We start from the raw sequence: 288,358 nt of genomic DNA, 5'->3' as shown, positions 1-288,358 counted from the left end.
AAGTGATAAAATTCAGAATATTGTACCAAATAATAAAATTAAACTATTGTGTAAAATTTTTCTTCTTTCTTTTAGCTATCAGCTGCATGCCAATCATTAAGGTGTATCAAACAGATGGATTTGTACTCAGGAAGATTTGATCCATCATCAGTGTCAAAGAAAGGTCTAATAATTTTTTGCCATCTGTACCAATAATTATGTGTTGGTATCAATGATATACAAGATAGACATTTCAAAATTACAACAGATATATTTCCAACAACAACTATGTCCAATACTTCACATTAATATTAAAAGAAAACATACAATTAAACAGGAGTTTGGTAGTAGAAAACCACCATAACCACTGAAGCACCATATTTATTACCTACTCTGAAGCCATTTTTTCAAATCCAATTAATCCTTTCAATTCTTATATCCATTTCCTTCTCTCATTTTCCTTTCCTTTTCCTTTGAGGATGCTATGTCAAAAAAGTTGTGCAATGCATTATATAGAAAAGTATTACCTTTCATGAATTTTAGATTCCTTAGACTTCAGTTTCTTTACATGTTTAACATTTTTAAGAGCTAGGAGAACAGAAGCTGCAAACATTTAGCTTATGATTAATTCTTTAGCTTCTTTTATCTAGTGCTGTAACAGGCTGTCCTCTATGATAAGCAAAAAAGCCTTTGAATTTCCCTCCATGTAAAATGTTTTTATAGCCATATGTTTGATATTTTCATCATGCAGTTCTGGTTCTCTTTTTGTTCTCCATTATTCTTTTTTGTTTTTAAGATAGGATGGCCAATTTCACATAAATTAACCCAGACAAAACTATAAATTAATTCCATAATGGCAATAATAAACATAGCAATGAATTGTGTAATGGCAATAACATTTTTTTATAAAATTTCCCAGTTCTTACAATCTCTAGTGACTTAGGTTATCCTTCATCTGATTCCTGTAAAACTGCCTTGAACAAAGGTCCTCACTATCATATCTGCAGTGACATGAGATTCTCTAAACATTCCTGATGTTGTTCATTTTAAACTCTTCTAAAGTACTTCAGTTTTTCCCTATGGTATTATTATATATTTATAAGCGTTGAAATCCATCTGCAACAGACTTCATTTACTCCAGTACTTTATCAGTCTCTGAATTTTTACCCTCCTCTGCCTGACTTACCATCTCATCTACAGTTGTATTTCTTTCTACCAAATATTTTCTACTTTATCTCCACGTCTCCTCACTCTCCCCATAAAACCAATGACAGTAATGAAGAAATTAGGGAACTTCTAAAAGACTTTAATACTTCTTTCTTCAGAAAGAAAAAGCCTCTTGAAATAAGATTTCCTGTGGGAATCAGTAGAAAAGAGAAAGCCATGGTAAGAAGCCTGGGAAAAAAAATATTTTGTGAGGTTACAAATATTGGAGGATGTGTCTGAAAAAGGAAAGCTGTTGACCAGACAGACTTGACACCCATTTCAAGTCTTCAGAGCCTTGCTTTGTCATTGTCTTCTTTGGTAAATAACTCTTGTTCCCAGCTTTAACTTGTTATTTTCTGTGTGGTTATAGAATTTGCCAACTCAAATCCTGTTCTGTTTGGTTATTGTCTTCAAGACTTTCAAGATCAGAAAGAAGACTTTCAACTCAAAAGGAAATCACTTACCATGATGGACTTCTGTACAGAGTTCTTTTTTTCTTCTGTGACTGTAACCAGAAGGAAGGTAGAAAGGGATTTCATGTCCACTGGAACGTGCTTATGGCAGTCACATTCAGTTTCTAACCACACGGTTAAAGTAGTCTTTTAGGGAATCAGGAAGAACTGCAGACTACCTCAGTAAAATTCTCATTAGGGAGGAGGGAATTAATTTTCCCAGCCAGCTGGGAAGGCAAAAAGGCATTTTTGGAAATTGATGTTACCTGCTCATCCAGTGTCAGCAAGGAGTCAAACAGAGCTCAGAGGCTTTGCACTGTTTTCATGGATGGCAGCTGTATTTCTTCAGTAAAAGATGGAAGCAATTTTTTGACCAGCTATTCAAAGATTTCTCCTTTTCTGGTCAGTATTATTTCACCATTTCCTAGGTTCAGCCTCACCAGTGGGAAAATACTTTTGGCATTCTAACAGTTCAAAAGCACGGAAGTCAGAGTCCATCAGCTGACATAACCTCAGACTTTTCTTCCATCTATTGATTGCTAGTACAGGCCAGTCATTACGTACTTCTCAGTAATGTTCATCAATACAAATTGCCAGCTAGTGCCCAATCTTCTTCACAAAGCTTTTGACACATCCCACTATCAGAAGCAATGGCTTAGGTGTTGCAAGCCGAGGACATGGAGATTTGGACCTACTAGCTGCTAAAACAGGAAGATGAGATGGGTAGAATTGAGATCCGCTCTGACCTAGTGCTGTCAGTTCAGGGCTGGCACCTTTCCTTTAGGGAAGAAGAAACGTCTTTTTTGTTACCGCTCTGGTTTCTTTTTCTCTGCCAAGGTCAGGATTCAGACATTGGAAGCATACATGTTGGGTTCAGACTTGGATATTTATTGTTTCTTATCTATGTACAGTCTCACGAGGTGTGAGCTCTGTGAGTTAGACAAGCCAGGTAAAATGGAGTTCTTCTAACTCTTTCTAAGGTTATGTAAGCAATAATCACCTAACGATGAGGTGACACTTACACTACCTATACCTCTGACCCAATAATAACCACCCAAAGCCCACAATGCAGATTCTCTCTTCATCTAATTACAAAAAAACACCTAAACTACCCCTCCCAAAAAGGTAAAAAAAACCCCAAACTAAATAATACCTAAAATCCTCCATCCTGTCTCACATGCATCACTATATACTAAAACCCTAAAATCTAAGTTTCTAAAGTTCCAGCACTTTCACATGAAACACAGGAAGAAAAAGAAAGGAAGAAATTTGCAATATTTTTACAGCTCCAACCTTCAAAGAAGGTAGCCATGGTAAAAAATTAAATTGATATAATGAAAACTCTATGTGATACTCCTATTGTCAGCTGCCCTTTTTTAGGAACATATGCCAAATATATAAAATAATTCAATTCCAGTCTTTGGAAGATGTCAACTTGATTAGGCATCTCTTGAATGGCTCATCTCTATGAATTTGTTTTCAGATTTAAGGCCAAGTAGCACAGACCTCCCATATTCACATCTCCCAGCAGTTAAACCTATGTCTGTTCTTAATCCTGTGCTGTTTCCAAGCAACAAATGTTTTATGTTTTATGTGTTGTGGTATTTTCATTCAAAATGCAGTGTTGAAGCCTACTACAGTGAGGTTTTTTTCATACCACAATATTAGAAGTCTGTGTTACATAGCAAAGTGTAAGCTGGGAAGGTATATGAGTGCATTTGAGATTGAAAAGCTTTTGGAATAAACAAGAAAATATGGGTAAAAGTTCAATATCTGCTGCAGTCTTGAAAATGCTGCCTGTTGGGGATGGTTCTGGGTTCATGCTTTATCCACAAATCATGCCAAGACTATGTCTCAAAGAAAATTAGTCACCATTAGTGACTAGACAGTATGTAGAAGCATGACAACAAGGAATACAGATAGCTGACAGTTTATTTGTCTGTCTCACTGTTTTCTATTTAGCAACATAAATACAGGTTTTGTGAGGAATGTAGGGCTTGGGAGGAATGCAGACACTCTGTCTGGGCATGTAGGAATGAGACGAGCCAAAGCCCAAATGGAATTGAATTTAGCTAGGATCATCAAAGGCAGCCAAAAGGGCTTCTAAAAGTATGTAGGTGACAAAAGGAAGACTAGGAAAAATGTGGGGATTTCTGAAGAAAAGGATAAAGTACCAAATGCTTTCTTCACTTCAGTCTTTGCTAGTAAGACCAGTCTTTAGGAATCCCAGGTTCAGGGAACACAGGGGAAAGCCTGGAGCAAGGAATATGTACCCATGTTAAGAGGATCAGGACAGGGAACACTTAAGCAAATGGATTCTGATGGAATACTCACAGATAATGAAGGAGCTAGCATATGTCATTGCAAGGCCACTCTCAATAATCTCCAGTCTTGTTTAGAAGTGCCTGAGTACTGGCAGAAAACAAGCATCACTCATATCATGAGAAAGGGCAAGAAAGAGGATCTGGGAAATTACAGGTTCATGAAGAAGAATGGACAGGATGGGGAGAGGGAGAGGTGGACTAAAAACCAGCCAGGCTCGGACGATGAGGATCACTGGCACAAAGTCTAGTTTACAGTAGTAATTGGTGTACCCCAGGGATGAATGCTGGGGCCAATCCTGTATAACACCTTCATCAATGATCAGCATTCAGAGGCAGAGGTTATCCTCAGCAAGTTTGCTGATGACACAAAATCAGCAAGAGTGGCTGATATGCCAGGGGGTCCTGCTACTGTCCAGAGTGACCTCAGCTGCAGGGAGACATGGGCTGACAAGAATCTCATGAAGTTCAAAAAGAGCCACAAAGGTGATTAAGAGACAGAAACATTTCTTGTGTGAGAGAAGGCTGAGAGAGCCATGACTGTTCAGCCTGGAGAAAACTCAGGGGGATCTCATCCATGTGTCTGCAGGGAGGGTACAGAGGACAGAACCAGGCTCTTTGCATTGGTGCCCATGATAGGACCAGAGGCAGTGGGCATACACTGAAGCACAAAAGGTTTCCCCTGAACATAGGAAACACATTTTACTGTGAGGGTGACTAAGCACAGGTGCAGGTCACTCAGAGGCCTGTGGAGTCTCCCTCCTCGGGGTATTTAAAAGCTGTCTGGATTTAATCCTGGACAACTGTGTCTAGGTGCTCCTGAGCAGGTGTGTTGGACCAGAGGACTTCCAGAGTTCTCTTACTCAACCTCAACCATTCTGTGAGTCTTTGACTCTAGACCAGATCCCCCGTTTGTAGTCCAAGACAGCTACCTCAATGTCAGCCTTGAAAACTAGATAAGTTTTAAAAGATCACATAATAATGGTTGAGTTCATTTATAGGGGAAAAAAACAAAAACAAAAACCCACACCAAAAAACTCCTCAACTTAATTAATCAAAAAACCCCTCAACTTAATTAATGAGTTTGGTTTGTTTAGGGTTTTTTTTAGCACACTGTTGAGTACTAAATGTAAGTTGAGCATAGGGTAGTAATTTAACATTGGCATGAGTATTGTGAATGATAGCAGTAAGTTTTGCATCTGAAATAAACCAGCAGTGCCTGATAGCTCTCTCTGACTGAAAAGAGGCAGATCTTCAAACACAGAAGGTTTAGAAAGCTATTTAGATAGGTCACAGAAAGTCACAATGTTTTGATCCACTGCCCAGTACAAGGTAGTCCCCAGAGAAGCTGAGGTCCACTTCACAGCACTAGTGTAACACATTATAAATAATACATACAGAGGTTTTGTCTATTCCTACATATGTCTATAATATTTTAAAGAGCATCTTTATTTATAGGGACCTAACCTGACTCATTCACTAGGTTTTAATGAAATCATATCACATCCTCTAGTCATAGCTGACTTCTGTTGCATTATGTACTACTGCCTGGAGAATTGGCTGACTGCAGGGAAGAAAGTATGTTATACATTGTCCTGAAGTGTCACAATAATAAAGACTAGATATTCTGTGGTTTCATTGCTCTTTCAACCTCTCATTAAACATAATTTAGGAGTAAAACTTCCTTTTGTAGGCAGCCATCCTCTCCAATTAAGTCACTCTATCCTCCTCCTCCTCCAGATTTTCAGAAGCTGCCTTTTATTTTCTCCTAAAAGTTTCATGTTTTGGGAGACTATCATCCTAGTCTCATCTTAAAGAACCTTCTTGCTTTGAAGAATCAGGGCACCAAGAAATCAGCAATGTGAGGCTTTTGGACAAATTATTTATTCGTTTTGTTTGCAATGCTGATAGTTGGTAATTTGTTATTTGCAAATATAGTGATAAAACCAGTAGTGCCTTCTGCCTATAACGACTAGACTTCTGGCTACATATAATACTGTCTTTTAATAAATACAAATTTTTATAAGAGCTAGACGCCACAATATCTACATTTAGGAATGGCTAATATTAAATCTTAAGACTAATTGAATTGAAACTGAAGATTCTGTAAATATTTATGTGACAATTGATTTGCCAGTTGACACCAAGAACTGAACGTGATCTCCAGATTTATAATAGTGCACTTCTGACCTAAGGAACTGAACACAAAAAGTCAGAGCTGTAATTGATCTGCATCTGGAAGGAAACTTTTGAATTCACTGGAGTTTAAGAGCAAGGTATTGAAGCTTGTCATTAAATTTCAGTTAAAATGTAGATATTTTACACTGCATATCAGATTTTTTTTACTTTGTGAACACCACAGAGCTATTACAATTTCTGCAAGCCAAAAGTTTAGAATAAACCCCACATTAAATAGTCTAATTTTTTACAGAATAATGACAGTATGGTTTTACTCTGGAGAAAATTCAGAAACTTGTTTAAACAAGGTTGTGGGGGGTTTTGGGGTTTTTTGTTTGTTTGTTTGTTTGTTTGTTGTTGTTGTTTGGGTTTTTTTTTTTTAATCAGTCCTTCTGTGATGTGGGATAGCCAATGGTGCAGACTTTAGTCTTAGCAATGGTCCACACTAATGAGCTGTAAACAGAGTGGCACATTAAATCATAGCATGAGCGCATAGAAGTTACAGGTGACCTTTACGCTACAGTGAATAGAGAAACAAGTTTTCTGTGTGTTATAGAGAGATTAGACAGCTATGTCCCTGTGAGACATGGTTAGGAACAAAATGTTTTCCCATGGAAAAATACTGAATTGTTAGAAGAATGGCATAGGCTGTAGGAATGCATCCATTTCATTATTTTCACCATGGAAAGGAGAGAAATCTTGTTTTGTGTCAGCTTATAGACCATCTCTGCAATTGCCCCAGCTCCTGAGGCAGCTGGGCTGCTTGACATTCAGGAATTATAAACCACCTCCTGGAAAGCCGGGTGCCACACAAATTCCAGCTCCTGAGCAGGGCTGGGCTTTCACGGTTTATAGCCCTCAATATCCTTCACACTGCTCCAGGAACGAGTTCCTCTGGGTTTTAATAGTTTCTAAATCACAACCCTCAAATATTTTATTTTTTACATTTTAAAATGTATCCTGAAAAGTCTGAATGGAAGCTCTGAACAACATTTTAAATGTTCCATTTTAATTTCTACTTTGAAGTATCTCCTCTGTTGTAATAAATTTTAACATCTTGAATCAATGTGCAAAACTGCTCCATTTTAGTATCAAATAAGAGAAGAAATGCTTAGAACAAGAAAATAAGGCGGTCTTTTGCTACAGGTTACAGTAACAGCTGTTTCATTACTGCAGAAACAATGCAACCAAGCTGCCATAATAAAAACAGATGTCTCTGTAAAGTGTGATGAGGATTCATCTAATTTTCTAGTTCAAAGTTTTAAAGTTTTCTACAAAACCTCTAAAAGAGGAAAAGGCACTCTGAAGAGAAAAAATAAACTTTATGTCAGAGCCATTTTCATACAATAGAATTCAAAAATGTCAAAAAAAGGGGAATAATTAGGTAAAAGAATTTAAAATAAAGTGGAATATAAAATCACAAATTGGTTATATAAGAATAAAAAAAAGAATAAAACTGGGTTTAGGTATTAAGTTATTTTTAATTATAAAAATTTGCCTTTTACTAGGATTCCAAATACAATTTGTATTTTTTGAAATAAATATTTTAGTTTGTCTTTAAATTTAATTCATAATGAAATCATTTTGCCACAGAGATCTTGGTAATTTTTAGATTTCCTTTCAAATTCAAATAGAAGCAAATGTCAAACCCCCTAGCAATGGATTTTTCTGCTTTAGCCCATTTCTGTTTGCAAGCACCAAAAGTTTTTTTTTTTTTAACTGCGCTGTGAGAATGTATTTTCTTTGGCAGCCTCAAAACCAAGGAGATGTTCTTTGCAGATATCAGTTGAGATGCCTTCTATTTCAGTCTACAGTGTATTTCAAACATATGTCTGCTACCAGGATGCCAGTTCAGTATGTATCATTCCTTTGGGATTTATTGTTACTCTTTGCAAAGTACTTTTAGAAAGAAGCACATAAGAAGCAGATTGAATAAGAGTGAAATGAAACAACTCTGAACCACTAGATAGGTGAGTGAATCATCAAGAACTAACTGTAAAATAACAGTAATGTTTTATAAACTGAAAGTCTTTGTAGGAACAGTGTGCATGTTCATTAAAAACATATCATGAATTTAATTATGAAGATTTTTTTTTTTTTCCCATATAAGCATTAAGCATCTGTCATGAAATTTCTGTACAGATGTACAGGTACAACTGTAGCCAGGAAGTGTAAACTGCAAAGGTTTGACATCCCATCTGTCCTCAGAAATGTTCCCTACCTACCCTGATTGGAAAGGCACAAGTCCCATTCTTCAGCATATGTGAAAATTTAATTTTATATCTTTAAAACCCAGATAGCTGGAGATGCAGTTACAGAAGCATATAATGGTGTTTTTGTCCAAGACTTTTTATGACCAGACTGATTTCTTGGGTTACTCAATTTGTTTAAAATATGGAAATAAAATAGGGAGAAAATTCTGATTAGTGAGTGTTTTACTTTAAAAATAAAAAGTATCACTATTTCGTTTAAAACTGTACATTTTTAAAAGAAAATCCTTGGATTATTATGAAGTTATAGGAAATTAGAGTTTTTCACATTTAGATAACTATTCCAATATTTTTATAAAATATATAATAATAGTGTGAAACCTTCAATGGAAATAATTATGAAAGTAATTTTTAAAAAAATAAATTATTCTTTTATTTGAAATACTTGACCAAGATTTGATTTTTACACATATTTGGAAAAATACTGTATCCCTTTTCCACCTGCTAAGACCTCAGGAGCTAAAGTTAAAATACAGTAAAGGTTCTGAGTAGCCTTTTTTTTTTTTTTTTTTTTTTTTTTTTTTTTTTTTTTTTTTTTTTTTTTTTTTTTTTTTTTTAACGGTAACTGAAATTCTGGGATGCATAATTTAACTTAGGCTGTGAGAATTTCTGGGAAAGATATTGTCAGAGGTGACTTCATGCTCAGCTGTAGCATAAACACTGAACTCTTCTAGTTTTAAGCCTGTGGTCACTAGAGTAATTATCATGGCTTTGAAAGTAAGGCTGTTGAGCTGCACCACCTCCCAACACCTTTTTTGCCTTTAGGTCAACAGAGTTGGAGCACTGTAAAGTGCCTCTTTTCTTTCTTGTGCTCATAAAGGTGTAGGTTTTTCATTTATTTACCACATCAAAGTCCTGAAAAGAGTGATTTAAACCTGGTGTCCTGGTTTGAATGAAGCCTTCCATGCCTCTCTGGTGCCATAAACCCTGCTGCAAATTGTGCCAATTCTGAGTGCAGCAGTCTAGATACAATATTCTGTTTTCCAGAGCCCCTTACAAAGTCTGGGAAAGAGTGATGACTCCTTTACAGGCTAGTGACACTCTTTCCCCTGAAGCATTTATTTCCTTCTCAGAAGATATTTTTTCATGCTCTAAAGCATGCCTTGCCATAATTTCCTGGAATTCAGCCCCATCCAACAGGTTAAAACCTTTCAAGATTGTCCCCTCTGCAGGATTTTTTTTAAAGAAGAGGAATAACTCAAGTATGATGTGGGTCCTAATGCAGAGTTTAAAACACTAAAGATATCTAAAAATAAAAGCAGTGGATAAATGTTTCTGTGCCTCATTAATCTCCAGATTCACCATGGTATAGAAGCTGATTCCATATCCTGGTGATTTGTACATGCAACAGTTGAACAGATATTTCAGGTCTTCATGGGAAGAAAGTACTTTGAATTGAGGAATACTTTGAAAAAGCCAGTAGAACTACAGCTATTGGACTGCAGCAAACCCTGATCCACAGAGAGAGAGATCAGTGTAACCCACCTCACAAATCAGGGAGTGCAGAATTATTAAAATATCCTTGTGGATTCTTTTAGTGTGTTTGTAGAAAGTTTTCATGGTATGTCTAGGTTATTATTTACAGCAACATGGAGGGTCCACTGCCACAACAGAACTGGGCTGTGTGGAGGTGGCGTCCTGTCCCAAGTCATCTTTTATGCCTGCACCTGTGGCGGTGCAAGAATTGTTTTATTAAGTTTTTATAAGAAGTTTTATGTTATGGTTCAGTTCGCTGTATCCCCAGTTTAGTAACAGTCCATCCCCTTTTGAGTTTTCTGTATAACAAGGTGTTGTATGTCAATCATCCCACCCCCCACCTGTCCTTGTCCATCCCCTCTCCCCCCCCGGCTCTGGGGCAGCCTGCCTATCACTTTGGGACCCCTCCCAAGATTGGGAAATCTCAGAGGGAGAGCGTCAAGTGATAGGTCACCCCGGGGCGAATTCCTTTGCCCTTTGTTTTAGTGGTCCGAGGCTTGGAGGTGGACACCCCTTGTTGCCCCCTGAATCCCCTGATTCGTTGTCTTGTTGTGACCTCCCCGATCCCTCCCCCACTTATAAGATGGGAGAGGGATTTTCAAACTCTCTCTGGCCTGCGGTTTGGACCAGCTGCGGACTTCCCGCAGTTGGGCCTGAATAGAACCATCTTTTAACCTGCTAAGCTGAGAGCCATCCTTTTCTTACTGCCGCTGCTGTCACGACACTGTTTGGTCCAGCTGCTGCTGAGGAGCCGGGTCCAGCAGGTAAAGTTAACCTGCTTGCATATCCGGACTGGAAACGTCCTGGTCGCTGTGCAGATCTGAGCCAGCCGGGGCCAGCATCCGCCTGGTGTGGAAGAAGCACAACCACATGCACCTTATTTTCTTACTAGGCAAAAAGAATCACTTGTTGTTAACCATTGTTGTCAAAGCTCCCCTGTTTTTACTCCTGCACTTACTGCCTTGCAGGCCTCGTCCCTTCATTTCAGTTCAGCACTGTTTCTATAAAGCAGTCTTCTTGGAAGGTTTTCACTCTGCCATAATTTCTAAATCACAAGAATATGGTCATACAAATCTCCCAGTCACCAGTGTGGGTTAAAGAGGTTCCACTGCTCCAGTAAAAGAGGAAGGGAAATAAGCAAGCTCCCAACTTTGGTGCATGCGTTATGCAGCCCCTGCTCATCCCCAGCAAAATATTTGGCCACTTCAGCATTAGTTTTATCTAAACATCAATCTAATTAAGAAATCATACTCTTGAGACCTCTCAAGACTTAGTTTTCATTAGATGTTGTTCATAACTTGATTTGATGGAAAGAAATGAGCCAAATTTTCACTAAACCATCTCTTAGATAATAATTGTGGGATGCCATGACACATAGCCATTTGATGAATATATTTCCAAAATTTAGAACTATGTAATGACAAAGAAACCCTTGACAAAAAAAAAAAAAAAAAAAAAAAAAAAAAAAAAAAAAAAAGGCTTCTTTTAAAGAGGTCCTGGGAAACACTCCGGGCACAGGGAGATTCCCAGGTGCAGTGTCATGGTCTATCATATATTTATTTCAGTAAGACAGTTAACTTTTAGAAATAAAATGCAACAACCATTTGAAATAACATTTGTTAAATTCCAGTAATCTCTATTACTCTCTATCTGAAAACAGATTAATCATTTCCATACATTTCACCCAACCATTACCTATCTCTGTTATAGGAGAAAAGCAGTAGATGGAAAAAATAAGCACTTCTAATTACAGGTTTAACCTTTCCCATAGATCTTCCTCACTTCATGTCGGGTTCCAAGTCCCATTCATTAGTACCTCCAAGTGTATGTGTACAAACACAAGCTGCAAGTAAGTAATATGCATCTCACAAAAGAGAAGGAACCCACATTTTTGTTCTTCTTCAAATATTACAAACACAGTAACATTAAAACACATAGATCATCACATTTTATTAGATAAGAAGCACCTCAGCATTTAGCACTTAAATCTTCATCTCCAGCTTTAAATATTTCAAAAGAAAAAAATTCATCTCATTCATCATTATGCATCTCATATGTTTGCCAACTAACTAAAAATCTGTGAAGAGAACCATTGAATCCTTCAAAAACTGTGCAATAATGTATAATTCATCTATGTTTGTAAAACAAAATAAAATCAATCAGCCTCATATTTCAGAGGATACTTCCACATATATTTTCATATGGTCTTTAATAGCAACTAAAATGTATTTCTTATCCTACTGAGTACTGCTGAGGCAGCTGCAGACAGACAGTGAAAGGCTGTTTGTAGAAATAGCAGATTATTTTTCTTTCTCTGGATAAACTAACATTTTAATTCTTTTACTCCTCCAAATTATTTTTGGCTAAGCCAACAGAACCAGCCATTGTGACAAAGTCTGACCCCACAGCCCTCTGTTGTTGTACATGATAGCCCCAGCTTTCATTTTCTGTGCAAGGTAGACTTAAACAAAACTTTCCCCTAGAAATCCTCATCCCCACACCGCTATGCCCATTATTATCCAGGTGTTGAATTTTCTACACACTTCAAAGCCATTCTTTGCATTTTTAATAACTAGGAAACTTTAATCACCATAAAATAAGTGATGGTGATCTCTCATCATCCACTGATTAATCACATGCATGTGTCTCACCAGCTCATAGCTGCAGTTCTGGGGTCTAGGGAGAAGCATTCCTCCAAACTCATTGAAAATGGGAAAAAAGCCATCAGAGGGGACGTATCACAATCACAGTAAATCAAAATAGATTATGTGCAGCTTGCTAACAGAACATTAGTCATCAGAAGTAAATTGCTGTATTTTGGGTGACAGACAGAGTCTGTAATTTTTTTGACTAATAATTGTGAAGTTCACAGCAACATTCCTTGTGTCTGACAAAACCTGCTCAGGCCAGCCCTCCGGAGGTGCTCAGGGGGAAGCACACAACCATGTCCAGCTCCTCCAGCTTCAGCACTAACGAGATTACAAAGTGTTCTCTGGGAGAATATTTGTGACTTCATGTATGGAGACTAATGCATGGTGATGAACCGAAAATGCTAAATCAGGGCTTCTGAAACAGGCAGATTGGTGTGCTGCTTCCAGACAAGCATAGTTAGTAGTGATGGATACCTTTAATGCTGCCAAGATCCAGCTGGGACAGGCTCTCAAAGGTACAGAGGGAAGATAGGTTATGTTTTCTTCTACTGAAATTGAGTCTCTTACCTACAATGCAACAAATCTCAGATCTCTGGCATTTCAAACAGTAAAAAGACCTGATTTTAGGGTGGAATATGTTTTGAAATATTTAAGAGAAATAAAGAGCACCCTACAGTCCCTCTTCTTAGCTTTGTACCCCTCTAGTGCTGAGGACCAGAGACAAACAAAATATTACAGAACTTACATAAAATCTCGAAGGCATAAATTTAGTTTTACTAAATCCCTGTGAAGGATATTTTATATCAAGAGGGTTTTATTTTAGTAATATAAATATATTGCTGTATTTATTTAATATACTGCTTGCTAGGTTTGTGTGAAAGAATAAATTTTCTCTGGGCAAGTGGAACTTGTAGTTGACAAGACTACGACTGCTATAAAAAATCACTGGATCATACATTTAAACACAGCAATCTAATCTCTGAGGTTTGTTTTTAATCTCTCCTGTTACTAATGTAAAAATGTTTATACATTTTACCTTAATAAATTATTGAGTCTCTTCTTTTGTTTTTGTGGGGATTTTTGTTTGTTTGTTTGTTTGTTTTCTTTTTTTTTTCTTTTTTTTTTTTTTTTCTTTTTTTCCCTTTTAGGAATAAGTCAGTTCTGTGTTGCATGCAACAGGAATGGATTGTATCACCAACCCTGATGCTACAAGAGTGTTAAGCCACAGCATGCTAATGCAATACCAACGTGAGTAAAAACAGGAGTGGAAAGCAGCAAATTAAGAAAAGCCACAGTAAGAAAGTATTTATTTCTAGATGCCTGTAATATTATGAGAACTCTCTTGGAACAGAGAGTTCGATATTCAGGTATTTATCACACGTGAAATGTAGGCAAAACATTGACTTTATTCTTTCTTCAGAACTCAGCTCAATGCCTTTTATCAAGCGATTTCCATAACCTCAGCTGTAACAGTATAAATATTTACCTATAAGAATAACAGGAGCAAAAATGATAATATAAAAAAGATATAATTTTCCTTTAACCAGTAGAATAGCATAAACTAGTTAATTATATAATTTTTGGAGGAAAGTAATTTGTGAAGTATTTCACTTCCATCAAAGAGGATCCCAAAGCACTAGCCAAAGTGCAGAGATCTAAGTGACGGAAACAAAGATGTTAACAGATGTTACTGTTAAACACTCAGTGTGTAATGACCCATACACAAATCTTACTCTCTCTAGAAAAATATTTGCACTTCCATTATTACTTGAAATAAGTAAAATAATTTCATAGTAGTGTCAATAGAAAGTGTAGACTTATTGGATGTACCTTCTGTGTTACACATCTGCAAAGTCTTCAAGCTAAAATACTCTGAATACTGTTGTGTGGCAAAACAGCTGCCAGCACAGCCAACAATTCCACTGGTCTTTGCTACTGTGTGAAAATCTTAGGTTTTGGAATACAGAAATCAGCCATTTGCATTGAACTGGCTCTATCTTTTCCATAATCTGCTTTTGACAAAGAGCAGGATAAAGTAATTTCAGTGAAGTAGATGTGAAACACAGTAACATGCAAGCTCTGCCTGTCACACTGTATCTACTACCTCACCTAAAAGAAATACATGGCTACCCTCTAAGGCTTTTATTGATTGAAATTAATTGGTATAGTTACTTAAATACCATAATGACCTTTTGACATTACACTTGTAATGCTCATTTTTCCTCTTAAGAGTTGCAAAGTACTTCATAAACACAATGAGAAAAAAATTAAACCTCAGTCTAACTTGATAATGAAAGGTGCAGGAAAAACATAGAGAGGTTTAGTGTCTGGCCAAACACTCCATATCAACACTGGCAGTGCCAAGAACAGAACACCAAGCTCCTAGTCTTAATTTCTCAGTTTTAACTTCTCAGTTTTAACTTCTAACTACTTTCTGAGAAATCTTACTTACACATACCTTTAACTATATCACAGCTCTGTTGGTAATAAGTCAATATGATTCATTCTGCTTTAAGCAATTGTGGTCTTGCTAATGTGATTATATTCAGGTCATTGAGCGATACCTTCACGGAAAGTGAAACTACCACAACATACTGAATAAATAGCTTGTTGAATTGCTGTCAGATATATGTTGGAGGATAAGTTTTCAACTCTTACTCATATGAGACCACATGTTTAGCTGGGTCATACTGGTGGTTTGGATCAAATGGCAGTCTGTTAGACACACAGACACACACACACATGGTTTCTCCCAATGCAAATAAGTTATCAAGTGTGCTTTGCTCCACAGAATTTAAAAAATTCATTGTTGAAGAAACATGTCTCATTAGGGATTCCCTTTGCAGGATCAAACATCAATGAGTTAGCAGCCTGACAGTGCACAGGGTTTTATAGTCATAGCAGCAAATAATTACACATATTTTATTTTGCTGAAGAGTTTAAAGATTATAGCAGTGACTTTCCTGAAATCATGTTTCCATAAAGACTCAAATTCTTTACTGCGCTCAGACCAAAATGCAAAATAAAAATTTGTCCAAATGTTGAAAAACCTGCAATTTTCATTTAAGCTTTTTAAATTAAATGCAGACATTTTTTAATCAAAACATGATTTTCTTGTAGATTTACAAAGACTGCCATTGGTTAGGGAGACAGCAAAGTCTTTATGGAACTTTTTATTCTCTCTACAGAAATATCTTGTAAATTTTCAAAATCTATCATATGTATGAGCAGGTGGTATGATTTTACATCTATATCAGCAGGTGGTTTCTTTAAAGTTTGTTTGGTTGGTTGTTTTTTTTGCATGCACAAACAGAAACACACACCCTTTGATACAGAGCGTAAAACATCAGATGAAACTATTACACATCAGTCTAGAACATTGAATACCATTATGCTGTCTCAGAAGTGCCTATTTTGCTATTGTTAAATAGAACAAGAAAAAAAATTAAAAACTTCTTACCTCTACTATTGTTTTCACAGTTTCTCTGGGTTAAGAGATCAGCCATTAGACTGACCAGTTATCACAAGCTGCAGAAAGCAATTTTTTTCTTTGGCTGGCCCTAATAATTGTTATCAAACTAATCTGTTTCTGCAGCTATTCAGCTGCCTCTGAGGCAAATGCTAAAGGACCAAAGGAAAGTCTTAATTTTTCTGCACATAGTTACCATACTACAATTATTTTGTTTTCGTGAGGAGCTTAGGTCTTAAATGGTTAGATCTATTTGACCACATTTTAACTGATTTTTAACATGCAATGTGAGAATTTGTACTCTAGTCAAACAAAATTATTGTTAGGTTGGGATGATTTTTTCCAAATTAAAAGCAAAACTTTTCCTTGTGTGCATTGAATGTGTATCTGCCTTAATGACTAAATTTAGTGCTTTGAAGTGAGGGGTATTTAGTTGTTAAGATTCTCTTCTTATGTTTCCAGATAATTTTTTATTTTGCTGCCAGTCAGGATGGAAGAAGAAGCAGCAATGTTTTCAATTCAGCCTGAGGTAGGCCTCTGAGAACAACTACTGGCTTTTATATCATTTAAATATGTTTTTAATTAAAAAAAAAAAAAAAAAAAAAAAAAAAGGTTTAAAAGCCCCACAACACCAATACCAGAGCAAACCTTAAGCCGGTATTATAAATCAAAACTTTTCCTGTGTATGTCAACCAAGTGTTTGCTCCTGACATTAATTATTCCAAGGATAAATTATTCCCATTTCTAAAATTCAAGGAAACTGCACATCACAGTCAGCAACCCCATTCTAATAGCTTTCAGTGACAAGGTTTTGAGGATTATGAGTTTGAGGAGCAGAAATGGCTTCTGGCCTGGGAAAACAAGGTGTTAGGGAAGCTGATCTGCAACTATTTACACAGTTTATTTCAACTGAAACAGGTAAAAATTATAAATATTTGTTGAAATTCACTGATTTTTCAGTTCCTCCTTCTTTCCATAAAAGCTATTCACAAATTCAGAGAAACAATTCCCATTTAAGCACGCGAAGAAACGTTGAAAAATATGCTTGGCAACAAAACTGTGTTTGGACTTGAAAGAACTCCAAACAAGCGTTCAGCAGCAGTGCACTGTTCATCCTAATACTATTTATCCTAACATTATTGGACCTGTCTTATACCTCTGTAAGGAAAAATTATACTTCTCAGATACAGCACGTTGTCAAGCACAAAATTCATGTTTGAATTTAAGTGCAAAAACCCCACAGAAACAGAATAAGTTGGAATTGAATGAATTCTGTTTCTGGGAAAGAATTTTTACCCAGAAGCATTAGTTTACATATAATTATTTGATAGGTAATGACAAATGACCTAGTGATTAGAAAGTTGTCATCGCCATCCATTTGCCAGTGACAGGAAACATCTGTATCCCTACATGGAAATAAGTTCCACAAAACCAGATTTCAAAATCAAATGTGCAAACCATGCTTACCTCATTGCATAAATTCTTGTTGCACTTCTGGAATAATCATACATTTATGTTTTAGAAGATAGGAAAGTAATACAACTCAAGAGCTACCATCCTAAAAAACGACCGTACAACAGAGTGTGAGAACTTTAACAAGCAAAGATAAGTCACTTATAGAAAGTTCTCTAAATAATATCACTCACAAGTGTATTGGAAAAAGTGGCATTAATACATGAAAGACAGGAATGTACTTTGTAATTTCAGAACAACTTTATATGTCAGACTGCCAGATAAATATTTACAACACACTCCAGCTTAGCTGAACTTATATGACTTCAATCAAGGGAAACTGCTTCCAGACATGAAGGTCGTGAAACATGTTATCAACTTTCCAGAGCCTGCCTTCAAAATCACATTGAAAGTGGAGAGCCACACGGCTGTCTAGTGTTATACAGACTTAGAAACACTGATAGGAAGTTTATTAAATTCTCCCCAGAGGAAAAAACAAAAAAATAAGTAGGATTGTGCTGCTATCATATTATTTAATAAAAACTAGTGAAGGTTGTTCTTTATGCCTGATTCTTACAACCATGCCTGAGAACACCGACCTGTGACATGGGAGGCCACATAGATTGAAGAGGCTTTGAACGTGGATGGTAAAAATCACCCTGACAAGTGAGAACAAATGCAGAGAGGGTCTGTACAGCAGGCCTCTAGCCAGATCTGCAGTGTCAAGTTGTCTTCTTTTAAAAGGAACATTACTACTGCTACACAAGAGTATAAAGGGAAAGCACATCGGTTAGAAAAGGCTGAATGAAAGTAAAGACCAGCAAAAAATGTCACTTACAGCCACAGTCAGAACCAACCACAAAGATTTATAATTAATTGAGGTTAAAATCTTTCAAATGTTAAAGAAGAAAAAGTGAAGAATGAACAGTTTTTGTAAGAAATGTCACATTTGTTTTGACATAATTATTATTCTCTTATTAATAGATTAAGTTAACACATTGGATGAAATTATCATGCAAAGGATCTTTTACCCTGTTAAACTGGAGACAGAAGAAGTAAGCTATCCCAGGTATCACAGAACCTTACAATTAAGGTCATGTACAATAAATTCTTCAAATTGTAGTTAAAAGTAGTGTTTTGGTGTTAATTACTATTTTGAAGAATCACTGGAAATGTTGAGAATTCAAAAAATTTCAAATTGGAAATCCTTCCTCTAATTAAAATGTCTGGTTTGTTTTTATTTGCTTTCTGTTCTCTGAACCTTAGGCATAACAAAAAATGGTAGTGATAAAAACTAGAAATTTCTTCTGCTTCATTTGTTTGGACTTGGGGTTTTGTTAAAGAAAAGCTAAAATAGAACATGCAATACTGGTTTTCTAACCATTCATGGGCTTATGTTCATCTGCAAAAAGCAGAAAGGAATCAAGTAGCCTCTTAATTATTTTTCTTGCAACACTGGTGGATTTATTGCTTCTTTCATACCCAGTGTTAATTATTTCTACTCCTACTCTGTGCTACAGGTTACTGTTGCTTACTTCTGTTACTACTGGATAACAATGTTTCTACTGTAATAAAGACTATAAAACACAGTAAAAAAGTAGCAATATGCACAGTAAATAAAAAATCTCATTGGCACCACTGTATGTATGAATGCATACACAAAGCAGTGAGTTTAGGAACATTACTGCCGAATGACCTGAAATCTGCTCATTGTGTGCTACAATGACCATGTGGTCTATTGCTGTATGTACAGCGAATATGTCAGTTCTCAGCACCTAAGCTGATGTACGCAGTACAAGTGATGGGAAAAGCCAGAAAAGGCAGACCCATAGAGTATTCCCTCTTAGTACTTAGTACTTTCTGACATTAAATGCTTTTAAGTAAACCTGAAGGGTAGTGTATGTCAGCCACAGCAGCCTTATGAAACCTTTGCCAATGTCCAGCCTATTGTTCTGGGAAGCACAAGTTAAGATGATTGTAATTTAAACCCCCAGCTGAGACTCATTTGGAGTTCTGGAACACAGGTTGTGATGTATAACAAGAGAAGTATACAGAATCACATCCTTGACCTAATGAAAAGATGGGCAACTTGTAGTAGTTGTCTCGCCCATCTAAGTTCTTTTTTGACATTCCTGCTTGACTCTTAAGTAAATTAAATTGATTGATTTAACTTACAAAATTGCAAAGAAAAGGACTGGGAGAGGTACTTCTAACCAACAGCAAAAGAGTAAAGGTGCTTTCCTTTTTCCAAAACCAGTCATGGGAATATAGAACAAACGCACATGTAGCTCAAATCTCCCCCAAAACAATTCAGTGGTTTTCCTTACTATTGAAGTAGAAGCCCATCAGCAAAGCTAAAAGCATCTGCCATGGCATTAACTAGTCATAAACACAGTTCCCTTTGAGTTTGCTATGGTCACATGTACAACTCTGGGTTTATGTATAACAGCCACACAGATTTGGCTATTTTTTACATTTGAACTTCTTTGTTCCTTGATCTGTTTTATTTTAACATGAACTGTCAGAAGAACAAGAAACTCTGAAACCCCATTGCTGTCTCTTGCGGGTGAGATAATCGATGTTACAGGCCTGTTGCTCTTATCTTTGGGGAGTGCTTAACAGCAGGATGGGAGTTCCATTTTGATTTGTGACTGCTTCATCTGGGTGGCCCAAGCAGCCCATGAAAGGTGTGAACAGACAGCTGCTGCATTTATAAAGCAAAGAGTTTGTTCTGAGTCTTAGGTTTTAATTTTTGAAGCAAGTATAATCTTGGGATTACAGCAAGTCAGACCTTGGAATCAAGTTTGTGTGTGTGCCTGCACATCACACATCTGATACTATTTGTTAAATGGGGGATTCAGTCATCTGAAACCAAGACTGCCTGGAATAAGTCATCCAAGGAATAGTACCAAAAAGGATGCACTAGAAGATGCACTTCCTCTTGTAGCATAAACAACAGAGTATTGGTAGAGTCATGGGGTTATTCTGATGGCAATTCACAATTAAAAACAAACAACAAAGACATTTTCAGTTGTTTGGTCTTTCTCAAAACTCTTTTTAAAAAGATTTTTCTTTCAAGCATGGCATCTACCACTGTTGCTTGTAATGTGTTGTAAACGATGAAATGAATAGTTTTACACAAGAGGCCTTAGATTTCTGAAGTATTTCAGGCACAATGTTATATTTAAATCTGTCCAGACAGATATTGAAGAAATGGGCGAGAAAACTACTGTTAAAAAGCTCGTCTGGACCTCGGAAACTTTTCTACTAAAAAGAGAAACACATTAATAGATTGTGCCTGGTTTTGGTTGTTAGGGCCATTGTTCAATTAAGTGGATTTCAGCTGAAGGTTTAAGTCGCAAGATAGTTAGGGAAGTTGATGACCTACAGGAATATGTAGAGTATGCATGGCGCTGAAAGGCAAGAGAGTGAAGTTTGACTCAATTAAGATGGATGTGGAGTGATTGATAACATGTGTGAGAATGTAGATAGGACTGTTGAACACGGAAGCAGAGGAGACAGGGAGTGTATTTTTACTCATTTCTAAATTCTAAAGGCAGGAGGGACTTTGTGTAGGTTATTTGTACTCTCCTCTAGTTTGCTGTAGCAAATATCAGTTTTCAAAAATCTATGTTACCACAACTAAACCTAGAACACCTGAAAGATTGCAACAGGAAGAAATGTTGACTGAATCCACCACAAGGTTTTTTTTAATTGAATCCTGTTTCTCTTGCATAGAACCACAAAAAAAAAAAAAAAAAAAAAAAAAAAAAAAAAAAAAAAAAAAAGTCATCATCCAGTACTGACACTTTGAAACATTAAAGCTCATGAATGATCTTTCGTCTTTTTACAGAGCTATCTTTTAATTTTCTCTGTAGAAAACCTACCTTGAGAACTGAGAAAATAATCTAAGAGGACTTTGACATAAGCACGCAAATAAAGAGACTCTGCCTTCTAAACCTCGTTCTTGGAAATAATTCTGTGCCTACTCCTTAATTGTGAGATAGGCCATTTTAAAATGTTGTGTCTTTGTCTTCCACCCATAAATGAGGCATGCTATGTATGTTTTTCCTAAAAGCAATGAATTTAAGTTATTGCAATCAATAGACTCTCAACTACTAAAAAATGACAATCCTTTAACTTTTTTTAGCCTCAAGTGAACATTAAAATTCTAATAGTAAAAATAATATTGTTACCCTGGTTTTTCTGAGTTTTTTATTAGCCTTTTGATTTTCATAAATGGAGTCAGATCTTTTAGTTACTGTAGAATATTAGAGCAGTTCTTCTACCTTTCCCACAGAAGTAATATAAACAAATCCTTTGTTTTTCATTCTTTGTCCTTTGTTTGCATATTTCTAACCTGAAAACAATTGTAACTGACAATTCGTCTGGCCACTGAGGCTGAGGGGTAGAAACCCCAAAAAGCCAATCTTCTGCTAGACCCACAAATGTATAAAAGTAAAAGAATAAACAAAGGGGTCTCTTCTCTCCGCTCTTTCAGCTGGGAGCTGGATCAGAGGAACCTCTGCGAAAATCTCTTGTCTGCGTGTGATTGCTTTGTGTGTCTCAGTGACATAATATAATCTACACAATTCAAATCAGTCAAGCATTCTCAAACTTCTGGTTATTACAAGAACACATTTTTGAGCCTAATCCTTCAATGCAGTCCTAAAAGCTTACATATAAGTTGCTTTCTCTGTTCTTAAGAATCACAGAATTGTTCGGGTTGGAAAGAACCTTAAAGATCACTTAGCTCCAAATCCCCTGCCATGGGCAGTGACATCTTGCCTTAGACCAGGTTGCTCCATCCAATCTGTCCTTGACCACTTCCATGCATTGGGCATTCACAATTTCTCTGGGCAACTTGTTCCTGTGCCTCACCACCCTCACAGTAAAGAATTTCTCCTAACATCCAGACAAAATCTACCCCCTTTCTGTATAAAGTCTGTGCCCCTTTGCCCAATCACTATTCTTCACTATCATCATTTTGTCAGTAAAATATCTTCCCCTTTGAGCTTTCCCAAAATTCTTCATTATTATCTTGAAGTAGCAGCCTGGTATCCAGGATGGCCTCGAGCAGTGGCGGCTCTACCATATTTCAGCTCACAGATACGTACCCCACATCAGCTACTTTACCTTTTCCCTCTGCACTGTGACAGCATGTCCACGAGCTGGCTGCACTTACTACAAGAGGTAAAAAAGGTGCAGAAAGAGTTGAAGAGTGTATCTTGATGTTCCAAAGGCAAGGGAAGGCACTGATCTAAAGACAGTCTTTCCTCCTTAAATACCATAATCTTCCACTCACTCTTGTTTCTAAACAAAATTTCTACTTTTCACTACTGTTAACATTTTCCTCCAAGACTTAAACTATTCAATAAAATACATGGATTAATAAATAGATTTCAGAAACTTTTTTGCATTTCACACCATGAGAGAGCACTTCTGGAAAACATTCTAGAACTACTTGCTCCTGTCTTTTTCAGATCATTTGTCATGATATTTTCAGCATTTCACACAGTATTTTCTGCTTCATATCTTCTGCTTCACTGAAAATGTACTTTAATCTGCTTTCTACTTATTGGAAGCTTTTCTCTGAAAGTTGGTGAAATTATCTGTTTAAAGCTGAACAAATGCGAAGAAGTAAAGCATAAGGTATGACCTTAGCTGTGAGCTATCTCTGCATGTCCAAAGTCAGACATAGTACGCAAGTAATCTGACATTGAATAACCTGAGTTTTGGAGTCACTTTGAATGCAAGCATCCAGATGTTTTCTGTATTATCTTTGAGGAGTGTAAATGTAAGTTTAGCAGCAAGCAGCTCCAGGTTCTGCTACTTGATTTATTGTCAGACTTGAGGAAATCAGTTCTTTAAACTTCTATTTTTATTTTTTTTTTTCCTTTTTTCATTGAAGGTTTAAAGTACTTATCTATCATGGCCCCTGCTTTGAGGTGAATGGTTTTGGTAATGCAGGAAAGGGTGGCTTGTTATGCTCACACTTGGCACCTCCCTGCTGTTGCTCTTCATCTGCTCTGTTCACTACAGAGCCTTCATGAACCCTTCCTTTTCCAGCTTCCTCCAGCCGACAGAAGCAAGCACTACACACTCCATGACAGAGTCCAGCAGACTGTGCATTATTCCATGGTTGTTTCTAGCCTACTGTGATTGCATTCACCATCTCTGGGACGTTTATTATTTGTACTGTTTACTTCTTCCCCTTAATATCATCATTTAACAATGAAGTTACACCATGTTTACGCATGCAAAATATTGCCTTCTTACACTTGAACGGACCTTTAATTTGTTGTCTTCATCTTAACACATGCAGCAGATTTATGAAAGCACTTCTTGTTTGATCCTTATGAATCCTCTCCTAGCTGAACATTCTTTTTGTGCTTTTTCATGTTTGGTTTAAGTCACATCATATAATGTTAAAAACTTTTGGCTCAATTTCATAACATTGAAGCAGAAAAGCTCATAATAAGTTGATTTATGATCTGTACAAAGATCTTACAGAATTTAGGAACCCTGGTTCTCATTGTCGAGTGCATATATATGAGAAAACATGCATGCATATGTGTGTGTGTGTGTACATGTAGGTTGTACATATGTGTATATTTTGTTACTGTAATGTGTCAAGTATTCAGGATCTGAATGTTTCCAGCTATGGCAGATCATTAGTCAAAATACACTGACAGCAAATATATCACTAGCACAATCAGTAGAAAAACACGTCACAGTAACTGCCTCTCTCTTTTGCTAATACAGAGATGTTTCTTAGTGAAGCTTGAGTGCAGGACTCTCTTTCTGAAAGAGAGCAGGAGAGAGAAAGTGGGGAGGGGAGAGGAAAAGAACTGTGCAACGTTTAATCCAAGCAAGTTTCTACATACCTCTACTGATTCTAATTTAAAGCTTTCACTAATCTTTTTAGAGGATAAAACAGTTGGCACATATTTGTCAGGGTGAAATAAACACCGTTATTTTAAGCAAAGAATATACACTGTTTTTAAAACCTCTTGCCATGTTGAAGAGTGAGACACCAGGGAAATAGAAGTGTCTGGTTTTTGTAAAATTCCTCTGGTTTCCACGAAGATCTTCCCTGACTAAAAAGGTTTACAAGTAAAAAGAAAGTATAATGAATACTCTCATGACTGCTTACGTCTCATAGACCTGAATTTTTTACCAATATGTCCTGATTATTAGTATAAGGTAAACTTCTTTCTTTGTGTGTCTAGCAACAGGACTTACTTCACACAAAAAACCCTAAAACTTGGCTAAAAATAAGTAAGACTCATTAGTTACTCAAATGTTCTACTTTTCCCCTTATGCAGTGATCAAGTTGATTAGTCAAGTACCTTAATTCTGCTTAATGTTTATCTGAAATTCATCCTGCACTGTGGTTATAAAATGTTGAAAAACCAGTTGAAACCTTTGGTTTTTCATTGCTTTTCTGATGTACGTTTCTTTGTACTTTTTACTTAAGCTATTTCAGTCTTTATCCTTGCCTTCCCCAACCTTTTTCATCTTCTATTTCACTACTCTCCAAAATCTTCTAGCAGGTGACTGACTCTATGCTCAGTTTTACATGCGAGAAAGCAAAAAGCTTAAGATGTCTTCATACCTTCTAATTTCTTAGAACAAGGGGAGAATGGTCAGCTGACTGTCCCAAGATACATTTTAAAATATATGAATGAGATAAACCTGATACCCTCCAACAGTAGAACAAATGATGGCCACATCACCTTAGTGATGGCTTTGGTGTCCAAATCTAAATATTTTTTATAATGTAATGTTCAGAACAAAATATAGAAAGATAAAACATTCTTGGGCTGGTCAAAAGACCTTGAGGCTCTAGGATTTTGAGCCCAAATTTCAGAATGAACTGTTCATTTAGAAGTGTCATTGTGATTTGGACTTAATCAGCATCTAATTTTTTACCAATTTTTTTTCTCTTTCTGAATTAGGGCTTTCCATATGCTTATTTTTAGCAGACACAGGTCTATAAGCCCTGGAGGTGTACGGGATTGTAGTGCCAAATCTGTTCGCAGATCTTCTGTATTTGATGCAATTCTAAGTGTTGGCAATCTGAAATGTAGAACCTGGTAATGTGGACTTGACAGAGATTACTTTCATTCCTAAAACCAGGGCTGAATTTACAAGCCTGTCAATCAGCTAACTAAGGGTTCACTGCTCCCCTAAGATAGTTGTATGTGGCCACTGAAATGGGAAACTGAGTGTGCAAATTTAATCTACCAGCTTTTACATGCACACAAAACCTGTATATGTGCCTGTCAGAGTGCAACAATCCATGACTGATGGAGGACTGCATGTCTACTAGGTAACTTAAAAACATATAAACCCAGAAAAAGTATTTTTAAATGTTGTTATATTTTAAATATTGTTTATTCCATTGCCCTGGCTCTTCACAATCCTTTCATAAATAATGAGTGGTTATTTTCTCAAATCTTAATGTACATTTGTGTCAAGGAACTATGACCTGGCCTGATGATGAGGACAACTGTACAAAATGGTCTAAAACACCAGTAAAATTGGGTCTGTCAGAGATAGGTCTGCTGGGTATTAACTTTGAATGAGATTACACTCTGGCAACATAGATGTTCTAATAACAGTCTTGACACAGCCACACATTCCCTTCTTAATTTAACTTGTCAGGCTCATCATGAAGTGAGCTGTGCTCATTTTATGCCAAGACAGTGCATAGCATACAGAAAACAAGACCAATTCCACACAAGAAGCTAACAAAAAATGGAGTAAAGCACCACCTCAGTCTCATCATCACTTGGATTGAGCTGCAGCCTACATATTTTGCCACCCACTGCTTGTAATCACAGGCAATAAAAAAAAAAAAAAAATCCAACATATGATGACAGAAAAAAGCAGGTGAGGTTCTTCTTAAACAATCACATTCACTTAGGGTTAACGCTCAAGCAACAAAAAGGGAGAATGAAACATTATTAAAATGTGGATGTTCTACAAAGTTCTTTGTGACTTCTGTGTGCTACGTCTATGGACTCTACAGAGATTGCTTCTGTGGGTATATGCCACTAGGTTTTATTCACTACTCTTTTTCTGGAAGTAAAGTCATAATACTAACCTCTAGGAGCTTTTCAACCACAGAAAGTGGTAGTTACGTGCTATAACATTGGCACGTGTTTAGTACAGATGGTAGTGTGACATCTACAATCTGTCATTATAGTCCACAGAGAAAAATAAGCACATCTAGTACATCACACCATCTTGAGACAGGTATGCCAAAAACATGTTTCCCTGTCAGCCTGTTTCTTAAGGTCTTCATTGCTCCAATGCTGCCCCTGAGAAGAATAGAAATGCATTCAGCAGTAGGGCACAAATGTGCTGGAGACAATGTTCACAAAGGTATTTAGACAACTGCTCTTAAATAGATACCTAATTTCTTGTGAAATTTGCAGACAGACTATATTTGCCTGAGGTTAAGCTGTAAACCATAATCTCCTTGTACTACCTGGCTTCAGCAGCTTGCATGTGGTCACACAGGAAATTTTTGGCAGAGCAGGAAAGTGACTTTTGCAAATTTATATCAACATGAAAGCTACCAGGTCATCTGTCCTCTACATTATCTCTCAGCTTTGTCTAGCTAGTGCTCCTTCCTTAATATTTGTTTGGCTTGTTCCTACATCTTCATGTCTCAGTGGACCCACTGCTTATGAGAAAATGTCTTATATATTATCTTTAACAAAATCACTCTTACCGCAAAAAAGTTATTTGAAAAGCAGCATGGATATCCCCAAAGAGGATTAGCAGAGTCTCCTTCCAGCAGGCTGACAGGTTCTCCTTTGTTTCCTAGTCTTTTCTTCCCTAGCACCATTATCCTCTTTGCTGAATTCAGACAGTCTGTAAGAACCAATACTCAGCAGCATGTTGGGATGTCAGCTCCACAGCTAAAAACCCCAAGCCATTCAGGTAAATTTCAAAGTGGGCAAAATTCACAAATTGGAAAAAAAAAAAAAAAAAAGCTTCTTCAGTTTTTTCAGAGATGCAAATGATAAATACATTGATTGTTCACAAACTTCACATTCACATACTATTACCAGCCTGTTATCTGTTCTGAGGGAAGTGCAGGGAACTGAGGATTAACACAGCCCCTGTTCCAGGATTGATACAAATGGTCTGTCAGATGAGACAGCTCTGGTTTAGAAGCTGAACAGATCTGATAGTTCAACAAACAAATATGTCCAACTTCTGATGAGAGTTTGTTAGCTCCAAGAAAATGGTATGATGTTTACACAGCTTCATGCATCCTGAAACAGCCTGTTTGTGTATGACTTGGCATGATAGATAAAACTTCCGTGCATTTACCCATACCCACCAAAAGCACCTTACATCTGTCCCTTTGTGGCATTCCAACCTCCTGATGTCCTGCAGGGATTTGAGGGCTCACATCCGACAGATCCCAAAAATTCAGGGGAAGAGAAGACATAGCCGTTCTTGGTGCTCACACTGGGATTCACAAAGCCAGTAGCCCATGAGAGAATCAAAGGATTTATTAAACTAACTCCTCTTTGTGGACAAGTGAAGCTTTAGTTTCTCAGGAAGGAATAATTACCAGGATCCAGAGACTCTGTGTCATCCACAGACTTCAGTCATGTTTACACAGCAAAGGTAAGAATGGTTTGTACCTATTTGAAGCAGAAGCACTTATTTAGAGTCCCAGTATTGGTTTGGTGGATGTTTGTTCACACATTTCCTGTCCTAGCCATTTAGAGACAGAGATTATATTTCTAAAATATGTCAAACAGTTGATTAACCTTCAAACCTGGATAGATGCCTTCCCCATTCTAAAAGAAGAACTCTTGAAATTAGTTTTAATGACATTATAAAAGCATGGAGTGGTTTATAATTAACTGCTAATAGGTAGCTACATGATTTGGAAAGGTTTAATAGATTTAATTAAATTACTTAAATGTTTGCATTGCTCTAAATGTGTTATGAAATTAGCATGATACTTGGTTTTATGATTAATTTTAAACCCCTTTTTATTAATACAAATAGCCTTTTGGTTGAAAGTTATGTATACATTAGCAAGTGTAAAAGGTGAATGCCTGCGCATCTTTTTTTCCTTTGGAAATGAATGTGGTTTCCTCAGCAGATGTTTATAATGAACAGAAAAGTTCCTGCTTGGAAAGAATTTTACAGAAACTGTTATTGACAGAGTTAAGCCCTCAGATTTTTATCTTCATTTGACATGCTGCTTGTGTGTTAAAGATGAAGGGATGAGGCATGGCTGTTTCTTTTCCTGCCTTCTGGCCGGTTGCTGCTTTACTATGTGCAAAGAATTAATTTTTAAACTAAAAGTGGCAAATAGACTGTTCCAAATACTACAGGTTAAAATTGATTTGATTAAAATTGATTATCATGAATAAAATTACTTACTTTCATTTGCATTTCATCTGGCCAAAGGAGGATCAGCTGTAGTGCCACCTGGAGCTAGAGATGAAAAAATTAGGTGCCCCACTAGGAAAAAACCTCATGGAATAAAGCCCAAGTAACATGAGGGATGGGTGAGTTTGGAAAAGTCATTGGATGCTCTTTTGTGAAGAACTATATGTGTACAAAAGTAAGGCAAGAAGCCCCCAGTGAGAATTGGAGAAAAAGGTATTAGACACTGATGTAGTGATATCATAGTCCTGAGAAAGCTTGCCAGGATCTGCATCCTGATCTTGTGAGGTTAGCAAAACACTGATTCCCCATTCCTAGGATCCTGCTGTGTCCATAACAGAAAAAAATATCTTCTAAATTAGAAAAAGAACTCAGTATTTTCTCCTCCAAAGTGTCTGGGTCAACACCATGATATTGTGAGCCAGGAATTCAGGCAGACTTCAAGAAGGGTCTTTTAGTAGCCACCAATGTGGCCAACATGGCCAGCGTGGCCAACATGGAAAGCATGGCCTCTAGCTCAAAAAGTCTCCAGCTGCTGACTGCCTGAACATATTCACCTTATCCTTTAGCCCCTATTCTTTAACCCATGTAAGCAATTATTATTAATAGGCATCTATTAAAAATAAGAAAATGGGGAAGATGACCTTCAAGGTTCTTTTCTGGAAGTCCCTCAGTCTTATCCAGTTTCTCAGTTTATTATATATGTGTGTGTGTGTGTGTATATATATATATATGTATATATATATATATATATATAATATCATGACAAGAAACTCAGCAGTATATTGGAGGAGGCACAGTTTGAAGTTATGGTTAATGACTTCATTTCATAACACATTGTGAAATATTCAACAATTTTTTTGAACAATAAAAAGGATTACAAAGTCAACAGGGACACACAGATTTTATTTCAGAAAGGGAAGTCATACAAAAATCAGAGTTAAGTTGCATTTAGGCCTGTTAAACAATAAATAATGTCTTAGTTATCGCTCCTTTAATTTTTTGTTAATTCCTTTGAATTGCAGCAAATAGCAAAATGAACAGTGACATAAGCACACACAAAACTCCTCCTTGTATTTAAATTTCTTCATTGCCAAGTAAGCTCTACAATGAGAGTCTCAAGGCATTGCTACATTTTAACTGTGCTATGTTGCACTTATATATTTAATTTGTTTTGGGGTTTTGTTTTTTGGGGGTTTGTTTGTTTGTTTGTTTGTTTTTTAAGTACCACCATAGCTCCTAAAAGCAGAGTCAAATTATACCAGGTGCTTTTGTACAGATGAGGAATAAAACAAGATTCCCTATTCCTAAATCTGGGGATTGCTTGGATACCTACTTGGATCTTCAGTGACCTGCTGCAGAATAACAAGGTTCAGAGACTGGACTGTGACTGAGTGGGACTTTTGAAGAATTGATTGAAAACAATGAGGTAAAAGCAAAGCTAAAATAATGACGGAATATTCAGAATTCCTCATGTTTCACTGCATTAGTCTTTAGGTAGAACTATGGAGTGTGTGTGGTCTTGGCAAGCCTCGAGGGGCTTACCAAAGGGTTACTGTTAGAGTGAGCATATGATGGAGAGATTTTAAAAACTTCAGTTGAAGGGAAAGGAGTCTTTTAAATAAGATAATATAATAAAATATTTTATATGGGTGAACTAAGCTGTCCATCTGCAAACTGTTTTGGAACTATAATATTCTATATTAATAACACAAATGTATTTTGTATTGCAGGGCTAAATATAAGCCAAACATCACACAAGCTCTTATGCAAGCGCCTCCATTCAGCTTTGCCAGCAAATGTCAGCATTGACCCCACAACACCTCATTTCTAGGGCCTCTCTTACACAGAGAACACCAATTGTACTGAACTGTGGGAGCACTTATACTGTAGAGAAGAGGCTAAAATGAGACTCACCAAACTTATTTTCACTTGAGATCAAAGACAGAATGTGAGTTCCACTCTCCAGACATCAAAGACCAGTGCAGAGCCCACTGTGCCACTTCAACCTGAAATTATGTCCTTATTATGTGCAGTGGGAAGTTTACAGCTTTTATCTCAGACCGCAATGCTAGAAATTCAGCTAGCTAAAAATAACTAATAATAGTAGTAGTAGTAGTAGTAGTAGTAGTAGTAGTAGTAGTAGTAGTAGTAAACATTATCACCATCATCTGGACTTGATCAGTAAGAAAAATGCTAATTAAAAGAAATTATTTTTTTCTTCAAAGATTTCATGTTACATAGAAAATGATTGAGTAGAAAGGCTTTATTCACAGACAATTAAATCAATATGTCTTTCTAATAGAATTTGATCACACTCTGACTTGTCACATAGTTTTACTAAGTTTCATAGAGACCTCAGAGCTGACATCTAGTTACACCTCTTTTACTAAATTGAAGATTATGAGCCAATGCAGTTCTGTTTCCACACCCTTTGAAATTATCAGAAAGTCTCCTCACAGTTTCAGGCTAGATCTTTCCATTGATGTGGTTAAGGTTATCTCTTATTCAACATCCACATTTTCCTGCAAGTGGTTTTCATTGATGCCAGTGTGAAGACTTCACCAGTGCAACCAAAGTAGGCAAGTTAGACCTGCAGTGTTTTGCTCTCCAGAGAAGAAATTATTTAGACAGGTGGTTTCATAAACTGGTGGAATGACAATAACATGCATGGAGCCAGATGATGCACATGCACAAGTCAGGTACTTGCCCAACTGACACAATTTTGACAATACACAGCAACATGTTGACACTACTTTCTTCTGTGGCAGTAAGAGAGGAGTGCAGAACAGATATTTTAACGAGTCTGATGGCATTTAGCCTTTTTTCCATGTTATTTGGACACCATGTGAAAAATTTTCACCTCATTTTCGAGGTGTAGACTTAACTAGAGGATCATTCTACTGTGAATTTGTTCAGAGCAAACCGCTTAGAAGTAATGAAGTTCATAGAAGTCATAGAATCTGGAAAAAAGAAAAGTTAAGCAATGCACTGACCTAATAAATTTTTCATTTCCAAACACACCCCATGAAATATAACCAAAGATTCTGGGGTTGTCATTAACAGTCAGTCATGCATACAGAATACATACACCGTATTAGACTATTTTCTGCTGAAGGACCCCTATACCATGAACATATGTTTTTGGTGAAGGACTGTCTGAAATTTTTGGTGAATACCACCAAGTAGTATATGTAGGCTGTTATGTGTATGTGGACTGTGACTAGTTAAAGTTACAAAAGATATGCCTAGACTAGACAACAGGCACACAAGGGTCATGGATTTCTACATATCTGTACCAAGGATCTGGACAGAGAAAAATGCATCTTCTTTCTAATAATCAGCCCATACACCCTTGTTTCTGCTGCAGAAACAAGGGTGTATGGGGCCGACAAGGTGTACAGCACACACCCTGGTACAACCAGCTTGGTAAATGAAAGTGTTCCAATACCCTGAGGCTTGGCTTAGGTTCAGTGATATATGATTGCCTCTCTCATCTGCAGGAGCTTTTCATTCGTTAACAGCTCAAGAAAGTGGTGTGAAAAGTCAGACAAAATAAAAGTATCAACCAATAGTCCAGAGCCGATACACAAACCTAAACCTTTAACTCTGGAAAAGCTACAAAACAGAAGGCATAGTAAGCACAAAAAATGTACTTAGAAACTTTCTTTTGATCACTGTAACGTGTGCTACAACATGACAACTTCTGACACTGTCAGCTGACTGTGCAAGGGATTACTTAATGTTCACTTCCACTCTTGTTGCCTTGTAACCACCTGGCTGGTTGGTGTGGATTCCTCTACAGTGACCACTCGCCCCTCTGTCTGCAGCCAGGCTTGACCCAAGGCCATAAATAAATGCTGTTAGCTCAGATTTTGTTGAAAAGGGGATGCACTGTGATAAACTGTTGTAGTTAATAAAAGATACAGGACAAAATAAGCACAAAAACTGAATTGAGTCGATAGTAGTCCAGCTTCCCAAGCTGTGAGCAAGGCACATTTTCAAGTTGCAAGCAGTAAGTTAGCGATCACATTACTCCCAGCCGCATTGTATCTGGACCTTGAACACATATAAAGACAAAGAGCATTTTAGTATATGAATGTATAAATATAGAAGGAAACAGTATTTTTAATATATTCTAAACTACTAGAATTTCAGAAAGAAATTATTCAACCTGTTTTTTGGCATTAGTCTGTTTATATAATTGTATTTTATTAAATTTTTATATTGTAATATCTGTAGAAAACTAAATATTTACAAAAAGGTGCTAGTGAATTAAGACTACACACAGATTTTCATTAAAATTTTTGTGGTTTTCCTGTCCTGTAAAAATAAATAAGCTTTTCTTCAACTGGTCAAAATGTGATCATTCCAAATAAGAGTACAACACATCTTCCGTCCAAGTCTGTCTTTAACAGTACCCTTTTTCTCTCTGACATAAAGCTACAGTCATTGTTTTTTGAAAATTTCCACTCTTAAATGCTTGTACTGAAAATGTACTGAAAATACTTTTCTTCTTTCAGAACACAAATAATAATGAAATTTAATTTCAAAATTGATTTTTAATAATGACAGGGTTACAAATACTACAGGGTTACAAAATGAAAGTTTTTACAGGTAAGGGCATAACTTGGGTACGACCAGAACTGTGCAGCATGAGAAGCCCCAGGCTCCAGCTTGGATCACAGACCAGCTCAGTGCTGTCACCACCAGTCATGCTTCTCAGCCAGAGTAGCCCCTTGGACATTCAAGGCAAGATAGATAGAGCAGCTGGGAAAAGGACAGTCTGTCAGTTCCCTGTTACCACTGGGGGCTGGGTTAGGAGTAAGGAGCAGAAACTGATTGTGCAAAAATTATTACATAGTGTGGTGCCTTTTTATGTCACAGTGGATTGCAATTCAAGGCAGTCACCACTAAGATATATGGCTTAGAAACTGAGCAAAAAAGGTTTATATGTGTAGGAACAAGACCTGCGCCCACAGCAAGGCAGGCTGAACTTAAGTTGCGCTAAAGTCAGCTGGACACAGCAGCTAGTAATTTCCTATCAGAAAATTTGTGACAGTAATACACAATACAGACAGGAGTGCCAGAGCCTCAGCTAGAATAAGCAAAATGGCACAACAACAGATTAGATGAACTCAGATCAGCTTTGTTGGTTGACAGCAATTCAAAATCCATGATGCTTTGTAGCTCTATGCCAAAAAGCTCTGGAATAGCTCATTTTAAATGCAGTTTTAAAGTGGGTGGAAAAGTTCTTGGTGGTCATAATGACTGCACCTTCAACAAATGAAAGCAAAAAGTTATTTTAATCTCTCATGTTAATCCCTTACTAAATTTTGCCTTCTTTCTCAGTAATATTGTTTTAACGCTTGTGCCAATGGAAGCCTTGCCAATATTTTCACAAAATGTTGATAGGTTTTGCCAATATTATATTAAGAAGGACATGTAAGAAATGCAAACATTTAGTAGACTTTTATGAAAAATTATGTCTGTCCAATATCTCATACCCCTGGATAAAAAAATAAAACAAACAAAGAACTAGATCTCTGGAGTACATTCAGATTTCATATGACAAAGAGGCTCACTTTTTGAGCTATGAAATAATGAATACAAAATATCTTTATTTGCTCTCAGTCACCCAAATACATAATCTCTTCATGATGTCCTTATCATGAAGCCCTAGCAGTCTGCAAGACAGCACTAAAGAGACATGAACATACAGAAAAGAAGTAAAGGAAGAAAAAAAAATTCTATGAGACTAGCCAGGTCAGTAAACATACCTAGTGAATTCATCACTTTTTTCTTCCCTTTATTTGTTTGTTGCATGACTGCGTACTAATTTAGAACTGGTATGTTCTTAAATGCTTTTCCAGAGAAACAGAGACTGTTATGCATAAATAGTTATGATGTTCTCAGAAATGTGCTGAGAGAGGCAATGCAAGTCAGCAAAAAATTAAAATGTAGTGCAATTCTGATGCAGAGTGAATCCCAGAATTTCAATTTCTCCAGGAAGAATACAAGGGGCTTGGTCTGCAAGCCAAGCTGAATGGCAGAATTCAAGAGATAAAGATCCCTTGAAACTGCAGAGGCTGAGCCTCAAAATCAAGGAAAGAGCTCAATAAAACTCTTGGAGTTCTTTTGGCTCCTCGCTCAGGACAGAGTACCTGGGTATAACGACTTGATTTTTATGATGAAGCCAATTACAATGAAAATTGATCATGCTTTGAAAAAAAAATGGGAAAAAACAGGGTTAAAATGTGAAGTTTAAGGTTTATTATTTCCTCAAAGACTTATATGAGCCTTAACAACCACAAATGATTCTACATGGAGAGTTAACTTCTAATATTTACAGCAAATGGCATTAAAAATACTTGGCTTAAAAATATGTAGCAATGAGTTGATGAGGGGAGACTGTCAGAAAAGACATGAATTCAGAAGCTCAGCACTACTGAAGAGATAGTAAGGGTTGCAAAATGCTCCCTGCAGTTTGGAAGACAGGCAATTTGTCTTCTGTTGCTGGGAAAAAAAGAAGCTCTACAATATGAAGGTGTGGAACGTATTAGGGAATTAGGAATGTACATCAACACCATCTTAAATGGATATAAATAAAATGTTTCAAATCTGTGAGAGTTAAAACTCAAGATTTGCTTTCAGATAGATGGAAACAGAAGATTCTTCACAGAAATGGAACCTGAAGCTCTAGAAAGAAGGCTGAGGTTAACACAATCTTCATCTTGCTGGCATTAGGCCCAGGAAGGACAGTGATAACATCATGCAAACATAACAAAGAAAACCAGAGGGGAATGGTTAAGAATTGTTTTGGGCATTCTGAGCTTGCTCTGGTATTGAGTAGCACAGAGAACACTGGAAAATCATCTGAATTTTACTTTGAGTGAAGGGCTAAACCTGTGAGTCATTGGCATCATCTCCTAGCTGCATTTTTTTGCAAAGAAGATCCACAGAAGGGGAAAAGAGAAGTAGGATTAAGGGATGAGTCCTGTGAGGTGGTTGGGAGGAAGGCATTCAGGGTCCCAAGAGAAACGATAGCAGCAAATGTTCTTTGCACATGTTGTTGTAACATGTTTGAAAATTCAAAGCTTTCCTTAAGGAAATGCAATGAAACACAGATGAAATAAGCTACAATATAGTGGTAAGAAGATGATTTCCAAGATCTAAAATTAATAAATTTGCTGCAGTATTTGGATCAGATGATGAGTAACCACTGTTGTCATGCACTCATGATATTTAATATTATATAGGTTCTTTTCTCCTTGTCTCTTTTTTCATGTCTTCTGGTGTCTCACTGTCTCTAAATTATGTTCTTACTTCTTCCACTTAATTTAATCTAGCCTAGTAACACTTTCAAGTAAGTTTAGACAACGGTTGTACAAGTCCCTTAAACTGAGTATGGTGTTTCAAGAACTTTAATGAGAAAGAAATACAGATTTTTTTTCTCAGGTCTGCAGAACTAAACATAGTATTTTAAGTCAGCAAAGGTTTACTTAAATCTATAATGGCTTTATAAATTACACTGGTTTATCCTTTTTTTGACTTAAGAATACTTCAGTAAGGTTTTTTGCTTCCCATGGAGGCATTTCCCCATCTATTTTATGCAGTTCTCCCAGCTACTTGAAAAAATTTTATTCTGCAAATGACAGATTATGCTGAGCATGGTCATGATTTATTGAGACCATATAGTCTGTTGATGTAGAATGAAATGTCAGTTTGCTTGGAAAAATATAATAGATTAGGCATATTCACAATCAATAATGAATACTGTAGTTATTTGACATGTATTTAGCATACTATTAAGTGGTAACAACCTTTAAGTCACCCTATTTCAGCACCTTAAGCTGTAGGAAGTTGGAATAGTCATTCTCAGGTTGCCCTCTGCTGTTTAAGGTTAAAAAGACAAGGCATGTTTTACAGAGCTGTAAAAAGCAGTCTGGTGGAGGGAGGTAGATCTGGAACTAGAACAGGAAAAAAACAAACTTGCACAGAGGATTTGTATTTTTATATGAAGTCCATCCATTTTAAAAAGAATAGGCACCCTCTGAAGGGTTCATGAAAGAGAAAATTTAGAAAGTTAAGAAAAGTAACTTTATTTCTGTGGTTGCAAAATTTTTACTCTTCCTGGAGAATCATCAGCTATAGGAACAAATCCTGCAGTTGTAAAACAGTCAAAGACAATTCCATAAATCCAATTTTTAGTAGTTTGAACACTTGGATTAAATTCCTGGTTTGAAGTATTTGACCTGAAAATGTGGCAAGAAACACTGCATTCTTTAATATCTACTTTATAGGTGTACTATAATTTGGCACAAAATGTAAATCAATTTGTAAAATCCAAGGGCTGTGCTACCTAAATAATTGAACTAAAGTGAGCCTAGGTGCTTCTTGAACCTCAGTAAAATTCAGTGATTTATTCAGAGAGGTTTTATATTTGCCCAAAGAATCAACTGATCTTTAACAGTGAAACCAAGGGGGAAATCAAATTTATTTGACCCAGAAAGAAGAAGAGAGGCTGGATGTGCTCTTTTTAACTAGAACAGAAGGATAGGGAGGTCTATTGGCTGGCAGTGGCTGCCAGATGTGGGATAGATCCATTTGCTGGCCCAGCACAGTGACTGTGGACATTCAGAACATGCCACAGCCTCTTCCTTCTGGACAGAAGAAGATCTCAAATGAAGGAGGTTTTGCATTCAGTAACACTCACAGGAGAATGCAGTGCTGGTTTTTTGAGTATCTGGACATGCTGATTTGCTGATTATATAGTTTGTTTTTTCATCAGTGAAAATATAAATCTGTCAAAGGTTGTTTTTATTCAGTGAGAAGTAACAAGACAAGCTTAGTGATCATTGGCAATGGAGCACTAGTGGGAAAAAACTTTGGATGATTTTGGGTGATTCAGGTCTGCTGGATGAAATAATGAAAGGAAACGTTTCTTTAAGAGAGTTTAATTATATTTGGGCTGTTATGAAAAAAATCAAATTATTGTCACATGGTATCACTACAAAAAGCAGGGGGAGAAGGAGGAGGCTTGGATGTCTCATGCATTTTCTTCATCAGACTAATTTAGGTTTCTTACACAGCTCTTTTTCTTGTATTTGTTCTGCATGCCCTTTGGATATCTTTATTACTTCAAATTATAGCTACATCTTGTGACCTTAACTTGAGCTTAGCATAGTTTTTGTCTAAGACCATGTATGTTTAAGCTCACTACCAATTAACTTCAATATAAGATTGAATGCACATCATAAATTCAAGAGAATGTAGTATGTAAAAAGCTCTCATTGCCTCTAAAAAAACATTGTGAACTGACCCAGATGTGCAAGAACAATACTTACTGACAACACAGAACAGGTTCTGGGGTCCTTTGATCTTAGCCTCCCCCTTTCTTTTCTAAACATCTTCAAAAGGCTGCCTTTCTAAAATGAGAAGTTCACCCATCCTTATTTGCTGACAGACTGAACAGGAAGGGCACATGGAAGCTCTTCTTATTTTATTGTGTGATTTATTTAAAAATCAAAGGCAAAAGGTCTGACACGTGTAGCACTGGGATCCGGGACTCTTCAACGCACAGCTCAGTTCTGTATCATGGCAAACTCAAAGGAGTAAATAGCTACAGCTATACACAACAATTATTTAAGCAAGTCCCAGTGCAAAAGTGAATGTCTTTTTCATTTACACACTAGTAGTGTAAAAATAAAATTCCAAGGTGGCTAAATCTTGTCTGAATTGTCCCTGTCACTTACAAAAACATGACATACAGACAGGCCTTGGAATACAGAGAAGTCCTTGCTTATTGGAAGTGGCAGTATCACCAGGTTTTATTCAGGCTATTAGAAAATCTGAAGGAAAAAGTGTAAGTACTAGTTTAGTATTATCCATAAAGTAGCTGATACAGACCTCTTGAGCAACACTGAAAATATTCCTTAAGTCTATCAAGAGAATTAGAAACAATTACTTTAGAAGAAAAAAGAGTAGAAATTGGTAGCAAGACTAAAATATGATGTAGGACCTGACCCTTTACAGCCACTATATGTTCTTCTTTATAACAGTTCGAAGTGGATATGGTCATAGTCTTACACTGTAAAGCAGTTCAGAGACTCCTTCATGAATACTTTAAAATACATTTATCTCTGCCACACCTGCATCCTTGAGATGTTAGAGTTTTTATTTCAACAGATGTTCTGTATTTTCAATCATTTTACAAATGAGAAGACAGGAACTTTTTCAGCTTCCAAGATGAGGACAGATGCAATAAAGAAGCTTTTAAGCATAGAGATATTAAAAAACAAATTTAAGCCATTTAACAATGTTGCTCTTCTGACTCTGAGAAAAAAAAACCCCACAAATATTGTGATAATGGTAACTCTCAGATATAAGTTTGTGGAAAATTATGCTTCATAGAAGAGAAAATCCATTGATATATGAAGCTTCAAAATATTGGGACTTCTGAAATGGAACCTTTACACCTAAACACAGTTCATGTCCTTACCAGCTCCAAGAGTTGTGAGGCCACATCTGGAGCGCTGTGTCTGGTGGGAGGCTTCTCAGTACGAGAAGGACACTGACACTCAGGAGCACATCCAGTAAGGGCACGGAGCCAATAGGCCAGACAATAAGGCCCATGAGCAGAGGCTGAGAAACTGGGTCTGCCCAGCATTTAAAAAGTTAAGGGAGACCTTATTGCTGTCTACAAGTTTCTGAGTAGAGGATAGGACCACTATGAAGACCAAATCTTGCAACTGCACAGTGAAAGTGAATCAAAAGACACAAGTTAGGAACATAGAAAATCTGCTTAGATATTAGAAAATTTGATTTTTTATTAAGTATTAGGAAAGGTCATGCAGAAAGACTGTAGAATCTCCCTCTTGGAGATGTTCTGAATACAGCCCTGAGAAGTCTGGCCTAAATAGAAATGCTTTGAGCAAAGGAACAGACTGGATGATGTCTGGAGGTCCCTAACACCATAAATTGTGTGATTCGATGGGTGATCTTCTTCACCCACTATTGTTGTCATAGTCTGAGAACTTGGGTATATTTATGTGGATTTGAATCCTATAAGGTTGGAAAAGTACATTGATTTTAAGAATCCCACATTCCAGCAAGAGCTCCAACTGCTTTAGTATTACAGTCAGGAAACACAACCTCTACTGTTCTGGATAATAAAGGACTAGTTTATTCTGATATACAGTCCCAGGAGACACATTTGCTTTATGGTAACTAAATGGGCAAAATACCTGACCACAGCCTTTATAAAAGTCTGTGCAGGTTCTAAAAATCAGTGGTTACTCAAAACTCAAAATTTCTTGACTATCCTTTAGATCTTTTAGATTCTCCATGAGGATGTAGGTTGGTTCTGGATTTCATTTACCATTCTTGGGATAGTCCTGTGCAGAGCCTGGAATTTGGACTCAATGACCCTTTTGTGTCCCTTCCAACTCAGGATATTCTAGAAAGGAATTTACTTTCTTTGTTTGAGAGCTTTTGTTATGGACCAAACATACAACTCTTCACATTGTTTTTTACTAGAAATTCTCCTGGCAGTTTCTTCATGCAAAAAAGCACTCTCTCAGACAACAACTGAGAACGGTTTGAGAATTGCATAAGGTATAGTAAGAGGAACATTTAGCTATTTGGATATAAATTGTGGCATGACATGTTCCCTAATGTCCTTTTGAATTGACTCTTAGATTCTCAGTTCTTTTCACGGATATAGTTTGTCATCATACAAACTATTTACCCATAGTTAAAGGAGGAAAACCTGATTAAGTACCTTTTAAGCTCTACTTATACTTTATCCATGCCTGTCCTTAGGACTTACAAGAAACTAGTCAAACACTCTGAGGATACTACACCAATGGAAAATGCCATGGCAGACTAGTTACACCATATGAGAGGTGCCAGTGCAGTGCCCACTGCAGGCGACAGAAAGGTTCATACTGACATTGCCAGACACACTGAATTATTTTAAAATAAGTTGAAGGTACAAACTAACTAAAGATATAAATGGAAGTCAAGAATAAAATGCAGGAACACAGAAAAGAGTGGTAATACTGAAACCATGCAGCTAACTAGGGAAGTTGTCAAAGGCACAGGAATTGAAGTTCCTCAACAAAACTTTAGTTAAGAGCCAAAGAATGTGTATTTATTTCACTCATGATGACAAGTTCAAGGCATCTACAGAAAAATAAGATGAGTGCCGAAAGATGAACTGACACAGGCTGTGCATTTCATCTGAGGACTGTGGATGCTGATCTTACAGAAGGAGAGAATCATTCAGAGCACAAAGTTATTACAGACAAGACAATCACTGCTGTAATGAAATGATGTACAACTGGTCAGAGGCATACAAAAGCTGTTTCTTTTAGGAGGATAATTAAAGGCTTTTTCTTTTTCAGAGCTGATAGTAAAACTGTCTATACTGAGAAACAGCTGAGAATCCCCAAGCACATTATTGCTGTGTATTTTATCAATTCCTTTCCTCTGAAAGAGGGGAATGCTACAAATAGATACAAGTAGTTCCCATTGCACAAGTTTATTTTCAGCATGACTTAACACTCAACATTGTCTTCCTCACTGTATATAGCTGGTGACAATCTTTCTGTATTTATAAACTATATTAGTTAAGTTCACTAGGGGACTGAAGTGTTTGAATTGGAAGCATAGGAAATTCCAGGAATTCAAGATAAAAGCAAGCACTATTATGCACTAAATGTTCATTTATAAACTGCTGGATGGCCTCAACGTTCCATCTGGCCCTGCAAACCAGGGCCTGCTATGGGACATTTGGTCACAGAGACTAGAAAATTTAATGTTTTGATGGGAATAGGAAAGAGTTCTACTTGTTGACAAGAACTTTGGCTTTCATTTTGTGGATACAAATGTAACTGTATTTGGAAAAGTTCTAAGGATTTAAAAGAAGTTATAAGCAATTATAATTATGAAAGAACCCTCAAAACTAAAATTACCAGGGAGTACATGGACATAATGAAGACCTAGTTCTTACAGGTGAATTGCACTGGTTTATTGAAATGGGATATTAAAAGACAACTCTAGCACTATCATTTTTGTTGTGAGAATAATTCATTTTGCTTTACATTCAGATTATTCTTAAACTCTAAATTAAACTCATTTATCATTGAGGTAAGCTTTAGTGCTACAAGAAATTTTTAAATTTGCTCTGGTTTCGTTTTTATGCAGTATTTCCACAAAGCATGACTTATTTTACAGTTTTCACTCAGCTCTGTCTCCCAGCAACATCTATTTACAAAACTCCATTAAAGATTTTGGTATCAAAACTGAATGAGGGTAAGAAGGCAATCTAAAAAGGAATAGTCAACCAGTATCTTTCTTCTGGAATATTTGAATACTGAACTACAAAAAAAGTATCTTGTCATTTTGAATATTCCAGTCCTTCACTGATGAGACTGGGGATGGATCAAGGGCAAAAGACTTCCAATATTCTTCTCACTAATTCTATGAAATCTTAAAGTATGTCAGATCTTTAATGTTACTTTTCATTTCATATTTTTCATCTCATTCATATACTATGGAGGAATATAAAAAATACTTCAGATACATACACAGAAAAAAAAAAAAAATCCGATGCAGTTTATCTATCTACCTATCTTATGAACCATCTGAGAACTTGTCTAGATATCGTCTCTAATCACTAAATTTAAACCCAGAGATGTACAGTCACAAACTCAGCCTATGTCGAGGACAATACACAGCAGCCTATGCATTAGAAGCCTTTTGTACACAGGATGCAAATACAAGCCAAAGTTTAGAGTTCTATTTCTGATTTTATTATTTTTTCCCTTCATAATAAAATAAAGCCCATTTAGCTGAAAGGGTCATAACAGCATCCCACTTCAGGGAAGTGTACTCCTATAATTAGTAGGAGGAAAATCTGTTATTTAAGGGTAATTGGCAAGATAAAGTTCAAGTGAAGGGAATCTCTCTTTGCTACTAACTGAACAGAACTGCCCATTCTGTTGAGTGGCAATAAAGTTCTTTTGGAATTTTATATTAATGTAATAAGAAATACATGGAAAACAAGCATCAGAAATGTTTTATTTCCTGATCAGGAACAATTTATGAGACTGAGAGAAGAACACACGTGTTAAATCAACCTAGAAAAATGCCACTCCAAAAGTATTCTGTAAGTGCACAGATATTGAGACAAAAAAAATTAAATCTGTAGAAATCATAAACTTAAATATCATGTACTCTACTACCTTAACAACGAAAACCTCAAACCACCTCATTTTTTAAAAAATGAAAGCTGGGGCTCTGAAATCATCCCATGCTGAGCAAAAGAAAGCTGATTTTTTTTTTTTTTTTAAATATCGTGGACTTTTAAAAAAATTACAAAGACTGAAAGAAAATATAGGCAATTAACTACTTAAGCAGCTATTTGAAAGGCATGTTTAAATCTTTGGAGGAACTACTGGAAAAATATGCAAAGTATTACTATTAGGAGATGTTAAAACAGATGTTCCCCAACAATTTGTCACAAAAATTTAAAATATTTTATTAAGTTAATTTATTTTTTCAACAGTCTTTGAAGTACAGAACAACATTTTTTAAGAGCTATGATTAATAGGCATACTGTTTTATTTGGATTGTTTTGTAAATCATGTGGGGCTTTTTTCTGTTCCTGTAATGTGACAGATTAACTCCTCTCTTATGTCAGAACCAACTGAAAAAAAAATCCATAAACAAAGAAAACTCTCTTTGGACTTGTAAATCACAAAGAATACGTTGGCATGATGCGCATCAGAAAAAAACTGTAGGTGATTTCACACGCGCTTTCTGTTCCAAAGCCTGGTGACTGGAATTATATTACTTCATTGGAAGTAAGGACCTTACACCTATTTTACAGAAAACTTATATTAAATATTGCAGTGTGATTATGCTGGACATATCTAAGTGAACATGATACAATGTACAATTGTGTACATGTGAATTCATCGTAATACATTGTGAATTCAACCCCACCTCGTCCTGTGCTGGCCACAGGCATTTCCCAAGCAATTAACCAACTTTCAGTGGTTTATTAAGTTTGGAGAGCCAGTCCTCCTGGCATGTCTGAGTCCAGAGGCAATAGGGGAAGTTTTCTGAACTCACTACTGATATCTTGCTGCACCATCCACACTGGACATGTTTATAACTCCTGAAACAAATTCCTTCCTCTTGATCATTTCCCCTGTTAGTGAACAGCAACATGGAATAGCCATTGGAGTAGAACTATATGAGGTTTTATTTCATAGATTTCCTGATGCCAACAAGAAAAGTTATTTCTCTCATACAGGAACTGAAGGGAAAGTGCTTAAAAAAAGTAATTTATCATTAATTTTTTTAAGAAATGCCTTGGATTTCCTTTTTTTTTTTTTTTTTTTTTAACCATCCAAAGTGGCTTTAACTGTTGAAAAACCCCACTCTTTTTTTTCCCAAAATACTGAGTCTTCAAATTAAACTTTTATATCAATATACATTTGAACTTAGCGTATCTCAAAATTGTCATATATTGTCCCCAAACATGAACTAATTACTAGTATTACTAAAACCTGTGGTAAATCTAGTGACTTTTCCATCCCCAGTTCCTTTAACTTTTAAAAGAGCAAAATTTTTTTATCAGTAACATAAAACATCTTAGTCATATCTTGTCAGAATTACTTGAGAGTTTTCTTATCCTTTTGTGAGTCCTGTTTACAAGAGTTTCTCTAAAGTGTTTGAGAAGACCGTATGGAGAAAACCATACTGACTCTTCTATTGAACAGGTCCCTGTGAGAGGGGAGCAGCAAGTTAGACTCAAAAATCGCCAGAGAATTTTGCATTTGAATTCTTTTTGTCAGCAGAAGTCCTGGGTCCTGAAGAGTGATGGTAAATCAAAATCTTTATCTGCTGTTCTGCAAACAGAAGAAAGAGAACAATGCTTTTAATGACCTACTAGTAAGCCAGTTGAGGTCACAATATTAATTAACACAATAGTTAACACCTGTGAGTGGCAAATTCAATGACCAGCAGTACAGAAAAGCCTGAAAATCTTTATCTGCAGAAATATTCACATAGCTGTACAAATTGAATTTACTTAGGCAGGCACCTATAAAAGTGTTCATTATTCAGAAGCTGGAAAGCTGTGAGAGGGAAAAAGCCTCCAAGTGCATTTCTTGCTCATGTACTGTTATGAATTCAGAAAACACTAATCTGGAAAACATGTCTAAAAACCCAAAGGGTTTACATTCATGTGTGTCTCCCTCTCTGTGAAAGTTCATTGACGTTATGGAGGAACATGAGAAGATCCAGAATATGCTTACACGCTATATTGTTCAGCATCCAGTGGAAGTTTTAAGGGCGCCCTAAAGGCCCTAAAGGATTGACTTTACTCTTTCAAGTACCTACTATTAAATACGTAGACTGGGGATCCCAAGCCAACTGCTGACAAATTATACCCTGGAAACTGAGATGACACCATTTCAATGATTTTATGAATATCTATACAATTGTTGCTTTGGCTTGCTTCTTTAATTCTACATTTATTTTTACTATTATTATATAGAGAATATTTAAGGGATCTACATGGATGAAAAGCACCACTAATCTTCCCCTGTGTCAATGTAAGATGTATTCTAAATTGTATTCTTTTTCTTTTGGGGACTAATTACATTCTAAAATACACTTTTCTAAAGATTCTGTAAGTGTTTTAAATGAATATTTGCATGCACCAGTTTATTCTGTACATCTGGGAACTCTTTAATCAGTCATTTTTTTATGAGACCATGTGGAGAAAGAATAGTCTTGTTCACACAACATGGCATTAAAAAGAATGCATATGTTTTTTTCATGAAAGGAATTAAAAGAGCCTAGGGATGCTGGAGTTGACTGCATGGTCTAGTTACTTGAGGTTTTACAATTCTTGCTATTCACAGCTGTCAGTGTTGCATGTAAGTGTTATATTTCCCCTTGTTTCCCAACTCTTTGTACTTTTTGTAAGATTAATACTGGTTAAAGGGTTTTGTAAAACATACAGCTGTAATCAACTATCTGTGATTAAAGAAGTTTTAAAAGGTACCAGATATTCTAATCCCTTTAATTCTTCATTTGCATAACAATTTGTTTTTATATTTTCCCTAGGAAGCTTAAAACTGTAATGTAAGAAAAGGAGAAAGTTTCATTTTCTAATTAAAAATTTCTGTTCACTTCAATAGCAGATCTGAGCCTGGACCAACAAGAATTAGCTGTTGCTTAGGGATTGAGGAAACTGCCCAAGAAACTCCAACAACCAAAATATGGTCCAATCTTGAAAACTTTTTGCTGTTTCCTAACCCTGAATATCAGCATCAACACCCTATTTCCAAAGACCCAACAAGACAGGGGAAGATAGAGGGAGCTGCATGAGAAGGAGAGACCAGAGCATAACAGCACCTTCCAATTTTTTTTCTCTCAATATAAGTTTGGGGGCAAAAGGGGAAAAACAGAAATTTCAGCCAGCAGTCACCAGCAGACTTCCTCCTCCAAACTGTTAAAGATCATCCTAGGATGGATGAAAGGATAGATGAATGAGTGTATGGATGAATAGATAGATTTTTTTTTTCAAAAGAAATCTCTAATAAAAACATAAAAAATGTAGTTAAGCTTTAACTCCCTGGCAAGTTGAGAAGTGACAACAGCTTTATTTAATTTCCTCTGTTGTCTGGCATGAAATTCTGACAATGAGTTTGAACTATAGGATAACAAGTTTTGGAGCTGTGGAGTCCTTTCAAGTGTTCCGTATTATGTTCAAGAAGAACAATGGGTTTGCTTTAAAAAAAAAAGTTTTTACTCATGTAATGGGAAGATCATTGCTTTTTCACATCAGATTGAGGTTTCAAAAACTGCCGATTTTGTAGAGCCTGAACCATGTGACTTTTCCCATTTGAGTATTAAGTCATTCACAGAACTCAGCAAATAAACCCTTTGTAGCAAAATAATAGCATATTTTTATATTTTCTCCTAAAACTAACAAGAAGTAGGAGGAAAAATTGTGTAACTGTTCCTTTAACCAATGTGCAGAAAGTCAAATGCTTTCCATTTAACATATTTCCAGCTTTTTCCACTCAAATTACCTAAGAAAAAAAAAAAATCCTATGAGTAATGTCTCATTAAAATGAGATGTCCTTGAAAAGTTCTCCTGGCTTTTACAAATGAGCAATTTTTTTTTTTTTTTTAAGTATAAGAAAATTACCAGAGCTGAATAAAATCCCAAATCAAAATATTCAGACCCCAGCAGACCAGCAAGAGATTTGAGTCCTGAAAGCCCTCACACCAACAAAGACTCACAAATATCCTCATGTGGAGCAGTCAGAGTACCCTGTTGGAAATGGCTCTTACATCACCCATGCAAGAGCTATATTAAATCAACAGAATTTGCACTGGAACACTAGAAGTGTAACTTCATGCTTTTGTTCATTTGGTGTCCACTCTAACATCACTAATTCTCCAGTTACATTGTCAGAACAGTATTGTTTATGTAAGGATTAGCTTCTCTACTGAGTATTCTGATGTAGATTCACAGAACAGTCTGAGTTGGAAGGGACTCACAAGAATCGTCAAATCCAACTCTTAAGTGAATGACTCATGCAGGGAACAAACCCACAGCCTTGGTGTTCTTAGCATCATGCTCTAAACAACTGAGCTAATCTCAGGATGTAAATAGAGTAGTGCAAAATATCATGAAGGGCTATTGAAGACCGTATTTTGTGGGGTTTTCATTTACTCCTTTAAACACAGAAATTAAAGCCAGCTGCCAGATTAGTCGAAATTAAAAGGATGCATATCACTTTTATGTTACAAATAAAACCTTATTTTTGAAGAAAGAAAGAAGCAGCAAGAGATTCCTTGAAGACTTTGTAGAAGATTTATTGCAAATGCACAAACAAAATTCAATTGATGTCACCACAGCTGAGATGCCACATATAGTTTCATTTCGCATGCAGCTAATTCTGGCAGATCCACCCCAAATCTGCATGTGTCTTTAATTATCTCTTCAACTCTAAAGCTGATATGATTGCCAGTAATAAAACTCAAACTAAAACATTTTAAATATATTTCAATATTATTATTAGGTACAACACATTTTTCCTTTAAATCTCACGTTTAAAATGCAATTCTACTAATCTTACAAGTTATTCTGGGATTTTTTTTTCTTATCTTGACTTTTCTCTTAAGAAAAGCCCAGCTTGGTAATCTTTTGTGAGACCAGATGCACTTTTAACATGAAAACAATAAAATGCATGGATGATTGAAATAGTTGAAGACAACATTAAACAAAACAAGTGCAGATTGATTCAGCTGCCTTTGGCTGGGATGCTGTCACCTCTGCATGCAGCTGCCTCATTGAGAAAATATTTGCCAGTATAATCTGGCAATAGCAGCAGCACTAGCTGTATTCTGGCAATGAGGTAATCTTTTCAAAGAACTTATCTCCAAGCTGTCAACGAGGCTATGCCTGCAGCAGTGCTTTCCTTGCCTGGCTTTGTGAAGCCATCTGTGCTCTGGACTTTTCTCATGTTCCTGTTGCAACGACCTTAAATAATCCTGCTCTCCACACTACTTGTCTTTCTCCTGGCGCCTTCCAGCAGGGTGTTCTGTCCCTGGCAGGGGTTTGTCCAGGCAGCAGTACGACAGCACACAGTGCCGGGGGGGGGGGGGGGGGGGGGGGGGCTCTGGCAGGGGAAGGCAGCAGGAAAAGCAGCTCTGGCAGGGGAAGGCGGCAGGAAAAGCAGCTCTGGCAGGGGAAGGCGGCAGGAAAAGCAGCTCTGGCAGGGGAAGGCGGCAGGAAAAGCAGCTCTGGCAGGGGAAGGCAGCAGGAAAAGCAGCTCTGGCAGGGGAAGGCAGCAGGAAAAGCAGCTCTGGCAGGGGAAGGCGGCAGGACTAGGCAGCTCTGGCAGAGGAAGGCGGCAGGAAAAGCAGCTCTGCGAGAGGAAGGCGGCAGGAAAAGCAGCTCTGGCAGGGGAAGGCAGCAGGAAAAGCAGCTCTGGCAGGGGAAGGCAGCAGGAAAAGCAGCTCTGGCAGGGGAAGGCAGCAGGAAAAGCAGCTCTGGCAGAGGAAGGCAGCAGGAAAAGCAGCTCTGGCAGGGGAAGGCAGCAGGAAAAGCAGCTCTGGCAGGGGAAGGCAGCAGGAAAAGCAGCTCTGGCAGGGGAAGGCAGCAGGAAAAGCAGCTCTGGCAGAGGAAGGCAGCAGGAAAAGCAGCTCTGGCAGGGGAAGGCGGCAGGAAAAGCAGCTCTGCCAGGGGAAGGCGGCAGGAAAAGCAGCTCTGGCAGGGGAAGGCGGCAGGAAAAGCAGCTCTGGCAGGGGAAGGCGGCAGGAAAAGCTGCTCTGGCAGGGGAAGGCGGCAGGGCTGCTCCCTGCGGCAGGACAAGGCTGCCCGGCCCCGCGGCACCTGCCCGGGCTGCGCGGCGCCGGCCCCGGGACGCCGGTCTGTAGTGCTCCCTGCAGGCGCCGCCGCGAAGTTTCAGGGAACCGTCTGCGCAAGGGAGGGTGAAACACAATCCCCAGCGGTCTACGAACCTGTCGATGATTTTACGACCAGTTTGCGAGAAAGAGTTGGCTCACTTCCCAAACTGTTAGGATCATACCGTAATTCTGGTGAGTAACAGGAGCTTCAGATTTTTGATTCCTTTCTCTGATGACCTGGGACAAAAGTTTAGCCTTTAGTACAAAGAGTCTGCAGGACATTTACTTTCCCTCCCTCTCCACCGGTTACAGTCACATTGTATTTCCCACAGCTATCCCATGGAGTTTGTCCCTTGTATTCCCAACAGTGTCATAGGAAAAAACCGACCCTGTCTGATTCCTGCTCTGAGGCTCTCACGTGTCACTAGGTAATGGAAAGCTATCATTTCAGAGTCCAACCTAGCCCTCATCTGCCCAGCCACGCTTCCTGCTGAGCTAGGAAGCATTTCTCTTATCAATCTAGGAAATAATAAAAAGGGTAAAGAAATGGTCATAGCTGTACTTTCTAATGGGGAAGTGGGTTAAGGGCTCTTTTCTGACTCAGCCCAGTTCCTTGAGGTGATGCTAGCCAGCTGTCTACAGATTTTTGCTTGACATGAGATGTGGAGCAAAATATGCAGAAAACAGACCTTCCATCTTTTAGAATGCTTTCTCTTGTGATGAAAAGAGGATTAATAAACATTCTTTGGTTTTACATCTTGGTGCTATCCATCCACCAATAGTTTCTCTCTGGAAATATTACTATCCATGAATCGTATAGCTGTAAGGATTTCCAAATTTGAACAGTATCGTGTCACTAGGTCATATCTAAGCTTATCCATGAAGCAGACAGAGTATTTTGAATATTTGATTTATCCTGGCTTGAGTCATTTAAGTTTGTTCTCCTTCTCTTGATGCATGCCAAGGCTTTACACTTGCTTAGAACCAGGTTTTCTGTTTCTTCTCTCATTGTTACTGGCCTGCTGCTTCCCATCTCTTTTGCTCTTTCACACCTCTGTAGGAAATTTCTATAGCTCTGGATAACATCTTGATTTTCTGTGACTCTTAATTTCCTTGGCAAGCTACCCTGAGACTCCTGATCTCCCTGGGTTCTGGCTTTTGATTATTTCTGGCATGGGATGGGAGAATAACACTCTCTCCTCAGTTTTACCTAGCATTTTTGAAAAGGAAAATGCAAAAGAAGCATCCTTAAACAAAGCTTTTTTCATTGTTTGATGCTAGACCTTTTCCCCCCTGTTGACTTTCATATGTTCTTGACATTGAAAAAGGGAGAGGAAAGAAAGGGATTTAACTTTCCTCTGGCTTTTTTCTGTTTCCTCAAGTACATTTCTACATGAAAATTTTGTTTTTCCTGTTGCCTACTGGTGTATCCTTAATGGAACAATTATTGTTAACTACTTAGAGCAGCCAATGCCCCTGCTCTGGTCTAAGCTCAGAGACAAATTTTTCTGACATGTATGGTATGTGTCAGCTGTGCACTCACCCTGTGTTACCAGAATGAACAAAATTGTGGCAAAATCTAAGAGGACAGAAAGCAAGGAAAAAGCATCAACTTCAACTTTTGTAGACAGTTCTCAATGTCAGGCTGCCAAAAATACACGCATCACTCTAAGGAGAAAGGCAATATTTTTTGATTTATGTCTGTGTTTAGGTTTTGAGTTTTGAAATGGAATTGAGATTTAAGAAGGATGAAAAATTACATAAAAGGCTTTTCCCTCATCCATCGTTTACCATGGATGTAATTTTTTTTCTTAATTAAAGGAGTATATCTGTCATTAGCTAGTACTAAGGTAGTTGATGAATCTAGATGAATCAAACATCTTAAAGTAGGCAAATCTGACCAAAAAAAAAAATTCATTATTTTAATACCATATATGTATGCAGTAACCAGCATGAGATACATCTACACTCTGTTCCAAATATTTTTGTTTTCATAGGAGAAAGATCGAGGTAGAGATCAAGATTACACAGTGTAATATAGTGTGGTCACAGCCCTTGAGCTCAGGAGAGCAGACTTTGGCCTCTTCAGGGATCTGCTTGGAGAAATATCATGTGATACTCTCCTGGAGAGAAGAGCAGTCCAGGAGAGCTGGTTGATTTTTGGGGATCGCCTCTTCCAAGCTCAAGGATAGATCAGCCTCATGTGCAGGAAATCAAGCAAAGGCAGTTTGCTGCATGGATGAACAAGAACATCCTGACAAAATGCAAGTATAAAGGGAAATAATAGAGGATGTGAAACAGGAGGAGCATAAAATCAGTCTGAGCATGCAGAGATGGGCAATACTTCTAGAGTTAAATCTGGTAAGCTATGCAAAGAGCAGGGAGAAGGGCTTCTACCAATATATCGGTAGCAAAATGAAGATATGATTAGGAGAAACATAGACCCACTTCTGAATGGAATAGGGGTCCTGGTAACAAAGGGTGTGGGATCAACATGCCTAATCCCTTAGATGCCTTGGACTACACTGGTAAGGCCAGCCTTCAAGAATCCAGGCCCCTGAGGCATATGGGAAAGTGTGGAGCAAGGAAAACTTACCCATGGAGGAGGACCAGATTAAGCAACATTTGATCAAATGGCATATCCATGGGATGTGAGGGGATGCACCAATAGATGGAACTGGGGAAGGTCCCTGAGAACCAGAGGAAGTACGTGTCACCCCTGGAAGAAAGTAAACATCACTCCTCTCTTAAAGAACAGTGAGAAGGTATATCTGGGGACTTAGAGCTTACTCAGACTTACCTCAATTACTGAGAAGGTGATGAAGGAAATAAACCCCGTAACTGCTGCCAAACATTTTAAGGACATAAAGAGAAGAAGTTAACATGGCTTTATGAAGTGAAAATCATGCATGACCAACCTGACACCTTTCCATGAGGAGTGGTTCTATGGACAAGAGAATAGCAATGGGTGTTTTTTGTCTTGACTTTAGTTAGCGTGATAAGCTTGTTGAACATGAGTCTGTAACGTGCTTTTGTACCAAAGGATGTCAACAGCACCATGTTCTGCCTCAGAAAAAGAATCAACAACAGATTGCCAGAGGTGATTGTGCCCCTCTACCCAGCACTCATGAGGCAGGTCCTGAGCACTGGTCTTCCCTGCAAAGGAGCAAAGGAACATACAGGTTTGGGTCCAGTGAAAGGACATTTATAGGAATATAAACATGTGGCTTTGGGGATTGTCCTGTGTAGGCCAGGGGTTGAACTCGATATCCTTTTGTATCCCTTCCAGCTGAGGATATTCTATGATCCTATGACTAAGGGACTGAAGCATCTGTCGTACAAGGAGAGGCTGGGAGCTTGTGCTGTTTAGCCTGTAAAAGAGAAAGTTCAGAAGGATCTTGTAAATATAAGTAAATATCCAATGAGAGGGAATAAAAATGCCATAGCCAAAATCTTGAGTGGTGTGTAGTGAAAGAACAAGAAGCAGGAACAAATAGAAATAAAGAAATTCCTTTAAGGTAGGTTGGGGGGGTGGGGTATGTTTGCTTGTTTGTTTGTTTTATTGTAAATATGCTTGAACACTTTTAGGAACCTGTTCCAATAGAGATATTGTAGATTCTTAATGTTTGGAAGTAATCAAAACCTGGCTGGACACAGTCCTGAGCACTCTGGTCTAGCTGACATGCTTTAAGCAAGTGGTTGTATCAGAGGACCTCCAGAGATCCTTTCCAACCTCAACTATTCCTTGGTTCTGTGATTCTGTGTATAAGTCTATGTCCCTGCTTTTGCAAACAACCATTTTAAACCTTTCAGTCCATTTTAATCTTGGAAATGTAAAAGATTTCTAATACTCTCACAAAACTAAAAATTCATGGCCAGCTGAGAGTAACTAGTGAGAAAATAGGTAGAACTGTGATGTAGGCATTCTCACAGCACTTCTAACTGGGATATTATGCTTCTCTTTTTAAAATACATATCTGGCAAATGTGAGATCCTGGATATCCTGGAATCCATATAAGCAATATTTCTTTAGGAACACATGATGGCAACTTATGTTAAACCCTCATAGATGAACTAAAAACAGTTAAAGAAAGGAAACTATGCTATATTTAATTTATATTTTATTTTTGCAAACATATTGCTTTTAGCTGCAGGGCTTTCTTTCCCACAATGTAGACCAGGCAGTAAAATATTAAGTGGCAAAATAAACTCAAGATAGAATTGATTCAGGATCTCCTTAAATCTAATCTTTAATGAAATTTAAAAATGGCATATTAAGTATCGTATTTCTTAACATTAAACCAGATTATCTTGCAAAAACTGTTCAGCTCAATTCAGTCAGAATAGAATAGAATAGAATAGAATAGAATAGAATAGAATAGAATAGACTATTTCAGCTGGAAGAGACCTACAACAATCTTCAAGTCTTAATGTCTGTATTTTTTTGGAAAAATAATTAAATCTATGTACTGATCTGACAACTTTTTCGATTAAAAGAATACACAGTCTCCACAAAATAAGTATTATAATGTAGGAGGATATATGCCCCCATTCACACATACAAAACAAAAAATGCTTCAATAGAGAAATATTGCTCAAGGAAGATTTCTTAGGTTTTTCTGCAGGGGTATAAAAATGTTAACCACACAGAGTATGAAAAATTTCCTCACGTGAAATATAAATCCTTTCAGGATTACATTCTGCCTTTGTAAAGGACCACATGTAGATACAACTTCTAGGGACTCAGAGTGTAGATCAGGCACTTAGGGACATGGTTTAATGGTGGACTTGGCAGTGTTAGGTCTATGGTTGGACTCAATGTTTTATGATTTAAACTCAATAGCTTTATGATTTATATTTTCTTATAGCTGTGTACTGTCAGCTATTTATCATCAGTTTTGTAGGAGTATTTGCTCATACATTTTACATTATTCAACTAAGAATGGAAATATAATTTAGAAACAAGGTTCAACATCTAACATATTACATTTTGATTAACTTAGGTGGGGTGCAGAGGTACACTTGTAAATGTGTACTGTGGGGAACCTGCAGCAGACGTCTTGTCATTTTCATGTTTCTGTTATGCTGCTACGTTTGGAAAGCAAGGGTTTGTAGAACAGGGAGCTAGAGTTTCCGGATGATAATTATTTTTCTTCTGATGTGAAGTATTTCACATTTCATGAAAAATTATGTACCTGCATATGCTGCCTTAAACTACTGTAAAGGCCCATTTCCCCCAGCCTGCAGAAGCACAAAATTGCAGGACTGCTTTCCTCTGTGACTGATAAGATGGAGAGATGTGAAAAGTTTAAAAAGCTTTTTGCATCACCCACATAAAGCAAATGCAAGGGTGTCCTAAGGGGTGGAAAATCTGTGCTACTCTTGGGAGATGTGCACAACAGGACAGCCCAGCATACTGCGGGAATGCTCCTGCGGTGGCGGGGAAGGGCCGGGAGCAGCAGCTGGTGTGCTGCAGAACCAAGAGCAGCAGCTGGAGTAACTGCAGAACCAGCAGCAGCAGCAGCACAGAACCACCAGCACCAGCAGCAGCCGCAGCACAGAACCAGCAGCAGCAGCACAGAACCAGGAGCAGCACCAGGAGCAGCAGCAGCACAGAACCACCATCAGCAGCACAGAACCATCAGCAGCACAGAACCACCAGCAGCAGCACAGGACCAGCAGCAGCAGCACAGAACCACCAGCAGCAGCACAGGACCAGCAGCAGCAGCACAGAACCAGCAGCAGCAGCACAGAACCACCAGCAGCAGCACAGAACCACCAGCAGCAGCACAGGACCAGCAGCAGCAGCACAGAACCAGCAGCAGCAGCACAGAACCACCAGCAGCAGCACAGAACCAGGAGCAGCACCAGGAGCAGCCGCAGCACAGAACCACCAGCACCAGCAGCAGCCGCAGCACAGAACCAGCAGCAGCACAGAAGCAGGAGCAGCACCAGGAGCAGCAGCAGCACAGAACCACCATCAGCAGCACAGAACCAGCAGCAGCAGCACAGGAGCAGCAGCAGCAGCAGGTCCCGGCTCTCCCGTGGCCTCGGGGCGGCACTCGCGCTCCGCCGCCGTGCGCTCCCGAGATTTGCATCTCTGTAATTCCCAGCCTGCAGGGCCATTTCCCATCAAAAACTAGTCCTGTTTTCGAATCCGCATGTTTCTTAGAACTATCCCCTGAAAGCTATTGGAAAACAAAAGAGCCGCGCAATATCTGTGAAGCAAGTAACTCTTATGCTTGGCTCTGGCCGAGATGGAAGTGCCAAGAGAACAGCTTCCCGTAGTAACCAAGAATTTCTAATTCTGCATAAGAATATTAAAATAAACATACATGCACACACACATATTACCCTTGAGACTTTGTTCAGAGATTAATCTGAAGGGTCAGTCTGTTTTTTATTAAAAATGCTCTTACTCTAATCCATAGGGGTGGGGATGGGGGGGAAATTAGCACATTATTATGCATTTTAGTTTCTTGGAAAAAAATCCTTAGATAAGGTTTCCTGGAGATATATATATATAGATATATATATATAGATATAATTTTTTTTTTTTTTGCATGTATGTATTGTATTCCTGCAAAACCCACAAATCGGGTAAGATTTCTTCGAGAATTTTTCTGGATTTAACAGATGTGACTTTCTTCTGTGTCAAAGTGGTTTTGTAAACAAGACACTGTTTTTTCACTAAAAGCTATGACAGAAAAATCACTCATCTCTATTTAAGATGCAGACATTTTTTCTTAAATCAAAGAATACTTGATTTGCCAGGTTATTTTAATATGAGGAAAGTAGAAATTGTGCTTTATTTTGGGCATAAACTGAATCTGAATTCACAAAAATTCTGAAGTCCAAACTGCCTTTGGCACATGCAACTGATCTTTACCGTATTTTTATAATGTGATGAACAAGGAAAAAAGTGGTCTTTCCTCATTATTACTTGCAGAGGAAGGCCTTCTTTTAATATGAATTTAGACAAAATGAAGTACTTAAAATTCTTTATTAATAGATAGATTTTCATATAAAATATCAAACAGTCTTGCTGCCTTCAGAGGATGCCTTTTATCCACATATTTTCATGTGATTACTCTCAAAGGAAGCAGTGGTCAATTTTGACCAACAGCCTTATTTTTAAAAAATGTTGATATTTATCTTGTTCCTTTGAGAAGACCTTTTGAAGTTTTGTGTGATGTGGGTTCTCAGTGAAAAATAATCTATTAAACTTCTAATGCAAAACTGTTAAACCGTTAGCAAGAAGTCACACCTGGACATGGTATCTGTTATATAAAAATGTTCTATTCTACCCTGCTGAACAGTGACAGGCTGTTTGATGATTACAGATGAGATGAAGACTCCTTTTGACTAGGCATGAAAGACTAGCACTAATCTTCCTCCAGAGTGCTGAGAGTCCTGATGTCTTCCTGTGGAAAATAACAGCAAATCAGTGTAGTGAAGCTGGATGGCAGCTGATCCAAGAAAGTGTATAATGATGCATTTAGAAAAGCAGGTCTGGTAACTGAAAATTAACTGGACAGGACTACATCTAATAGTAGGGCATCTCAAAAGCAACTCAGAGCTGGCATTAGAACTCAAGGCTTCACAAACCACGGACAGGAACCTTTAGGCAACCTTGATGATATCCCAGGATAAGAAAGGTTGGTAAGCTATGTCCCTCAGCTGTGGCCTTCCCCACAAGACTAGACGCTGCCAAAGGTAAAGGAAGAGTCTTGACTCTCTGGCTTGGTGGATAGTTCTGCTTTTATTCTTATGTCCTGCTCAGCCTTGAGACCCCATCCGATGGACAGCCGATGCCAGAGAGTGCTGGCCCCTCCCCTGCCGTGGTTTTTTTCCCCCAGGGGGCAGGGCCAGAGGCGAGACCCCAGAGGCACCACCCAATCAGGGATAAAACAGGATTAGGTTACATCTCAGTGAGGGGGATGGGCACTGCTGGGCGGGGACAGATAGAAAAGAACATTACAAATATAAACCCAATTAATGCACCACAACACTCAGCAAGCTCCCGTGAAGTGCAAGTCCATGAATCACAGTGTGCAGCAGAAAGTTAATCATTGTATCTTCATTAATGTGTAGATGATAATATTATTAAAATTTAATACTTTTCTAATTAAGAGATTTGTATGACAGATGAATGCAGCAGTATTTTTTCCTAAGACTTGAGACTAAGGAAGAAGAAATGCCTAACAACCAAAAATATGCTAAGGATTCTTATTCCTACCTGAACAAAAATTACTGCGAGGAACATACTGAATGGGAATCTGCTTGTTCAAACTGAAAAATAATAGTAAAATACTGAGCTTTTCAAACAGCTATTTCAGAAATAGAATTCTATTGCATTAATAATAACTGGCATATTACTCTTGAAACAAAAGAGTGACAATTAAAAACATGCTAAAAAATTAAAATCAGGAGAACAGAGGCACAGTCAGAAAAAGGGGTATTCAGGAAATCCCAGGAGGTGATGTGCCCAATAGTCCCTATCTCCATCTCTTGAAGGCAGTAAGAGAGAATGTCATGGAAAAGACTGTTATTAAAAAGGAATAATTTCCACCCTTCTTGAAGGCAATGTTTGACATCTGTAACAGAAGGGGCTCCAACACAGCTCTTTGCTGTTGCTCTATCTGCATCATGCCCCTCTCCAATAACATGCCCCGCAGAAGTCTCTAAACAGTCCACGGCCTTCTGCAGGGATAGAGATGAAGCTTTCTCAGTTTTCTTTGAGCACTTGCCAGACTTTCTTTGGGTAAGAACTCTCTTCTTCATATGGGCTGTAGTTCTGTAGTTTCTAAGGGAAATGATGATGGTAAGCTGAAGAACATGCTGGGCATAGTTTTCATGTTAACAAGGATGAAAATGTTTCTGCTCAGAGTTTTGGAATGTTGTTGCCCTCTTTCTCCTCTGGGGTGGCTTTTTTTTTCACAAGTGTCTTATTCAAATGTGTCTGGACAGACTAGAAAGAAATGAAGTGCTGCTATTCTCTTGGCAATACTTGTTACAGACGTGGAGGGCAAACAAGAGTCAGTCAAGCCCTCTGAGTGCTATGTTGTCTTCCAGTTTACATAACAAAGCAAAACATCTCTTTTTTTCATTATTTCTGTTCAGTTTTAAGATACAGAGAAATCTGCATAAAGTTTAATGCAGATTTTACCATTCACATTGCAGAACACTGTTCAACAAAACACTCCATACTTCCTCAAAGCTTTATACAATTTGAGCCATCTCTGGCTTGATTTAAATATTTACCTCTTGATTGTTCAGTTTTATTTAATATTACATTTATTAATGCATCTTTGAGCTAATACATCTTTCCTATTGTTTTAATTAAAGTCTTGGTATCTTCCACTATTAAAAACATTTTTGTTGTTCAATGTCTGAATATTTCCACTCATTTTGTGCAGAGAGCCTGTATTGAAGAACAGGGGTAGGAGAATTTTTTGACCAGATAGCAACTCAGGGAAAATGCAGGAGAGCAAGAGCCACAAACCATGACTGAAGATTTTGTGCAGAAACTGAAGATTTTGAAAATGTTAAATTCTTCACATTTGACAGCTGCTGAACATGTAGCATTAATCTTAAGTACAGATCACAGCTTTTCTAAGTATTGCAGCAGACAGCTGATATCCAGAAGAGATTTGTGTCTCGTGCAAAAATGAAGAGAACAGGGCACTTTCAGAGTGGCCAAACTCCTCCTTCACAGTGTGCACAGCAGTGATGCTCAAACTGCAGTCTCTTTACATGGGCCTGGTTGCTTTGGTAAGTCTTGACCTTCCCAGATCTCCAGATCTCATGGATGAGAGAGTTAGAGGTTCAGCTGTGTAAAGTATACTGTCTGTGACACTTCAATGACATCTTCCTCACAGACATGGATGGATGAACCCCCATTTATTGTTGTCTGGGCAGACAGCAACACGACCAGAGCTTTTGGCTTTTTCTTATGAAGGTATTTCTGCCATTGACCCTTTCATTTGTTTTGGCCTTGGGGACAAATTCCTTTCTCTTTTTAAGTTCATGACAAAAAGGTGTTATATAGATATGGCATTCTCTGACAATTCTCCAGCTGGAGCTGACAGTGTATCTCTCCCTCAGAGGCCCAGGATCTCCAGAGAGCACCCAAAAGAAGCAGCAGAAAACAGCAGATTGGCTGCACCACTAGTTGTGTGATGTTACTATTGTTACTATTTCCTATCACCAAGAAGAGAAATTCCTCTCTTATCTCTATTTTTTAATCAGAATAATCTCATCTAGTCAAAGTGTTCCATATACAGATGTCTAGCGAGCAAGAAGAGTGCTAGAGAACTGTGCATGGCACACAGGCACATCAGTCTTTAAATCTTTAGCCCTCCCCCACTTTTTTTTTTTTTTTTTTTTTTTTTTTTTTTTTTTCAAAATCTGACCCACAGAATTGAGGAAGAAAGTCAAACATTAAAATCTTCTTGGTGGGAAAACCACTTTCCCTCATACATTTCCCTCTACCAACACACTCTCTGACTGCTTTCCAGCACAGCCTGGTGGATAGAACTCCAGCTCTGTGCAAACACAGTTCCTCACAGAACACCGTGGACCCGAGTGATGGTTCTCGAGAAGATGATTAACACTGCACTACCACACAGCTGTGACAGGTTAAAGAAATTCCTACTTGTTGGGCCAGCAAACCTGCAGCATCGCTTCATGTCTTCAAGCACTGTCCTGTGGCCTGCAGGAGCCGTGGTTTGCACTGGCTTTGCTAAGGTATGTGCCTCAAGGACAGTGTGTTCAGCCAAGGCACCCTTAAAAACAGGCTTATGGCTAAATGGATTTGAATTGATTCTTACCAGAGACAGAAGGGTATCATCAGAGATCCTGTAACACGGGAGCATTTAAAAACTCCAATTTTTGTGAAATGAAGCATCTGTTTCTGTTCTAGGTTGCCCTTAAACTCTGCAAAAAACATTACTAGCTACCAGTTGACACAATTTTTGAGGTAGAGAAAAGGAAACAGTGAATAAGTTCCTTATTAAAAGTAGTTTAATTAGTATCTTTTTTGAATGCTTTTTTTGCATTTCTAATCAAAGATTGGAATTCACTGGTTTCTGCAACACTCTTGCCAAATGCATCCTTTTAGGCAATAAATGACCTGGAAATATTTGCACACAAATTCAGATAAAATTTCAAGGAAGCAAAGAATGAAAATAAATGTTAAGCTTCCAAAAAAAATCAACACAGACAATTTCCTTTACTGCCTCCTTATAAAGGTAGCTTTATGGTTTGGTTTTTTTCAGATTGGGAAAGAAAGGCGCGGGGGGGGGGAAGTTGCCTTGTCTAAAGTCCTAATCTGTTCAGGACTTTTTTTATTACTTCTCTAATCTGAGTGTTGTCAGCAGTTCCCTGAGCTTGCCACTATTTGTCATGTCAAGCATCTGAGGGTATGGAGATTTTCAAAATTAAAACTGCAGCTGTGCTCATTTGAAATATGACTAAAATAGTCTAAAACAGTCTGCCACTACTCTCTATAGCATCATATGTTAGCTCAACATGCCTTTTTTCTACTGCTACAAACTTTTTGAGATATATATATATATATATGCTTCTTTTATCCTAAGTAAGCGATCATGCACATCAGGACCAGTCCTGAAACTCTCCCAGGCTGGCACAACTCCACAAGCCAGCGGTTTATGAATCACTTTTCATCTGATGGGTGCTAATTTTTCTTTCTAGGCTGCCTTCAGCATTTCCCATGGGAACTCAACAAATTTGAAAAACAGCTTTCAGGAATATTGCAAAACAAACACATACAGAAAAAAGAATTTTGCCTGCAAAATTGGGACCTCAGGCCTAACAACTCTACCAGTCTGTTTTAACCTGTGTGATTGTGGGCAAAGTACAGATTTGGGGATTTTTGCTGGAGTGCCAATGAACACAAATCTCTGCTTACCAAGCCTGTGTTGAGAAAAAGAACGCACACACAAAAAGAAAACTTCATAAAAAACCTTACCCCACTCTGTTCCCAGTCTGTATTTTCCTTCCTTCTGCTCTGAATTATATTTAATCCATCAAGATCCATCGAGTGAGATGATGTGCCTCAGTCCTTTACAGGTACTTGCACCAATCTGAGCTGCTCACAAGATCCAGAGTTCCATACGCCTTTCAGCATGGAATATCTCCTGCTCCAGGAGTGCATATCTGGTCCCCAGGAGCTGCTGTTGTCCTTCTAAAATATTTTTGAATGGCAGCACCTGATCAAAACTTTAACCACCTTCTGGGTTAAACTAAAGTTTTGATCACGGATGGGTTTTCCCACTGTTGACAACACTTCTTTCAGAGTCAGCTGGAAGAAGCTGTGAACATCACAGTGTAGCTCATGGTCTCCTCACACGGGTCACTACATCCCTCTGAGACATAAAAACTTCAACTTATATCTACTAACATGTCAACAATAAATTCAGATTAAATTAGTATGTGCGGAAAAATAAACTGGTAACTTTTGACAAAATATTGTGAAAACAGCACTGAATTGTTACCAGCTCTGATATTTGTGTTATACTCTTATGCTTCACACTGCCAAATATTTCTCATCAAAAGAATTCTTTTAACTTGTTATTTACATAAACTAGACATTTACGTTTGGAGGGTTTATTTAAAAAGTACTTTTGCCAATTAACAGATTAAGTACTTCAATTCCGGTTAGTAATTTGCAATCACGTATCTTTGGATCATTAACTGAAACAAGAATTTTCTGAAACTGAACTGAAACAAGTATTTTTCTTCCTTTTTTATTTTCAAACAAAAAAAAAAGCACAAAAATTAAAAACCTGGCATTTTCCTTAAAAAGCTAAGTAGCAATTATGAAACTCTCAACCTTCTAAGCAGTAATTTGCATAATTGGCATTGAAATGGCTTTGAATATGTAAGGCATTGAGTCCAAGCCGATGGCTTCCAAATGCTGTTGAGATGTTCATGTTTGTACACATGCTTTCTATCTCTCCCATGATCCTGAGATCCAGGATTGGTTAAAATAATACTCTTGGAAAAAATGTGGGGATTTTCAGAAAGTCAAGGGCTTAGTAAGCTTATATCAGTTTTTGAGTTGTTGTTGTCAACCACTAATGAAAAACTGCTCTTAAAAATATTCTTTTTCATGAAGTCAGGAAAAAGGGCTTACTCCCCAAGAAAGCAACAGGTTTACCTACACACACTAAATGGGAAGAAGTAAAGGAGAGCTCACCTATAAGGCCATCTTTTAATGAATAAAATAGCATCTTTCTGTTGACAATTACAGAGAAAATACTGCCCAGATTCATCCAGTTGTCTAATCTTCCACTGATTTTTTAAATGTGTCATTTCCTTCCCTGTATGGCACATAACTTCAAACAACTCTACACACACAGCTGGGCACAGCCTTTGAGATCTCGTCCTTTCCTCTTAAGATCCGTGTCCTGTGCAACTGCCATTTTCTCGTTCAATACATACACCACATCATGTCTTACTGCTGCCGTTTAACAGTTGTCACAGACATAAAGTGAAACACACATTTTAGATGTGCTTCGGTCTGAGGGTCCAAAGTTATACAATGTCTACCCTTGGAGAGACTTCACTAACAGAGCTTGTGAGCCTATGCTTCTGATTATACCTGATAACTTCCAAGAGGGTTAAGGGTAGGATTCTTACTACCTTAAGATGATACTGTTCTTCAGCTTGGGATGAAAATTTTGGAATATGTCTGGTGTAAGCTTTATCTGCATCTGACTGAGTACCAGTACGAATTATCTCAAAAAAATGGGATAATATTTCAGGACCCCAGATGAGTTTGTATTTTTACAGATTTGTGCCTGCTCAAACTCATGGTAATTCACTAAAGTTTCTATGTGCCTTCTGGGATCTCACCAACAATATGAACATAGTGGCATCTGATAGCTTCACCTCAACAAGATCGACAAACTCGGCTGCAAGACCTAACAAAGCAGCTGCACTTAAATACCAGTCTCAGTTCCACTCTGAAGATTAGTGTAACATAGCAGTACACTGCATGGCGTGCAGGTGTTTCTGAAGTGCTGCCATTTATGAACTGCCAAACACAGCTGCATTTCCATCCATTTCAATTTCAGTGACTCCACAGAGCTCTCAGTGAGCGCAGCTGAGGACAGGGGCTGGTGACAATTGCCGAGGAGCAGGCGCAGTGCTGGTAGCTCGGTTCGCAGTCAGTGCCAGCTGCAGGCTGAGCTCTGTGTGGTGACAGCCCCAGGCAAGAGGCCATGAACTGCTGACCCTTTACACAGCAAATGTCACAGGGACTGCAGCCTGGCCAGGGGACCAGACACGCAGAGACTCAGCAGGAGCCAATGACTCCCAGGCTTTTGTGGACTTACACTGTGAGGGTATAAAAGGCCAGGGGTTCCTTCATTTAAGATCACTTCTGGGAGACACCAGTTTGTGTCTGGTTCCGTCCCGCACCGGGCGGGAGATGACCTCTGGCTAGCTCGAGTCAACACAGCCACAGAATGGTCCCGGTTCGTTTCGGCTTCTCGGCTTAGCAGCTGGACCCCAAAAGTGTTGTGACAGCAACAGCAGCAGAAGAGAAAAGGCTGGCTCTCAGCTTAGCAGGTTAAAAGATGTTTATTAGCTCCAGAGTTGAGGAGCAGAGAGGCTCCGAGCTGAGAGCTCCGAGGCTGAGACACTGAGAGAGATTTTTCCTCTCTCCTACCCCCTATAAACGGGGGAGAGGTTCCAGGGAGAATAAAACAAGACAACAAATCAGGGGATTCAGGGGGTAACAAGGTGTGCCCACCCCCAAGCCTTGGACCACTAAAATCCAGAGCTAAAGGAATTCCCCCCAGGGGACCTATCACCTGAAGCCCTCTCCCTGAGATTTTGCAACCTGGGAGGGCTCCTCAAAGTGATAGACAGGCTGCCCCAGAGAGGGGGGTGGGAGGACTGACACAAAACACCTTGTTATACAGACAACACAAAAAGGGTTACAACATTGGGGATACAGTGAAATGAACCATAACATAAACTTCTTATAAAAACCTAATAAAACAGTTCTGCACCACCACACCACTTCAAGCTCAAGCAAGTTATTTTGTTATTTAATTGTTCCACCATGATTAAATTATTTAAAGGATCCCCATGTCTTAGGCTCTGCTCTGGAGAACCCAGGGTCCAGCAGGTGAGCAAACCTGTTCTGACTGTGAGTGTGGGGTGGGTAGCCATGAAGGGGCGTGGGTCCCAGCTCAGGTGGTGTGGTGTGACAACAACTGCCAGAGTGGGTTCTGGATGATTGGAAAGGGAAGCCTCCTTAATAGTGATGATACCTGTGGAGTAGGTGGGTGGGAACTCCAAAGTATCTGGCTACCACAGTTAAGTCAAAAAAGGCATGTGACCCAGTCCTCAGCCATACTGTCCCAACTCTAAAGACACATTTATATAAGAATTAAAAATTACCAGCTGTGCATTGCCCTTCTTTCTGGCACACCTGGTCCTTCAGGATGTTACAGAACCAACAGTATTTCTTTAAAAAGGCATCTATGCAGCAGAGGGGGAAGACATTGGAAAATTATTTTAGCCCTAACACGATAGTGTTTCATCCCTTGCTGTGATTAATGCTTAGGTTTGTACCATACAGTGCACAGTAAATGATATAACTTTCCTAATAACTTTTATAATTAATTGTTTTGATTAATTTTCTAATTAATTGCTTTAAATAATCATAAGCAGTGCAATTATCCACTCTGTCACATCCCACTGTAGCCAGAATTTAGCAAGGTTTGGGATAAGCTGCTATTGTGGGAATAGAGTTTGGGAAAATTAATGAAACTCTAAGTTTTACTAAAGCACTTGTAATCAACCTTGATATGCTTCAATGATCTCAGACCTAGAAGCAGGTTAAAAAAGCCTTGGGAGAGAGCTATAATGATGAAAGTGGGCAGAAGACCCAGAATTTATGGACCACAAGGACATTTTTCAGAGACCTGAGATAAAAAGCTAACTAGGACAATTCTGCAATTGTCCTGAAATCCAGTCTGGGTGGACTAATTAGCATGAGAAGTGAGAAATCAATAATTAATAGAAGACAGAATACCAATTCATGAAGTAAATTATGTAATTAGTAGCTAATGAACATTAATGTGTTCGCTAAAATGTATAAATAACGAAAAGTTTTGAAAGCATGTGTGCATGTTAGGAGTGATCCCCATGCACCCACAATGCTGAATAAAATAATGCTGACTTTCTAACGTGTCAGACTGGTTGAAGAGCTTATTTCTAAAGGTCTAGATGATCTTTAAGCTTCATTCCAACCCAAACCATTTTATGATTCCATGATATTGCACTAAAGAAATGAAAATTGGCTTGTTCTATGTTTCAAGTCCTATTCCAGATCTTAAAAATTCGATCCTAGCATTCAAGACTGCTCTTGAATAATGCCTTGGTGGTACAGTAGTCCGAGCTGAAATGCACACATTTTCTTCATTGCTATCAGAGTCTATGAGCCTTAAATGATCTTTATTTGCTCAAGAAGCCTTCATCTATATTTTTATCAGTTATTTGCCATTTGAATAGGGCAAAGGTAATTTTATGATGTTATTTGTGGCATGAAGTTCTGTTGTGGAGCTGAGTTCTCCATCTCCTCTGTCTATTCAGCACAACAATAGTAGCAGCCTCAAAACCACACCAGTGTTTTTCAATTCTAGTATGGTAAAAAAGACTCAATTTTTCTAAGTGGATATGGAGGCTTCCCTGAAAATATATCTGCTCTTCCTTCTTGCATCACACGTAAAATAATGGAGCTGACCAGGGAAATAATAAAAATTAATATACTTCTCTAGGATGCATGTGCTATGTACTTTCTCTCTCAGAATAACATCTGGATTTTCTTCAGAGTGCCTGGCTGTGTAACTTGGAAATACATGCCGAAACGTATCCAAGTCAGCTGCATATTGCAAAGCATCTGCACCTTAGGGCTTGTGGGAATCCCTCAAATTATGGCAGACAGAGGGCAGGGAGTAGGTGGGGAGGGCAAGAAAGAGGAGGCAAACCCCCAAATACTTGTGCTGCACTGTTAGAATGAAAAAAACAAAACAAAACAAAACAAACAAAACAAACAAAAAAAAAACCCCGAACAAACCACCAAAAAAAAAAAAAAGAGTAAAAATGAAGATACATTGCCTCATTCAATTAATCAGCATTGCAGAACTGCAGACACTTACACACAGAAGAAACACAATTTTGTTCACCTCTTTAAAATGCTATCATTCAGCATTCACACAAATTCATCATTACACATATAAAATTAAGATAGAAAAATATTTCTTCCACATCTTTCTTTCTGTTTTGAGGTTTCTACAACCTTGTCATTAACTGTCATGGTTTCAGTTCAAAGTCAAATATACCTTTAGGGGATAAAGACCTTTTACCTGCCCTGCTAAGATCACTGACTGCCTTTATCAACAGTCCCAAGAGAACTGATCGAAGACTGATTTTAAACAAACCCATTGAACTGGGTTTAAACAGATTTGAATTTATAAATTCATTATTAAAAAAAAAAAAAAAGGCAAAAACCCCGTTATCTTATCTAAACTATCTTAGTTGAGCAAAAAACACAACATACTTTTCCACAAAAACTAAAAGAGAAGCTCTAACAAGTCAAACAAATAGTTCAGTATTCTGTCTCCAACAGCGGTAATGGGCAATACTGCCATTATCTGCTGTCCATTCATCTCATACTCCCTCAGCACCGGCAATCACTGGATCAGGGACGGTCATTCTATTTACCTATACACTTACCTATTCCTCTTTTAGACTATAGCTGGGAGAGATTACATGCTTGCCTATTCCTCTCATCATCTGTTTATATACCTTTAGTTCTTGAACTTCTCTTTAACTCTCTCTAGAGAGAAAATATCTGACCACAAAATAAATTACTAGGATCAGCCTTAGAGTTAGAAGTCACATGCCCTAGCCAAGAGAATATGCAGACTAGAAGACATTTATGGTAGAAAAACTGTTCACTGCTCCTGCTGAAGCCAGGCTACAACACAACAAGGAACATGAGGCTGAAAGGAGAGCACCAAGCCGTGACAGAGAAATCCTGTGGCTGCACTCCATGTCCCTGAGACATTTCATGCACCTACCATAAGACCATGAAATAAAAGACTGAAACAATTCTGGAGCAAACATCAGGAGCCCCCTTGCAGTTGTGGCCCTTAGCTTCTGCAGATGGCAATAAAGTCCACTCAGAAACAGAAAGTAAACATAAAGTCTCACTGCAAATTCTGACAAAAACAACAACAACAAAAGAGGATTTTAGGGGAAAACAAATAAACAAACAAACAACCCCAACTATACCCTCAAAACCCTTATCTTTCTCATAAAGCACCTTTAAAGTCTGAAGAGAAGCTAATAAACAGTGGCAAGCCAAGACAATTCTTCTAACTACTACTTTTTGCTTTCTTGAGCTTAATTTCCGTTTTGAAAAGTCACAGGGCTAGAACAAACCAGCCTCATTTTCAGTGTTTATTCATTTGTGGTCTATGAACTGTTAGTTAGCTTCAGCAGTATTGCCCAATTAAATCAAGTGTTACATGGGAGTCACTGAAGACACAATTTGAAAACAAGGAGGCTGGGAGCATTTCTGCAACTGGCATGATCACAGATATATTACTGGCCCTTTAAGTAAGTATACAGCTTCACTGGGGTTGAAGACATATGTTTATTAGACATAAACAGAACTAGTTTGCATTTAAAAAAAATCAGTTGAAGTCTGGAAGAGTTTGGCAATGGACTAAAGGCTGGGCTCACTTTGGACGCTTTCTCTAGTCACACTTCTCTTAAAGTTTTTCACTTCTGAGAGGAACTGCACTTCAAATACCGGGCCGCTCTTCTCCCAGATGTCCTGCAGATCAGGCTGCTCTAATACATCCTAAAGTTAATGTCCTTTTCTCAGTCCTGGACAGAGGCTTCTCATGAAAGGAACAATGCCAGGTTCAGCACAGAGCTTTCGGTAAAGGACTAAACAAAAAAGCTGACAGTGGTTTCTGGGTTACACTTTCAGAAGGGTACATTTTGTTCTTCTTGGTGTCAGTCCAAAGTAACTTCAGTCTAGAGCTTACTGGAATTCATGCTGTAACCATTGGACATGAAAGTGACCTGGTGTCAAAAGATGAATCCATTTTGTTGGTGTTGCCAGAAATATTGGTTATTTTTATTCTATATTCTATTTCATCGTCATAACAAAACTGAAGCACTGAATTTGATTTTAATCTGTCTGGAAAAGATCTGTCTTCTCAATTGATAAGGTTTCAATCAGGATTTTAGCAATGTTTTTGTTTAAAAAAGTTAACATGGCACTTAATTGATTTTCGGCTTGTTTTTAGCAAACATGGATGAAAATCTACTTTTTCTTCTGCTCTGCAGTTTTCTGTAACTCATACTGATACATGAAGACACATCATGTTAGCTCTGTAACTATTCATTATTCTTTCACTGACATCTTTATATTGAGCATATAGGTGTAAGAGAACAATTTTGTCATACTGACATTTATAATATGGAAGGTTTGCATTACCATAATGTGGAATGCAACATTGTTTGATTGTTGTTTTTTTTTTCCCCAGAAATCAACAAAGAGACATATAACAATAATTTCTCACTAACAAGAGCAGCTGAGATGCAATAAAGACCAGTCAACCACAAAATAAGTACTTTAAAAGTGCACCTAGGATTGTTTTTTATTTTTCTTTTTTCTTTTTCTATTTCTATTTCTTTTTCTTTTCCTTCTTTTTCTTCTTTTTCTGTTTTGTTTGGCTTTAATTTAGAGACAGATATTAGGAGGCCAGGATAAGCTAAGGCAAACTGAGAATAGAAAGATTCTAAATACAGTGCAGTATGCAGTTGTTTTTTCTGGGACATGTAAGTAAGATATAAAATAGTGTATACTTTTGAAAAAGCAATTTCTACTCATCATAGCAATGTTACAGCTTTTTAAAATCAGTGTCTAGAGCATATAAAGTTCTTTGTCCTCCTAATTTGAATGTTTTGCAGTTTAAAATAAATTTGCAATAGTAAATCATTAAATTAGGGCATCAAAGTCTTGTGAACACAAAAGTTCCACTGCTTTGAAACTTTCTGCTGTTTGAGAGAAACAGATTCAAAAAGCAGTAACAGCTATGAAATGTGGGGAAATGTGGCATTTGTACCTGGTCAGTTGCTTACTGAGATTTACTTCTTACTGAAAAGAACTAAGATCTTTATAAGTCCACTTCTCAACAAATTTAATGGAAATAAGAGGCACAGTGGGAACACTTTATCAAGAAACAGTACCTGAAGATAATTTCAAGGTAACCCTGTTTCAAGCAAATATTTGGACTAGCTGATTTCTCAAGGTCATAGATTCATCAGATCATAGAATATGTCAAGATGGAAAAGACCCATAAGGATCACTGAGTCCAATCCCTGTTTCTCACAGGAGTACCTAAAACTAAACCATATTACTAAGAGCATTGTCCAGACGCTCATTGAACTCTGCCAGGCTTGGTGCCATGACCATATCCCTGAGGAGCCTGTGACCAAATGCCCTCCCAGGGCAAAGCCTTTTCCTAATGTCCAAGGAACTGTCCTTTCCAACCTCCAAAGTATGCTCCTACAAACCCCCAGCGCTATGAGCACACTGACAGGGTCCACCAAGCAAAGGCAGGATGTCCAGGACAAAGGAGGAACTACAGAGGGCTACTTAGGGATAATTGTTTTCATTCTACTCTCCCAAGAAAACTCTAAATATGATGGTGACTGGGAGAGGAGAAATCAATGTACCTCTAATGCTCAGTGTCTTTTCAAACAAAACAGTTTGAGGGAAAACCCTCACATTTTCTACTCCAGTGGAAGAAAATTTGCATCTCCCCATCTTCTGCAATTTTTCTACATATATAAAATTCCAAAAGAATTTGCTATTTGAATTAAAAAGGACCAAAAATATTATACTCAGGAGCTTGTGACACCATTTTATTGTATTTTGTAGCATTCTTTCCATGACATGCCTAATACAATATTTGTAACCACTATTGAAAGGCTTGTATGAGGGCATTAACTGCACTTACAGCCAAATTTGATAACCAATAAGCAAATAGACAGTCACAGTTCTTATTGTCTTTTTTTTTTTTTTTTTTTTTTTTTTTTAATTGAGCATTTTATGTCCAAAACAGCATCCCAGGATTAGAACAATCTTACTGTCTGTAACATTATTATGTTCTAGGTAAATATGAACATACAGTGAAAACCTCATGGCTGAGTGAAAATCCTCAAGCAATTTAATAGAACATTCGTATGTGTCTAACTACTGCACATTTTGGTAGTAACACTTGTCATAGCTAAATACAGATACATTTGTGCTTACAAATGCTTTATTTCCCTGGTTTATTTGAAAAGCATATAACCCATAAAACTAAAACTGGTATTTATGGAATTTTTCTAAATTATATGTCAAAAAGAGGTTTCTGGAGGTCTGATGTCTGCTTTGCTGTTTCAGTTTTTTTGTGTGTGTGTGTAGGTCATATGCAAGTTTTAGGCCTAAAAGTGAAATAATTACTCTTAAGTGACAGCTTAAACAACAGGTATTTTAGTGTAGATGTTCCCTGTCAGGTATCCAAAAATCACCTTGAATAATGATGATCACCCAATAATGCAAGACCACCAAATTACCTATCCTGGGTGATTGTAATGTCCTACACAGAAAATTGTCTCCATCTCTCCCCTTCCAAAATATATCCCAAAGCAAACAACAGTTGCAGAATAGATTTGTTAAACTTCTACAAATAATCAGCAATAGTGGGACATTGGTGTTTTATATACTTTTGAATAGTTGGCCTCACATGACTTTTGTTTTGATTCTTCCTTATTCAGGTATTTGGTTTCTTATCTGACTGCATCAGGACTAACTGAAATAAAACACTGTGTATTACACTGGGAAAAAAAAATTAAAAAATAGAAAACTACACATACAGTCTTAGATACCAAGAACTTTACAAGTAATTTCTCTCCTGACACTCAACACTTCTATCATCATCGTGCCTCATCTTAAAAAACATTAAACTTCTTTTTCTGAGACAAAATACATGGGGACTGAGACAGAAGTACTGAATAGCAGAAAAGAATTTGTGGATTACTAGTCTGGCAAGTATACTTCAGAGCTGACACTCCATTGTGAAGGTCAGTGCAAGGTAGTTTTGCAAATGAGTGTGCTTTGCAAATGAGAAAAAAAAATCCAACTTGTAGCTATTGAGGAACATGAGAAGATACTTAAAACACAGCAAAAAGTAAACATTTACTGGATTATTTAAAAGCATATTACTAGAACCAACAGGACATACCTTTAAACATGTATAAAGTATTATACATATAAATGCATAGATGTACAGTAAATATGTTCATTTATATGTAGACAGAGTAGTATGTACACACGGAGTCTGTTGTGCTTCGGTGAGTCTAAGCAGTGAATCCTGCAGCACGTTGTCTTAAAGCAGTTTTATTAACAACTGTGTCGATGTAGCAGGTGTGAGAACAATGTACATTAACACTAAGTAGGTAAGTCATATCCATTCACTCTTCAAATGTACAAGTATAGGAAACAAAGGCCATAAATGCAATTGTACCTACACCTCCAAGACTTCCTTTTTTTCTTATTTATTTAAATATGCACAAGTCCACCTACTAGTGCTGCGTAGATTTCTTTCCTTGTCAACATGCTGACCAGGCACTCAGAACAACATCTCTGATGCACTTCAGGACCACTTCCACTGATCCAACTGAGTGCACTCCTGACCTTGAAGTCTTCAGGTCAAAAATGAGAGGAAAAAAAATAAAATAAAAAATATAAATAAAACAAACAAGCTTGTGGGCTTTATTTTCACAAGTTATTTGCCACCAATACTGTCAAAGCAGCTGAACTGTAGTGCATCCATGGGCAGGAGCATATAGCAGCTTTTGTGCACTTTGCAAAAAAATACATAAAAGAAAATCAAGTCTTTACTGGCTTGTTTTATCTGTTGCTAAAAAGATGCTGTGCTGCTTCTGAGCCCTTTCCATCAAATTCTTTTTCTTCTTTTTTTTGTCCTTTGTTTTTGCTGGCCTTCTCCCTAAAAAAAAAAAAAAAAAGCAATGAGTCAAATAGAGAATCCAGAAGTGATTAAAAACCCCAAACCCCAACACAAACAACTCAGTGGTACAGAAATTATCAATAGGGACTGCAAGGTTAATGCTGGCTAAAGAGCTTCAGTCATCAGTGAAAACAGAAGTTTTCAGTGTGTTACAAAAGGAAGCAGGATCCCCGACTGTCATCGCTTCTCCACAGGCACAATTTTTCTGGTATGAGTAACCATGTTGATGCAGGTTCCATTTTTGGCAGGGTAAGTTACACAAGCAACATTATGCAAGTGCCCAAGGCCCTGAGCCAAATGAGTATGCAGACTCCTTACTCACTGGAAGCTGGATATATGCCTTAGACCCTTGTGTAAATTTGCTTGAGTGAGTAATCCTATTTAAGTCATGTCCAATACATCTGTGATTTCAATGAGAAATTAGGCATTACAGCCCAAGAACTTGGTTGGTTGCCATCCTACATGCTTTGGCAGAGACAGTACCACCGCTGCAAAGAACTGTAGTTATTGCTTATGAGCACATTGGGCCTAATTCTCACAGTATATAACAGTGCAGAAACAAAAATTTAATTACATGCCTCTACTATTGGAAGTTCACTGAAAAATAAACAAAAGTAGGAAATCAGGGTCAATTCAGAAAAAAAAAAAAGTTTACAAGCTTTTTGTATGAGAAAGTTTTTCCTGTTTAGCTCTAATAATAAATCAGTGCCCTTCGGTTACCTCAGCAAAGATAGCATGGAGAGAAAAAATGTCAGATACAAAGGCCCTCATTGAGCAGTGTATTACCTTTTAAGTATATGCTTAAATCCTATCAAGTCTAGTAGGATTTAAGGAGACGACCAAATGTTGTCAGATGTGAGAATGGTCTGGATTTTCTTGGCAGTATCATATACTAAAATATGTGATCAATAGTAAAAGAACAAGGTTATTAAACTCTAAAAGTGCTAACTTTGTAAACTTTCAGGAGCACTTAATGAACTTAAGAAGACAGTAAAAAGAAATTCAATTAGCAGATTACATAAAAATGTGAAAATGCATTTTTCATCTACATTGTCAGTACATTATTAATTGGGAAAAATGTTTGCCAGTCTGGTTTTGTCTTACTTCCATATTGTTTCTTAATTAAAAAGAAACTAGTGCAAAGAGTTTTTCCTCTAATTGATAATACTGAATAAATTTGATGATAAAATTATCAAAATTTATGATTCATTAAAAATATATACATACTTCCAGTTACACATTTGTAATACACTTTATAGGCTACTATTCTCTAGGAATTATTGGAGTATTTGTATCTGAAGCAGGGCAGGACATGAAGGTTACAAGCACATGAGTTTAGTCTATACTAAAAATCATAAGGGTCCTTGGAGTTTACTTCTGCTTCTCATTAAAGTCTGGCATTAAAGTTACTGTGGCATTTTGCCATTTTTAAATCTAGTTAATCCTACACAATAAATCCTCAGTCCGAGCAAGCATTAATCAAAGCAGCTTTTAAGTTAAAACTCTTTAGTAACAGTGTATCTAATGACGAGGCACGCCTAATGAGGTCAGAGGGAAGGAACACTTGACACAAAGTGGCATTACAATGCAATTACAAAGTGAATTGTTTGAATTATGGATTTTTTTTTAATGGAATCGAACTAGTTGGTATATTTTAAGGCATCAGAACTTGCATGAATGTATTGCTCGACACTGTATTCTAACTTGCACTTTCAATATTCTAATTTTTTTTTTACCCAAATCTTTGAAATGCTTGTTGAGGAGTAGATGAGGGGAAATAATATAAGAAAAGTGACCAATTCTGCTGGTCAAATGATTCTCACAAGATCAGCAGAATCAACAGGAGCTTTACTGGAAATTTGCTACCCAGTTTGCTCAGTGATCTTACCTTCTGGGGTTTTTCACTAAATAGACTGATCAGTAAAAGAAATATAAACTTCAGTCAGTGTCTCATCTAGTTTCTCTATGTTTTGAAATTTGCTTTATAAATTATCAATGATTAAGTCTTTATTTTCTAAGTAACTTATCCCAAGTGGGTGGTATCTTTACAGTGTTTTTAATTAAAATTTTGTTCTGGTAGGTAGCTGGGCAACCAATATGCTATGCAATGAAATATTATCTTTAGCTAACCATGTACCACATCTTTTAATGGCAACTTTTAGCTAATCGTCCAATAGCATACAGATTATAGTGTGATTATAACAGGAATTCCTGAAAAAAAAAAAAAAAAAAAAAACACCACAACCAAAAAACGTCATTTATGTTAATATATCCAGCAATCGTCTGTACACCTAAGAGTAACAGCTACAAAAAAACCCAAACACACAAACAAACAAACAAAAATAACAAAAAAAACCCTTAAGTTGGATCTTGCTTATTTTTGTTCCATTTCATGTGGCCTTTGTACCATTTTATCCATGTTCCTCCCACAACTCATGCACTTGTGCTCAGTATTCTCGTTTGTCTCAGAGCCCAAGCTGAAAGATGCTTGGAAATACTGCACATTCCTTCTGGATGGACCCACCTGGTCAATTGGGAATACACATTACCTGTCAGAAGGAGCCTTTATCACCTTCTGACAGCTGCAAAGGCAGCTCTCTCCTGACAGAATTTGGGCAGCAGATTCCTAACACCCAGGTCAGTCCTGGCCCTCCACAGCTAAAAGGCAGAAAATGTATTCACAGGGACTCCCAGCCACATTTCTTGAGATTCTTGACTCAGGCAGACAGCATCAGTTCAGCGCCTGAACTGTCCTTCATCTGGTGTTTTAACACGGCTGCACGTACTGCTGTCTGAAGAAACCCTGTCCATTGGGAGTGTCAGCTGAGAAAGTGCAGCACACAGCCACATGAGGGCAGCAAATTTAAAACATTTAATAAAAGGCAAAACCAAAACTACCATCCGCAGGTTTATTTCACAGTGTAATTTCAGCAATCCTGGATACAAATTGTCATATCAGAGCTATCATAATGCTTAACACTCCCTTTCTTTTTTAAAGCAATTTTCTCTTCTATTGAAAATTACTGAATGATGGGATTTATATGTGTGTGCCTGTTTCCCTTCCATGGATTTTCATACACAGAACTTACACTTCTAGCAGCAAAGGCACAGGGGAGTCCTAAGATAACAGCAGACCCTGCTAAATACACCTTTTAGTCTTTTCTTCCCTTTCCCTTGTCCTTTTAGGAGCTAAATGCTGCTTATTTGTACATCATGCTCTTACAGCTGCAGTTTTACCACAGACCTCATGGCAGCATTTCATCCATGTGGAAAGCTAGAAAAGTTATTATCAAGTCATATCACTGAAGGATGGCAACATCAGGGAACTAATGACGGCAGTGGAAAGATGATAGACACTCAATGATTATCCAATCCATTGAGATCAACTCAAGAGAAAGATGGCAGGTCACAGAATCATAGAATCATTAAGGTGGAAAGGTCATGTAAGGTCATCAAGTCCAACCACCAATAGAGTGCCACCTCGTTTGCCACTAAAGCATGCCACAATCATAGAATCACAGAAGCATTTAAGTTGGAAAATACCTCTAAAGATTGAGTCCAGTCAATCACTAGCTCGTCAACTATATCATAACACTAAGTGCCATGTCTACTCTTTTCTTGAACACTTCCAGGAACTCCACCACCTCCCTGGTTTAACAACCCTTTCTGAGAATGAATTCTTTCTGATGTCCACCCTGAACCTGCCCTGGCACAGCTTGAGGCAATGTCTTCTAATCCAGTCACTTGCTGCCTGGGAGAAGAGCCTGACCCCTACCTGGCTACAGCTTCCTTTCAGGTAGCTGCAGAGAGCCATAAGGTCTCCCCTGATCCTCCCCTTCTCCAGGGAAATCCCCCTCCTGCTGCCTCAGCCATTCCTCAGGTCATCTTCTGAAGGAGCTCTCTCTGGCAGGACACTGGTTATGCACAGACACGCAAATGCCTCATCACTTACTTTGCAGTTGCACCACACATCAAGCTACACATAAACATTGACTGCAAAGATCCAAAAACCAAGCAAACAAAGAATTCAGTCCAGAAATTATTTCCCAGGGCTTTCAGTTAAAAATTCTGCATAGTGAAACTGCCAGAGAAATGCACAAATTGTTAAGAAATCTTATAAACACACACTCAATGGAAAAGAAATTTCTCACTGTTACAGAGTCATCCTCTTCCTAAAGCACGATTTGCAAACCAACACTGACAAGTGGCCCACAAGAAGGGGATATACAGAGCTTTCATAACTCTGCAAACCACAACCCATGGGCATCTCTACCAATGTCACCCACTACTGAATTTGTGACAGTTCTCCTAAACTAGCTTGCAGTTGTGGATTTTTTTAATGCTGTAATATTTAGGCTGAAATCAGCTGTGCTATATATGTGCTTTAGAAGAAATATGATTTGGAGGAAATTAGCCAAAGTAAAATATCTTTTTGGACAAGGAGTGAAAGATATGTGGTCTTGGATGGTGACACTGGTAAAGAAATTAGGTTGAGGAGATGCAACATAAAGGATAAAATGTCAGAAACCTCATTTTCCTGGGTGAATATCTGATGTCATTTGACAAAGTCTTGTGAACACATATTTGCCTCTGAAGACACCAGAAGGGATGGAATGATCACACAGAGTACATCAGCTGCCCATGATACCATTTCAAATCCCCAAAGACCAGAATGTGTAAAGGGTGGTTAATAAAGATTTGCAAAGCACTGGAACATGGTAACAATGGACATCACGAAAAGTAAGAAATTATTTAATCATTATTTCTTCATTTGGAAGGGTTAAATAACGTTCAGCGAATGAGGTCTTAGAACAATTACTGAATAAGAATAAAAAACCCCCATACCATAATTATAGCCATCATCACAAGAGATAAAAAAAAGAAGCAAATGAAGGCACTTCTTCAGCTTTGAAATGCCTGCAAACTTACTGGTCTTCTTTTATTCTTTTTGGTGCAATACTGGTAGCTAATGTTATAAATAATATTCCCAGCCTAATGAAGTTAATAATAGACTAATAAGTGGAATTCAGTTACGCAAACACAGAGTCTGATGTTTTGAGTGTATTCTTGTCTATTTGATGTCAGCTTTCCTGATGAAATCAAAGAATTTCTGTCTTGAGTAAACCTTGCAATTTCTACACAAACCATTACAAAAGCAGATCAGTGCAAAGCCGATCTGAGTGATAGCTTACTCAGCTCCTGACATCCTGATTGTTTATTTTCAACTTAATAATGTCACAACTTTAGGTAAATTATTATATCTATCCCGACCACCACTTAGTGTTGCATCTACTTGATGTTTGCATACACTAGACATCAGCTACTGAGATGAAAGCTGATTTAAAAGATTCAAAGACCGATTCTTCAACTAAAAGAAATATCAAAATATCTCAAGTTCTTGCATCTAAATCCTGCTAGGTTTTTGTTTTGACTATCCATTAAGAAATTAAAGGTATTACTACTTAGGACAAGAGTAAGCAAAGTGAGGTATTCTTTTTTTCCCAAACTACCCATTTATTTTTCGTCTGGCCTGAATACAAACTAACTAAGCAATACTATAATCTGATGCTCTTTCCTTCTGGACAATATAGTGTCATCAGACATTGTCGTCTGTTTAACAAATACTGATTCCTACAAAAAGAATGGAATTTACGTGTCATAACCTAATGAAACTTCAGTAGTTTTTTCCCCTCAAGTTTAGGGCAAATTAACTGGAAAAAGTCATCTTACACAGCTGAAATGCAATGCATTTCCCACAGTGCAGTTTTCCAGCATATACAGTAGATGGCAGTGAGACATGAACTGAAAACTGTCTTGCACTTCCAACATTTCCAGGAATTTTATTTTTTATTTGTAGAAGTACACATTCATGAAAGTAATGAGAGTGAAAGACTAAAAATTCCCAAAGATACTCAGAGAAGAAAGCAAGAGTAAGCATTCTTGGGGAAGAGGATAACTAGTAAACTCATGAGGACACGGAAACTCTATAAAACTCTCATAGGAGACCCCATGTTTAAGTGAAAATACAGATGCACAAATGTTGGGTCCCACTGGCCCCTCAGTCACAGTTGCATGGAAACAGGTGAGTCTCCACTACAGCCAAAATGTTTGTCTAATGTAAATTTAGTTCAGAATAAAACAATATGGATATCAGTTGCATGCAGGGTACTCACTACTCATATCTTAATCAGCACCATGGCAGATGAGACACTTCGCAGGCAGAGCCAAGCAAAATACTTACAATGAAAGGTTTGGGTTTGTTTATTTTCCTTCCTCTTACAGCAAAATATAAAGCAAATTTCAAAATATTAAAAAAGGATATATACACTGTCAAGAGTATGCATACACATGTAAATATATTCTACCTCTACAGGCAATAGTTATAGCTAAAAACTAATTGGTTTTAACTTCTCTAGTTTGACTTGATACTAATTTGACTTTAAATTCCCTCCACTCCATATTTCAAAATGGATTCTTTATTTTTCTTCCTGTTTCCAAGTGAATTTAATTAATTTTATTTTTATCTCATCATATTGGGAATAAAAAATGAATTCTATTGAAACAACATTTATTTGCGGCACCCCCAAGGTTTAATTTCACACTGGAAATTGCATTTTATTCAATTATGGGTTTCTAACAGAGAGGAAGATAATACTGAGAAGCTAATTTATTTTTTTTAGAGACATATTTTCTTCTGTGGAATATTATTTAGTCATGAAGAGTTAGTCCTTTTTTAATTCCCTTCAACGATTCAGGTCAAGAACTGAGGAATAAATTTGTTCTGGGATTTTCTTCTTTCATTTTCTTCCTTTTTGATAACTGAAACAACACAAAACTTATTTATATTATCCCTCATGCTTCTCTTCAGGTGTTGCACAATAAATCCTATAGATGTTCAGGAAGAAAAGAGGCTAAATTAAACACTTGGCAACAAACTATAGTCCAGCGGGAAGATTCCTTCTGAATAATAAGTGAAAGTGAATATGGATGTATTATTTCTAACATGACGTAAAATTATTGCCTCATTCTTCTCACGCAGTGAAGAGTGCAGAGGTGAACGGCTGCACCTGCACTGCTCACGGGCACTGACGGGATTTAACTGTCAGGGTGCTCGGGATATTCGCAGTGCTGCCTGGATTTGGTCATCTCTGTTTGTACAGTGAATACAGTGCACACCCTTCCCTTCTCCACAGACATTTGAGCAGACCAATGATGCAAATTCAGCTTTGAGGACTTCCCTTTACCTGCACACCCCACACATCCCATAGGGACACGGACTTCTCCCTAGCAGTGCTGGGCTGCATTACTAAATTCAGCAGTGTTGGAGGACACCTCCAGACCCTCCCTCGACTGTGCATCGTGCTTTGATCCGGGGCAGCCCTGCCCTTCCCAGAGAGGCAGCACAGCCAGTGCTGCTCCTGCGGGCACCTCCCTGGCCTGGGAGCTCTGAGTGAACAAAATGGATGTGGACCAACCTGTGCCCCTCAATGCAGTGCCAGGAAACACCCCAGCAACTTTAGTCAACTACTGCAGAGATAGTGACTACCTTCCAACAGTGCCCAGTCAGGAGTTACAGGATGTTCTGAGTTGCATGGCTTCATCCCTAAATGTGATACAGTAGATTTCTTGCTGGCTTAATGGGAAGCATTTTCCCAAGACCACGAGGCCCTAATAATTAATATCTGCATACCTTTTAAAAGTATGTAGATTAAATAATACATAGGCAAATTGGATGATATATGTCTCTCTGCCTACACTTTACATTATTATAATTGAAAACAGATTTTATTGCTTAAAATGTAAGATGATGCAGTGATTACAAATGAGAATTGGGGTCAAGAGGACCTTTAATGAGATCTCTTACAGAAACATGAGAAATGAAACATTGGTTTCATATGCTGTTGAGGCTACTAACTTGTTGAAGAAATTTTTCCAAGCTAAATCCAAAGACAAGAGGAGATGGAGTAATTGCTCCAGCAGTCAATCGTTCCACCACCAGAATTTCTATCCAGTTCCTAACTTGAATATTATTATGCAGGTATTATTTCTCGTTATTCCTTTCTGTCCTAGATCAGACTGTAGATAAATATTTGTTCATCATCTGAGAAGATAAACACATGGCAGATTTTGTGCACCTTTCTTTAAAGTTTTTTTTTTGGTCCTTGTGTAATTCTTTTTCATTTGTACCTTCAGTTTCCAACTGAACTATCTGTTTAGTTTTCCATTATTTTCTATAAAATACAGGTCTCTGTCTGGATGTCAGAATTCTGAAATTGATTTATTTTGTGTCTTCCTTATTACCAAAGTTATACAGAAAGGAATTGCATTTGAAACTTCTCACTGTATATTGTAGTGGACTCAAGTGATTTCCTTTGAGAAACGCTGGTCTTTGAATGCCATTCCTCATCCTGCAGGTATGTTTTCTTAGTTCTATAACTCTTTGATTCTCCAGAATAACTTTACATTTAACTACATGAAAAGTAATTGTGATTGCTTTACAAAGTAACCTTCATGTTTCTTTGGGTCTACTCCATAGTATATTATAGGGCCTACTCTATAATAAAGTTTACCATTATCCTCAGATTATTTCTTTTCCTAAAAGATGTATATATAACTGATTAAAAAAATAAGTAATGCTTACAGATACAACTAGAGGCCATCACCACTTTTTCCTAGACATCCAACCAGCAAATGCTTGAATTTTATCTTGTGGTAAAGATAAAGAAAATTCAATAGGTCTATAAATGCCCCAAATCTGAGAACATTCAGGTATGGTAGGTAGACGTGGACAGGACTCCTGTGATGCTTCTGTTAGCTTCATTACTATGGCTGTAAATATTAATCCAAAAGGAAAAAACTTTGCAGATGCTTTCTATATATGAATGTACAGCCTTAGTCTCACAAAAAGGAATTCTACTTTTAAAGTAATTACGTTTGGTTAAACTCTTCTGATGGCATGACAAAACCAAAGAAAACCAAAACAACCTGGGCTGGACTTAACCATTTGCCTGTAACACCTTTCACATCAGAAGCTGCAATAAGCAAAATGTGATCCCTCAGGGTGACGTCACAGAGCCCAAGTCTGTTATTTATCTTCCCTATGGAAATGTATGTCTAGGAAAAGCCATTGGAAACATAATTTGAGAGTATTTCAGAATGAGACCAGTATTACTGCAATTACAGGGAATGCCCCTTTTCTGAATACAGCTGCTGACGTAAGCTTTGTCTGAGCTCTTCCTCAGCACCCACCAAACCAGCAACTACTCACATCTTTTTAGGCAGAAGAGGCCACACTAAAATTGTCAGCCCATGGAAGTAAAGAGTCACCCCTGCAGGAAGGCTCAGCTCCACCTGTGCTGCTGGAGGCTGGATGGAGAGCTGTGCACGTGTGTGATCCTTCGCCATATAGCTGTGCACTCCTGCGTCCCTTCCTCTGGCACAGCTGTGCACTCGTTTCCCTTCCCCTGGCACAGCTGTGCACTCCCATGTCCCTTCCTCTGGCACAGCTGTGCACTTCCCGTGTTCCTTCCTCTGGCACAGCTGTGCACTCCCGTGTCCCTTCCCTTGGCACAGCTGTGCACTCCCGTGTCCCTTCCTCTGGCACAGCTGTGCACTCCCCTGTCCCTTCCCCTGGCACAGCTGTGCACTCCTGTGTCCCTTCCTCTGGCACAGCTGTGCACTCCTGTTTCCCTTCCTCTGGCACAGCTGTGCACTCCCGTGTCCCTTCCTCTGGCACAGCTGTGCACTCCCGTGTCCCTTCCCCTGGCACAGCTGTGCACTCCCATGTCCCTTCCTCTGGCACAGCTGTGCACTCCCGTGTCCCTTCCTCTGGCACAGCTGTGCACTCCCTTGTCCCTTCCTCTGGCACAGCTGTGCACTCCCATGTCCCTTCCCCTGGCACAGCTGTGCACTCCTGTTTCCCTTCCCCTGGCACAGCTGTGCACTCCCATGTCCCTTCCTCTGGCACAGCTGTGCACTCCTGTTTCCGTTCCTCTGGCACAGCTGTGCACTCCCGTGTCCCTTCCTCTGGCACAGCTGTGCACTCCCGTGTCCCTTCCTCTGGCACAGCTGTGCACTCCTGTTTCCCTTCCTCTGGCACAGCTGTGCACTCCTGTGTCCCTTCCTCTGGCACAGCTGTGCACTCCCGTGTTCCTTCCTCTGGCACAGCTGTGCACTCCTGTGTCCCTTCCCCTGGCACAGCTGTGCACTCCCCTGTCCCTTCCTCTGGCACAGCTGTGCACTCCCTTGTCCCTTCCTCTGGCACAGCTGTGCACTCCCGTGTCCCTTCCCCTGGCACAGCTGTGCACTCCCTTGTCCCTTCCTCTGGCACAGCTGTGCACTCCTGTGTCCCTTCCCCTGGCACAGCTGTGCCCTCGTTTCCCTTCCTCTGGCACAGCTGTGCACTCCTGTTTCCCTTCCCCTGGCACAGCTGTGCACTCCCGTGTTCCTTCCTCTGGCACAGCTGTGCACTCCCGTGTCCCTTCCCCTGGCACAGCTGTGCCCTCGTTTCCCTTCCTCTGGCACAGCTGTGCACTCCTGTGTCCCTTCCCCTGGCACAGCTGTGCACTCCCGTGTCCCTTCCTCTGGCACAGCTGTGCACTCCTGTTTCCCTTCCTCTGGCACAGCTGTGCACTCCCATGTCCCTTCCTCTGGCACAGCTGTGCACTCCCGTGTCCCTTCCTCTGGCACAGCTGCAGGAACACCTACAGCAGGGCAGTGCTGGCCTCATGTACAGCAACCACCCAGAATTGAACAAAGGCTTATCTGAACATTTTTTGCTAAACTGAAATAAGCCCATGATTGTAAATTTATCCACAGGAGCTATTCACATGCTTAAATATGTTAAATAACAAGTACATATTTCAACTCGAAGCGCATCAATGTTTAAATACATGTTCAATAGCATGCATTTTTTACATTCAGCACTGACCTGAAGAACACAGCTCAAAAAATGCCTTTTTTCCCCTTCCAGAGGTCAGAGACTGATTTGCTAGGGGAATCAAGGAATGGTCTGCAGCATCTCTGTTACAGCAGCCCAGCACTGTAGATGCTCTCAGCACGACAGCAGGCTGTCCTTCCCCTCAGATCCCCCCATATACACAGCAGCTGGAGACACACTTTGCATCACATGATATAAGAAGCAATATAACACGGTGTCCAGTAATACATGTGGAGTGGACAAATAGTTTCTCTTCTTATTTGGAGATGTATCTGCAAGACAGTACTATAATCTCTACCATCAGTTTAAACAACGTATCAAAACAAAATTGAAAAACTGAAGTTTTTCTTGCAGAAAACATTTTAAAGTATAAATTCACGGAAAAGTCAACTGAAAGTTGAAGGAAAATGTGTGGATACTTTCTTAAGAAGAAAAGGAAAAAGAATACATGAAATAAACACAGCACGTAGCTTAAAGGCTACTTGCCATAAAAGGCTTTTCCTGACTGGAAGTTACAGTACAGATGTGCTTAAAAAACAGATGTACATCAAAGACTGTTGATTAGAAGCACAGAGAGAAGTAATTATCAGTTTCAGTTTTTTAAAAAAGAAATTCTTTATTCTAATACCAATAAAACCCTAGTATGTACAGAATGATTCTATGGGTTCAATTAACCATATGAAAAATATAAATGTATGTGCTATTCCAGCTCCACATCATCAGATTCTTATGGCTGCACTGGGTGAGCTTCTAATATATGTGAGATCTTGCCTTTATAATTTTGTGACAGTATTAGCTTAAAGACTAAAACTGTTCAAGATTTTTTTTTTCCTTAGAAATGCCTGATGCTAATAATTCTTTGTGCACCAGAGGAACTTCTACCAGCAGATATTGAGGCTGGCAGTCAGAGACTGGAATTCAGTACAGCAGCACAAACCACAATCCTTGCTAAACTGGTGGCCAGCTGCAAGCACTACATTTTAGGAATAAAATCGGTAACCCGGTGTGGTGGGTGGCATCCCTGGCTATGGCAGAAGGGTTGGAACTAGACAGTCATTAAGGTCCCTCCCACTCCAAACCATTCTATGTTTCTATGAAAATAAACAGAGCCAGAGCACAAGGTTGAACACTGTCCTGAAACACTTGAAGGTTTCCTGGCATGTTTCTTTTGCCAACTGTCTTCCTAGAATGCTGCCTTCCTGTTTGTCTGTTCTTTGCAAGATTAAGAGATGATGAAACATTTACCTGAACCCTCGACTTCACAACTTCAAATTTACAGCTATTTTTCAAGCGGAACAATTTTTACAGATTAGATGCATGAGTGATAAATGCCTGGAATACATGGCCCTAAAAGCAAGACATGCAACTTGTGCTTTCACCCAACAGGCAACTCAACACTGCACAGCCAGTTGCTCACTCCTCTTCAATGGGACGGCAGAGGAGAATTGGAAAAGCAGTAACATTCCTGGGTTGTGATAAAGACAATTTCATAAGACAGAAAAGGAAGGGAAAATAACAATAACAACAACAACACCCATGATGATGATAGAATATAGAAAACAAGTGATGCACAGTGCAATTGCCCAGCCAGTCCCTGAGAAGTAGCTGCTAGCCCCCAACCAAATCCTCCCGATTTTGTTGTTCAGCATGATGCCATATGGTCTGGAATATCCCTTTGTTCAGATGGGGTCAGCTGTCCTGGCTGTGTCCCCTCCCAGCTTTTTGTGCCCCCTCCAACTTCTTGCTGGCAGGGCAGCATGAGAAGCTGACAAGTTGTTGCCTTAGTATAAGCGCTGTTCAGCAGCAACCAGCACATGTGTTATCAACACTACTCTCATCCTAAATCCAAGAACTGTACCAGATACTAGGAAGAAAATTAACACAAATGTATGACTGTGGCTACATACTTGGACTGGCTAACACCATTTTAAGTGCTGGAAGGAACTATCAATTTAGACAAAGCTCAGCTGAGTTATTATCAGCTTCTCACATTGAGGTATGACTGATCTCTACCAAATGCTAATTATTTCATCATGTTAGCAAATACTCATTTCTTGGCCAGCACATTCATCACAATCTATTCCATATGTTGATTTGAACTGTCCTGTAAAATTAATAGTGGATGACAACCGGACCATTTAGGGTGTGACATACTTATCAAATTAGTTACAAGCATCCTCTCTGTTTATATCCTCTACTGAGACAATTAAACCACTATTACAGCCAGTTTCCTTCTCTCTAACTCAGACTGGAAAACATATTCTTCTCCTCATTTACTGACTTCACAAGACTCCTTTCAAAATCCTGTCTGAAATTATTCTCCTTTCAGTTATACACAATATCTTCCAGTTTCCTTCTGTGTAGCCAAATAATTACTTACCACCCAATGCTAACTAGTTATTCTTCTTTAAACCTCTTTCCACATAAACTTCTTTCCGCTTTGAACATGTGATTTCTATTGTTGCTCATTTCTGTGTAAATAAACTTTAGATAATAGCACTTTCGTCAAACCTGATTTCAACAGGAAACATAAAGCACTAATACACAGTTGAAAAGAAATGTTTGTACTATGGAATAACCATTTCTCACTGGTTTGTCTGTCAGTAACAAGCAATTTAATTCTGCGCAATTATTTGGATTATTAGTTAGAAATTGCCAATGTTAAAGCTTGTCTCTATCAAAACTATGGAAACATCCTAGGTAAGAGTAACAATGCAGATTAACTCTCCTATCTCCATGATGGACATTCACAACTTGCATTAATCATTATTCATATGTAATTAACTAAACTAAAAAATTCTGCCACCAGCAATATAAACATGACATCTAGGAAAAAATGTTTCAAAATGCACATTAGGATGTAATATCAACATCCATCCTATCACAAGTTACAGAGTTATTTATATATTTAGATTTTCATTGATACACAGCTTTTCAAACGAAAATATCTTAGGTATTTGAATATTTCTAGAATACTGAAAAAATTTGATCATTTTAAACTATGTTTCTGCCCAACAGACAAAACACACAGAAACATTTAAGAGTGATTAGTAAGGTGAGAGCAACAAATCAATTATTCATGGTCAGGAAATGTATCTATTTAGATTAAGTGATCATAATATTATTTGTGTCCAACAAATAAAATTCTCTGATCTTTAAACAATATATTATTTTTAAATATCACTGATTTTATAAATTAGATGACTGATTTGTTTTTGAATATCTGGATAAACACGCAAGTGAAATTTTTGTGAATCAAGACTTTCCAAGCCAAGTCTCAACTGTGAGGGATTTTTTATGATTTAGTATGAATTCCTGGAAAACATGCTTTATCATAGAAAAATTGGCAAATCTTTCATAGTATTTGCCCTAACAGGCGCCACTGTAATGGGCTGCAGATCTATGAATAGGCCAAGTACAGAAGCTAAAACTAACACTGAACAATACAATATGTTACTAAGTGGGAAGATAGGGTTTTCTTTTTTTAAAAATAATACTAGATGGGATTGATTTCATCCATAATTTACATAATGAACAACTTAACTAGCCTGATCTCATCATTTCTCAAAAACGTTGTTTTGATAAATGATTCTCTTCTGAAATTTCATCTGGCAATGAAATTTTGGTCATCTTTGAAGAACTGATTTATTCTCTTCTAATGCACAAGAATTACTACTTGGAAACATAACTGAGCTTTCAAACAACAGACCAGATATAAGTTACCATCGCTAGCAGAATTTTGCTCATTCCATGCTGGCCATAAGTCTTGAACAATCACTGAAACTCAAATTTCGCAAATCCTTAAAAGCCTATGTGTATAATGTTATGGGCTGCAAGAGTCAGCTGGTGGCATCAGAATACAAAAACATGAAAGTGGCTGCTCCGGGTCAACCAAGGATCCACCAAAACCACTATTGCAGCAGTAGCCCTCAACTAACATGTCAGCAATAGTATAAAAGTAGGACAAAGACATGTACTCCCTTTCACAAGAAGCTTCCCTGACACATATGAGGTATGGTATGTCCACGGCCATATGGAGGCACACACTGCACAAGCGCTAGGAAACAGGTTTCTGCCGGAGAACATTTGTCCTGGTAGAACCCTTGTGAGTGAAAGCCTCAGCCTGACCTTCGGCCACTCAGGAACTTCTTTGCCACTTCATGATGCTAATCCTGCAAATCTAGTTGGGACCATCTAACCATGACATTCTGACTTTCAAATTTTTAGCTGATAATAGATTAGGACAATTTTTTTTTTTGCACAAAAGGGACAGCTAACTGCATGAAACTGAAAACGTATGAAATCTAGGCTTATTAAAAAGCACGAGAGATGGATTGAACAAGCAACTCTCACATGTACTGCCTGAGACATGAGAGATCAGAAACAATAAGGGAAAATGTGAACTGCTGTGTGAGATTAAACTAATAGAGAGAAAGAATGAAGGAACAGCTCACTGTAACAATGTTCTCACGCTAAAATCAGGATGTTTTTTGTCTTATGCCCTGAACACCAGGTCCAGTCCTGACATGACAGGTCATGAATCTACTTCTTATGCAATGCCAACCTATAGCATGTAGCCATCAAGATGCTGCCACTTAAAATCTGTAGCTCCATAGTGTCTCATACAAAAATGTGTGCATCACTCCATCTCTAATTCAAATGCCTTATAAATCAGGCACATAGCGCCTGCATTTCTGCTATGTGAATTTTACTACTATAAAAAATAATTGCATTTTTTGCATATGGCTTTCAAGTACTACAGTTTGGAAAGACTGACTCAGGATGGTAGTTACAAAACATGAAAGCATGTGGAGACGATAATTTCTGATAAAATGAATGGTTAAGACTCCTGTCATAAGCTGACTACATTGACAACACACTGAAGTAAGACTTCCATCACCTTTGGGAATGAAAACAGAAAATTATTTTCACTGTTATTAACTGGGGTCAGAAAAGAGAAAGGCATCTGTTAATATTCTGCTGTGAGGAAAGCTTATTCAGCCAACTATTGTGCTAATGCAAATGGTAACAGTTTGCTGCAGATGTGCAGTGGAATATAATGCAGCCAAATCCTCTGGGCTTTTTGAAGATGCTGGTGTGTTTAACAACCATTATAAAAGAGAATTTTAAGCACAGTGCCCCTTGCCTCAATTGCCAACACTGCAAATGTTCAGTTGTAAGTGTTACTTTGAGGAGATTAAGATGTAGGTCGACTCAGAAATCAAAGTCCAAGAGGCTAAGGAACTTCAGGCCTCTGTATTGACATTTCAGGGCAGACAAAATCTTTTTAGATTCTAGTCACTTATTATATTGATTTTAATTATTATTGTAGCAGAGAGACAGAGATAGAGTGACTATAAAAGAGGGGAAATATTTTAGGATAGTAAGAAAGAGACAGAAATGGTGCTAATGTTTCAGTTGTAACAAAAGAGCATCCAGAGTATAGTGAAGAACTACATTCTACTTTCAGCTACATCAAGTAAACTGCAGATATTTCATTTTATATCTCACATTAGGTTCTCACTAATTTTTTTTTCTTAGTGCTCCGCAAGTTTCAGAAATTTTCTCTACAATTACCCTCAATGTTCCAGTGAGATGTACAGCTTCCCATCAGCCATCTAGTCATATAAATTGCTCCTCCCTGGTAAAGCAACAGACTAAAAATGTCAGGTGGACTAAAATGTCAGGTTCTCTAAATTACATAGCAAGAAAGCACATGATACATCACTTTTTTTTTTTTTTTTTTAATTAATAATGGACAACCATGTAATTAATAAAAATAGCCTTGAACTTTTTACATCTGGAAATATGCTCGCTTTTTAAGATAACTAGTATAACGATTTTAATTAATTTATCGCCACTTCAAATTTGAAATTGAACTATAGATAGCAGAGAATGGTTGAAATTGGAAAGGACTTCAAGCTTAAAAAGAGAGGTCATCTGGTCCAACATCTCCTGCTCAAGCAGGACCTTGCAGAGCTATTTGTCCCAAAATATGTTCAAATGGCTTTGAAACATCTCCAAGATGGAAGACTCCACTTCTTTGAGCAACCTGTGCCAGCACTTGGTTGTCTCACAGTGAAAAAGAGTTTCCTGACATTCAGAAGGAACCTCCTGTGTTCCAGTTCATGCCCATTGCTTTGTTTCCACTCTCTCTTCAGGTATTTAAACACATTAGTAAGATCCCCCTAAGCCTTCTCTCTAGGCTGAACAACTTTGCCTCTCTCTCAGATCTTCCTCAGAGCAGAGACAGTCCAGTCTCTTCAATCATCTTCACTTAACCCTTCACTGAACTCTCTCCAGTATGTCCAGGTCTCTCTTGTACTGGGGAGCCCAGAGGCGGACACACTACTCCAGCAGTGGCCTCACCACTGCTGGGTAGAGGGGAAGGATCTCCCTCATGCCATTGGCAACACTTCTCCTAAAACAACAAAGGACACCGTTAACCTTCTAGTCTGTAAAGGCTGTAATGGCACATTGCTGGCTCAAGCACATAAATATATTGAGATTTCTTATTTAAAGGTCAGATAAATATACCCCATCCACTTATGTTACCTATTAAATACAAAGTAGTACTATCACCAAACATCAAAATTATTGGGCAGACTGATAAAAATTATCACTCTAGGTTAATTACATCAATAAATTTATTTTACACAGATTGAAAGAGCCTGCAAAAATTAAAGAGTGAATTATAGCATTAGTGAGTAAATAGAAAAGACATACAGAGTAGAAACCCCTGTTTATTGAAAAAAAAATGAAGTATAAGCACAGGAAGCAGAATTAAACCAGGGAAGTGGGGAGGAATATAGCTAAACAGTGAGAACTGTGTCAAAAACTGAACAAAAAAGAAAACACAGGTATCCAGAAATAGTTTTGGAAAGTGCTAGAAGTCTGGTAGTCACTAGAAACCACCAATGCCATGACAGAAGAAATGCTGATGTTGACATTTTGGTGAATTTATGTTAAGTGATGCTTTTTGTAATTATCCACCAAATAAAGCAGTTAATAATTTAACATAATGTTTTTAAAATTAAATACTGTAATTATTTTACAGAGGGCAGAAATGTCACGTCATTATGCATGTCTGCTAAGCTCAGCAACTTCAAAAAAGGAGGTTTTTGTGAAGCTACAACAATTTTATGAACACTTGAAATTGTAGTTTTCAATATGCACTGTGCCAGCACCTCTGTAAGAGTGGATCTATCTTTGATCCTGAGTACAAGCATCCTGAGTGGAGAGTCGCTCCATCAAACAAGAATATCAAATCTTGTCTCAGTACAGGACTGAAAAAATACGCGTGATTTGAATGGAGTATTATGAAACATTATGGCTTTTCTTTATCCTCAAGGGACTTAAGAAAACATACCAAAATTTTTTTGTGGTTATGTTAGAGAGCTAAATAAGAAAAAAAAAAAATACCCAGAAGTAGAACATGTCCCAACAAAAATGCAGAGTGTGAGCTATGTCTCCTCTCCAAACTGCATTATTCCATTGAAAATCATTCATTTTAGTAACCAAGAACTGGAGTTCCTGGATTATTTAGTAGCCACATCATGACATCTAGAAAAATAGCGCTATATCAAGTATCACAATTATACACAGTACAATAGCAATAAAATCATGCAAAACAAAACACAATCCATTAACCACAATTTGAATATTTTCATATACTTCTGCCATTCCTACTTTTAGCCAGTACTGGAAGCTCCAAAATCCTGGAAGAAAGTTTGGTCTTATGGCATAATTTTGAGAAATTTTACGTTCCTTTTTAATGGTAAGATAAATTAAATCATGATCAAAACCTTTTGCAATGATACAGAAATCTAACCATTCTTGAGGTCATGCTTAGAATTCTAGGGCTGTGGGTTAATATCCAAAGACATTCAAAGACATACTGTGCTACCATTATTCAAAACGAATATGTAATTCTCAGGTAGCTAGAATACAAAAATTTCTACCTTCCTTTTCCATCCCTTGATTTAAGCCTTGCAAAAATAGGGTATTAGATATTTGAAAATAAATTGTGTACATTTTCATTTATATCAAGCAATTCCAATAATAGTGCAACAACATTTTTATTGCCAAACTGTTTCAAACTTCCATTTCTAAACCAATCAGGGAGGGCTCCTTGTGGAGTGTTCAGCACATCTGACCACTAAGCTATTTGTCTTGTTTGGGCTGATACAGGTAACTGTAACATAGTCAGAAGTATTTCACAAATTAGGACACTGCTTCAGAAGAAAACAAGAGAACATGATTTTATGGGACTATTTGTAATCTAGCATTTTATAATCTCGAATTTTAGTGTGGATAAGTGTAAGACTATAAAAATCTTCCAGCATGCTCTGCAACACCATTACTCTGGGCAGAAAAGACTAACCTTATGATGAACATTTTCACAGCCCCTGAGGGATTTAGAACAGCAAGCTCTTCTAGAAGTCAGTAAGGCATTTTTATAAAAGCTGAAGGAAACTTTGAACATATTCATTCCTCTGAAAGAATAGTCTTCAGTAGCAAATGTTCAAAAGTGCTCAGCACTCCGTAGGGCATGATAATAACAAAACTGTTATGGAACAAATTTTTGAAAGCCTGACCAACAGCAGATGTGTATTAAAAGAAACACCGATAGTGAAAGACGAAAATTATTCTAGCTGAAACCATCTTCTGGAGTTAGGAAATACCAGCAAGCCTGGAAGCACACACTTTTAGTTCTGTACATGTAAACATACATTTTAGTATTTATGTTATATCTAAGCAGATGACTGTTGTCCCAATCTCTCTAATATGCGGGCATTAGCTTCAGGTATAAATGAAAAACATGATACATACCAAACTTAATCAGAAAAAAATCTAAGCACACACAAAATCTAAGTTCCCATATCTTAGCTAAATATGTTGAGTGGTAGAAAAATAAAAGCAGAATAATAAATGTTGGCTCTTGAGGTATAGTCACTCAGATAAAAACATTTCTACATTTTAATATTATAGACACAATTAGATAATCAATTTCCTGGTATTTCTCCATCAAAAAAGCGCTAGACTCTGATAAACACTGTATGAAGCCTAAAGCAAGGAAGATCTAGGTCTGATTTTTATTATCATTATTTTTATAAATTTGGCAGAAAAACACTCCAAAACTTCCAAACTAGTCAAGTATCTCTTGCATTTATCTTCAGAACTGTAAGATCACCAAAAGTACATTTTAGCTCCTTTTTAATGGGAAAATATATTTGCCAGCAAAGATGAGATTATGGATCTTGTTTAGTATTAACTTCTGCCAAGCATAAACAATGTTTCTCTGAGTTACTACTGATTCATATGGCTAATGGCAGTAACTATTATCACTTCATTTTCTGTAAAATGGCTTAGGCTTGAAACCTCCCACACGTGACCCTCGTGACAGCTCATGACTGTTAAAAAATCAGCAAGTGCTTGCTTTCCAAATCTCATACCTGAGGCAGCACGGTGACATCGCTACCCTTCAACAGCCCTTTAAAATGAGCTTTTTTGATTTTAACTTATGCTCAGCTTATCACCATATTCACATGAACGCTGCTGTAATAGGACAACTTCAATCAATTCAGCTTTGAAGACCACAAGGAGCACATTTTAAAAGAAAGCTATGCTTTAACAGCAGAACATAAATATAACTGAAGACTGAAGTATTTTTATCTGAAGCAGGAAATTGCTGTGCTTAATACAGGATTTGGAAAGCCTGACTATATCACAACTGGGTTTAGTGCAATCCCTTTTTGGACACACAATTGTACCTATTCAAGATAAATGAAACTGCTGACAGGAACCAAGGAAGTAAATTACCAACTATTCTTTTGCTCAGTCACAATGCATTGCATTAGCTCATTTTTTAGAGCTTAACAGAGAATATGAATTTTTAATCTTCTCAAATTAGCATGCCAGATAGTACATTGAAGTGTTCCTTCACTAATAACACTTGATTTTTTGCTGCTGACTAGGTTTTGTGTAAATACCATGAAAACCAAATGTTTTCACTCAAAAATACATCAGGGTTTTCACATCAAAGTTTTCATGTGAAAACATCTTACCTAAGTGAGATGCAGTGTTTTAGCAAATATTAAAAACTCTAAACCAGCACCTCTAAACATGTTCCCCTTGGGGTTGGATGTCAGATATAAGTTTGACAACGACATTGAGAATCATAAGCCAGTTGCAAGTCGAATTCAAACCCATTGGTTTTAATTCGAATAATTAATTTTCAGTGTTTTTCATTTAATTTCTGGTGTTGAAACATTTAAAGTGTCCATTTTCTCCAACTTTTGCCTGCAGCTATAACGACGGGAAAAACAGCTAAAACATTAAAAGTGCTATTATGTGGTGATTCCAGCAGCTGAGCTTTAAGAAATCAGGAAACTGGTGAGCTGATTAACCATTAATGTCCTCATTACTTTATTCTCTAAATCATTTTAGGAAATAATAAGGTAAAACTTTTTATAACAATTCCTGCAGTGATACATGTTAATTTTCACAGTTCAAAGAGTTCTGCTGAAGGAGATATCTGAGCTTCCTCAAAGTGTCCACAAGGAACAAATACTCTTACAGATTTCAGGACATTTCCTTTAACAGCAGAAGCATTGCCACACTGACAGCATTGGAGTTTCATTCCCTAAAAAAAGTGTCTTTCCAAAATCAGTCATTTTTTGGCTGCGGGAGAAGAAAAAAGTTTGTACATGACACTGTTCTCAGAAGGTCTCTGCTACTCTTTTGTCTCTTATTGTCTTAGAACAAGACAATTAGAAAAAATACTGTAGATGGTACAAAAGGCAAGCACACCAATTCAATTGCTATTGAGCTGACATGAAGCCTCTACCAGTTCTACAGAATTTGCACAGCTAATTGTCCAACTAGATGAAATTTTGGTTCACATAGAAAAATAAAATTCCTATCAATAGATCCACACCCTTCTTTAATAACCCTGAAAGATGATACAGAGATGCTGACTTGAACAACTGTCTAAAAAAGAATAATCATTTTTAAGTGGTTGTTTTGAAACAAGTTGTTCCTAGCTTTGAAGTGCACTCACTGAAGCAGACAGTTATAACTCCAAGTCCAGCAATGGTACTTAAATTCTTATTCTATACTCAGTTGAGGAAAGTGTATCACTTTTGGTTTGGGTTGGGTTTTGTTTTTTGTTTGGGGTTTTTTTGTTTGTTTATTTCTTTATTATTATTTCTTCTAGGACAACTTTCTCTAAATTATAGAGTTTTTAGAGAAATTCTCTAAATTTTAAAGAGGTTATAATGAAGTGAGAAGGACTTCTGTTACATTTTGGCTCCTATTTTACATTCACTTTTAAGTTCTGATATCCCATTATTTCATGGACCAAGTAATAATTACAAAATAAACAAATTTGTTTCTCATTTAAACCAATCAAGCAATTAAACTTTGCTGGCTTTGATGAGACTTCTGATTTTTGGAAATAACCATCAAGAAGTTCATGCTCATCAATGCTATGAGGGATTAATACAACTCATCTATAAAACACCACAAACTTATTCCAGATAAGCATCTCACTGAAAGAACTAGGAGGTTATTGCTTTATTAGCCTGAGTCACAGTTTGAGATACTGTAAACCTATGACAGTGTAATAAAAGAGGGAGAAAGTTCCCCTCCAAAGAAATTGAATTTTTTCTATCTCTCTGAAAAAATAATTCAGATGTTTGGAAGAAAACTAAAAGAAAAGTAAAATATTATTATTTCACAACATACTCCACCCAAAAAAACATTATTCTGGAAAAGACATATGAATCAACTTTTGTTTTAGAGCTTGAAATTTGAACAATTACTTGTTTAATTAAAATACTCCAGCTGAAAGAACTGTTCAGCATATTATAAAATTTCTCTCAAAACACTATGCTGTTTTTTGAGTCATCTTTATTTCTGAGTTCTGCAGAAATAATAAATCCTCTTCTCTTTTTCATTGCCACAGCTGCAAGGAAAAAAAAGAAAAAAAAAAATATCTCCCAGGATTTTTCCATTTATATGTCTAGGGCTCATGATCCACTGGCTTTCCCTGTTCTCAAAAGAGGAATTATTGCAGCCTACATTCAAGCTGGCACTGGATTGCAGACACGATTAACAAAGTCTAGTGGCAGAATAATCATGTGCTGAGTGCTGGGAATTACAGCTGATAGCATCTATTCATCCCACAGAGAACATATATAGAATCACCTTCAGTGACTATGAAAAACGGATTCTGACCTCACATGAGAATGTCAGTAATTTGTATTATCACACTTGTAATGATCTTGAAACAACTTCCTTTTTCTTCAGACTCACCTCCCTTTATTTTGCCACAGTACTTACTTTTAGCTAGAAACCTCCCACCAGTTACTCCAGTTGCCTAACCAGAGCAATGACCTGAAGCCTGACACAGGACTTGCTCAGTAGATATTTTTCATCTGTCAAGTTTTTATGGCCCAGAAATTTCTTCAGCCATCAGTTATCAAATACAAAGTCTTTTTTCCTGTTTTAAGTACACTCAAAGAGTCCTACTCGTATATCACTCTTAGTGCTACATGGCAGAGTTGAAAACTGATTTTTAGTGCATATCCTCTGCACTATGTTTTGCAATGCTTAACATTATCCTCTGTATTTGACCAAATTGTGGTTTTTCTCTGCAAACTCTAACAGAAGTTTTTTCATCTTTTTCAGATGTTATAAGGAACAGATGGTAAATGACAAGGTAAAAGAATCTGGTCCATAAATTCAGAGCAAAAATAAAAAGCCAGAATTTAACCAACCTTTTTTTAGTTTATAACTAGCTTTGTTTTAGAAGCCCTTTAAACATTTTTCATGTCAAGTAGTAGATAAATGTAGCAACTTTGTCAGTATTGAAGATACTATAGTATTATAGATGCAATCTAGCTTCAGGGCAGCTATGCTAGATGTGATCAAAGCTGCTTGGCACTTGCCTCTGGTCAACAGCTAAGGTTTCATTGTGCAACAACATTAAAAGCAATGAATTAAAAGAGTTTGACAGTTTTTATAGTACTCTTTCTACTGTGCTGAACTTTTCGTATAAGTACAGTTGGCAACCCATTCAAAATGTTCACATTTGCATCTGACAGAGAAGCAGCATATTTTAAGAGCTGGCTGCCATTTTCATCAGGAGCTACTCTAACAAGTGCCACGGCGTTAACATGGGATATTGAAGTCATTGGAAATACCTGAGATCTTTATGCTCCATGATAGCTCAAGCAGTTATGTTGGAGCTGCAAGTCATGCCCCTTGTTTGAACTTCTTAAAGTTTTTAAGACATCTGACATGATGTAAAGCACCTGCTTTGGTGTCCTACTACTGCTGCTTTTTGCAGATGGATACCTCTGATTTGGTTTGCAAAAGTCATCACACTTATGTATATGATCGGCTAAGAACACCAAGGAATAATCACAGGAAACCAATAAAAGGCTTAAAATAGATAAATATACAAACAGCCAAGCTAACACAGTTGTCTAGGTAGCAGAGTTTTAAAACTTGATCTAAAAGCTTGCATCTGCTTGTGTCTGCAATATTTCTACACAGTAAATAGATGTACGCAACATACGACGGAAGTGTCAAACTTCAAGGTGCTGTGTAAGGCTGTATAAATTCAAACTCATTTGAACCCCAATAGCCTTCTATCTGATTCACACTTTATAAAGAAACAAACTGATAAACTCTCACATTAAATGGCAAAGATGATGTAAGATACTAACTCAATGGAGGACACTTTAAAACAGACTTTTGGGGCACCTTCAAAATCTAAATAGTACAAAATAAATATGTTTAAGATAGAGGATTTATTGCACAAACGGGCCCTGCATTGTGTCTATTATAAGTAATACTGCTTCTGTGTTTGACCATTTGGTGCAAAATGTTATATGGACACAGGAAAAGTACTGAGACATCTCTGTGGTATTGCATTGCTCTGTACATGTTACTACTACTCATTTTAAACTAATTTATTCTTAAGACTGTGCTCGGAAAATTATTTAAACCTACTTATTTTAAATGGGTACAATACCATGTAACATCAATGCAGAGTGGGGTGCCCTGTTCATCATGAGCAATTCTTGCTTTCTCTCACTCTTCCTTTCCTCAGGTTCCCACTCCTTTACCAAACACTCTGAAGTATTTTTGTACTTCTTCAAAATGAATCAGGAATTCAAAATGTTCAAGAGGAAGTTCTTTGCATTCTCTGAGGCGTAAAGCAAAATATACTACAGGAATCACTGGTGCCCAAATTTTCCAATCTGAAATAAAATTATCTCAAATTATCTCAGAAAGCTCTAAAAAGACAACAACTACAACAAAAAGGCAAAAATCAAGCAACAATTAAAAAAAAAAAAAAATAGTAGCAGATCTGTTCTTCTGTTCCCCCTCTTCCATTGCCCTTCTTCCGCTGCGCATGAGAGGTAACGATGCAGAGATATCTAGAAGCTTTCTGTGAAGGACTTTCACTGCACAGCCTTAAAAATCAGTGCAGTTGATCCTAGCCTAGTTCTAGCACTGGTGGTCACACAAGTGAGAGCTGCTGGGGAGATTGTTCCTTCGCATATTCCCTCTTGGCACTCCTTCACTCCTCTAGCTGTCTGCTGCAAGTTAATTAAATTAAATCTGGCCTGCAGCAGAGTACTGGAAGCTGCTGCATTTATGCATCGAGCAGTGTGTCCTTCCAGAGTTATTGTGAGCCTCTGTAACAATTAGACAGGAATAAATCCCACAAGAGAATGAGCCCCTCAAGTTAGCAGTCTTGATCTATGCACCCATAGAGCAAATCACAGTTCTTCATCCCAAACATAGTACCTCATGACCTGAAAACATATCTGCACAGCACCGTGCCAGACCTAATAAATCGTGTGTCTCAGCAGGGACCATTAACTCCTGCACAGCATTATGCTGACACTTTTAAACTCTCCATTTCTTGAGCTACTTTATGCAGCATTGGCTTAGGAGTCTCTGAACTACAACACTGTAGAATTGCATACTCTTTGTCTGATTTTAAAAGGCATTGGTAACCATGCAGTGAATCAGCATGTGTGAATAGGCTTTACGTTCTCCTGTTGGCTAACAAAGCCATTAATTAGGAACCACGTCTATACCTTCATTTTTTTTCTCCCTAAAGAACCACAGAAGAGGAAGAAGGATTCACTCTATTTCTCAGATTCTTTCCTCTCTCCTTCTCTTTCCTGGATTATTTGCCCTCCACATTTGTGCTCTCTGGCTGTAGGGTAAGAAGTAAACAACTTCTGCTGAATTTAGCCTGAAGCTGTGAGGCTCCTGTTTTAGGCTACCACAGGTCGCCACAAGCTGTCAAGCAAGCAGGTCACAGAGCATTCAAAACGATTCTCCAGAATAACAAAGCTATTATGAAGGTTAGAGATGAGACACCAGACAATTACAGTGTAATGAGTTTCTATCTTAACAGTCAAGCAGCTGCAATTAGCTTGCGTACAGGGCTGGCCTACTGCAAGTGGGAGGCTGATCTACGCTTAGATAATTTGCATTGCTACTTGACAAGGAGCACTGCACCTGATGGTCACTAACACAAATGATCATCGACATCAGTGACACCAAGGCTGGAGGACACCTGGGCTGCTGTGATCATGCACTGGTGGAATTTGTAGTCCTGAGGAATATGGTCAGGCAAAGAGAGAAGCTTGGACCCTGAATTTTAGGAAAACAAAATTCCAGCTGGTCAAGGAATTGGTCAATAGGACCCCCTGGTCCTATTTCTATTAGTCAATAGAAACCCCTGTTTTCCTCCCAGGAAACTGCCCTCAAGGACAAGGGAGTAGAACAGAACTGGTAGAACTTTAAGGATGCTTTTCATAGAGCACAAGAGCTCGCGATTCCCAGCTGTAAGAAATCAGAAAAGGAAGGCAAGGGAGCGGCATGGATGAGTTGAGACCTACTAGTCAAACTAAAGGGCAAGAAGGAAATGCACAGGCAATAGAAGCAGGCCCAGGTATTCTGGGAAAAATATAGAAATATAGGCATTCTGCCTGGTTGCGTGGAGATGGAGTCAGGATGGCCCAGCTACAGCTGGACTTAAACTTGGCAAGGGACACAAAGAATAATGGGCAGGGCTTCTACAGGTGTGTCAGCCAGAAAAGGAAGGTCAAAGAAAGTGTACCCCCCTGACGAGCAAAACTGACAAAACTGGTAACAACAGATGAGGAGAACACTGAGGTACTCAAAAAATTTTTTGCCTCAGTCTTCACCAGCAACCTCTCTTCCCACACGACTTGAGTGAATGGACAAGAAGATGGGGGGAGCAAAATCCATCCTACTGTGAGAGGAGATCAGGTTCACGACTGCCCAAAGAACCTGAATGTACCTAAGCCTATGAAGCCTGATAAGATGCATCCCAGAGTCCTGAGGGAATTGGCTGATGGAGTCGCCAAGTCCCTCTCCATGATATTTGAAAAATCATGGCAATCAGGTGAAATACCAGGTGACTGAAAAAAGGGAAACCCACTATACCCACTTTTTAAAAGTGCAGGAGGCAGAACCCTGGGAAATACAGACCTGTCAGCTTTACCTTTGTGCCTGAGGATACCATGAAACAGTCAGGGTATGGCCCTTGTACCAACGCTGTGAATACAATTACTATCTGTATAGCCTAATAGATTTATTACTTAAGAAGAAACTTCTGTGCAAAGAAAGCCTTATTGAAAAATAAATAAAACCTTTATAAAAATAAAAAACCCTTTAAAAACTGAGAAAGGCTGATTGCTCTCTAGTCATGCCACACCTGAGGCAGATAGGTCTCCAGACCTGCCAAACCCAGGCTTGTGGTTTGGCAGAGGTTATGCACAGAACTGTGCCTAACTGATTGACCCTAAGGGAGCAACATACAGCCTCAGGCAGGTGAGCATTTGGGGTTTCTCCGCTGTGACTGAAATGGCTGACACCATAATGTACAAAAATAGCTCTTTGGTCAAGAATTAAAAATGAGAATGTATATAGCTTCTCCTCCTACAAGTGGATTGTGGTTCCAGAATGAGCAAGAGACAAAAACCAACAGGAGTTACTTCACAAGGATATGCACAATAAAATCCATCAAGTACTTTTTATGGACAAATTCAATCTGTGCACTTGGATCAGCCACAACTCTTTTCAGTATTTGTATTTCAATGTGGATTAGCAGTTGGCTCTCCTTCAGTATTTTTAAATAACCTTGAATTGTATAATTGTCATGGGACCATTTCTAACTCATACTCTGGTCATTTATGAGGATTTACACTCCCATGCACTCAGTTATTCATTAAAAACAGATAACTCCCATAGGAGACACTGCACCACTCAATAATCACGCTACTTCTGAAATATAGCATACTTAAAGAAACACACATGTTGAAAGTACTTATCTGGTCTAAGATATAATAATGGCAATACATAAATAAATTGTGCATATTACCTTTTAATGATTGGGAAAACCATGTTAATGGCTTCCCAAGGAAATAATTCCTAGTACTTTAATTAAAAAAGAGGATTGAAGGATAATTTATATTCAGAAGGAGAGGGGAAATGCACTTGAGTTGGCTTTTCTGCGCTGCCAATAATTCCCTTGAAAGCCTTTAAAAATAAGTGGAGAATGTAACCTGCCAATATGATAAAACAATACATAAATTTCCACAAGCTGAATTATCCTAATAAAGTACATAGAGTTAAAACCTTATGCTCAGTATATATAGTCCATTACAAGATATGCCTTGGGCAGTGGTACTGAAGAGGAAAACTAAAATAGAAATCAAATTACAACAGTGCTTTTCTACAAAAGTGTTTTGCTAATGTCATGAAAGGTACCCTCTACAGGTCACTTTACACAGATTTAATTTCTAGTCTATGCATTTTTAAATTCTGCTTCATTTAGGGAGACTGAAGTCCCTTAAAAGCTTTAAAACATAATCCATAAAAAAGCAAACCAAAACCACACTTCACTACAAAAGCACCCCAAGGAAGTTTAGGTTAGTTGTGTGTATCTAAGCTAAGTTACAGGTTTCAATATAAGTAATGTGTTATTGAACCACATTCACACAAACCCATAAATTTAATAATTGTAATTGTAACCCATAGTAATATTTATCCTGACAAAAACAGCAAAAAAATTTTGTAGGAGCACAGTGACATAGTAACAAGCTGCCCCAACTCCCATGAAAGAACCACCATCCCATTTTCAAGGAAAACATAAATGCAGACACTGAACAGTTACCTAAATGACCTAAATCTCAGAAGGGTTATTTTCAATAAGTGTTGATATTTTTTCAGAGTACTTAATTGTTTAACTGCTTACTTTAACTGATCTGATTCCAAACATGTAGAAAAAGGAGGAGAATCAGTCAACAGCTATATCTTGTTCACAGAGCTTGAAGAGACACCTCAACCTTCAAGCAATATGATGTAATGTAGTAGCAGCAAAGAGGAGCCAGTCCTGCAAAATCTGCCTGATGGTCCTTGATAAATAGTACTTGGTTTCAGAATTGAACACGACTGCTACTCAAACTGATGTTCATGTGGCTTATAAAAACTATTTCTAACTACTTTTCAAATATGAGTCCAATTGGATTGCATTTTCTCTTTGGAAAATAACTAAGGAATGGATTGCTCCCAACAATATAAAAGAAAAATAACAGCAATTGTTTAAAAGTCCCAGTAAGTTTATACTTGAACTCATTTTAATGAATATAAATCAAATGCATGCATAAATACAGTTATTTGCTCTCTTAGCCCCAAAAACTGCACAAGAAATATCCACGTAATTTCTTTGTTTCTAAGAAGAAAGATTACAGGAAACATAATACTATAATGTAGAAAAGAAAAATTAAGAGTTTCTTGCTTCACTTGAGTTACTTTTTATAATATGCTATCACCTGAAAGGTACAGTGCCTAACTTTTACCTGTAAATCTCAGAAGCATCAGGTATAGAAGTGCTCCAGTATAGGCACATTCATGCATTTCATCTAACTGCCAAAGAATGCAAATGTCATGAAAATATAACTACAAACTTGCTGTGTATTTCTATAGTTTCCACTTTGAAACAAATAAAACCAACAATTTGTAAATCATCACTTCTGAAATAAGCATATGAAGAGGAATAAAACTAAGACCAAAAAAGGGAGACTAACGTCTGAGGATTGTGAGAGTAATGGCTAGTCCTGCTTTTCTCATAATTGACCTGATTTAAGCAGGGGGTTGGACTAGATGATCTTTCCAAACTGAGACTACTTATGATTTGATTTTCACTTTTTTATTTTTACAAAACAGAGATGAAAACATTTCTGCTCTTCTTAGAAGCTGGTACAAACGTACTTGACTATTGATGATATAACTATAGCTCTTGCCTATGTGCCTTAATTAAAATACATAGTCTTGCTGCAGGCACTCCCGCTGAAATGAGCAGTATTATGTGTTTCATTTTCTTCAGGGTCTAGATTTCCTTTACAATTAGTTTTCACTGGCTGCAGTCCCTTCTGAATGTAATCAGCTAAAGGGTAGGAAAAGACCCACATTTTAATACTTGCAGCACAACCTTCTCTGTACAAAGTAGATGTTGACAATCAGACAAGCAGAATCTGCAGCTCACAAAGGCCTGTTTCCTGAACAAATGTACTAACAAGAGTGCCAGGTTCTGAGGGTTAAGCCACACTGTAAAACAGTTCTTGTTTCCTGGAAAGCCTTCAAAATAGATCAGACTACTTTTTGTCCTTTCTTGCTCACACTTATTAGGTCCTTTACAAAATGTGCAGAATGGCCATCAACTAAAATACTCACAAAATTATTTCTTCGTTACTATTCCCACCCTGCATTGTGCAAGTAAGTGTTTTTGGAGTTTACTCCTTGTAAACTAATGCTTAAGTGGGTTTTCCTTCTCTCCAAAAGCTTTGAGTCATGATTTGTAAATGAAAATAATGGGTTATATTTTCAGACAAGCTAAGGACAAGTCTTCTTGGCCAGAGTGGCATGCAAAAAACACATCAAGGAGGAAAACCTGCTTAGTGACGCCAGGATTCCAGCAGAGCCAGTACTCAGTGGAGCTACACTTAAAGCAGCTTCTACCTGTCTGGTGAGTGCAACAAGGGCAGGTTTGGTCCAATGCAACTGCAAAATTAACAGAGAGCTGCAGTAGGCAATGACAGCATAATTGTTGTATATTCTATGTCTACAGTCTTCCTTAAAATACCGATAAGTCTTGTAAATCCTAGTTTTAGTCTAACAGTGATAAATAATCTTCCAATGTCTTAAAGAACCACACAATACTAACAAAGTAATACAATCAGTTTGTAAATCTTGTCGTCTTTCCCCAAACCACAATGATTTCTGGTTGCTATCATCTCTGGTCAGATCATGCCTCAACTTATAAGATTATTTTTTCTAAGTGCGATAATTTCCTTTTATGTCTAACTTGACACATATATTCATGTCATGACTTAACCAGCAATGGAATGAAGCTCAATTAGAAAAAAAAAAAAAATCTAAAAAATCAGACTTTTCTTTAAGACGTGAAAAATCACAGCCACTCCAAAATACAGTTTTATACCTGCATTTCTATAGTTCTGCTGGTCTTTCAATGTTTTCTTAGACTGCCATAGTGTATTAACTTAAAATAGAGGTACATTGTACTATGGATCTTTTAGATCTTATCCATGATTTTGAATTTAGAAGTGTGCAGCATTCAGCCAAAGACAACTAAATGAACAGGTCAAATTAAAAAAAAAAAAAAAAAAATCTCAAGAAATCAGCATTTTGAGCTAAGCTTTTATCCTGGTTAAGGCTAAACTTGGAAATGCATGAAACAACAGTTACCATTTTATTCAAAACATGACAGATACTTTGCATATAATTTCAACTAGAATAAAAGAGGCTAAATGATGATATTTCAGCACAATAGCAACCACAGTAAAGATTTTATTTCCTATTCCCTACAACCAGTCACTCCAGCTTTTCTCTCATTTAGAGCAGAAGTTATCAGAAATTTTGCAAAACCCAAAAAGGAAGGACAGTATTCTTTCAGCATACAACCACAGCAGGTTCTGCCATTCAGACAAAATCATTCAGACTGGTCCCCAGTTCAAACATCAGTAGGATCGAGATCCCCAGTCCAACACCCTCAGCAGGATCAAGACTATTCAGACTAGGTTGTTCAAGAGTTTGTCAAGTCAGGTCTTAGAAACTTCCAAGGATTGTGCCTACACAGTCTAATGGACCAATCCAGAAAAACTCTTGACAGTCCTCACGGAGGAGGCAACAGTTCTTGCTGTTCCTGAATCAGCCTTTGCCACTTAAGCTATTTGTTCTTGTGACAACACAGCAAGACCAATAGGAGACAGAAAATACAGTGGTCACGTTTCCTGAGACCTGCCTAGAGAAAGCCCTAGCCTTGACTCAAAGGGCACATGGTGTTTGGCACTGAGACAGTCTACAAGTGCAATGTGCAAATTAAGGTCTCAAAAGAGCCTCATCTTACAAACTTTTCAACACTGGGCACTACAGTGTAGATGTATCAAAAAGCTCAAAAGAATGTGATCAACTGCCTGATAACAAAGATCATTCACTGAGTTCTGGTGTTATATTTATTTTGACTGTTTTTTATTTCACACTTATGAGGAAAAGATTCATTGTAGCTGAAAAGAACCTCATGAAATTCAACAAAGTGCAAAGTCCTGCATCAGGGAGGTAAGTACTCCTTGAAAAAATATGGGCTAGATATGGACTGTCTGGGGAACAGATCTCCTGGAAAGGTACTGATGAAACTTGAGTTAAATGTGAGCCAACTTTGTGCTGCAGCAGCAGCAATCACATCCTTCAATCTGCTGGCCTGTTAATACAGCCTGACAGCAAATTAAGGGAAGTGATCATCTCCCCTTATTAGACGTTCATCAGACCACATCTAGAATACCATATACAGCTTTGGGTACCCCAGTTCTAGAAAACAAAAACATTGATAGAGTTTAGCACATCACCAACATGGCTGGGAGCTGAAGTGTTTACCCTGTGAAGAGAGACTGAAGGAATGGGGTTTGTTGAGCCTGGAAGACAGAAGGCTTTAGGGAGCTAGAAGGACTTGGGGGTGCTGGTGGATGAGGGGCTGGGCGTGGGCCAGCAATGTGCACATACAGAAGTATTAGTTTGGCACAGAGTAATATTCAAGTTTCAGACAGCTTGAAGAACTGCAGTCTGATGAACACTGAAATAGAGAGCTGCTTTGCCTGCTTATGTAACACTTAATATGAAAAATTAAATCAACCTGCAGATTCATAGAGTGTACAAACAAAAGAGGAACAATTAATGAGGTAAACATGAGGAACATACAAATAAGAGGTACAAATAAAATATTTGGGAAATATATGGGAAAACTTGAAGAGAGCATGGTTTATCAGTCTACTGTACATTTCTGACTGCTGATTACCCCGCTGTTTTTTTTAAAATTCTGGCTTTCTCTCTTTTTGAACTAAAGAGGAGAAAACTCCTTACCAGAAAGAGACCAGCATGGATAGAAGGTGGCCTGAACAATCCAAGTCTCCTTTGTCTAAGTCTAACCTCTCAAAGTAGAATTCATATTACAGTCAAGCCACAGGGTAATTTACATTACATTAACAGATACAAAAATGTGACGTTTCCAGTTATAAGAGTTAAATCAATAACTACTGACGCTAAGAAAATATCTCTAAGAAACAAATATTAAATCAATGCCATACTTATGTTGCTGGACTTGTAGGAAAGAAGTTAAATCATCTTTCACTTGTATTCCAGCTTGTACCTCCACAACTCTGCAGATACTGGGAAAGTGATAAATAATTCATCAAAAACTGGCCAAATGGGTAGCACCTTAAAAATATGAAACTGAAATAGTTACTAGGAAAACAGAATTTAACTCTCTCCCTCTGCTGCAAATGCATAAAAATCTGGTTTGGAAGTTTCTCTGCAGTGTGGACCATAAATAGTAAACTTTAAAATACGCAGAAGTAGAAAGCACATGACAAAAGCACTTTATTTGACCCTATTCTAGCAAAAATATCCTTACTTCCTGTGCTCAGCTTAATCCATCAAAATCTTCAATCATTTTAGCTGTATAATCCAATACTTATTCTCCGCATTTGTGTGAGTTTATGTACTGAGAACATTAGGATGAAAGGATTTATTAACAGCCTCTCAACTGACATTTACAGGAGATTATGGTTCCTAAGTCTCCCAGAAGTGCTAACCTTACAATTTTTTTCTCTTATTTCCTCAGTTTAAAAGTTCAGTTACAAAATTCCTAACATTAGGAAAACATCATATTTTTAAAGACCCAGAATCTCTTCCTTAGCAGCCAGAACCTGTAACCCATGTCTTTTCCTCCCTTTATAGGCAATAAAACATTTTGAATGTCTAATGGAGCAACCTGCTAACTAAAATATGATAAAGGAACAGGATCTTAGACCAGCCCTGGATATAGTATAAATTAAAACATACTGCAAAGCAGGAGTTGTATACAGGGCAGCCTCTGTGGCTCCCTCACCTGCACAGATAACCAGCTCTGGGGAAGACTTACCCAAAGCACTTAAAATGTCACTAACACTCTCCCAGGAGTTTCTTAGGAGAGAGAAAGGAGTTTATGCTCTGGGAGGTATTTTCTGTGATGGCACAGAGCAGTATTAAACACTGTATTCAATGTGGAGAGTTCAAGCCTGCAGCTTTGTATACATTTATTTTTGTCTCTGAAAACAGATGCAGGGAATTCCACACCATGGGAGAAGAGGATTGTAATCTTTAGGATTTACTGGAGTCCATGAAAGAGTACTACAATTACTACCCTAAATTTGTATTTGCAGCAACAACTTGCCTGGTATGTGGTAAAAAAAAAGGCACAAGGATTTGATCAGAGATCTTAATGCAGAGACAATATGGACACTAGGCAATAAATATCCTCACTCTTAGGAGAGCCACTGTGCCTTTGAAAAGATAAATTTGAGATGTAAATCTTAAGGCAGTGACCTGATTTGCTAGACAAGAAAATTTGAAACAACCTAAGAGACATAAAAAGGTTTGAATGTTTGATAGCTCCAAATTAACATAGTTACATGAGCGTGCCTATAGCATTCTTGAATATTACGGTTCTCTTAGGTATACTTCTCCAACTATTTACAAAAATTTGAATAATTTGCATCCTAATGAATTTATCAAGACTAAACCCCCTTCTCCACTTGCTAGGAGTTTTTACAGATGCTGGACACTGCATGCATAAAATACTTCCCTTTATACACAATGAGTACATAAATGACTAAATCTGTACCACACAATGTTGAATTGAAAAAATTCTGCAATTTTCTCAAATTTTCCACTACAAGCTACACTTGCCTGCATTTGAAGGCAAATGAAAGGAAAGAAAGAAAGAAAACACTGATGGAGATTTAGTAGAACTTGACATGGTCACTTTTTTATTTCCTCCATTTCATCAGTAAAACATTTGCTCAGTTGATCTGATTACTAACCCCATTCGGGCTTCAGAGTCTGTTAGAGGTACCTGGATCACTCAGCAGGCTGCAAGCACTAGTAGGTGCAGCTACCTCGATGTAGAGGCAGCTGACTAACATTCAAAGATACCATGACAAACATACCACGGCAGCCCAAATAAGCCTTCATTTTTTACCTTTTCTTCTTCTTTCCTATAGAGATATTAACTTTGTAGGTCTCATTCTTCAGTGCCTTTGATAAGTTTATTTAGGTTGTAGATTAACTGTGCTGTACAGTGCAACCCTGTACCACTGTGACTATGCCCAACGTGTGCATCCATGTGTGTAGGAACACAGGGAGGGGGACAGGGAAGCAAAGGACATCTTAGACTGTCAACCTGGATACCAGAGAATCAACTTTATATATTCTTCCAGACTGTCTTGCAGTCCTAGAGACAAACACGAAGCTTTCAGAGATTTAACCCATAACCATAAGATAAAACTCTATGTATAACATACATACACACTGGTAGGCAGAATATTCAAGCCAAGATACACATCTTCAGCAATCCCAGAATACAAAGAAACTTATTTAAGTACATTTTCTAAGACTGTTTCAGGTTTATCTTATTCATCATGTTATGGCTTTCCTCAAGATTCTTCAACCCTTTATTTATTTTTTTAATTTGTCTGATTTCACATTTGACCCAGCTAGCAGTGGGACATTGGACTAGAGATCACTTGAAGTCCATTCTTTATTTAAGCCTGTGATTCCAAAAGGAATGGCATCATTATCATCTGCTGATCATCCACCTCTCCTACAAATTTTGAAATTTAAAAGTGGTTAAGTCATCAAGACACATAACTGAGAGGCTAAACTTTTCAACTTAACTCTCTCTACCAGTGATGTGACTTCAGTTTGGGGTCTAAAAAAACCAAACCCAAAAATGAAACTCAATTTCCTTTTTCACGTCAGCATTACTACTTAGGTCTTGCAACAGCATGATAAAAGAAATCTGATTTCATTTACTTGGGGCAATTGCCATAGGCATTTTCATGCTGAAAATCTCAGTATCTATCGCTGTTCTACTTGTATCACATCTATGACAGTTTGGCCTAGCTCTACAATATTCAAAACAAATAACATGCTCCAGCTAACAGCTCCGGCTAACAGTGCTATGTGTAACTAACTTCTTTTAATTTAAATACCCATCACACCAACACTGTGTGCTACCTGCAGAGAGGTTTGGAATCATAATCTTTCCTGCCACATGCAGAACAAGCTGTTCTTCCATCACCAGCATTGTTCCCATGCTGAAGTGCAAACTGCAACCTGCTATGGTTCCTCCATGAGGCACCTCCAAAAAACAGTCTCACAGTCTGCTGAAGGACTGATTACTCCCACACTGAGCATTTCCCTGCAGTCTCACTATACAGACTAGGACTGTCTGACAGCCCTGGCTGACAGAATAGAAACAGAATTTGGAGTTCAGATCATAAAGATTTTTCTGGCATGGGCTACACTTACCTCCTGGACAATGCCTCATGGCCATTTTACATCGTCTGGATTCTGCAATGGTTGGACATGGTATTGTGTCTTTCGCCGGCTTCTTCACAATTTGTCTTGTTCTCGTTTCCAGGCCCCACTTAAATCCACATGTTTTGTTATTTCTGCTGCAAGTTCCCCACTCACTCCATTGACCCACTTCACAGCCCTCTGATAAAGCAAAAGAAAACACAAGTGAGCAATTCTGGGGTTTTGTTGTTTGTTTTTCTTTTTTTTTTTAAATTAGAATACACTGTACACTGTTAGAAAGCAACACTTGACAGTTTTACTATCAGCAGGTAAAAGCTAGAAACAAAATTAAAATCTCTTACAGAACCTGAATCTTTTTAGCCAGCATCGACCCAACCAAAAAAAAAATCAGAATATCAAACTCTATGTTTGATAAGTTATGACAGTTCCAAATATTGAACTCTCCTAAAATAATGATATTTTTTCTATATCTAATATATAGATCCTATTTCATTATCACCTGGGTTTGAAAGCATCAGAAGTTCACATTTCCAAGCCCTCTCCATCATGAAATACAAGTAATACTCTTGAAAGAAAGAGTTTGTTCTGACACAAGTCCTGAAATCTTATGAATTCTGAGTTATAAATCTTCAAACAATTCTGATTTGCAAATCTTCATACAAGGTGATTTTACAGTTAAGAGGACAGAACTTTCTGATGCACAATGGAGAGGCAGGATTTTAAAGTTTGGAAAAATTTAATAGTATTACCAGTAAAGAAATCATTAATTCATTTCTGAGTATTTCCTGATAAGAAATACCAAGCATCATCATATTTGAATACAGCCACTTGGCAAAAGAGCTACTTTAGCAGGACTGCTGTGCTAGAAGACTCACCCACACATTCCATAAGCTCTTCCAAAGCTGCAAATCCAGCAGGGCATCCTCGAAAGCAGCGGCCTCTGTGCGAGTAAAAGCCAGTTTTGCATTTGGTACAAAAGTCTCTGCTAAAGCAGGAGTCGCAGTTTTCTATTCTGCATCCTAAATCAAAAGGATCATAAAACACAATGAGGCAGCAAAGTTAGGATAAGACTAAAAATGAAGGGACTTATAAAGCAACAAAATAGCAAAGCCAGAAATGCTACAATACTGTCATCCTGAAATCCATCCAGGATATAGATGGAATTAGAGGTAACTGTGCTTACCACACTGTCCTCAATGTCATTATAATCTTTTTTTTTTTTTTTTAAACAAACTTTAGATAAAACCCCTAGTTTAATTACATTTGAGTAAACAAAATATTTTTGGAGGAAATATGTTCAATATAAATTATTTTCATGTGGAAGTACTTTCGATGAAACCAAGATGCAACAAATTATTTTGGGAAGTATGCATGTATTATAGGTATTGTCTTCAGTTTATAATTTATCACTGAAAGCAGGATACTTTTTTTTTCCTATGAGTTGACCCTATAAATAGCTGAGTGGATGCTTTCATGTAGTATATCTGATGTCTGTGTCTACACATATGCACGTGCAAAAAGTCTCAATTTTTCTGGATTTAACTTCTCTCTATTTTTGAGACACATGATCCACAAAAAATAACCATTCTTAAATGACTAGGAGATATACACCATAACCAATAGATAAAAACAAAACAAAACAATTATTGCCTTTATGAAATGTATTTCTCTGAAAATTTAAGATGAATATGGCCTACAATAGATGACAGACTCAGGTGTAGGCTTTTCAGAAATATCCTATTCCATAGTAAAACATGTCAACATGAAAATGAACTTGTTATCAATGATCATATGTATACCATATATACCTACAAAACATACCGGGGAAAAATATAATAAAGATTAAAAGGATTAGCCATTATATTTGGAACAGCAAGGATCACTTTATAATTAATTTTTTAAAAAATCTAATCCTTCAGCTAACAAAATTCAATAAACTACATTAACTGTATCCTCTCTTCATCTATCTGAAGCCACAGCAAGAAGCATTTTTTATTCATGTCATGCAACAATATAATAATAATTTTGGTAATTCTGTCAATCATTTATTCTTCATTCCTTTATACTGGAAAAAACAAAAACAACAAAAACAACAACAACAACAACAAAAACACCAAAAAACAAACCATAAGCACAAACAATAAGGTCACTATTCTGAAAGAGCAATTAGTAAATATTTCCAATCAACACCTCAAATTTAGCCAATCTTTATAAAACAGATGTTAATATTTATTCTTGAACTTCAGCAAGACAAAGCAGGGCATCCCACAAAACTTAAACAGTGTGTGTGCAAGTGTGAGCGTGTAAATTCTTTGTTAGCAATTAGGGAAATGTGAGGCTTTTTAGATCAGATGTCTTGTAGCATGGACAACTAATTAAGCAGACTGAATGAAAAGAAAAATGTATATTTCAAGTGGAGGTGACCTTTGTTTGGTTGAAATGAATGTAAGCATCAGTCTGAAGCTTTGCCCTGACAAAGATAACCTGCGCTGGCTCTATTCAGACACAACCACACATAATCTAAATGCTACCAGCTCCTGTGTCCAGCATTTTCCAAAGGGGCTTTTAAAACTCGAGTTCATATAAGCAGCACAAGTTGGGCTTCTTCTCCACACTTCAGTTTATAGGAAATTCCTTAGAACAATATTTTTTTTTTTTTTCCCAAAGGTTGAACCAGTCCCTAAAGAAAAGGATCCTGGTCAATGTCTTCACAGTGACCCTGCAAAATCACTCTCCTAGATTAATGAATTGCATGGCAAAACCAACTAGGTGAGCTGCTCTGGAGATGTACCACAATACTTAATTGCTAATCTGGTTTGTTACACTCAAGGTGTATTGCAAGTATTTTATTAAATGCAATGCTTGAGTCAAACATCCTGTGTAGTAAAATATTAAGAAAAAACATTTGCCTCTTGCCCACCCACCTCAGAAACTTGAAAAGATACCAAGGCTTTTACAAATCGTGTAGTCCCAATGATAAAATGCAGAACAGAACATTAAAAGAAAAATCAGCATCTTGCAACCCTTCCTCACATCCAAGTGACACAACATATTTTAAATAACATTTTAAATATTATTTTCAAAAACATGCTAAAAGCTTTTCTGTGTGTGTGGAAGAAGGACTAAAGGAAAAACTTTCAACAGAAGTTACTATTTGATATGATACAGTCACCCTTGGCAGGTGGAAGCTGGCCTCACTTTTCACTGGGAATTCCCTCCATAAAACTATTGCTATTTAACATAAGTACCTATGTGAATAACCAATAAACATTAAATGAACGAATAAGTCCTCTTTCAGTTTGGATCATACTTCAAAATTCCCATCTTGTTTGTATTTTCTGCTTTACCTGCAATGCCAGTTTCCTTTTGGCTCACAGCAGAGTCCTTGAGATAACTATTTTTTAGAAACTTTAGTAGGTGAAGTTTGGGTGGAGTGAAGGTTGGATGAAGGTTGGGTGAAGATTTCAATCAAGACAATGCATTTTCATTTTTGTCCTATGAAAATAAACTACTCCAAAGTGAAAGAGACATTATTTAATCTGTATCAGATGCAGTTTAGGGGAAAATCCTGAAAGAGTATTAGGAATACTTAAAGAATTCTTAAATTAAAATATTAATTTGTCAGAGTGATATTCATCATAATGCTTAGGGTTACTGAGTGCTAATCATAATGATAACTTAACTGTAGCTGAAGATGAACTAGGATTGACAACAACCTGACTCTTCTGTAATTTCACCAACCCCCAGACTGTCCCATGACCATGACACTCACTCCTTCCAGCTCCTGCTCCCACCCCTCTGCTGCTCACTAGGACAGCATTGGTGCTACAGATCTAACTCCACACTGCCATCCCACAGCATCCACAGGCACTCTGCACTGATCTGTCATTGACCAGCCACACCTTCTCTGCTAATTCTTTCCAGAATTTTTTGGTAATTGAACCACCTGACTGCTACAATTGCAATTACAACAAGGGGTCATGTGCCCTACTACACTATGTAAGTAAAGTTCAAGCAACAGCATATTAATGAATTCTTGCTATTTTGCAACACTGTTACAAAAATTCATTACCTTTCTTAATGCTTTGAATTAACTACACGTGTTTAATAAATGTTCAATTGTTTAAAAATTTCTCTTTATCTTGTTTTTACTGAAGGTGAATGGAAGGGGAAATTACAATGTTGGGCCCACCTAGGAGAAAGAGGGAGAACCTAAACAAACAATTAGTCAACCAAAGCTGAAGAGAGCTGTAATTTCTAATCTATGAGTGGTTTCTCCTCCTAAAATTATAGAGGGTACTATGGCCACAGACTAAGCTGAAAGGTTCAAGATAGTCTTGATCCATTTATCAGTCCAACCACTGAAATTACAGGTTTCATCTTATTCTTTAAATTCAGTTCTGGTTTTTTTCCTCATGAGATTATCGCTTGTTGGAGCAGTTCAGTTCAAAGTCATTAATTATTAAAAATGGACTGGAAAATTACCAAAGGGTAGCTCATCTCTTGGGCATTCTTCTACGGAAGAGATTCAACACTTTCCAAGTTCATGTCCAAAAGGACTTCATTCTCATACTGCAGTGTTCAAGGTGGAAATCATATCCAGCAGAAAACTCTACACTGACTTCTAGAGACAAGCAGTCTCAAATTTCATGATTCACTGTTACTAGAAAAACAGTCTAGAACCACTTAGCAAATTCTAGGTACACATACTGCTTACATGTAGAAAAGAAAATCTGTCTTGAAATACATAATTTCCATAATTTTAGAGCTGCTGCACTTGGCTGTGGTATTTATTGTGTTACGTTTGGCACTGACAATTTTTGGCTTTCAAAATCAAGGGAACATTTTCCATAAAAAAATGTTCTATAGCTTCTGTAACAAAAACAGGAAAGTGTTCCAGTAGAAAAATATTAAAAAGCTTTTGTGCCTATGAAGACACTATTAGGATAGAAATTTTTTCAGTTTATGTAATTCAAGTCCTATAACTCCCATAATGATTTTAACATAACCAAAATTTTTACTGTTTTTAGCTGAGATAATATTATTTGAGCAATAGACGCTGTAAGCATACCTATAAAGAGCAAGTAGGTAGAAATCTATTCCATTTTTAAGGATGTTTATTTCAATTCAATCAACAAAATGTCTGTGTGTCCACAATGCTTCATATGTGCAAACCAAGATCACCAAATCAAGAAAATACCCCCAAAGTGATGTACAAATACACCAGTTAGCAGTTGTGCTAGCAAATATATAATACAAAAATCATCAGAGGGGAATCAGGACTGGTCCATAAATGCACCTGCATCATTATTCTCACAGGAGGAGAATGTCAAAAGCATGAGGCTGAGATAAATATCAAGTGCTCAATACATGCCAGTATGGGTTAGACACAACTTGCATTTATGCTTTTCAAAATCAGTCCTGTAATCCAGGGGAAAAGGCCACTTTCCATAAGTGGTACAAACAAACAAACAAAACACATTTATTTCACTCTCCACCTTCTGCAATTAACTTCTCTTTTTTTTTTCAAGAAAATAAATACTGCCAATACAGACTACTTCGCCTTCCTCAAAAGCACCTACAAATATATTCAAAAACATTTTTACATGGGAAACTATTTACAGCCCAGTTTTGAAGGGTTTCAAGTAGATAAATTGTTGAACTCATAAATGTGTTATGAAAATTAAGGCAAAGATTCTAAATTACTTTACAGATGCGTAAAGCATACACTGTTTTTTATCAAAACTCAACCACCTGGTACAGATTAGGCAGCACTCGGCAATATTACACAGCAGTTGGGAATACTATACCCATGGAGCCCACGCAGGGAACAGGGAGAAAGACGTGGGATAGCTTGGGACAGGTCCAAGCATGGCCATAAGCGCTCATCGAGCCCAGACTGCCAGTGAGTGACCTCCTGTGAGATTATGTGTGATGTGAAAACCAGCACACGCTTTCTCACAGCTCGGTGCTCCCAATGACATGGCACAGCATTAGGGGAAAGGTGCCACACATTTAACGAACGCTTGATTATTGCAGGAAACAAAGAAAAGCTATTTCTCACTTCAGGTTCTTGTGACAGGTGACCTGATTCTGGTAAGACTATGAGAAAAACATTCTCCTCCTAAATAGGAATTAGAAGTAACAGCAATGATTAATAATCCATATGGGTAATACTTCACATATGAGCATAAGGAAAAATCAATATGAATAGGCACAACTGCCAGACAGAGGTGAAATAAAGTGAGATACCAGAGCACTCATGGATTTTAACTATTGTGCTTCTAGGCACAAACATGCAAAAAGAGCATCTTGTTGCACATTAGCAGGTTGTAAATTTCCAAATAAAATGTTTCACTAAAAGTGAAAGGTTGTTTGTTTGTTTTTAATAGTACATCTGTTTTATTAAATTAGCAACACTTACATATTAAAGCATGTCTGGTGTGAGGTGTCTGGTCATCTGAAGTAAGTGTAGGAACAGGAAATATGACAAGAAGCCCACACATATATTTGTGTTTATACTTACTGGTACCTGTATGTTAAATTCATTCTGAATTCTTTTTGTTTTCATGTAGTGGGAATTTGCTTCTTAAAAGTAAAGTATCTGCATGAATCATACATTTTTCCCCCAAATTACCCTTCTATATTAAACTAATAATAATAACAACAATAAAAAATAGGTCAATTCATCAACTAGTTAATCTGCTGAATGTTATATATCTCAGAATGAGCTGGCACCTTCTTTAGCAAAGAAGTTTTAAGATGACTTGAGACATCCGCGAAAACACAACTCTGTTTCACAACATATCATCTTAAAAACTGAACATGAATTATGGCCTTCTGACTAAAGTGTTCAAAAGGGTTCAAAAAATAACTCACTTGAACATCTGTTCATGTCAGGCGTTCGGAGTCCATAGTACCCCGACGGGCAGGAATGCAAGCATTCACCGTACTGCCTCATCCCTTCTCTTCGCAGGAAGAAGAATAACTTGTGTTGGCATCTGATGCACCCGTTATCCTTTGAACAAGATAAGCAACCTTTGCAAATTGGATTTGGTCCATAGTTAGCTGCAAAATAAGAAGATAAAATGCACTTTAAGGTTATTTGAAAAGTATTCTGGCTGGTGCTCCTCCATCCTCCAAAGTGTTACTCATCTTTTGCATGACTATAAAAAGTTTTGAAAGGAGGGTTCTGAAAGTGCACTCAGTTTCAGACATCTGCACTGGCACTGAATAAAAAGAAATGCAATCTTTACATTTTTAATTGTATGCAGGGCAGTCTAATGACTTTACACACATTTAAAATACAGGCACAGGCAAGCAGAGACCAAGCTTTATAAAGTTAAAGCAGTATAAAGTTAAATAAAAATGCAGTGCTGGATTCTAGTTTGAAGCTGGGGACATAAGCACACAACAGCAACAAAATATAACAACTTCAGTACCCTGATATATGCACATAGAATGATATGCCCATGGAAATTGAGCAACACCACTAATATAATTTCTGATTTGTAAAGCAAGCAATACTCAGAGTACAGAAGCCTCTGCAGAACAGGTACAGCACTAGCAAGGCGCACTACCTCCTTGCTCTCAGGGTCCTAGAACAGCTGTCTTCTTGCAGACTCTTCTTGATCAGATATCAAGACAAAGTTTTCAAAAAAAAAGAAGCATTTTTAAGTTTTAAGAGCCTTCTTCTACAAATTTTTACCCAAAATGGGCTGAAAACCATATGCACAGACATTGCCAAAGGAGCACATTTAGTGCAAGTTACCATTTCAGGTCACCAGCTGCTGTGCATTCAAGTCTATGCTCTGATTTTGTTGGATTATCTTCTTCTTTTGTTTTAAATTACTTGGCTGATAACTACAACACAAACTTCAGCCACATCACTCTTTGTTCTCACTAGCTTTTATTATCCTGCCTTTCTACAGAGTTGCAGAACAATTTTTTGTCCCCATGGGCAGTCAAGTCCTTCTCAGGTGCTGGGTCAGCACAGTAGGTTAGCAGAGGGAGGATGACTGAAGACATTCCTGAAACCAGTATAACTTTGCAGGTCTGGTTTAAATATTAAATTGGCTACAGGACTTCATAGAAAGTTGCCAGTTCAAACCTGGTTTACTGAAAACAAAAGAAAAATATTATGCAACAAAGGAGAGTGTCTTTTGGGTCTCAAGAGGTTTTTCATAGAGGCCACCCAGGGAGCAGCTCACCAAAAGGGCTTATATTTAATTTTTAATTTTTTAAATATTTAAAATTATTCACATCCTTTCATAGTGATCTGGTAGTTTTACCCTGTATGGCTGGATAACTGAGGTTGTTCAACTGATTACTTCACCAGCAGAATCAGGGGAAAAAAAAGTAGGAAAAGCCCACCACCCTCTGGAACCAGTAGCTGATAAGCTTTACTCTCACCTTCACACATCTGCACACCACATTCCAATTCCTTCTTTGCTCCCATCCCCCACACAGGACTCACTAAGTTCAGCATGACAGCATTCAACTCCGATCTTGTACAAATAATCCTAGTGGGTGGCAGACAGGACAAGAAGCAAAGCAATCTGGTGTGAAAGAGCTCAGCCAGTGGGACACTTTCTGAGCATTGGAGTCCTCTGGTACCAGTCTCACTAGGTGAGATGCTCTTGATGGGAAAAGAATCCTTACCCTTCATGGTATATGTATGATTCTTCAGCACCCTGTAAACTCTTCTGTAATGAGACACCCTAACAGACCAACTGCCTTACACTCCTAAAACAGTTCCCATCTCCTGCTGCCTAAAAGACTTGAGATATAACTTTTCTTACACTTCATCTTGTAACTATTTTCATTCCCAACCTACTTCTTCAAAGACATACAAGAAGACAAACAAACAAATTATGAACTAGGCATGGATGATGCATCCCTCCTCTCACTGTTGGCAGGAATTGCCTTACTGTAACCACATCAAATAATATGTGACCATGTACGCCAAAGCAATTGTTGCTTAACACATTGTGGGCAATCCTGTAGATTTTTGACTCCTCTTTCAGTGTCCTTGGATGTCACTCTCAGTAAATCTTTACCTCCAGCTCACTCAAGGTTCCTCAGAGAAGCCTGTATTATAACAAGAGAGTTATAAGGGACAAAGCAAAAGCAAGGATGCAAGATGCCTGAACTTATTCACTACTCAGAGTGGTTTTTGGAGTTCAAAACAGCTGAAATCATGTATATGATTTTGACTTAGGGCCGGGCCAATTGCTGAACAGCATGAATATAGCTAAAGGCTACTATATATATATATATATACATACACACACACACACACACATGTACATAGACATATATATGGATACAGATAAATGCTATACATATGGATATAGCTAAAGGGAACAAAACAGTAGGCCTGCTGGCAACAGACAGGGTGAAACTGACTCAAAGGGAGAAAAATATCTTTCCACAGGAGTTAGCAGGGCCTACTGAAAGAGCTTTGAAGAGATTTGAAGGGAGAAAAGGATAAAACAAGGCTCACTGAAGTCTGAGAGCAGTACACCAACGCCTGAGGGACAGGGTACTAGCAAGGTCTGTCAGTCTGCTGTCTTAGTGGAGGTAGGGGTATTTTGGTTCTCTAGAGCTTAATGATGGTGAGGATAGGGTTGAGTGTTTGAGAGTAAGAACTGGGGGAAGGCCAACAAGGCAGGTTTCATGGTGGGAGTCTGCGACAGAGCCCCCAGCCAGCAGAAAGAGGCAGATAAAATATTCTCTAAGTAGCTGTGAGAGTTTAACAATTACTTTCCCTTGTTTTCATGGGGAGCTTCAACTTATCAGATGTCTGTTTGAAACACAGCGCAGCAAAGAGGAAAGAGCCTAGGAGATTCCTGGAACATGGGGGCACATAACTTCCTGACAGGGCTGGTGAGGGAGCAAACTAGGGAAGGTAACTGCTGGACCTGTGGCTGTGGAATGGAGAATGACTTGTGGGGGGTGTGATGGTTGGAGGTCACTATGCCCAAGGTAGGCATAGTGATGACCAAATGGCAACTTTTTGGTTCTTGGTGCAGTAAGAAAGGGGGTCACCAAATCCTCTGCCTTGGAGGAACAGTGTCCAAGAAGGCTAAAAAGTCTTCCGGAAGGAAATCCTAAAGACACAGGAGCAGGTTGGTGCCACGTGCCAAAAAATGATCCAGGGGGAAAGAAGCCTAGCTGAAGAGGGAGTTTTGGCAGGAACTTGGGAAAAAAAAAGTAGTGTTTATAAACTTCGTAAGAGAGGGCAGATAATTTAGGACTCCTCCAAGGATATCATGAGGTTATGCAGGGAAAAAAATTACAAGGGCTAAAGTCCAATAAGAACTTCATCTGCTACTTCCATAAACAGCAACAATATTTCTATAAATACATTCGCAACAGCAGGAGAGCTAAGGAGAATCTCCATTCCTTATTGAATGTGGGGGGAAACACAGTGACAAAGGATAAGGAAAAGGCTGAGGTACATAATGCCTTCTTTTCTTCAGTCTGCAACACTAATAAGACTAGTCTTTTTCTGGTACCCAGCTCCCTGAGCTGAAAGGCAGGGACAGAGAGAGGAATGAAGTCTTCACAATCCACGGGGAAATGGTCGGCAACACCACTTAGACCCATACAATTTTATGTGGATGAAATCCACACAAGGATACTGGGGGAGATGGTGGAGGATCATTTACTGGTCAACCAGGGAGGTCCCAGCTGACTGGAGGTTGGCCAATGTGACACCCATCTAGAAGATGAGTCAGAAAGAGGACAAGAGTACTACAGGCCATCAGTCTGACCTCAGTGCTGGGGAAGGTCATGGAGAAAATCATCTTAAGTGCCATCATGCAGCACACACAGGACAAGCACGTTATCAAGCCCAGCCAGCATAATATGAAAGGGAGGTCCTGCCTGACTGACCTCTTCTTCCTCTATGACAAGAGGATCCACGTAATAGATGGAGAGAAGGATGTGGATGTTTCTACACGGACTTTAGTAAAGCCTTAGACACCACTTCCCTCAGTGTTGTCCTGGAGAAACTGGCTGCTCATGGTTTTGGTGGGAGTAATCGTCATTCAGCAAAAAAAACAGGCTGAACGACCAGGCTTAGAGAGTGGTGGTAAACTGAGCTGGCATGTGGACGCTGAATGCGAGAGATCAGGCAGCAGTAGCACAGTGTCTGTGAAACTAAGTACATAACTTTCTCACACTGGCCTGAGAACTATGGCCTGAGAAATTGTGAGGAGGAATCCAAACAGTTCTTGGAGAAGGAAAACAACTTTTGCAGGTGTTGTTTGTCTCCTTGTTTTTTTTACTTGCAAGAAATGGTTGAGGGGTGTTGTTGCTAACTGTCCAATGATGGTGATGCATTGGTTTGTTGCCCAACGAAATTTTATTCTCTCATACCTGTCTATACAAGAGGACTTTGCAGAGTAAAGGTTGCTCTCACTTGCTTCTAAACTGGAGAGCCTCGTGTCGTTATTATCATCATCCCCAATATGATAGCAACACTGGCAGAGGGTCACCAGTGGTGCTCTCCAGGGCTGACTGCTGGGGCCAGTCCTGTTTCATGTCTTTATCAATGGTCCAGGCGAGGGGATCTGTCAGTTTGCAGATGACATAAGTTGGGCAAGAGTGTTGATCTGCTGGAGAGTAGGAAGGCTCTGCAGAGGGATCTGGATCTATGAACCAAGGCTGAGAGTGTAAGTTTCAGTAAGGCCAAGTGCTGGGTCCTGCACTTGGGCCACAACAGCCCCATGCAACGCCAAAGACTGGGGAAAGAGGAGTTGGAAAGCTGCCCCGTGGCTGAACACGAGCCAGTGTGTGCCCAGGTGGCCAAGAAAGCCAGTGACATCCTGGCCTGTGTCACAAATAGTATGGCCAGCAGGACCAGGGCAGTGATTGTACCTCTGTACCTGGCACTGACAAGGGCACGCCTCAAAACCTGCATTAGGTTTTAGGCCTCTCATTACAAGAAAGACACCAAGCTGCTGGAGCATGTCCAGAGAAGGGCTATGTTGCTTGTGAAGGGTCTGGAGCATAAGTCCTGTGAGGAGCTGCTGAGGGAGCTGGGGTTGTTTAGCCTGGAGAAAAGGAGGATCAGGGAGTACATCATTCTCTACAAATACCTGAAAGAAAGTTCTAGCAAAGTGAAGTTCAGTCTTTTCTCCCAAGTAACAAGCAATAGGATGAGAGAAAACAGCCTCAAGTTGTGTCAGTGAAGTTTAGATTGGATATGAGGAAAACTCTTTCAGTGGAAAGAGTTGTCAAGCCTTGGAAAGGGTTCCCCAGGGAAGTGATTGAATCACCATACCTGTAGTTATTAAAAAAGTGTGTAGATATGGTGATTAGGGACATGGTTTAGTGGTAGACTTGGCAGTGCTGGGTTAATGGCTGTATTCAATGATCTTAAAGGTCTTTTCCAACTTAAACAATTCTATGATCTTGTGGAGCAAGAATTAGGCTCTGAGCAGATTCATATCAGGCCTCCATGTAGGTTTCTTTGCCATCTTCCCTCACAGCTCTTCATGAAAACTCTGATTTCTTGGCCACAAAATGTGTCTGAATTTGACTCTTCTGTCCACCTTTCCTTTATTACTGCCACATGTTACTCTTCCCAAGAACCTTTTCTGGTAAGATGTCATTATTGATAACCTTTTGTTTCTGCAGGTAAATTTAATTATGCTGACTCCTCTGGGCTTCAGCTCCGTAGAATGAATAGGGGGTCTGTGTAAGGAATTGTGTGTTAAGATGAAAGGGGATGGAATAGAGATCTCAAAAGGACTGTTAAAAGGAAAAGGAGGAGAAAGAAAGAAACAGAAAGGAGAGACAATGAGTGCAGGTAGAAGGAAGAATAACTGTTTTACTAATAAAAAGGATATTAAGTTGGCGACAAAGGAATAAAGGAAAAGTGTTTAGCTATGTGTTATATTAACTTTTAAGCTGAATACCTCTTCTTACCTATGCCTCCTTTTTACTTATAATGAATTGATTTCATATGTATATGTTTTATTCCAATTGCATGTAAATCCCAAATAATCTAATCGTTATATGAACCCTGTATTGCAGGAGAAGGGACAGCAAAGAACAACTCAGGTTAAAAGATGTGCCCATTCCAGTCACTGCGGGGATAACACCAGTTCTCAAAGAAATTGAGCTCCAGAAATTATATAGATTGCAGTGCTGAAAAGGTTTTTGAAACCTTGCCTTTTGAAGGCAAGCACAAGAAAAGACCATGAGAAAAAAGATGCACTAATAAAAGTACTCTATTTTAAAATAAGAATCTTTACCAAAAATTGTTTGTGGCCGCAAGTTTAATTGAAGTTGTTAGTTTCTTAAATGTCATTGTCAAGTTGTCCAAGAGATTGTTTATAAGTTGTTTTGTGTCCTGATATAAGTTATAAGTACTTTAGCCTTTTACTACTTTTTATTCTCTCCGTTTAACAAATGATTTATTCCTCCACACTCCCTCTTTCAAAACAAGAAAGAGGGAGATGGTGGGGTGTGTTTTGTGCTGAATGGTTTGTTTGGTTATTCCCTGAGTTAATAGTTTAGTTCTACGTTGTACCCCCTTCTCCCTCACCTTCTCTGTATTATTGGTTTTGCCCAGATTCAAGTACCAACTTACTTGGTTGTCAATCCTGCCCTAACCCTGTCCCTCCTTCCAGACTGTTCCCTATCAATGCCCCAGTCCTCGATGCCCTATTGGCTGTTTCGGTTGCTCCCCTCCCTCTAGGTTTCCTTTTGGTTTCTGTATTGTTATCCCCACCTTGTTACCCCTCTCCCTATTGGATCCCTACCCTGAACTCCACCCCTAAGCAGTCTCTTAAAACTCACTGTCTTGCTTTGTTCAAGGTCTTAGCCTCTGCTCTGTCTTCAAGTTAGGCTGCATTTTATTTTGTGCATTTATAATAAACGATCCTCAGAGCTGCAAGCTGAGCCCATCTCGTAATTTTTTACGCTGATCTGCCGGCAACAGTCTGGGACACTCAGAGCCCTTGGGCAAGGTGTCACGCCCCCACAAAGCTCATTAACATTGAAAGTGCACCGCAACAATAGAAAAGGAGCTAACAAGATAAAATTATCTTCCATTATCCTATGCTATTATTTGTTCGGGAAATGGATGGCACATCTTTCACAGCTTAAGGTCAACTCAAGATATATCAAAGAGTTCAGTAATATATTAATTCTGTAAATTGTATATGTTTCCCAAACCATGACATCTGGACCCTCCTCCTTCATCTCCTGAGCAGCCTTAAAAAAATATTTTTTTATTTCTATAAATGTAGTTTTTTACCCTCTTATAGGAATGCTGTGAGATTCAAATCATAAACTGCTCTGAAATCCTCACATATATTGTATTTATTGTTACTTAAATAAACAATTATTTAACTCACACTGAATTTGGACAGTGTTCAAAATCATCACCTAATTAATGGTCACAGATTGATGAATTTCCCTAGCTTTGGTCTCCTAGTTTTTTTCTTTCTTTAGCACATTAAGAAATTAAAAATCCCTGGAGAATTATAATGGTAAGAGGACAATAATATGATTTGCATGTTGCATTACAAAGAGAAAATTTTGTGAAAAAATCTGAAAACTTCCCACTGTGCTGCTTAGGCATTAAATTGAATAATTTCCTGGTAATTTCCATATCGTAAGTTACTGTAAAGTGTGTACCACTGAATTGATCTTCTTCCACATTGTTGTTGCTTGCTTTCCTTTAAGAGCTTCATGGGAAGCTCTGAATTCTGTAACATTTTCATTATTTCAGTTTCTCCCAGAGCCAGGGGAAACTGTGATATGATCTACTAACAAATTACTTGTACAATGAACATACACATTAACAAATCAAATACCATAGCACTAGTTTTGGGGTCTGTCTTGGATTATGAAACCTAAAAATGCGTATTCTATTTCATCTGTTGAAAGCTGTTTTTTGGGAGACGTTTTATCCTTCTAACTCCAGGGGGGAGGGGGGCAGATGCCTTCTGATAATGGCCCAGCCATTAAATCCAGGTGGGGCAGTGTTTCTTATCTCTTTCACCACCCCTCCATCCTCCAGGGGGACATCTTCTGATAATGGGCCATTAGGGCCCACCAATGACATGACACATTCCATCATCCCACTGTGAGATGCTCCACCCAGTGCGGGAGGAGCCAACTGGTCCTAGCCAGATAAAAACTGGGACTGAAGGACACAAGGGATCCATTTTTTCCGCTGGATTCCCGGAGGAAGACCAGACCCATCTTGTCACCACTGGACTTTCTACAGGACCATCTCTACTCCACAGAATCACATCAGTTACACCAGGAGGACTTATTTGGACCAACAGGGTGCCAGGTTGTATCCCTGACTCTGTCAGGGTTTTCCAGGATTTTTGTTTGCTTCCTTGCTTGTTTTTTTGTACTACTACATTTGTATTTTCCTTTCTTGTTTTTAATATTTCTAGTAAAGAACTGTTACTCCTATTCCCATATCTTTGCCTGAAAGCCCCTAATTGCAAAATTATAATAATTTGGAGGGAAGGGGGTTTTACATCCTCCATTCCAAGGAAGGCTCTAGCTTTCCCTGGCAGTCAACTGTCTTTCAAAACCAAGACAGGTTACGTAAGGATGCCACCTTGAAGATACCCACTTAACTGTACCTCTTTTGGCCCTATATACAAAGGCCATAATTAAATCCTACAAAATCCTCCCTGACTCAAATTCTTCCCTTCCCGTCAGTTTCTTAGTACAGCAAATTGGATGTATTGTTATCAAATACAGCTTTTCCAGTTTGCATATATTTGCTCCGAGAAGAGGAAGCGAACACCTTCAACAGAAACATCTATATACTTCCTTTTTAATTTCTTCATAACTTCTTTTTTTCCCCCAATATATTTGTTTGCAAGAAAAAATAACAAGTTTATAAAACATGGCCTATCACATTCCAGATTACTGACTGCATCACATGCAATGTAAATCATGCTACTCATCCTTATTTCAACCCTGCCTGGAACACCTTCCTCATCTCTGTGTGCCAGGCAGGCAGATCTTCTCCAGCCAAATCCCACATGGAGACTTGTTCCTTCCACAAGGCCTACAAATGTTAACCAGTGTCAGAGTGCTGCTGTCATCACATGATAAAACTGAAAATGCACACATGCTGTAAGTTAGCACCATCCTCTGGCTCTCAAAGCACATGACTGACCTGGTTCTCTATTAAGATTGTGAGGTCCTTGAAGCAGAAGTAATGTTTTGTACAGCCACATAAGTATGGACACTGGTACAAACACTGCATATAAACACAAGTGCACACCTTAATACAGGTAACGCATTTTCTATTCCTCCTGCTTCTGCAACTGTAGTCCAGAGCACCTCTACAGTTAAAGAAAAAGCATTTACAGACTTGATTCCCCATACCTTTATTTTAAATGTGGTATTTAATTTGCCAAGTTTCAAAAGGTTACTTGAGAACACAGACTAGTACCCAAACACTGAATGAAACACTTCTGAAGTGTTTCAAGACTAAGACTGTTCAAAGTTTCATGGTTTGGATCCATATCAAGTAAAATCAAATGTCAGCTAATTACTTTAACTCTTGTCTAGATCAAATGTATTTAAGCCACAATGCTGAACCAGTTTTAAGTGAGCTGTTATGACTATTTAAAATCACAAGAGAATCAAAATGAGTCTAGCCTGCTCCCCACAAGAATACAAGTTGTTCTGTAAGCAAGAGAACTTAGAGCATTTGATTTTCTATGATCTTACTGTCCTGCAGCCCATACTACAATTGCTTCTAATTTGTGTCTTTCTTATACACCCATTTGTTGGGTGCCACAAAGCTCCTTTGAACCTGCTGCTTCAGCTCACCACAAGAACCTGGTATTTTTATGTTTCCGTAAAGACCAGGCTGAAATAGGTAAATTAATCCAAAACCAGTCAGAGAAAGAGGAGATTCTGGCAGAGAAGCAAGCAGTGAAGTCATTCCCTAATAAGCATTTCTCTGGAGCGCCAGGCTAACATGCTCACCATGTCCCTAATATCACTTGCAATCTGGTTGCTGCATCTCTCTTTGGCAGTCTTTGGTCTTTTGAGCTCTCTGAAGTCTGAAACTGAGCTTACTGATACAATGGCCAGCTTAATGACACTCTTACCCTAACTGGGATTGCAGCCACAGGAATGCTGGTAACTGGATTGCAGTACAGATCTAGTAGAAATGTCTCCAAGACACTTACCACTGCAAACATGAGATGTGCAGCTGGGACTCAGAGGAGGTGAGGAAATAAAAGACCACTACAAGCTGTACCTACTGCAAAACAGTAGATTTCATAATCCTGAATTCAATTACTCAGTTCAAGATATCCCATACATATCTCAAGAAAATACACCTGTGCTTGGCTTATGTCTTCAAGGGCACCAAGGAATTGAACAAAAAATAAAGCCCTATAGATAAACCAATACTACATAGTGTACCAAGGCACTAAGACTTTAACAGTGCAAGTTCACTACAACTGAAAAACATCTGACTGGTTATGAACAGATGCTGGCCAAGAAAAATACCTATTTTTCATTAGAACTTTGTAAAAACAAAAGTAAGTTTTAGGCAGAAAACTTTAACTAGAGAAAAAAAAAACAAACCAACAAACAACAAAAAAACCAACAACACCCACACAAAAACAACTAGTTTGTTTCTAGTGATTTTCTTTAAGAGAATTTAAAAATTCAAGGTCAAAGGGGATTTTTATGAAAAATTAGGCCAATGCCCTGTACAAAGAAGCCACAGAACTTTCTGCCTTACTGAAGCATATCATTTAAGAAACCATTCAATCTTAATTTTTAAATTGTCAGTGGTAAGGAAACCACCACAACCTTTGTTAAGATATCATAGGGGCTAATCACTCACACTGTTGAAAATGTGCAATGGAATTTTGAACTTCAAGGACCAACCACTGGACCTTTTTATATCTTTGCCTGCCAGTTTGTTAACAGTTTTTCAACTTTTTTTTCCCAGTGCAGACCCTCTGATCAGGTCAAGTCCTAACTTTCTCATGGGTAAGATAAACAGAGCAAGATTCCAGAATGTCTCACCGCAAGGCAAAGTAACCAGTACTTTGATCAATCCCTTACAATTTAATCAACAGGCTTATGGATACTAAAAAAAAGGCTCAGCATTGGAAAAGCAACTGCACTGATACCAAATAAAGAAGTCATACAACTTCTCTATTTTTCCTAGATTTTGCTCTCCTGAAATAGTCATGTATTATGTAAATTGTTTTGACCATGAAGATACCATTTCCCATGTACCATGTTGCTCTGGGTAGGATGCAGCCTTTTTTTTTTTTTTTTTTTTTTCTTTGTTTTGTTTTGTTACACAGGAGATTGCTCAGTTTTCCTTCTCAGGGCACCAGGCCTTCAACACTCAGGATAATTTTCTCTAAAGTTTTCCACAACTGAGAAAACACACCTTCCCCACTCTTTCCCTGAAGACAAATTAACTGTAGGGTGACATTTCACTTAAATGAGTTTGGTATAAATCTCACCAAATTTTGCTTCTAAGTGAGCCTCATATTATTCCTTCACTTCCTTTGGAGGTCTTCATTTTATTTTCAATATCACAATTTTATGCTTAGACTACTCTCACTTATCAGCTAATTTCTTTATCTCATTATTGATATAATGTCCTTCTGGTTATTCTAGTGTAGGTTTCCAAGAGACTTGTCTTCATTCCATCTATACTCAAAAGACAGTGCCATTTTATTCCACTTCCAAAACAAAACATTTTACTGTTGCTACACAGCTATCCAGCTGAATACTGTCAGAATTTTCTGTATGGTTTTCCTCATCACTATGACATGGAGAATCACCATGATGATGAGTTTGATATTATTCTCCTTCAGCACCCTGGCAAGTCTCCAGAAATCACCTACATGTGGAGATATTTTGCAATATTTAGCGACTCTAGGCATTAGCACCATTGCATATCAAGTTCAGAAGTCTACTTTACCAATAAAATGGCACATATGTTGTTTTCAGGATGCTTAGTTACCTAGATGCTTTGAGAATATTACTGGTTTCCTTTCCAGCTGGGATGAACGGCTACTAACAGAAGTATCTCAGCCAGCTTTTTTCATTTGACCATCTCATCTGAAGCTTTTAAAGGTATCTCTCATAGTTCATTTTCTGGATACCTACTGTCATCTGGAAACATTTAACTCCTCTTGTCCTCTTCTGTCCACTGCTCACAGTCTAAGAATCCTCACTTGCCTTAACAGTACTAAATGCTGCTTCCTTGTGATTCCCTTCCACAATTTCTTTCTGTTTAGTTCCTAGGCATTTCCCCTTCCCCTGAAAATGGAGCAGCCTGGTTGCTCAGACCTCTTGCATTTCCCCAGAGTTCCCCACTAATGGTATTTGTCTTTCCAGTATGGAAATCCAAAGCTGTCATCAATTTACATTTTATGCATGGGAAGTTAATTCTGTCTACAGGAAGGAAAAAAAAATACAGAACATCTGTTGCAGGTCACAAACACCACCCCATCACCTGCCTTCCTAAAAAACAACTACAGAAATAGCCAGAGAGAGGAAAGTGTCATACTCCCTGTTGCAATGTCCTAGGAAAAGTTAGCTTTTATTGATATTTTCTGTTCACAGGTTCACCAGTTTTATTCTAGGTCTTCCTGTTCTAACAGGGAGTTATTGAACACACTTGAAACAATTGTGTTCATGCAAACAGGACAGCTAAAGAGCCTGTCCAGAAAAAAAAAATAAAAACCAACAACCAGTCGACTGGTTCACAAATATCACTCACAGGTAATTTCTTTTGAAGCCTAGTTCCCCGCCCATTCCCCACAGCACTCTTTTTGGTATTTGAAAGTCTTACATGATGAACATTCATGTGTATGTTGCCAATCCCATTTCTGAATTTTAATTTATAGGCCAATCCATTTCAGATACAGTAAGAAATTGCATTACTCCAACAAATGAACCAGCCGCTTCTTTTAATCAGCTGAAGTTGCTAATTTGTAAAGTGGCTGCTTCTGTTTTCACCACACTGAGAAGAGTCCTTCCAAGAGGACCTCCTTTTCATCTCCTTATGAGCTGATAGACTGATTTTTTTTTAGAAACCCTATAGGTCTAACAGTGCTGATACCTGCTAATTGTGTGCTATTTGCACAGCTCTGGGCAGTTTTGTCTATTCCAAATCTCAAAAGTCTTTCTCTTATCTGGCATCTTCAGTCTCCATAAAAATATTCATGATATAACCTTTGCATGAACTCCCACTGGGTTTTAGGATGCTTTATAAGTTACAGATAATGTGATGAAATGTCAGTAGCTTCATGTATAGTAACCGCAACAAATTCCAATCATAAACTCAAGAGGACTTTTAACATTAAGTACTTTTGAAGGATAACCTGTCTCTCGAATGCTGTTACTTAGATTTTACACTAATTACACTTCCTCCTTTTTACATGTATAGAGAGTAAAATGTAGAAATCCCCCAAACCACTCCTTAAAAAGAAGCTGCTGTTCTTCCTCAAACCCCAGCAATTCAGACAGGGAGGAAGAGCATCTCAATCACTGACTTTGGCCACAGCACAAATTATTTATATCTGATGAAGACTGCACAAATCAAGTGATGGGACAGAGGCCAGACAGCCGGCCTGTTCTACCCCTCAGATCTACCCCAATATTCAGCTCTTTGAAATGCCCATCATGCAATGACAGGGCTCTTTTGTCTTACTGGAAAGAGGGCTGGGGGTAAAATAAGCAGAAACTGAGAAGTCACATTCACTTCCTAATATAAATTGTAACACTATGGAAATTACAGGGTAAAATACAGCTGCTATTCCCTGGCTGGAATGCTCCACAGTGACTCCCCACACACATGATGTGCAACCAAGAGGGATAAATGGGGGGTGAAGCAGAGTGGAGACACCACAGCCAGGCTCTGTAGAAATCCTTGCAGGGAGAGGAACTCAATGGTACTTTGCAGCTGATAAACTACACAGCACCTGTCAGCCAGGGGAGATAGGAGAAGGTGTCAGCTGCTGGGCCAGTAAGTGTGGTGAAAATGCTCTCTTGGAGGAACTCAGTTCGTTGTAACCTAATTATAATATTAATCTCTACCCAAAGTTACCTAACTCCAAGATATGACTACCTCTCAGTAAAAATGTGCTCTGTATTTTTAAGAGCAAAACAAGATAATTTTACACCACTCAGTAACTCAGGTACGTATGACTCGAGCCACTCAAGCTCCACCTAAACATAAAGAAATAGTAAGTTGAGAATGGGGAAATGTCAGGGAAGACTCTTTCGTAACTGCTGGGACCAGTCAATGGGCTGAACCTGTTTTCCTGACTACAGGGACACCTGCTGGGTAAGAACCATAGTCTATGCACACTGAATACTTTTACTGGAGATTAGCAATACTGCTTTAAATACATTTCTGCAGTCAGATACTATCACAGGCAATCCTCAAACCTTAATCTGTCACAATTTCATATTAACAAAGAGTGTTATTCTGTAAACTGTTAGTGTTGAATTCTTCATGGGCACGAGCAGTCACCAGCAGCAGGTAACACCCTCAAATAAAGTTAGAAGACCCACTGAGGGGTCTCCTTCATGCTGTTGGTGTGTGTCCCTGCCTAAGTCAGTCAAACCACCCTCTGATCCAGGACTGTTCAGTGAAGGGTCGCTGTAATTGGACACTGACAGACAAGCTGGGCACAAGGGTCTCAGCTTTCCTGGGACACTGGAAGACAAATGAAATACTAAGGGTCGAGGAAATCTCCCCACACTAAGGGTTGAGGAAATCTCCTCTTTTCATGGGACAGTGGTCCGGGAGGTTGGTTTCAATGAAGGGACAGCTACAGCTCCTGTCCATCAGGCCACCACGCAGTAACTCACCAGCCCCAGCTGTGCTGCAGACAGCGTGTGTCTCACCAGGAGCGTGTCTACTGAAAAGCCTGGCTCCTCAGACAGGGAGCACACATGGACCTGACCTTAAACCATCTACAGCAGAAACTGTGGGCTTTCAAAACCAATTGCTGTGTCCTCCCAAACAGGTTTTTGAAAAATCACATTCCTCAGCTGAGGATTTATCTCTTTTTCACTTACATCTACAATGTCTTACCCAGATAAGAGGCTCAGGAGCTCTTTCTAGGTTTTGTATGCAGGAAGAGATACACAGAGAAGACAGTATATGAAAACCACCATGCTCCCCAGATCATTTCAAGTGGGTGTTTTATTTGCCTTCCATTGAAAATAAATTTCATTTCATTGAGCAGATGCTCAAACTGAGGCTGCTAGTTACATTTCTAAAATAGAAAAATAGTGATGCTTCTTCTGGAAGCTAGAAGAAGTCTAGAAGCTAGATTTACTATACCTTGGACCAGCTCTTTATATACAGTGCTGGTGTGAAAGCTGCAAAGGGAAACAAAACTTAAAACAACAAACATTCCTTCACTCTTTCCTCATAACACCAGGCCACTGGGGAGACCTGGCCGGTGGAGTCCACAAGGCACTGTTTTTTTAATTCTCAGATGGTTAAAAGTCACTTGGTCACCATTCTCAGACTTTTCCATTTCAGATTCCCATGCTATAGTCATTCAGAAATGCAAAGGCTGTCACAGCCTCTTCCTTAATTACCAAACTACACAGAAATGCATTTTACCCATGAACATATTCTTTGCCGCTATCTGCTAGCACATTAAACACAAATTTCATCCAGCATATTGCTGGTGCAAATCAACATCTGGGACACAAATCCTATTGGAACAAAGTCCCAGGCATTTAAAAAAAATCACTTTTTTCCAAGTCTTTTAATATCTAGAATATTTCAGCTAGCTGCTATGAATAAGATTCATCTTAGCATGCAGGTGAATAAACAGAGATTTAATTTTTCCCCTTTGATGGTAGGTTTACTTTGTCTTCCATTGTAAGTTATAACTTTTCCAAGCAGTGAAAACTGCAGGGATCCAACATAGAGTCATTCCAACAAAAACAGAGTTCCAAATCCAGATCCACCCAAACCACAGAAGACAAAACATTATTCGCAGCACTGAAGCTATAGACGTGAAGATCCAGAACACTCTGCTTGAGACACAAAGTACAGTGATATACAAGAAGACTTTATGCATGATGGGTTATATTTCACTTTATCTTTTCATACTTTTACCAGAAAATTCCTAAAAAGGTAGAAAGGACTGAAGAACAAAAAAAATGTAGTTAGAGAAGGAGTTTAAGTGAAGTCCTTCTTTTCACTTCCAGGAAGATGAAAGGAAACATATTTTAAAAGTCACAGATACAAAATCTGCACTCATACAGGAATTCCAGCAGAAATAAACAGAAGCAAAGACTAAGTAGTTATTTGCATTGTTATATTAGGTACCAGTAAACTAATGACCACACCTTAACTACTGATACTGTCACATTATTTTTCAACAGAACTGGCACATAAAGGAAATGACAAAGGAAACAAATAAATGCTTGATTGCATTTGTAAATCTGTAATAATGAAAAATATGCCTTAGTTCCCCAGATGATACAGCAGTGAACACACTGCTTAGTGTTTCATAAATACCAAATATCTGAACTAGTGAACAGTGTGTAAATGGAGGTTTTGCTTTTTTCATTTCTAAAAACACTATTCAATGGAAAGGTACAGAAAGTGGTAGCCTCCAGGAATGAAGAAATTCAAGGTTTAGATAGCTGTGAATAGTCTGGAAGATTTCATGTCCTTAGATATAAGTAGCTAAGTAGGGAACTTTAAAATGCATGTAAGGTTATATTCACAGTATCAGAAGTTTTGAAGAAGGAATTTAGCGCAGCTCTCTACATGGAGCAAAGCTAGCTCTGACTTAAGCTTCAGTGAGGGCCTGTACAAGTAGATTTGCCTGTTGGAGGGAACTGGGGTTTCAGGCTAGGCATCACAGGTTGCAAATGATGCTTTGACCACACAGAAGGAAATTGGTCCTCAGTGTTGTGGGAGACTAAGCTGGTAGTTTCCTGGTAGACAGGATTTGTCTGAAGAGAAACTGAGCTGGGTACTGTGTAGATTCATTTCCTCAGTACAGCAGCTGGCAGAGAGCAGATAATGATTATGTTTGCACTAGGAAACTGATAGCACTTAAGGTTCCATGTTGTCTTCTTGGGCTGAATCCATTACAACTCAAGTCAAATTTTTGTCAAAATTTTCCTGAAGCACTGGGCAGAGAGTCCAGTCTTATCCTTGCCCAGGAAGGGAATTCAAAGCTACATGGATGCTGTGGTTACTCCAAGAGTTTGAGTAAGTCCAGGACTCCAAGTGGTGTCACAACACTCCTGAACATTTCAACCCCCAAGTACATAAAGCCCAATTAATCTGGTCTGACATCACACCTGACCCTGCTTCGAGCAGGAGATTGCTAAGAGAAGTCCAAAATCCTGCCAGCGAGGTCACTTCCACAGGACTCACCCTGTGGTTCTACAACCTGCATATGAAGCATCAGATTTCACTTCTTGCCTGAAGAAGGAGGCAGCTTGAGTTACATGATGTGAAATACACTTTGGTGGAGGAGGAATAGATAACAAAGCACATGAGGACATGCAAAGTTTTCTGGATGTCAAGGTGTATTCCTTTACACAGGAGTTCCCAGGGAGGGATAAAACAAGTATCAAAGAATGAAACAGAAACAAAGCATTTTAGAAATGTGTTGTTGTTGTTGCGTATTATTTGGGTTTATATTGTATTTCATTTTTATATTGGGTTTTATAATGTTTTTTTCTGTACCCCCATGTTCCCCTGAAAAATGTATCATCCCGAGGTTTGTCCCTGCTTCGTTTCCCCACCCATTCTCCCATCCTGGAATGTAATCCAACTCTGTTCCACTTGCACTTCATCCCTGATTGGGTAGTGGCTTGTCCCCTTTCCCCCTGGATAAAAGCCAGGAAAGGGATGTGGGTCGGTCTCTTGGCTGGGGGAACAGGGACTGGGCTCCTGACCCAGGTGGGGGCAGGACCACAGGAGAAGGACTGAATAAAGCCCTGATTTCCCCCCAGATCAAGTGCAGACTCTTTCCTTTTGCCATTGGCAGGCACCTGCTCTCTCTAAAGGAAAAGTTTCACAGCTGCTCTGGGATCTTTGGGGCCCTGAGGAAAAATCCTTCCAACTCTGGTTTGTCTCTCAAGCTAGCTGAGGCAACAACGGAGGCAGAGGGCTCTGAGAGAGAGACACCACAAGTTGTAACTGCAAATAAGGTAACAAAAAGGGTATCTTCACAGCTGGAAGTACCCTTTCCCACACAATTGAGTCATCTTAAGAGAGAAAAATTGCTTACCAGAGAAAAAGACCTATAGGTAGCAATGCAGCTCAACTCGAATGACGTGAAATTCAGGAAACAACAAGACAATAACCTCTACTGGCTAATAACCTGCTAACAATTCCTCACAGAGATACCTCTAGAAAAGAGCAGAGACACATAAGTTTATAAATGACACAGTCTCATACTTCAGGGCCTAGCCAATAACCTTGAAAGGTTACCAACTTTAACATGCAACCAGCAGATAGACCATCCCAAGAATGAAGGAAAATTATTTTTCTTTCTCTGAATTATCAGAAACTGACCATAATGAGGGGGAAATAATATGCTAGATCAAAATTCGTGTCTAATTCATATACGTATCAAACATACTCAGAGTCAAGCTAGTTATCAGATTACATAAAGAAAGGAATTTTCTTCCATCAAATCAGCTCAGCATGTGGCATGGTTTATTAGCTGGAGCTGTCTGGGAAATTCTAATTTAGTTAATTTTCACTTTTCCAAGGACCAAAAGTGGTTTGTGGCTGCTTGGTCACTGCTGTAGTCTGTGACACATAGTTCAGTAGATTTTGAAGTGGAGTACTTTGTGCCAGTTGAATCTTTATTCTGCATATATCTGAGTAAAAGGTAAGAATGCTTGACCATGTATTTTAGTAACAGTCCTTCCTGGATGTAGCAAAACTATATATATATATATATATATATATATATATATATATAATGCTAAACAAATCACTTTTTATTCCCTTTTATTACAAAGGCTGTACCTCCGAGAGTAGGAATGAGCTAGCTCATTTCAGGATAAGACACACCTAAGTTCAAACAATAATTTGGTCATAGCTGTTTTTATGGCTTGGGTATAAGTAACTTTCTTACTCTTTCCTCTTTCCAAAAGTGAGATAATAGAACTTCACTATCTCTGAATGGAAGGAGGGTCAAAGTGGCTTAAAGTAAGAAGTTGCAAGTAAGAAGTTGCACAGGCTTATATTTTATTTTAAAGAGAGAGAGAGAGAAAAGAGTTAAATCTACTAAAAATGGAATAATTTAATTTCTGGAGCATTTAATAAAAGAGAAATTAATCTTACAAAGTTCCCCTATCAGTTCTCAGAACATTTCATTTGAGAGACCACCAGATGTAAGAATTACATAAGCCACTGAAAATAACAGCTGTTGAAAAATGCAGAAAAAATTTCCAATGAGGCACTGAAAACCTGGCAGCTAAATAGATATTCAAATAGGATTTTTTTCCAAGATTGCTGTACATGAACAGAGTCAAATCATTTTAACTAAGACAGCAGCAGTCGCGAGTGCTCCTGTTGTAAGTCTCCTGGTACAGTTTTCTGAATGATAAATGTTTGTTGGCAGTTTTCCAGAAAGAAAGGATGGTGTAGTGCAACTATGGTCTTTAACTCAACCTGCTCCTGATTACAACTCCCATTTAGAGACATTTTGACTCAAAGTAATTAACTGGAAGAAAGAAAATTTCTCTTTCCAGTGAAAGCAGATAATATGTGTTTTCTGTAAAGATAGGCAAAAACTCTTTCTCAAGAAAGCCTGTGGACAGCCCAAATAACAATGCCTGAGTAAAAAAAAATCCTAGTCACATGGTTATTTAACAAGAGAAACCTAAAAATTAATAGTACTAAACATGCTCTCTTGTTTATTTGTCCAGAGTCCCATATTAAGACCTTATTTATATATATATATATATATATATAAAAAATAGTTCTTCATTCACAAAACTATATGTAATAAAAAAAAGTCTTTGTGTGGGTATGTTTGGAGTCTAAAACAAGAAGTCAAAATGACTGAGAACAAATTTACTTCATTGCATGTGAAATAAAAGCTCATGTCCTGGGAAGGAGAGTGCACTCAAATGACCCCTAATAAACCTGTGTTCTTTACAGTTATTTCATAGGAAGGAAGCAATATACTTAAATTCATTTCTCACTTTATACCTCAGATTTAGTTGAGTTTTTAGTTTATAAGATTTTTAGGGGGTATTTGTAACACATAAAGCTGCAGCTGAGAATCATAAGGACATTTTCATCTCTACCACCAGAGGCATATTTTTAGGAAGTCGTAACACAATTTTGCCTCTGCAAAAACATCATTAAACACATTTATATTCAAATGTCAATTTGAAAACTTTACTCAAAATGAAACCTCAAGATACATAATCTTTATTGGGGTTTTGTTTGCTTTTATCATGTTTCTGACATTGTGAAGCATACAGAAAACAAGCTATTTGTTGTTTTCAAGTATATTTTTTAAAAAATGGAATAAATTATGTAGTTAGAATATTCTTCAAAGTACAATTCCTCTCCAAAACATGACTGCTAAACCAACGAAGTCGTGTTCCAGACCTGAGTCTCAAGGACTTGCCATAACAGTTTGCTCAAGTTATGAGCATGTGTGTGCAGCTATGTACGTGCACACATATACACATGCATTTATACTCCCTGCCAAAACCAGCCCTACAAAACAACTAATTAAACAATGTCATAAAAAGGGCTTGTATTTCCCTCAAAGGTTTTGTACTCCCTATGCTTTCTTTTAAACTACTCTAAAAGAAAGGCCTTCATAATTAAAATATATAAGTAAAAGCAGAATACAGGTTACAACTTTATTTCATTGTTCTTGAAATATACAAGAATTTTTTTATCAAAATGCTGACTTTGTAAAGCCAACAAGACAGCCACCTTTTAACACTATGGAGCTAGAATAACAGAGAAGAGAGTCCCACAGAAGATCTTTTCTTAGAAAAGATTTTTTATATTTACAAGGTTATATTATCTTTTTTTTCTTTTTTTAAATCATCATGCCTCAACATAGTACTATTCACTGTTACCTAAAATCCCATTTCTTGCAGATTACAATCATTAAGATACACCATAACCCTAAACATGAAGCAACTCCTAATTTTCATGTCCTCTTATCCTTAATAAGTAAGATCACTATCTCCTTATAGTCAGGGTCATGGGACGAGGCTCAGTGGTCCAGCTCACTGAGATCAAGCATCTGGCCTCTGCTCCACAAAGGGACAAGGATGGAAGCACCAAGCCCTGTACAAACAGCAACTGCCAGTGCCTCCACATGGAGCTGTGAACTCCTGAGTCTGCACCACTGCCTCCACACTGGGCACTACGGGCAGCCAGTCAAGAGAAGTTTGTGATTGAAAAAAGCCTTTACCTGCCTCCTCTCTTTCCACCTGAGCAGGAGCATTGGCTCACATGATTCTGACCCTGAATTTGGGGCAAATCAAAATCCAAGTTAACTTTGGGGCTGTTTTCCTTTTTAAAAAACTTACCTTACATTTGCCTGAACAAAAGATGAAACAGATAAGTATCTGATCACAATAAAAGATAAAGTAGATGATTTAGAATTACCATGGCAAATGCAGGAGAAATAATCATGAGTGATTATCAGAGTAAAATATTTCCTTGCAGCCAGAGGAGAAAACTGGATTCTGAAAACAGCTTCCCCTCTCTGCAAGCTTTCTGTAGGGATTGTTCGATGATGCAGTGCAGTCATGTCAGACTAGGATTCTGGCCAAAACATAACAAATCTCCTGAAAAGAGGGAATGAAAGGGGAGAGGGAAGAGGAATATATATATATATATATATATATGTATATGTATATGTATATGTATATGTATACACACATTAATATATAAATAATGGCACCTTTCTATGCCTATTCTCTTCTTCTCCACTCCTCATATATACATATCACCATTCCCCACTGAGCTATTAAACACAGTGTACAGCCCCTTAAAATTATTATAAACATCTGATTTTTATAACTTCCCACTCCAGGTTTTCATTAACCCCATACTCACTTAATGCCAACTCTTCCTTCCTGGAGCACCAAGGCTATGTGTGGAGTCCAGCTGGTGAGTCAGGGAGACTTTGTAAATTGGAAGAATGTGCTGGAGCTACTTAAAGTTGTGGTGAACCAAAGGAAAAGGACCAATTGCACAAAAGATTTAGGAAATGGATAGAAGGTGTTAAAATATCTATCAAGAACTTAATTTGTGAAATGACATCCAGAGCACAAGAAAACCTAACACTAAAGACAAACCAAAATCATCCACACAGACCTGATTCTGCACAGTAACACATAAAACCATACACCTCTATCGTCATACATTTCCTGACTTCTAGAAATGCAGCACCAACAGAAAACAGCAGATTTCCCAATCTTGTTGATGTGCCTCTTATTTCAAAGCTGCCAGACTTTAATTGCTTTTCAGCAACAACTTCATATGGCATGCCTTGGCTGGGAACATATTTTTATAGCCAGTTATAGCTCCCTATCTCCAAATGGAAACAGTGACAGGTTTCTAATTCCAAAAATATTATCAGGAACCATAACAACATGATTCTGCTTTAAAACATAAGCTGTGACCTGGAAGGTCATCCTTAACACTTTGTGTTTCAACATTTTGTGTGCTTTTTCAGGGTTGGTTAAATGTAAAAATTAGAAACTCAAGAAGAATCCCAGGTGCCAAAAGAACAGTTTTCTCTCACTCTCCGTTATGGTCCTCATTGAACAGCTGCCTCCCTCATCTCCACAGCTGGAGAGAAAAACAAATTTGTGAGATATATATATGTGCAAAACCATGGTGCTATGCTTAGCTCTGCCTTGCCACAAGCATTGTAAAAGGTATTCATTTTACTTTGGCTTTTAGAAATTATTCACATATGAAAAAAACAGGCAGAAGGATCCATGAACAATTTCACAGAACCATTTGGGTTGGAAGGGACATTCAAAGGTCATGTAATTCCAACCAATAAACAATCTTTAACTAGAGCAGGTTCCTCAGAGCCGTGTTCAATCTGAATATTTCCAGGGATGGGGCATCCACAACCTCTCTGGGCAACCTGTTCCTGTATTTCATCACCCTCATTGTAAAAATCTTCTTCCTTATATCTAGTCTGAATCTACTCTCTTTTAGTTTAAAACCATTATCCCTTGTCCTATCACAAACGTCATTCCTATGCTGGGGGCCCCAGAGCTGCATGCAGCACTTTAGGTGGGACCTCAGCAGAGCAGAGTAGAGGGGCAGAAACCCCTTCCTCGCTGGCTACGGTGATTTAATGCAGCCCAGGACACATTTGGCTTTCTGAGCTGTGAGTGCACGTTGCTGGGTCATGTCCAGCCTCTCACTCACCAGCACCCCCAAATCCTTCTCAGCATGGCTGCTCTTGATCTGTTCATCCCCCAGCCTGGATTGATACTGGGGGTTGCCCCAGTCCTGGTGCAGCACCAGCACTTGGCCTTGCTGAGCCTCATGGGGTCCCCATGGGTCCTCATCTCAGGCTTGTCCAGGTCCATATGGATGGACTCCTTCCCTCAGGCATGTCATCCACACTGCTCAGCCTGGTGTCTTCCACTTGCTGAAAGTGCACTTGCTCCCACTGTGTCAGTATTGAGGATATTGAACAGCACAGGGCCCAGTGTGGGCCCCTGAGGGACACCACTTGCCACCACTGTCCATCAGGACAGTGAGTTGTGGACCACACATCCTCTTCACAGCAGTGCAGCAGTTTATCTACAGACAGCTCTAACAAGATTCTGAAGAAGTTGCCTCAAAACCAATCTCACACGCAAAATTATCTGTTTACACAAACTCACACAAAATGTTCTCTAACTCTAACTCACCCACAAAATAAACTTTAATGCTAGAGACTTGAATCCTGCCCTGTTAAAATTCAAATAAAATCACCACAAATGCTTAACTCTGCAAACAGCAATTAATCTGCCAATTCAACAACAATTGTTAAACTGATTAGAAAAATAATATAAAGTAAAAGAGAATTTTAAACATCACACTATCCTTCTACACCATTAGTGTGATAACATTCTAAACAGTTTTCTAAGGTATTCTGTTCCCTAACTACATAACTCTTTAGCTGAATCTATCTAATACTTCAAAATGCTGTGATACAAAAACAGTCATTCTCATTTGCAGGAATTTTGAGAAAATGTTATTCCATTTTACAGACCTTCCTGTTTCAAAATCAGTCTTTATTCCAGTGTAGAGTAACATAGGGATAAACAATTCAAAGATGAGCCAAGTTCTGGTTTCCCAGGTACCCATGCCATTCCACAGCATATTTAAGGCTAAGGGGAAGCCCACAGGGCTCAGCACCAGGACACACCAGTCTGCTCTCACTACAGTGCCTGGGAAGCCAGTGGAGCAGGCAGCCAAAACCCTGGAACGTTGTGGTAAAGTGAAAGCTCCAGCGCACAGGAGCTGCCGCAGTCACCACTCCAAGCTTCAGCCTCCACAGCATCTTTCCCGACTGAAAAATATTGCCCCAGGGAAGCCCATCAGACTAAGAGGGATTTATATGCCAGTGGTTTCTGCAGTGATTCCAAGATGGTCTAGACTGAGTTGTATGTAATGACCTGCTGACTGACAATACTTAAGTACACCCACACTTATTTGTCAACAAACCATCTTCCAGCTATTGTGCTCAGTAGTAGCAGTGTCTCCCTGACTCTGGAAGCAGACAGGCTACAACAGAGTGCAAATACATACCCAGTGCATATTTCAGAACCAGCTCACTTCTTAACCATATCCAGATTACTTCTTAACCACATCCATTCATTCTACACCTCTCTTTCTCAGTCGACAATAAAAGATATAGAATTAAGGAATTCGGACTTACAATCAGAAGAAATTATAACTATCCCTAGATAAATCACCTTAGACCTGAAACAGCACATCGGGAGACACAAATTAAGAAGTTACTTAGGATACACTTTACCGTTGAACTTACTGGAGTAAGACTAGAGAACATGTATTTATCAATACACAGTCTACACAGAAGTTCATATGTAACTACCGTCTCCTTTGAAAGGCTGCCTGAGCTCTCTGTTTTCCTTAAGAAAACAGAGTCTTAATTATGGCTTCCTCCAACTGTAACACTCTTAGCTCTTAAATCTGTAGTTTTACTGCCAGCAATTAAAAAGTGTATAGTTGCTGTTCAAACAATGGAATTGCGTTAAAATATAGGAACTTTGTCAAGAAAATTAAGTATGGTGGCATTGCCAAATTACCATTTCACTCTGTCCTTCACCTCCCCCCACTCTATGTTGCTGAACTGATTTTGGAACATAACACCTATCGTGCTTGGCTTTGTCCCAGACAAATGAACTTGAAATCATAATTTATCCTTTATGATGCCTTTTCAAAAAACACTTCGCTACTGAAGCCCAGTCAGATTCCTTTTCACAAGAGTTTGCTTGAGCAAACATGGCTTTAGATACCAGGAAAACAATTTATATATACCAAGAATCCGAGTAATATATCAAAGTCTTCTGCAAAAGTAAATGCACTTTCATAAAGTGAGTGATAAAATATATGACTAAAACTTGTGGGCAGTGTTTTGATTGCAGGCTAGAGGCATTATATAATTAAAAAACCTTGTTAAGTAGAGAAGTGGACACACATATCACAGAGAACATACCTTAGCAATCTTCTGTTTATGTTAGTCAACTAAATGACATACGCTTTGCACCCAAACATGGTTAAAAAACCACAAACAGTGCACAGCAAAGCAATACTGGATGTAGACTCTGCAATGTTATATCACTTATAAAACAAAATCCTTGAACTAGAAACTGCATTACAGCCACTGATACCTCAGGAAGCTGCGGTTTGTTGCTTGGAACACTTCATTCAAGTATTATTTTTAGGAATGTAGACATCTAAATAAAATTTTGTAGGGACACAAGGTTATCTAAGGGTGAAACTTAGTTTATCATATTTAAAAACATGAGAGAAAAGGAACAGAGAACAATAAGTGATACTGGGACAGTCTTTTTGAAGAATCTGGTGATTAGGAGAGAAAGAAAAGCTTGTCATAACTCTCTCAGTCCAAGCTGTGGTCTTAGAAATATGCACCACCACGAGGCTTAGAAGGAGTTTCAGATAGAGATGATCTTTTTAATACCTTTCAATACACTTTTCAAGAATGGATTTCTTACCCATAAATAGCTGTTTGAGAAGCAAGAAATTACCTTGGCTGGTAATGAGAAATCTGAAGTTTTTCTGGGTTCATTCAGCTGATTGCTTTTCACTTCTACTTAAAAATGAGTATGATCTTTCTCATAACTTTGTTCCTACTGAATGCACAGGTACTGCTAGAGTCTGCTGCAGAGACAAACACCTCTAAAGCCTTCAAACTGGCCCATCAGAAACCTCTTTGTTGTACCAGCATCTGCTTATACTTTTCCCAATGAAGGAAAGTTCCTGATAAATGCTGCTTTACCAGGTCCTGCACTCCCTGTACAACCACCTAGCAAAGCATGGATCTCTGTGGAAGAACCTGCATTCTCTAATTAGGTGCACAGAGAATCAGGAACATTTCAGTTAAGAAGCAAGACACTCAGGCATTTACATGTCCAAGTACCCAATTAAATGGGTTCTGTAGCAGAGAAGCAGGTCACATCAGCTTTTTACCTAACATTGCCATAAACATGGCTGTTCTGAGGGCGTATGGGAATATCAAGGGCATTCAGAAGGAGTTTCAACAAGTTTGTAGGGAGATGGGTGTGCAAAAGTTTTATAGGAGGAAAACACCTTTGGGGTGGTATAGACAAAAAGAAAATTCAAAAATGAAAATTACTCAATTGCATTCATGCCATTTTCCTGCTATTCCACCTTGAATATATCACAAGCAACCTTACTCCAGGCCGGGATGCATTTGACTTGAGATCTTTACTTCAGTTCTTTACTGTATGAGATACATATTAACAAAGGAGAAGCAGAAATTTAGTAACATGGAAGCCCCAGTTACAGTTCAACAAAGACGTTTTATATGCTGCAGATAGGCTGCTTATTTTTAGTTGTACTTGACAATAAAATGGCAATTAAGTTTGTGTAGTAAAATGCTTAAAACCATTCCTACTGCCTTCTTTTATAATCCACCCCCATGATCTTTATGCTTGGCTCCACAGTCCAGCTTTGGTTGATGGAGAGGCTGTGAGTTACGCATTTAAACACCGTACTGAACCAGTAGAACATTTACCAGCATCAGCTGATTTAGTCATTTAAATCAGGAATTTTATATACTTTGGGGATTGCCTTTCCGCTGTTTGCATTTTAGAAACTGTTCCATTCCCACCCCCATCAATCCCGCTGTGGACAGGAAGTCACACTCCTTTTCTATCAGTGGGATTTTATGCTTCTATGTGTCTGTGTGCCTGTATCCAATGTTAAACCACTTCCTCAGGCTTCAAGGAAGGGTTCTTGAAGAAAGTGGTGTGCAGAAGCGTAGACCAAAATTCTCATGCAAAAAGGAGGATAAAATAAATGCTAAGGTAAAGCCAGTAAAGGAGTTTGTTAACAGTCTCTTTCACAGTGCTGATTAACTTCAGGTCCAACCTATCCCAGTTCAGATGCACAATGGACAATGGATCACTGGATGAATTCCTTGTACTATGAAAACCTTCTCAATGTTTTTAGAGGTGCTTCAAATTTTGTCAGTTTGTTCTCTAACAGTCTGCAGTTCTATTCTTACCTCCTAAATGTCAGCTGCCATTTCTGCATGACATTGGGACAGACTAGCTAGTAAGATCCAGCTGGAAGTTAACAAGCTGAATCTGGCTCAGTGCCTTTTCCCTGGAGGAGGCAAACCAGCCAGCTGCCTCTCGCACAGCTGGGCTGGGAGCATCTGCCACCCCGCAACGTCACCGCCCTAGAGAAACCTGAGCACCGTCGTTTTCTCAAGTGGAAGAAGGGAGTCAGCAGAACTGCAAGTTGCTGTTTATCAGAGGGGCAATGAGAAGAGCAGCAGCAGAGCTTGGCCTCCAACCCAGCTCAAGATTGCCATGAGCTTCTGATGCTGCTGTCTCCCAAGAAGAAACACAAACCTAGTTTATATGCCCAGTGGTTAAGACCAGACCGCCTCAGACTAAATAAAAATTTGACCATGAGATCTCTCATGGTAGTATGTTACCTGTAAAGTCCTCAAAACGGAAGATCAAGAAAAAAAGCTCATTGGAATCAGATCAAAAAAGGCTGAAATTATTAACTGCTAATGCAAATCCTCAAACCTTCCCTCTTGCTTTGCAGCAGCAAATGGATAGATGACACTTTGCACAGCTCAGAGACTTCTTGAATGGTTTTCATCCCTTTGGAGAGGAATCTCACAGTGGCACACAGTTAGAAAGGCAGGGAGTTGCCAGGCTCTCTGAGGCACAGAGAGTATCACTGGAGTTCTCCTGGGCAGCTGCAATATTTCTGCCCGATCACCAGCTTTTCCTCAAAGGCTTCTGCAGCTCAAGAGATCTCCCTCCAAAGGCCCTTTCAGCATAAACTGTTCCACCAGCAGAAATGAACAGGTTATGGTGAAGTGGGATGTAGAACAGGAAAAAAGAATTTAGATACCCAGAACATATCTGAAAACATCACTTTTGATAAAGAGGATTGATCAACCAATTGATTTCTTTTTTTAATCAATCTCCACCTGTTGGCAGTAGATATGTTTTGACACTGCAATACAAGAGAATGCAAGGAAAAGTACCTGACCCTAGAAACAGGAATTAATAAAAGTTCCATAAAACAATGCCCAGAACGGAAAGTTATGCATACACAAACACTGAATCTCTGTGGCTGAACAGGTCCACTATTGAGAGCAGAGACGTGCTCTTCTAGTAAAAGGTGAGACCATGATGACTAAAGAGAAAAAAAAGGCAGATGACAACGCCAACTGACATGGACTCCTACTGCCATATCCCAAATCACTTCATTCTCAGAGAAGATGATTAAACAAAACTGCATTTAGTATAACAGGGAGTGAGGTAATTATATTGGTTTTCTTACAAAGTAGTTTGGAGAGTCTAAAAGCAGTTCCTATATCAGTTTAGTCTCTAAACTATTTAAACAAAAGATTAGTCTCATCTCCTTTTTGGCTGCTGCTCTTGCAGAGGATCAATCTCAAAATATCATGTATCAAAATAAATAAATAAAAACGCATCCAAAAGTGAAAAAGCTCATCCAAATTTAAGTGTCTTTGGCAATATCAGGCACAAACACAAGAGAGAGAACAGACTGGTTTTTGATAAACTGATACATAAACTTCTGGCTGTATCCAGAAAGTGCACAAATGGAAGATCCTGGTATACAGCTGGAGGAAAAAAAAAAAAAAAAAGTTTCTAAACCACAAAATAACATCTGCTTACATATGTGGTGCAGTTTTAAGTATGTTCCTGTGAGAGCTCTCATCTTTACATACTTATTGTGCAGAGCTCTTTCACAGATTAAGAACAGCAACTTTCTGAAGAAAGTACCATGATGGAAAGACAAGGCTAAATTCTGCTCGGCTCCCCACTGGCAGTTGGAGGAATTCGCTAACAACTTAATCAACCTTGCCAAGCAATTTCATGAGAACAGTTCCGACATGGTCAAAATGGAAAGTGTACTGATACTCCGTACTTCCAGTGGTCTTGAAACCAGCCTGGTTTGACTGGATATTTAAAACCAGTTATGTCTGTACACATTTGAATTTGTTTGGAAACATTTCAAAGTTATAGCAGAGTTTAGGCAATACATGGTACCAAACAAGCACGCTTGGGACAATAAATCAATCGATTAAGTCACTTCCCAGAGATCTATTATTCCACTTGACATGAAACAGCAGCTACCTGTTCCCTCCTCAACTGAAGTAGAATAGCTGAATACCCTAACCCTACCCGAGCTGCACTGAGTAACATTTACTAAAAATTGCTAATAGGAATTATAGGTGTTTGAAAAAGAACTAATTAATCTAATGACGTGTAGGAAATGGCAACACATGCTGTTCTAAAGATCTTACCTTAATGTACAGGTGTATACAAGTCTAATATGTTCACCTGCATGTGACCATAACTTTACCATGAGCAAAATTACACACTCAGTTATATGGAATCAGGTCTTAAAATGGGAATTCTCAGTTTTCCACTCAAATACCATTGAAAATCCCTATTTTTGTAGTAGAGAGGGGAAAAAAATCCTAACACTCAAAAACTAAATTAAAATTCCTCATAGAAATAAAAATTATTTTGCTGAAGATATTTTCAATAAATACTTCAAACCCATGAGTCACACCAATTCTCAAAGAACTTTTAAAAAGCACTTTACAAACTTCCTTTGATCAACACTGGAGATATAAAATCCACCTACAAGGTCAGCTGTAGAGAACATCAAGAAATACAGGGGCCACACAGAAGCACTTGCCTACACAGACAAAACAAATACAATACATATGAGATTTCAACACATTTTCAAGTCTTTTTAGAGTTGGCAGAAAAATACATGTTCCCTTGAGTCTCATTGAAACTATAAAATGTAGGTTTCAGCTTTGAGTCTGTGGAAATAACTGTGTTTTCCATAGTGTATTTTGTGTTGAGTACAAATGCTGGAAAAAAATATGCTCTTTGCTTTTTATTTTTTTTTCCTTTTTCCTCTTTGCCGTCCAAGTCAGTAGGTGAACATATGGGACTACACAAAGAACAAACTATCACACACTGTGGAAACTCTAAAACAAACACATCACAATGTAAGTATTGGAGATAAAGAACAGTGACTACAATCAAAATAAAAAAATAGGAGTTAAATGGAAGGCAGAAGCCAGTCAGGCACCAGTGCCAAAAGCAATAAAATTTAAGAGCTAATCCATTGCCCCACCCATCTACCAAAAAAAACCCCCAGGGTGGTAACTATGTAGAGCCAGACAGGAACCAGAGAAAAACCTATCTACACATACAGAATACTATGGAGAGGTTAATACTGCTGTGCAAGTGAACATACCAAGATTAGAAGCTTAGCAGAACATCTTTCTAGGCAACCCAGAAATTTAACGTACTATGGCAAGATGCTCCACGAACAATACTGCTGAATAATTTGAAACTTTTAAGCTGCTTTAACAGAATTAGAGATAAGTAGTTTGCTTCATTTGTTTAGGTATTTTCATCAGCTCATTGATAGATGTGAGAAAAAGGATGTCATCACAGAAGTATGTTAGCTTTTTGCACTTGAAGCCTTGGAGGATATATTGATTACAACTTTTGAGCAGGTAAGGATTAGAAAATACAGGAATGAAGAACAGGACAGGACCTGTGCATGTTGCACAACGTAAAATACATGTTTAGGTTTAATCTTAAAAGTGTTTTTCTACCATAATCCTTTATTGTAATGGAATGATACTTAAAAAAAAAAGAAAAAAAAAAAAATATTGAAATTTCAGTCATTAGATTCCATCAAAACTCCTCAGAGGAGAGCCCACCCGAACAAATGTTCTGCTTTAGTAAAGTTTGTAACTTTTAATTTCCAGCACAGAGATCCTGGATCATTCTCAAGTCATAAACAAGTATGCCTTGGTAACAATATTTAGTGAGCTGGGGATGGAATTCACCTAACTTCAGCAGCTAAAACCTTAAGGATTCATTCTTAGGTTAGCCCTTTGGGATAGGACAAACTACCCTTAGAGACACTCATCATGTTCCACTGACTAGAGAGGAACCTAAAAGCTAAGGGGGATGAGCATCCCTGCTGAGCTGCCCATTTTGTTTCACTGACTAATGGCTAAGTCAGAGAGAGCCTAACCTTCAGATGGCTACAGTGAAATGAAATGGGTGCCTCTCTAAACTTTAATCTAAACCAGTGTTCTACTTTGTTTGCTGAAATGCAAAGGTACTACACTTCAGGGGTAGGTGGAGAGACACTTGCCAGTAGACCCTATTTATTAGGCAGCATCTTCAAAAATACCTCATTTACATAAACGTCTAACAGAAAAAAATGAGAAGCTGCAGTTAAATTATTAATATTGCTATTATTATTATTACTATTATTATTATTTCCCAAGAGGTTTTAAAATATATTTTTGCTGTATATTTGGCTGGGAACTATGATGAGTGATCAGCACGTGAGTTCATAACATCACCCTGAAGTTGCCTTTAAAGATCCCTTTTATTGCAGTTTATTAATCACATTTAAAACTCCTTAACCATATAAGATAATTACTTCGGGCTTAAATTTCAGTACAATTACCTTTCAGTGGTTGAATTTCCAGCTTTGAGATTTAAGGGGATTTTCTGGAGTTTAATGCTTTTTGTACATATGTGCCCTTAGCATTACTGTACTGTTATGCTATAGGAAATGAGGAACTTGTACTTAGAGAACACCAGCTTCTTGTTAAATTCAATCAGCAGACAAACAACTGTGCCTTTGTCACAGAAGCCCAAGTTCAAATGCATAAGGATCAGATAATGAAGAAAAAAATAATCTTGTATGACACAATATGCTTTCACTTTATTTAAGAAGTGAATGCACAAGTATCTAAATCAGATGCTCGGGAACCAAAGCAGTTTAAATGAGTGCATTTTATAGCCTAAAATATGCTTAAGCAGTTGCATGTTATAACAGCATATACCACATTAAAATTAAGTTAAAATCAGATTCTTTCTGTAGTCTTAAATATAAAAGAGAACAAAACTGAACACAAATAAATGGCCTTAAGCTCCAGATATAATTTTAAAATTTAAGGAAGAGGGGTTAAAATAATCAGAATTCATTTTCAGAAACAAATTACCATCTCAACATCCTTGTCTTTTATGTTCTGAATATGTAACAGGAAGTGGGAATTGTCAGAGGTATGTTCAACTATGCCTAAATTATAGCTATAAAGCCAGCTAGCCTAGTTGTTAGAGAACTTCTAGTTAGAACCTACTCAGATTACATGCAGATAATAAAAAGAATTAAGCTAGGAAGCTGAAGGGTTTTTTTGCCCAAGTTATTTAAACATGAATCCAATTACTGAAGTTTCATGGAGCAGCTGTCTCACTTCATTCAGTTTTCCCTAAAACAAAGATGATATGGTTGTATTGCAGTGCTGAACAATCCTGAATTAATGTGGGCAAAAGAAATCTCTTCTACAACATTCTGCTGTGGGAGGGGGTGTGGAAGAATCCCTTTTAACATAATAAAAATGATGATGATATAATGAATAATTATTATGGGATTTTATAGCTGGAAGGCATGGTAGTTATTTCAAAGCCATTTGTAACCAACAGCCTTATAAAAAGCTAGAATGTATTACATATGTGCAGAAGGTAATTGCGAGCATGTATTCAATCCCAACATCTGAAATAACTAATGTATTGTTTGTTACTACAGTAACTACTGCTTGATGAAAAAAGTGAACTTACTGATAACTAAATTAATTAATAATAATCAGCCCTTTTTGAAAGGAGAAGTGAGGACTTAGAAACAAACTTTCATGAGAGGAGACCTTTCCTAGCTATATAGTTCCCTTCCAGCAGCCAACCATTTTTTTGGTGAAATGCAGAACTTCCAAAGGTTTTGCTTTGACACTTCAGATAGGGAAGAATGGGATCCTAAATATACAGGTCATACAGGTGCTGGATTCTTGTGACAAATAAAAGAGCAAGCAATGGCAATTTTTTTTTTTTTTTTAAAAAAAAAAAAAAAAAAAAAAAAAAAAAAAAAAAAGGAAAGCTAGAGGAAGCAATGTCTAAGTTTGCTGTCAGTTTGTATAACATGGGCTACTTCACAGACCAAGAAGAACTGTCCAATTTTTTTTGCTTTATTTCCCTTGCTTTATAGAAATATCAGCAATTCCAGTAAGTTTTGAGGAAACTGTTACACTTCATTATCACACGGCAACACTGTGATATCACTCAAGAAGTGACCCATATGCCTTTTCTCTCTCTCCAGGAGTTAGAAATAGATCCCCACTGCTGTTACTCGCGTGTAGCAAAAGAGCATTTAGTTTGGTAAGCGATCTCCCTGTCTTGATCTCTGCCTGTGATCATCTCATTTCCCCCACGCTGTTTTGCTGACAAGAAGCAAGAGAGTGGCTGGGCAGGCATCTGACCTCCAGCCAAGATCACCCCACCATGCTTAGACACATGCAGCCCCCCCAAGATGAAGTATGAACATCCATGTGGACCATGGAAGTGGGAGATGCACCTGAACATGGGGCAGTTGCTTTGAATGAAGAATTAAATGCTCTGAATATGACTTTGAGGGGGCCAACTGTGTGTAGTAAAACAGTTCCTTTCAAAGTCAGTCTACTTTTATTTTTTAAAAAAGCTTAACATTTAATGGAGATAATAATTCAATATGAAAGATTTTGAATGAAAGTGATAAAAAAATTGATATGCATTAGTTTTTCAAAAGAATCTTGGAAAGGACAATTTTTAAATGCTTGTTTTGTAAATTTTTTTTAATTTTGACACCTCAACAGAACATCTTAAGAACTTCAACAGTATGCAGTAACTCCCTTGTATGTGCTCACATACTTACAAACATACGCACTTACATACAGTATTCCGAAAAGCACAAATCATTTTAATTTAAAAACAGATGATCATCTTCCTGTATACACCCTTTTAATAGAGCCACAGCCTTTGTTTTCTACTAAAACATTCTTGTCTCAATGTCCAGAATTCCTGCAATCAACTTCCACCCATAGTTTCTGCCAGCCCCACAGAAGATGTGTTGGTGCCACTGGGCAGTTTCGATCCACAGAGCAGCAGACCCAGACTGGTGTGAATGGAGAAGCAGAATATCCTCATGTGATGTGGGTGTGCACATTTCTCATCACCCCGTGCCCCAGGGGTGAAAATGAAGGCGGGCAAATTGCTGCGGTTTTTAACATGCTCCCCCCACAGGAATATTGACCAAGAATCCAGTGATCTGATTCTCAATATGAAAGAAGTGGCTAGGCCAAGCAGAACACAGGTACAGGCACTGGGTTTAGAAATACTCCCAAGTGTAAGTACGACTTTGGCTGGGGGAGGGGAAATGGTGGAGGGAAGGAGATGCAGGCCATAAAACCATTTAAATAATGTGGCCCTAGGCTAGCTACCCATTAGTACCCTAGCTATTTATAACCTAGAAGTTATAAATAGAGCTGTTTTATTAAAATTCTTAACAATGAGACAACTTTTTAAGAAACAGTTATTAACATTTCCATATCCCAAATTATCACTGATACAGGAAGATTGCATTCTATGTTCCTGTGTTCCTAGATCCATCTGCTATTCTAGTCTTTATTCCAAAAGAGCATAAACTAAAGTATGCATTGAAACAATCGTTTTAAAATGCAAGTGATATACTTGAAAAGCTGCTGCTTGTTCGAAATTAGTTCTTCCTTCTGAGCAAGGATATTACATTTCAGTTTCCAGGAATTTAAAGGGACAATGCAACCAAAAATTATGCCTATTCATTGCACCAATATAAACTATATTCCCGTTAGTTTGAATCCATTAATGAATTAACCTTTGTCAGAAGAGTGTCTATAAAGGAGGTTCTTAAAAGACCCCAAGGACATTATAGCACTGATGGTTTACCATTATGTGGTATAACAAAGTTTTACTTAACCAGTTCTAAAAGCAGACATATGGAGTCCATTAAATCCCTCTCTTTTTTGTGGTGTAATTCTGAATGGCTGTATTATACTACTTATTTAAAATATGGATTTTAACTTCCACCAGCAATTAATGAGAGTTCTACACAGTACATGCAATTTATAAGATGCACAAACTTTGTCCATCAGCACCTAAAACTTAAACAGTCCTGAGAACTCTATTTCAGTTAACTGTTACAAATAGAAGATTAATATTATGAGACCCAAGTAACTTTGACACTAATTAAGTCAGGGACACTGACAATTTAGCTGCTGTTAAAGTCAATGAAGAGGTGCTTCTCCTGTAAATCCCCTGATATTTAGAGTAGCTTAAGGGTCTTTTGGTTTGGTTTTTTTGTTGTTGTGGGGGGTTTTTTTGGTTTTTTTAATGTGTACATTGTTATCCTCTGTCACACATATATAATCATGCTCCACTACAATATTCCCAAGTAAGGAATTTCCATTTAGTTCTTAAACAAATATTTTTTAAAAGATTCTCACATATGAAACTAATCAACTCAACTGATTTCCCTTCCACAATAAAAACTCCCTTCTTCACTATTCCTTCCACTTGATGCCACATTCTGCTCCCTTACATTAGCATCATCTTTTACCTCCTTCATTTCCTTATTTATGCTCTTTAGGACTTCCTGATTAAAGTATTTAGGCTTACATGTGGTTCCTGAATTCAGTGGAGTTCATCACAGACCTACAAAATACCTTGCATCATACCTTATTTCAAGATAAGGGCTTCAATAGAAAAACCCAAGAGGAAAGGAACAAAGTGCACACTCAAGATTCAAGGGACCATGTTCTCAAAATGCATCCTACCTAAATAATGAACAGCATGGAAGTAAAGCTTAAGAAATATTTAGAAAAATATAGCTGCACTGCACTTATATGCATATATATATCTATACATATATATGGACTGTCATAAAAATGTATGTCAGCCAAAATCACAGCAGAGGGTAACTAAAAAAGATAAGCACAATAAAACTTCCTTATCTTTATTCATCCATTTATTGCTGGGAAATGTAGTTAAAATTTTAGCTAAGATTTAGTAAGTTGCTCAAGTAGTTAAGAAGAAATATTTTCAAGGTCATAAATGGAAATAAAAGAACTAACTCCCCTCTATTTCTGCAACTACAAATTTCAAAGTCCATATGACCACCAAATTCGACTTAACGTATGTTGAATACCAAGAAGTTTAAACGTTTGCTATGAGTTTTAAGAGAATCTGAAAGTCCACAAATAAAAAAACCTCACACAGGTGCTGGCCATTAGAAGCAGATACATCGAAGAAAATGGGAGGGAAGAGAAGACTACACATTCCTGGCACTGGAACAGGTTGCCCAGAGAAGTTACAGATGGCCTGTTGAAGTCCAGGGCATTCCTTTGGCTGCCCTGGAGGGTCAGAGACCTGGACAGGGGGGTCTGGGACCCTGGCACAGAGCCCAGAGGGACATTGGCTTTGATCTCAGTCCATGGGAAAGGCTTCCTGCACTGCAGGAAGGATTGCAAGCCACAAGAGTGTGAAAGATAGTAGTTCAGCTTATCACAGGGTGAGAAAAGAGTAGGTTTGGGTTTTTAGTATGGAAGTGAATGGGAGCAAGATGGAGAATTTGGGGCATTGTCTCCCGCTTCTTCTTTCTTCTTCCCTCACTCCATTTTCTGCAGTGACAGTGGCACAAAGTAATCTCAAGAGATTGGGTCAACGTAGTGATGACCTTTATAGTAAAAGTGATAGGTATTGGCAAATAATGATAAACAAAGAACACATAGCAATTAGTATAAAAGATAGCGACAGCCCAGTGCAAGGAAGAGTCACCAGATGCCCAAGCAGCTGCACAGACCTTTGTTGGGCACTGAGAAAATTGTAAGATAAGAAACAATAAACAAAGTGCACAGCCTTGAAAAATCAGAACCTGAAGACTCCGTCTCTTTCTTGCGTCTGGCTCAGAGCTTTGCAGAGGGCAAAAAGACTCTAAAACCACCTGAATCTCAGAACAAAAACTGAGAATGGCCCATCCCTGGAAGCGTTCAAGGCCAGGGTGGATAGAGCTCTGAGCAACTTGGTCCACTGAAAGGTGTTCCTGCCCTTGGAACAGGGGGGTTAAACTAGGTGATCTTTAAGGTTCCTTCCAACCCAAGCCATTCTATGGTTCTATGACTTAAAACTGACTGTTCTCCTCACGCGCCACCCTGCAGCCTGTGAAGTGTTACAAGGCCACAAAGATGAGAATGTGCAAGGTTCTTCACTGGGCAGATCCACATCTCACTGAGCCCATTGTCTGCTCGGTTCAGATCTGGAGGAGACCAAGAGCAGGCGATCATATCCTGGAAGATGTTGGTGGTTAATACACATCAGCACCTGTTAAACACTACAAATACAGCTAGACTTCGATGAATGTAAGGTTCCCAATTAAATGTTTAAATCATATTATCACCTGCAACTTCACAGTGACACTTCTGCAGCTTTTTTGTTCCTGTTTTGGCTTCATTGGCTTATCCTGAACATGAAAGAGAAAGTTCCTCTCCACATGAACCCAAGAAAATACTTTCCCTTGAAAACCAGCTCTTAACACATTATCTCCTTTCTCCAGTTACAAAACCTTGGATACTTCATACAGCAATCATATAACCAAGAATTAACAATCAAATATAACACACAGCAAATGTTCTCAGATGAGTCACTGTACTCTCCATGCTCTTGATTTGTTGGTTTCTTTGCTGAGCAATCAGCTAATTACTGGGCTAACTACAGAACACCAAAATAGTTACATCTCCTAGACATAGCCACGAAGGAAAGAAAAGATTGCTCATTTCATACTTGAGTTAAAAAGAAAGTGTACATAATGATAGTTCTCAAGAGATCTCATTACAACATTGCTTCAGCTACTCCCAATTTTTGACACAAGTATGTCTTTACATTGTTGAGAGGACTGCACAGCTCTATTAGCTAATGCCATAACCCTACCTGCAGGGTCCTCTCCCAGGACCTCTGAGCAGATTTGGGTTCCTCAGTTCAGTATCTGGAAAATTCCAATAGATCCAGTAACATTACAAAAACAGAAACAACCCTTCTACAGAACATCAGATGTAACTTTTTTTTTCATTGCTTTTGCATGCCACACACATAAAGTGAGCAAGGAATAGCATGAAAACATGAAATGCTACCATGGCTGTTTACTGTTCTTTTAGACATGAAAGCGTCCCCGGTGAACAGGACAGAGTTGACTACCATATAGCACCCTGGCATTCACAGCAAAGAACTCTGTATCCAGGAAAGTTTCTAGAGTGTCCTCCACTGCATCAGAAAGCTGTTAAAATCATCATTGTATCAACACAGAAATGTATCTCTCCCCACTGACAGTTGTTCAAATGGTGAATTTGGCAAGAGCACTTGCCAGAAAGGCAACTGGCTTTTGTTCAAGGAAAACAATGCAACATGGACAACGGGCAGGCAAGTCATGCTGCAACAGCAACTTTTAAAAGTAGAAGGAGGAAATAAATAAATAAATAAAACCACAAAAAAAAAACCCTAAACTTTTTCTGAGGGTCCTCATCTTTTTTTCACGGAACTGTAAGAGGAATATCTGCTACTGTTACAGCTACAGGTAGAGCTGCTGGTGGATATTCAGTTTCCAACTATTTGTTACAATACAGCTGAGAACAATTAGACAGTTTACATATGACTGGTAGGAGCCCAGTGCACATTATGCGGACCATCAGGTCCTGCAGCCTAAACACAGTTCTCGATTTAATGGATAAATGAATTTTGCTAAACCACTTCAAATACAGGAATGTTTTCTGAATCTGCATGCAGGCTGTTAATATAGTTCTATGGAGTCTCATTCCAAAGAGATCAGAGCACACTTTATCAGATCCAATAAAAACTGCACCCCAAAATCCCACAGCAATGAATTTAGTACTATTTTATGGGGCTGCTTGTAAGCATCTAGACTGACATCTTGTTTGGCAATTATTTTTCTTTTCACTGTATAATACTTTCTATGATAGTTGTCTGCTTTTCATGAAAAAGGTTGGTTTTTTCCTATTTCTCTGCCAAACCTCGACAACCAATAGAAAGCACCTTTTTGTTTTTCTCCACCAAGCACACTGATTCCTTCATCCTTTTTCCACATTCTCTGCTGTGGAAGCATAGTGTTCTTGGCCCTAAAGGAGAGGTCTAAGGATTAAGAAAGAGACAACATAAGGGCACAGATCCACTGTATCTCTTACTACTCAATTGCCAGTGCCATAGAACTTGTCTGATTCTTACAAAAGCCTTTAATGAAGACCAGAAAATTCTGCTATACTATCTTGTAAGAGAAAGGAAATAATATAGCAACACACTAATGTAATGTACTAATTTTGCTGCATTATTAAATCAGTAATTAATTTATCATTAATGTGATTTCAAAAGAATGTCTCCTCCATTTATAAAAGGGCTGTCCTTTCACTTATGCAAATGTACTAAAAGTCTGTCTGGCTTGGAAGCCAACACACAGAAATATCTTCAGGACAAACTCCATGGAGTAGAAAGGGAAACTTTAAAAAAACTATGATGGCTTTCAGTAAAAACAATACAAACCTCTACAGCACATAGTGGGTTTGATGTACTCTAGGTGAAAAAACCTATTTCAGGACAACAGGTCTATTTATGGACTTCAAAAACCTTTGAAACATCACAAATCACCACTGTAAGCAGTTGCATGGGCAGGTGATCTGGTCCTGGGGCACCTGGTAGAGACACAAATGGGGCCCAGCAAGGAGCTTAAGGCTTCTGCAGTATTGGACTGGAGGCAGGGGCTGAGCTGAGCCCTTTCTGCTTCCTGTCCTGTGCCAGAGGAAGAGCTTGTCCAGGTGCACAGTGGAGCAAGTGCTGAGAGACAGTTTGTCTCCTGGGGCAAGTCCAGCTTAATAGAGTGGGATTTCTGGAGGAGTGAACATCTCCTGAAAGCAGCTGTGAGGTGTGAGTCCAGCCCACACATTTTGTGCACCATGTGGGAGCTTGAATTGATTTAATCTGGCAAAGAGGATCTAAAATGGGGTCTAAGCTGTCCCTGGCACCAAGTGAAAAGTTTGTTAAGGTTGGTCCATGTTGGCCATGTTTCCAAGCTCTCCCTGGTGAGGCTGTGCCAGATGGGATGGAAAAGGGCTGTGGAGCTGCTGGACAATGGCTTACACTGGGAAATCCAAGCAAGTGCAGAAATGTATTGCTGAGTTTAGCGACAGAAATGGAAGAACCACTAATACCAAAGATAACTTGCATATTTCTTGTAGCCATGGTAAGGAAGAAATGCCCAGGGAGGCATTTCAGTCCCCACCCCTGCAGGGATTTAGAAAACATGCAGATGGGGTGTTTAAGGGCATGGTTTAATGGTGGACATGGCAGTGCTGGGTTAACAGCTTGACTCACTGATCTTAGAGGTCTTATCTAAGGTGAATGACTTTATGATTCTATTACATAAAGAGGACTCCTGATCAATATTCTGTCTTTCACAAATTTCAAGTAGAAGTCTAGTATCTTGAAAATCCAAGAGAAAAACAGTGCATGTGAAAATTAAAACTGTATTGAAAAGGCTTTCAAGCTTGCTTTCCATGTGCATGCTTCCCTCAGATAAGTTAAACACACTCCATCGTGGAGACCAGTATTTGGAGATTGATTTTCACCACTGAGCAACTCATTTATTGGCAACTGAGACCATTACCATCACTTCCAAAATCCTCATAGTAGGTGAGGTATGCAATGGTATCATTAGGAATTCATTCTTTCTCACCATTTAAGTGATCTGTGCAACTCTCAGATTAAATTTGGGAAGGAAAACAAGTCCCATATTAAAAGGTCACGATAGGTAAAATAGAACAGCTTGGATTTACTGCTTCATAGACTAAAATTACTTTTTATTTTTATTCCCAATGTAAAAAAGTAGCCACTCTCATAACTGAGGAGTTTTTCTTCTGTAAGATTTACTGGTGAATTCTTCACATATTCCTTAGTTTGCCCTGTTTCTTGCTCCAATGAAGAACACTGAGCTGAAGGCAATAAAGATACTGGTTCTGTCTATTTAAACTGCGTCCAGTCAGATGCAACAGGCACCAACACATAATGAATGTCAAACAGTTGAAATTTCTTAAGGTCTTTTGCTCTTAACCCCAACACAAACCAATAGCAGATGAGCCTTGTCAACAATTTGCTAGTTGCTTAGTACACTCCAACTATCATGTTCTAGACTGCACACTACATATCTGGTTGGCATTAAAGTGCATAATGAAGAACATATTTGCATCCTGTATTTTTCCAATTTTAATCACTATATTACAGGCTTAACAGGCTTACAGTTCATGTCAGGAGCCAAATTGTTCTAATAAAATATGAAGCATTTATCTACTGAGAGGCTGAAAAGAGCAAAGTTTGTTTATTGCCAAGTCTGAAACAATGCTAACAAGAGCGTGTGTTACTTAATCTCATTCATGCCCATAAGATTTTACATGCTAAGACTAAGCTGAGTAAATAAAATTCAGAAACTTGAAGGAAATCCCATTCTCTTATTTTTATTGAGCATTAGTAATAAGCTTGGCTCTGTACTGGAAATAGCCTGTTTTCCAGCTCACTTCAGCTACATCTAAGGCACCTAAGGCTTCATTATAATCTACATAAAACATGAAAACTACTGGGAAAATAAGCAAAGGAGAACAGTCTTACCAGAACCCAGGAAAAGCATGGCATAAGAAGAGCTTCTTCACAAACACATCCAACTGTTACTACATTTCATCTGACACTTCTAAACCAAAGGTGATATTCTCATTCCACCCAGGTCAGCATCAGGTCACAGGGCCAGAATTCTCCCTATATCTTTCCCCTAAGGAACTTACAGAGCAGTTTAAGCAAATTGAAATACTATGCTCTAAAGTCCAAGCATGAGATTCTGACCATTCTGTTGCTTCTAGGAAGAAAGCTTCCAAAGAACATTCCAGATAAAGGTACTCAAAGAAAATATGTAATGCTAAAGAACAGAACTTCCAAGTTATAAACATAAGAACAACAACAACAACAAAAAGCATGTAGCAGAGTGCAAGCAAAACCAAAATACTAGAGAACAGAAATGAATTTAATTCTCAGATGTACAGAGTCTTCACCATTGTAGAGCTGCTGCAAGACTATGCAAGGAGCAAATGTCCCATTTTCTAGAAAAATAAAGGTGGATACAGGACACTTTCTGAACAGCTTCACCAAGGTCACATAAGCTGAGAATCAGGAAATGAAAATATATCTTCTGTGCACCTAAGAGATCCTTATCCCTGCAGTCATTCCACTCTAAACATTTAGCAAAACTGAATATAACCATCACAAAACCATAATTCAGAGAACTCTTAAAAAAACCCTCAAATTACTAGATTTAAAAAACTTCAAAAACACCTAAAAAATTATCTTCCAAGACAAAAATGAGCCAATGAAACCACTTTCAATAAGGACAGGTTTTTTGGATGTTGGGAGACAAGAAGGTGATATTTCAAATAAATATGGAATTTTCAGCAATATGCTATGAGAAAATGCTGGATTTGCAGGCAAATGAAAGAGTTTATAGACACTTGGACAAAGAGTGAAGGAAGAATAAATGCTATTTATGCTGCCATAGCTGCACATGGCCAAGAAGAGGAGCAGCAAAACAATTAAACTAAAAGGCGTAGATAGAAGAGTCTTTAACCATAGTGGAGAAACACTGGATTGAAAAATTAGAACTCTGAAAATATGAAGGTATCTGATTTAGAAAAAGATACATTAAAAAGACAACTCAAACTGAATGTTTCCACACTACACAAACCTACACTTAGCTGCAGGACATCACTTTAATTCAATCCAATATCACTGAGCTGTATGTACGTACTTGTCATATTCAAATCCTCCTCCAAATCTTCTGTCATGCTCCCTGTTGTCAGCCCCAGGCATCAGAGTCTGAGACTTCAAAGTTGATGGACCAGACCCTGGAAATCTTGAACTAGAACAGATGGAGCATATCTGCTTTTCAGATACATATAGCTATCTCCACATCTTGCAGGAATACTATTAAAAATTAAATTAAATGTACTAGCTTCTGTATTTCAGATCCACTTAAATCACAGCCGGCTGGGTGTCATCCTGAAAAACAATGCTTAATGACTACAGGGCTTTTGTAAATTCAAATGAGAATTCCCTCGTAAAGAAGATAAAAAGGTGTTAAAATTACCTATGTACTGAGTGCTTACCATTTAGGACATTTCAAGCAGAAATTAGAATTAGTATTTGGAAAGGGTCTATTAATTTTTTTTCATAATTCCATGGAAATGCAAATAGTCTTAAAAAGAGACAGGTCATATGTTTCTAAAAAACTAAAAGCTACTTGGCTGATTATACAGATTATGTTTGCAATGTGAATAATGAGAGACTGGAGAATTAAAGAAAAGAGAGTGGAAACTCTGAGGAGGCCAAGACAAAAACAATATCTCCTTTTCTTATAGTCTTAATACAAGAAATACACATTTCTTAATTTTGAGGATACTGAGATTTTTAAAGCTACATTTCCACTTTCAGATAAGATAAATTTAATAAGGTGTTCAGCTTAGTAACTAACTGTGGGCCTCTTTAAGACATCTTAATTTCACAGCCCAGTTCTGAGGTATCTGAGTTACCTCAGTTTGGAAGGAAATAACACATAATTTGGGGTGGAGTTTTTTGTGAATACATAAATTCTTCATATAAAAATGAAGTCAGACTATTGGAAATACCTACCTAAAAATGAAGAGCTCCATCCTTTGTATCTGAAAGTTTAAATGTCAGGATAAACCCACATTTAAATACTTTCAGACACTTACCTAATAATAAGAACAGGCAGTGGTAGTTTCTGCACCCCGCAGAGCACTGATCTAGAGTCAAACAGATTTTGCTATCTCAGTTTTGATAGACATGACAGCACAAACGTCTTCACACCAGATAGAGCCAGCAGTTCCTAAAGCCCCTCAATCATTGCCATGAAAGCAATGTTCTACATGCTGGTGTGTGCTCAGTCAATAAACTTGGAGGCAGGAAACTTATTTATGTGCTTATTATCCTTCATAATAACCATATAAATGCCTAGAGATTAACACTCTAGGACCTGTTAGGCAGGCATATCACTGGTATAATTTAAACTACACTGATAAAACATTACCCTCTACATCAGAGGTACTGAGGGACAGAAGGGAAAGACAGACTTGCAGTGCCTGCTAAAGCTGCTCAATATTTATTTAAGAAAAACAGAGGGAGAAAAAAAAAGCAACTTGTCGACACAAATGCAAAAATCTGTTATGGGGTGGTGGGGTAGAAGAATCTGGTTTTAAACATACTGACCAGCTCTGTCGGTAAGAGAACCAGGCACCTTGGATTCAAATTTCATGCTCCCACCACTAAACCACAATCCCTGCAGAGCATTTAAGTAAAGCTGTAAAATGGAACATCAAACAGCAATTGCAAAGCTCTAGGATGTACTTGAATATTATCAAGAGCATTCAACTAATCAAATTTCTTTTTAGCTAAACATACATAAACAAAGGAAAAATTATTCCACCCAGTAGAATATCATAGAGATCTTTACATGATAACTACAATGACAATGTTTCTGTTACGAGCTAATAATGAATGACAAAAACAAGAAACAAACACAATAACAAGCAGTGATAACTATGTTTGTGGCTAAAAAAAAGGTTAAATCTTAGTCATAATTTCATAATTTAGTGGTATGAGATGTAAATGCAAAAGAAGGTTAACTCTAAATCGTTCTGACATTAAATCATTGTAATATAAGTCTCTTGAGAGACTATTAGACTACTAGTGCTATTCCTCCACAGCACTGCATTTCATAGTGTGCTTTTTCTCATTACATATCCACCAAACTTAACTATGACTTAAAGTATTTTTAAGATCAAGCCCAGGCACATGCTATGCTGAAGCCTAATAATATAGACTCAGTTACCATTTTGTGTAGAGAAATAAATTTTTCAACAGAAATTTTACATGGAAATTTTTATACTGAGCAAAAGCATTGCTTACTCCAGCAGCAGTCAATGCTTTAGAGGAAGGTATCAGAAACCTCTTGTTGGTAAAGGCAAACTCATCTCCCAATTAAGATTACTCCCAGACTGTGATACTTCAGTCTATATCTAGAAGCATGAGATTAAGTAATTCCTCTAAAATACCCTATAATCTTATTAAGAAAATTCATTTTTTTTATTGCTATGTAAAAGTATTACCTGCTTTACCATTCAATAGTCAAACCTCAGATTTAGCAGGAATGGCTATAGGGGCCTACTGTGGTGAACATCTGTCTAGTTTCATGTTGGTACCATCAGTCATTTAATTTTCTTCAACCCCTATCCTGATTCTGTAGCATACTTGAGTAAAAAGAGATCACTTGTGACTTGTTTTTTCAGAGGTACTAAGCATCCCCAGTTGTCATTCTCTTTTACTTCATTTTGTAACCCCAGGACTCCATTTCCACACCTATAAGGGACAGTCATTACTTCAGAGAGGTGCATGGGAGAGCATCCTGAGCACTCTAAAGCACTATCATGAAACAGAACACCACATAATTTTCAAAGACACAATCCCAGCAATCATGTTATTAATAAAAAGGTCACTGGGTTTGCTAACACCACTTAATCAGAAAGCAAATACCATGGTGGATGGAGTACCACTGCTACTAACTACTCCACAGGGTCCTGGAATTTGAAGTGCCAGTGTATGTATTTTTTTTTTTTCAAGTGGTCCACATCTATGGATATGAACTACACGTGTAGCTGCTTATCAGCTAGAGTGTATACACTGAGCTCCCAGCAAAGATAAAAGCAACAGAACGCAGATGAAAAAAATGTTGACTTTAGTAATTAGAAAAGGCCAGCTGCAGCTAATAAGGAGAAGGAATGTTAAACTGCATTGCTTCTTTTTTTTTTTTTTAACTTACTACAGCTGAGACACAGAAGCCAAGTAAATCACTGGACTCGCACTCCATGACTGCTGGTAGAGAACTGTGCATAGAAAAACTACTGCAGTTGATCTGGTAGGACCAAAAGCCCTAAATGGAGGTCTTCGTTCAGGTCAAGCTTCGACAAATTCTAATCCTTCTCAGGTGACTTTACATGTATTCAACCACATCCAGTTGATCTCTTCAAATATTTTCCTTCCTCTCCTCCTTAAGCCTTCCAGAGTGTGTTTAAGTAGCACAGACTAATGTTATTTTACCCAATGAGCCTCATGTTACATCAGGCTCAATATGCAGTAGTTTCACTTAGCGCTTGCTTGGAAAGCTATTAGAGAAAAGCCCTCTTCCAAAGCTGAAATAAACCACTATATATTGATGCCACTGCTAATTACAATAACTGAAATAAAATTTGAAAGCAGCAAGACTTTTTTCCAGGAGTCTGATGAAAGAGTTAAAGTAATTAAAGAGTTTTCAAATAGAGCATCAGCAATCTGACAACAATATCCCAGAGCAAGAACCATCTCAGGAATACCCACAATGCCTGAGACAGATTGACATCATCCCCAGATTTACAACAAAATGAGGGAGACCAGAGTTAGGTGTAATAACTACATTCACAGTGCACTCTTTGGTATCTGTAAGTATTTGAGAGAAGAAAAATGGGGGAGAAAGGAACTCATGAGATGCAAAATTAGCATGACCTAGAATCTTATTTTTATGACAACCTGTGCTACTGTTAAATACCAGGAAGCTTCTCTGAGTTGATTTTAGTACTCCAACAACATTAAGGGGATTACAACTGCGCATGATTCTGTCACTTACCCTACAGATTCCTAAAGGGAATGCACTGTTTCCTCTCCACAGTTGGCTATTAAAAAGCAGGCTCAAGCCAGTACATTTCCAAACTATCTTTCACAGAATGGCTGAAGTTGGAAGGAACTTCTGGGGGTGAAAGGAACCATTTGGTCCAATTATCCTGTTCAAGTAGGGCCAGACAAATTCAGCTGCCCAGGACCACATGTGGATGACTTTTGAGCATCCCAAAGACAGAGACTTCACCTCTCTGGACAACACATGCCAGTCCTCAGTCACCTGCACTGTAAAATGTCTTTCCTTAGTTTATGCTCATTGCTTTTTGTTCTGTTACTGAGCACCAGGCAAGAGCCTGGCCTTGACCTAATTGCATCCTCCCTTCCAGCTACACTGATGAGAACCCCTTTGTGCCCTCTCTGGGTTGAACAGACACAGCTCTCTCAACCTTTCCTTGCAGGAGAGATGATCCAGTCCCTTAATCATATTTGTGGTCCTTTGTTGAACTCCGCAGTACTGAGGAGCCCAGAGAAGGACACGGCATTCAGCTGTGCTTCACCACTGCTGACTAAAGGGGAATGATCACCTGCTGGCAATCCAGAACACCATGAGCCTTCCTTTCAGCACGGGAACATTGCTGGCTCACGTTCAGCACAGCATCCACCAGGTCCCCCAGGGCCCGCCTGCCAAGCTGCTCTCCTGCTGATTGTCCCCCAACTTAGAGTGATGTGTGGGGTTGTTCTTTCCCAGGTGCAGGGCTTTGCCCTTCCTGTTGAACTTCGTGAGGTTTCTTCTGATTTCTCCAGCTTGTTGATGTCCCATGGATTGGGGATATTTTCCAGAATACTGCAGGCATAAGATGCAAATAACAAGACATTTTTAGCAGAAGAACAGACAGTATCATCCTCTTCTTGTACTCAAAGCTGAGCAAAACTAGATTCCCTTTGACACAATGCACAAGTCTCTGTCTTGGGTTGCACAGACCATGCAGAAGAGATGGATAGAGGACGTACAGCAAGAATGCAGAACAATAACAGAAAACCGGTCTTTCTAGCTCAAAGAGATACAGATGAGGCTGAACACTAATCTGAAATGAAGGAAATACTTTTTTGTGCAAGGACATGCCCTCAGCACAGAGGGGCTACACAATCCAGTGAATATGGACAAATCTGAGAATCAAAACTACAGATCAGATACCCAACTTTGTCCTCTAATAAAAAGGTTATTCTATGCCTCTTCTTCCTCTCTATGTGTCTGTTTTGTTTACCTGAATCCTTCAAAAGAAGTATATATAATTTTACTACTCCACATCTGTACAGCACTAGACTAGGTGGTCTACAAGTTCTGTTCACCTAAACACAAGACTTTGCAGATTTGCTTCTCAGTTTCACACCACATATTTTGCATCAAAGAAGGTCTTAGTTTTCTATTTCTATAAGAATCTATATTAAAAAACCAAACCAACTACAAAAAACAAACAAACAAAACCAATCAAAACAAAGAGTAAAGTGGAACCAAAGTAACCTTTACAGCAGAAAATCAGAGTTACTTTAAACACTACAAAAAATATTGGAGAGTCCTCTCATTTTAATTCCTAACTACAGCCATAAACATTTCCTAAAACTGAATTCCAAAACAACTTTAAAGGTCACACACAAAATTCAGCAAACTCTGTGATTAATAAAAGAACTACGATAAGTGTAATTCGCAGTTCCATTATCGCTAAGAAGAGAAACCATGGCCCAGTGTCATCGCAGCATCAGCAAAGATGCTGCACGCCAGCATATTGCAATAACGCTGTAAGAAATACAGCTGGAAGCCAAAGGACCTGCCTAGAAGCAAATAATTAGATGCTGACATTATTTGCATTCCTACTGCTGTAATATTAACATTTCACTCTGGAAAGCCGCTTAGCATCTACAGAAAAGAGGAATCTATTTTCTGTTACCATTTTCACTGATGCATACATATATGAACCACAGGCTTTACAGGTAGAAAGACCAACAATGGAGGCAATCCCTCCGACATCCTCTTACCAGGGAGGCAGAATTCCCAACACTGAACCATGGCAGGTAAAACCAAACTTATAGCAATGATTGTACGCATGTAGAGTCAATATTTGCTGAACAACTCAAAAAAGACCAAAACAGACGCACGCAGGCCTGGCATACTTTGCATGGCCCAGGAAAGGAACTTAAGTTAAAGAACTGTCCTGCTGCCACCAGAGTAGATCACAACAGCAAAGACACACAACTACCCTACTCCAAAAGGTGCCTTGCCTCAGATGTCCCGCAGAGTGCCAGCTTTCCTTGCACTCAGCAAAGTAGGAGAGAGAACGCTGACCATTTTAGAGAAGATAAGGGAAACCAAATTTAGAGGTAAAACCACCTCCTGAGAATGCTGCTGGTGAAAGTAAAACACATAACATGATGCAGACAGATAAATAAGCAAACCTTCTGTGAAATGCTCTTTGGGTTTAGATTTGTTGCAAGACTGAAGCATCTTAGATCAGAGGCTAGTCTAAGTATTTCACAATAATTGCTAAAAGCTTTAAGCCAGCTAAAACCAGCAGCTGCTGTGTTGTACTGTGAACACGACCTAATGCACCTCGTGCGCATCATGGTGATTGTGCCAGGTCACAGTTATTCCTGCTGAGTCAAAACTGAACCCATGCCCCTCACATTATTAGCGTGCACTGTGTAAACTGAGATGTAAACCAGGTCTGAACCAGCTCACATGAAGGGCCAAAGAATATGTGTGCTATAGGAAGGGAACCCAGGACAGGTTTCTAATTCCCGCTCTGGTGACCTTGGTTCAGAGACTGTCACCTCAGCTGGGACCCTAAAGCACCATCTCAATACAGACAAAGCAAAAGATGATGGAACTTTAGCACCCATTTAAAAGAGTCACAGCCACATGCTTGGCAGTGGAAGCACTGTGTAAGTTGGAGGTTTATAATAAAAACATACAGTATCTACCAAAAGTTTTGAATAATTCCAGAAAGAAGAGTGAATCAGTAATACCTATCTTTACTAAGCACAATTGCTGTTTAGTCGTTTCCATCTTGCCCATAAAGTTTTAGTGTGGACGTGATGGGTGTTGTCAGCACTGCTCTACACGTGCAGATTAATCTGTGCATGCACAACAGCCATTTGTCTGATGTGGCTAGTTTGGGGTTTTCTTGGTATTCCAAAGGTGGCAACCATACGGCTGAGAAGACCATACTTGACTGCAGAGTATGTGTGTGCACAACATATTTCAGCCAGCATTTCAACTCAAAAAGGAAAATAATGTGCTTGGATCAGGAAGTTTGTATTTCATGGCAGCACTGCAATTCTCTAACACACATACACTTGTCCCTTTGCAGTGTAAAAGCAGTACAATTATCTTCCAAGATAAAAAGGCACAAACACTGTCTTCATTGCTTCACATGGTCTACTTTGGAGATAGTGCTCATGCAACTGTCCAGTGATTAAAGAAAAACCAAACCAAAACAAACTAACAAAAAAATAAAAGCCAACATCACAAACATCATTGTCTTCCATGTTCCTTCCTCCATCTCACTACATCTATGCTTGGGTGTGATTTTCATCAAGATGGAGAAAATCTTGACAAGTCTCACAAAAAATATAGACAAAATTTTCTGCAAGGAGAATCTGAGACTCAGTCCTTAAACCATATGCTTTTGATTATTTTTAGATTTAAATCTTTGAGAGAAAAAATATTTTTTACAAACAGAAAATCACAGTAGAAATGCTTTCATGATATTTTGGATCTATGTTAACTACACATGAGATTTGCCATTATCCTCATCAAATAACACACAGAATTCCACTGAAAGTGTGGGAGAGGGGGTGTTTGAAACAAAATCACAGAACTGCACACCTCTTCTAAATATTCTGTGTGTAACCCATAATTCCTTACATTTCCCTAGTCACAGTCTTATGACCATCCCATAAAAATCAACAAAAAAGAAGGAGACAACATTTCTTAATAAAAGGACAAAATCTTAGAGATACATCAAGTACTTGGCTCTACTGAAATTTGTATTTCAAAAAGAAATACATAACAGATTAATTACTGAAACAAAGAACATGAAAGGGTTTTGTACTTCTCACCAGATTTTAACAGATGGGATCTTAAAAACTACCCATTGATCACATAATCAAGCTACCTCAAATACTAATTGCTTCTCTGCTTTCCCATAAAAATTAATCTCTTCCCCACACTACAGTTCTATTCCTTTTTTAATATCCTTTTGTATTTCACAGTTTGCACATTCAAGTCCACAAACAAGAGAAAATTTTAGAAAATTTAACTGCCAATCTTTTGTATGCTGTCCCCTAAACAGAAATTTTAAGTTTAAATTTGAATTTAAGTAACAAGCACTTGCATCAAAATAGGATAAGATTAAAGCAGAGCTATGTAAGTTCACTGGAGTGTTTCATTTAAGGGTATTTAGGTAGACACACAAGGATGAGAGTGTGATCTCTACACATCCAGAAGATGCCAGCAGCTGCTCCACAGACCACAGTTTGACAGACAATGGTCAGAGATGTGCATAGCTGTCTGAAATCAAAGTGCTAAGACATCAAAATCCCAAAGACATAAAACTAAAATCTCAAATCCTCTGAGGCTCAGAGGAAGATATCATTATATTCCATCATTTCACAGGAATTACACTTCTCATCTCCATTCCATGTTCAGAACATGGCTTTCCCACCAATTAAGTATTTTGAAATGGTATTATGTATAATTACTAATTTCTTGTAATTCCTCCATCCCACTCACCCCATCTACTGCAAAAACTTCATTGGAAAGGTGACATTAGTGTTGGCAAACAAGCTTTCACTCTTGCCTCTCCTGTGCCTGACACTGTGTTGCATCACCATCTGCCTTTTTGGGGCATACGCTGCAGAGACCACCACCCTGACACCCCTTTCAACTTTTTTTTTCTCCTCAGAGTTTCGAAAAGTATTAGTGAAAACGGACAGGAGCCAAATATTGAGTGAATAAAGTGACACAGCTAGAATTCACGTCAGAAAACCAAGTGACCTTGCTGCCCACAAATATGCAAAGCTCAACAAGTGTAACACTACAGTCTGCTGGGTAAGCGGTCTGTATGGGTGGAGCTGCCTGGACAAAGCCATCGAGTAGGCAGGAAAGTGAGCTCTGCAGCTGCCTTATGGTGCTCACAAGCAAGATCCAATTGACACTTCCACAGCTCACTTCCTAACATGTATTATTAGTTAGAATCCAAGTATCAAAAAGTAATACAAAGTCAATTCCATCCTCTGCGCTAAAAATTACTTGGGAACAGGTTTAAACCCACCACTACTCTCCCAAAAAGCGATAGATTTACTCCTCTTGCACAACATTTCTTCGCAGCACCACACTGACACTAAAGCATTACATCTGCTAAACACGTACTACAAATACAATGAGTATACAAACCATGGCCAGCACCTAATTTCAGTGTCTAAAGCAGTCCATGATGAAAGGATCAAGCTGTTACATTTGTGCATTATCAACAGCCAACACATATGAAGTCATGCTTTTCACTAAGAAAAGGATTAGCAAATACTTGCAGCCTAGACAAATACAGAAGGTTCTCCAACTGTGCCTGAACAAAACTTGGAGGTGAAAAGAAAGGGCATGCTTGAAGAATTGAATTTATTAAAAAAATACCTGAAACTAAATCAATCTCTAATACAGGAGAGATTAGAACTTTCAGGGACTGTATCTGTTGAAGTTAAGAGCTGTACCAACATTTAATTTTAATATAGGTTGTGGATCCTTTCTCATTGGGGGCTGATTTCAGTTTAGTTCAGGGGCTAACACCGAAGACATGTACAGCTGAACTACACTTCAATTACAGATAGAGGTAGTCAAGAAATCTTATATTTATTTAGTTATGTATAGGCTTTATCTGATCAAAGGCAAGCACCTGCCTAGGATGAGTTAAATTGTACCAACAGTTTGATAGACCACACCAATTAGCACTACCCCAATTCTAAAAGAAAACATAGACATTCATGTTCCAGATAGTTACCTGTAGTCACATGAATCTCACCCCAGAATTCAAAATCAAGGATGCATTTTTGGAAAGGGTGTTATGGTGAGCTACAAGCTTTCAAGCTGGAGGTATGGTAAACTGGGCAATGCTTTCAGCTTGTGATGATCTGCAGGTTTGACTATATAGTCCCTCTAGTTAGCTAAAGTTTTTGATATTAAAAAATATCTAGATGATCAGAAATGAAATGCAGACAGCCATGGGAGAGCCAGTCTTGTCAGAAAGCACAAGAGAAATAAAAAAACCCAAAGAAACAGCTCATTGTTTATTTCTTTATTCTTTGAATTTTGATAGCAAGCACCTCTTCCATTTTCTACCTTTTAAATAATTTCGTATTTTCCATGTTTTTAAAGGCAGTTCATATAAACAACACCATAGTTCAACATAGTAATTATGCTGGCCTGTATATTGTAAATGACACATTGGATTGAGAAACTGCATTCTTGCTGGTATCACCATAATATCCCTGTAGTAGTGTAAAAACCCACTTTCAGTATCTGTTATGCATTTTGAGCTGCTTTAGTGAGAGTCTTCAGCCAAGCCTTAGAAAATGTGTATCCCCTCCATCCCCCAAAAGGGGAAAATACACAGTTAAGACAAGTTCATCAAGCATACAAATCTAAACTCTTCATCATAGTGTAAATCTTACACAAAAGCACGCACACAGACTTCAAGGTCTGATCAGGCACACCCATCTAGCCCAGCATCCTAACCCCAAGTGACCTATAATGGAACCTAAAGGAGAGGAAAGCATGCACACACCAACACTGTGCCAGAACATGCTCCCCCATTTCTGGCTTCCCCAATAACAGGGCTTGGGACACCCAAAGGTGTCAAATGCATAGGACCTGCCCCAAGGTATCCTGCCCAGCCTCTGATTGCTAAAGAGAGTCACATACATACCAAGCCCAGAAGCAGATCTTTAAAATATTATAAGCATCACTACAAACCACCTTTGGGAAGCTGAATCAAACACCTAAACTCAGATGTCTGTTTTGACAGAGAATCTTGCTCTTGGGGTTTTGGACGTTCTTTTGCAAGTCTTCATATACCATTTGAGCGTAGCTTATCCTCAGTAACACTGCATCATTAGCTAGCTCAGTATTCAGTCATTCACACAGAAATATTGATTTCTGTCAGTTAAAGCAATTTCCTCAGATGTACCCAATTATGAGTGTTAATAGCCAAAGGTTTAAAAGTTTTAACTTTTCAATGGTTACAGCGTTAGAATATTCTAACTGCTGTAGCAACAATGTATGTACAAAGAATGATTAGAAACTATCCTAAGTACAGGCCTGAGGAACAAAAGCTGCACTCAAAAGCATTTCTCCTGACTATGAGTGCCTGAAAAATTACCACTTGTGTTAGCACATCCCCATTCTTTTACAGGTTCTGTTACAACTGCTTAATGTCACACCTGAGGAAAAAAAAGTATCTCAAAGTAGTGCTAGCTTCTACATAGCATTTTAAGTCTTAACCCACAGATAAAAACTTAACTGTGCTTCAAACATAAAACATGCTTCAACCTCAAAGAGACAAGGACAGAATAGCTAATAATAGCTAGAATATTTGGATAATGCTAGACAATTAAAAGTCATGTAAGTATGACTTCTTTTTTGAGAAAAGTTACTCTTTAGGAGCTAGTACAGTCTTTGTGAAAGTAGATGTGGTATTTATTTCAGTCAAGTACTTCCATCATAGTTTCTTTTTCTCTAACGCTCTTTCCCTGACCAGACAATCCAGCTGAGACAGGTTCCAAGATTATCCCAGGTAAGTACCTTGTTAGGAAAGCTAAACCACAGTCCCCAATATCCAGGCAGGTTTTTCTTCTAGCTGAAAATCCATGTAACAGCTTCCTATAATAACAGGTTTGTGATCAAGAGTCCCATCTTACATTACAATGACAAAGATTTAATTGACATAATTTTGAACCCAGTGACTGTGTCCTTCCATATATGCATTTTCTTCAATAAAAACTGTGCACAAAGCTATAATGAGTTCTGGGAAACACTTGAGAAATTTCCTGCCCCAGGTATTCCTCCTGTTTCCACCTGTGGATATTTTGCCATCACCACTGTCACTCATTATTCACTCATTGCCACAGGTATTCCAGCTTTATGAACCTCTAACACAGAGTGTAAGCATCTAGGAGAAGTATTCACTTTAGCCCTCATGACACTCCATGAATAGGAACTAAATGGAAAAATAGGTATTTTACAGCAACAGATTTTGAGTTCTTGGATATAAAAAACTTCTGGTTTAACTATGTGAATGTGTCCCAGTCATGTTTTTATTATGCCAGTGTTGGTCTTACCAACTGTGGAGAGCCTCTCTGTAGACTCTCGAGTCTTCTCATCAATGCAGGCACTGCTACCATATTGATTTTTTTTTTCCCTTGGAGAGTTTTGTTAGCACCTGTTTTCTGATGGCTGTTTATAATTATCCCTATATTCTCTTCTGTCAAAACTCTTGCAAAACACCATCACCCCTCCCAGTAAGCCAGCATGAGAGTCTTCATGTCTATGCACCCCCATTTTGACTTACGGTACTCTTTGGAAAAGTTGTTTTCATTACGGCTCAAAGGGGAAAACCACTGGCCTTTCATGCACCCTATGATATTCAGTGAAATGTTAAGACATGAAGCTGCCCATCTTATACTGACTGCTAAAGAGAAATCTGAAAGAGAGACGTAAATTTTCATTGAAGAAGCCTTACAAGAGAAACAAAACAATCAAGTTATATAGTTCAACAAGAAAAAGAAAGATTAGGCTAAATCAGCCCTGATACTACACCACTGAGCTTTAAGCTAGGTAACCCTTAAAAAAGTTTTCAAATGTCTCCTGCAGGTAAGGCAAAAAAGCCATAATTACCTGCTCAGGGCAGTGACTTCCCGAGGGAAATTTGGTGGGATGTTTTAAGGAAAGTAAGGTTCTGTTCTGAGCAACTATGCAAGGCAATATTCTAATGAGCCGAAAAAGTAACTAGGAACAGCAGTGGAATAAGTAGAGCCTGTTGATTACTACGTATTTAACAAAAAAGTTTTAGTGAAGTGACATTGACTAACAAAACACAAATCAATGCAAGGTAGGAACCACCTTTTAAACCCTATTTTGTTATTCTGCTTCTATTACAAGCCTGGATTTGGGAAAGGGTTGCAAGCAGATGGAGAAATTCTGGGAACAGCTCTCCAAATTTACTTAAGTCTTCTTTACTAGAGTATTCTACATGAGCAACAAATCCACACAAATGCCAATACAGGCATATACACTTAAAGTTATTGTACATTCAGCTGCTTTAAAAAAAAAATCAGCTACACATGATATTTTGTCCATAACTCCAGACTGAATGCAATTGATTCCTACCACACAGGATACTTAATCTATGCCAAAAATTGTATTTCATTAAGAAAACGATATTATGGAGCATCTGAGATCATGTAACAGACAAAACAGAATGCCAGAGAAATTTTAACTGCCAGTACCCCACAGTGACTGCCTGATTATTAGCAGATGGGATATGGAAAAATTGTGAAATTATTGGAATTTTGGGTCCTGTACGAAAGCATTACTTCAGACTAGATGTGTCATGGCAAACATCTATTATAATTTGAATACGTTCTTAGCTTGTGCTTTCCGTGCTTAGAACTGGCTAGGCTTCCTTCTTTAAACTTACTAACTGAAAAAGACTGCATTCTTCAAAGCCCAAAACAAAACCCTTAGGTGATAGCACAAAACAGTGCCAGTAAGTCAACTGTCAATACTGATTGTATTTATCCAATAATTAAACTAAAAACTAATTTAAATCAATCGCCTTTGGAAAAGCCAACTGTTCAACAAGCACAACAATTGGTCTAGGATCAATCAGTGAACATGAGATCAATTAAAACCAGCTTAAGTTTTTGTAGGAGGACAATTCACACAACTTGGGTTAGATGCCTATTCATTTCAGTACTCCCACAATGCAGCCCTTAAGCTCTGTTGTAAAGCAGAAATACCACTATCACCCTCCGCTGTCTAGCCAGCACTCTAAGTAGTTCCACATTTAATTAAAGACACAGTATACCCTTTGTTAGCACAGATAGTCTGGTCACTTTAAAGGACTGCTATCGTTTTAGCCACACACACATAAATTAAACTCTGGAAACCATCTGTTGAAAAACCATCAAAACCAAACTGCCTTACAATTTTATTTGTACCTACTCTGAAGGTGACATACGCATGAAAGTGCAAACTATTTTCTTCTCAGAGTTTTATCACATTTCATAGCACCTTAACACTGGGGTTGTTAAGTCCCTCCCCCTTCCAAATAATACCACTAAAAGCGCAATTCTTTCAGAAATACGGATTTCTCAGCAGCTCAAGACACCTGATTTTCAGCTAACTTAGAGAAGTGAAGGGGATGCATAGCCGAGAAAATAACAGGGAAAGGGATAGAAAAATAATTCAGAATATGTGAATAATAAAAACACTTTATAATAAGGTGAACCTCCCAACCACACACACACAAAAAAAAAAAAAGAAAAGGCGAAGCCTCGGCCAGGCTGCCAGGCGGAAGGCGCTGCAGTAACCTCTCCGTCCACACGGGAGCTGTACTGGCACACTGCACCGCTCCGGCTCCCAAGCTCCGGCATCCCGACACCAGCGTTTAGGGAAATCGCTGAAGCCTCAGCGCGCCGTTTACGTCTTTTTCTCAGAGGGAACTGCACGTTTTCAGCAAAGTTGGTGGCACAGAAATCCCCTGGGCGCTGGGCAAGGCGCGGTGCGCTCCGGCCGGCCAAGCCCCGTGGGAGCGGCACGGCGGAGCCGGAGGATGGAAGGGGAGAAGCCTCGGAAACGTCCACGGAAAGCAGCCTCAAAGCCCATCCCATGGACACGCGACTCTTAACTGCGCGGGCTAACAGCGATCCCCCGGCAGCCGTGAGCCGCTGGGAGAGGAGCGACAGCGACATCAGCGACGTCTCCTGCCCGCTGCGGGCAGCTCCCAGCGAGACCCCGGCTCCACCGGCCCCGGGGGGAGGACACGCCGTGGGGGCTCGACATTCTCGTCCCCGGCAGCCGCGGGCTCGGGCCGGTCCCTTCCCATCGGAGCTCACGTACGCCCGGCTCCTCCGGCTCCCGGCTCGACCTCGGCAGCAGGACGGCGGCGAGCAGCCCCGCGGAGCGGTCGCCCCGCCGGCACGGCCCCGCCGCGGCCCCACGTGCCGGCCCGGTGCCCGCGGAGCCGGAGCGCGGCTCACCTGCCTGAGAGCGGCCCTTCCCCGCGGGCGCTCCCGCAGCCGCCCCCGCCGGCGTCCCGGGTGAGCGGCCGGCGCCACTCACCTCTCTTGCTGCGTCTCCAGCGGCCGGGCTGGCAGTGGCCGTAATCCATGCAGTTCAGGATGACCAAGGCAAAGGAGAAGAGGCGAAACTGCATCCTGGGGCCGCTGGGGTGGGCAGCCTCCTCCGGCGGCAGCGAGGGGCGGCGAGGCCGGCGGCGTGCGGGGCGAGGAGGGGCCGGCGGAGCGTCGCGGGGCAGCGGCCGCCGCTGGGGACCGCGGTTTACACGCCGCTTGCCGCCCTGCTCGGGCGCTGAGAACTCACCGCCGCTTCCAGCATCTCCCCCGTGCTGCAGGGAGAGAGAGGGTGAACAGCTTGCACCCGGGCTCTCCCGGTCCTCCCCAAAGACAGAGAAAAAAAAAAATCCCCACCCGGGTCGGGGCAGGAGCGGAGTCACCGGGAGCCCCGAGCCCGTCCCACGGCGGCGGGCGAGCGCTGCCGCCGGCCCCGCGCGCCCCGGGACGGGCTGTCAGCCGGGGCACAGCGCTATTTATCGCGGCGCGGGCGCTCCCCGCCCACACGCGCTCAGGTCGCGGCACGGCGGGGCGAAGCCGTCCCCCCCTACCTCCCGCGGCGCGGCCCCGCGGCCGCCCCGTCCCGCCGCCGGCTCCCGAGCGCGGCTCCGCGCCGCGGGGCGGCCGCCGGGGCGCGGGCTCGGCGGGGCGGGTGGCGGGGGCTCCCGGGCACATGCGGGCGATGTCCGCGCCGGGCCCCCGGCCGCCCGCCTCCGCCCGCTCCTTTTATGCGGCGGCCGGGGGCGCGGGCGGCGGGGCCGTGCGGGCTCCGCGGGGATGCGCGGCGGCGCGGGGCCGCGGTACGTGGGTGGTGCCGCGGCCCCGGCCCTCCCGCCGCCCGGCCCTGGCGCCGCCCGCGCCCCCGCCTCCGCCGGGCCCTAAGGCCGGCCCGGCCCGAGAGCCGCCGATGCTTTTGCCTGGAGGCTCTTCCTCGGCGGGCTTCTCCCTCTCCCCGCGAAGCCTCCTCGTCCTTTCTCTTCTCTGCCCTGCTTACAGCCTGGGGAAGCCTAGTCCTTCTCATTTCTCGCCGTGTTCTTTCTCTTTTGTTGTTTGTTGGGGTTTTTTTGTTTTTTTTTTTCCCTTTTCCTTTTTGGTTCTTCTTGATAAATATGTATTTCAACCCTGGATTTAAGACCTTGATTGATTTAGTCTGCCCACCCCCCCACACACCCCCACCCCCCTTCTGTGTGGCTTCCTAAAGTCTGGTCTCACACGTTTCAGTCTCTACCTTGAAACACCACTTTCATTGTCTTGGCAAAATGTCTCTAGAAGTACTAAAGTGTGACTTCAGTAAGTAATTTGTACTGGTTTCTAGCCACATCTCTACTTGGCAAAGCTATTGTAAAGCTAGTAAAATGGGAATCCCAATAGTACAGATAAGCAAGGCTGAAACAAGGGAGAAGCCAAGAGTTTCCAAGTGAATTTAGTTTTGATACAGGAAGGTCTGTTAATTCCCCATAACAGCCACTACACTGACTCCACAGTGCCATTTATTTCTGTGCTCCTCGCTCACAGCCTGTTCCCCAGCGCCACGGGTACGGACAGACCGTGACTCTGCTTGTGATGCTCGTCCCGTTGTGCCTCACCTAATGAGCCCCGTAGGACCTGGAGCTCTGTGGAGCAGGTGCAAAAGCTGGGAGGCAGCGTGGATCTGGTACAGCTGGTGCAAAGCCAGTTCTAATAAACCCGGCTGGATCCAGGAGCTAGGCTGGGTCTGTGCTTGGTGTTTCTGCTCCTTCTTGCCCCCTCCCCCCAAACCCCACGCCAATAATTCTGGTGCTGAAATACCTGAGCTGCCTCGGGATGGAGCCAGCTAAATTCTCACAAAAGCAGATGTACTCTTTCTAGCAGATCTGGCCTTAGAAAGAGCCTAACTGCATTCATGTGGCACTGTGCCTGGGGCTGGTATTAGACTCAAGCTGGTTTTTTATCCATGGCTGGAACAATCTAGCCACAGATAAGTGAAGACTGGATGGTGTATGCCATACCATCCTGAGACCTCAGAACTTTTTACTGCATTTGTTGTATAATATTCCTCTGGAGTATAATACTCCTCTGGAGCAGAGAAGGATCAGTATCATCCGTTTCCATACTGAAGACTGACTTACAAAGAGGGTAAAATACTTGCCTGAAATAAAAAGGGATGTATGAGACTGTGTGTCCTGAGTTTCCCAAGCTCTCAGGTATTTCTTTAATCCCTGTGCTGCCCTTTATATTTTTCCAGTGTATAGTAGTAGCACTACACTAGTTTAATCACTAGTATAAAATACATTTTTTTAAATTATGTTGCAGTAGGAATTGAGTGCATCCTCAGCAAGTTTGCAGAAGACACCAAGCTGAGTGATGCAGCTGACACACCTGAAAGATGGGATCCATCCAGGGGGATCCAAACAAGCTCAAGAAGTGGGCACGTGGGAATCTCATGAGGTTTAACAAGACCAGGTGCAAGGTGTTTCACCTGGGTTGGAGCAGCCCCCAGTACCGATACAAGAGCAGTCCTGCCAAGATTTGGGGGTGCTGGCAGATGAGAAGCTGGACATGAGACAGCAATGTGCACTTGCAGCCCAGAAAGCCAAACATGTTCTGGGCTGCATCAAAAGCAGCGTGGTCAGCAGGTCAACAGAGGCAATTCTGTCCCTCTGCTCTGCTCTCATGAGAACCCACCTGGAATAGAGTCACCAGCACAGGAAAGACATTGACCTGTTGGAGTGAGTCCAGGGGAGGCCACCAAGACCATTAGAGGGATAAGCACTTTTTCTGGAAGGACTGAGAGAACTGGAATTATTCAGTCTGGAAGAGAGAAGGCTTTGAGGTGACCTAATTGCATCCTTCCAGTGCCTGAAAAGAGCCTACAAGAAAAGAGAAGAGAGAATTTTTACAAGGGGCTGTAATGACACAAGGGAGGATGTCTTCAAACTGAAAGAGAGTTCTATATTAGCTATTAGGAATAAATTTTTTGCTGTGAGGGTGATGAGACACTGGCACAGATTGCCCAGAGAAGCTGTGGCTGGCCCATCCCTGCAAATGCTCAAGGCCAGGTTGGATGGAGCTCTGAGCAACCTGGTCTAGTGGGAGGTGTCTCTGCTCATGGCAGGAAGGTTGGAACTAAATGTTCTTTAAGGTCCCTTCCAACCCAAGCCATTTTATGATTCTGTGATATATTTTCTGATGCAAAATAGTTATTTATTATAACTGTAATTATGGGGTTAGAGTGTGTGAGATTCCATTGTGCTATGCAGAGCATCAGTACCTTTCAGTGTTGTCGTAATCTGAGAATTGCAAAGCTGTGAGCTGTCAACTAATTAACACAGATCTAAGAACTCAATCAGTCAAGGTCAGTCTAGCTCAGTGTCAGTGGTATCCAAGTGGGTTTGGAATGGATGCTAAGGGAAACAGTGCCAAAAAAAGGCATGTATACCTGAGGTTTATGGTCTTTATTTTACCCAACCTACTTAGACAGTGAAACTTTTCTGTAAAACTTTTTGCAACTGAGGACATAATTTATTTCAGTCAAGTGTGTTTACTGTCAACTGGGGCTCTCCAAGATGTGTAGTCCCTGTATGCGCTCTAATTTCATGTGACATGTTGCATACCCTAGACAGTGAAAAATGAGCCTTTTTGCATTAGCACTATCTTTAGAGTATGTGTTTGCGATTTTCTGATGCAGAAATAAGAAATGCACCAGAACCCTAGAGATCCTCCCGGGCTTTAATGACAGGGAGAGAGAGATCAAACTACAAGAAGGGGAAATCAAACAAAGGTGTTAACTACACTTTTGTGGGGACTCCAGAAACTAACCTTCTTTACTGTTTCACATCTACAAACCCATAATTGTGCAGCTTTGACTCTACAATAGTTATCTAGAGTCTTGGAGTCCTTTTTGCAAACAGTGATACCAGGACCTCCCCACTTACACCGCTCTACTTCTGGAAGTGTCTGAAATGAAAGTATGAAAGAGCTTTCTGACAGGCATCTTGCTGGCACTGAAGATGACTAATGACTCTCAAAATGTGGTGTCAGTGGCCTGGATGCCAAACCAGAGCCTGCAGAGCCCAGAACATTTTTACAGTCAGAGGGAAAAAAAAGTCAGGGGCTCCAAGAGTTTAAAAAGCAGAGGAAGGAGAAGTACTGGGATGAGTTCTGTAGGATGTGGTAGACCTTTGTCTCTGCAGCTTCCCTTCAATTAACAGAGAGGAATTGACTGTAGGTATAGCACCTTGTGTGTACTGTGGCTCTAATGAACACTGCACTCATTCTAAGGTGGGCTTTGTCACAGTGGGGAACTGGGAAAACTATCTGAGCACGTTCAATTAACATAGTCATAGAAAGAACACTTTAGTCAAGGCATAGGTGGATGATGTGGCAATGATTGAAATACCAGACGATGACAGTCTGGGCAACAACTTTAGCAATGGGGATAGCTGAGAATGGGTGCATTTTACATAGATTATTCCAAATTCTCAGCAGCCAAATTAATGTATTTGAATAGTGCTGAGATGATTCATTACACACTGTTCAGAAATCATATTATTTTCTAGAACTAAATTTCAGTTCATAGAAAATTAAATTTTATGTGTTGTGCTCCACAGAGGTTTCACTGACTGTAAAAGATCTTACCTTTTACATTTCAGCTGTATTAAAGCCAAAGCACTGCTGCTTTTGCAATATAAAGTAATTGTAATTGAATCTTTCCATTCTTTATAGGGCTCCATAGGATTTGATCTGTAAGTATCCTAACTTCATCATCTTAAAATGAACAACACTAAGGTTTGCTTTAAAAGAAATTTCTCCATATTCTTATAACTGGGCAACTCATTGCTACATGAAAGTTATGATCTTTCCTAAGACCAGAATCTCAGCAATAACATGTAAGTCTTAGCAGCTTTACGTCACAGTAGAAAAGATATATCTTTATTTTCAATGAACAAAATTAATGAATCTGGCAAGATTTACATCTGACCTTCAAAAAGACATATATTCATATAAAACCCAGGTTCAACCTTTTTGTTTCTAAGTCAATTTTTACCTTCTTTAAATTCTTAAAAGACACTTAATTCATTAGTACTTCAAAATGTCATCTGAAATAATAACAATAATGAAATATTGTGCCCAGTTTGGGGTTTCCCCAACCACAGCAAGACTATTGGAGAACCACAATGTTTGGGGGCTGGAGCACTAGTCCTGTGAAGGAAAGCTGAAGAGGCTGGGCTTTTTCACCCTGAAGGAGAGGCTTTAGAGAAGACCAAACAGTTCCTCTCCACACCTATGAGGACGTTACTGAGCAGGAAGTACCAGGATCTTTATGGAGGTGCTGGACCAAAGAACAGGAGACAGTGGTCATGTACTAAAACAGGGGAGATTTGTGCTGGGCATAATAGAAAATAATTTTCCCTCTGAGAATGAATAAGAACTGGAAGCAGTTTGCCCAGAGAAGTTGTGGGCTCTCCTTCCTTCAACAAGGCCTTAAGCAGCCTGGTCTGGCCTCTGCTGATTGTACTTGTGATTGTACTTGCTTTTAGCAAAGGTTTGCACTCAGGACCCCCTGAGGTCGCTGCCAACCTTTGGGATCTGTCAATCCCATAAAATCCATGAGCACCCAACACAGGCTGAGAGGACTGCCCTGCACACCTCTGGACACCCATGTCTCCTCCATTCAAACCCTGGGGAGATGAAAAGATTGTCGTCCTTCTGACTCTTCTCCCTCTCTGAAACATGATCAAACTCCTCAATTTTTTACCTCCTTGTGCTGACTTTGCTCATGTAGACCTTCCAACAGTGTCCATGAGCATTTTGCTTAAAGAACAAATTCATCAATTCATCAAAGATGTATGTTTTTGTTAAGGGCTCAGAGGAGAAAAGATAGGGGAAAGGGATAACATCTCTAAAATAACTTCCATAGCACTCATGTAATTTTCAGTTCTTTCTCAGAAAAAAACAAAAACAAAAACAACAGCAACAACAAAAAACACAGAAAATAGTAAGCAAAAGGTATTCTAAATGGTGTGCATCCTCCATTCCCAGTTTGGACTGGCACCAGACTACCATTTCCTGCCTGCCAGCTTTGGACACCATGATTCTCTTGGAGCGTGCAAGCACCAGTGTCCTCCTGTGTGGATATTGCATTCTGAAGGTGAGGGTTCAAATTCCAGCCTGGCAGCTGCAGAAAATCCACTTCTTTTGGAGAATGGTGATTTTAGTTTGCCAGCATATAGATCAGAAAATTAGTGAAAAATTAATGTATACCAAAGTTCAGGCTTTCTGTTTTGCAATGCTTTTCATGGCACTACAGATACAGAGGAGGTTTGCAACACAAATACATTGAATTTACTCTAATATGGCCTCAACAAAATGGCTTCACAAGGATCTGGAATGCAAAGATGAAATGGTGAGCTGGTATTTCATAGTTTTTTTACAAAAATTTTACATCATGTTCTCTAAGATTTATGCAATCACTTCTTTATCTCTCATACACATAGAAACCCACTCCTCCACCCACAAAAAATTGTAGAGTAACTGAGTTTGGAAGGGACCATGGAAGATCAACTCTCGCTCAAAGCAGAGCTAACTTCAAAGTTAGGTCAGGTTACTGAGAGCCTTTTCTAGTTGAGGGTTGAAAAAGTTCAAGGTGGAAGATTCCACAGATTCTCTGGGTGACCTCTTCCAGTGCTTGTCCATGTTCATAGTGAAAATTTTTGCCATACCGCCAGAGAAAACTTTCCTCATTGCAAGTTCTAATCATTGCCCTTTTGTTTTCCCTCTGTGAACCACATCTTCTTATAAACTCCCATCTATACCTGAATATATATATGTTTGTAGAGATATATTTATATATTGAGTTATGTATATAAAAATAAATATGTATAAAATTATAGATATATAATTTATTCTGTTTTAAATGTATGTTTACTTTTTATTTTTACTTTGCTTTTCCTTTGCTTCCTTATCAACTGTGCATTGAATGGAGAAAATATTTAAGATATTTCTTAAAAATTACATCTTTGAGACTAACCCTATCTACTTGAAATGTCTTGTTTCCCCACTTTCTCTTGGTAGCAGAAGGAAAGGGAGCAAAGATAATTTTGTACCTGTAAGCACAGAACTGTTACCACAAAGACCAATGACAATCAAAAGTGGCTCTCAAAATGAGAAAATGGATATGATGGAAACTTTTTTATTGAAATGACAAAATTTGTTGATTATTTTCTTGTAACAGAAGCATTGTTCAGCAGAGACATATGTTGTATTCAACATCTTTTCTTAATAACCCTCTAATTTAGTCACTGGCTTTGGAGATGTCTTCCAGGTACAGTTAAGAGATATTTACTATTTAATGTTAATAAAGGCTAAGTGTTAAATGTTATGATGTTAAGTGCATGTTTTCTCCAGTATATCTATTTAGCAATAAAGTGATTGCAATACTTGTTGGAATATCGAAGAAGTATCTCTGCCAAATGATAATAAAGAAGGGAGAATTTTGGACAGTTGAGAATTCTTAGATAAAATCCTGAAATTTGTGTAGTAATCTACACTGAGTTTCAAAAGTAAAATCGTCTCCAGTAATAAAAAAACATATGTTCAAGACAGTTTTATAATCCACAGAATATCATACTTTTCCACTGTCACATAATTGTTTACTCCTTGTCTTTTATATTGAACAAACAACTCAGGGAAACAAATTAAAAGAGAATTCAAGAGCATTCCCTCTAAAACACTGTCACCTCCTTTAGCCCAGCTCAGGAGAGAACCTGGAGCAGTACGTGATCCTCCACTGAAGGAGCAAATAATGACAGGAGTAGGAAAGGGGAGCAAGATCCCAGTGCACTTGGGATGCCAGCCCCAACATGACCTTGCACAAATACCTAATACAGAAACGAAGAGCAACAAAAGAGCTTAAATTCAGTTTTGTCAGAGGAATTGTACAAATGTAACTGAAGACATATTTTTAAAATGTGAGAGCCACAAAATACAGCTTTTAATTTTTAAAAAAGTGCAGTAAACCACAGTAGAATATTGTTTTGTTTGAGCTTTATAGCCTCCCAGTCATGATGGGAGCTGAATGTCAGCTTTTATTTCATTGCAAGTTCTGGAGAAATGTACCATATCTATCTTCTGGAACCAAAATTAGATTAATTTCTGTCCTTACAATAAAATAGAGATAAACCATAACGGGGAAAAAAGTGAAAATTTGAGATAATAATTCTTCAGAACAATTCTTCAAAGTAAAATTAAATTAGAGAATAGGGCAGAGAAGCTGTGATGGTTGCCATTCCGACAGTACCCCAGGGGCTGAGAAGACTGCTGGAGCCAAAAGCGTGAACCGCAGTACATAAGTAGTTGTAGCCTGTAACCATGCCTATCTTCTGATGATCAGCAGAAAGCCCATAAATCATGCTCCTTAGGGACTGAAAGGCTTAAATAAGTATTAAAGGACTCAGTCATGCATTGGCAGAATAATATATATGACAATCTAGAAGATTTAATTTCTACTTTATTTTGGACTTTTTTTCTGTCCACTGAGACCTTAAAAGCAGAGGAGTATGTGAGACCATGCCAAATGCAGATATTTCACTTTCCTTTCCCTGAACTCAGTACTGAAGGTTTTTTTCATCACTTTGAGGGATATTTTCAGATCAGATGGACCTTTGTGTTGATTTTCATTATCTAATATCAGCTTCTGCCCTTGAGGAAAATACTAAGTTTGGATTTTTTTTTTTTTAACTACCATGAAAATTAACAAAGAGAATATTACAAATCACATGGTTCAGTCTAAAAATAGCTACTGATCATCTTCAATGCCTTCATAACTGTCCCAAACCTTCCTTTACCCCAGTGCTGGTTTGGCACACAGCTGGCAGCTGAATGTTTTCTGACTGATAGCTGGCTTGTTGACTACCACTAATAATATCTATGGGCCCAAGTCCACTCCCTGCTGTTTAGTGCTTCTGGGGAACAGCATCTTGTACAGTAAGCAATTCTTGAAGTATCAAAATCCACATTTTATTTGCTCCTCATGAGGTACGCAGAGGGATGTAGCTGGGACAATTTCAGGCAAGGGATATTTAAAAGAGAATTCATGTTGTGCTACTGCTGGCCCCTTACAAAGTGTCACCTTCAAAAGTTAAGATGCTTTTTCAATGTTAGGGAAAGATAAGGTACTTTGTCTCTTGTTCCTTATATATATGGGATTAGAAGCTAGAGGCTAAATCCCTGAAAAACATATCTGAATGTCTGCAACTAAACTTTACCTGAATTACTGTTCCTAAATCCAAAATGGAAATAACCAATAATAATTTAAAAAAAAACTAATAAAAAGAGAAACCTCCATGCTTCTCAGCTGGAGGTTTTAAACTCCATAGCACTGTTTAGCTTGATTTCAAAGACCATGGAGTCTGCTTCTACCTCAAACAGGCAATGTGGAAGATTGAGACCCTTTCCAGCAAACCCAAACATTCTCAAACCTTAATTGCAAAAAACCCATGAAATGTGTATCACTATTTTCAGTCTATGCCTCTAGCCCTGCCAGTGTGGTTTATCAGATGCGTTCCAAGAAAATATCCAGGAATGGTGTCCTTGCAAAACATGGCTGTGGTGACTTTGTTGTTGGACAGCAACAGTACCCTAACACTTCACAAGTGACAATTTCCTGTTTGCTTCATGATATCAAAACCTACGTCTCTGAACATATCCTAAGCAATTACTAGTGGAAGGCAGGATGGGGATGAAACAATCCCAGGAAATCAAGATTTGTTGGACTAGAAAGAAGCAGGAGAAAGAAGCCCACATTCTAGGAAAGATCCATGCATGGCTTCCTGTTTTCTGTCCCCCAAATGATTTATGTTTGCATTCATCAAGGACTGCCTAAAATATCACGTGTCCACTACAGAGAACCACCTTGGAATGGGGGGCTGAGAGCCCTCAGCTATAAATTGCCTTTGGAGCAATCAGCCCACGACAAGCTCTGTCTGCAAACATTGTCCATGAAGTTGCTGTGAGTGAAGGGAGCAATGCATGTCTTGATGATTCCAGCTAGGGAAACACATGGCTACCAGTGCCTGGGGAGCAGTAAATGTGGATCTGAATGTACCTTGGGGCTGGGGACATTCTTGAGTACCCATCTCTCACCCCCCAGCTGAGTGGCTCAGCCTGTAATCTACTGCAGAGAATCACAGAATCACAGAATGATCTGAGTTGGAAGGGAGCCACAAGAATCATTGAGTCCAGCTCCTGGCCCTGCACAGAGCTATCCCTAGGATATTCATCCCCACCATGGGCCCAAGAGAATTGTCCAAACACACCTTGAACTCTGTCAGTGGTGCTGTGACCACTTCCCTGGGAAGCTGTTCCAGTGCCCAACCACCCTCTGGGTGAAGAACCTTTCCCTAATATTCAACCTAAACCTCCCTTGACACAGCTTCAGGTTTTCCCTTGGGCCCTGCAACTGGTCAACACAGGGAAGAGACCAATGTCTGTCCCTCCTCTTGCCCTCAAGAGGAAGTTGTAACAAGTGATGCCTCACCTCAGTCTCCTCTTCTCCAGGCTGAACAGACCAAGTGACCTCAGCTGCTCCTCACAGAACTTCCCCTCAAGGCCCTTCATAATCTTTGTTGTCCTCCTTTGGACACTCTCTAATCTGTCTTTTCTATCTTTTCTTGTGTGCCCAAAGCTGCCCCCAGCACTTGAGGTGAGGCTGCCCCAGAGCAGAGCAGGACAATCCCCTCCCTTGCCCAGCTGGCAATACTGAGCCTGATGCCCCCCAGGACAAGATTGGCCCTTCTGGCTGCCAGGGCACTGCTGGCTCACGGTAATCTTGCCACTGACCAGGACCCCCAGGTCCCTTTTCATGGCACTGCTTTCCAGCATCTCATTCCTCAGTCTGTCCATACATCTGGAATTGCTGCATCCCAGGGGCAGAATCTGGCACTGTCCCTTGTTGGACTGCATGTGGCTGGTGATTAGCCAGCTCTATAATTTGCTGAGGTCCCTCTGCAGGGACTCCCTGCTTTCATGGGACTCAACAGCTCCTCCCAGTTTTGCATTGTCTGAGAACTCGCTCAGTATCCCTTCCAGTCCTCAGTCATTTATGAAGATGTTGAAGAGAACAGGGCTGAGGGGAGAGCCCTGCAGAATCCCAGTAGTGACCGGTCCAGTCTGATGTCACCTCATTCACTGTAACCCTTTGTGTCCAACCTGTGAGCCAGTTCCTCATCCATCACGTGATGTGTTTATCCAGCTCTGTGAGACAGTGTCAAGCAGAGATGTAACCTTAAGAGGTGATTTTTAAAAGAAAATTATGGATTTGGGTCTGTTCTTTGACAAAATGGCGGTAGGTAAGGGTACATGGTGACCATATTTTTCAATCCTCTTCCCTGGTTAAAGCAGTATCTCCTTTATGGTGGCTCTTTGGAGAGCTGCAGGAACACTGCTGCTTCCCAAATACCTTTGATCGGGACGTGGCTCACAGTAACCCATCTCCCCTAAAATTCCTTAGTAGCTCCATGTGATGCCTTCGACATGTGTCATCTTTTGAGCATTTGTGATGGGAGCAGAGGTGTCTGGGTCACCGGCTTACAGCTACCTATGGTTTCAAGACTTTTAAAAAATGCCCTTCACAAGTCACAAATGAGAGCATGATCAAAAAGTGGCTCAGCACTATCAGTGTTTGCTGAGCCTCCTTCAGGTGCCTCAGACTGAAGGCACCCATGCCAAGATCCTTTGTATGGGTATCTGCCTCTATAATGTCATTTGATACACTGATGCAGCCAAGTAACTGCTTGCTGGGTCAGCCGAGGAGGCTGTGGTTCTGCAAAAGGTTGAGTGAATATTGCTTTGCTACCCCAGGTACAATTCACATATAACACTACAGGGGTTTTTTGAGTTTTTTTCCTGGGGGGAGGGGTGTTTGGGTTTTTGTTTGTTTGTTTGTTTGTTTGTTTTAGATGTTTGATGCTTAAATTATGATCACCTGCAGGAGGAGGGTAGAAAAGAAAGGCAGGGAACACCACACAAAACCAGTCTAGCTAGGTAAGATTTTCCATGCTCTTCTTTTTGTACTAAGAAATTACTGCCATGGGGGTGCATGCATTTGAATTGTCAAATTTCAGTTCTGTGCTTGGATGTGATCTACTTGGAGCAAAAAGTGGTGGACACAGAATACATCTAAGACCAGGACAATAGGACCACAGCACACAGTTTGGTGAACAAGCTGTTTTATCCAAAATGACCACTGCCTGTTTGGAGGAGGTCTGAAGAAAGGTAAATGGCATTAACCATGGAGGGGACAGCAGCAGGAGCTCTTGACCACCAACAGCAGAGCATCCAGCCACTGCTAAAACAAAGGAAACCACAGCTCACAACTGTAAAATCAGCCATTATTAAAAGGGGATCTGGAAAGAGAAGTTTTGGAATGCTTTTGTAAGGTTACGGGGAGGGAAGGTAGAAAATCATGCTTACCAGTGGCAATAGCGGCAATAGAGTAGAAGCATTATACTCCTGGCAAGACTTAGAGCAGATTTTTCCATTCCACTGATGTTTTTCTCACTCTCTCTAGTGATATATCATTCTTGCATTAAAGTTTGCTCCTGGAAAATGCTTTGCTCAAAAAAACCCCCCTCTTTGCTCCTGTAAAATACAAAATGCAAGTTATATTTAAATGAAGGTGAATCCTCCCTGACCCCCTCTGTTCATGTTTAAGCTCAAGGTATGACTCAGATGTTCACAACAAAAGCAAGATACTACTCCATCTTCAGAGGACCATCAAACCAAGCTTTCTTTCAGACCTGCATCAGAACTCAGCCCTGTGCAGATCCTATGCAGATCTTGGCCACAGTCATATTGAAATTGCTGGGAGAAATTTATTTTGGACATTTCCAACTATTGTTCTTGTGTGTATGGTTTGTACTAGGGGAGACCTTGGACCCATGCCATGCCAGCCTTTGAGAATGCATGCCTAGCAATTTCTGGGGCCTGACTTCAGCTCTGGCACAGCTGCGTTGCCACGTTATAGTTTTGTATTAAATCTGGTGTTTGGTAGTGGCACATTTCCATTCAGGGGTCTCATGTACGAAGAAATTATCACAGAACTGCAGCATGGAAGAGGCTGGAATGAACCTCTGAAAGTCACCTGCTCCAACCTCCCTGCTTATGTAGCAACAGCTGGTTGTCCAGATGGCTTTTGAATTTGTCCAAGGAACACATTGGGCAACCTGTGTTTGATCGTACTCAGAGGAAAAAGTTTGATCTGTGCCAGTGTTTGATCATACTCAGAGTAAAAGAGGGTGGGTGGGGGTGGGGGTGGGGGGGGGGGGGGGGGGGGGCATTGTTCAGAATGAATTTAATTTTTTAGCTTTGTGACCAGTGCCTCTCAACTTGTCACCAAACACCGCTCAGAAGATTGGGCTTTCTCTTTTTCATCCCCTCCCACCAAGTATTTATTTATACATATGAATAAGATTCCCTTGAGCCTTTTCTTTTCCAGACTGGACAGTCCGAGCTTTCTCAGCCTTTTCTCCCAAGTCTGATGCTCTAGTCCTCATCTGCTGGGCTCACTCCAGCAAGTCCATGCCTCTCTTAAACTGGAAAATGAGTGGTGGGTCTACTGAGCTGGCACAGAAATCTCAAGTGAGATGGACACTTGTTTTGAGGTGTGACGTCTGAGATTGCTTAGGAAGCCTGAGGATGAAAGATCTGAACTTGGTTGTGGGCAGTCTAATGAGGCCAATAAACTGTCATCACCATGCAATCCCAGATCCAGCAGAAGAGAGGCCATAAAAAATTATATTACAAATATTTTAACATCATTGAACCTGGTAGTGTTGTTTACACCAGGTGAGAGATTTGGCTAAGGTAGATGCAGCATGTTTAATTAAATACCAAATTGTCAAGAACTGTTTTTTCCATTTGACTCTACAACACACACAACATAATATTTTTCATTATTTGCTTTTTCAATCTTCCAGCAAGATACTCTGTAAGTGGAGAGTATTTTGTAAAAGCAAGTATTATGTTAATAGAGAAAACACACCAGAGGCTGAAGAAAAAAAAAATATTTTTAGTAAAAAAATGAAAAGTTAAAAACCTAAACTATATACATCAAACATATCCAGTGTTGAGACTGCAGACAAAAAATCCTGCAATACTTTGTAACTTATTCAAACAAACAGTAGAAGAAAGCCACCCTTTGAGTCAACCACCTGAAGTAAGCAATTAGCATAGCTTTGCTAAGAATGATTGCCATTGCAGGTATCTTATCTCTCAGATACCACTAGCTGATACCTCAGTTAAAGTAAATCCATTCTGTCATTTTGTTTACACTGTTGCAGAGTTTTTGTTATACCAAAACCTTTCCCTAAACTATTGTATACAAGGTATAGAAAGCATTTGTCTTGGAGTTACTGGATTCCCAAACAATAGATTGTTTCTTTTTCTTAGTTATGGCTGGTTTGCTTTGAAAAATGCACTTAAACGTTGATTTTCAGGGAGTGATTATCAAACCTGCTGGGGCAGACCTGATCCATAAACCATTCAGGAATTGCAAAACCAGAAAAGCCCCCTAGTTCCCTGTGCGAGGTGAGATGTTGAGGTTCAAATCCTTCTTCTAAAATCAGGAAAAAGAGGGACGTAAGCCTGGTGCTAAATGTCCTGGGCATGCACTCAGGCTATACAGCTGACAAATCCCTCTTCATCTTCTTCGTTTGTTTTCCTTACAAGTCAGGTCCCAGAGAATGCCCACCAGGTAGGATGGACTCCAGGAAAAGGAACACAACTGCAGCTCCTGCAAAGTCCAGCCTGCATGTATGAAATTGGGCATTTAGCCATTTAGGAAATTCAGAAGTCTTAATGGCTAGATTGCTGCTGTAGAAGGCATGGCAGGTTCAAATTTTGGGTGTAGGCACCTGAAAATGAAACTATTTTCTATCACTAATTAAGCCTGTGGGGTGATGACAGATGGGATAACTGTTTTCAAAGAAATTCCCCCCTAATTGTAATCCCACTACTTGGCTGAAGAAAGGTGATTGAATACGGTGTTCTTACGCATTTCTGCCCATGAAATTAACATAGCCTATTCTGCAAACTAACACATCTTATCCTCCTGGTTTCTTTATCAGTAACTATTGTTGAAACAAAAATTTATAAAACACCATTCTCTCAGTTTTAGAAGATCTGAGCAAAGACTGCAGGAAACCTGTCACAGACTCAGTGCCAGACATAAAAATACAGATAGCTATGCTGTTCACCTGAAAGCAAGACAATTTTGGGAACACACAGTGTGCCTAGGGCAATGCTGCTGTAGGAATACAGCATCCTTACTTTCTGATGTTTACAGGGCAATCCCAACATTCACTTGCAGGACAGATTAAGCCTGTCCTGCAAGAGAAACTCCAAGGGCACCAGCAGACAGGTGCTAGGAGAGCACCAGTGTTTTACCGAGACACACAAAGAAATCACACGCAGACAAGAGATTTTCGCAGAGGTTCTTCTGATCCAGCTCCCAGCTGAAAGAGCGGAGAGAAGAGGAGCCCCTTTGTTTATTTTTTTACTTTTTATACATTTCTGGGTCTAGCAGAAGATTGGCTTTTTGGGGTTTCCACCCCTCAGCCTCAGTGGCCAGATGAATTGTCAGTTACAATTGTTTTCAGGTTAGAAATATGCAAACAAAGGACAGAGAATGAAAAACAAAGGATTTGTTTATATTACTTCTGTGGGAAAGGTAGGAAACTGCTCTAATATTCTACAGTAACTAAAAGATCTGACTCCATTTATGAAAATCAAAAGGCTAATAAAGAAACTCAGAAAAAACAGGGTAACACCAGTGGTTTGGGATTCACCATGGGCTGTGCACACCTGCTGAGAACACCCAGGCCTTCCTGGGATTCTTCTTCTGCACCAAGTCCTGCAACATAGCATCCTCATCGCTACTAATGTCTTCATGAGGCAGCCTGAGGCTATTTACTAAAACTTTTAGGGACAGATCAGGAGAATGTAAAGAATAGGCTTAAGGCCCTAATTTTGCAGTGAACTTTATACCTTTTCCATTCATAAGATGCATCTGGAAGGACCATGGGGAAGGATCTGGGAAGAAAGAGTGGATTTGGAAGCTCCTTACTACCACAACAGCTACATTTCTAGTTCCATATTCCAGGCCATTTGACAGCATCGAGACACACAAGCCACCTATAGTGCTTGGAATTACTATGCTCTGGAAATTTTTATCCTCATTTTAGATCAGTCTGGCTATAATAAATTGATTCTTAAGGTTCCTGGCAGGCTGCCCCAACATGAGAAGCCTTCTATCCCTTGTTGAAACAAAGGATTGTTCAGCCAGGCTTCTCCTCTAGTTTGGGAAGGTTTGGACTGCAGCAACTTCTTGCTCTCAGCCATCCCCACATTATGTTATTTATTTGTGGCATTTTGTATAAGAGCTCCTGTGCAAATTAGAGCTTGGGGGCTTTGTCCAATGGATAGCGAGAGCTGCAGTGTGCCATTCCCCCAGTGGCAAGTCTTCTTCCCTGTCACTTAATAAATCACCCTTCCAAACACAAGAGAAAAAATATAAGTATGTTGGAAATTTAAAACTGGACCTTTTCTGTCATTCTTCTCTCATCACAAATAAACCAAAAGGAAAAGAAAGATGCTTGTGGTACTAGAAGCCTTTGGATTGTCATAAATACTAACCAAAACCTCCAATAAGCTGCCAACCAGACTACTTGCCTCAAGTTTATTATTCCATTTCTGTTTCTGCCATGTAACTCCTCAACTGTAATATTTCCATGCAAACAGCATGGTGTGTCCAAAATATCTTATCTTACTTTAGAGAGAAAACATTTTTTTTCAGGGAGAACACTGTATCTTTTCCCCATATGGCTACAACTATGCAAACCCAAAATGGTTTCTCTCTTGGCAGGCAGGAGGGATACCTAATGAGCCAATACACACAAAACAGATAAAATTAAGAGACAAACAGCAAAGTATGTTTCATCCTCTTTCTTTTCCCATCATGTTTTGTCCAGGGTTTATGTCCCAGTTATTACCACTAACACCAACAAATATTTAGAAATTACATTTTAACCAATGTCATTGGCCAATGTGCCCCATGCACTGAGGCAAATTTAACACTTCTCCCCCATAATCGTGGCTATCTGGAATTTTTATCTTGTCTGTATCTCTGTTCTAATTTCTTCCTAAATTTGCCTAGTACTTTTTAATTCTTTTTATCTGGCAGCTTCTCTTCTCTCTCTTTTTTATAACATGCTCTGTGTTGTTTTACAGTGTCCTTGTACTTTCCCCAGGCTCCTCCTTTGCCTTCTCCTGTTCCTTTAGACATCCCTTTCAAACACTTCTGGACTAAAGGCTTCTCTCATGACTTCCCTTCACATCCTCTATCTTTACTCCCTTATATGAGTCCATAAAAATTCCTCAGTTTGAGAACAATACAGATGGAAAAACCCACAGGGGGAAATTAGTGCATCTCAAATTCCCTGCTGCTCCAGAACCAGTGACATTGAGTTGATGGTTCCTGCATCATGGATATTTAACTAATGGAGGGATGCCCTTGTTACCTAGATGGAGCCTGCCAGCAGATGGGTATCCCCTATTATCCTATTTACTTTTCTCACAAGTGTAGCACTAACAGACAGAGGGAAGGAGAGGGCTGTGTTGGCTCTCTCCATGGGACCAGCTCAGAAGCTGTAGGGCAAGTGAAGATAAAGAGAACATGGTGGGGTACTGGAATATGTGGCCTTAAACTAACACCACATATATATCTTTGTGGCTCCCTCTGCCTACACATTCAACAGTCCTGCTGAGTCTGGCTCTATTCAAGAGCAAAGCACATACATGATAGCTCATCATTAATGTTTAATATCTAATTTTTCCTTCCCCCCCCCCCCACCCCAGGAAAACATTTATTATTTTATCAGCTTTCAGAAGCTTTGGCTTCTAACAAGTTTTTAGGGGGATTTTTTTTTTTTCCCCTTGAGCTGGTTTTCATGGTGAGTGGGAGTGAAGAAAGAAATTCAATAAGCCTGCAGGCAATTGCAGTATTGGCAGTGCATTGCTTTTCATTTTGGAATTGGCATGAAGGCCCTCCAAGTAACATAAGCGCTCATTTTTGAGAGAATTGACAGATAAATTATATACACAAGATGGAGTTGGATAGTTTTTGGAGGGATGAGGATTGAGTGAAGTCAAAATGGAGAGCTCATTTCACATCAGGGATATTCCTTCAGTGTACTGTTGACACAAGGCCCCTTTGAGCCAAAAGACTCCTATAGTACTCCACTAAATATAGCCAAAATTTGAAATGAAGTTGCTGTCTAAATTAAGTTCCTCAATCTATAGCTAGCTATATCAGTAATTACTCAAGAATCACAAGTGTTTGACCTCTCATAAATTCTGTTTACTCGGCAGGGACACTGCAAATTATGAGTAGCCTTAAGATGTGTAATTATAGCTTAAACTGTATATTTGCTGAAAACACTCATTGAATTTGTCCAGGAAACTAATATCTAACCTTGTTGAAAGCCAAAATAGATGAGTGTTCTTGTTACTTTTAACCTAATTTGAACCTCCTGGAGACTCACAGAAATTATTTGACATTTCCCATTCTGGGTAACATTTGCTTTATATTCAAATCATACAAAATACTGGATTACATTTTTCCTACTAATAATTTCCAATAAGTGTTTTCAGAGCTTTGGAAGCTGACTGCCCTGAGTGAGTTTCAGATCCTTCATGGAGATTTATAAGGCAATATGAAATGTGGAACGGGGAAGAAAAGAAATTGAAATAAACTTCTCCCTACCTATGCAGTAAGGAAGGCACAGAACTAAACAAATAGTACTACTTAAGTCAAAAATAAACCTATGGAAAAGAAACAATCAGGTTGTTCTCTGTTCTACACACTGATCAAACTTTAAAATTTCCTGTATACAAACAAAATTTCTTTGTTTCAGTTTATTTGGAGATAAATTGAAAGGAAATTGTAAGGAAATCATACAACACAAGGTTTGTATAAGTGAGAAGGAGGAACTGCAGTTTGATGTAGGATAAACCATTACTACCTAAATGTCATCACCTTTTTGCCTCTTCAAAAATACATCAGTCTGGCATCCTGGGAGGAAAAACACACCTTAAAGCAGTAGAAATAGGGGAAAAAAATGCCTAAATTATGCATTACGTGAACAATTATCAAATAACACAATGCATTTCTGTGGGCCCTACTGTAAAATCTGAAAACATACAGAAATAATTAACACCCCAAAACTCCAAAGACGTACTTTGACTTCTAATTCCTAAGAGGGGACATAAAACATACATTTCATTGCTGTGAGATTAAACAAGAAATCTCTGTTCAAGGCATATGTACAATCTTGGTCCTTCTACAGGCAGCCCCATTGTTCAGTCACAAGATGAATACTTCTACACTTTCAGTGAATGGCTCTTTGGCATAGCACAATATTTCCTTAACTACCATCACTTATGATCTCTGCACTAGCACAATTCAGTCTTCTCAACATGGGTATAAACGGATAATTGTCTTAAACAATTGCTTCCACATACCTTGTCCAGGGTCATTATTAGAGGAATAATATCTGCATGTTCCCAACTCCTACAAACTCACACACTGCAGTTTCCAGCCTGTGGCCACTTCAGCCAAGGCAGCTGGAGCTGAGCAGCATGGCCAGCACCTTTCCAAACTGTTACTGCAGTGTGTGCAAGCTCTCACAAGTATCTCATTTTTTAAGGCAAATTCTCACATTTACAGTAGATGTTCACTGCAACAAGAAGTTCAACCTGCTGAAACAAGCTTTATGTTCTTTGCATTAAAATCTCTCTTCATGGCCAACTTAGTATATTCAGGGTTGGTTAGCTCCAGGAATATGGCATCCAACGTGACAATAATCTAATTCATACACCCTTTAAACGCCTCAAGATGTGGAATGTGTACACTGCATTATGATTTCACCTGTTGCTAAAGATCCGCTTTGTCCAGTGGCCATAGTGCACATATGAACACAGACTCTCACACAGAAAATACCTTGGGACAGCGGATGGAGAAGTTTAGGTTTTTCCACTGGCACAAGACAGCTGGGTGAAGCCTGCCATGCCAGGTCTAGTATGCTACCATGCAGCCTACTTCTTTTACAAGGGGAGATACGGATTATTCATACCCTTTAATTCAAAATATCCTCCTATCACTGAGGATGCACTGAGCAAGGTACAATAGACTACTTCTGGAGATGTGTGCAGTGTAAAGTCAAGGAAGATGTTGTTATGTGGCCGTCCTGGTTTGAAACCATAGCCATTCTCTGTGTGAACAATCAATGGAGTATTTTTGGAGAGCTGTACATCAGTGGTGGTTTTGCCCTTGGCAAAGCATTGCTCATTCTCACACAAAAGGAAAGTATTCATTAGGAGGCCTAAAGATTTGCATTTTTACATCTTTAAAATACACTTTATTTAGTCAGGGTTGCATGATACAAGTAAAGAAGGAGATTATTTTGCAGCTGGTCTGCTGGCTACTGATACATGGCAATGAACTTATTTCACAATTTGGCTTCTACTGCCAGTTGCCATCCTTTCTAAGGACACTCCCATTCATTAATCCAGCTACAGGGAGCTCACATGCACCTCCCATAGTTCCTGGGTATCTTATTGCTGATACTAATCACCTTACCATGCTGTTAGCTGCTGGCCTTGGAAGTCTTGTTCTATGGAGAAAGGCATCTACTCGTTGCTGTCTTGTTTATTTACAAAGATAGTTCATACACCAAATCCTCTGCTGAGTTACAAAGTGACCAAGGAAAGCCAAGTCTACTTTTCAGCTCCTCTGTGCTCTCAGCGTTTTCTGTTGATCTCCTACATTTGCTTATTCCTCATTCTGACTCACAGCAATTCCAGCAGTCAGCACTCTTTGTTGGCACAACAGAGTCTTACGCTACAAAACCTAGTGATGACTTGGAGTAGAAAATACGCCTTTCCAAAGCTGCAGGTGGAATTTAGTTTAAGCTTTTATTTTAATGTACAGCTTACAGTCATCTGATTTTGCTTCCCTCCTGGATATTACAGGTTGCATAAAGAATTGCAGGGAAGATTAGAAAGTCCCTCCCGCAGTTCTTCCACTCTCACATGCTGCAAAAGGAGTCCTTTACCAGAAGCAGCACTGTTGCCTTTCCACAACCCTCCTGTTAAAGATCCTTGAATGGCTTTTTCAGGCTTAATTTCTGATGGCACTTATTGAGAAAACATTTACTGAAACCAATAACCTTTTACTAAAACAATTGCAAACACGGCAACACATCTTCTCTAAATAGGATAAATGAAATATTTTAACCCCCAGACAATCATAGCTTAACATGTTACAGTTGCTTCAAGAGAAAACAACCATCTTTATTTTCTCCAAAAGGGGGAAAACTTGACAATACAACACTGTATCTGGTCAACAAATTTACGAAAAAATAAATTTCATTTTGAAAGATCCTTGGAGCAGGAGAAGTACAAGATTTCCCCATCTTTCACCCTTCATCCCATCTCCCTTCCAAAAACTAAAGGAAAGAGAGGGAAGTCTTAAAACAGCCTTTCTCTACCCTTTCCAAGTCTTCTTTTAGCAGTTACTACAAATATTTTTTGTAAAAGCAAAGCCAAAACAAGAGGCACGAAGTAGACCTTATCTTAATGTAATTTGGAGAACTATTCTTGGATGTTTATAAAATATTGCTACTAATGAGCTTGCTAAAGCTTAGTCAATGGAAAGTTATGACAGAATTTGCAATTGTCGTGCTTCAACAAAGTTTCAGCTACTGCCAACCTACTGCAAACTCACACTCTGGCCAGCTTCACCCTTTGCCTGAGAACAAACTTTGCCTTCCCCCTTCCACTCTCCCCTGCCTGTGTAATTGTCATAACTCAGTTACTCGTGAAGGTGTCCTGGATCGTGCAGGCAGGGGAGGCAGCACATTCTCCAAGACCATGGTGACAGTCCCAGCCAAGCACACGTTCAGCCACACGGAAAAGCCCTCGGGTGACCGCTGGCAGAGCCAAGGGCTATTGCAGCACCATCAGGAGAGCCCATGACAGGGCCTGCTCTTGGAGATGTAGGTTCAGCCAAGATTTCCTCTCTGAATAGCAACGTTGGCAAATACAGAAAAAAAATGAGCAGACTGAATTCTTACTGGGTTGCTGACAGCACAGTAGATTTACTTCACCAAAAGGTACCTGGAACTAAAGTCCTTCATAGTAACATTTTGAATGAGGCATTTCCCTTTCAGCTGTTGAAAACCGGTGAGATCTATCAATTTACAAGACTGATTTTTAGAAATATTACCGAAAATGTGGAACAGTGAGTAGGCTTCAGAACACATGCACTACTCTCCAACTATACAACCACCCTTCTGTTTCATTTTTTGTTTTAAACAGTGACAAGAACATTCTCTAAATTTCTCCTAAGCAGAGATGAGGGATACACTGACAGAAGTACTAAAAACAAATTATTTGCTTAAAACCCTTTTTATTTAAAATTGCAATTGCAGAAAACGGGAAGCATTACATACAATACAATTGCATCTACCTCAGATGTCACCAGTGAATATATTTGGTCTGAGTCTTACATTTGTTATATGGTTTCTATTTTAGTAAACTGATTAGCAAATGTCTCTTCTGGAAATCAGTATGAATTACTTTGAAATTGTGTCTCGAAACCCACCTGCATACTAAAGTCATCAGTGATGACAACACCAGGATTTAAATAACAGTGCAAAACCAAGAAACTCCTAGCCTGACACCCTCCTTAAAAAAACCAGAATCGACCCACAAAACAATACTTTTACATCCACAAGCTGAATAAACTTCATCCTTTGAGCTTCCTAAGTAGAATTAAATAAAAGAGTAGTGATTGCTTCTTTATTGAATGGGAAGGCTGTAAAAGCGTCGGGGTTTGTGAGCTGGACTGAAACCTTTAATGGGAGGCCCTTTGACACATAGAGCATCTTGGTGGTGCAAGAATTAAACTCCAGAGATGACAAAGATATTTTGTTGCTCAAAACTTTTACAGAAGTATTGTTTTGAACGAAGCTTTGATTTAAGGCTTTCACATTTACACAACATTCTCAAGACTAAAAACTTCACAGAACTGACATGAGACACAAAGCTGCCAAGCATTTCAGTAGTGCTACAATCTGCATGTACCTTTTCTGTGCCTACACAGCTGGTACATGAAAGGTCCAAAGCACAGAGAACAGAAAGCTATGATAACACAGTATTTCACTCCTGGGATGATTTAAAATCTGTACTTTTAAGTAAATTCTTCCAGTAAAAGGAAAAGCTGCATGTGGGCCCTTTCCCTGCTGTTTACAAAGAAACATTCCTATTTTATCTCATTTAAAAATTCTTTAATTATTACACAACTTCACTTCTATGATTGTGTTAACAGGGAACATGGCTTATTACACAATCTGGATTGTTCTAAAGTGACTGTTTTGGGGCTGTAACAATATAGTGAATCTACAGATCGCAATTTAGTCAATCCCTTAACAGAAAACTTGGGGAATAAAGAAGTTGGCATAAAGCATGCTGAGCCTTAGGAAACTGCTCTCCAAAAGCAAGTTGTTAACTTCAGCTGCATTGCAGATACTTCACCCCCATCCTAGGAACCAACCCTATACATAAAGTGAATCCTTGTGCTGTAGATCAGCTTTCTTGAACCATGGTTATAGACCAGCAGCAATCTACTTTTAACTGCTTATTGCTACCACCTCTTAAATTAATACTTCTTACATTCCAGTTGCTCAGCCAAGGAAGGAACCTTTGAAGGCCCAAGTCCAACTCCCTCCTCAAAGCAGGTTTAGGTCTATCAGGGTGCTGAGGTACTTAATAAATCCAAAGGTGGGGATTACATATCCCTTCTGAGTGACTGCTTCCAGTGCCTGATCATCTTCTAGGTTATAAAACTAAAAATGTTATTCTCACTTAAATCTAATTGGATTTTTTCCATGTTTTAATTTGTGTCCATTGCCACTGAACCTGTCTCCATGCAGCTTGAAGACTTGTGAATCTTCCCGCTGAAGGGACTGAACACAACAGTAAAAACTGGTCTTAGCCTTAAGGCTTAACATCACTAAACTGTTTCTCCTTTCCCAGGCAACATATAATTCCAGACAGCAGGCAGGAGTGTTGGCAAGCTAAAACAACCGTACACACATAGCTGAATCCCAGAACTCAAGGAGCCAAGAGGGACACAGGCACACAGTTGGAACAAGCTGAAGGTGAGTGACTGGTGTTTCCCTCAAACGCGAAACTGTATGCAGTGATTGTGCCTCTTCCTTTCCAACATCCATGCTCACCTCAGTGTTCAGTCACTATACTTGACAGAACTCAGAAAAAGGATCTGTGATTTTCTCTTAAAGATACTAAGGCATATTCTGCAGTGCAAAGCTGCTGAGGGAATCCAGACAAGTGTGAAACAGTAATTGAAAACCCCAGAAACTTACAAACCCCCTCCAAATTCCAACAGTTGAACTAGAGTTTTGTTCACTCATGTTTGCATCATTAATCTTAAGAATTTCAAGTTTCAGAATTAAAGTTTTAAACCATATGCCACTCGCTCATCAGGCCTTTTGTAACCCTCTCTCCAAACCAAAAATATTCCAGAAAGTTTACATCACAGGGCAAGATTAGAACTGTGTTTTCAAACAGGAAAAATCTGAAGCATGAACACAGGAGGTCTACTCAAACTGTTCTATATGTGGGCTAGGTCAGGTTTCATGAAAGATACTGGCTACATATGCCTTCGCTCTTCCAAGCTTCTCCTGAAACAAACAAAAACAAGGAAGAGCAGAAAAAGATTTTGGCTTGATGACATGTTCAAACATGGTCTACTTGTTTGTACCACACACTTCTAATTTTTTTAAGATGCAAGGTCTGCAATAGGTAATAAAAATCTAAAAATCCCTGCTTCCAAACTCAGACAGCCCTGAGAGCAAAAGCACCCTTTGGTACAAAAGAGCGTAACACAGCTAACATCCTAAATTTTGCAGAACTTGATCAAAAGTGCTGTAGAATACTGTGATGTTAAAAAGTCCTTATGTAACATAAAAATCTATTTAAATCAAACACACACAGACAGATAAAAGTAGCCAATTTTATTCAAATAACATTAGCTCTAACACATAATTACTTTTCTCAAAAAGGTTACATATTTATGTGATTTTTAGCCAAATAAACAATTTGTCCCCATTGTGGAAGTGTTTCAATAGAATCCAGAATCTTGAGTAGCCCAGTTAGGTGCCTAAAAATGAATAAAGAAGATTAGAAGAAATTACTATTATTACCCAATACTTACTGAAATTTGTAACACGTTAATTTAAACAGTCCTAATACTGTATATGGATATGAAGTGGGAATGTTGTTAATAATGAAGAATATCCTATAAGATTAAAGCAAGTGTCGATATACCAGACACAAATACTGTAATTAAGTTGTACAGCTAGAGTCCTCCAAGCTAGTAGTTTCAAAAAGGAGAAGTTCTAGAAGAACCCAATATAAATCTAAGAATAATTTTTCAGCTGTACTTTTAAAAGAAAGTAACGGCACACAAGTTTCACACAACTTCCTATGAAGGGAACAAACTGGTGCACTACTGCCTGTCCAATTTCCACCATATTTCAAGCTAAGCACTGAGGAAGTACAATAAAGTTTTAATGTTTAAGCTCTTTTACTGTGTGGTTTATTATGGTTTGTTTGTTTTAAAAATGTACGGCTGGGCCTCAGTACCATCCCCGTTACAGTTCTCTGCTCTCCCTCACAGAGCTTCCCATATCATAATGAATGTGGAGGGAAGCAAAACAAGATGATCTTGCCAACTTTCTCATTTTCACTGGTTCTACTTAAACCTTTCAATGACTTAATTACATTTTCTAGAATTTCACTAAATGGGTTTAATAGTCAGGGTTTTGCACAGTTCTTCCTCCGTGTTACAATCTTAAACACCATTCATTCTCCTTTCAATACCACATATGCACCTACAATACTTTTGAGCACAACTCACTTGGAAAAAGTATCATAACTACTTTTGTAAGTGTCACACTTCATAATCTGCCCCTTCCTGGTGGTGAAGGAGGCCATTTTAAGGAAGCAGAGCAGCAAATGACAGAAACAGTTATACAACAGAACAAAATAATGATGAAGAGAAAGGCTAAAAGAAAGCAAGAAGCACTGTCTAATTCTCACCATGACAAAGTAAGTATTTTCCAACGTAATTCCTAGCATTAAAACTAGGAGTAGGTACATCTGGCAAATTAAGGCACAGGTTAAGAATGATACTGAGATTTATCTCATTAAAAAAAAAAAAAAAAAAAAAAAGACAGCAAGGAGTCAGAAAAACATAACATATACCAACCTCAGATCTACCACTCTGATTCAGTTTCTTCTCAATGTTCATAGCCAACATTTGACTACGAAAAGACAGGCTTTTGGTCTTTTCAATCACTTGTTGATAAGGTGAGACTGCATTGTTGCCCATGACTACATGGCCCTAAAACCCAGCAAAGGTAGAAACAAATTTAATGATTGCTCAGCATGCAAGGATCTTTAATGTTATAACCCTGCTTTCAGAACTTTCACAGATCATCTGACAGACAAGAGCAAAACACAACAAATGAAATCCACTACAGTTTATCCAGGAACAGAAAGTTTTGATCTCTATTGTTTTTCTTTGTCCATGAAGTAAATGAAATTTAATGAAAAACTCAACAAATTCACTTGGATACATCTGGCTTTAAACTGAAAAGACAGCAGGTTTAGATTAGATTACTATGAGGGTGGAACAGGTTGCCCAGAAAAACTGTGGGTGCTGCATCCCTGGAAGTATTCAAGGCCAGGCAGAATGAAGCTCTGAGCAATCTGGTACAGTGGGAGGTGTCCCTGCAGGAGTTGTAACCACATGGTCCTTAAGGTCCTTCAGCAAAAATCATTCCACGATTCTATGTACGGTCTTACCAGCTTTGAATCCAATTTGGCATCCAATCGTGCATTTCGAATTAGATTGACAATCCATCTTTCCGCTTCTTCAGGAGTCATATTCAGTTTATCTGCCAACATACTAAAAGATAACCAACTTCTTAAATGGCAAAATAGAATCTCTCTGATGCTTGTAAACGTAACAAGGGACTATGGTATACAAGTCAAACCAACACAAAATATGGCACAGTTCAGGATTCAAGAAATACTGCATAGCTGGGAAGCTTACTTTCATTTGACTGAAATTACTTCTCCCACCTCCACTGCAAATAAGAAATTCATATCCCAAAGCATACACTTACTCATTCTGAACAACACCATATTGCTTTTAAATCTTGACCTGCACAATTTTCCTATGCTCCTATTAAACCTTGTCTACACAAACATTCTTGGAAATATTGTTATTTAAGTAATTTCCCTACTAACATAGAACCACCACCACTATTATTTAAAAAAAGAAAAAAAAAAAGGGCATCTGAATTGATTTTATTCTTATTTAAATGAAATCAGCAGTCAAAAAAGTATAGACTAACTGGTCAAAAAAAAAAAAGTTTAGCAAGAAAGTTCAGGAACAAGACCAATGAGACAGAGCTTGGTAGAGAAGACATGACAGATACACTACCCTAAAACTTGCAATTTCAAGGAAGGAAGGTGGGAGAGAGCAGAGAAAGTAAAATCCTTAATCAAACAAGCACTCTTGACCAGGAATAATTCCTCCTAATAGTGTTTCCTGTGGTTTTCCAGCTAACTCTTTTAGCTTCCTGCTGGCAGTTGGCTCATACAGGACGTTTGTAATGCTCATTCTTCCATCAGCTTTCAGATCAAGGTAACAAACATGAGGTAAGGGCTACCGGCATGACTAAAAAGCCAGCTGGCTACGCTGAGTTGCACAAGAGGTCAGTTTCTCACCGTTTTACAAAATCTTGCCTAAACATCTCTTTTTCCACCTGAGAAAGTGATCTTCTTCTTGATGATTATTTGCATGAAGTAAATACTTTATAAACTATCAATTAGTAGCTCATCTACCTGGCTGGACTTCTACATACATTTCTTTATACAGTTGTCTCCTATATGGTCTTGATCGCTCATCTTTCTCCCAACTATAAAAGCAAATTCCATTTTTTCCACAGATAAACATGAAGCAAATAGGAAAAAAACCCGAAGTAACTTAAAATACTGGATTTACAGTGACTTACTTAAGCAAAATAAGACAACAAATGGGTAAAAAGTGCTTGAACTTGGCAAAGTCAGGGGAAGTAAACCAATTGCTACTGTTCCAGTAAGCCTTTTAATCTGAGTTTGAATGAGAAATTGTAAAGGTAGAAGAGAGTAGAATATATCAGGGATGGAATTTTTTGTGGAATTATCAGTGACCTGGACAGAACATGAGATATTTTGATACACACACACACACACAAAAAAGTATAATCACTTATTACCCCTCAGCAGTGATATTAAGCATTTGACTTGAAACTAAAGAAATTTTAAACTGCAAGTAAATGGGGGTGCATGTAATTCTCACATTTCTCTTTTATAAAACTTAGTAAGATTTAGATAAAGTAAATTCCCTTCCAGATGATCACAAGAAAGGCTACTGTCACTACACTGGGGATTAAGCAACCCAGCTTTGGGAATACAGTGTGGAACCCCCACTCGCAGAGATCTGGCCTTTACTTGTGGATTCCTGACTAAGCAGCACAATGCAACACTGCTGTGGGACCTGCTCAGAGCTGGAACTGGGCTTACAGGATTAAAGCAGAGGACATCCAATCTACAGCACCTACGCTTTCCTTTTTCCTTAAAGTCCTCATGTCATTGGAAAGGAAGAGACAGACTTCTAGAGAATCATTCCAAGCCAGAAACTATGAAGTATTTTGCATTTGTTACAAGCAAATAATTTTACTTTTTCTATTATATCTATATTTTACTACTAGCTCAGCTGCTTCAGAAGAGGCTTTTTTTAAAAACTAAAAAGTGTTTTTTGAACAAACATACAGTATACATGTAGCAACACAAAAGAAGAAACACTGCACGAGTATTATTTTCTTGCACAAGTACCTGGAAAACTTAATCATAGAACAAAAACGACAAAGTAAAAAGGATGTAAAAATTTGTTTTATCTCAATTTGTTGCTTTCAGACTTACACAGATTTTAAATTTTAATATAAAACAGCTAACATTATCAGGTAGCAACTACCTTTTAGTCAATAAGGAATAAATCTATTAAAAAACTTAGAACTTTATCATATCTTTGACACAAGAGACGGCCTTCCTCCAGCACTCGTGGCAACTGGATTCCCTCTTGGAAGCTCCTTGCAGCCTACACTGGAGCAGCCAGGACCACCCAAAGTGCATGGATGTAAAACATAGAGGTAATTTTCCTGGTGAAGTAACACACATGGCCAAAAAAATATTCTCCATCCTTCCAGAGCAATTGCACAGAAGGTCTATCCTGATTACAATTCTGTACCAAACACTACTATTCTCCTATCACAGTCAGAACCTGTATTTAAAACACTTGAGATATAAAACAGCTTAGCATCAAACAAGTTTCACAGCTGAACAAACAGTGACACATTTAGATTTACAAATGCATACCAACACCATCAATATTAAGGAAAGGTTGCAACAGAAGTTGCAGTATAAGTTATCACTGTTTACAAAGATTCCTGCTATGATTCAATCAAAATTAAGTCAATTATTCTGAAATACTATTAAAATTTAAAGCATGGTCTACCATTTCAAGTCAGTTAATTTCAAATGGCAGTTTTGCCAAAACAGTTGCAAAAATATTTTTTTAGTAATTTCTGTCCCCCAGTTTTATAAGGAAATTCACTTATTTGGGCATGCTAGGGCTAATGTTATTTAAGTTCTCATTTACTTAAAAGGTAAGCTTACTGAATTCCCCATATGTTCATAGATGAACAAGCCCGTCTTATATAAAGTTTTCTTGTGTGTGCAGTACAAAAGAAGAATGAAGCATATTCAGCTCTCCAATTAAAAATAGGCATACTAAACTAACTAGAACAGAATTAGCTTTATCTATGACGCCCTATTAAACATTGTACTTCAAACAGCAAACCAATCACAAGGTGATTTGGGCCACGTAACTTTAAGTTACAACTGATAAAGCAACTATGTCCTTTGGAAAAATGTCAGCTACCTAGCAGATCTAAGCAGTTAAAAAATTAGACAGACATTTATTTTTATTTAATATAAGGAATAGCAAGTTTCCCACTGTTTTCAAATTCATTCTAAATAGCTAAGCAGTACTCATCAAGCACTGTATTACAACCATCTAGTTTTTCACCACAGGATTAGCAGTGGAAATCATTTGAGAACAAAGAAATGCAGTAACTGTGTCTCAGCCAAACATTCATTCCAACTGGCTAACTTCTTCAAAAGCAGCTCTGAAATATACTAAGAAATACTTATGTACCTAATTCAATCAGCCCAAATATAACTGTGTTACAGCTTGCAAAGACATTTAAGGCTGGTATCCATCATTTAAAAGCACAATGACCTACTGAGAACCACCTCATTTACTGATGGCTGACTCCATGTGCAATTAACTTAGGGGTATGTAGTAGGAATATCCATGTCATTCTGACATCAACGTCTCAACTCCAAATCTATCACTTGCCTCAGAAAACACTCTAATGCTTATAAAGAAAAGACACTGCTACCTATATTCAGGAATCACTCACACATTAACAAGGACAGCCAACTACAATATTTTTTATCATACCTAAAGCTGAAATATCACACACAACACAAATATAAACTATTACTATAAGTAATAAAATAAGCACAATAATTAAACTCTGAAATATAATTGTAATTCAAGTACATCACAACAGTTATAAAACTTGAAAGAACACTATCCAAATGAGATTTCAGTTAGGATTTTACTTGACAACTGAATACTTCCTGAAGTTTGCAGTGTTTGTCAAACTCCATGACTGATTTTCTAAACTGAGGAATGAAGACACTCTTACCCAATGCTGATGCACTGATGGATGCGACAGAAAGTCTCAAATATAAAGAGACGGGCATTCTCAATGAAGTCCTCAAGGCACGCCACCAAGAAGAAATCATTCACAAGCACCTGCAAGCATAAGCAGAAAGGGAACATGAGAGCAAACCTGAGCAGAAATTTAATGGTAGACACTGCCAGTAAGTAACTAAAAGCAGCCGACAGTACACCTAAAAACATAATTTCTGTGTTCGAAGATGTGGCAAAAAAGCTACAGATTAAAAATACTTTTCACTGTTTCATTGTTCAACATCTTACTAAATTTAAACTGCATACAACCATGATCACTGAGGTCTGACTCAAGAAGAGAGTAAGGCTGTAACTTGACTGAAGGTCAAACTCTACTGCTGTCCTAGCTACTGAAGATCCTTTCAATATAAAATTTGACTCCCCACTCATCTTTCACAACAAAAGGCAAATCTGAGCTTTTCTTCAAGCATTTCTCAAACTTTAATGGAAAACCTGAAGCTCAGCCAAATGCATGATTACCTATCTGCTGCTTCTTCTAGAACTTCTTAAATATAACATTATTATAACATTAAAGCTATATCCTTAGCAGTAATTCCCATTTAAGTGTTACAAAATGAGTTGTCAAAAAACCCAACACCACCTAACCTTGAATTAAAGCTGATCAGAAAACACTGGCAATGGAACCAAACACCACTTCAAACAAATAAGCAGTCCATTGTGAATTTTAGAGATCTCTACTTAAAGGAAAAGGAGTCTGATAAATATTTTAAGTCTTACTGTTTCACACTCTCTCAGCTTCTTCTGAGCTCCATCAAAATCAAAGTTAACATACAAGCATTCCACAAACTCTGTGATAGGGTCCCTGTATGTGTAGGACTCCTGTCAAAAAAAAAAAAAATTAGGAACAATATTAGAAATCAAGGCCATGTGGTCGCTCAAGTATTCCTTATAGCCTTAAAAAAATATATATATAGTGGAAACAAGTCCATACATCACCTCAAAAAAAAAGCTGAGCTTCCCATTTCCTCTTAAAAAAGCTGCAGAAATGTGCTTCCTCCCAATAGTCTGGTTAAACAACCAGAGGTGTAGTTTCACTTTCAGCATGTAACACTGCAATCTTTGGGTTAGGAAAGCGTCAAGAGACTAGAGCTGTCTCTGTATCAAACCTCCAAATTTCATAAAATATAAATAGAACAGTCTTCCTAAATTCTGGTTTCAAAGATGACTCCAATACCAAATCCTTCATACTTTAAACAGAATGATTATTTTATTTTCATGGACAACACAGCTAACAAAAATGCTATTTTCTATACACAAACTACTTGAACTGTATTTACAATCACATTAGTTAAGTTTAAAATTCAGCTTTATACACGTTTTTCGCATCAGAATTACACTTGATAACCATTATCTGTAAAATGGTCTTGGAATGAGCATTTCAATAAACAACAAACTGCTTACCTATCAGTTCAAAACTTGCAAAGATGTTGCAAGTATAAACAATCTTTTACTGCTACTAGAGCATTACCACATAGATTTCAAATCTATAAAACCTCAACCACATCATCATTTAGTATCACATATCATACAGAGTAGAAAAGTACCAAGAAATCTGATAGGTGATTTCAAAACCAAAGCCCAAGTTGGTATTTTCAAAAGGCGTATCCTAGTGGTGTGCAAGATTAAAAAAAAAGTAAGAAACTGTAACATGTTACTTACTTTAAGTGTTAGAAATTCATATTATATTAGAAGCTCGATGTTGCAATCAGGTTTTAGATAACGCTAAGAGAAGTCACAGCACCACTGATTTACTGCTTATGCTACTTTTTGTGAACACTAATGCTTAAAATCAGATTAAGCTATGGCTAAAATTTGATCTTCGCATTCACTGTGCTTTGCACAGGTAGTTTCCCAAATATTCGAAGTAGTTAAAATTGATTGCTAGCCTATAATAACTATACTGTCACATTTATATATCTATATATACACACAGTTGCAATGCTTATTACTCACACCATTATCAAGTGTTTGAAGAGTATTGGTTTGTATACAAGTGGCTTGCTGATTTCAGATAAAAATTGGGGCCATAACCCCATGGATTGCCACCAAGCAACTCTTTTATTGCTCTTCTATCTCCATCCTCACGTGACTGTGGCAACAGAACCATTTTCAAGAGAAAGCACTGTCTGAACTCAAATCAACACAATTCAGTGGCTTTGAAATGTAAGAAAAAACCCTTATTCATACAAAAATTTATTGTACAGATAGTTGAAAAAGAAGAATCAGATCCAAAGCCACTTCACATCTCACTGAATTTTCAGTATTTAGTAACACAGAAAATAAGAACTCTACTGCATGCATGTGTACATACACTGCTGATGTATATGAAAGGAGAAAAAAATTAATTTCATCATCCCACTGACTGATATGCATCTTACTTCAGTAAAAACTTTCAATGACAAAAACAAGCATCAAAATACCCCAAATCTTAACCCAGATATATTACGAGAAGAAAGTTACCATGAAATCTCCTTAAAAAAAGGGGAAAAAATATCAGACCATGCAGTCCTTACCTGCTGAATAACCTTGACTAGATCTTTCAGCACTTGTCTACGTTTACGAACATCCTTATTTGTTATCACTGCAGTAGTCAAATATCTGAGGATATGTGGGCACATTGTCTGAATTGCATTGAGATACCTAGAAAGAAAAAACACAGATAAGATTCAGAACTCAAAGGTAAACCAAAGTTTGCTGATGACACTAAAATGGGAGGAGCTGTTAACTCCGCAAAGGCAGAGGCCCTGCAGAGAGATGTGACGAAGAAATCAGAGGGATGGACAATCACCAACTGTATTACATATAACAAGGGCAAGTGTCAGATTCTACATCTGGAACAGGGCAACACTGGATCTCTGTACAGACTAGGGAATGAGAGGCTGGAGAGCAGAAACAGATCTGGGGGTCCTGGTCAACAAGTTGAACATGAGCCACAGTGTGCTCTGACAGGCAGGAGGGCCAACTGTGTCTTGGCAGACATCAGACACACAATCACCAGCTGGGCAAGGGAGGGGAGGGGACTGTCCTGCTCTGCAGCACCTTGGCATTGGGTGCGGTTTTGGGTGACACAACATAAGAAAGGTATCAAACTATCAGAGAGCACCCAAAGGAGAGCAACAAAGACTACTAGATCTACATGTAAGCCCATCCCCTCACAAATAGATACAGTGTTTCAATTCTCTTTAGTCTGTGATTTCCCTCAAGAATCTTATTAATAGCTTTTTACAAAATCAGCACAGAACAATACCTTCAGCCTGCAGCCCTAAGCTCAGCAAGCTTGCACATTCATCACTGGCCTTCAATTTGATTTAAAGACGCCCATATACTACAACTTATACAACAACTTACTGTGGCTGATAGAGAAAAAGGTCAATGATGTTGTCTCTCCCTTTAGGATGATTAAAAAACACGAACAAAGACCAGTGGATGAGCCACGTTCTCTGCTGAAGAGACTGCAGTGGAGAGCTGACAGACTTAAGAGAAAACATAACATTAGTTCAAGTCAAACACAACACAAAGTTTGTTTGAATACTAACGCATAGAAAACTGTAACTGCTCAAAATTTTGTTATTTTGCATCAGCTCTTTGTAACTGTCATCACTCTCAGGCTGAGTTTGACTTCCAGCGTTTTTGTCATCTCAAAGATAAATCTACTGAAAGTTAAGATAAATTTTCCAAAATTATATTTCAAACTGTTTCCTGAAATTTGCCTTTTTTTTTTCCAGAGGCAAGAGCAGAGATTTTAGCTCTCCAAGACCATAATACTAACCTAAGTCATTTCCCTTCTTAATTCTGAATTTTGTTTCCTGTATTCCCTCTTCAGATGTGATCTGAGTAACTACTGTCTTCTTCACTTTTTCTGTTTTACTTCCTTTCTTAATCTGCACAAGATTTTTTTTTTGCCACTGACCCTCAGACAATGATGAAGCCCTATAATCACTTTCAGGCAAAAAAAAAGAGAAATGTAATTACCTTTATTTAAACCTGCTGATAATGGACAAACAAGACAGCTCCAAGTATCTGTATTAGCTCCAAATTTCAATAACACTTCAGACTACAAAACAACCCACTGAGGATGAACTGACATGGCTAGTAATCCTCACTCCAAAGAGAAGGACAACAAACTGCTATGATTCTATCTTAAAAAAATCTTGGGAGCTTAATGAACAAGTCAAATGGTCTATTATAACCATACAGAATCATAAAGACAACAAAATTACAGAAGAAAATTTGTTAACACTATCTGTCACATAAACAAAGAAAGACTGGGGGGACAGAAAAAACCCTTGTTTTCAAGACTCTGGTTCATGAGAATAAAACTTTCACATCTCTGATATGGCCAGTGAAGCTCCACAAGCGAAGAGGAAGACTGAGAGGCCCCTAATCTCATCAGTTGCTCCGAATTAGTCCTGCAGCCCCACTCTCCCCTTATGTTCTTGGTACTCATTGGAATTCAGGAGAGTTTTGTCAAGAAAATTGAACTGGCTGAAAACTGTTTCCATATACAATCTGTCTTGCATTTTCTGTCAAAAGCACTGTCTTCATGAGATACAATGCATTATATGCATTTTATTCTTTCTAGAAAATGAATAGTACAGGTATCTGAAATTTAAGCAGCAATTTCACACAGTGATACCTTGACCTCAAACACATCCCTAAGACTTATTTATTGGAGATATATTTGAAAATATAGATGAGAACCTAAGGTGTTAAGAGGCAAGCAATTTGAAAAAGAATGTTCAGTTATTTCTTCATAAGCATCTTTTGACCCTCCCACTAACAATAAGAAAGTATCAAGTGAAAAGGGGGCAACCTACTTCTAAACAAGACTGCAAAGGATTTATAATAAAACTTGAGTACTAGCACCTCTAACCTTTCACCTTGCTAAGATATCCAAGATTTTACTTACATTATTATCTATTGTCTCCTTTAGTCTTGTGAGATCTTCCATGGCTGCATCCCAATTCTGCATCAGGATTTCAGATGCCAGTTTTCCCCAAAGAGAACTCAAAGCATTTCTGTCTGTTGCTGGAACCTATGTTCAACAACAGCAATAAAGTCACACTCTTAGTATTTTGTTAAAAATTCTTATTTACTTTTAAAATTACAAAGAGTATTTTCTGGCACTATTTTTCATTTACAGGATATCAATTTTGCATAGTCCTAACTCTCCAAATTAAGTGTTTTTTTTTTCAAAAAACAGTTTAGGCTCAGAAAAAAAGAAACAAAACAAAAAAAATAAACCAAAACCAGTAGTAACTAAGCAGAAACTAGGAAATCCTGTCAAAGCAAGACAAAGATTGATGCTGCTGCAGTTTAGGTTAAAAAAAAAAAAAAAAGCTGACATCAGATGACACACTGGTTCCAAATTTATTTTGTGTTTCCTTATTTTGTTTTACCATACAAACATGCTTCTAAACTAGTAAAACAAGGTTATTACAAGGCAGGTTCCTAAAGAACTTGTAATAGTAGGTAACCACCTTCAAAAAGCTAGCATTCCAAACTGTTCCTGCTAATGCCTTGTCCAGAAGTGCACTTGTTATAGAAACATTTGGTGGAACTGCAACTTTGCAGCAGCAAAACTGCTTCCTGGAAGGGCAGTCCTAAGGTCAAGCTCTGTTAGTTTTACACAGGAATGGGCTGTACTGTGTCATTTACAATGTCAAATTCTGTTCTCAGACTGGTTACAATAGTTCTTTCACAGACTATGTTTCATCACACAGGGCTTCTAAACAAATCTTCTCCCACCAGAATTAATAACAAAAGTCTTATACTAAGCTATTATCAGTACAAAATCAGTACTTCATTTTTTGAGGTTACTTGACATACAAGAACATAATGCTATGCCCAGAAAAAAAGGCATGGAGAATTAAGGAGTCACCCACAAACCTACATGGAAACTTTAATTTCCCCTCTTGGCACATAAAAGGAACCTGAAAGTCAGCTTTAGCATCAAAATTTAGACTAATAATTCAAGTCACTCCTACTTTAAGCCCTATTCTTCTGATGAAAAATACATTTTACAATTTTTCTTCTTTAATTAACTCAATTACAGAAATTTTTGTGGTTTACTCCAGCAGTATTTCAGAGTTAAGACTACTTTTAGATGGGAATACAAACTAGCAAGGAAAAAGCATCAAAGTACAAACCACTACATGTTTTCAGCAACACTGCACAAAGCTCTGAGATACTAACTTAACAAACCATGTACCTTCCAGGCAACCCAGGTGCCAGTTCAGTAGATACTGAGTTGAGAAGCGCAACTCATGATCTGTGCTGGTTCCAAATCACTTCATTAGAGGTAGCTATTCACAATAGCTGCTTTTAGGTACTGCTGCTGTCCCTGCTACATTATCTGGATTTTCAAGCAGTTACCTTAAATTTCCATTTGTTAGTAAAGCAGCACATTCACTGACCACCAACAATAAATTTACTGTACTGAGATTCTTACAAGACATCAAATCTTTATTCTCAAAATTCACTCCCACCAGTAACAAATGATTTTAATTACAAGAAGATGAAAAAAGTTGCTTCAGAGATGATGGATCTGGTTCTACATTTATCATCTGAGCTGTCTACATTTCACAGGGAGATGACTTATACTCTTAAATCCATCACAGAATCCAAGAAAGGACAGATGAGAGTTCAGATAAGAAGCTGGCAGTTCACCATTACCACCAATTACATTCCATCAACCTGCAAGCTTTTCACTGCTGTTGACTATATCTGTGCACAAAACCAAGTATTCATTTGATTGGATTCTATAATTAAATGTTACAAGACTACAAATTTAAAGAACAATTCTGAGTTCTACTTGAAAATAATGGAATTGATGAACAATCATGATGATTATTAACCATTACTGTAAACTTTGCCATACAGTAATTGCCTCAAAAAGCCATAAAGTATTATATGCTAAGAATAAATATAGACAATTTACTGGTTTAAGTATTGCATTGAAAATGACACCAAATAAATGAAACAAAAAAAACCCCCACAAAAAACCCCAAAAAAAAAAAAACACAAACAACAACAAAAAAAAAAAAAAAAAAAACAAAAAAAAAAAACAAAAAAAAAAACAAAAAAAACCCACCACCAAAACCAACCCCCTCCCAGAAAAAAAAAACCCACCAAAACCAAACCCACCACCAAAAAACCCACCAAACAAACAAACCCCACAAACAATCAAAACTTACCAGAACCCTAAAGAAGTAGAGATATTCTGCAGCTCCTGAGTAGTTACCACACTCATACTGGAATTTTGCATACCTGTAGAGTGTATCTAGGTATTCCTGCCTAAACTGAAAAGGAATACAATAAAACCTTTTATTCATTAGAAAAAAAATACACACTGTCACAAGCCAATTTTAATAGCAGAGTAAGATTTGAAATCTGTAGCTTTTCAAAAGGCATTGTACAAAGGAAAAGTCAACAGAAAACTATAATACTCTCAATCCATGCCATGGAATGAACCTTTATTCTAATACTGGAAAAAGGTGAAATCTTGCATTATAAAATAAAGCACACTTAAGTTACACAGGGGCAGCCAGCATTAAGTTTCAGCTTTTTTTTGTTTGTTTGTATAAAAATTAAAAGTTCAAAGGCTTAAATGTGTTAGTATTAGGAATTCTACCTGTTAGCTACATTGACAGGGGACAGGACAAAATGCTAGGCCATATTTGGCCAAACGCTGTCAGCTCTGAGGGAGGTTGGGTGGACATACTCAGAACTGAATTCCAGCAGCTACAACACTTACCCCATGCTTCTCAGCTAAATAGTCAAACAGCATCCGACCATCTCTGTAATGAAAGGATAGAAAGCACTGTTTTTACAAAATAAATTGATAGCCACCATGCAACACTATATATAGGAACATAATTTTAAAGGTAAAACACAAAAAAAAACCCCTGAGCATGAATTTAAATAACATTCCTCCACTTGTCCAAAAGCAGCTGCAGAATCATCTATTACTCTGTCACGTAGTTTCAAAAATCTTAAAATTATTTTAATTTTAAGTAATGAATGCCACCTGCAACAATAACTACAGCTAAGAAAAAGTGGAAGGTTGTTTTAAATTTGAGAGCATCCTTAGCTTTCAGTATGAGAGCTACATTCTGAATTAGAACTCTTCCTGCTCTTATGTGCCAATTTCAGAGCAGTTACTCTAGACAACCTTGATTTTAACAGCAGAAGGGAAAAAATTACCAAAGACTAAAGTAAATGAAAGGAAACTTATACTACTGTTAGCGCTGAGACAGAGTGGGCCACAAGAATATCTCTACCACAGTGAATATAAGCAGAACACAGAACCATAAAAAATAATCATACTAGTATGTTCTAAATATCTATGATCATGTGATCATATCTCTGAAAACTTTTTAATTTATCATTAATACTAAAAGAACAAGCTGTATTATCTAGATCAAAGAGAAGCTTAAGCTGCCTGTAAAGGAAGTTTAAGCAAGCCGGAAATTCCCTGGGACAAAAAAACTGTATACAAGGAGTATTTTCCCATTTACTCTGAAATCAACTGACTGCAAAGACGTGAATCACTTTAATTAGAACTTGTGGTACAAGATTCTACAGGGAAACAGCAAATTGCCAAGTGAGCCAAGAATGGCAATCCTAAGTCTTACCTCTGAAGGCAATTAAATAATCTCATGGATTTGTTCCAGTAAAACATACTTGAAGGATGAGGAATACTGACTATCTGTAATTTTAAAGCCAAGGTCCTCTGATAGCTGCTTAGAGAAGTAAAATGTTTTGTCTTATTCTTGAAAGATCATCTAACTGCAAAATCTCATTTACACATTATTCCCCAGAGTTGGATATTCCAAACAGTATCAGTGTAGATCAAAAGTAATGATCTGAAGTCCCAATAATATGCAGCTATCTGAATTTGATACAGATTCAAAATCACCAGCAGAAATTCCCGAAAGAAACAAAACTTCTTTCTACTACCTACAGCACACTACTCCAGTCTAGACAGATGGGATATATTTCAGCCCAATTCTAACCATTACTATCTAACCCCAATAATCTGGATTACAACTACAGCTGAGCCAATAACCAGAACTTCTAAGCTGTGAAGTTTCCAGATATTTTACAAACACAAATCACATACCAGTTCTAAACCAAAACTTGCTGCAGATGAGTAGTAGGGCTAATATTCTATAGCATTAGGCAAGTTATATTCCATACATTTATTGAGTCTTGCTCCCAAACAAGGTATTTCCTTGTACATTCTATTGACCAACTTTGTGAATCAAAAATCAAGTAACAGAGCAAGTTTTCTACAAAACCAATTTCAGTAACGCTTTACTAAATTTACATCCCACAATTTTAGTAACATTTTTCTAGGCCAATTATTATTAAAAAACATGGCTAAAGGTGAAGCAGGAATTGGACAAGACCGCTATATGTTCAATTAGATTTGAATAGTTGTGGAGGAAGACTTTTCTTTAACACAGACTCAATTGCCATAGTAACTGTGATTTTCACTTTCAAAGGTATATCTCCAAAAGCAAGTGACTCCTGGCTTTGTATAATCAAAAGTCATAAACAAATGCAATTTCTTTTCTTTATGTAATTATCTGACATAACCATCCACTCTGAAATCAGAAAAAGGCAGCTTACATAGTTAACAATGCTTTTACACAAGAAGCTTAAGTATGTTCTAGTGGTATCAGGAGAGAAAATAAACTTTTGACACCTTCCAAAGCTAACAGATTTCATGATTCCTACTGGCATCTTGTTTTGTGTGTATATTGAGACATAATACACTGAATGTCACCATTTCTGCACCGATCAAGATCTAAATTAATCTATAACAAAGTCTGAAAACAATGCGGAGTGGAAGAAAGAACAGAGGCAAGGAAAGTATTATAATGTGTGTTTGAAACAGAGTAAATTCTAATCAAGCTCCTGTCCTTTGAGGGACCCACATTCTTCAGGGGTTTTGTTTGCAAACAAAGGTATATTGAGAGAGATTTCTGCAGACTAGAAAAAAGAGTTTGCATTAAATACTTTTCCAAGAAATTCCAGAAGTAATGGTCCAGCCTTCCATATCGGTGGATGCATAAAGCTTGCCAACAATAAACCTGAGTACAGGCTTCACCTTAAAATTCAAGTTCAGCCATAGGCTCTCTCTCTGAAGCAGGTAATGCTGAAGAAGGGATCCAGTTTGTCAGACACATTTACAACAGCAGTAACAATGATTCCTAAGTAAAGGAAACAAGGAGTAATTTATGCCAAATACCTGCCCACCTCTCTGCTGAGGGTGCAGTTATTCCTCAGTGACTACAGCTGAACTCTTTCCTACAGAGCCCAATTTGAGTTTAACCATGGTGAAACTCAGGTAGACCTTAGATACAATGTTCAGACAAACTCATTCTACTTTAATTACTACCACAAGAAAATTTAAAAGAAATTGGATGCATCTTAAAAAGACTATTATGAGCACTACCTTACACCAAGCTGAAACAGTTTGGGGGCGGAGCGAGTAAGTGGGAAAAGCACAGAACACCCTAAAGAAATATGTGCTCTGAGGCTGAAGGGATGCTCATCCACCAGGCCTCCCAGACTAATATGACACTCCATAATCTCTTCTGGAAGACAGGAAAGAAAACATGACCTGTTTCAGCCTGTACTTCCTCTCAAAAAACCCTAAACCAAATCAAAGCCAAACAAAAAATGCCTGTGATTGGACTGCACTGGATGATGACTGTCACTTGTACCAAGTTGATTCACAAACATTAAAAACAATAGATGACGTCTGCACAACAAGAAAAAGCACTGAAAAGCGCAAACTGCGTCCAGCAATTTCAATTCCCTGACCACAAGCACTACTTAAATACAGTATGAAAATAGAAATGTCTTTCTTGCAGATACTACGCAGAAAGCATTCCAAGCAGCAACACTTGAGAAGCACCAACAAGCCATCCTGACAAATTATGTTAGAAATTACCTAGTGGACTGCATTTGCCGCGTAGTCTCTGGATCCTCAAACATCTTGACAATAGGTTCTGTTTCAGCTTGAAGCTGCTTCAGCTGTGCAACAACAGTTGTTCTTTTCTCACGCAAAGCTGAACACACAAACAAAAAGACTTTAATACAGTGCTTTAAGATTTTCATGAACCCACCTGTAATTACATGGTGCTGACACTTGAATACATCTTCCCAATTCCTACCTCACCTGTCCTCTCAGTCAAGTCTCAAACCCAGCTGGGTATAACAATTCTGTAACTTAGTAAAAACTTCTAATATTTGGTTCTTTGCCACCTGTATGGAGGCCCCCAGAGAGCAAGTACACCTGGAGCAGTCTGTATTAGACAAGGTATCTTCAGGCTTCCACTAAGGGAGAAACAACCTTTAACTAAGTTCACTTATTCCAAAGAAACTTGCAAAAAAGTAAATAGTCCCATGACACCACAAAGACTGATTTTCTTCTGACGGATGATCAAGTACTGAAAGAACATTTAGAGTATACTTAACTAAAAACTGGCAGGAAAAATTTCAAGCAGCTCAACCGGCAAAATTACCATTTTGAACACTCTGTGCTTAGTGGAAACATTATGACCTTTATGAAAAAATGTTATGAAATTCAACCAGGAGTTTTAGTATGATTATTTTACACAGACCCCAAATTCCTCACCAAGTGCTAGCAATGCAATAAAACGAAGACGTAAAGAAAATTCAGAAAAGTGTATATGTTTAAAAAAAAATAAGGAAAAAAACCACCCTGACATTGGCTATGTGATCCAAGAAACACATGGGATCAGAGAAGCCAAGTCTAAATCCCAGGAGATAAATGCAGGAAACTGTGAAAATGAACCACACACCAGAACGCTCAGTGCCACGGTGAACAGAGTTGACTACATAGTTATTTGGACAGGGCATCCAAGGTGGCTAACACCATAATGGTGACCCAACCTAAATATAAGAACAACTTGCCTGACAGGAAATGTTCCAATAAGGAGAAATTATCTCCACCTTCGGTTGACTCTTGAGATTATAAAAGAGGAAGAGCAAACAGATGAAAGAAAAAACATTCAGTTGACTTACTAAGAATACGAAAATGTTTTCCTGCGACATCTCCTGGGTGTGTAATTGTAAGTTGATCTCATGGAAGACAAGACAAAAGCAACTATAAATTGTGCAGGGACATTTCTAATTATAACTGTGTAAGTGAACTTAGTTTTGAGTACTTTAAACAGTGAAGTCTTACAAAAAGATATTGTAAACTTCTAATAACACCAGTGATTCCACAAGTAAGAACCACCTGTCCATATATACATTCTGGTAAGTGCTGATACAAGAAGATGACACATCCCAGAAAGATCTCAGAAGCTAAGGCCTTTGCATAGGAAGCTGTGCAAGCAAGCACCCTGAACAATGGACTCTGTGTGAAAGAACTAACTCTGCTTATGTTAATTGAATATAAGCCACAGATCAAACAACAGTAAGTAATTTTACAAAAACAAAAACACACTGCCAAACTTAATGATATAAAATCTTAAGAGATGTAGTGGGGTTTTTTTTTCCTTACTCTTTTCAAACAAGTGTGGAAATTGCTGATCCTTAATGAAGGCAGAGCTATCCAAAGGAGCAAATGCATTCAACTTTCTTGCAGCTGTGACCTTCTGAAGTTACTCTCTAAGGCAATCTGCTTAAGTATTTGGCTATAATCAGAATTCTGAAGACACTTGGAGTAGTTACTGTGTGGAAGTCTGCTAGAAATGCCATTTCTTGTGTTGTTTACTTCTTTAGTATTTTATTCCTTAATTACTATTGATAACAGTAATATTCAACTGTTTAAAAGGGCTGAAGCAGGGAAATAAATAGGAATACCTGAACAGCTTTGAGATTTTTTTTTATAGCCTTGATACAGACTGACTTTTTTCATCAGCAGAAATGTTAAATAAATTAAAGGTGAAGCTATTACTGTAACTGTTTCTTAGATTACAGAAGTGAAACCCTCTCGTTCTCACATGTTACAAGTCCCATGTGTCACAGTACACATGCCCCTAACAACACCTAATGCTAGCACAGACTCGGTCAAAACATTCACTCCAATGCCCATAAGACTCTCAGTTCTCTTCTTCCAAAGAGGAGAGTGGCCATCTCTGCAGCTTCAAGAGCCTGAAAAGAGCAAGACCCAGAGGAAGAATGCAACAGCGCCCAAGTCCTTCCTCCTAAGATGCAGGCAAAATAGACTGTAGTCCCAACAGCTAAGAAAAAGGTGAGGAATTTCCCAACATGAAAAAAAGATGGAGAAATAGGAGGCCAGTGGATATTGAAAGACTAGGTCAGGAAGAAACAAACAAAATGAAACATCTAACTATTAAAAAAAAAAAAAAAAAAAATTAAAAAAAAAATAAATAAACCTCCTTAAAATCAAAACGCCCATGAAGGATGGAAATTAGACAAAGCTCAATAATCTAATTTTCTCCCCATTCCCAAATGCTCCTCGAGATGATAGAAATATAAGCAGTAAACAGAGAAGTTACCAAGATCACAGATAAGGTAGTAAGAGATCACATTCATTATAAGCTTAAATTTATCTTCTAGAGAAGCAGCAATTCTTATATTGACAAAACTGAGGAAAACACACATTTAAAAAAAAAAAATCTTTCTCTCTCCAAAGTCTAAAAATCAGCCACAGACAGCCAGACCAATGGAATTACTTACAATGCAACTCTACTCTAAACATACTGAATGCTTTAAAGAAAAAGTCACCAAGTAACACCAAATCATTGTGCAAGTGTTTAATTTGACAGATGAAAAGCTACTGCAACTCAATTGCTACACCTTTAAAGTGCTTGAAATCACCAAATCAGCATTGAAATACCTAAGAGGTCACTCAAAGGTTAAGTTCTTGACAGACCAACAAACCCAAACTTCCCAGGATTAGGGCATTCTATTTGTCTCAGGATTGCACATCCTTTTGGTAATGCTGAAATTAAACAGTATCCTAGGTTTTGGATGCAACAAGCAATTACCACCTGCTATTTATTATTTTAGACAGAAAGGTTGCAAAACAAGCTTTACATCTAAATTAGCAGCTTACCATGAGGAATTTCATCGGAATAAAGATTTTTGTACACATCCATAGCAAAATCCACCATGTTGGTATCACTAAGGAGATCCAGTTTTCCTTGGAGCAGCTCTTTTTCATTGTATATCTGAAACAGGAATTATTAACAGATTCATTTGAATAGTGTTGAAGAGTTTCAATTATGTATAACTTTTATGACCCAGTTTATGGACTTCTGCACAACTGAATTATTTTAAATATCAAATCTCACAGCTCTATCATTAAAAGTACTTATTATAAAGGCTCTCTGCGTTTTCAGTCTTGACAAAATACCAAATATTTCCTGCTATCTATGAAAGCAGGTAGCTAATTAGAAGACAAGTAACATTAGTTTCTTAACAGGAACAGTAATTCCTATTGCAAAATTTCATATTTTAAAAAATAACAAAACCTTAATCACACTTTTCTTTCAAAGTACTGAATATTTTCTACAAAATAAAATGCTGAATTGAGTGAGGACTAGTTAAATTATTTAAAGTGGATTTCAGAAGAGATGCAGAAGAATAGACTTACAATTTAATTGAAGTGCAGATTAATCTAAATTCTGTTGCTAGGTCTACAGCATAAGAACAAATTTAGAGTGGCTATGTAATTGGATGGTGTACTTCTCAAATTGTTTTTTGGAGTTCATTGTCCATAACTTAGCAGTGAGTTGCAAACTGCTGTTAGGTGATGAAGGTGTAGGCGAGGGCCAAATCCAGTATATCCTTCAAAAATACATTTGCACAAGAGCCGTATTACAACTCACCACACCACATTTGTGGACGTCTCAGATATAGAATCTGTAGAAGATTAATTCAGCTCTGAACATTGTGTTGTTCAAAATTAATACTACAAAATTAACTGCTTAATTAACTTCCTGACATAAAAATGCTGATGTAAAAATGCCCCCAAGATGACAGACATTAAGCAAACTCCGCATGCTAAGCATGACAGCTGGTTAGGTCAAGTTGTCTCAACGAATGCATAGTTCATCAGTTCCTTTCTAAAGGCTAAAATAAGACCTACTTTGAATTCCAAGCTTATATAGCTTTACATGTTTTGCTTCCATTTTAAAATAGTTTCGACTGATGAGAGCTTAGTCCGGAGTATCCGAAGGACTCCAGCATTACTGGAGGTTATCTGAGGTATCTCCAGCATTACTAGGTTCTTCGGAGAAGTATAACTACGAAATATACATAAGAAAACCAAGCAGGGATAATTCCAGAAGGGACTTATATTTGTTTCCAATACAAATTCGTGATGACAGGGGTTTCAAATTAAAATTAATTAGCATCACTGGCGCAACCCCACAGACCGCCCTGAGCTCCAGCTGCGGGACGGCCCGAGCACCAAGAGCCGCGGGACTACCGAGGGTGTCCCAAGCTGTGGGACTGCGAACTGCGGCTGCAAAGGAGGGCTTCGACTCTTTTCTCCGAAAATGCGTGAGGGAAAGACACTACGCCAAATCCGAGGAAGGAGAAATCTCAGGAATCCTGCGCTGCTTCACAAGCGTGGGGCCGAGGAGCCGCGCGGCGTGATCAAGGAGCGGCTCCCTCAGGCCTCCTCTCGGCTCTGCTCCCGTCCCTCCCTGGGCAGCCCCGCACGCTTCGCCCCTGGACGCACGCGGCACCGGAGCCTCGAGCTCCTCCCTACTGAGGCTGCGGATCCCCCACGGGCCGCGCCCGGCCTGCGCAGCGTCCGGGCCCACAGCAGAAAGCCTCGGCCACAGCTCAGCCAGGCCCACGAGAAGCACCGGTAGCCGGCAGCAGTGCCTGCCGCTTTCCCGCTCCCGCAGTCGACTTTCCCACCCTTAGGAGAAACACGCACCTCCTTGACGGAGAGGAATTCCAGCAGCGGGAAGACCAAGTGCCGGTCCAAGAAGTGAGCGATCCGGGTGGTCAGGTCGTACTCCGCCATCTTGGCGCCGGGCGAGAGGAAAGGCCGGGGCGCTGGCGGCTCTTCTGGGTGCTGCGCCAGCGCGGCCCCACCCCCAGCGCGGCAGCGGCGCCTGCGCACTGTGGTGTGCGGGGCCGGGGCGGCGATGGGGCCGGCGCGGGGCGGAGATGGCGGCCCGTGGCCGAGCCCTTCCTCTCCCTCCGCACTCCTGCGGTGGGCCCGAGGCGCCTGCAGGGCCGGTCCGAGTGCGCGGTGTGCGCCTGGGGAAGGAGCGCGTGGGCAGTTCTCGACTCGTGCAGTGCGGCTTAGCAGGGGGATTTCTGGCGGGGTGAACGTCTCCTGAAAGCTGCCGTGAGCTGTGAGCCCACCGCCGCCACACACACACACATTTTGTGCGTTGTGCGTGAGCTTGGCTTGATCTAAATCTAATCTGGTAATGAGAATCTGAAAAGGGGTCTAAGCTGTCCTTGGCACGGGCACCAAGTGAAAAGTTTGTGAAGGCTGATCCGTGTTGGCCAAGCTCTCCATGGTGCCAGATGAGACGGAAAAAGGCTGTGGAGCTGGACAATGGCTTACACAGGGAAATCCAAGCAAGTGCAGAAATGTATTGCCGAATTTAGCGACAGAAATGGAAGAGCCACTAATACCAAAAATAACTTGCATATTTCTTGTAGCTGCCCAGGGTGGTGTTTGAGTCCCTATCCCTGGAGGTACTTAGAAAATGTGTGGATGGGGCACTTAGGGACATGTTTTAGTGGTGGAATACATGGTAGAGGTCTTTCTCCAGCCTAAATGATTCTGTGATTCACCATGTTAACTCACCAGAAAGATAAAAGGTTTCTTTTCCTGTTAGACTTAGTAAGTTTTTTAGTGATTTTTGTCAGGACACACCGTTGAATTCATCAAGTCAAGCCTCTTCTCATAAAGCATGACTAAAACCTTTGTTGTCATGAGGAAACTTTTCCTTTCATGAGCAGAGGCATAATAATTTGTTTAATGATTCACGTAACTACAGACTTGTCTGTGATAGCTACATTAGGTGTTCCTGTGGAATAGCAAGTTCGTATAGTTCTATAGTACAGGTTAATTTTAGACTTGGATGGTTTATTTTAAATGTAAATGGGAGGTGAGGAATAAGAAGGTCATAACATTTACTAAGTCATTATTCAGGCACCTAGTGATATTCTCTCCATCTTAACAAAGATGTAAAGGCTATAGAATTAAGGATGTGACAGGCTGATTTTTAGAGGTAAGACTTCATTGCATCTTAATGATGCCCTGTAAGGGAAAAAAATTATGCAGCATGAATGAAGTAATTCTTCATGTGACACTGAATTGTTAACACTTTCATATAAGTCTGTGATATGTATAATTTTGTAGTAGTAATACTCTTCTCAGAATATCATCTGTGAGAAAGAATCACTTTCTATCTGCAAGACAACCTTGTATTTTTTTATAGTAGTTGGAGATACTGTTTACTTTGATAGCTACGTATCACTGATGACACACATAGTCTCTCATGGTGAAAACTATCCTCCTGAATTATTTTTCCCCTAATAACAATGTGGGTTTCACCAAGGCCTGTTCAAACTTGCCACTGGTGTCTCCTCATGACAATCAGATTACAGAGCTGCCAGTGGAAGACCCTCAGCACTACAAAATGCTAAAGCATCCAAGGCCCTGTGCAGTGCTTGGTTTTAGCTGATGAGTGACTGTCTGCAAGAAACAGGTACAGTAATGCGTGAAAAGGTGTAAAGAACTAGATGGGGAGAGCCTTTTAGAGAAAGACCATTAAAACAATACTGTGCCAAGGAAGAGTACCGGGAACTGTTTTAAATTCCTTAAGTGAAACATATTCTGTGCTGAGGATGACTGTTTGAAGAAGAGGATGTCTTAACTGCTTTAGCTGTATCATCAAGTGAGGTAGATATTCATCCTCTTAGTGAAAATTTTTCTAAAATACGTGTAAGCTTTCAATGCAAAACCGTCTTAGCGAGTCTTAACTGAATAACAGGAAATGTGAGTTTATTTTGAACTCTTGTACAGACACCTGACTGAGGAATTATACAATTCCTGTATAATAGGCCAAATTTTGTTTTTGACATAGAACAGGCTTGAGGTTGAAGTCCTCTAACCTTGTGAAGTACCTCCCTTCTGGAAATTCAGTCCACTGTAGTTAAGATTCTTAGCACCAGCGTACTTAAGAGTGCTAGTTTGGTTAATAAAATAAAAGCCATTTGGCTAGAATTATCTGGAAGATTATCCTAAATAAATCAACAGGAATGTATCTTGCTGGGGCTAAGTCTTTTGATTTCATAATTCCTAAATAGTGAGGAAATTTTATCTGAAGGATTCTGTTTACATAATTGGTTGTCATTTATCTTATTGCTAACATGACAGTGAAATCCAACATTCTTTGAATTGTTAGAAGTAAATAATCACTAGGAAATCATAGTAAAGTATTTTTCTGTCTCACATTATAAAAAGGAAATTGAATCTATTAATTTCTTCCACATCCTTTGATATGATTCAAACCTTATGTAACTTGTTTGGGGCTGCTTTTTTTTTTTTTTTAATTTGTAATTCAGAAATTATATTTCTATCATTTTTCTTTGTATCTGCCATGGTCTTGTTGGCATGGTAGTGTTTAGTCATAGGTTGGACTCAATGATCTTGGAGGTCTTTTCAAAGCTGATTCATTCTGTGATTCTGTACCACATTGTGGCTTTATCATGATTTGACACACTTTTTCTGGTTTAAGAATATTGAAGAACTTGTCTAATGTAATTATAATTAAATTAGTGGAATTACTGTATTTTCCTAGTGGAACTAGGATAAGCAGGTTTTCCTCACCTGCAACTGTGAACATATTAAAAAGCTAAGGGCAGAAATGCTTACCTGATGGTACTTTATCAATGGGCTCTAGATGGTGTTAGGCTCTATCCTCAACTTTCAATGTGATACTTCTGTCATTTTTGAACTATTTCTCATATTAAAAAAACCCAAACAATCTATGAAGCTATGGTGTTGCAAGGTTCACTGATGATTTGAATCCAGTGAAGTCAGTCAATTTGTTCTAATATGTTCTCTGTCAAGGTTCTAGCCAAACTTAGGTGTTTGTAAAACAGGTAAATAAAATACTTCCCCTTTCCCATCACAAAGGTGATTGGGAAGAACAAGACAAAGCGAAAAGATCATTATTTCATAGGGAAAGGGGGTTTATGTTTATACTCCACTTGTAAGGAAAAATATTCCCTTTCTCGTGGCTTATACTTCCAAGATACCTGTTGGAATAAAAGTTTTGAGAATCCCCTATAAATGCAGACATCTCTGCTGACTAATATCATCTTAAAGGTTACATCAGGCATAATATACTGATACATGATAGGGTTAAAATTATAATTGTTAAGAAAACCATATAATATGGGCTTGCTCTTGGTCTATTACCTTGATTTTTTAGAGAATACAGTAATATGAAAGGAACGGAGAGGGGAACCTTTTACACAGGAATAGTCCCTTCCTTTCTACCATATGGTACAATTTTCATTATATCCATCATGGTAACTAGGAAAGATAGAAGGAACAATTTTCATTATATCCATCATGGTAACTAGGAAAGATAGAAGGAACAATTTTCATTATATCCATCATGGTAACTAGGAAAGATAAAAGGAATTTTATTTAAAAATAACGCATGCATCTCAAGTGTTACCAGCTTCTCCAATTCTGTGCTTTCAAGAGAGACTTTAAATGCTTGTTGTGAGGCAGGACTATGCCTGGGAATAACAGAATACTTCAGTGAGTTTAGCTGGATTGCTAAGGAATAAATGAATTTGGCTCTGTAAGTATGATATAGTATACTTTAAATATACAAAACAAGGCAAAGGAAATTGTAAGTAAAGCTTTTTATCCCAGAGTATTGGAATCAATGAGAAAGGCCATAATTTAATCTCAGATCTTTATTATTGGTGATGATGGATGAGCATGAAAGAAACCAGCTTTGCTTTCTAATCCTAAGTTGTTCACAGGAGAGAGATTTGAAGAAAAACCATTGGAGTTAAAGTATACTTGAGCTGGAGATCAGATTAAAAAAATGAGGCTTTTCAAAATAAGCACGTTCTAGTTATTTTTCAAAATAGCTTTATATATTAAGAGGGTACAATAAGTCATGCATTAAGTACCTGAAAATGGTTTTCTATTGTTTTATTTTATATATCTATATCTATATCTATATCTATATCTATATCTATATCTATATCTATATCTTTAAATGTATCCCCAGGCTATTTGGGAAAAATAACCGGCAATTGTGAAAAAGCTTCAATGTAATGACTGTGCAACAACTTGTAGTGAATATTATTTTCACAGAATCACAGAATAATCTGAGCTGGAAGGGATCCTCAAGGATCATCAAGTCCAGCTCCTGGCCCTGCACAGGACCATGCCCAGAAGTCACACCGTGTGCCCAAGAGTATGGTCCAAATGCTGCTTGAATTCTGTCAGTGGCGCTGTGACCACTTTCCTGGGAAGCCTGTTCCAATGCCCAACCACCCTCTAGGGGAAGAATTTTTTTCTAATAGCCAGGCTAAACCTCTCTTGACACAACTCCAGTCCATTCCCTTGGGTCCTGATAACTTCACGTCTGAAAAGGACTCTACATGCCAATGAACAGAATATACAGAATATACAATATACAGAAGCAGCGCTTACTGTATATTCTTTTTCTATCCTTGACCGTTGGATCAGTTTAGGTTCAATTATGAAATATTAAGCAGTTGTGGAATGATTGTACATGAAAATCTGAGTTGAAGGTGATAAATATATCACTAGACATTATGAAACAATCATTTGAAATCCATCTGAAGTTGCTGCAAATCTGGTTATAGGCATGAGTTTCGTGACTTCTGTTTCAGATACAGTTTCTGCCTTTGTATTTAAATACTTGCTTCCCTTTTCATTGGTCAGGAAATAGAGCTTGAAACTATCTTAGTTTAAGACATTTACCTCCAAGTTTCAATATTTTAAAATCTTTTAAAAACCTTTTTATTTCATAGAAAATTGAGATGATTTTATTTTCATGAGTACTTTGGTAAAAGGGTTGTAAACTCCAAGCTTTTATGTAGCAAGTGGTTACATTTCTTGAAATGTAAGATATTCTCTGATCTTCTTCTGAGTAAGGGAGGGGGTAAAATAATTTTTTGTCGCAGTCATGTATGTGAGGTAGGACCTGCAGAAGCTTACCAGTTTCTGTGGAATTAATCTTCATTATGTTTTCATATTTTATTATTTTGTAAACTTGTTATTACTGCTTTTCTTACTACTGAATTAGTTTTTATTTTATTACTATGTTATTGGTCATCTTCCTTTCAGTAATTATGACACTTTATGGATACTATATTGCTCTAATAAGGGCTGCAAACGTGTAACATTCACAACCCTAAATTTGACTCCTAAGAGCAGGGTTCTAAAGTACCTGAGCAAGAGTAATACCCAAATCTAATCACTGTAAGCCCTGCTTGACCTCTGGGTTCATTAGGATCTGGTCAGCTCTGACCCGGAGGTCCACAGCTCTTAACATAAGCATGGCACAACCTTCTTAGAAGCCCTGCTAACTGGAGCACACATAGACAGATCAATCCCACAGTAAATTAATGCTCAAGTAAGCTGTCTAAAGAGCTTAGGGGGAGAAACAGGGAGGAACGGGGAAAGAGAGATATATAATGATTCATACCTACTCCATCTTTTTTGGGTTCAAAATCCATAGCTCTGTAATCAAGCAGTGGACCTGGCCAAAAACTTCACATCAGAAAAACAGTTCAGAATCAGAAAAAGGTAGAAGGGAGCTGTATCTCTTCTACTTATTATTTTTCTATGTACAATTTTTTTTTTTTTTTAAAGACCCTACCCCCCATCTTAGGTTGCAAAATACATAATTTCATCTGCATGGGGTAGCATTCTCATGCAGCAGGACATTTTAAGAGAAGAGAGGCTTAGGGTTGTTGTCCAGGGGAGATGTGGTACTGTGAGCATATGGTCTGGACATTCATTTCAGGTAACTTAGGAAAAGCTTACAATTAAAACCAGAGGCAATCTTTATGTTTCCTGGCAGCTGCATATTTACCTGCATTTATTGAAGGAATAATTAGTCATTTCTCAGGATTGTTGTCTGCTGTCAGCCTTCTCAATTAATTGGAGTCTAATTGGCCTACTAGCATGGAGGATGGGGTGTCAGGGATCGTAGCCCTGTGTCCATTCTCCAATTCTATTGTAGAGCAGGACGGGTGCTGCCAAGCCACATCTTGCCTGCCTGTAGTAGTTTCACAGAAGTGAGTAGCCTGGAAAGGAATGGTGGTGAACATTTGCAGATAGTGCTAGGTGCTTTTGCTGTTGGAGCCTCTGGGCTATATAAAATGGGTTGCAGGGCAATCTGGAGATGTCAGATGAGCATGCTGTACAAATGCAGGCATTATCTTTCACATGTGGGTGAGAGTTCATGTCTTCATGAGGTCATCATAATGGTCACAGTCACCATGGCAAATCCTACAAAAATGCTGTCTTCACAATAGCCTAATATATCCACAGCCTTGTGCATCAGTGTCAGACAGCACTTGTTCAGAAAGGATGGGACTCTGCTGCAGGCTGCAGAATACAACCCTGTAATGTTCATGGGCAAGGCAGAGGAACCAACAGCCCATAGTGGATCTGGTTGCTTGGGTTCGTTCAAGGGCCAACAAAATTAGTGGTTTCACTCTATTAGATTCTCACATGGACTTGCTCACCCTCAGCATTATATTTAGCGGGTCTTGGCTTCCCTTTCCAGCAGGGAAGGGACAGCTGGTCCAGGAATGCTGGAGCCAAAGCCATGTTGGATCTTTGTGTGCCACTGCTCATGGCTACTGGCTCCAGCCATTACAGACCAAGGTTTCTGAGCACCCCCTGGCAGTTGTTTCCACACATATCCCCTGACCCCTGGGATCTTTCCTCCAGCTGAGATTTTCACTGCCTTCTTTCCAGGCCTCTTTTTTTTCCTCCAAAGCCATGTCTTTTTTTTTTTTTTTTTTTTTTCAGGAAAGCCTTCTTGGAGGCCCCTAGCCTCCTATTTTCTCAAATAGTCTGTGTAGAAACACAATGCATGATCAGCCTCCTAATTGGGGGTTCTGTCTCTGTATTAATTGGAGGAGTTGGGATGTGCTGCTGTTCAGTCACAATGTTATCAAAATTTATATCCAGACTGTACTAGTTGCCAGTGAAAGTTAGCAGTCTTCCTGAGGGTATAAAGTTCACTTTCAGCTGTTTTGACAGGTATAGACACATTTATCATCTGCTTGCTATTGCTTTTTTTTTTCTTCTATTTTTTTTTTTTTCCCCTGCAACAGTAATGCACCAAAGATGCCTGAAAATACAAAAAGAAACCCCGCCTGTTCTCGGGCTTTGTCCATGGGAAGTGGACTGCGTCACCATGCTAACCACAAGAAAAACATTCCAATCTTACAGTGTTCCCTGTACTCATCTCAAATTAACTTCTCCAGGAGGGATAACATTTTAGGCGCATTTGTTGAGGAGGAAAATTGAAGCAGGGGGATGATAAAGACTTACTGAGAGCTAGCACAATAGCTTGGTGGCAGGACCAGGAAAAGAGGAAGAGATCTGACCTCACTCTGGTCTCTTGGAGTACTTAATTGTTGTAGGGGCCTCCAGTCGGTAATGAGTCTAAGACAGTGGAAAGCACAATTTCTCACGGGGGCGGGGGTTGTGGTGAAGATGTTCATTTCTCTCCTTTTGTTCGAGAGCTGTCTTTGAAGGCATTGTTCTTCCACAGCTGCAGTAGCCTACATTCATTGTGATAATTGTGGGACAATACATAGAATGGATGATTGATACATGAGATAAAGTTGTGTAAGAATATTGCTAGACAATCATATGGAGATAATAAATTACACAAAGACAGCTCAAAGAAATAAGCTAAGGACAATTTTAGTGGTGTACAATGTGGGAGATAGCACAGCAGATCCAAATAGGGATAGAAATAAATAAGAAACGACAACTAAACTATTTACTGGAACAAGTCACATAACAAGACATGAGTTAAAGTATTAAAAATAGGTGAGTAGTTCATGGGCAGAAAAGAAAACAAATTCTCTGTGCTCTTGAAGAGCTCTGTACTGCCTATGCACCTTGTCATCTTTTTTCCATATTAGAAGGAGGTGTAGGTGCACTTCTTTCTTTTGGTAGGAAATCCAGGTTTACTTACAGGGCTGCATATTGAGGAGGTTGGGACCGAGAGTCACCACAAAGTTTGCAGACCAGTCTGGACATATTCAAAGAAAGTGCCATAAAGAGATTGCTGCCTCACAAAATGTGAACTCCGTGCTTTTGAAGGAGAACACATATTGGTGTTCCTATCTGAAGAGTGTAAGATACAGAAAGCAAAGAGCAGGCAAAGTTTGGTTTGGATTTTATTTTTAATTCTTTTTTGAGGCATCCTTTGTAAATTTGTTGCCAGCTCCATATTAAGGTGTTTGACCGACAGGCTTTCTTACATTTTTCCAACTCTTCTCACTATTTATCCATCATACTGTATGGCCTTGATAGTTTGAACTCTCAGTGAATATAGTTTTAAGAACACCTTGAAAATTTTTATAATGAAAGAGTAGATTAAAAAGGGAAGACAGAATTGTTACTACTAGAAGAGTATCTGAAGTTAAGATACTTATTACTGACATCCCTCTACTGAGTCCACCACTTAAGTTTTTTAGCAGATATGCAATAAAGATGGCTGCTTCAGGAAAATGCAGTGGAAGGAGAAATGGTTTAGGCACTTCAGCTGATGGTTGTGAGCTTCTCTTCCATCTGAGAAGAACAGCTCCTCCCTAGAGCTGTGATCGCCTCTGTGAGCTTGCTCAGAATCCCCACTCTGAATGCAGCCTCAGCCAGGAAGGTGAAGGGGAAGCTGACTTTCCTTTCTCACTGTTGAACTTCTAATACAAATGTTGATCTCTACAAATATGTATTACTGTGTTCACTAAACAGACTATGATGTCTTAGATCTCAATAATTACTCCCTCCTTGCCTAACAAGACCGGTATTTCTAAATGTTTGGTATATGACATAGACGGGTTGTCTGTGGTGTGATATAATCTTAAGGAGTTTGATCCAAACTTGTTGAAGGCAGTGGGATTTGTCTGTTGATTTCAGTGTTTTTTAAAGGATCTGAAACAGATACAGGATTTGGACCAGAGCATAAGTGTAACAGCAAATACTGCCTGCAGCGGCACAGCATTTTCACCACTTTGTTTAATCACCTTAAGCCATTTAAAGAGATCAAATTTTTCTTCCCCTCCCAAAATACTGAAAACATTTCAGTTCCCTATGCTAATCTTTTGAAATATTTTTATTTCTAAAATATCATGAGCTGTGTACAGGCAATGAATGTTGTGAAACTTACATGTTTAAAATTTTGAAGCAAGGTTCATTCATGACATCATGTGTTAGGTTTCATCCCCCAGGGAAGGTGTGTGTAGTTTTTGTTTTGCTTCTTTTGGTTGGTTATTTTTTTCAAACTGAGTTATTAGGCCCTGAAAAATGGAAGTGCTGATATAATATGAAACAGTATTTCCTGAAGGGCCCTGTTAGAGCAATATTCTAAAAGTCTATTAAGCCCCATTGTGAGAGCCATTTGTCATTTTATCCCTACAGGCAAATTTTTAAAGGTTAGTGAGGTCTATTTGTCGAAGTTAAATGCTGCTTTAAATTTTGTTTCCAAAAACCTGGCATTTTGTAAATATTTCTAATTGTCCTCTTCAGATTATCTCAGTAAAAAAAAAGTTGGAAATAGGATAGATGGGGAAGAAAGTGTCTAAGGCTAATTGTTTATACGCTTACTTAATTCTGAAGAACAAATATGCTGTATAAAAAGTTTCAACTGAGCCTGCACAGTTTAGATCTCTGTGTAAAAACTCCCTGTGCCAATTGCCAATACTTGGAAAAATACAGGTATTTTGAATAGGATTGGTTTAAAAGGAGAAACTACTGCATTAGTGGCTAAAAGTATAGGAATCTTGCTGTTTGTTCTCTAGATATGAAAGTTATCTTGACATTCCAAAATGTTATCAGGATAGTTTCAAGTGTTTATACTTGTTGATGGAAATTAAGCTTCCAGTCTAGTGAATTCCTGCTACTTAACTCTGATAGGATTTAACAAAGTTTCGGTATATATTTACAGTAGTAGGAAAAAGGATACAAGAATGCTGCCTTTAGAGTAGCAAAATAATTCATGGTTATTGCTTTTTAATATGTTCTTTAAAGCATAATGGTATGAAAATGCTTACAAATGAAAATTGTATTCCACTTAACTATGGCATTGGCATTTTACAGGGAGTTGGGTAAGAACCTTTTTTCTTTTTATTTAGAGCAGTCTAGTGGGGATTTTTATTTTTCATCAAGTTACTAGTTATTTTTTCTGACAGTGCAAAACTGGAGAGTTGAGATAGATGAATTCATAGTAAACATGTTGTAGGCTTATAGCATCTGATTTAAAGTAGCCTGTAGAGAAGTGGTATTCCTTCTGTGTACCTTGGTAACCAGACACTCCAACTGATAAAACAAATACTGAAACAAAAAAGGGAGTACTTATTTTCCTGATTTTTTTTTTTTTTTTAAATCAGCAAACTCTTCCCTAAAGATGGATCAAATCCTCTTATTTAATTTAAGCATAAATGAATTAAATTGAAACCTGATTAGCCCACAGTTGGGAGAATCACTCTGCAATGACTTGGAACACTTGCTAGGGATTAACCCCAAATCTCAGTTCTTCACTGCCTGTTCTAGTAGCATCATTTGTTCACGCTTAAGATACTTTAGAGTCCTTCTTTCAGAGGTTACTGAAATACTTACATGCCTTTAACCTTTCACCATAAATGCTTATAGGTTATGATTAGACTCAATTCATCAGCAAGAATTTTCTGTGAACCAGTCAGTGATTCAGTATTTATGAAGCTGAGTATGTGAATTGCACTGAAGTATTATTATTTAACTCTAAGTAGTAAAGGAGTTGCTGTGATTGAAAAATAATAATTCCATTAGCTTGCTGTTAAAGCTATGGATGCGTCTTTTCTGCTAAAAACAAAAGCCCTTGTGAAAGTGCTTGCTCATTATCCTGAAATAATAGGATAATACTATGCAGTTCAGTATGAAAAGTTTTATTCTTACATCAACAATATGTTAATGATAAGCATAACATTAGCCTGCTGACAGACTAATTTCTTCAGAACAATCATTATATGTCTAATGCTTTTAAAAATTTACAAAGAAGTTGCATTTTTAAGGCCAGATCATAGCCAAAAGGTGGCAGTATTCTATTCAATATTCATTTGCAAAACAGTATAAAAATGCATGTATTTATTGACACTTTGCTTCTAATATCAGATCAAACTGGATGATTGTATCCTAAAAATAGCATTGCTTTATAAAAAGGACTTATTTAGAATGAAAGTAGAAATTAAATTTCTTGCTTATACCGTAAAGTTTGCAAAAGAGAATCTAGGACATAAATTTTAATTATTAGGAATTTAGTGTTTCACATGATGCCTACATTGTCACTAAAAGAACTTTGTGGCCTGGGGTTTTTATGGAATGCTTAAGAGCATTAGAACTTTTTCTGTAAGTGTTGGCAGAGTTAACTCATTTTACCTTCAAAAAGACAGAAATTAATCTCCACATACTTTTAATATGAGCCAAAACTGCTGCAGTAAAACCAATTTGTTTTATACACCCGAGAGATTGGTAGTATTTTTAATAAAGTAAGTATGGAATTTTTTGTGCTGAGACAGCAATAACTTGAAGAATTGTTGAAATACTTCTTTTCCTGCCTTCCAAGTTGTTTAGCTGTACATCAATGGTTTTGTCAGAATAGATTGAGATTAAAGTTTGACTATTAGTGGGAGAGAATGTTTGCAAGTGCAAATGTGTTCAAGCAAATATTTCCATGTAAATTTTGATCCATAGTTACATCAGATGTAAATATGAATTTACTGTAATTACAGAATAAGTTTAAGTCAAATAAAGTAAATAAATATTCTATTTTAATGTATGAAATACTTTTAAAAATCACTTCTTGTCACAGTCTTTTAGAAATATTTAAGAATGATGGATATATTCTCCAAATATTGGCCAATCCAGTTTCCTGTTAATATTTTTCATCCTTTTATTTCAGTGTTGAAAAATTTTGATAAATGTTATATGTGAAATGGAAGAAAACGTGATTCAGTGGGTAGGACGTGGGAAATCCAGTTGAAATGGTACTGCTTTTTAATATGCTTTGGTGTTCACCTCCAGTAGAATATGAATCACACCTATCAGTCTTTTGTCATGTCAAGCAAAACATGGTACAGTTCCCAAGGGAACTGGAATTAATAAGTCTTTTGATACATGACTGATTTCTCTGTTTTGCCACTTAATTTTCTCCAATAGCCTACTCACTGAATCTCTGAGGGCAGTTGGTATGACATGTTTTTATTCAAGAATTATTTTGGTGTTCTCACATAGATAGGAAGATGATGTGAAATTTAATTCTCTATATAATCAAATAAGGCAGAGCATTGTATCTGTAGCACAAACTCTGGAAACATCATGAAGGCAAGAATGAAGGTGTTGGACAAACATAGTTGGATACCACAGATATAAGAGACTGTTCAGAGGATCAAAATGGATGATGTTATTTTTTTACCAACAAGTCATCAGTTTTAAATGAAAAGTAGTAAGGAAGAGCAAGTGTGCAAATGCTGACTTTGCTAATAATCTGTTTCCTGCTAGGCTCCAGTGTTTGTGAATTTGCTTCTAGAGTTTATTCCCAAAGAGTATTTTAGAAAAGCTTACTTGTATAGAATGGCCTAGAAATTTCCTGAAATTATTCTGGGAACAAATCCAGATAGTGAAAACTGTGGGATATATTCTTGTATATGGATATTGAAAAGAACCATTGCTTATGGCAGTGTGTTCCCAAGATACGGAATATGTATCCCTAGAGGAGTGGAGGGAAATCTTGTCAGTGATGGGTCACAGTTTAAGCAGATTTGGTCAGGAAGCACAGCACAACTACAGCAACAATATTTTTTTACATTACCCCTCAAATGACATGAGCACATCTCCATCTAAAAGCAACAGCATATGCTTTCAGTAAAGTGTAATTGTCCTTGTCCTAGCAGTCCTCATGTAGGAGAATACACTTTATGCATGTGTAGTTACATAGGAGAGCAAGTGATGCTCACTGTTTTCTTTTTGTAATTACACTGTGGGGGGCGGGGAGGGTGGGTGGGGAAGTGCAATAGGGTATTAGTCTTAACAGTAAACTCCTTTGTGCTCGTGTGTAAATAGAACTCTAGGTTTATGTTTTGTCTGCTAAGAGAAGGATGAGCTCTCTGACTGAAACAGAACAGGTAGGGGAAGGATTTGGAAGCTTTTTGGTGGTGGTGGTGGTGGTGCACGGGAAGAGGTTTTGCGTCTTCTAAATGCCAGTGTACTCTATACCATGTATTTGCTGCTGTGGATGACCAGTGCCTATGCACTTGTTTCTAGGGGCTGCTTATTCTGCTCTCTAGAGAGGCTGTGGTTTCCTGTTGAACTTCTGCCTTTGCCAACACCATTTTGTCTTGATGCCAAATGCAAGAGTAGGTGGAATGGGAGACTGTGCACATGGATGGCCATTCCTGAAGTGCATGTGTTGCATCACATTTTGCTCATCAGGTAGGGGTTATCCCTAAGGCTTGCTGATATTTGAGTAAAAATATAACTGACTTGAAAATTTTTGTCCTCTGTGTTCCTCCAAGAAAACTTGTGATATGCAATAAATTAGCAGTTGTTACAAAACTGTGTTGGTGTTTCTGTACGAGACCTTTTAGGAGTTAGGTTCCCAGCAATGTTTCCAAGCTTCAGTTCTGATCAAACAGACTTGTTTTATTACTTTAATAGATAAAATTTAATTGGTGGGCAAAACTTGCCAAAATCTAGTTTATTACCTCTACTCAGGTTTGCTTTTGGGGAATGAAGGTGGGGCAGGACATAGGTTCTAGGAAATTTTGTGCCTCTTAGGAGTTTTGATGTTATTTAACTTGGGCAATAAAATGCTAATCAGTCTACAAGGGAAATATAATTCATATGAAACAGTGCCTAGCTCTCTTGGAAGTTATTGGGAGACTTCTCAGGGACTGAAATGGAGTTGGATACACTGCACCTCCTCTGAAGATACTATTAAAAATGTCATTGCTAAAGAACATACAGACTGTGCCACTGATCCTGTGCTGTTTGTGTGCTCTGAAGTTGCTGTGAAATAGTAAAAACTCCATTTTTTTTTCTAACATTTTACTCAGGTCACACATTTTGGAGAAATACTTTTGGTGAATGTCATCATGCACTTAATTTTTTTTTTTTTTTTCCTAGAGGATTTGGGGCTTTGTTTTAAGGGCTGCTTTTAATTATGCTGTATGCTTGATTACAGTATTTTAAATTTCCATTTTTCTACCTAAAATTTAGAATGTTTTCATTTTGGACATTTTTCTATTTCTGGAGAAATCCCCAGTTTTCCAATTTCAGTTGCACTGTATAAGGGATAAACACTTTGTTTAATTTGTTGCATTTTTCCTTCAGGTATGTATAGGAGACATTTGGAAGAGGATTATTTCTTGCTGGAGCTTTAAACTGGCACCCCTTTGTGAAACCTTTTGAGGTGGGTTTCACTGGCTTTAGAGAATTTAAAACAGTGGAAATAGTAAGGATTTTTAAAACTTAGAGCTCTTTTGCCTCCTATGAGCATGATCTGGTAAAACCTTAGTGAAAATGCCCAGATGGACAGCTTTTCTTGTGTGCAACAGCCTTTTTATCATATGTAGTAATTTCTGAGATCACATGTGAGTCAGTTTTTAACCTGGCTCACTAAAGAAGCAAGGCTTCTGCTGTCATGCCACAGGGACCCTTGTTCATTCCTTTGTAACCTGCAGGTCAAATCAGTTTAAAAGTGGGGCAAAAATACCAGAAGGGAAAATCTTCTGCAGTAATTCCAGGGACTAAAGACAACTTATTTGTTCATCTGCCAGAGAATGAAAGGCTTGATTTTCAGCAGAATTTCCTGGCAGCCAAGTAGAGCTGCACTTACTTCAGATCATCAGACATGTAACTAGTGCTAAAAATGTAGAGCAATAGAAGAGTCTCTTGTCCAGCAGGAAACAAAGATAAGTAGATAGGGAGGACTTGAAGATATGATTGGAAAATGTTTGTGTGTTAAGGGGCAGGAGGGGCTGTTGATGTTCAACCCTTAGACTCAAAGACAAAATCAGCTTTTTCTTTTCAAGAAATATTTGATTGCAGCTAATCAAGTGCAACAAACCTTAAACACTTATTAATGATTGCTATCTAATGTGTCTGCAATTGAAAATGTGCCCCTCTACTCCGCCCTAGTGAGGCTGCATCTGGAGTATTGTGTCCAGTTCTGGGCTCCTCATTACAGGAGGGACATGGAGGTCCTGGAGCTGGTCCAGCTGAGGGCTACAAAGATGATTAAGAATCTGGAGGTCTTATGAGGAAAGGTGTAAATACAGGGTCCTGTTCAGCCTTGAGAAGACGTGACTGAGAGGGGACATCATAAATGTCTACAAGTATTTGAAGGGAGGGTGTCTGAGGATAGATCCAGGCTCTTCTCAGTGGAGCCAAGCAATAGGACAAGAGGCAATGGGCAGAAACTGATGTACAGGAAGTTACACTTGAACATGAGGAAGAACTTTTCTGCTGTGCAGGTAATCACATACTGAAACATGTGAAAGATTGCCCTCTCTCCAACAGAGAGATTGTGGAGTCTCCCTCAAGAACATCTGGACATATTCCTGTGCCATGTGCTTTTAGATGACCCTGCTTGAGCAGGGAGGTTGTACCAGATGACCCTCTGGGCTCCCTTCCAACCATACCCATTCTATGAATATATACCCACATCAGGTAAAGAAATCTGACATCCAAGAACATAGCACAATTGGAAAATTACTGTCAGTTTTGTGGACTTCTGTGCTGAGTCTCAGTCATCCTAAATTTATCTGAAATTAATAAAAAATCTAAATAGTAAAACTTTAAAATATTGAAAATCCTCAGGGAGCAATACATCATCTAAAAAGACAAGGCACATCCATATGGTTGATGAAGCTTAAAATACCTTACTTGATCTTTCTGGCAACCAGCCTATAATCAGTCTGCAACAAGACCTTTCTATGTATCAGACTTTAGGAACTGCTGAACTCATGAGAAATATGAAAGTAGAAGTGAATTTGTTCATACTTCTTTTCCCATAGTGGTGAAGTAATGATCTAATACATGACTGAGGGGAAAGGTATGGGCAGTGCTGCTTGAAACCATGACCCCAAGGGCCTTGCTCTTTTGGGTTTAGGTCAAGGCTATAGCAAAGACGGTGTTTTCTATTCCCTTGAAAGGATGTCTGTGTTGCTAACACAGGCCCTTGGAGGTATGATTAGTTACTCAGAGGAAAATGCTTGTCCTCTGATTGGCAAAATATGTGTAGAAATCACAGCTGTTACTACAAATAAAATGAAAACGCACTCAATAGCTGTAAATGCGGAGCTTGGACAAAAACTGTCTGGCTCTAGCTATTACTGTTAAGAAATTCAAATTTCTTTTCATCTATGTGTTGCTTTGTCCTACCTAAGATTAAAGGATATTGATTTTGAAATGTTGGACTGTTTATGTAGATACAATGTTTAATGACATCCCTTAATGAAAGCGTTTGAGCTAATTGACATAAATGTTTACATAAATGGAAGCAATATCTGATTTTCATAGAAAAGCCAATAGACTGGCTGCCTGCTTGAAAACAGAAACTCAAGTGAAACGGCCCAAAGCAGAACACTTTGCAGATAGTGGAGTTCCAGAGTTTACAATACACCTTAGTTGGCAGACTATAAAACACCAATAGGATGTCTTACAAGGTGTCTTTATATTTGCATGTGTGTTACTAGCTATTCTGTCCCTCCATAAATCAGTATACTTCTAAGGCTTGTGAACAGAACTGTTCAGGCAGCTCCTAAAACTGCAGGGATGATTCAACAGGCTGACTTATAAACAACAAGTCTTATCAGTTCACTAAAAGAAAATTTGCTTTTCCAGGTTTTAATCATCAATGTAGCTTGAAATATAATTCTGTATATTTGTATTTTGGTTTCACTGCTCATAACTCATATGCCATCCTATTTATATTAGTTATGCTGAAATTAAAAGAGAGTTGTAGGATCTGGATCAAGATATTATCTGCCTCATTAATTGTAATAGAATATTCACTGAACTAGTGTGAACAAGACATATTAATGCACATTTAAATCCATGGGCTCAAGTATAATAGTTTTCATTGATAAAGAAAATTATACAAAGGAAAATTCTGTTTCTGCAGATCTTTATATCTGTTGCAAACAAGGAATACCTAACTTCAAGATATGTTGATTAAGGACTAAAATGATCCTGGTGTATTCCAAGTAATGTAAAAAAAGGGGATTGTCTCAAGTTAAGAGAAGGGAGTGCAAAAGGAAATTAATGCAGGATATTTCCTTTTTTTCCCTGATCATGTAAAAAGTATAATTCTGTGACCATACTTTTTTCGTCATTTGATTGATTGATCAACTTTTCCTTTAATGTTCCTTAGATTTGATTTTCCCACTGAAAGCAAACATATTAAATATAGATGCAGTGTGACAAATACAGATAGACTATTAGAATCCAAACTGTTGATTTAGAAATTCAAAGTTCTCCTTGTAGAACAACAGAAATATTTTGCATGGGAAGCACTTGCCAGTATTGCAGAAAGTGTTTCAGAGCTCAGAGGTAATGCAGTAGACCTAGATTGAAGGAGCATCAAGGGAGATGAGAATCTTGTTTAGCACAAGGTTTAGAGCAGGTATCTTACAGAATCATCCTGAAGTATAATAGTAGAAAGAAGCATCTTTCAGATTTATTTTTCCTCTAGTTTTAAAAGCCCTTGATCTTTACTTGTCACACATGTTCAGAGGTGGCATATTTCTTCTTTTCAGGCCAGTATATATCCTGGAATAGTATATATCCTGGAATCCTAGGCTAATCTTTTCCAAAGCCAAATTCAAACCTGCCGTCTCCTCGGTGATTGTAGGAATGTGACTTTGAACTTAGGACAAATGGCAAAATACCTCTTGTGTGCTTCAAGTACAATGCAGGTACAACTTAGCTGTGGAAGTATGGAAGAGCAGTGAGATGAAGTTTCATGCATTCCTTCTGACTTTTAAGTGTTCTAATCACTTTGGCCATTAATAAGGTTCTTGGCATCATCATCACGGTGGGTTTTAGCAACAGAAGAACACCAAATGACTGAATTTCAATGAAACCTCAGGACCTAAGCTTGGGATGTAGCAGCCATCTCTGAAACCCTGTTTAATGTGTCACAGCATTCTGAGTTTGACACCCTAACTTCTCTCTAAAGAGAAGACCTTTTTAGACATGCCTTTTCTGATAATACCATTGAGAAAGTAGGAGAAAAATTTCATTGCAGAGGTATTCATGTTAAAGCAACTTTAGCTGTAACTTTGGGAATTTTTTCAGTAGGACAAAAAAATCAAGTGACTGATTAGCTTCCTGCATTGACTAATCTGCATGCCAATCAGAATTTTGCCTTTAAACTGGAGGAAGTAGTTCTTAGGAGCTCAGTGTTAGAATTATTCATGTCACAGAATGGTAACCAAATAATTAGCAGGTTGAGTAATTTAATTCACTGATGAGCAGAGAATGCATGTAAAAATTGTATTAATCATAACTGGGTTACTAAAGACATGGGGAATATGTGGCTGAAATGACAGCTTTTAATACTATTTTGAAGTAAAGTAATCTCATTCTCCTCATTGTTTTCATCTAGATTCCATTTTACATTGTACTGTTCAAAGAAGGAATCAATCATTCCAGTTTTTCAGGTATCATCTGTGTGTGATGTGCTCCTTGATATTGCAGATCTTGATTATTGAATGTTCTTCATGTCAGTACATCCATGCAGGACTGTAACTGGAAAGAGGAAAATCTGTGATGCTGCTGTGAGTTGTTCCTAAAGGAAGAGCTGCAAAATGAAGCAGTTCTCTGGGGTCTTAGACTGCAAGTCCCATAATGCAGTCTGCCAAATATGCACAGCCAAATTGCAAACATTGGTGAATTTTCATCATCTACACTGAAGAAAGAAATCTTTTTAGTGGTCCTGTAGGCAGTATGGATGGGAAGATTCATTACAGTGTACTGTAACTAAGTCCACATATTCCCATATCCCTTTTCTTTAAGTGGGTAGTTAAACATTGTTGTCAGAAATCTGGCACAGTTCATGAGCAGGATTTCTTCTGTCATCCACTGATCAGTTGATAGCTCTTCTGAGGAGAAGAGATAGGAGAGAAGGAGATCACTTGTCTGTACAAAAGCACGTTGGCCCTGCTGATGCCTGGCCCATGCAGGCAGACATAGGAGAAGCGCCCCTGTACAAGGGGCTCGGGTGGATCCTTTCTGTCACCTCCTCAGTGACAGTTTCTGCGTTTGCACACAGCTTTCTGTGAAACTTTAAAATCAAACCAACTTTTTGGAATTCAGAGCTTGCTCAACCCAGAAAGATATGGCTCCGATAACTCATGAAGCCTCTTTTAAACTGCTTGTGAAACCTTGACCATGTTCCCATCAATGGGAAGGTTTGAAAGCTGGAGGTTACCACTGACTTGACCAAGATTATTTTGCTTCTGGATCTGTGTTTGGCTTATAATTAAATTTCCAATTCTTTTTAAAGATGCTGAAAATATGTGGTGTCCATTGACTTTCTGTAGGACCTCAATAGGATGTTCACCTCAATAGGATATTCACAACTTCAGTAGGATGCTCACAAAAGACAAACTATTTTATCTGCTAACTTCTGATAAGAATTTAAGAGCAATTTTAGACTCCATTAATTTTAAGGAAAGCAATAGCACCTGTAGCTACGACTGAGGTGAGCACATAGACTCCCCACATCCTTGCACTGCGGTCTAGCAATTTGCTGAAAGTGCAAATATTCTCACTTGCTTACCAGTGAGCTGTCAGCTGGGATTTCCCTTATTTTGCTGTATTATTTCCTGCTTTCTCTTTTTGCTCTTACTGTTAATAAAAAGCTCAATATAAAAATGAAATGGTGAAAATCAGAACTGAAGTGTGAATATGACATTGAAGAGCCTTTTTTTGCCTTTCTTTTTAAAGGGAGGTAATATTTTCTGAATGTAAGCAGTATGTATGGCTCTGTGGGTGTGCATACCAGCGCATGTTTCTGAGTCTTTTTGCAATAAACTACATGATCATACTTCAGCTTTTTTGATCCCAGAATCTTAACACCACCTTCCAGACAGTGACCCTATAATGCGTGTTTCATTTACATTACCAAATCTCATCACCATATGTCTGTAAGTGCTGTGGGGCTCAGATCAGTTGAAGACTGCTGTAATTAGGTCTGTGAAATAAAATATAACTCCTACTCAGGTGAGGTATTTCTGCAAAGATTATGTTTAACAATATGGATGCCAAGAAGAAACAAATTTGATCTGGGTTTTTCATAGGGAAAATAGTTTGTTAAATACTGACAGAGAGACTAAGTAAACTGCCTGAGGTTTATTTTGTAAATGTACATACAACAAAATCAGGAAGATAGCTGTACAAGTTAAGAGATTGTTACTAACTACCAGGGTGCAATTTTTTCAATAAAGCTATCCATGTGCTTTGAGAAGATAGTTAAGATGGTTTTTCCTCAGAATAATTAATGACAAAGGGTATAAAACAAGACACTCAGGCTGAATTTGAGGATGAGTCATTCAGACACAAATACCAAGTAAATCCAGTTATTTTCATTATACTTCTCTGAAATGATGGTTTAGTATATAGCCCAACTGTAACATATTTTTAGACTAGCATACATAGTGTCAATTTTTGATGCCTTATGGGTTTCCTTTCTGATTTAGTGATTTTTTTTTTTTCATATCTTAAGAAGACTTAGTGAAGAAGATTTAAATTTACAAACAGTTTCAGACCTTTATAAATTTCTGTATGTTACATATGGGTATATATTCACTCACCTGAAGTGATATTTTTGTATATAGTTTATCAATTCTACTGAAAATATGTAATTATTCACTGTAAAAAAAAGAGCTTTTAATATAGGGTAATTTATTATTTATTCACGAAAATTTTGACAAATTAAGTTTGAAAGGTTTCAGAGGATGACATTTCTACCATCATCTTTGGAAGGCTCTTGATAATCAAAGAGGAACATAAGTATGAACTTTTTCCTTGATTCACAGCCTACTTTCTATGTGCCATTTTTATTTTAAACTCTATAAGGAAAGAAATTACTTGATTCTAGTGCTCTTTTGTTCCTCTATCCATTCATTTGCTTGTCTAACAGTCCTCTAATAATTTCTGAACTGGCAGCCAATTTTTACCAAATTTGACTGAGGATTAGAGGTCTCAAAACTATTAAGGTCTTACACACTTCATGAATATTGATAATAAAGGAGAGAGACTCAAGTCAGTGCCCCACTGAGCAAAGCTCACTCAGCTTGCCACAAAGAATCTGCTTAACTGATTGCAAGTTCATGCTGGTAAAGTTAAACAAATGTACATCTACTGGCTACATCAAGCCTTAATTTTGTTGTGAACAACAGTATTGGCTTTTAAATATTTTGTAACAAAAGGCTTTTTTGTGCTTTTTCCATTTGGCCCTCCACTGACTTTTCATCTTGGCAATTGAATTTCTGCTTCTTCAGCAGAAATCTGCAAAAGGCTTTTTAAAAGTGCACTTGAGTCACTGTCTACTGAATTTCAGATACTTTCAAAGTAGCAGCCTGTATGTCAAGCTCACAGTTCACGTGTTACTAGCAGCTCGTATTTTGTGAGTCATTACGAGGAATCCTGAGAAGTTATGGCTTGGTTCACTTCCATTTTAGATTGATCATTAAAACTTTTTTAGATGACTGATATGATTTGTTTCAGAGAGATTAATTAAATCCCTTCTGGTAATGTGATAGGATAATTAAGGTTTGTTACTAGGATAAAATGTGTTGCTTTAGATATTTTCAACATAGTTTAGTTTTCTTTCTTGCCAAAAAACAGTCTTATTTTCACAGCCTCTGCCGCTTTTAACCCATAAAAGTGCATGGCAGTGTAGCTTGGAGTACATCCTTACTCAGGCTGAAGTTCCACTCATTTAGGATTAAATTTTTTATTCTTAATTATAATGGTTTTAAGCTAGATTAGTCCTCAGTGTGAATACAGACATAAATATTTTATTTAATCTCTTTACTAGACCATTTATTCTGTAAAAGTTGAAATATCTAAGAGATTACACAAAAGGCACTGGTTGAACATGATGCGTGAAAGCTTCCTATGTGTCATGGGAATGCAGTATTTCTCATCCTGTATTCACAGGCTTCCAGGCTGGTACCCTGGTACCACAGGTGAAAAATGTATAGCCACCTGGCACAGGAATCATTGTCCTGCCATCTTGCTTGGCTTGCTAGACTTTGACATACCACCTTTCCATAGGAGACCTATACTGGAGTTCCTCTTTATAGTCTTCCAGGTCGAGGGGCTACAGAAATAGTCTGTTGACAATTACCTCTCTTGCTTCTCTGGGAAGCTGTGCTACCATTTGTGGAAGTGATTCTGCTGTCTGTTCTTTGCACTGGTGCACTTGGTGATAGAAGCACCAAACACTTTTCACTTATCTCCACTGACATCCCAGATCCAAGGGCATTGTCTATCAAGCTCTCCTCAGTTAGCTTCTCAGGTATCCAGGAGTTTCATGTAAAGGAACTAAAATTCACTCATGCTGTTAAATGTGTCTGCTGAAGACTCTGATGCCTGGCCCACAGACCATCTGGTGCAGGATGGTAACATCCATGTTTTACAGGGCAACTGTCCTTTGAAGCAGAGTGGTCACATCCATAGTGTATGGGTTTTCTGAGCTTCACAGGGTAGCCTTACAAGTTGCTATTTTTTATGTGTTTTTCCAATTAAAGTATAGAATGTGGGTTGTGTTTCAGTCTTCTAGAGTGGAGAATTCATTACATGAATCTTAAGGTATACGCTGCAGGCTGTGGGGTATGACAGAAAGGAATGTGGGTTTATTTGCAATAGTGTTGGAAGACTACTGAGCAGGACCCTCAGAGTGTAGGCTGGTTCCTGCTGTATTTTGGGAAGTGCTGATAGTGAGCTATCCACAGAGCTGCCTTCATGCTTTGATGTGAACAGAGCCAGCTAGTTTCTATCAAAGGAAAACTGCAGAGTAAGGAAACCAGGTGACCACTCCCTGGGAGATTGTCAAGGAGCTAAGCACACTGTGGAAATGTCCACTGAGGTCCTGGTGGGATGTGGCTCATCTGCTGAAAGATATGATATCATACTGGGGTATTGTGGGATACAAACCACAATACCCACCTCCTACAGCAGTCTTCTGGAGTTGTTAGTGCTTCCAATGTAAATCACCAGGTTCCATCAGGTCTGAAAATTATGGCCTTTCCTGTTTTCACGGTCTTGATCATGAGCCTAACCACAAGGAAAATAAGGCTTAGGGCAGCACAAGAAACTTAACATTTTCCTTAGCTTGATATAACTTTTTAATAATATTTGCCTTATAATCATCACTTTGGGTCATTTCAGCCTTCTTCCAGTTCTGCAATTTTTAATATTGTACTGAACTCCCTTCACTATTGATTTAAAATAAAACTCAGTTCATGTTTCTCACTATTGTTGAATGAAACTATTGATCTGGGTAGTAAAAATAGGATTCATTTAGTATTTGAATGCCTCTGGATACAAAAATGATTTTGGTCATCTCCAAGCACAGGACTCATGACTAAACATCATACCAGGGTCTGAGTCATAAAGGACTGTAAGTAATGTCTGAATTCATACACACTTCCTTGGAAGCATTTCCAAAATTTTGTCTTGAAGCTTTCTCAGCTGTAGGTGCATTAATCTGTCCTCGCTGTGAGAGTAGTGAGAACTGGGTGCTTTTTCTAGTGCTTATTCTTTTACTTAAAGAAGAATACAGAAGGCATAGTTTATGAGCCTAAGTTATCTTTCCTCTCCTTCACAGGACAATGTTGATATTTCAGTGCAAATAAGGATTGCACTTGAAAATGATGCTCCCAATTGTTCCTACTGGTTGTTCTTTGCTTCTCATTGTGGCATGGTTTCGGCACATATATGCGAGATGCTTTTGGGCGAAACTAAATTGGAGTATAGACTCCAAGGGCTCATCTAATGGACTCCAGCCACAATAAGGCATTTCATCTATCAGGCCAATTCTAGACTTAATCTACAAGTCTCTAAAACAACCTCCAAGATAAAAACAAGGAAAAAAAATCCTTTAAATGTGAGTACTGTGGATTTCAAGTATTCCACACTGAGTATTCTGCCCTACCAATGCCGTCCTCTCGGTCTTCTGTGGGTGTGGAAACCACGGCACACAATGCAGATGTTATGTGCTTTTGAAGAAAAGAATGTCTTGGAGTTTTGAGAAAAGCTTCCTGATTCTTACAGAACAAGAATGTATGGGCACCATACTATCTTATGTTTAGTGTCTGGTTAACCACTACAGCACTGAACCTTTTCTGGACACATAGTTGCACGTTGCCCTTCATAACTAATTAAAGTCCTCCTAATTAAAAGCCTCTTTGTGTTCGGGGAGGACGGGAAAAGTAGAGCAGTTTTCAGATGTATATTAGTTTTTACATTCATTTTGCCTTTGTTTCAGAGGAGTTATTCTAGAGTTGCACTGTTTTAACAATGGAAAAATTAAGGGCCATGACTTGCCATCCCTATTTTATTTATGTGCCCAAAAATACCTTGGAGGTTATGCAAATAAATGCACTCCATTCCATTTACTTGACTGTCTGATGGCTTAATCGTGCAAATAAATGTGAGGATGATATTTATTTGACTGTCTGTCATAGCGTTTCTTTGACTGTACAGTAAAGCATGCTTTCTTTTTCCCCAAAGAAAAAAATTAAATTAAAAACCCACCCCATGTTGTAATCCAACAGTTCAGATTTTAAACACACATAAGTCAGGACATTCAGAGTTATGACTCCCTAGAGCTTGTAGCTCAGTCATGTTGTACATGTGGTGTAGATTAAAACAGTGATTTCCTCTCCTTTCTGTACTCATTTCTCTTCTGGGTCTTTTCTTCTTTTAGCTCTTTTATGGTGTCTGTGCTGGAACTCCTCCATGGGATGGGTGATCCAGCAAAGGCCCTGGATGACAGGCATGGAAGCAAATCCCATGCATGCAAGACTGGTACTGCTTGCAGCAGTAGAAGAGCATAGCAAGGAAAAGAGGGAGCCCAAGGACCACTTCTGGGGAGGCCAATACCTCCCTCCACAGGAATGGTCCTGCCTCCACTTCATACTCATCTCACACACGCTACTCTGTGCTGTCCATATCACAGCATTGTCCAGATGTTTTTCTCTTCTCCCAGGCAACTAGCAACAAGACAAGAGAAAACAGCCTCTAGCAGTGCCAGGGAAGATTCAGGTTAGACATCAGGAAGAATTTTTTTCACAGAAAAGGCTGTCAAGCATTGGAACGGGCTGCACAAGGACATAATGGAGTCACCATCCCTGGAGGTGTTCAAGAAATGACTGGTCATGGCACTGAGTGCTATGGTCTGGTTGACAAAGTGGTGACTTGTCAAAGATTGGAATCACAGAATAAGCTGAGTTGGAAGGGAGCCACGAGAATCATCAAGTCCAACTCCCTGCACAGCACTGTCCCCAAGAGTCACACCATGTGCCCAAGACTGTTGTCCAAACTTTCCTTGAGCTTTGTCAGGCTTGGTGCTGTGGCCACTTCCCAGGGAGCTGTCCCAGTGACCAACCCTTACTATCCAACCTAACCCTCCCCTGACAGCTTCAGGCCATTCCCTCAGGTCCTGTCTTGGATCACCACAGAGAAGAGACCAGTGTCTGCCCTTCCTCTTCCCCTCACAAGGAAGTTGTAACTGCAATGTGGTCCAGGCTGAACACACCAATTGACCTCAGTTGCTCCTCGTAGAGCTTCCCCTCAAGGCCCTTCACCATCTTTGTTGTCCTCCTTTGGACACTCTCTAATCTGTCTTTTCTATCTTTTCTTGTGTGCCCAAAGCTGCCCCCAGCACTTGAGGTGAGGCTGCCCCAGAGCAGAGCAGAACAGTCCTCTCCCTTGCCTGGCTGGCCATGCTGTGCCTGATGCCCTCCAGGACAGGGTTGGCTCTCCTGGCTGCCAGGGCACTGCTGGGTCATGTTCAACTTGCCATTGACCAGGATCCCCAGGTCCTGGCATTTCTCTTCAGTCTCATTCCCCAGTCTTTGCATACGTCTTGAACATCTTTTTCAGCCTAAATGGTTCTATGAAATAACACTTTTTTTTATTTTCTTTTTTTTTTTTTTCTTCCAACAAATCTGCACTTGTCTTGAATCTCTTCCTCAATGTGCTTTACTCATGCTGTTCTGTGTTATGGGGGATGGCAGGAACTTAAAAACAAACCTGTAGGTCCTCTTTCTGTGAATGTCACAGATATTCTGTAAATAATAGAACCAGACAAAGTGATAACATTTCTCCAGAGCCATATGTAGTCTGTCTTAACAGATAATGAAGGATGCTTCTCAACATTCATATTGATATAAATTATCTGAATGACTTCCCACAATACTTATTTTCTAGATCTTACTATTTTTCTCTTTCTTTTTATATTCTATATTCCTACATAACCTGAATAAAATATTATATACTCTTTTTTGTGGTTACTGTTTTTTGTGGTTACTGTTTCTTTGCTGGTCTCATAAATAACTTGCAGTGTTTTCTGACTTGGCATAGTAAAACTCCCAAATTTCCTCAACAATATAAATTTTTGGAGACAATAGGTGTAAATTGCCCTGAAGAGAATACTGGTTTGTTTGCACTCCTCTAGGCCAAATCCTGTAATGGAAGAACTCATCTGTCCAACTGCTTTCTTTTTTTACAAGCACATATCATTATACCAGTCTCTGGATTTTCCAAAGAAAAAAATAGAAGTATTTGAGACTGTCATTATTAGTAGTTCCTGATTTTTCAATTCTATAAACACTGGTATAATTAAAATATTATTCTAAATCCTTTAGAAATAATAGTTTTGGTTTAGTTATTGTGTGTTAAGCACTTACTGTAGTAAAAATAAACACATTTCTATTTCAAATTATACAAGCAGGATATTATTTCCAAGGTCCTCAGGGCAGGGATTGTACTTTTCCTTGTATCTGCAAATTATTTATTGGAAGAGGGGCCCTATCCTCCTTATGGCTTCAGCATTAATACTAAGTGATGATCTTCATATGGAAAATATTGAATCTGAATACACAGAATTTTGTAAATACCAGCAACCTATTGTACAATCATGACAGCACTTTTCTTTTTCAGCTGCTCATATTTCTCTCCTTGGTTTTTCTACATCTCTGTTTAACTGACTGGAGGAGAACTAAGCAGAAAAGCAAGAGCCTAAAGTTAATATCTGAAATGCAGTTGCTTGGAAAGATCTTTTTCTGGTTGTCTATGAGGTGGCAAAAGGATTTATGTCTTGGTATGTTGAGCATGATGAGTACATGCACTGCTGACATGAGGAATTCTGTCTCAGGTCTAAATCTTCCATCTGCTCCACGGACCAGTCTCTACCACGTGCCTGCCGTGGTCACCCATCTTCCCTTGGGAACAGTGTTCCGGTGTTGTGGGACTGCCATGCTTGCGGCAGAGCTGTTTGTTGGCTGTCCCTGTTCAGCCAGCCGTGTGCACAGGGGCCAGTCATGGTTAGCTCTGGGGTTGGTACACCTCCTTCTCGTGGCTTCAGCTTACTGGGTTCAGTTTTACCTCCTTCCCAAAGATCTCTCTTTCCTCAGGCACATAAGAAAAGCTCATCCAGACACCAAGTCCGTAACATGCTGCTTCTTACTGTGATCGTGTGACAGCATCAGACTGGAATAGTGAATAGACTGGATACTAGTTAGGAATACCAGTTAAACAATATCTGTGGAGGTAAACTGTGATTCGTGTGCTGTAGCTGTCTGTACACAGGGACTTTGTGTTGGTGCTGTGCTAGGAACTTTACCGATGAACTCTGCCTGTTCCTGCAGGTTGATAGCTCCATCCTTTGCAAAATTCTTGCTTACTTGGTACATAGAGTTGAAATCTGAGGAAGGTTGAAGAAGTTCAAGAAATAAAAGCAGATGCAGAGGAATTGGTTTGGATATGTGGTTTTAGTCAGTGTTGCCAGTTCAGTTTCTATTTTACAACAAGCTTTAACATTGGATAAATGTTATATTTTTAGAAAAAGAAAATATGTGCTAGTACAAAGGAAAGTATTCCAAGATTCAGTAGGAATTATACTACCTTTTCTTCCTTGGTCTGAAGAAAGAAATAAACTAAACTGATTCAGGCCTGGTTTTGATAATATAAGAGAAGAAATTCAGGGCAATCACAAAATGAGAAAAAGTAACAGACATTATGAAAAAGTATTGGATGGAGCAGCTGTCATTGCCAGCACTGTACTGTAATTGAGTGTACTAGGTTATTTGGTTTCTTTTTAATGAAATGCTGTAAAAACCAGTACCTTTTGTTCCAGGTTGAATATTTACAGATTATATTTGGAAGCTGCTATCAGAGTTAAATTAAAAGATCCTACTATTTTGTATCTTATATGTTTGCATAAACCATATCAGTTCACATTTAATAAGACTTGCTATCAAGAGAACCACAAACTGTTTAAATTCCTAACATCTGCAGCTTTGTCAGGTTTTCAAGGGTTACATGTCTGAGTAGACTTGTTTAACTCAAATAAGGAATTATGGAAACAATTAAATTTCTTCCTTATTTTCATTTCAGTGACAGGCTTCCAGTCCTGCTTTACAATATGGTATTTCTTTGAATACAGCCAAAACAAGACATTCCACAGGAACAGAAAACTTTCAGTTTTTCTTATCACCACAAGCATATGATATCTGCCATCAGCAGTTGCGAAATTTCCATTAAAATAAATATCAGAGAAGTAAATATTTCAAAACACTTTGAAACTAAGTCCCAGTACGTGTATATTGCATGAGCACACACCATGTAACCTGGGATTTTATTGATTTTTATTTTTTTTTCATTCATTGTGGTAAGCCTGCCTTAGATTTTTTGTTTAAATATGTTCACATATTTACATGAAACTGCTGCACTTCTGCACAACATGCCTGCCGTTAAAAGTTACATGTTGGATTCATACTGGCTTATGAAAGATAAAATAAAAGCAGCATGCTTCAACCTGCAAATTGTTGTCAATGATGCATTTTTAAAGGGTTCCCATGGACTGTTTTTTTAGTGAAAGAAAATTATATTCTCTGAACTATTATAAAATGTGAGGCTATTATAAATGTGAGGCTGCTGTCCCACAGCAAGGATCTAGCTGGGAACCTAGGCTATTTTCAAAAGCAGTAAAAACCATGCATAATAAGAAAAATTACTTAATAGTTCACCATGTCCTTCCATCTTCTAATGAAAAGTTGTCCAATACAGTGTCTTTTCTGTTACTTTGTCATGTCCACTTTTTAATAACCCATGGGATATGGTCCTCTATAGTTTCCTGATGAATTCTACTCTTATGCACACCTAGTTACTCCAGTTTTTTCTGAGTCTGTAAATCCTCCTAAGAGAATCCCTCTTTTCTCTGTTACATGCTCTTGTAGTGCCCTTCACAACTTTTCCCACAGGTAGAGATTCTGAGCACTTGCCCCTGTCATAAGAAGAATTTACACTGCTCTAATTTGCCTAAGAGGAACTAGTCCTTTGTAGGTCGTGTAGGATCCAGCTGGAACCAGTTAAACTTTTTAGAGCTTCATTTTCACACCCAGATCAAATCAGCTACGGAAAGGGGAATGTTCATTCTCTTTTTCATCTCATTGGTGCAGGGCAGTAGATTTGAAATGTATCAGACAAAGCAAGAATATTTTAACTCTTTTGTTAGAGCTTTACCTTAATCATTGTCCTTCTATATGTCAGACTCTATGGAAAAAAATGCACTATCCATTGTCTTAATCCACTTGACAGAACTACACTGCCTGAGCAGTGAAGAGAGAAAACAAGAAAAGAAAACTAGATTTGATTTGAGGCAAGTTGTCAATGTTTTTAATACTGGCATATTATTACTGTGTGTTGTAACAATGCACATTTCCAGAGCCAGTCAGCTCTTGGATATGGTATTTACAGCAATGTGTGGAATGACAGAAATGTATTCCTGTGCACACCTGTCTTGCACATTGAATGGCTGACTTGGACATCCATTATAAAATTAATTCCCTCCGGTACATTTCTTCAGCTGTCCTTGTCCTATGGAACTCGTCTAAAAGACAGAATATAGGACTATTGGTTATGAAGTAATGCCTATGACTAATCTATAAGATAATGTAATTCAGAGGTTGTAAGTGATTTCCAGACTACCACAGGAGCCACCACACCTGGTCAGACTACAAACCTGTCCAATCTACTTATTCTTTAACTTCAACTTCAACACCACTGTCTTAGAATTAACATGAATGTCCATCTCAGCCTTTACAGAGACATGGAATTACCTGGGTTGGAAGGGATCTTAAAGACCATCTAGTTCCACCCCCTTCTGTGGGCAGGTATGTCTTTCACTATACCAGGTTTCTCAGAGCTCCATCCAGCCTGGTCTTGAATGATTCCAGGGATGGACCATCCACAGCTTCTCTGAGCAACATGTTCCAGTGCCTCATCACCATCACAGTGGAGACTTTTTTCCTCATATCTAATCTAAACATACTCTGTTTCAATTTGCAGCCATTCCCCTTGTCCTGCCACTACGTGCACTTGTAAAAACTCTCTCTCCAACCTTTTTGTAGGCTCCCGTCAGGTACTGGAAGGCTGCAAGTGAGTCACCCCAAGAACTTCTCAATCCTTTATGTCATTCATGTGGATGTTTAATAACACTTTTTTAATACTGAACCCTGAAGGACACTATTTGTCACTTGAGTGACAATCTAAGCCATTGACCCCTGCTCTCTGGATGGGATTGTGCAACAACTTACTCATCTAACTCATCAAATCCATCTCCCTCCAATTTAGAGAGAAAGATGTCGAAGGAGTCTATCAAAGGCTCTACAGAAGTCCAGATAAATGTCTTGTGGGCAGCATGAAAATTTAAGAACAATCAAAATACAAGGGCAGCTGTCTATCCAGTTTTTTACTGGTTTGAAAAATAAATAATCCTAAAATAATTTAAGGTCTGCTCAGTTACCTCAGACAGTTAGAAGTTATTATTCTGTATGCTTGAGAACATGCCAGTTTGAGCATTTTTTGGAAGGTGGAGAAACTCAAAAGGTCTCATCCCTTCGTCCCTGCTGTTGAACCTGACACACGTGATCCAGCACTAGGAAACAGATGGAGGACTGTAGGGTTGGGTCACTCCTCTACTTTGGCCTGGAAACATGCAAAGGCATGTCCTCCTTCAGGCTGTCAAGTGAGAGTTTTGCTCCAGAGGGAAATATTTCTGAATTAAAACATACTTGTTCCCACCTGTACAAAATAATTTTTCTTTTTTTATTTCCAAGTGGAGCTTATTCTATCCCCCTGGGTAATTCTGTGTCAATCCTTCTTTGTGCCAAGTGGAGGGCAGAGATGAAATACAGTCTGCTAGCAGCAGAGCTGAAGAATATTACCTGCGTAGCTCAAACAAAGAACAATCTCAGCTCTGGAGACACTGGTTCAAAACTGGTGTAATAACAATGACTATTGCATATCCTTGATGTGAAGGACTTTGTCATCATCAAGAAAAGCTGCAGAGGAGCTGCTCTGTGCTGCCTCTGTAGCAGAAGGGCAACACACCATCAGGGCCTTAGGGCTTCTCCCAGTCCTCAGCAGGCAGTGAGAACAGGTTAAAAGAGCTTTATATCCCATTTTCAGCCTAAAATACTTTTCTGCTTGTTTTTCTCAGAGGTTCCACTGAAATTCAGCAGTTTTGGGTGTCCCCACAGTGCCTCCTACCAGCCACAATGCTGCCTTGTGAGTGGAGCTGCACCTCAGACTCCTTTGTCTGCTTCAGGAATTGAGAGCTGTTGCTTTGCTTCAGCATGATGGAGTGGGGTTTCATAAGGAAACCAGCCCTGGTGGGTCGGAGGAACATTTGGCACATATTCCCTAAGTTTTCCACTTCTTTTGTCTATAATTAAGTGGTGATCAGAATCAAAGCTAATTTAGTAATGTTTAAGATAAGTTGCTCCAAACACAATTACAATTAGGGGAGTTTTCTATTTATTTTGTTAATTTATACTTTTCTGGAGGAGTATTTTGCCTACAGCTCAGATCAAAGTGGCAGATAGGAGAATATAAATCTGCTGTTTTTTCTGAAGTCTTGGTGAAGGAGACCAGTATGTCTGTGCAGAATATTTGAGCTTCTCACAGCACACAGTCCCTCCCTGTCCGTTCAAATTAAATTTGTTTCCTGCCAGTCTTGCCTTAGGTTTCCAGGTGTAGGTGGGCTTGGGACTCAAAGCTTGGGACTTAAAATGATTGCTGTTTTCTCCACTCACAGAAAGCAGACTTCCTAACCCTTCTTAAAAACCCTTCATCAGGCAAAAATTCAGAGGAGTCATTTATCAACATGTATAATGATTAATTAGGAGGAATAGAGTTTAACTGTGGTCCTTAATCAGATTATGTCTTATAGAAGTATGCTTTCCCAGACTAATTATCAGATGTGGGACGGAGTCATTCTCTTTCTACGTGCAAATTTATCTCATGAAAACTTCATGAAGGTGAGAAGAAAGGTGCAGAAAAGCAGAGTTTCCATCATTCTGCAGTAACATTAAGAGTCAGAGAAATTTGTAGTAGTCATTAAACTATTTAACTTCAGGAGGAATTAAATTTCCAGGAAGTTGGGTTTGTGGCTGGGGCAGGGGTGATGGAGCAGAAGTTTTAAATAAAAGAAAATATCATAAGTGATTTGTTTTACATCAAAAATTACTTTTATTATACAATAATGAGTAATAGTTATTGGGGTTTTTTTGGTTTTGTTTTTGTTTTTGTTTTTTTGGTTTTTTGGTTTTTTTTAGCACATGTAGTTGTATTGTAGGTATATACTTGTAAGGCAAATTTCCTTTTTTTCAGCTGAAAAAGCTGCCTTCACTTGGTTGTGTTTCAACTTTTCTTCTCCTTCATCTATGTTCCTGTCTGGAATACCTTTTTCCTACAGAATTTTCAGTTCTGTTCAGGGTTCTGCAATTGTCAGACACTGATATTAGAAACAAACTATTATTACACTGGCAACATTTATGTGTTTTTTTAGAAGACCTAAAGAAATTAGAAAGACCTTCTAATAAAATTAAGGGTTTCTTGTTGTTGTTGTTTGTTTCTCCAACAAATATGACCCAAAGGAACATAGGTGATGTATTTCTGTAAATGAAGATTTTTTTGCATATGATAGGCATAGAAATGAGGTAAGGCCAACAAATGAGGTAAGCTTGCCAACTGCTTTGAGTTATTCCTGTCAATCCACCTACAATCCATTACAATCTTTTCCTTGAATTTAAAACACTGGAAATTGAATTTAAGTTGCTGTGGCCAGACGCTTCCCATTACAAATTAAATGGTCTTGAAGCAAAACCTTACCTCTGTATATGACTCTCAGGATCCATATCAGGACAGCACGGTTCATTTTGGCTCAGGAGGGATTCAGTACTGTCTTTTTGATTTTCCCTCTTAACAGTGAAGTGGAGCCTAGAGTCATAGGTGAGCCTTTAGTGCAGCCCTGGATGCCAGCACACACACACTATGATCTTGTTTTGATGGTTTGCTCTCAAGGCTTAATTGAGAGATGGCAGCACAGAACATGTATTGCACTGAAGAAAGCTTTGATTGTACTACTCTCAGGAACTGGGTGTTCTTTGAAATATCTCCCAACCCTAAAAAAATTACGTTTTTCTTTTTCTTTCTTTCTTTGTCACTTTTTTATTATTTTTTTCCCCTTTTTGGAGGGTATTTCCCCCCGATATCTGAAGAAAAAGTGATGATTACAATAAGAGAAAATTCAGAGGTTTTCCCTATCTAGGGTCAGTGGTGACATCCCCATAAATCATGGGTAACCCTATCATAGTCTTAAAGAGGCTTAATTGTCATACATAGGTACAACTGTTCCCATCATATTTATCTTTCACTCCACAGCTTATAGAAACCAAATATCTGTCATCAACAATTATTAATCATTCATTTACCCTGCTGAGATATCTAATAAAGTATCAAACACTGAGTTTGAACACTAGAGAGAAGGAGAGAAAATGTAATCCAAATTTGCAAAAGTAAAGGGAAGAAAAATCTCATGTAACATCTGTGCACCAGATGTTCATAAATTACAGTGGGCCTGTGAACACTTCTCTCATATATACGTCATACAGATTTAATAGCTCATCATTTCATGAAAACAACATTATTATGCACCATGTTTAAAAGAAGGTGTGATCAGCTCTTCAGAAGCACTGCTGCAAGCTGCTCTCCACTGAGGATGAGCTGCTGTGCTTCAGCATCTCATGGTGCCTCAGTCTTTGTATGCAAAGCCCCTTCTTCCTGGCAAGACTGAAGGGAAGCACCTGAACTGCACCTCAGGAGGCTGGGCCCAATTGGGATAACCTGTGACTCTCCAAGGAAATTAATATTTTGTTCTTAGGCCACCAAAAAATGCTGTTGGAATGTGGGAAATTGCTCAGAAACACATCTCACCCAGAACACACCTTTCCACCAGCAGTGCATTGTAGGAGAGGGCTTTTTTAGCTTGAATGAAAAGAAAAAAATGAAGAAAATGTTACACACTCAAGGTATTCTACAAGTTTTTTACCCAGTGTTATCTTGCAGGTGTTAATCTAAATATGCGTGCTTCCACCTATTGAACTGATACAAGCCAATTTAGGAAATTATATAAAAGATGTAAGAGGCTGCAAACCCAATTTAAGTCATTTCAGATTGTTGTCCCAAAGAGAGCACAAAGGCACTGTCTTCCTCTGCTTAAGTCTTCCTTTAACAAAGTGCTTAAGCACAAGCTTATAGAATGATTTACGTACAAGTTGCGTCAAATTTGGTAGGCATTTTTTTACAGTTATCAAATGCTAGCAGGAGATTGATTTCTATGTAATCAAATTACTTCATTAAATCACGGCCTCATATTTCTTTTCTGAACTTTTGAGACAGCTACTGAATTTAACAAAAGGCCATTAACTGCAGCTCAGGGCAGGCAGTACCTTGCTGGCACAAAAATGACTTTCCCTGCTGACTTCTCCAAAGGTTCTGAACCTGCCAGGGACTTTAACTGGATATTGCATGTGATGAACTGTCAAAGCAAGAAAAACCTGTGATCTGCACAGGGGCCACCATCCAATGGACTGGCTGCCTCAAACCAGGTAAAAACAGGAGGCAGATGTTGGAACCAACTTGCTGGATATTGGGTTTACCTGCAGCTGCAGAGTGGAATACTTCCAGTTGCTCCAAACACACATGCAGGAAGAATTTTTTGGAATTTAAAACAAGCTGTGAGGTCAGAAATCCTTAGCAAACCACATTTCAGATTCAAAGGTCACTGTAATTGTCAGAACAAACAATAATATTTTTGATTTGTCCTTTTGTTTTTCAAAGATGGAAAAGACAGTGACTGTGTTTCCATAATGAGCAAAATGAGATTGTAGCATTTCTGTTTTCCTGTCAGGCGCCATTCTCCTGTCTTTCTTTCCTGTTTACAGGTGAGCTGGGATACTGCTGTCTTCTCACCCTCCAAGCACTCGATTCTGGGAGATGTCCTGTGAGTCTACAAAAATAAAACAATTGGGTTTTTATCTTAAGAAAATGCAGAGTAGAAATCAGCTCTGTGGTGAGCGTGAAGAACTTCTGACTCATGCCTAATTTGATCTTATCAGAAGCTGGGTTTAGGAGAATCCTAAGCATATGGTGCAAGGAGATCTATAGGATAGAAACTGTGTGTTCAGGAAACTGATTTCAAATAGGAAACAGAAGCTCGTTGATACAACTGCACTGGAGATTAAACAGGTGGGGAAATAGACACATTCCTGGATGTGGCTTTGTTCCCAGTTTAACTCCAGATACAAGAAAGTTTTGTACTTGGTGACTGACCACAGCCCAGACAATTCCTGCTGTTGCTGGACAGCCCAGCCCCTTGTCAGCATCATGAGAGAAGGATGCGGCCAGAACGGATTTACCATAGAGGAGACGAGTATGGGTAAAACCCACAGCAATTCAGCTGTTCTGATTTTGTTGGTGGAGGACTGTGACAACGCATTTTGCATGGATAAGGTACTCTACATGGAAAATCCTGAGCAGAGCTTGTGTGGAGCGTGGACTCACTGCAATGGTGAGAGCTGCCTGTAAGAAGGAGCTCTGAATGTCCTTTCAAGTACTGCCCACAGTGTAACTCCAGAGAAGTTGACACCTCTTTCTCCTGATGTGTCACCAGGTGGCATTGACTCAAAACCAGTCTGAAGTGTTTCGTGTCCAGTGGCTGCAAGTGCAGCCAAGAGAACGTGCTGGCCCCTGGGATGTGCTCTGCTGGAAGGTTTAGTGTCAGCATGAATGGCTGCAGGTGTAATCACAAGTGCTCAGATCAAAAAATGCACAAAAAATCAACGTTTCATCACACCTCTGTAAGATGAGACTCGGAGATAAGTGAAAGAAAGGCACTGAGGTCTCTGTAGCTCAGAGAGGTGGAATCCAAAGTTTCATCAACTGAAAGTTAGAGCTTTAATTTTCCAGAAGTGCAAAATTTTACAGCATTTTTGAATCTCAGAATGGAATTTTGAGCTATCATTGTACAAGATTTTCCTGAAGGAAAAAAAAAATAAAAAAAAAAAAAAAAAAAAAAAAAAAATTGTGTTTCTGTATGTCTCACAAGCCCCAGAAATTCTAGACTTTATAAATTAAGAAAAAATTGGTATGAAGTTGAAATATCTCCTTCAGTTATATGCTACTATATTTTTAATTTTTATGTATTTTATCATTATATACAATTCTGCAGGAAGTAAAAGTAAATAATGTCAATTTATGGGAATTCATGTTTCCAGATAAAGGAGAAGGAGATGTTTCTGTCTCCCAATTATGGGACTAATAGCTAAGCTTATTTCATGGTTACTACCTATGCAAGAGAGTAGAATTTTTCTTTTTTTTTTTTTTTTTTTTTTTTTTTTTTTTTTTTTTTTATTAAAAATGTTGCTTTGGATTATACCAAACACTTCCTTTAAATTTCATTGTGGTAAAAAGTATTTTGAAGGTATTGCAACATTTAATGTAAATTATAACCATAATTATTTTATTGTATTATATTAATTTTAATTTTTCTAAAATTTTACTTTTGTTTTATTCACATATAGTAATCATAATATGCATTATGCAAATGCAAGATCTATATGTCCAGCTGTTTCATTATCAAACACAAGGTCTTTTGCTTTAAGAAGCAAGTAAAAGATGTTTCAGTGAAAACTTTGTGAACTTGATCATGATATTTTTAAGGATTCTGCAAATGTAAAGTAGCTCTTCTGCTTTTAATAAGGCTTAATAAAATATTGTAAAATAAAATGCCCAATAAAACATAACAAAATACTATCTTGAAACCCTCTAAATTACAGATTTCTAGAATGAAAGCAACTGATTTGTAATTACAGGTTTTGTGGATTTTTGTCCAATTGAGTTTTCCCAGATATGCTGGTGTCAGCAAAACGGCATTTACTTTTGTGTGAGTATTAATAGACAAATTCATTTTTGAAATTCCAAATGGAGATTGGAAAAAAAGTGTTTTTTCCTCATTCCTGTTAGGCAATTTAGAAAACGTTAACTTACCTCTGTCTCTTGTGAATTAACTTCTTGATCTTCCCATCAAAGCAACTGCAGCACTACCAAATTTGACATTGATGTATGTTGAGTGATGATTTGGAGTTTAGGACAATCACTAGAAAGCGCTGTGGTGCTGGGAGAAATGTGTTTTCCCAGAACACAAAACTTTTACTTGAGAAAGCTAAAACACCTGAACAAAAAAGAAACTCAAGAATTTGAAGACATCTGGGACTCCAGCTGAATTTACTGTTCATCCTGCATTTTTTGTTTACTTTTTTTTAGATATCCATAGGCACACACATTAGAGGAGTAAAAGGAATTCCATGGAGAAGGCAGGATGGCAAGATGTTCTCTTGAGCCCCCAGACAGTCAGCAGAAAAATTCCCAAACAGGCCAGGATTTCACCAGGAGAGTATTTTCTTCCATTAATTTTTGCAGCAAATAAGGGAGTTGAAGAACATGGAAATACTTGATAGAACACACATGGCTATGGTTCCAGGTACAGAAAACAATCTGTAACTTTGTAATTACTTTTTCCTTATTTTTTAGGCTTGTCCAGAGAATTAGTTAACAAAGGAACAGCAAATAGGTGTGAGAGAAAGAAAAGCAGGAAGAGGCCACACCTAGCATCACAGAGTAAGACTTTTTTTCTTACTGATATTTCAAGCTAGATCCTCAAATCTTTGTTCCAGACATTCATTTTGTGGCAAATAACCATATCAGGGAAGAAAGATATATATGACTATAATGTGCAGGCAAACCTGGGCATAGCTGAGGCATAAAAGGATTCTGAATATTGAGGTCTACCAAATCACTTGAGTTTTATTGTGAAATGTTTATTTGGTTTATTTGTTCAAGACGACAACATATATTAAATATGAAGATCACGTAGATATAGATATAGATATATAGGAAAATAATGTGGTTTTTAGTTAAGAAAGCATGAATAATACATAATACCCTAGTATTCCTTTAATCTGCTTATCCAGTGCTAGTGTAATATGTCTACCTTCTTTAACCAGGCTTCTAAATGGATGAAAGTCCCAGTAAATTAGTGAGGCCCTTCCACCCACTTTATAAAGGTTATGCCATGCAACAAAAGTTAAAAATAATATGTAGTTCAGGTGGATATTGAAATTATAAATTTAAAGGAATTAAATTACTAGCCTCACTCATGTAAATTGTACCATAAATTCACTTATTACTCCTATACTCTTAAGACAAAAATCAATTCAAAATAATTTTATAGCACATTCTCTATAGAAAATTACTGTCAGGGAAAAAGGATGAGTTAACTGAATAAATACAATAGTCATAATCCTTAAAATAAAATACATTAATTAAAGATATATTCAAATTTATCTGCTGCAAGTCATGTTTACTTACTTATTTTTGTCTAAAGTATAGGTTTTAAAGGCATCAACTGACATTATTTTTCTTTATTTTAGGGTTGGGTTGGATTATGCTCACTCACTGTACGTGAACATTAAATACTGAGTTGTAATAAACTTAAAAGAGCTGTAAAAGCCTTCCAGAATACCCAGCTTTCAAAAATCCCCATTTCTTATTATGGATGTGGCAAAGCATTGTTTTAATTAATAGCCATGAGTAATTTTTTTGACATCTCACGATTTTAATCGAAAATTAATTAGTAGAAGCTTTTAATAAACCTTTCAGTAATTTAATTTTTTCCATTTAATATTTAATGCAAATTTGATGCTGAACATCAGTTCTGTCCCATACTGCCTCTGTGCCTGCTTCCCGTTGCTGCAGCATAGCTACCAGCCACCAAAGTGGAGCTACCAGACGCTGTCTAACCTGTTCAGGAGAGGCAAGCTGATTCCTGTAGTTTCACAAGTCCCTCAAAAAGATATTTGAAAAGGCTTTCCTTCCATCCCTGACACAAAGAGAGGCAGGTGTCCCAGGGTCTTTCTCAAGGCTCAGAAATGATCCAGCGATTTTCCCTTGCAGGAATTCATGGTGGGGGCAGAGATTTGAGAGTTGTGTGGGAAGAAGTTGCCAGCCTGGCTCCTGAGCTTGGGTCCACTGCAAGTGGCAGGCGAGGCACAGACTCTTCCTTCCAGCCGTGCCGTGTGGCGGCACGTCCATGAGCCTGGGTGCGGAGGAAGACTGTGGGAGGAAACACCTGCTCACCCTTTAGAGTCCTGTTTCATGCCAAGCCACATGGAGCTGTCAGTGGCTTTGCAATGCATTTGGCTGATGCTGTGTACTCACAAATACTACTGCTGTCTGGGCTGGATTTAATTTTGGGGGGATTGAAAGAAAGTACCTTGGGAAGGATTGTATGAGGAGAAGACACATAAACCTTTCTTCCTGACTCAACTTTGTTATTTTCACAAATGTGGAACACATTTGGTTTGGCATCCCATTGATTTGTTTACTACTTTCGTGTCCCACATTTGCTGAGGTTTTCCAAACATAGATATTTCTCTCATCTGGCCTGGCTCTGACCACTGCACTGAGAACCCAGCACTGGAGGTGGAGTACCTGTCCAGGGCATTTGGGTGGGCATGAAAATGAACACAGTGAACTTTTGAAATAACCTGGGCTGTACTTTCAGGCTTGCCCATGGCTCAGGTATAGAAATTTTTGGGTTTGTTTGGGAAATTACGTTGAGAGCATCCGCTATAAGCCTTTACCTTGGGTGCACGCAGCTCTATCTTTATGTGATCTGCCCCTGGATGTGGAATGTTACAGCACTGTTACAAATTATTCCGTCTTTGTGCTTTGGAAACTATGCAGCATGGCTTGCTTTCAAACAGTACTTCTGTTATAAAAATCAGTGGCTCCTACAGTGACCTGAAACTAGTAAGGTAGGATTTAAAGGAGCAAAGAATTTCACAGATGGCCGACTTGTTACTTTGTACGTATATAGTGTGTATATAGTTCTGTGTTTCAAAATATATTTCCCCTTTTGTTTTTGATAAGCCTATTAGTAGTTTTTCGTACAACTGCGATTCCTAGTTTAGGTAGGATGTATTTCAGTCAAATAAAGCTGAAAGAAGGAAGAAAGCCATCTTCTCATTCAGCCATTTTGCAGAGAGAGCCCCCTCCCCTGACTCTTCCTTCTGACCATCATCTCAGCTGTACTAAAGAGAGCAAGAGATCCTCTTCAAACATGCTGAGGAGTTAAGTGTGTGTTAGCTCCTCTGCCCTGGCACCTGACATAATCGGCCAGGATGGCGGGGAGGTCTAACGAGGGTATTTTTTAATGTGTATACTTTGAGGCCTAGTGTGTAGACCCTGCTATACTGCAGGCTTTCAGAAAGGCATTGACTTCTTTGAGACGCCTCTGCAATGGCCCAGAAGAAGACACTTTTCCCAGAAGCAGTTGCCTAGCATGCATCATTCTTGGCAGTATCTGCAAATAAACTTCTTGTAATTGGTTTAATAATTTTCAAATAAAAAAATTATGATAGCTGTGGACAGCTATAAATAACAGAAATGAAACACATTATTTGCACTGTGCCTTCACATGCACTTGTTTAACTCTTTTTGCTGTTAAGTTAAAACATCTGTTTCTATGGAAGTGGAGCATTCCACGCAACAAACACAGCACTGGAAGTGACCCACATATTAAATGACAACATTTGACAAATTCTAGCAGTTGATTACTGGGGAGGAGTAGACTGTGGTTATAATCAGAGTAAACCAAAAAAATGTGTACCTTTATAAACCTAGAGTTTAAATGAAACATCTGTACTAAATCATGTTTGTAGAACTGCACTGTAGCCAACTACCAGACCATATGATAATGGGGTGTTTTTAATGATCCCTATTTCCATCGCCGTACTCCAAATCAGATCCAGACTGTGCCCACTGGCATGAATTCTGCTGGAAACCAATTGGGATAGTGTCAGGCTACAGTGAATGTTGTAAGTTTAGATACAGATACCCATAAAATGTAGTGATTCCAATGCCTTATGGAGATTATAAGCACAGGTAGACACTCAGGTGAATATTAGCCGTAGCTCTGTAGGCCACAGACTTTTCCAGTCATGTCTTAACCCCTGGAAAAGAGGGATATGTTGAAATGACTTCAGAATTTTATTCATAAGGAAATATGAGTGTAGAGCAAGAAAGTGGGTATTAGAACTGCAGCAGCAGGTCAGCTGGTGATAAACTGGGAGTGCTCAGGCTGGCACCAAATCAGGTTTGACAGCTCATTCAAACATAATTCTTTGGGTCTGTGAAACTCGTACACAACAGTCAAGTAAATACAATTGTCTTTGACTGTTTCCTGTTGTTAAGAGGAGACAAAGCAAAAGTAGTTTAGTCCATCTCTTTATGTAGATACTCAAACTGGTATTCATTAGTAGCATCTGAACATACACATTTTCTTATTACTGAAGAATATTCACTGAATTAATTAAAAAACACAAATGCCCAAACTTTGTATTAGCTCTACATAGTCACCACAATCTTCCAAAAACAGAAAAAAAGGCATACCTAGCCTGCAACTACGTTGTTAGTTTTAGGTGACCTACAATGAAAAGGTTGCTATTTTGTTAGGAAGACCTATTCATAATTCCTTGAGCAATATGAGTAATGATCAATATAAACTGAAATATTGAAAGAGTGAAATATTAATGAAGTGATGGCAAGAAATAGTAGTTGATTGAGACATGGAAGATCCTCATTTGGATCAAGTAGATGAGTGCTATTTGGCAGGAATAAAAGTAAAGGCTACTTTAACATGGAACAAATAATTTAATGAGTGGTAGTATCTAAATTTACTGTTAGTAGGATACACCTAAATTACTGCAATAATCAAATTATCTCATTGCTTAGAGACAACCTGGCAGGGCACTATATCCATCAGGAGTTAATTGGGATTTTATTTCATAGAAACATAGAATTGTAGGATGGTTTGGGTTGAAAGGACATTAAAAATCATCTAGTTCCACCCCTTTTTCATAGGCACAGACAACTTCGACCTGGTTGCTCAGAGCCCCATCCAGCCTGATCTTGAGTGATTCCAGGGATGGGACAACCAAAACGTCTCTGGGTGACCTGTTTCAGTGCCTTGACACCCTCACAGCAAGGAATTTTTTCCTACTACATAATTGAAATCTACTCTCTTTCAGCTTAAAGCCATTCCCTCTTGTCTTGTTGCTACCTGTCCTTGTGAAAAGTCCCTCTCCAGCTGTCTTGTACGCTCCCATCAGGTACTGGAAGGTGGTATAAGGACATGGGACAAGTTTTTAAGAAAATATGCATGTTCTATAATAAGGGGGTAGAGAAAAATCTATACACTATTCATTTGAAATATAAACTTGAGGACTTTGATTATCTGATACTTTATTTTAAACATTCTATTTAATTTTTCAAAGTGTGTATGAGAAGCTTAAATACTTAGGCCACTGCCATAGTAGACAATCAGTGCAACCAGTGTGCTTAAATATATAAGATGTGAAAAAAAAACCTTGATTGTTTTGAGATAAACAAAAAAGTGGTGTGTGTGTGAGGGTGTTAAAGCATGAACACTTAGAAATACCACACTGTCTTTGGGTTTATATTTTATTTAAAATTTTCCTATATTTATAAATATTATTGTCACAATGGATTATCAGATCATCTTGCCTGACTTGATCTTATATAAAAATAATGTCAGAGAGTCCTCTGAGAAGGCTCTTCTTCATTTAATACTCAGTAAATAATAGCAACATACAGTGCCTTTGCACAAAATGAAATGTTTTGCCATATAAATATTCAATTAAATAATCCTCACAATTTATTTCTTGCATATCCATTTTTATGATGATGTTTATTTCAAAATCCAATGCAGAAGTATTTACCTGAATTTCAGTTCAACAGGTTTGCTTCTGGTGACACAGCATTCAGGAAATAAAACTGCTTGATCAGGATCACCTAAATTTTCCTTATTCTTTGGCCTCTTTCAGTGTCAGGCCATCAGTATGTATTTCAGTGCATTGCTTTCTCAGTCATTTATAATGGCACAGATGAACTGTTGTATGAAGTTGAAAAACTATCTTTGAACCTGCCAACACCAGTGTCTTGTTTCTTAAGCCTAACCCTCTGGTTTGGAAGATGTTTACAATGGTTGTATGTCTGACTAATGAAAGTTGTCAGCCCGATCTGCCTTGTCAAATACACTACTAACCAAAATCTACTTATACTGAGTGCTAGTAATTCATGAAATCATTCCAAATTCTATATAAAGGCAGTTTCAGAGGGTTTTTCAACATGACAATGTGGAGGTTGCAAGTTACACACTATATTTCATCACCCCTGAACAGAAGAGCTTTATGGGCACAGTAAAGAACAGCTAAATTAAATGGAAGGGGTTATTTTGTCCAGGTAAATTTTGGGATGCCTTTCTTAAAAATACTTTTAGCAGGCAGAGTTAGTCCTCTTCTCTCAAAAAAATGCAGCTACATCTTGACCTCATGATTTTTAGAACTGTCCGGTACCAAATTCACTCCAGCAGAGAAATTTTGAATTTTGTAAAGCCAGTGAGCGTGACCACTACCATTTTGTAACTTGTGTTTTTCTTCTCATATTATGTACCATTATTAAATTCTATTTTGCCATTTGTATGTCATGTGGGATCCTGACTGTATGACATGACAGTTGAAAGTCTGGCACACACTCTTGACAGCTGTTTTGAAGTGAGGGCTGTGATGCGTGCTACATCTGGAGGTGCTGAGGTTTGCTGCAGACAGTGAAAAAGTCCAATTTCTCTTTAGGGATGACTGGGATAGATTTACAATATCTAAGCTCTCATTCAGGAGGGGGACTCCATAAGGATCTACTCAGTCAGTTGCTGCTGCAAAATCAAAGCCAAAGACTCTATGGCATATTTTGTGATCCTACGAAATAAGTTAAATAAAAACAAATTAAATATTGAGTCAGGGAACTCACGGCATTGCCTATACTATCTTGAAACGGCAGCCAAAAGGTATAGGTTTTCTGTCTCATTTTCTTCTAGTTTTTAAGATATGCTTTTGTTTACTTTTACTTGTAAATTTGAATCTGGACTTCATAGGAAGGTTTATGGATGACTGGAGAATTGCTACAATGATAATACTATCAATCTCAAGAAAGTCAAGTCTAATTAATTAAGATGCAGTGTGTCTTAAAGAAGTGGAGTGAGAGGTAAGGGGCTTAACAAGTTGTTTTTCTAAACTTGATCTGTTGCCATTTTTGTTCTGGGAAAAGAATGATCCTTTATAAAAGATTTCATGTCCTGTCCAGTCAAAACCTCTTAATTCACACATATGTGTCACATAAAACCAGTATATTCTTATGCTTACAGGAACTCTTTAATTTTTAATGCCATTATAAAGCCACAATCAATATTGCTTAATTCCAGAGCAAAGCAGGAATTCACTTTGTACACTCGCACATTTAAAAACTAAAGGGACCCAAGTTCTATACATGTAGCATTCAAGGAGTGATGCATTTTGGTAAATGCAGGACTTCCACCTGCAACACTTAGTCCTGGGAGTAGTATTTCCAAATATTTCTGGCTTCTATTTATTAATCCAGAATGTTCCTCCTAAAATGAAAGTATCCTGGGTATTTTATAATGCGTAAGGATTGGCTGGGAAGGTGACTGCTCTGGTTATTGGCATTTCCTTCACTTTTCCCAAAATGCTTTCATTCTTCTGGCTTTTGGAAACACGGCGCTTCCAATTAACTGAGTGCCAGCCTTGAATACTGGATATGTCTCTGGAGCAGAAGTGGGGAGCTGAAGATCATCCATATCCACACTATGCCCTTCAGCAAGGCTGCAGTGTGCCACACAACAACAGTTTAACCTCAGCGTATTACATTACTCAATGGAGTGTTCCCTGACTCTGCCCAATTCCACAATTCCTCTTTTCAGCAGAGGAGCTGGCAAGCCATTGAGATGGCCCTTTCTCCTCCAGCACTGGGGCATCAGTGCCCAGGAGAGTGAAGCTTCACCGGGGCTGGAAGGAAGAACAGAACAACTGATAAAGGCAGTTAGGGATGCACTAGGGATGTGCTTAGAACCTTTGCTGATGGTTTTTACAGAAAGTCTCGACTCGTCTTCATGACTGCAATTAAAGTGGTGATCCTATTGAATGCTTCATTCTGTGGCTGCACCAGAGCATATTCTTGTTCAAGCACAGCATCATGCTCACGGTTTACTTCCAGTTTCAAGGCTGTATTTTCATTTGAAGCCAGTGGGATTGTATCCTAGAAATGCAGGAATCCTTGCCAGAATCAGCCAACTAAGAACAAGTGGTCATCAAAATAAGCTTCCACTCATGTAATATTTTAAAGGTTCAGTAGAACCTAGGACAGCCTAAGAGCACTACAACTCATGTCGAAGGTCCTGTAGCACATAGTAGTACAAAATGTAAGTGTTCAGGTCATGGGGGTGAAATCCTACCCAAATCAATTCAGATTTCACAGAAATGTGCAACCTTGATAGAAAGACTTTCTCCCTCTGAAATAAAATATTAATGTTGCTGTTTATATGTTCATATTCCCCAAGCAAGCTCCATCATGAGCTGGTCTTAACTGAGCTCTATACTCAGTCTAATCATCTGTATTAAGGAAAAAAACAAAACAGCTTCAGTTTAGGGAAATTTTCCTATTCAAAGGATTTGAATATCAGCCAAAAAGTGATTTTACATGAAGTGAAAGCTACTGTTAGGAAAATTGAGAAAATATAGAAGCTACTCAGTCAACTCCACTTCTCTTGAAAGAAGACAACTGGTAGCATCTAAAACATTAGAGGGACACTAGCAAAACCCTTGATTATTCATTGCAGCTTCCAGGAGGCCAGCTGCTACTTCTGCCACTGAGTCATATGTATGAGACTTCATTACACTTGAGTACACATTATGCCTTGCTTGGCATAGTCATAGCCATGTCATGAAAATAAAAAAAAAAAAATATTTTTAGATCATTTATTGATTCACTGATATAATTTATTCACTCATTTAAGCATCTCTCATCTTTCATGTTCTGTGCCAGTTTTCCTAGTCATAATGAACAAACCAGCTTTGCAGAAATAGTCAAATGAATCTTTGATTCTGATTATAGAAGACTATCTCTGTGGTTAGGTAATTAAATAGTTGCTTTACTGAATAAAGGACTTTGATATTGTAAACCCTTCCCAGCAGGTCTAAAAGAGGAATTGTGCTTTTCCACAGTATTTTTCCACTCCAACCTCACCAGATGTAGCATACATCATACTTGTAGTTTCAAAACAGCTGTCAACAGTGTGTGCCAAAATCTCAGCTGCCCTGGCATTCAAATGGTATTTCACAAGACATACAAGTGACAATATCAAATTAAAGGAACAAACAGTGCTGCAGAAACATCTAATGGATTGGTGGAAGAATGAACCAGATCAGGGGCACTATTTTCTGTTTGCCAATTCAGCTAAAGTATTCACATCAAGGACTGTCTTTCCCCAAAATATCTTCCTCCTCTTCTTATAATTTTGGCATTGCTGAATACTCCTTTCCTCTTGGTTCTGGTATCAGATTATGTTTATTTCTTCAATTCTTATTTCAAAAATTATACCTAAGGTAGGATTATTTCTTCAGTCATCTACTAAAATCAGCTTCTTCCTGCCTTCCCAGAAATGTACCACATTGATCAAAACATGAGCATTGTGATAGCCTAGCTTGTTTGTTGCATATCTGAAGGAAAACATTTATCATTAACCATGTGAAATTCTGAAACAGCCTCTCAGCAGAAGTGGAAGCAAACAAGGGAATCTACTCTAATGTAGGCTTTTGCTACTGAGCAGGAGTCACTTCCAAGACAAAGAGCCTGGAGGCTTCTTTGAAGGGTGTTTGTTACATTTCAGTGTTATTCCTATATGTATAGGAGCAAAATCAATCTCCATGGAAGGGTTTATTTCTATTTGACATCTGGGTATGGCCTAGCTCCTCCAATGAAGAGCTGATTAGCCAAACTTACCAGCAAGGGACTGTTGAAGAGCTGCACTTTTGTCATATTTAGACAGATACTGTAGGATGAATCCTGCTGAATACTCTGCAAATCTTGTATTATGTAAATTAAAAATTGCTTGTTAGCTTGAGGTCATGGAAACATGAACCAAAAATCTGATGGTGATCATACCAGTATTTAAAGTCCTCAAGAGAGCAGGCAGTCACACAGCTCTCTCTCATCCTCCAGCTTCATATTTCTTACGTGTTGCGTGTAGTCTGCGTTCAGTCTGTTGTCCCTCTCCCCCTCACTGCTATTCTGGTGTCAACCAGAAGCCAGCTGGCCAGTCCACTCTTCTTGAACTCAAAGCTACTTTGGTTAGTACCAAAATAACACAGAATTCCCTCCAAGAGGCCCAGTGGCTGCCTTTCTCCAGTCAGGCGTGTAGAACCTGCCAAAGAATCCAAATCATATCTTATTTTACAGCCACAGAATGAAATGCAAATGTCAGAGTTGATCTGTTGATAGTTTTTTTACGTACAAAGTATGTAAGACATGGCACAACCATCTCCCCTTTTCCTTTCCCTGTTGTCTCTTTGCTGTGTGCATGCCATGCAGAGGGAAGATTGTGCAATACATCTTAATGTAATTGAGCTCATCCAAATGCTCCATAAAGCAGAAACTGAGGACAGGAATGAAGATTTGGCAAAGCAAGCTCTGGAATCAACATTTGTGCAGCCAGACCTTAAGATGGAAGTGCATGAGCTGCCCATGGACCAGAGCAGCTCACCATGGATCTAGTGGGCAGCAGTGGGTTGAGTGAAGATTTCCTGGTGAAACTCATAGGTACAAGGAAAATGCTACCCTCAACAGAAGGAACAGCCATTGACTTATGAGGCAGTTCATATCAAGTCTAAGAGCAGACAAGCATATTCGTAGAGGAGGAATGAAGATGTCTTACATCTAGCTCTTCTGCTAGATGTTCTTTTCTCCAGCAAGATTCTAGTGACTGCCACAGCAGTAGGTTCAGAATAACTCACTGACCAGTTTCCAATATTCCTTGATAGGAACATTGGAGTGGGCAGGCTGGTTTATGGCTCAGTACAGCCTGATGTGGCTGCAGTGTCCAGGAACATCTGGTCCTTTCCCACCAAGTATTTTCCAGGATCCAATGTTAGCTGCAAGTGGGAGTTGTTACTTTATGATTGCTGGTTGTATTTATTTTGAAAAAAAACTGTTTTAAGAAGACAAGTGTCTGAGATAGTTGTGCTGCAGTTGATGGACTTATGATGCCATTTGTGAGAAGAGAGAGAGAGAGAAGGCTGTTCTCAGCCAAGATCCATGGCCAGAAAACTCTTTATCCCAAAAATTCAGGACAGGGATGAATAATGGCAGCACGTGAAATTAGCATATACTCAGAAAAGTGCTTTAAAACATCTTCTTGCAATGAATTGTTTTCTCAGTTAGGCCTACTGTGAAAAATACAGACTTCTTTCACGTTTTTCTCCCCTGAAAAAAGCTTTACATGGGTTTTAAGCAGTGATAATACTACAGTTGCCATAATCCCTTAGTCTTGACTGATTGCTATGTGTATTGTATGGGGTACGTTATATGCTGGCTTTCTGACACTGGTTTCCTGTCATTAGTCAAACGTCATTTCATCTGGAGGAATGACTGAACTTCCAGATGAAAGGTAGGGACTGATAAAAAGGACAGGCCAATCATGTTCTCACACTGGTGAAAATCAGGAGAAAATTCAAGTCAATACAATTGCTCTACATTTACATTGGTGCCACTTAAAGCAGAATGTAAAGCTAAATGCAAATGCACTGTTTTACAGTGGTAATTTTGCACACTAAAATGCAAAAGTGAAATAGTAAAAAAGTCCTGTGTTACACATGGATGCTCTTTAATCAGTATTTCTGGTTTTGTATCAGCTAGTTTTTCAAATTCTTAGAAAATAAATTCTCTTTCATCTCCTACATGGTTTAGCAGAGAAAATGGCAAAAGATTACACCTGTGACCCTTCCTACTTTCTTGATGTTAAGAATTGGAAAAACTTTTGGACAGGAGGTCATGAAAGATACTCTTGGAAAAGTTTAGAATTATGGAAAAAAAATGCAGGGTAGAATATTTCTCTGAACACATTCATAAATCTAATACCTTTGACCCTTTAAAATAACGTTAAGAGTCAAGAGTCTAGTCGGAAATATTTGCTTAAATACATTTCTTCTTGCCTGATACAGTGATTGTCAATTACACAGAAATGTGAGTGCCTTCTGAGAGGACACTAGGGTGGTCTAAAAGACTCATTTTACTTTCCCATCTGGCACAGGGCTCAAGAGGGTAAAATGCATAGCCCTGATGAGCCCAGATCTACCCTGTCCATGACAGTAACAGCTTTGGTCCGATCAGACTGTCAGTGGTTTTGGTGTCACAGTCACATTCCAACACTGTTAACCTGCACTGAAGAGCAAACTGCTGACAGAATTCATAGGAGAAAAGGAGTATGAGAGGATTACATCTGATTTGACTGCAGGGACTTTATATTTTGTTGATTTTTATACCACTTCAAAACTTTGTGTGTTAGAGAAAAGATGCTGAAAGGCAAAAACGTAAATCAGATTCTGTGCATGAACTATTTAGTGGAGAGATTGAAATCACTCCTGCTGGGGCTCCCTGTTACAACAGATACTGACACTGATACTTCAGTAAGCCGTTCCAAAGATTTCCCTAGCATAGGCTAACCAGGGAGCATGGCAGTGTCTGTGCTTAGGAAGGGTTAACATAGCCTGGCACAGTTAGGAGGGTAACTGAAAAAGAAGACATTGCAGGCTATGGCTCCTGGTGAGAAACTTCTTTCCTGGAGTGTGCTGGAAGTCATGAGGCCAAAGGCCAAGTGACTTCATTCTTCTCAGAAGAGGCCATGAGACACATCCTGGAACGGTGCATGGAAATTTCAAAAACATCTTACATGGGCAGAGGCCCTCAACACCACCACACCAGGATGAGCCCCAGAACATTTTTCACTTATGATTGTCAATTTAATAACCTCACACATCTCTCTGAACAATGAAGGGTAAGCTATTCAGTTAATACTTGTAGGTTGCCCCAATATAACCACATAGTTTCATGTCTCATTCTACACCCCATTTAGATCATCCAAACAAACTTTTTTTACCCATTTAGTGAATTTTAAATGTCAATCTGTAGGATCTCAAGTCTGCTTCTTGATAACCTTGATGAATATGCACATCTCTTACACAAAGAAGGATCCTTTCTTAGAACTGATGTTTCAAGGATTAAGTTACAGAGAAACTGCACTCCATATGAGCAATACAAAATAAAACCAAACACAGCCCAAAGTGCAATAATGTCAGAAGAGAAATAATTTGAATGAGGTGGTTTGTTACAAACTACAGTCTATTTGGAACAGAGGTCCAGTCCAACTTCTTTCTCCCAAGTCCTGGAAAGTTTAAAGGCTCAATTAGTTATGCTCTGCACAACGCTGTGAGATCCTCATGTAGTGCTCTGTAAAGCAGCATCTCTTTCATCCTCTACCACAAAATCATTATTTATGCTTGTCTGGAGAACAGAAATGAGGAGCCACTGGAAAAGGTGAGAGGGACATCTAGGATCTTGGATATTAGTTAAGGTCAACAAGTAATGAGTGCATTATACAGTTATTTCTTTCATAACATACCTCTACTTTTAATGAAAATAGTGTAGTGTAGCAGATCACTTCATTCAATGGAGTTATACCATTTTGTACTAATAGAAATTGGTGACATTCTACCTTCTTAACAAAAAGGCGTATTTTTTGTGAATTCATAGTCTGATAATTTCTAGGAAAAATAAAAGCATTTGTTTTTTCAAAGTCTGTCAGTGTGACAATTGCAGTAAACCAAAAATTATCTAAACATTATGCTGTTAGAATGTAATTAATAAACATCTACATAAGCATTTAAAAAATAAAGAAAAAAATAAAGTACAAGATAACTGATTATCTTTGGAAAGCATGCATGCAAAGAAAAAAGTCTCTGTTGGCTAAATTCCTGCGGGAATTTTTTACAAAACTTTTCAACAAAGATATGACCTAAATTTTTCTCTGTTTAATAGTCATCTAATGACTAGTCCATATAAAACTGTTTTCTGTTCTGCCAGTGCTAAGTGTGCTCATTTGCTGGTGAAAGCCCTGAAGCTGGAGTCTACAGTGTTTGAGGAGTTTCTCTTTTTAGAAGACAAACAGGTGAGCGACATCTCTGTAAGGTTCACTGCAAATTCCAGAGCCCTTTTTTTGGTGAGTCTTTTACCTGGGAACAATTTTATCTGGAAACTTGGTATCTGAGTGTACCACAGCAGAGAGCCTGGCACCAGCCATATGGGACTGGGTACTCATTTTTCTAGCTCAAAGGCACAAGGAAAGTATTTCTTAGCTCCCAAGAGCCTAGGGGGTTTTTTTGTGGGGGTTTTTTGTTTGTTTGTTTTGTTCTTTTTGGGGGGGGTGGTTTTTTTGTTGTTGTTGTTGGTTGGCTGGTTTTGGTTTTTTAATTTACCTGATTATGTTACAGTTTTCAGAAATGCCATCACACCTAAGCAGAATGAGGACAGTATCTTCTTGCGTTATAGAGATTTTGAAGCTGTGCGAGATTTGTAATAAGGTCAGAAAACAGTGTGAGAAAATTACCTGCAAGTACTTGCTGACCAAGGAGAAAAGTACCGCCAAGTCTGGCATAAAGCAATGTTGCAATGTTCCCAGAAATGCAAAAAACATTTGCTTAACCTTGCTAGTAGAGCAAGAGCCCAGGAGTGAAAAAGCTAAGGGGAACCCTCAACTACTGGCAGCTGTTAGACTTTGATGACTTCAGTAACAATTTAAGGCAGCTGAGGGTTTCCCACATGGGTCCTTGCTCCCTGCTTTGCTACTGACTCGCTGTGTTGACAGTCTCAATTTACTAATTTGTGAAGAAATGGCTGCAGTAGTGTTTTTTCATGATTAATCAGCAGTTCCCAAAATATTTGAATATCATAGTGGAATAATGCACTAATAGTTTAGATCAGTTTTTGATGTGGTATGAAAATCAGGATGTTAATAGTTCTGTTTCAGATCAGTCTTACAGTTAAAATCAAAAGAATGTGCACTACCATCCTTCCTCTTAAGACAGTCAAATGTATTCACCTCTACTCAGAGAAAAAACCCCATGAAATAACCATAAATTGCTTCAGCAAATTACAGTCTAGACTTGCTGATTTGTTTTAACAACACAAGATATCAAACCCATATGTGAGCATTATTGTAAACTGCTGTTCCTAAATGCCTGTAAATGCATTGTCCTGTGGACTAAGTATCACTGCAGCCAAATAATTACTTAGATTTAATGTGGAATTTGTAACAGGAAAGGAGTATTCACTGTGTCATTTGTAGTAGTCTGGTTTTTCTCTTCCCCTGACATCTTTAGACAGTGTGGCTGGGTCATCACTATCGTTTGACAGCAATGCAGCTTGCAGAAGATGAGAAGGCAATTTGTGGTTACATAACACTGACACAGACAGTGAGCTGTGTACCTTCAAAAGGGAAAATGAAACAGGAGTCAGGCTGCCTTTCATTATTAATGCTTTTTTGTGGTTTCCAAGTTTATCTTTATAATTCGTAGTACCCACAAGATGTACTCATTTCCTGCAGAACAACAGCTGTGGAACGCATGGAGGATTTACCTTTGCGGTTTCCCAGCGACTGAGCTTTGCCTCCATCTAGATGGTGAATGCTGCTCTGACTACAGTGGTCTTTTTTCCTTTAGCTGCTGTGTTCAGCTAAGCATCTATGCATCAAGCACAGGGCAGTCACAAGTTCATAGTAATTTCCAATGAAAATAACATAAAATAACAGTGAAAGTAACGTATGAAATCTTTGCTTTCAAAGGTTTTTACAAACTCTTCATATAAAATAGATTGGTACAGGTCTTCAAGATCTTCAAAGTTCTGGGTAAAGTCTTCCAATTGTATTGTATCTGTGACAGTGTCTTTGGCTGGGACCTACTGGTTGCATCACTGGCTAGTTAATTTGGGAACTGGAACTATTAAATGCACTGAGTAATTGTGATACTGAATTTCTGTGGTAAATTAGTGATCCATAGAGTTCAAAATGAAATGAAAAAATGTCTCTCTCACACACACACACACACACACACACACACACACACAGAATCAAGCAAATTTTTTTCCTACGAGTGAAATATTGCAAAATGCATTGCAAATATGGAGCAACTGTACCTGCAAACAAGGCATGCCTATTCCCCGCCCTCTGCAGTGTAGATTTTGTGGATGTGTTTACTTCCTTATGTCCTGTGTACACTGCTTTCCCAGAGTGCACAGGCAGAAAGAGGCCAAGGCCTCATTCTAACCAGACTGCTTCTTCTGCACACTGAGTAGTCTAACATCTGACTAACTGCTCTTAGCTCATACAGGAGTTTCCCCTCATGCCCTTGGGATAAGGCAACAGTTTTGGGGAGAACTTTGTTCTGAACATAGCAACAAGGCACTTGCAGTCTTCTTTATACAATCACTTTTTCAGACTCACTTGGCTTTATCAAACTCACCAGATAAATAATATATGTCCTTCCCATTTCCTATGTGAGATCATGAGTGAGGAGCTGCTTCTTGACAGATGCCCAGTGAGTATTTTCAGAAGTGTTTTTTTCAGTCAAATGTAACCATTATAGCCGTCTAGTTAACTTAGCAGTGGCATCTCAGTTTTCAAACTTCAGCCAAGTTTTCTCATAGCTGTGACTAAAGAGGTTCAGTTAGAACTTCCTAACAGAACAAAAGAGCTCTTTTTCTCTGCTTCAAATTACTTCAATACAATATTTTTTCACCAGAAAAGTAAAAAATGATGCCTCTTAACCAGGGAAGGAAAAAATAAATGAGAACATTTTGATCATCCGAAGAGAGGAAAGTAAAATGAAAGTATGTATGTGTCTTGGCTTTGAAAGACAGTTGTCCGCCAAGGAAAGCTAGAGCCTCCCTTGGAATGGAGAATGTAAACCCTCCTTTCCTCCAAATTATTATAATTTTGCAATTAGGGGCTTTCAGGCAAAGATATGGGAATAGGAATAACTTCTTTACTAGGAATATTAAAAAAAAGGAAAATACAAATGTAGTAGTAAAAAAGCAAAACCAAAAACAAACAAACAACAAAAAAAACCACACAAGCAAAGAAGGAAACAAAAATCCTGGAAAACCCCTGACAGAGTCAGGGATACAACCCTGTTGGTCAGGGTGTTGGAAGCAGTCCAAATAAATCCTCCTGGAGTAACAGATGTGGTTCTGTGGAGTAGAGATGGTCCTGTAGAAAGTCCAGTGGTGACGAGATGGGTCCGGTCTTCCTTCAGGAATCCAGTGGAAAAACTGAATCCCTTGTGTCCTTCAGTCCCAGTTTTTATCTAGTTGGGAACAGTTGGCTCCTCCCACACTGTGTGGAGCATCTCCCAATGGGATGATGGAATGTGTCATGTCATTGGTGGGCCCCAATGGCCCATTATCAGAAGATGTCCCCCTGGAGGATGGAAGGGTGGTGAAAGAAATAAGAAACACTGCCCCACCTGGTTTTAATGGCTGGGCCATTATCAGAAGGCATCTGCCCCCCTCCCCCCTGGAGTTAGAAGAGAAGGAAAAATATCTCCCAAAAACCAGCATTCAACAGATGAAATAGAATACGCATTTTTAGGTTACATAACCCAAGACAGTATGATACAAATCCTAAGAACTTTGCTTAGAATTCTTACAGACATTGATGAGGTGTTTCTTCATGAGACCAGATGACCGCCGATGGCAAAAGGAAAGAGCCTGCTCTCTCAGCAGGGGGGATATCACAGCTTTATTCTGGAGTCCTTTCCCTGGGGATGCCAGCGTCAGAAAGAGCTAGATTCTGCCTGTCGGGCTTTTTCCCAGGGGGGATGGGCCTAGAGGCAGGGACAAGCCACTGCCCAGTCAGGGATAAAGTGGGAATGGAACAGAGATGGGTTACATTCCAGTGTGGGGGATGGGCGCAGCCGATCAGGGACAAACAGGGGATACAATAGAAAAACATTACAAACCCCAATATAAAAATGAAACACAATATAAACCAAATTAATGTATTACAACATATTGAGGCACTTCTTTTGGCATCCACGGGACCTCAGGATTTGGGGCTGATCCTTTTCTGCAGAAACAAAAGGCATTTGAGTTATTGAATAAAGACGGAAAATGAGAACAGTAAGAAGGCACTTGTAATGTATCTATGCATATTAGTTTTGACCTAGTTTACAAATTTCAGTTATGTTTGCTAAGAACTCATAATTAACTATATGTAAAACTACAAGTAGGCAATCCATACAGGTTACAAACCACCTCTAGTACCCTAAGCTGTAATTTATAAGGAATTCAGACATTCCTTCACTTTTACAATTATGAAAATGTTAATTGTCTTGCTTAGTAACAGGAAGAATCAAGACATTAAACACACATTCTATCTAAACATTGCCCACTTTAATATAGGTTAAACCACTTCACTTGAACTTCCTGCAAATGCCTAAATATAACATTCCATCATTTTATCAGTACATAAACTCTGCTCTATACATAAGAATCATAGCAGAACATGGTGTGACCCATATGATCACCTAGGAAGCTATTTGTGTTGGTAATAGACCATGTTCTCTCTTCATAACAAAAGTATGGAATGCAAATTGTCTAAGACATAAAATGTGCACACAGTATAGACTCACATGACTTAATTGGGCAGTATTAGCATATTGGATCTTGCTTCTGATTTACAGGAAAAATATACTGCAGTATGTTGCAAACTTGCAATTTACAGAAATACAAATGAAATTGTATTAAGTAGGATCAAGCCCAGTAATTGCAGAACCAAATAAATCCCTGTCCTGGGGTGACTTTATGATGCTTGTATCTCCAGTCATCTGTTCTATTTATGCTGGATATTAAGTTCTGCACCTTTAAGACTGCTTACGAGAGCAAAGGGAGGAGAAGAAGCGCAGAGTTTGTTTTTAGAAACTGCACTCACTTCTCCGCATTCTGCTCCTGGACTGTGTTTTCTGCAGCACAGACAGTGGGAGAGAGTTCTCCTTTGCTTTTACTTAGGGTTTTTTTAGCTAGCTAAAGCAGAGAAGTCCTCTGGATGATGGCTTTTCTTTTTCTTGGAACTGTTTAAACCTGCCCTGGACGGAAAACACAGAAAAACACCAGGAACTCACACTTGTGGCCCAGGATGCCATTTTCCAGCAGCAGAGGGACTGATAGGAGACTGAGTGAGCTGAGCTACACCCCATGAAAAGGACCTCCTGAATTCGCCATCTCTTCAGAACAGCGAGAGGTTTTACTGTCTAATATTATTCATTTTTTATGCTTGTGAGTACTTTGCTCATTAAATAAACATTTTTTTCCACTTTTATCCAAGGAAATCTTTTCCTGAACCGGTTGGGGAAGGGGCTGCTTGAATTTGCTTTCTAGAGGGACCCCATTCAGAGGTTTCTTCCCAAATCTGCCCTAAATCAGGACAATCCCATACATTACCTTTGAATCTCTTCAATACAGCGGTGAACATCAACTACTTTGAGATCTTACTTAGCAGTTTTTCATGAGATTGCAAAGCATTTTACCTAAACTGTCAGTAAATGTAAACCTAGTAAATACTGAGTAAAATGGAGGATGACACTGAATCTAAAGATAAATTCCCCTTTAATTAGGACTTTCTATCTCACTCTGATTTTCAAAAGTAAAATATACTGCTTGTCTCAGAAGTGATCCAGTGACAACACTCAATATATGGTGACACTCAAAGTAGCTATTTTTTTGTCAAAATCTGTACATTTTCAGCTCAGAAATAGCTTGTAGTTCAGGGAGGGGAATAAGTTCTTGTTCCTTTCCAGTTAATGTCCCTGGGGTTTCAAGTAGTGATACCTTTGAGAAAAATGTTGTGGCCAAAAATATTGATTGCTCTACTAAGAGAGAACTGGAACTACTACTAGAATCTAGAACTACTGTGCAGTTGAGGGGAAGACTAGTAATAGTAACAACTGTTATTTTTAGCAGCCATCTATTTGACAAGAAAAGTGCTGATGACTGAATAATTTGTTACACATGCAATGGTCCAGATTCTGTTTGTCTTTTGCAATCAAAGCTCCCCTTGATGCGTCTCGGAAAACTGAGAGTGCAAGCATAGCCTATTCACTCCCCTAAATATTTTAAGACACATTTTTCTACTTTTTTTCCCATTGAGCGTGACCACACCCTGGAAATAATACTTGTAGAATCAGTCAAGTAGTGAAAAAACATTAAATGAAAGTGAAAATTTTTCCTTTAGATTTATAATAGGCTCATGCAGGCAGAAAAAAAATAAGGAAAACTCAAAGAAACAATGCGATGAAAATCCACATTTTTATCTAAAAGCGAGGATGCCATAAATTCTCTGCCATTCACAGGTCACTATCTGAGTCAATTCCTTTGATCTCTGCCAAATTCCTCAATTCACATTTGCTAGTGGTCTCATTCACTCTTCTGAAGGATATTCAGTGACTTACATCCAGAATAGTAAATCAAATATTTCCCAGGAAATTAACTGCCTCCACAAGTTAAATTGTCAGGAGAGTCCCTGTGATGGCTGCGCCAAGGCTAGCTAGCAATCTCCCGAGTAATTCCGGGATGTAATTCAGAAAGAGGCATAGGCCAGAGACCATTGCTCATTGGATGTGGCCACCATGTCTGATCCCACCAGACCACAGCCTCTGAGACTTGACCCAGGGTAAATGCAGTTCTTTCACTCACTACGAATTTCAGGATTCAGCATATAACAGCCTGAATAGAATCAACCACAGCCATGGGCTTTTTTGTATTACTAGATAAGTACATGAAGTTTCAATAACCCTCTTTATTCTCACTACAAGGAGTCTTTCACCAGAAAGCTCTCACACTCTGTCATTTGGATCCTGAGATTCATTCACTAGAGGCAGCTCCACTGTAGGAGTATCATGGAAACTTATAACATCCAGATGGCTGTTATTATAGTCAAAGGTGATCTAGCCATTCGTTCTCACTTCCATTTCTATGATGCTAGTTCTTCAAGATATGTTATCAGTGTAAATGACACAGTATGATTTCTTACACAAGAAAGGGGCTGTTAAAATGAATATATTCACCATTTTTCCCCTCTTGTCTGCAGAACTAGCCTAAAGACATATGCATAGTTTCTTTGGGTTTCCACAGAAAGCAATTTCAGCACATAAGCTGTCTTCCTTACTAGTCAAAGCCTGCATCTGTAACTTGGTTTCAGAAGTTCTAAGAAAGTTCCTGCAAGAAAGAGCTGCTGACGTCAAGCTGTGTTTGAGGGAGGTCTGGAGTGCATCTTGAGATTATAACTTCCCTTATTCTTTGGTCCTTTTTAGAAAAGTTACTGTTAGACAAAAGGCAGTTGACTATTTTAGAGAAGTCTTTGGATTCCCTGATCAGTCTAGATGCATAGACACTCATAATCATCTGAAGAGATGAAAATTTAAGACCTAGAAACGACTGAAGCAGAAATTTTAAAAATTACCATATAAATTTTTTTGTGGCCTTCAAAGGTGTTAATTTTTACAGGTCCTACACCAGTGTTCTATTTACTGACCTTGGAGGGCACATTATGCATTTCATATTCGCTGCTGCCTTTTCGAAAAATAGGGGTTCCACAGAATCACAGATGACTAATAAAAAAAGAAATGCAAAGGAAATTCTCAGTTAAAAATATGTAATAGAATTGGTCCTTGGCTTTAAAGGAAAAATAACACATCTTAAACTCATACTTCCAGCCCAATCCCATTAAAACCTAGTTAGGTCTTGGTCATGTATTTGCTTGATCTTCTCACAATGACATTAATGTAATTAAATTGTATTACATAGGACACAAAACAAAAGTAGTGGGTGTGTGAAAACACCTGGTTAGACTATGCCCTTGAATTTCCAAGGAAGTTGGATGTGTGCTTACGCAGTTTTGGAAAGGCATAATATTCACTTTAACAGTGTACTACTGCCCTTCACCAAAAACTAGTGAGATGTGAAAAGAAATGCTTGCAGATATATTTCAGCATAGAAAGTAGCTTGCTACATAATTTAGGAGAAACTTTCTCATGCTTACCAGACTTTATAGAAAATGTAATAATAAACATCCTTTAAAAAGTAGCTTCCAAAGATGTATATATTATAATGCATAATATCAGCAGCTCATACAAATTACTGTTATTGGGTGTTGGCTGTTATAAAGTGGGGCTACTTAAAGTGTCGTATGAAGCATAAAGAAGGCAGATTTGATTTCTGGCTGTGCACACATGGTAAGCAATGAAGCTAATCAGGCCACATTTGGGAATCCTTATAGGATCACCTCCATAGGGACATAGGGGATTCACTAACTGCCCTCAGATTTAATGCAGGAAAAACCTCTGCTAGAGACTTCAGTGCACCTAGATAGACAAAAGTCTTTTCCTTTTAATAACAGGGTCTCATCATAGAACAGGCATGAAATTCAAGTTACCAGTGGTCAAATTTCATCCTCAGCCAGTATGGTTATCACTGTTAATGTATTTTGGAGAAGGAAAGCTCTGCAACTGTCAGATTTGCATTGTTAAAAAATTTATTTACATAGTAAAACATGTATTTTGAAGCAAGGAAACTTCAAAATTTTCAATACTTGAGTCCTTTAATTAAGGACAACAGCAGGCAGACAAAAGAAAGAGGGAAAGATTGCAGTGGGTTTTTGTAGTTGCTGTGGTGGAGTTTTTGCCGGTAAGACAGAGGAGAGAAGACAGTAGCTGCTAGAGAAGTGGAAGAGATCTAGAAATTTGCAGAGAAAAAGGATTATCTGCACAATACAATTATGGGTTGAATATAACCACTGAGCAAACAGAAGTTTGTGTCATATCCAGTCATCTGATAGGCCCCGAGGAACAGAATATCCAGAAATACGTCTGGAGACAATAATGAAGTCAAGAGACTTCCAAAAGACTGATCTGTGACTGGTAAAAGTAAGCCATCACATGACCAAATGAAACAAAAGGGGGAAGAAAAAGGAGACTCTGTATCCAGAAGCAGAGAAGAAATATAGTGGGCACAGTCACTGGTCACATCTTGAGTAGAAATCATCAGGATATTTAGGTGATCATCAGAAAGAACAAAAGGCATAGTGATACTCAGAAAGCTGGGAGAAAAGGAAAAAGGGGAACTTCAGATCCAGGCTAAGAGAGGAGGCTCTACAGAGGAGTCCTTGTTAAAGATGAAGACGTGCAATGGCAGATGGCAGAAGGACAGAACTGAAAGAAGAGTACAGTGTGAGTTTCAAGCCTCAGAAGAGTAGGCCAGCAGGCAAAAGGATTCTTGCAGTACCACAAAATGTCCCAAACCCATTCATCAATTTAGGAGTGCCATGACAATGTTCCAGTTACAATAGATGTGAAATGATTGTATAAACTTAAGGAAAATATTCACAGAAATGCTGAATATAAAATAAAATAAAATAAAATAAGATAAAATAAGATAAAATAAAATAAAATAAAATAAAATAAAATAAAATAAAACAAAATAAAATAAAATAAAACTAGTCATGTGGCATGAAGTAACCACCACAGATCCATCAGAATAATTTCTTAGAATATGGACCAAATGTTAGTTAAGCAGACAGACTATCAGAGAGCTGGATGACTTTGGCAAACTTTCCAAAATGTTCAGGTCACAAGATCTGCAGCACAGTGACAAAATGTGAGACATTTGGAAAATCCATTGTCCAAGATGATCTCCTATCCCTTAGTCAACCGGAAAAGTTTACCCATCACTCTGTTATTGAAGCACGCAAATTAGAGAGCTTATGCCAATAAAAGATCATGATCTAAAAGCCAATCAAGACTATCACGTGTTCTTGAAAACCCCTTGCACGTTTTAGTACAAATTTGTGAGGCTTGTTTAAAAGGTTTCAACCTCTGTGTGGTAAGTACTAGAGTCTGCCTTTTAGAGAATGGGGCTTACAAACCGCAGTAAGGCAAGAGAGGGCACAAATGTACTCATTATTTGTCCTTTCAGCAAAGTAGTCAGTGTGTAAGTGAGCCATAAGAGGTTCCTTAAGAGCCCTGAGGACCATGGAAAAAGCTTATGACCATCAGCCTGGGAGGCATTGGCAAGATATGCAACATCTGTGTTTGGAGCAGATAAGACACACAAACCATTGGACAAGCTGAGATCTTTATTCTCTCCCACTAACACCATTCTCAATAGGGTGCAGGTGCCTCCTGTTATTTTGAGGAATTCCATCTAGCTTCTACTGCCAGGATTTAAGAAGCCAAACATGCACAAAGTGCATCCACCCAGCGCACACTATTACATCTCGTAACAGTTGCAATATGGTGGTGGATAATTCACTAGGAAAGCTGGAGGCAAGAAGGCATGGTTTCCAGAGTCACTCAAATGCCAATATTATAAATACTATACATATGATGATGATCTGCTTTACCTATTTACAACTGGAGGTAATTTTGTTTATTTTCAGAATAATATCTGAATACTAATGAACTCATTAGCTGATCTGAAAATCTGGAAAGGACTCCCAAAGGCAGTGGAGGCCCCAGTCCAAGAGGCTAGGGAAATTACAAAAGTCACACTGAAACTTTAGTGTAAAATAATTACAATTTTTTGGACCATTTTATGATCAATAGCATTTTTATAGCACCTTTTGTTATTGAAATTCTTCACATTTTTTTCCTTACTTTTTTTTTGCTTACTTTTTCTGCCTTCACAGAAAAGCATGAGAAGGACAAAAAGTGTTTTACAAAAAGCAACACCACCTGTTTTATTATATGAAATGTAACACATATACTTCTTTCTCCTCTGCATATATACACCAAATAAATATAGCCCATATGGTACTCTGAGTATGTCTGTGCTCACATTCATGCCACACATAGTTATCCTTTCAAGAAGTCACCTGCTAACTTGTGCAGTTTTGCAAACTGGAAGTGCTCCTACTGCTACAATACTGCACTGAAGAAGATGCTGATCTGTAGGACAGATGTTACCCCTGAAAAAATTCTAAATCTGGTAGTGTATAAAACATTGATTTTTCTGCTGAATTAAGTATTGATTTAATTGGTGCTTTTTCTGCCTCCAATTTTGAGATCATGGAACACTATTTCTAAGGCTTGTGCATATTGCTTGGTGGTTTGCAATATTTCAGTAATGCCTTGAGGCTTTCTGTTTCATTGCAATTGCATTTACAGCAATAAACTGTTCAACAAACACTGAGTTTTATTAAACTGGCAAAATATGTGATAAAGAAACCTAAACAAGCCCACAGTCATCCGTGCCAAAAATAAACAAATGCTTTTTTAAAAAATGCTAAAATAATGTACAAATAAGCTTCAACAAAACTAAAATGCAGAATCATTCCAAAACTGAAATGTGTATAAAATTAAAGTTCAAGAGAATAGTCACACTATCCAGCTGCAATTCCACTACAGCAGGGATTCATCATTCCATGTGCAAGGAAATCCTTAGCCATTTTCTCCTATCCATGCCACAGTGTATTGCTCCTTCAACTTAACTGAGAGACTGGAGCGCCATCCCTGAGCTGGAGCAAATGATCCTCCTTTGTTAAACCTTTTTAGGGTTAATTTTCACCCGTCTGTATTGACTGGTTGAGAACCAGAGAACAGTTGTACCAGCACAACTGAGGATATACTCACTGTGTTCTCAGGATGACAGCTGGACAAGACAGGCAACTCTTCCCACCAGCCTTGCTGCCTAATCTTACACGTGGCATAAGTATGGTCCCCCTAGAAATGATGCCCTCTGCAATCTTTTCCCTTTGCTTTCTACTTTCCCTTCCCATCTTTTCTCCTATGAACCAGTGTGTAAGAAGAAGAGGAAGCCGTGGCCTTGCAGGTGCTGAGCTTCTTCAGCACCCATGGAATGACCCTCAGAGTTCATCCTCCAGCCACCTGAAGCAGCACTACCATATCTGTATTGAGCAGCAGGCAGGTGACCCCACAAGCCCCCAGGTGCTTTCAGTGTGAAATAAAAATAGTTCATTCAGTGTTTTGTTTTCAATTGACTACATATAGTTTCTCTTCATTTCCTCTTCTATTCTATCTTGCAATTTTTCTGTAAATGGAAAATGGTTATGACTGATACAAAAGATCCCTTTCACTAGTCAGGGCTCCATAGCTTTCTTTTAAGCTGATCATCTTGTTCAGGACATATATTTCAGAGGTTCCTGACAGGAAAAGCATGGTGTTTCTTCATGACAGTAAAAAACTTTCTTCAAGGACACTTTTACAAGTCTGGTGACTGCAGAAGGTACACATAAACTAAAGGGTATGATCATTTCTTTAACTCACCAATTAATAAAAATTGGTAAATATCACTTCTGTATAATAGCTGGAGTAAAGAAGAACATCACCAGGGTGAAGAAAGAAGATGCTCAGGAGCTTTGTGTTGAAAACTTTAATAGCCTATTTCCTAAGAGAGAGATATTTCCTAAAAGCAGTTTATTCCATCACATTTTCAGTGGCTATAGCAAGGCTTAAGAAAGGACAGGATATACCCCTCTAGAGATAGTTCATCTAACTAAACACAGACATTGTCAATGAAGACATCTGCAGATGAGTTAGTCTGTTCAATTCCCTCTACAGTCAATAGAAAGAAAGAGTTGCATTTGGTTGTGATTCATCTTATGCCTTGAACACCTTCTATAGGATGAGATGTACCCCACAAATGCATCACTTGCTCCACTGAATATAAACTGAACTTGAGATAAATAGCTTGCATATAGACATATGGATTTAAAACAAAGTGAGAGGAACTCTTCTGCTGCTGACTTTTAATAGGAACAGTTTCCAGACATTTTATTTGCAGGCAAAATCACGGCCTTGTTTTGATTAACTTTTTTCTGGAGCTGCAGTCCATTAACACTCACTCATGCAGATTGTAATGATCTATTGTATATTCTTTCTAAATCTTACATAACAGCTCTAGTGTGTAACAATGTGACAGTAATTAGAATCACAGTTTTGACTATTATGAGGCATTTTTTTCTCAGCTTGTGCTTCTAAAATGTAATTTCTGTCATTTGGCAGCTACACTGCCAAGAACACAGCAAGGTGGGGGAGATGCGTAAACAATTTACTAAAGTTTCTGTCCCAAATCAAAGCTAGTAACACCCCAGAAGAGTCAAAATCCTCAGTTTTCATTACCAATCCATGAGAAATCTTCCTCCCCCTCCAAATTTTTTCTTTCAAGATCAAGCAAAGAGGGCAAATTTGAGACTTCCCGGTAGCAGAGGAGCCATCCAGGAGCAGGTCATCTCATGGAGCATGCTTGGAGCACAGAGGTTTGCACTTCCGGAGGGATATCTGCTACTGCAGTGTCCATCTTCTACTACTGCTCTCCTAGTCTGTTTCTCCCTCCACAAAGAAGCCCCAAGCTAAAGAAGATAAGTTGCATGAGCTCCCCGTATTTTAATTCTCTCATCTCTAATACTGAGATGAGAAACATGTATACAGAATCTGGTTCTTTTCCTCAGTATGAGGTGATGCCTTGCTCAAGGAACAGCATAGAAGTCATTTCTGCCTCTGCTAAAGCAAGAATGGATTATCTAACAATGACAAACTGTCACCATCATTTTGCCTTGGCAAGTAGAATAACTGATTCCTCTTTATTTTTAAGAATAAAAACACAAATAATTTTATCCATGAATAAAACACGCTGCCCTACAAAGAGATCATTTCCTCTCCAAATCCAGTGGTTGCCCAGACAAAATCATCTCAGAAACACCACAAAAATAATGAGGTGTAGCTGAACACGAAGAGAGAACTCGAGAAAGGGAACAAAGTTAATAAATAAGGATGGGGGAATGCACAGGAGAATTCTTTGTGAGACAGATACGTGGTTCAGAAATGAGAAGGTTTTTAAATGGTCAGGATGTCAGGAGGGCGTTAAAGAAACATTCCGAGAGCAGACTTTTGCCCAGAGAGAGTACTGTAATTCTCTTAACTTCAGTACAATTTATTTCAAGTCAGTCAAAAAAGATCCCAGATGTATATGACACACTCCTGCAGCTATGAGGAGATGAG

The 288,358-nt window shown here is 38.6% G+C and overlaps 2 protein-coding genes across 4 annotated transcripts; both read right to left on the bottom strand.

Moving 5' to 3' along the window:
- Nucleotides 1-70,317: 70,317 nt before the first annotated feature.
- On the bottom strand, nt 70,318-175,439 carry RSPO2 (R-spondin 2). 2 transcript variants are annotated; one of them, XM_040066198.2, is made up of 5 exons: nt 175,301-175,439; nt 116,290-116,478; nt 110,286-110,429; nt 109,402-109,590; nt 70,318-72,455 (listed from the first exon to the last, which is right to left on the bottom strand). In XM_040066198.2, exons 1-5 carry the CDS (start codon nt 175,392-175,394, stop codon nt 72,346-72,348), a joined length of 726 nt encoding a protein of 241 aa, XP_039922132.1. In that variant the 5' UTR covers nt 175,395-175,439; the 3' UTR covers nt 70,318-72,345. The 2 variants fall into 2 exon arrangements, with proteins under 2 accessions (XP_039922132.1, XP_039922143.1); XM_040066209.2 differs by lacking the exon at nt 70,318-72,455 and adding an exon at nt 108,252-108,322.
- A 24,988-nt stretch (nt 175,440-200,427) lies between these two features.
- Nucleotides 200,428-222,449, bottom strand: EIF3E (eukaryotic translation initiation factor 3 subunit E). Of its 2 annotated transcripts, XM_040080506.1 has the most exons (14): nt 222,291-222,448; nt 220,455-220,569; nt 218,339-218,389; nt 217,353-217,470; nt 214,143-214,185; nt 213,583-213,687; nt 211,296-211,421; nt 209,735-209,859; nt 208,900-209,026; nt 207,104-207,205; nt 206,319-206,428; nt 202,300-202,402; nt 201,701-201,835; nt 200,428-200,590 (listed from the first exon to the last, which is right to left on the bottom strand). In XM_040080506.1, the coding sequence occupies exons 1-14, from the start codon at nt 222,378-222,380 to the stop codon at nt 200,552-200,554; spliced, it is 1,389 nt and encodes a 462-aa protein (XP_039936440.1). In that variant the 5' UTR covers nt 222,381-222,448; the 3' UTR covers nt 200,428-200,551. The 2 variants fall into 2 exon arrangements, with proteins under 2 accessions (XP_039936440.1, XP_039936536.1); XM_040080602.2 differs by lacking the exon at nt 218,339-218,389 and having other exon boundaries at nt 222,291-222,449.
- Between the last annotated feature and the right edge of the window lie 65,909 nt (nt 222,450-288,358).

Source organism: Hirundo rustica, chromosome 1 (genome assembly GCF_015227805.2).
Source record: "Hirundo rustica isolate bHirRus1 chromosome 1, bHirRus1.pri.v3, whole genome shotgun sequence".
Classification (NCBI taxonomy): Eukaryota; Metazoa; Chordata; class Aves; order Passeriformes; family Hirundinidae; genus Hirundo; species Hirundo rustica.
Note: the sequence above shows the minus strand (reverse complement) of the source record. Positions and strands in the feature narration are given on the sequence as shown.

Excerpts from the sequence above, each read along its gene's own strand:
- RSPO2 (XM_040066198.2), bottom strand. The coding sequence starts at position 175,394 with ATGCAGTTTCGCCTCTTCTCCTTTGCCTTGGTCATCCTGAACTGCATG. Across the intron at positions 109,591-110,285 it reads AGAGCTTATGGAATGTGTGG|AGGGCTGTGAAGTGGGTCAA; the intron begins GTGAGTCTTCTA and ends TTGCTTTATCAG. Across the intron at positions 72,456-109,401 it reads CATGAGGCATTGTCCAGGAG|GGAGAAGGCCAGCAAAAACA; the intron begins GTAAGTGTAGCC and ends TTTTTTTTTTAG.
- EIF3E (XM_040080506.1), bottom strand. The coding sequence starts at position 222,380 with ATGGCGGAGTACGACCTGACCACCCGGATCGCTCACTTCTTGGACCGG. Across the intron at positions 201,836-202,299 it reads CCAAATTGGATTCAAAGCTG|GGCCATGTAGTCATGGGCAA; the intron begins GTAAGACCGTAC and ends GCTGGGTTTTAG. Across the intron at positions 200,591-201,700 it reads ATCAGAGTGGTAGATCTGAG|GCACCTAACTGGGCTACTCA; the intron begins GTTGGTATATGT and ends ATTCATTTTTAG.